General features: G+C 42.4%; 1 protein-coding gene across 1 annotated transcript; it reads right to left on the bottom strand.

Moving 5' to 3' along the window:
* Positions 1-62,721: 62,721 nt before the first annotated feature.
* LGR5 (leucine rich repeat containing G protein-coupled receptor 5) lies at positions 62,722-260,148 on the bottom strand. Its single transcript, XM_088452470.1, has 18 exons — positions 259,904-260,148; positions 191,800-191,871; positions 156,925-156,996; positions 152,111-152,182; positions 138,030-138,245; positions 136,002-136,073; positions 124,153-124,221; positions 123,097-123,168; positions 116,798-116,869; positions 115,538-115,606; positions 115,355-115,426; positions 95,778-95,843; positions 95,514-95,585; positions 94,709-94,780; positions 90,546-90,671; positions 68,490-68,635; positions 64,749-64,832; positions 62,722-63,825 (listed from the first exon to the last, which is right to left on the bottom strand). Exons 1-18 carry the CDS (start codon positions 260,110-260,112, stop codon positions 62,750-62,752), a joined length of 2,709 nt encoding a protein of 902 aa, XP_088308596.1. The 5' UTR covers positions 260,113-260,148; the 3' UTR covers positions 62,722-62,749.
* Positions 260,149-288,358: the final 28,210 nt, after the last annotated feature.

Genomic DNA, 288,358 nt, shown 5'->3' with positions numbered 1-288,358 from the left:
AATATGCCAGGATTTTTTGTATCAGGTGACAGAGAAAGGGGAAGATGTTGTGGAACAATTAATAGTTCCAAAGGCATATAGAAGAACCGTGTTAGACCTCACATGACTGCAGGTCACCTAGGGGTAGGAAAGACCACTGAACGAATTTTATAGAGGTTTTTCTGGCCTGGGGTCCATAAAGAGGTTTCTGACTATTGTGCATCCTGCCCTGAATGTCAATATCATGCTCCAAGGCCGCATTTTAAAAGTCCACTTCTCCCATTACCCATTATTGAGGTTCCATTTGAAAGAATAGCTATGGATTTGGTTGGACCGTTAATGAAGTCTGCCCGGGGCCATCAATATATTCTGGTGATAATGGATTACGCTACAAGGAATCTGGTAGTGATACCATTGTGCAATACATCAACAAAGACCATTAGTCCATGTCTTTAGCAGATTGGGAATACCTAAGGAAATCCTGACTGACCAAGGTACCCCATTTATGTAAAAAATCATGAGAGTTATGCCGCCTGTTCAAAATTGATCAGTTAAGAACTTGTGTATCACCCCCAAACCGATGGGTTAGTGGAGAGGTTTAACAAAACTTTAAAACACATGCTTAGAAAAGTAGTGGACACAGATGGTAGAGATTGGGATTACTTATTGCCTTATTTGTTGTTGGCCATAAGAGTGGTTCCCCAATCCTCCACCGGGTTTTCACCTTTCGATTTGTTGTACGGGAGACACCAAAGCGGATTACTAGACATTGCCAAAGAGACATGGGAGGGGCAGTCCAGTCCGTATAAAACTGTTATTGAGCATGTTTCCCAAATGCAGGAAAGAATAGCTGCTGTGGTGCCGATAGTGAGAGAGCACTTGGAACGGGCCCAACAGGCACAGCATAGGGTGTACAATGCTCAATTACGCATCTTTGCTCCTGGGGACAGGGTGTTGGTGTTGATCCCCACAGTAGAAAATAAACTTCTGGCTAAGTGGCAAGGACTCTTTGAAATTCTAGAAAAGCAGGGGAGGTTAATTATAAAGTTTACCAGCCTGGGAAAAGAAAGCCAGAACAGATATACCATGTAAATCTTATAAAACCCTGGAAGGATAGAGCAGCTCTGTCAGCCATCCCAGCCCCTCCAGTAAACCCAGGGCCCTTGGTTCCCGAAGTGACAGTAGCTAAAACCCTGTCAACAGTTCAACAGCAGGAAGTTAAGGAATTTCTTATCAGAAATAGGGTTTTGTTTTCAGATATACCGGGGAAATCACAGTCATTAAACATGACATAATCACTGACCAAGGGGTTAAGATTAACCTAAGGCCTTATAGGTTACCAGAAGCCCAAAGAGAATCAGTATCTAAAGAAATTTTAAAAATGTTGGTATTGGGTGTAATTGAAAAATCGCATAGTGAGTGGTCAAGTCCCATTGTGCTTATTCCGAAGCCTGACAGGAGTGTGCGTTTCTGCAACGATTTCTGAAAATTGAACAGTGTGTCAAAATTCGATGCCTACCCAATGCCTAGGGTGGATGAACTAATTGAAAGACTAGGAACAGCCAGGTATTTAACCACTCTAGACTTAACCAAAGGGTATTGGCAAGTGCTGTTAACTGAGAATGCTAAAGAAAAGACAGCTTTTTCTGCACCAGAAGGGTTGTTCTAATACAAGATGTTGCCCTTTGGGTTACATGGGGCACCAGCTACTGTTCAAAGGATGATGGACAGAATTCTAAGGCCACATAGACAGTATGCTGCTGCTTATCTAGATGACGTGGTCATTCATAGTCCTGATTGGCAGTCTCACTTGCCCAGAGTACAAGCAGTGTTGGACTCCATCTATAAGGCAGGATTGACAACCAACCCCAAAAAATGTTGCCTAGGGATGGAAGAAGTAAAGTATCTTGGATATACCATTGGCAGAAGTTTGTTAAAGCCACAGCTTAATAAAATTGAGGCAATACAAAACTGGCTATGACCCCTGAATAAGAAGCAGGTGAGAGCCTTCTTAGGGATTACTGGGTATTATAAGAGATTTAGACCCAATTTTGCCACCAATGCAGTCCCACTGACTGACCTTTCCATAGGCAAACAGAAAGTCATGGTGAGTCCTGAAGCGGAGAAGGCTTTTCAGGAGTTAAAAATTGCATTGTGTACCCAACCAGTTCTGATGACCCCTGATTTTGACAGGGAGTTTGTTGTGCAAACTGATGCATCAGATGTAGGCATAGGAGCGATCCTGTCCCAGAGCAAAGAAAACTCTCAGGTACTACTTGATGGGAAGGAAGTTCAGGCTGATCACTGACCATGCCCCTTTGAAATGGATGTCAGAGAACAAAGAGAGCAATGGGAGAAATACAAGGTGGTAATTTTTTTTGGCATTGCAAAACTTTAAGTTTTCAGTCGAACACAGACTAGGAAGCCAGATGGCCAATGCAGATGCTTTGTCGCGTGTTTATTGTTTGGGGGTTGCAGTTCCACCCCACAGGTCTAAACAAAGGGGGGGATATGTGATAGAAGCACTGGAGAAGTCTGGGATGGCATATGTGTGTCCCAGATTCTTTCATAGGTGTTTTAAAAAAAAAACAGGAAAAGTCTATTATGCCAAACAGATCAGAACTGTCGGCTTTTGGTAAAAGCCGGATAAAGGGTCCTAGGGGTGTGGATGTGAGAAGAGAGGGAGAGCTCCATCCACAGACCATTCCAGGTGTTGGGCCTTTCAGTCTAAGAGCAGGCTGATTAGTAGAGTCACCTGGAAGTAGCTCAGATAAGCTGTGTTAGGTTTTAGTTGAGTGTCTCACATATCCTGGGGAGAACAGACACTGAGGTTTGTTGAGAGACACTGTGATATTTGAAAGTGCTGTGTTTGTTGTATGGCAGTAGGCCCTACCACTTGTAGAAAGGGAATAACCTGTCTAGTTAGTGCCCAGATGGGCTAGGATTTATTTTTATGTTTTGTTTATTTTGTGATTTACATTGCACAATAAAAACTGGTTCCGACCAGCTTGCACGAAAAACCTGGACTGGTGTGCTGTTTTCTGGTTGCTGTGTGTAAGGAGGTGTCCATTTACCCCAGGAGAGGGACCCCCTACCCCGACTATATATATGCATAACGGGAGAACTGGCCCTGGAGCATCACTCGAGTATAAGCCGAGGAGGGGCTTTTTCAGCACAAAAAATGTGCTGAGAAACTCTGCTTATACTCTAGTATATACGGTATATACAGTCAGGTCCATAAATATTGGGACATTGACAGAATTTTCAGATTTTGGCCTCTATTCACCACCACAATGGTTTTGAAATGAAACAAACAATATGTGCTTTAACTGCAGACTTTCAGATTTAATTTGAGGGTATACATCCAAATCGGGTGAACGGTGTAGGAATTACAACAGTTTCAATATGTGCCTCCCACTTTTTAAGGGGCCAAAAGTAATGGGACTATCAACTCAAAAGCTATTTCATGGACAGGTGTGGGCTATTCCCTCGTTATTTCATTATCAATTAAGCAGGTAAAAGGTCTGGAGTTGATTCTAGGTGTGACATTTGCATTTGGAATCAGTTGCTGTCAACTCTCAATATGAGATCCAAAGAGCTGTCACTATCAGTGAAGCAAGCCATCATTAGGCTGAAAAATCAAAACAAACCCATCAGAGAGATAGCAAAAACATTAGGTGTGGCCAAATCAACTGTTTGGAACATTCTTAAAAAGAAAGAACGCATCGGAGAGCTCAGCAACACCAAAAGACCCAGAAGACCACGGAAAACAACTGTGGTGGATGACAAAAGAATTATTTCCCTGGTGAAGAAAAACCCCTTCACAACAGTTGGCCAAATCAAGAACACTCTCCAGGAGGTAGATGTATATGTGTCAAAGTCAACAATCAAGAGAAGACTTCACAAGAGTGAATATAGAGGGTTCACCACAAGATGTAAACCATTGGTGAGCCACAAAAACAGGATGACCAGATTAGAGTTTGCCAAACAACCTCTAAAAAAGCCATTACAGTTCTGGAACAACATCCTATGGACAGATGAGACAAAGATCAACTTGTACCAGAGTTATGGGAAGAGAAGAGAAGGAAAGGAACTGCTCATGATCCAAAACATGGTGGTGGTAGTGTCATGGCGTGGGCATGTATGGCTGCCAATGGAACTGGTTCCCTTGTATTTATTGATGATGTGACTGCTGACAAAAGCAGCAGAATGAATTCTGAAGTGTTTCGGGCAATATTATATGCTCATATTCAGTCAAATGCTTCAGAACTCATTGGACGGCACTTTACAGTACAGATGGACAATGACCCAAAGCATACTGCAAAAGCAACCAAAGAGTTTTTTAAGGCTAAAAAGTGGAATGTTATGCAATGGCCAAGTCAATCCCCTGACCTGAATCTGATTGAGCATGCATTTCACTTGATGAAGACAAAACTGGAGGGAAAATGCCCCAAGAACAAGCAGGAACTGAAGACATTTGCAGTAGAGGCCTGGCAGAGCATCACCAGGGATGAAACCCAGCGTCTGGTGATGTCTATGCGTTCCAGACTTCAGGCTGTAATTGCCTGCAAAGGATTTGCAACAAAGTATTAAAAAGTGAAAGTTAGATTTAGGATTGTTTAGTTTGTCCCATTACTTTTGACCCCTTAAAAAGTGGGAGGCACATATAGAAACCGTTCACCTGATTTGGATGCAATTACCCTCAAATTAAATCTGAAAGTCTGCAGTTAAAGCACATCGTGTTTGTTTCATTTCAAAATCATTGTGGTGGTGAATAGAGGCCAAAATATGAAAATTCTGTCAATGTCCCAAAATTTATGGACCTGACTGTATATACTGTATGTATGTGTATGTATATATATATATATATTTGTAACATATGCATCAACACAAAATTCAGAGTCCGTAAATATTCCACATGCATAGCTGAATAGGAATAATGGATATTACAGTATGTCTGAGGACTCAAGTAGCAGTAGAAACGGGAGGTGTTAGTTTCAATTGTGGTGCTATTGATAATGTTGGAGCGGATTGGAGGAGGGCTAGAGTGTTCTCTCATTGTCAGACATTCCATATTTAATCTACCTATACTTTTGTCCAAACAGGGCCCCAACATTCCTTGGCCAGATGACCAGCAACCGAACGCAAGACATAAACTGCAGTAGCTAATGAAAGCCCTAAGAACACAGGTAGGAGAGCAAGACAGTCCGCCTACTGTAATGATTCTGATTGGGCAATTTTGGGTAATTATCCCACTCAGGCATGACTTTATCCCCACTGTAAGGTTAGCTGGGAGGTATGTCCAGCTTCACACTGCTCTGCTTCTGATGGTGGAACTACATTCACCTAATAGTAGTACATGCAGCACTAGCTATGTATTTTAAGTAGATGGGATGGGGTTGGAGAGTGATCTAGCATTGACCATTCCTACTCTAAAATAGTGGAAACCCCCTCCTTAGAAATCCTTGTATCCTAATAATGTGTACTGCAGTTATTACAGATGTGCCCTCATACACTATTGCTGCAGTTGCACAAAGCAGTCCATCTCGGCGCACCTGGTCCTGTGTGATTCTACTAACACCAAGTGTCTTTGGTGCCCGAAAATGCATCTTAGTCGCTATGCACTGTCACTAAGATGCACCACGAGCTGCATGGCCTATTGAGGCTAGGTATATGAGGACACATCTGTATTTTTTTTTCTTTGGGAGACCATGTGCCCATTAGTGTTGCTCTCCTCTGAAAAAAAAAAAAAGTAGTAAAATATCAACATACCCCAGACAGACATCACAGACAAAGGATCACTCTCCTACTTTCCCCACAAAGCAACACAGACAACGTCCATCTATGATACAATACTACACCCTCAAATATACCATGTACGAACATGTCAGTGCTAACATGCACTGCAGGCACCTACCCAGTAGCGTAAATTCATCCCAGGCGCCCGGAGGCAAGTTATAATTTGGTGCCCCCCCCCTAAAAAAAGGGAAAATAAATATGGTGCACTATCTAATCTATCCGCACAAAAACAATAATATAGAATGTGAATTTGTTTCTATTAGGTCTATTTACTAAAGTAAATTTGCAGGATATCCCCCCAAAACACCCTCTTTCGGGTATATACAGCTATGCGTTAGTCACAGATAAGATAGTGACCCGTATAGCATGATCCTCAGAGTCCTCCTGATGGAGGTGTAAGCCATCTGATGTGGGGTGGGGAGCCCTCCTGATACCCCTTATGGAGGGGAAAACCAACTGATGTGGGTGTGGAGCCCTCCTGATACCCCAGATAGAGATGTGAAAACCACCTGATGTGGGAGCTTTGAAGACTGAGGGCCTGATTCAGAGCCGGACGCTATTTGCACTCGCTCGTTCAGAAAAAGGGGCCGGCTATTTAAATTGAGCGCTCGCTCTTTGAGGTCTGTTGACGCCTAGTGAGAAAGCGAACGAAACATGCGCTCGCTATTTTGTAAAGACGCCCCCTGGCCGCTCGCATCCTACGTCATCTCCGCTATTTATTAGATTAATCGAGTACATCGAAAGGCGTCTGAACTGCTCGCAGTGCTTGTGGTAGGATTTTCCTACCGCAATCATGCAAACAGTTCAGGCTAAGAGACAACCAAGTGGCGTGGCCGATGACGCTGCTTTGTTAATTATGCACACCCTTAAAACGCCCGTTTTGACCATTTGGCACGCCTGCGTTCGGATCACCACTCCCCGTTTTCAAGCACCTTCCCCTGTTACCACCCACAAACGCCTCATCCTGTCACTCAAATTAGCAGGCACTCGCTATTTTGCGAGCGCTCGATTTCCGACCGCACTGACTGGTTGGCGCATGCACATTACGACCCATACGCATGTGCAGATGTGCGAACATCGCTCGGAGCGAATGAGCGGCCACTTACGAGCGGCTTTGAATCAGGCCCTGACTTTGCATCAAGATACTGTAAGTCTACTACTACTGTGGTGGAACTACAAATCACAATGCCCAACCTTCTGCTGACTGCATCACATGCTGGGAAGTTGCTCCACCAAAGATCTGCCCCCAGACTCAGTCGATGGGTGCCCTTGCCTCCCATGCCCTCTTACCCGCAGCTCCATCTGATGCATCCTTGGAAGCTCCTGGAAGATCTGCATCCATGTTTATGCTCAGGGCCGCCGCACAGGTCTGCGGCTAGAGCTGCCACCAGGTAAGAGTGGGACAGGGAGTTGTGGGTGAGGGGTGTGCCAAAGTCAAACTGGCATGAGAAGCTGCTGAGGAGCAGCGACTTCAATGAGCAAGGACGGGCTATCAATAGACGGAAGCGGCATCTGATGGTCTGACACTGAGCCCTGCACTAGTATATGGTTATGGTAGCTTCTCAGGTGCCAGGAAGAGGTGCCATGTATTGGGCGGCCGTGACGGTACACTCCTGGTACATATTTACAGCCCTATGTGGGCAATGGAAGAGGTGCCCCTTCAGTGCTGGCATCTGGCGGCAGGGGAATGCAGTCAGGAAGCCCCCCGGGAGACTTAGGTTTAGGCTGCGGGGAAGGGGAGGTTAGTTGAGGCACTTAGAGGGGGGTTAGGCACTTGGGGGGGAGGTTAGGGTTAGGCACCCCTAAAGGAGGGTTAGGGTAGGAAATTAGGTTAGCGGTACTTACCTAAATTTGCAGTCGGTATCTTCACCTCTGCATTGTTTCCCATAGTTCTGCCCCTGCACCTACCACTGCTTCCCTCTTCTCTAAATCCACCAGACTGGCAGCATTATAGAAAACCTAGCATGCACTAAAGAGAAAAATCCCACTGCACTGGAATAACGGTATCTGTATAACAAAAAGAGCCCCTACTGTAATAATTATATATATTATTTTGAAAATGTGTGTGTATGTGTATATATATATATATATATATAGTGGGTAATTATTAATTAGGGGGTGCTATCACAGACGACACATTTCTACCAAATGACCACAGGAAAGAACAGCACTGTCATGTTGTGATGTATGATTATGTGCATGACAATGCTGTTTTTTCCTATGGTTATTTAAAGAAAACATAAATTTACTTTAAGTAACATGCTGTGTTTGATGCCAGAGTAGCATGCTGTCCAGACTCTATTACACACACTTTCCTCCACAATTCACAAACTGGTAGACTTACCCTCCACCACAACTGAACTCACACACAAGTGCACTTACCACCACTCACACTCCGGTACAATCACCAACTCAGTCACTTTCCCCCTAATTTCCCCATTAAGGTAAATGCATCAACACACCCTAGGGTTCCATTCATCCCACTTATAGTTAGCCACTTTCTTGCTAATTCTACTCACTTTTGATCTTCTGGAAAATAGCTGTTGCACTCACAGGTTAAGGGATTCCTCTGGCTTTGTAAAGGGGATCGGTATGATTTACCGCCAAACGCATGTCCGGCGGTTCAAATCTCAACGCCGGAAGACCGGCACCAGTGAAGATCCAGACAGCAGCTAAAATATGTACTAACTAACCTAACCCTGCCTTAGGGGTGCCTAATCCTCACCCCCCTTCCCCGCAGCCTAAACCTAAGTCTCCCGGAGGGGTTCCTAACCCTAAGTCATCCCCCCCCCCTGGGAGCCCCTAATCTAACCCTCCCGCCACGGCTGTTCGGGCCCGGCTTACCTTCGATCGGGATGCCGGGCGTCGGGCTCCCGGCATAGGTAAAATGACAGGCATCAGCATTTTGACGCCTGTCATTAGCCTCTTGCCGGGATTAGACAGTCGGGATGCCGATGGTTGGCATTTAGACTGTCGGCATCCTGAGTGCATACCTTGTAAAGACACCCTCACTGAAACAATTCCTTCTGACACCTCCCACCAGTAGCCAATTCTGGGCCAGGAAATGACTGGGCAAAGATCATTAATATGTTTATGTGCATTTGTGGAAAGAAGAGTATTAGCGACAGTGAGTGAAGTCTGTATATCAGGGAGTGGGAAAGAAATAGGGGGTTGTGTATGGGAAGGAGTTAATAATATGAAGGCTATGTATTGGCCAGAGTGCGTGATGTGGGGGCTGTGTATTGGGGTAAGTGAATAATATGGGGCAATGTGTTGGGAAGATTGAGTGATGACCTTTTTTTTATGACTCCCAGGATATAATTTGCCCTTACAGCTGCAGCTGAATCCTTGTTCACCTCAGTTTTTTTTTCAAAATTGTATTCCATTTAATATCTAAGTAGCATATATATTACCATGGCCTGAGTGTACAACCCCACATTTATCTTCATTACATTTCATCTCCCATTTCTTGGCCACATTTAGCAAATCTTTCTCTAGCAAGTTACTATCCTGCTCTCTGATACTAACACTACATTGCTTTCATTGCTTAAATGATGTAAATGTGTACATGCTACTTTATAGGCCACCTACAAAGTGATTTAATAAACACATTGAAATGGCAGAACCCAATACTGGACCCTTCAGTACACAGTTCATGTCTTGGGTTTAGTATTAAAGCAATGGGTTACACCACTGAACTTAGTTATATATATTATGAACAAATAAAATATGTTAATCTCCTTTTTCATGTGGGAGAATTTTAAACATATTATGTATTTTTTTATGCTAATTTCTGTTTTCAGTTTTGTGTCCCTTTAAATAAAATATAAATTTGAATTTATGGATTTTGAATGAATTTAAAACAAAAAAGTGCTAATGCTGGACTACTGCACCTGAGTATGATAATACTGAAGCACATCTGGAACTTGCAGGCAGTAACTTGTGTAAAACACTAGCTGTATAAGTAATTGAGCCTTGAGGCATGAAATCAAGAATTTTGATAGGGCTGTATGAAGCTATTATCTTCTGGCAGCAGGAGCCACACTTTCACATGGAAGTTATCCATTTCATCTGCTCTAACACTTTCCTTTTCTCATTCCAGAACATTGAAAGGCTCTTCGGAACATAACAAACCCTTTTTAACAATCGAATATCCACTTAAAATATGACTTACTTTGTTGGCAAGTTACATTAGCTGTGAGAGGCACTTAATGTCAAGCGAAGGAAAGCTTCTAGTAATGGACTGATTTAGTCTAATAGAAACTTAATTAGTATTTCTACAAACCTTTTATTATTATCTGAGAGATATCAGTGAAAGTTTTTTTTGCACTTGCAAATGAAATCCAAGAAAATAATGCAATGGTTGTATAATAGTGCGAGAGACAGTGATTGTAATCCTATGTGATAGAAGATCACAATGCTAATAATAACACTAAGTACAGTTCTCTGCATTTATTGACATTTATACAAAGGCAAATAGGTTCCATCTGTAATAGGGATTTGATGACAAGGACAGCTGTCAGTTTAGAACTGAATCTCAACTGAAACCAAATTCTTTAAGGATGACCAAATACCTTCCAGATGGTAATGATTTTTCATATGAACAAAAGAAAATAAATCTTTCTTATATCCCGTTTTCAGTTATCTAGGCTACTAGATAGACATACAAATGTTCAGTACACTTAAATGTTATCATATGTAGGTTGTAAGCTTTTTCAGCTTAATATTAAACAATCAATATGGGCTTTATTTGTGTATTTTCATTGGCACTACACTTTTTGCATTCTTTATGCAACTAATATATCAATGTCAGAACTGATTACAGGATATTGTATTGTAAAGTTGCCCATGTAACTTGACAGGCTACCTTTTCTATTATCCTGTGTTGTAACATCACTTGTATGGGCTGTAGTACTAAAACTGCTTGCAGTGTATTGGTGTGGCTTTGGCTGGGCCAACTATGCTATTAGTGGTTTGTTTCTGCTTGTATTAAGCGTTTGCATCAAAAGAAAAACTGAATGGACCATGTTGACTCTTCACTGGTATGTGCAGGTTGATCAGGTATTTTCCTGTGGACCAATGCTTGACTCATATCACAGAAAATGCTGGGTGAAAAAATAGGTTTAGGAGCAAATTAGTGGTCTTTTACAGCTGCCTTGACAGAGGTAGGGTCTGGTCAATATGAATGAAGTTTGATTGCAAAAATACAGGGGTTGATAAAGGAGGTTAGCCTAGTCCAATCTCACTAATTGACTGTTCACAGCAAGAAACCTGCAAAGCTAAAGCCACAGTCCAATCTCTACTGACATTATACTGGTGCATTTTAAAATATTATAAAGCTGATGGTGCCATATGTACACTACGCACTTGCTTAAACAGCTATTGTCTCACCCAGAGTTTTAACAGTAAAGTTTCAGCCCACATCCATCAATCAAATGCAATGTTCTATGCTGTAAGTCACTATTTCCTTGTTTTGCTCATTCTGATTCTGTTTATGTACTTTGATAGGCACTGCAGAACCATTCTGGAGCCATACAAATAAAGGATGATAATAATACTACTCTGTGTCAACTCTGAAATACAGTAGTAGTTTTTCTTATCCATGACCCTTATAGTAATACTGTATAAAAAAATAGATGGCCTATAGAGGCTTTCTCCTCTCAAGCAAAAAAACACTTATACCCCTTTTCCACCACCGCAAAAACCCGGGTTGGTGCCATGTAAAAAGCTTCTAGGAAAAAATCTTGGGTCGACTGTCCCGGTATTTCTTCCCGGGTCTGGAGCAGGGTTTTATGTGGGTAAGACCCGGGTAAAGCGCAGTGTAAACAGGTAACACGGGTCATCCGACCCGGAACCCATTTAGAGCATGGTGATTGGGTGAAATCGGAAGGTGTGACTGTGACAGCTGTCACCGGGGAGGGGGAGATTACAGCCTCCCCGTAAGGTCCGGACCATTCCAGTTTTTACCCCATCCCCGCTTCATATGGAGAGGCTGTAATCTCTCCCTGCTCGTCGCCCTGGTGACAGCTGTGACACAGGACACCCTCCCGGAAGGACGATTAGTCTATTAGCCACCCCATCCAGTTACCTCCCAGAAACGCCCATCAAAATTGCATGAATCTACATGCAATTTTGATCTAGATCTCCGTGTGGTAACCATTGGGGTGCATGTGCAGTGTATCTCGGATGCATGCACAGAGGGAAAACATTGACCACTTGCTACCGTTCCTTTCCCCACTTCTGAATCACCTCCATAATTAGCTATAGCTTAACTCTCAGGGGGAAATGTACTAAGACTTGGAGAGGGATAAAGTACCAACCAATCAGCTGCTAACTGTCACTCTATAGGCTGTGTTTGAAATATGACAGTTCGGAGCTGATTGGATGGTACTTTATATCTCTCCAAGGCTTCTGCTGGGTACACAATGATAGATAGATCGCCTGTTTCATTGGGCGATATATATAGCTATAGTGCATCGTTGGGTGTGTACAGCGGATATGTTTGTAAACTACGTCGTTCAAAATAGTGTCCCAGAATGCTGTGTGAATGGGCACTCCGGGCGCATGCTCCTTAAGTGAAAGAGCAAGGAGGGGAACATAGTTCCCCTTCGAGCACCGGTAAGCTAATCTTTGCGCGTGCAAGTAGGAGGTGATGGGGTGGGGCTAGAACCATGGGGGCATCAATTTGCACTAGAGGGGAGGGGAGGGGGTCGTGATAAATATACAAATATTTTTTTTGTCTGGGAGGTATATATACATATATAAAGAAACATTTACATATATAGTGACACATGGGGGGACTAAATTTGGGACCTAGAGGGGCTATTTTTGATGGGGGGTGAGAAATGAAATTTCAGTGGGGGCCTATGGACACAGGGGTATATTAGGTATATTTTCTTAAATAAAATATTTAAATATATATTTAAAAATATTTTTTAAACTTAAATAAAAAATATTTACATTTCTGAGCAGTTTTGATTAAATTTCTTGGTCTTTTAAGTAGTTAAGCAACACAACAATGATGGCTACTGACATGGAGGAAGGCAGCGATCCTGCCTCTAGCAATTGGTTATTTGTGTTCAAAAACTGGGGAATAAAAAGCTGTTGAATAGTTTTGTATGTTACTACTGGAATGCCATCCATCTTGTTACTAAGAAAGGAGGAGATGGTATAGTCCAGCTCCTCTTCAGTAAAAGGGGCCTCAAGAAAATCTACTGCATCATCAGAGAGCCTCTGCAAAACTACCCCGTTAAAATCCTGTAATTGCTGTCCTGACACCCGTGACGCATAGAGCCCATGAAAAAACTCAACAAAAGTGTCCACCTCCCAGCCAGTTTGTCAAGAACCAGATAAGCCAAATAACTAGCACCCACATCTGCATGGGAATAAAGAGAACGCATAGAGAAGAGGAGCCTACGCTTGGACTTATCAAAGAAAATTTTTGTATTATTATTCCTCTAACCATTGTTCTCTACAATAGTGAAAATTATTTTATTATTTTTGAATGTTGTTTATCCATGACAATTAGTGAATTGTATTATGATGCCATTCTACCTAATAAATAATTTGATTATTGATTATCAATTTATTTGTTGGGGCATCTCTTATTTGTCAATTGCAGCCCATATTTCATGTTTGAGCAAGAGGGTGTTTGACCACTTATATCTTGCGTGCTGACACTACCTTTACCAGTCCTATATTGCTCGGCTCCCATTTATGGAGAGTACGGACTAGATTTTCATAGCGTGTTACAATTAAGTTTTGTAGTTTTGATCTATGAAGTACCCGTCTCAGTTCTTGAGATACTCTCTTGTTTTCAATTGTATGAATAATTCAGAACTTTTCAGAGACACTATCATGTTCTTATAAATATATTAAGATAAAGAGCAAGTTTTGGACTTGTCATATGCTCCCAAACACATGTCAGTCTCAGGACAGACCATAGTGCATTATTATATAGATCCTATAATCAAATTTGGTAGCTATACACCCAGCAGTCATAACATTAAAACCACCTGCCTAATATTGTGCAGGTCTCCCTCATGCCACCAGAACAGCTCTGACCCATTAAGGCATGGACTTCACAAGACCTCTGAAGGTGTCCTGTGGTATCCACAAGACCTCTGAAGGTGTCCTGTAGTAAGACGTTAGCAGCAGATCTTTTAAGTTCTGAAAGATGTGAAGTGTGCGCCTCCATGGCTCGGACGAGTTTTTCCAGCACATCCTACAGATGCTTGATCAGATTGAGATCTGGGGCATTTAAAGACTATGTCAACACCTTGAACTCTTTACTGGTATACTGATCTTATAATGATATGATAGTAAATTTAAATTTACTTTTCCACATGATCTATCATATTAATATAAAATCAATATATCTGTAAAATAAATTGTACTTATATTACAGATACATTTATTAATTATTCCTTCTATAGATAATTATAATTCATTTTTAAATCACTATTTTCTAACTTACATCACTACCTATTTTTTTTAATCCACACTATATTTATTGAAAGAAAATTATACATATTGAAAATTCTAAACATACAGCAAGGTGTAGCACTTGACAGAGTCAAAACTTACAATACATAAGATCAAAACAATTATCTGCTGATACACACAGACAAAAAGAATATATCCTAAAAATAAATATCTTGTACTGTATTACAGTATATAGTATCAAAAATAAACATAAAAATACTTGAAGAGAGGAGGGATAGGGAGTGTCTGAGGGAAGGATGATAGGGGATAAGATGGAGGTTGATAGGGGGAGAGATGTCAGAATGATCAGACTCTAAGGGGTAAATTTACTAAAGTGAGAGTTTTTAGAAGTGAGTTTTAGAAGAGATGTTGCCCATAGCAACCAATCAGATTCTAGCTATTATCTTCTAGAAGGTGCTAGTTAAATGTTAAGTAGAATCTGATTGGATGCTATGGGACACATCTCTTCTAAAACTCACTTCTAAAAACTCTCACTTTAGTAAAGTTACCCCTAAGAGACTAGAACTTTAGGTCTTGAGTTAGGGCCTGATTCAAAGGCACACGCTATTTGCGAGCGCACGCTCTGAATCAGGGCGAGGAGGAATTTTTTATTTTTTTTCCTGTCCGCTCGCAAAGCAGTGGGTATCCACCCACAGCTAGTGCGAGCGGGCAGGAGATGGTCGCAATTATCGCCACCATCGGGCTTGCGAGGAGACCCTGTGGTAGGGTCTCAGGTCTTGCAAGCCCAAGTGGACTTCCTGCTCTAATAGAGCAGGAAGTCCACTACTGACATCACTCGTGATGTCAGTAGGGCTGCCTACAAATGGCAGGCGTTCCTTCGTGAACTCCTCCGTTTGTTCAGCCACCCCCCCTCCCCACCTACAAAATGGGGCGAGCTGTTGATCAACATCGACAGCCAGCCTGATTTGTTGCGAGCCCCGGAGCGAGTGATTTCTCACTTGCTACGGGGCTTGCACACGGCCACTGGCCCACCATCGACCTGCTTGTGAGCGCTATGCCCTCGCGAGCGGGTCTGAATCAGGCCCTTAGTCTCTAATTACGGCCTAAACAAAACTAGAAGGCGGGCCAGGGGTTGTGAGTAATCCCATATGGGTAGTGTACATAACAGATTCTTTAAATGCTAACCACGGAAACCAGGTGGTGGTATAGTCCTAAGCAGGGCCGGATTAAAGGCAGGGCGACAGGGGCGATCATCCCCCCACACAGTGTCCCCGGCCACATCCAGATGAATTGTTTTTTTTTTTTACATTTTAATGGAGCCGCCTGCTGTGGCCCGCAATTAAGCCCCGCCCCTCCTGGCATTTGGCTTTGCCCCCTTTAAAAAGACCTGCGAATCATGCTGGTTCCGGCTGCTGCCTCTGAAATCAGGAGAGGTAAGCGGGGGGTGGGGGGAGTTTGACTGGGGCGGTACACCTGTCAAACCATAACGCAGGTGTCTTAAGGCGAGCTCTGGGAGGACAGAAACCTCCCGGTGTTCTTCCCCAGAGTCTGAGCACAATTTATATGGAACAGGTTTTATTATCTCAATGTCCCTTCCAAGAAATAGAAAGTAGTACACACACAGACAAGACTGAACCTGGACAGTCTCCTCTGGACCCTCAAGTATCACTGCCCCCGGGACTTGGGTCAGCCCCAGGGAGGGAGAAAGCTGCAGCCTGATGCTAGGTGCCAACAGTAGCAGCAATGTTTTATTGGTAGGGGCCCCCACAAGTTTGTTGCCCAGGGGCCCCCACAGACCTTAATCCGGCCCTGGTCAGAAGATTTGCCTAATGCAAAGGAAATAATGTCTTCCATATCCATATAAAAATCAATCTTCGTAAACCAATCCCTGATTTCCATAAAACTAGTATCACAGCTTTGGCAGCGTTGTTAAGGTGTCATAATAAAGTTTTTTATAAGTAGTTGACGAGGCTGAAGTAATATTCAATAACCAAAACTCAGGATCTTTAAGAACAACCCCCCTAAAATTGCTTCGGAGCACTTAAATAGATTCTTCCAAAAAGAAGAGAGGGAATGGTAGTCCCACCAAATGTGAAGAAGACTTTCAGGAGAGGCCTTACATCTCCAGCATTCCTTCGAAACCCCTGGATACATTTTGTTTAGTTGAACGGGATGTCTATACCAGTGGGAAATTACTTTGTACAGTCTCTCAAAAGTAGCAGTACTTAGGCCCTGATTCAGACCAGCTCGCAGCCGCTGACCGCTCGCTGGGTCTGTGGGTGTTTTTATTCCCCTCCGCTCACAAAGCTGTGGGAAACCACCCACAGCTTGTGTGAGTGGCCAGGAGACCATGGCGATAATTGTGACCATCGGCCTTGCGACGAGACCCTGCGGTAGGGTCTAGGCTGCCGCAAAGCCGGGTGGACTCCTTGCTCTAATAGAGCAGAAAGTCCACTACTGACATCAGTAGTGATGTCAGTTTGCCCGCCCAACAAATGCCAGGCGTTCCTAAGAGAACGCCTGCGTTTGTCCAGCCACCCCCCCACCCGCCCATAAAACGGGCCGAGCTGTCACTCACCATCGACATCGTCTTGTTGCGAGCCCCATAGTGCCTGAACTTCAGTCGCTCAGCGGGGCTTGCGGATGCAGCGCATGCACAGTGCACAAACATCGGCCCCGCTTGCAAGTGCACAGCGATTGCGAGTGGCTCTGAATGAGCTCCTAAATGAACTAGCGTGAGTATTTCAGAAAATATATTTTTCAAGGTCATGTATCCTACCCTGAAGTTCCTTTTCCCAAGCTAGTGTAAATGGGGGGGGGGGGGGGGGAGAATAAAAGTTTTTCAAAAATAATTAGAGTATATAGAATGGAGATAGTATAAGAAGGCATCTGGAGTGAGGTGCATAAGAATTCAAAAGGGGTAAGATCTCTAGAAAGGTTGGTTAATTTGAAGAAGGTAGTGGTAAAATGTCAGACTTGGAGGTATTTCCAGAACTCAGACTAGGCCAAGTTCCATAATGATTGTATTTCTGTGAAAGAACGGATCCCAGATGAACCTATCAACTGACCTAAACGAAAATTTCCAGCAGCAGCCCACTGTTTACAAGTGACCTCAAGGAGTCCAGGAGTAAATGTAGTGTTACATAAAAAGGACGTGAGGGGGGAAATGAGGGAAGAAATGTAGAAAAGCAACCTCATTTTTTTCCAGCAACTAAGGATAGGAGTGGTAGTTGGATGATTTACCCTAGGAAGGTCAGGGAGCCAAGAGGTTATTTCTATTACGCATGCAAAGCAACTTTCTTCTATCGAAACCTACTGTTTGGAGTCCTTCGCCTGGGTCCATTCTAGGATTCGATTTAACAGTATAGCGTGATAGTAGCTGGTTATGTGAGGGAGTTGCATGCCACCATTATGTTTGTGGCAGAACAAAACATCATGTCTAAAGGAGGGTGATGAGCGACCCCCCAAAAAGTGACAAATGAGATGCTGATTCGCCTGGAACCATGCAGGTGGGATATGGATTGGAAGGGTTTGCATTAGGTACAAAATTTTGGGTAGAGAATTAATTTTGACCACATTCATTCTGCCAATCCAGGATATTGTTTGGATTATAGTCTGAACGTATGGTCTGTAGTAGAGGGGTGAAATTAGCCGAGAACAATTGAGACAGATCCCTAGTCAACTGTACTCCCAAATATTTAAGTCGGGTAAGGTGCCAGAAAAAGGAAAAGGCTTGTTTCAGGCCATCAACTATGGAAGAAGGAGCAGTCAAGTTCATGGCATCAGACTGGAAAAATTTATTTTAAAATTCGAGAGGATGCCAAAGTTCTGAAACTCTGATATTAGGTTGGAAAATTACAAAACTGGATTTGTTACTAGAGCTAACAAGTCATCCGCAAATAGAGCAAGTTTATGTTCCTGGCCACCTATGTGGATACCGGAAATATTCGTATTGAGATGGATAGCCCTGCCAAAGCTTCTATATAAAGCACAAATGGGAGAAGAGAAGGTGGGCAACACTGTCTCGTGCCGTTTGTTATATTGAATGCTTCAGAAAGAAAGCCATTTACCCTAATTCTATCAGAGGGAGCATCATGTAAAGCAACTTTTCTATGGAGACAAGTTGACCCCAACCCCAGATACCTCAAAAGGCCCATCATAAAGTCCCAGTCAATCGAAAGCCTTCTCTGCATCAGTAGATAATGGAATGTGAATGCGAGAGAGAGGCAAAATGAATCAAATTGATAACTTTCATGATGTTATCCCTGGCCTTGCAGCCAAGGACAAAGCCAACTTTATTATTAACAGTTTCTTATTAACAGTTTCTTATATAGCGCAGCATATTCCGTTGCGCTTTACAATTGTAAGCATTAATAGAACAAAACTGGATAATAACAGACAGATATATAGGTAGGAAGGTCCTGCTCGCAAGCTTACAATCTATAGGGACATAGGATAGGTGCTATATATTGCATTTTGGTCCAGCCAGAATGCACAGTTTCTTGGTTGGCTGCATGATCCAGTCACACAGGAATGTCTACCAAATGTCATGAGGATGTGAGAGAAAGACGATGGGTGAGATTGTGTGGACTGTAAAAGGGGATGTAATTAGATATGGAATCTATGAAGGTTATGTGGGAGGTTCTGGAATCTGATAAGCTAGCCTGAAGAGGTGAGTTTTCAGGGAACGCTTGAAGGATTGGAGACTAGAGGAAAGTCTTATTGTGCGAGGTAGGTTATTCCATAGAGTGGGTGCAGTGCGAAGAAAGTCCTATAACCGTGAATGGGAGCAAATAATGCATGGGGATGAGAGACGCAGATCTTGTGCTGAGCGGAGAGATCGGGTTGGGAGATATTTTAAGATGAGTGAAGAGATGTATGTTGGTGTGGTTTGGTTAATAGCCTTATGTGTAAGTGAAAGTATTTTGTATTGAATATGGTAGAAAACCGGCAACCAATGGAGGGACTGACAGAGCGGGGCAGCAGAAGAAGAACGTTTCGTAAGGAAGATAAGCCTTGCAGCTGCATTCATAATGGATTGTAATGGTGATAGCTTGTTTTTGGGAAGACCAGTAAGGAGGCTATTGCAATAGTCAATGCGGGAAATAATAAGTGCATGGATTAGAGTTTTTGCAGTGTCTTGTGTGAGATATGGTCGAATTTTGGATATGTTTTTTAAATGTATATAACATGATTTTGGGACAGATTGAATATGGGGAACAAAGGACAGTTCAGAGTCAAGGATGACACCAAGGCAGCGAGCTTGTGGGGCGGGGTGGATGGTCGAGGTATCAACGGTGATAGATCAGGTTGGTAACTGTTATTGGCCGGTGGAAATATAATTAATTCTGTTTTAGAAATATTAAGTTTCAGGTGGCGAGATGACATCCAAGACGAAATGGCAGAAAGACATTCAATGACACGGACCAATACAGATGGAGATAAATCTGGAGAGGATAGGTAGATTTGAGTATCATCTGCATACAGATGGTACTGAAATCCAAAAGAGCGGATTAGTTTGCCAAGAGAGGTGGTATAGATTGAGAATAGTAAAGGACCTAAGACAGAGCCTTGCGGTACTCCAACTGATAGAGGTAGCGAAGAGGACGCAGAGTCAGAAAAACGAACAGTAAAAGAGCGATCAGACAGGTAGGAAGAAAACCAAGAAAGAGCTGTGTCTTTAAGACCTAGGGATTGCAGTGTATATATGAGAAGAGAGTGGTCAACAGTGTCAAAAGCAGCAGAGAGATCTAGAAGAATTAGGAGTGAGTAATGGCCTTTAGCCTTGGCAGTGACAAGATCATTTACTACCTTAGTCAGTGCTGTGTCTGTGGAGTGTTGGGAACGAAAGCCGGACTGAAGTGGGTCCAATAAGTTGTGTGAGTTAAGAAAGTGTGTGAGGCGGGTGTAGACAAGTCTCTCAAGTAGCTTGGAGGGGCACGGGAGGTGGGAGATAGGACGGTAATTTGAGAGACTATTAGGGTCAGAATTTTGTTTTTTCAGAATGAGAGTAATCACTGCATGCTTGAACAGCACAGGAAACAGAGCTTTACTGATTTGTGAGGGTATAGGATCTAGAGGAGAGGTAATAGAGTAGGAGGATGAGAAGAGTGTAGATACTTCATCTTCGTTTGTGAGATCAAATGAAGAGAATGTGCCAGAGGGTTCAGGTAGGGAATTGAGCAGGTCACTAGCTGTCACCATGTATCAGGTTAAGTTAAACGAATTTTAAACCATTGGCCAGGAGTTTGGCAAAAAGTTTCAGGTCAATATTTAGGAGCAAGATTGGCCTGTAACTCAGACATAGCATAGGGTCCTTACCCTCCTTGGGTATGACAATGATGTGTGCTTCCAAAGATTGTTGAGAGAAACAGCTCTTACCTGAAATAAAGTTAAAGGCACAAGTTAGGAGGGGGGCCAGCTTGTTTTGAAATGCTTTGTAGTAGCCATCAGGGCCCAGGCTCTTGCCTGCAGGAGATGACGAGATCACTCGGTCAACTTCTTCCAAAAGAAATGGCTAATCTAGAGTGTCCACATCCTCTGGAGATAATGTTGGAAAGCTGATGGATTGGTGGTAACGTGAAATTGTTTCCCTGTGTGAGGGAATAGTTTCTCTGTCTCTTAAGCCAGACAGGTTATAGAGTTTAGTGTAATAGGCTCTAAATGAGTTTGTGATCTGATCAATCTCATTATGAGTCGCACCTTGCTCATCTATAATAGCCTTAATAAATGTGATTGCACGTTGTTCACGCAGTGCTTTTGCGACATTAACGATATGACAGTTTGATATTATCAATAGAAAGTCTGTGAAGGTCTGTCCGGGCTTCTTCAAGTTCAGTATAATAAAGGGGAGATAAAAGCTTTATGGAAACTTCTAAAGATTTTATTAGCAAGAAGGGTGTCTTTGTTGGGTTTTTTGTTTTTTTTCAGATAGGAAGCCAATTGGATACAAGTACCACGAAGTACACATTTATGTGCCTCCCAAACTGTAACCCTGGAAGTGTCAGCACGATGATTACATTCAATATATGAGTCTAAGGAAGACTCTATTTGGGATTTACAATGAGTATCTGGTAAGAGAAGATCATTGAAATGCCATGTTTAAGGTTTAAATGATGGCTGTGGGAGGGTCAGAGTAAGAAAAACAAGGGCATGGTCTGACCGTGTGATTGGCCCAATAGGTGTATTTGAAATAAGTTGAAGATGGCAATGGCTTAAACATAGTCAATTCTGGAGTAAGTCTGGTGGGGATGAGAAAAGAATGTAAAGTCTAATTCAGCCAGGGGAGATAATCGGCAGGTATCGACCAACTGATGGTCATGTAGACTGCGTCTCATTCGTCTATACTCTTTGCCAGCTCTGTGGGACGCCTTATTGGAAGTGTCACAAAGCCGGTCAAGGGGCCAATTTAGACCACCACTCACCACTACAATCCCTTCCAATTGTATGTCAGCTTTGTCAAGAGAGGAGATGAAACTTGGATGTCCTGAATTGGGCATGTAGAGATTGACAAAAGAAAAGCATTGATTATGTATTGTACACTCAACCAAAATACCCCTACCTTCTGACAGTTTATTTGTGGACACATTTGTGAGTGGGAGGTGATGTGCAAATAAAATGGCTACACCTAATGTTTTGCCTGCTGAATTATCACTGAAAAAGGCATTCTTTCATGGAGGGGCATGACCCTGTTTAAAGTGTTTCTTGAACTAGAGCCATGTCAACCTTATCAGCATGGAATTACCTAAGCATTGTATATCTTTTCTCTGGGATGTTTAACCCCTTAGCATTGATTGTAACAATTCATATACTGTAGCAGTTTTCTGACTAGACATACAATTCTGGGAGGGGTATTACATTATAGCAAATCCAAATAAAGAAACCTAAAGCCACTAGACTGCAACAACCTCCAAACAGGAAAGGGAGGGGAAGGGAGGAAGAAAAATCAGGGAAAGAGGGGCATAGGAAGAAACAATAACAGAATCACAAAAAATAGAAAATTACATACAGTACATCATACTGAAAAGATAGAAGCAAAATTCGAAAAAACTGTTAGCTGCATCTGGATGTCCAGGATAGTGGGATCTGCTCCATGTCCTGGGTATCAAAAAAATGAGCACAGGTGGTCTCAGGGGGACAGTTACAAAAACAACCCATAAAAATACAATTTAAAGTAATATAAATCCAACACAAGATGATAAATAGATCCCAGAACACTAACCTAAAACATTATCAGAAACAAGGAATACAAAAGATGAGTTATTATTAAACTAACCTGATAGAGCTAAAAAATGCCTAACCTGGTTAAAAAAATCAAGAATAAAGTAAAAAAAAATTAACATAGCATAAGGTTCAATCATAATTCTAGTAGGAATAGCAAAACAAGAACGATCTCACCCACACTGAAGTAGAACACAAAAGTTCAAGTCACAACTGATGAATTTGGGGCAGACAGGCATTTAGCCTTTCATTGGGAACTGGGTATTCGATGCCACAGTTCTTCTCCTTCTTCTGTAGCGAGAGTAGGACTCTTTACCGGACAGTGAAGAGCTTCCCAATCAGGAACTGCCACTGGTTGTATGCCCAGAGATGTAAAGAAATAAGGTGGTAGATCCGCCAGCATGTGGAGTGAAGTTGTCTTTCCATTGTGAGTAACTTGCAAGTTAAATGGAAAGCCCCAGCAATATTTCAGGTTAAGCTTGCATAGTTACTCCGTTAGTGGTTTCAGAGCTTTCCTTTGTTATAGGGTGTGCAAGGAGAGGTCAAGGAATAGTTGTATTTTATCACCATTAAAGTCAATCTCCTCTAGTTGTCTAGTTTTGAAAAGTGGCACGTCTGGATGAGAGCTGGCACTAGACCTTTCCAACCATATCTGACTTGGATAGATGTTTCTTATCTTTCCCCATGTCTGCACGTGAGTTGAATAGGTATGTATCTGAACTCTAATTCTCAGACAATTCCTGGGGGTTGGATCAATAGTAAGAAGTGGGTCATCATCGGGCACTGCACCCCTTGAGAGACTTGGCAGCCATGGTTAGCACAGAGAAATCATTGCAAGACGGATTGTGAAGTCACATTATTCTAGCATGAGAATAAAATACATAGATATCGTCTTACATCTTTATTATGGTACAGTGCATCCGGAAAGTATTCACAGTGCTTCACTGTTTCCACATTTTATGTTACAGCCTTATTCCAAAATGGAATAAATTAATTTTTGTCCTCAAAATTCTACCCACAATACCCCATAATGACAACATGTAAAAAGTTTTTTTGAGATATTTGCCAATTTCATTAAAATAAAAAACTAAGAAATCACATGTACATAAGTATTTACAGCTTTTGCCATGAAGCTCAAAATTGAGCTCAGGTGCATCCTGTTTCCACTGATCATCCTTGAGATGGTCCTACAGCTTAATTGGAGTCGACCTGTGGTAAATTCAGTTGTTTGGACATGATTTTGAAAGGCATACACCTGTCTATATAAGGTCCCACACTTCACAGTGCATGTCAGAGCACAAACCAAGCATGAAGTCCAAGGAATTGTCTGTAGACCTCCAAGACAGGATTGTCTTGAGGTACAAATCTGGGGAAGGGTACAGAAAAATATCTGCTGCTTTGAAGGTCCCAATGGCCTCCATCATCCGTAAATGGAAGAAGTTCGGAACTACCAGGACTCTTCCTAGAGTTGGCCGAGCATCTAAACTGAGCGATCGTGGGAGAAGGGCCCTAGTCAGGGAGGTGACCAAGAACCCGATGGTCACTCTGTCAGAGCTACAGCATTCCTCTGTGGAGAGAGGAGAACCTTCCAGAAGGACAACCATCTCTGCAGCAATCCACCAATCAGGCCTGTGTGGTAGAGTGGCCAGACGGAAGCCACTTCTTAGTGAAAAGCACATGGCAGCCCACCTGGAGTTTGCCAAAATGCACCTGAAGGAGACTCAGACCATGAGAAACAAAATTCTCTGGTCTGATGAGACAAAGATTAAACTCTTTGGCATGAATGGCAGGTGTTATGTTTAGAGGAAACCAGGCACCGCTCATCACCAGGCCAATACCATCCCTACAGTGAAGCATGGTGGTGGCAGCATCATGCTGTGGGGATGTTTTTCAGCAGCCGGAACTGGGAGATGAGTCAGGATAGAGGGAAAAATGAATGCAGCAATGTACAGAGACATTCCGAATGAAAACCTGCTCTAGAGCGCTCTTGACCTCAGACTGGGGTGACTGTTCATCTTTCAGCAGGACAATGACCCTAAGCACACAGTCAAGATATCAAAGGAGTAGCTTCAGGACAACTCTATGAATGTCCTTGAGTGGTCCAGCCAGAGCCCAGACTTGAATCCAATTGAACATCTCTGGAGGGGTCTGAAAATGGCTGTGCACCGACGCTTCCCATCCAACCTGATGGAGCTTGAGAGGTGCTGCAAAGAGGAATGGAGAAAGATAGGTGTCCAAGCTTGTGGCATCATATTCAAAAAGACTTGAGGCTGTAATTGCTGCCAAAGGTGCATCAACAAAGTATTGAGCAAAGGCTTGTACTTATGTACATGTGATTTCTTAGTTGTTTTTTTTAATTAAATTTGCAAAAATCTCAAAAAAAACTTTTAACGCATTGTCATTATGGGGTACTGTGTGTAGAATTTTGAGGACAAAAATGAATTTTATTCTATTTTGGAATAAGGCTGTAACATAACAAAATGTGGAAAAAGTCAAGCGCTGTGAATACTTTCCAGATGCACTTTACGTATTAGATGGTAGGTGGCTATCAGGAATTAACTGAAGAAATCACTGAAAGTCCGTTGAAAAGAGCACAAGTTGTATGAGGATTAGAGTAACAGGCAAATGGACAAGATGGTAGAGTGCTTGGGATATCTAGTGGTGACAATAACAGGAAAGCTGTGTAGCAATTTCAACACAACCATAGGAGGGAGCTAAAGTGGCTATAGAAATTTAAAGGTTTATAGAGTAATATATAGCTGAAAAAGGACACTTCAGAGAGGGAGAAACCACCCAATTTTTACAAGCATGGGGAGTTTTCAGAAGAGTATAGTAGACCTTGAAGCATCCACTATGAGCCCTGGGGGGAATGCCAAGAAGTGGGGTGGAGAGCCAAGGGAAGCCACACACCACAAAGGTGACTCACCCTTATGAAATGCAGACAAGCAGCCTAGCATCTGGCTTGTCCAAAATGGTGGCCAGCTATACTCCTTCTGAAACAGCAGGGATGAGGTAAAATGCTAGCTCAGTGTTCAGAGATAGCCCAAGCACCGGAGCCAGAGGATATGGTTCACCATTAGTCCACAAGTGACAGTTTGGCAGTCCTCTACTGGTGGAGTCGCGGGTGCTGTAAGCCACGTCTGCAGCAATCAAGAGAGCCCCTGTCAGCAGATGGGGCAAGAGGGAGGACTCCCGCCACAAAGTAGGTCTGGAGGGTTAGTGGAGATTGTAGGGGGGGTGAACAGGAACCTATGAGATGGGATCGTGGCCCCACATCAACACCGCATCTGGCCACTGGCTCACGCTCCTCAGGCAAGTCCAGTGTCTCTGGAGGGTGGACAGGGTGGAAACCCGCAGGGACACATTAGGCATCCCCCGACAGCAGCAGGCAGGTATGGGCAGGCTGGTGTTTTAAATGGAAGCTGAAGGCTTAAAGATAAGCTTTAATTAGGATGCCACCCGGGAGCTGATGGTGCACACATCCTATCCCGATGGCTACCAGGCCTCGACGCCCCCCTATTTTTTTATATTTCTCTCTCTATTGCTTTACTGTTATCTGTATATTTTAATTAAAGGATAAATAAAAGTTATATTTTAGTATTATTATACATACTGAATTCACAATATTTTGATATGTACAGTTTGTGTGGACCATTTTATTGTTACTGTATGTGCACTGTTAGTTATCCCCTTTTTTCTCTCTCTTTCCCTTATAGTTTTTAACAGATATGTAACAAATATTCCTTATATGTTCTTTCTTTGATGTATACCTCTAAAGTGTGCTTTTCCCCTTCAGAGAAAAAGTCAAATACATTCCAGCTCTGCTTGACTAGCAGTTTGGGAGATTTTTCCCTTCAGGCACTGGCAGTAGTAAGGTTTAGCTCCTACCTACTCACTTCTTACTTACTCAGTGAATCTGGGGGCTCTTCATACTATACAACACAAAAATGGTTGGGGATAAAAAAAGCCAGTAAACAAACAGTGTGCAGCTTACTTTCTCATAGAAAAGGGATTATACACCATATCCCAAGAAAAACTAAAAAACAATGTTGTCTATGAGACAGCAAGTGCTCCTATTTGACATATGTATAGTGTTATTTTTGGCACACAATATATACCACCTTTTAAATAATTTATGATGCACCTTCTAAATAAAAAGGGTAATTATATTGGACAAGACAATAAGATATGCGTGTAAACATATCTAATGAAACATGGATGTTAAAACGCCACAAATATGAACATATTATATGGACAAAACAGAAATGTGCAAATAGCAAGATATTAGTGCACAATAAGTCCTCCTAGAGATGACCGTTGGTATATGAATTGTGCAATTAACAAAATAAAGTGCACAGTGATAAATCCTCCTGGAGATTACCATTTGCAATGGGTGGTGTGGGTGACCAATTCGAAGTAGTCCAGATGTATTTAGGCTGGTATACCTTCACACCACCGAGCTTTTGCCTGGATAAATGTCCAATGTTCTCTCACAGGGATTTCTCCAAAAATTACTAGCTTGAATAGCAGAGCACAACGCATTTCGGATCCTCCTTGATCCTTTTTCAAGTGTAAGATGCAATAACATCTACTCCTCCACTATTTATGAGGCTTAGACGGAAGTTGAAATCTCTTACTTTCTGTCTATTTTTCCCGCGGTTTGCATTCCACCGCAGGAAACTGGAAGTCATCATCGCTTGCATTCCATACACCGGAAGTCGTCATAACTTGCGTTCCTTATACTGGAAATGGATGCTGATAGTGGGTTTAAGTAAAGGAAAAGCACAAACTGGATTTCACTAATTTTTTCCATGTCTATAATTACAAGTGATAGCTTAAAACAACTTTAATCATTAAAAAGCCATCTAGATGCCATGTATCCCCTATACAAACTAATATGGTACTACATATTCCCATATAGTCCATCCCAACCTTGGGATACACAGTATATTCTAAATTTTGTTTTTTGATCCATACTACATGTAAAAGACAAAGATAAATTAATATATTGCATAAAATATATAATGTATAAAATTTTTTTAAAAAACAGGTAAAGAATACATTTCAGAACACATGAATACTAATCTAAAAACCATTTTAACTCGAAATCCGAATTTAATCCCAGTGGTAAATCTAATTTGTATATCCATTGCATTTCTTTTTGTGCAAGTCTTTTTTCCAGATCTCTAGATCTCCAATTTTCTCTGACCTGTTCGATACCCATAAACCGTTTAATACTGGTCTCGGATTTATTATGGCAATTTTTAAAATGTTCTGAAAGTGGATGCTCTAAAAGCCCCTTACAAATATAGTACACGTGTTCTGACATACGTATTTTCAAATTTCTCGTAGCTTTTCCCACGTATAAAAGTCCACATGTGCACTCCAACATATAGGTAACATTACGAGAATGACAAGTAATAAAATTGTTGATATAATGAATCTTATTATCTTTACTAGTATTAAATGTGGTAATTTTCCTTTCATTACCTTTGTCACTCGTAGTTCTACACATAAGACAGCTTCCACACCTGTGGAATCCTTTTGTCCTTTCTCTGGTGGTTTTAATTTCTGTCAAAGCGCTTTTAACTAATTTATCCTTTAGGGACTCTGACTTCCTATATATAAAGGAGGGTTTCTTAGGTAAGTGTTCCTTTAAAATTGGATCATCCTGTATTATTCTCCAATTTTTGGATATACTTTTTTCTAATTTGGGAACATACGACCATAGATGTTTTTAAAGAGGGAGGGGCAAACCTGGTAACCTGGTTCCATTTTATAGACGATATTTTTTTAATATGGAAGGGTAACGAAGAACTTTTATCAAAATGGTGTGACGAATTAAATCAAAATGATTTTAATATTATTTTAACATTCACCATTAGTTCTTTTAACCTTACTTTCTTGGATCTTAATATTTATATTAATGATAATAAAATGTGCACTAAGACTCACCGTAAAGAAACTGATTCCAATTCATATATAGATATTTCCAGCGAACACCATAACAGATGGCTGGAAAATATTCCTTTAGGCCAGTTCTAACGTACAAAAAGGAACTGTATGGAAAATAAAATTTGGGAAGAGGGATTGGAAAATATGAGTGAAAGATTTATAGAGAGAGGTTATTCATTGGAAACCCTTAAGAGAGCAAAAGAAAAAAACATTAATATTCCAAGAGAAGAGTTAATCAAAGAAAAAGCAGGTAAAGAATCAAAGAATTCAAAATACGAATGGGCCTTTATCAGTCAATATGGATCTTACTATAAACAATTGGAAAAAAGTATATCCAAAAATTAGAGAATAATACAGGATGATCCAATTTTAAAGGAACACTTACATAAGAAACCCTCCTTTTATATATAGGAAGTCAGAGTCCCTAAAGGATAAATTTGTTAAAAGCACTTTGACAGAAATTAAAACCACCAGTGAAAGGATAAAAGGATTCCACAGGTGTGGAAGCTGTCTTATGTGTAGAACTACGAGTGACAAAGGTAATGAAAGGAAAATTACCACATTTAATACTAGTAAAGATAATAAGATTCATTATATCAACAATTTTATTACATGTCATTCTCGTAATGTTATCTATATGTTGAAGTGCATGTGTGGACTTTTATACGTGGGAAAAACTACGAGAAATTTGAAAACACGTATGTCAGAACACGTGTACAATATTCATAAGGGACTTTTAGGGCATCCACTTTCAGAACATTTTAAAAATTGCCATAATAAAACAGAGACCAGTATTAAACGGTTTATGGGTATCGAACAGGTCAGAAAAAATTGGAGATCTAGAGATCTGGAAAAAAGACTTGCACAAAAAGAAATGCAATGGATATACAAATTAGCTACCCTTTTACCACTGGGATTAAATTCGGATTTTGAGTTAAAATGGTTTTTAGATTAGTATTCATGTGTTCCAAAATGTATTCTTTACCTGTTTTTTAAAAAAAAAAATGTAACATTTTTTTATACATTATATTTTTAATGCAATATATTCATTAATGTATCTTTGTCTTTTACATGTAGTATGGATTAAAAACCAAAATGAAGAATGTACTGTGTATCCAAAGGTAGGGATGGACTATATGGGAATATGTAGTACCATATTAGTTTGTATAGGGGATACATGGCATCAAGATAGCTGAAAACAACTTTAATCAGAAAAAAGCGATCACTTGTAATTATAGACATGGAAAAAATTACAGTGAAATCCAGTTTGCGCTTTATCCTTTACTTAAACCCACTATCAGCGTCCATTTCCGGTATAAGGAACGCAAGTTATGACGACTTACGGTGTATGGAATGCAAGCGGACTAGTTCCGGTTTCCGGTTCCCGCGGTGGAACGCAATCCGCGGGAAAATAGACAGGAAGTAAGAGATTTCAACTCTAAGCCTCATAAATAGTAGAGGAGTAGATGTTATTGCATCTTACACTTGAAAAAGGATCAAGGAGGATCCTAAACGCATTTGGTTCTGCTATTCAAGCTAGTAATTTTTGGAGAAATCCCTGTGAGAGAACACTGGACATTTATCCAGGCAAAAGCTCGGTGGTGTGAAGGTATACCAGCCTAAATACATCTGGACTACTTCGAATTGGTCACCCACACCACCCATTGCAAACTGTAATCTCCAGGAGGATTTATCACTGCGCACTTTATTTTGTTAATTGCACAATTCATATACCAACGGTCATCTCTAGGAGGACTTGTGCACTAAATATCTTGCTATTTGCACATTTCTGTTTTGTCCATATAATATGTTCGTGTTTGTGGTGTTTTAACATCCATGTTTCATTAGATATGTTTACACGCATATCTTATTATCTTGTCCAATAAAATTACCCTTTTTATTTAGAAGGTGTATCATACCTTATTTAAAAGGTGGTATATATTGTGTGCCAAAAATCACACTATACATATGTCAAATAGGAGCGCTCTCTGGCCCTGATTCAGAGCCGGACGCTCTGACAGAGAGCTCGCTCTGAATCAGGGCCGGCCTTCTGAATTTAAGAGCGGCCTCCTGGCCGCTCGCATAGCTGTGGGTAACCACCCACAGCTATAGCAAGAGGCCAAAATGATGGTCGCAATGGTCAAGACCATCGCGACCATCGGGCTTGCGATGAGACCCTTGTGGTAGGGTCTTATTGCCACAAGCCCTGGAGTGCATTTGGCTCTATCAGAGCCAAAAGCACTCCCACTGACATCACTTGTGATGTCAGTGGGGCCGGCCCCATGGGAACGCCTCCGTCTAGGCAGCCACGCCCCCGGCACGCCCACCAAAGGGGGCGTGCTGTCACTCACCATCGACAGCACGCCCCCTTTGGTGTGAGACCCATTGCGACGGCTTGGCTGTCGTTATTCGGGTCTCGCGCATGCGCACGACAGAGCCGCCTCCATCGTGCGCATGCGCACTTGGCCAACATTGACCCGCTTGTGAGCGCTCAGCGCTCGTGAGAGGGTCTGAATTAGGCCCTCTGTCTCATAGACAACATTGTTTTTTGGCTCTTCATACTATGCCAGATGTCCATCTATGCTTTTAGCTTGTTGAAGAATTAAAAGTTAAGCTGGCCATACACGGTGAGATTCATAAGTTGGTAAGACCAGTTGTACGATTTCCCTTGAAATGATTCCCTTAACTTCCTGGACGATTTGTTTTCAAAATGCAATGAATTCACATAAGACTATCAGATAAGATCAATCTTATACGATTTGAAATCGTATAAGATTGATCGTGTGCAGCACCTTCACACACGATTCATCTGCTGGACTGTCAGCTAGGGGAGGGAATGTCAGCTGACGGGACTGCACATCACAGGCTTTGCAAGTCCCGTGAGCCAATCAGTGGTCGCGTTCACTGTAGAGCGGCCGCTGATTGGCTCCCGCTACTGACAGATCCCACGTGACAGTGCCATCTGACAGTACCCACGTGGGAACTGTCAGTTGCCGGAGCCAATCAGCGGCTGCTCTACAGTCAGCGCGCCCACTGATTCGCTCACGGGACGTGCCAGCTCCGTGCTTGTCCCGTCTGCTGGCATTCGCGAGCTATCTGTATGTGTGGCAACACACAAAGATCGTGGGCCGTCTGGTCGGCATTCGTTTTTTTGTTTTGCCAAGTTCCTGGGGATGCTGCGGAGACCAGCGCCAGGATATAGGTGAGTATGTTTTTTTTTTAATCTAGCAGGGCCATTCATTAAGGATTCTACTGGAGAAGAGGACAGACCGGCTGGTATAGGTAAGTATGTGTGAGTGGGTAGGGGTATGAAATAAAGTTATACTTGTCATGGTGTGTGTGTTTTGTCTTTAGTTATTTACAGTGGGGGTACAGGTGCCACATGTCTGCTGGCACTTGTAGTTCCACAAGTGCCAAAGGGCAGGCATGCTGGCACCTGTAGTCCCACTGTAAAGTACAATAGTATTACATTATTTGGTCCCCCCATACCCACAACTCCAGGGGTATGGGGAAGAGCCCTGGGCTTCAGCGTAAGCCTGTGGTGCTCGGGAGGGGGGGGGGATGCTTCTTTGGGGGGTCCCCGACTTCCCCGAGATCACCGACTTGCGCTGACCGACTTGGGGTGCTAATGCTTTGGACCTGGAGCCCCGGTGATTGGGTCTTCGGGCTGTGGCATTACACCCCGGTCGGTTGGGTCTGGTGCTGGTTTTAAATATAGGGGGTACCCCACGTCTTTTTGACCCCCTATATTTAAGACCAGGACTGGTCCCTGCAGCCTTGTGTTGGTTTCTAAATTACGGTGGAACCCTACATATTTTGTTCCCCATAATTTTAGAAACCAGGCCTGGATGGCAAGGATTTTGGGGGAGGGGGGTTTCCTATGTAATTTTTTATTAAAAACTTATAACCCCTTTTTTTACAGGTACAAAAGAACGGGAATTAAAGGGAAAAATTACAGGGACACCCCTAAAGATGCATTGTTGGGCTAGGGGTTAATATTCTATGGCAGCACAGGGGGTTAATATACATTAGTGACAAAAGGGGGCTAAACAATTGGTGGACCAGTGGGTTTGGGAACCACATTGCTCGAGCTGTGCTGTCCATACTCACTTGAAAACGCTGACACATGCGTGCTTCAGCTTTTAATTTTTTGCAGGTACTCGGCGTCAGTCAAAATGGCGGAGGGGAGTGGCCAGGGACATTGTAGGTAGTACAACTGATCGTACATGTGCAAAATTACATACGATTGGGCTCAAATCATACACGATAGGTTGAGGTCACTCTGAAAAACCATCTGATCTGCAATCCAACTACACGACGGTGGGGACACGCATCAGGGTCGCAGGAGACCCAAAATACAACTATTTTCATAAGATTAGTATGTCCAACCTGTAAAAACAGCCCAAATCGTGTGATCAATCGTCCCGTGTATGGCCAGCATTACATCTGACTAATGTAATGGAACATCGCTTCCAAGTGTGTAGTAGTTGCACCTTTAATTACCTGATCCTGGAAAATGATTCATGTACTCCTAATTCATAATAAAAACATATGATAACTGCAGGATTTAGCCTACTAGCAGTATAAGGAGATCAATGAAACAATCATTTTAGATATTTTTTTTATAGAAAATAAAAGTAGATATTTCTGAAAGTTGTTTAAAATTCATGACGTTAGTTAAATAAATAAATGTACATTACATTTATTGTCTGTTTATAGACATATATTTAATAATATTGTAACCTATTTAAATGACTATGAATTTAGCCATATTTGGTATAAGGCATTGATCAATATTAGTGAGAGGGTGTAAATGAGAATGAATAATTTATGTGTGGATATCACATTTACTTTCAAACTTCCAACAATACAATTGGAAATAAATTGAATAGCGCATAAGACAAGCATAATGGGATGGTTTTAATTGCTGAAAGAAAATATACAGTATTCAAGTGGGTATTTGTAAATTGTCACAGAATAAAATTTTACCATGTAGTCTAATTATCAAAAACTTGAGTAAGAATTTTGTTGTTTTAAGACATCAACTGCGGTGTCAGAAAATCTGTTCACATAAACACGAAAAATAATCAATCAATTTCTTAAATCAGTTTTCCAGTTTCAAAATATGTGCTGTCATCCAGATTTCTGTGATGTCATCAACGTGCAATACATAGCTGAATATAGGAACATTTGATTATTTAGTTATTTCTACAGTATTTCTATTATCAGCGTTAAAAGATTGTGTATTTATTATATTATGAGCTAGAGCCATGTGCCTAGTGCAAGTCCAGTAGAGCTGCAGAGAGGCCTGCCCCCTCCTTCCACTCACAACTCTTACTGGCAGCTCTGGACACCACAGTCTTAAGTTCTCCCTGATCTAGCCAGCAGCCTCTCAAAGCAGAAGGTATAAAACATCCACACCAAACATGGCTAAGATGCTGGTCTGGATGATAGAGAGCAGGAGAAACTCCTACCTGCCGTACATCTCCTACGCCTCAGCTGTCATTTCCAACAGACACAGCATGCTAGATTTTCCATATGCTGCTTTTTTGATGAACACCCAGCTGTGTACACTACAAGGAACTGATGGGATCCATACCCTATGGCAGAGAAGGCCAGATTCCAAAATCCTCGGGGAAGACTTCCACCACACGGATCCTGGGGGCACATCATCAGTCACATTTCAGACAGCATTGTTCCACTATTAAGTTCCATTGACCACAGTGACAAAGGATGAGGAGGAGTTTGTGGAGGGCAGTCAGGAGATGCTAGTTATCCAGCTCACAGGAATAGTGAACAATCACAGAACTTGTTAAATGAAAACGATTGTAAAATAGGAAGGATAAACATAATAAACCTTTAGAATACTGCACCCATAGTCTAGAGGATGTAAAGCAATAACTGAAAGGTAAGAAAAAACAGTAAGTATATGTAATTATATATATATATATATATATATATATATATATATATATATATATTTACTCAATCCAAATTACCGGCACTCCTATTATATGAGCAAAAGATTCCTTGCTGCGGTGCTCACCCTGAGGATGGACGTACTCTGTATATAAGAATTTCCAGAAAGGAGGCACTCACAGGCTGAATAGACTTAGAAAAAAACTAATGCTTTATTGCATTAGCGCAATAAAGCATTAGTTTTTTTCTAAGTCTATTCAGCCTGTGAGTGCCTCCTTTCTGGAAATTCTTATATATATATATATATATATATATATATATATATGTATATATAAATAATAATCATAGCGCAAGTCTTAATTCTCTCTCATAAACCGTCCCACTGTTAATCAATCTCTGTGGATCTGTATGCACTGCCTTATTAGACCGGCGTCCTTCCCTCATTCAGAATTCCCCGTATCAAAAGGTAAATGGATGCTGCAAAATAAACAGAGGGAGCGCCTAATAGTGCATTATCTCCAAAACATTTATTTATTTATATCCAGTACATAAAACCACAAGTCTTGAATCACGTACCGGACAACGCGGTCAGACCACCGCAAGTAAAAACAGCTTGTAAGAATGAAACGAGTCTCCGGGAGCCAGTGAGTGGTAACCTCGGTAGTCTCACACCATGTAGAATGTAATGCTAGGCCATGCCCCTACGCGTTTCGTCACTAGGACTTCGTCAGAGGGCTGGCCTAGCATGTCCAGAAATCCCCTTATAAGTGAAATGTAGCCAATTACTTCCTTAAATTGTTAATTGGCTGTGAACTTTAGAAAACTGCAGACATGGATGTTCTGCTACAACATTAACCCTGAAAAAGGATACTCTTATTCCACTTTAAATGGGAGCATTCTTAGAATCATGTATCGTTCTATAAGGATTCAAATACATTTCCAACATGAATAACAATGCATATAAAAAATAGATTGTCAAATACAGCGTTACTATAAAAGTCGATTAAAATATTTAAAATAGCTAACAGCGACAATATATAAATAAAAACATACATGGAAAAGAGAACATTGCAGGAATTAATTTGTTTTTTTTAAAAAGAAACAACTAAAATTGCAACATTTTACCCATTTGCGTAATCTAAAAAAGAAATGGTGTAATTTCAAAACCTTCGTTTAAACCCACAGGATACAAGGTATTCAATGTAATAATCCAATATGTTTCACGTTTTGATAATAAATTCAATCTATCACCACCTCATGAGTTTAATTTCACATGCTCAATACCTACAAATTTAAAATGAATAATACTACTAGCTTGACATGTTTTAAAATGACGGGGAACACTATGATTAGCAACAACATTTTTTATGTTTCTAGTGTGTTCTAGGATTCTAATTTTGAGGGGGCGTTTAGTTTTTCCTATATATCGTTTACCACACCCACATATTAACATGTATATAACATATGTGGTGTTACAGTTGATCACGCCCTTTATTTTATATTCTTTCATACTCTTATTCCCTGCAAAAGATTTACAACCTTTCAAGCCATACTGGCACATTTTGCAGGAATTGCAGGTAAAAAATCCTTCTGTTTTACTTAAAAATGAAGTGGTTTGTAACGGATCGCCTAGTATAGGTAATAAACTCGGGCACAATCAATTTTTTAGGGTTTTTGCCCTCCTGAACACCAGTTCTGCTCTATCAGGAGCATAAGCTGATAAAATCGGATCCATCTTGATAAGATGCCAATGTCGATTCAAAATTTTCCTAATGTCCTCACTTTGGTTGGAAAATTGTGACAAACGGACATTTGAACTTTGGATCATTACGTTCTATTTCTTCTTTTGATTTATATTGCAACAATGTAGTTCTATCTAATTTTCTTGCCCTCTGTACTGCTGCATCAATTAAATCCAAAAGATATCCTTTTTCCATAAACCTTTTAATGTATATTTTAATCTGATCCTCAAAAATCAATATTGTTGAACAATTCCGTCTAAGCCTTACTTGTTGAGAAAATGGTAGGTTCCTTTTCCATTGATTGTAATGACAACCATTAAAATCCAAATAATTATTACTATCAACTTTTTTAAAATGCGTTGAGGTATTTTACTGCTTCCTTCACAATCAGTTATACACAGGGCTAAATCTAAAAATTATATTTTTTCTGTTTGATATTCGGAAGTGAAACCCAAATTAAAATCATTCATGTTAAGAGCACATACAAAATCATTATACTCAATTTCTGAACCTTCCCAAATAATTAACACGTCATCTATATAACGTTTGTAAAAAATTTATTTTTCCAAAAATCTATTATTACTATAGATGTATTGTTTCTCCCATTCACCAAGAAATAAATTAGCGACAATTGGAGCACAAACAGTCCCCATAGCGACTCCACAAGTCTGTTTATAAAAGTCTCCTAGAAACGTGAAATAATTATATTCAAGCACAAATCGGAGTGCATTAATAATATACTATTTTTAAAGGATGCATATCCGGGTCGTTCTCCAATACTAATCTGACACAATCCAATCCCTTTTCATGTGGGATTGAGGTATACAATGATTCAACATCGATTGTTCCCCATTTATACTCATCTTTCCATGTAAAAGTGTTTAATAATTGCAATACATGTGTTGAATCTTTTACATAAGAATTTAATCCAGGAACATAATTTTTTATATACACATCAATGTACTCAGAAATTCTAGAGGTTAACGAATCAACTCCAGAGACTATAGGACCGCCTGGAGGACATGTTTGATTTTTATGAATCTTCGGAAGATGATATATCGTTGCAATTCTTGGAGTCTCATTATAAAGGTATTTATATTCATCATTCGTTAAAACTTTATCAGATAATCCTTTATCTACTAGTCTTTTTAAATCTTGCAAATATTCTTTAGTTGGATCATGGGGTAATTTAATATAAGATTCTTTATCAGACAATAGTCTGTTCATCTCCTGTATATAATTCTGCCTATCCATTATAACGATCCCACCCCCCTTATCTGCCTGTTTAATTACCATGTCTTTATTTTCCATAAGTGCTGTTAGAGACTGCATTTCTCCTTTAGTGAGATTATTTTTTCTCATCCTATAGGACTTATTGTTTTTATCTAGGTCCTCTTTAACTAGTTTGGAAAATAAATCAAGGCAAGAGCCCCGTGATTCTACAGGGTAGAAAGTACTTTGTTTTTTTAAACCAGAATTCTCTACATGATTTGCCTTCCAGTTTGTTAAAGGAGCTGAGAACTTATTTTCATTTCATAAGAAATGCCTTTTTAATGTCATCTTGTGTATAAAAAGATTCAGGTCTATATAAGTCTGAAATTTATTCATTCCCGTGTCCGGCGCAAAAGTCAACCCTTTTTGTAATAAACTGTTCGTTGTTACAGATAATGGAAGTTTGGATAGATTAAAGATACCTAGTTTACTTGGTTCCTCTGGGTTATGAAGTTCAGTAGTCTCCTTTTTTGGGGACTTTTTTCCCCCTCTTTTACCTCTTCGGGTCTGAACCGTTTTCTTACAACCTCTCTGGTTTGATACTCCATTTTTCTCCGACCCGGAGGAGGTAATTTTTGACTGTTATGTTCTGGGTTGTTTGTGGACCCAGGGTGGTAGCAGGAGCGATCACAGAAGAAGATTTGAAAATAAAACTAGGATTTTTAATAAGTGCTTGAGTAGACATATAATGTGGCAGTAAATAAAAGTCCAGGAATATATAAATGTGCACAAGAGTTCTGTGATGGGAGTAAAAGGGTTAATGTCCAAGTAGAAACAATTAGAGCTGTCCAGGTGTGCAGGTAGTGAAACTGAAAATAATCAAGCCAGGTATGCAGGTAGTGAACTGAAAATAATAGCCAGGTATGCAGGTAGTGAAGTGAAGCGCAGGATGTCAGCAGACTCAGGCACTCAGGTATGGGCAAGGGTGATGGAGGAAGTAGGGTAGTCCAGTGGGAGCTAGGAGCTGACAGGCAGACTGCGAATTCACAGGAACAGGATAAGCACAGAGAACTCCCTCTCAGCTAGGCTGAGATACACGTTGCACTGGCAAAGAAGGAAGGCACTGACCCTTCCTAAATACCCCATGCCGTGCTGTTACTGGCTGGAGGGAACATGTGACTCACCAGGATTGGCCAGCCGCATCACATGACCAGAAGGCAAGATGGCGGCGCCTATACCAAACAGAATGGAGATGCCGCCAGGCCTTACCAGCGCAGAGTGACAACAGGCCCGCACAACAACGCGCGCAGCCAAAGCCCCCCGCCAGACACCAGCTCTGCCACCAGACAGCCCGCGCCACAATGACCTCACAGGTAACACTCGCCTAGCGCCATGCTGAAATACCCTGGCCGTGACAGTACCTCCCCTCAGGACACTCACCAGGCTTCTCCGGATGGGCAGAATGGAATCTCCTGATGAGCGTGGGAGCGTGGACATCACGAGCATCGGTCCAGCAACGTTCCTCTGGACCGTAACCTTTCCAGTCCAGCAAATACTGTAGATGACCTCTGCATAGACGAGAGTCCAAGATCTGGGCGACCTCAAACTCAACTCCTCTCTCCGTCTGGACTCGAGGAGAAGCAGGTAGAGCACTATGGAACTTATTCAGGACCAGGGGCTTCAATAAGGAAATATGGAAGGAATTAGGGATTTTTAGATATGGGGGTAACTGTAGATGATAGGCCACTGGATTAATGACTTCTGTTATGGAGAAGGGACCAATGAAGCGAGGTGCAAATTTCATAGAAGGAACCCTCAGACGAAGATTCCGGGTGGACAACCAGACCTGGCTTCCAACTTGCATGTTGGAACTATTCTATGTTTTCTATCGGCCTGGGTCTTATAGCGAGAGGATGCCTTCAACAAATCAGACTGTACTTGAGTCCAGATAGCAGCAAAATTCCGCACCGTGTCCTCCACGGCCGGAACATCGACAACAGGCAGGCTTCGGAATTCGGGAACACGAGGATGAAGGCTATATACAACCTGAAATGGCGTTTGGTTAGTTGACGAGTGGTAGGAAGCATTATGTGCAAACTCAGCCCATGGCAGCAAGGCAGCCAAATTGTCCTGGGAAGATGACATAAAAATTCTTAAGAAAGTCTCTAGATCTTGATTAACTCTCTCGGTGGAGCCGTTGCTTTGCGGATGGTAGGCCGTGGAAAAGTTTAACTTCACTTGAAGAACAGAACACAAAGCCCTTCAGAATTTTGCAGTAAACTGTACACCACGGTCAGAGACAATTTCAGCAGGAAGGCCATGTAGACGAAATATGTGTTGGACAAACAACTGTGCCAGGTCAGGGGCAGAAGGTAACTTCTTCAACGGTATATAGTGGACAATCTTAGAAAATCGGTCTATTACAACCCAGATAGTGTTGAAACCTTGAGAGACTGGCAGGTCTGTGACGAAATCCATGGAGAGATGCATCCATGGACGTGATGGAGTAGGTAATGGAAGCAATTCCCTAGCTGGAGCTTGTCATGATGATTTATGCTGGGCACAGGAGGAGCAGGAAGAGATGAACTCCATTATATCTGCCTTCATAGAAGGCCACCAATAGTGTCTTTTCAGGAACTCCAAGGTCTTCTGAGTGCCTGAGTGCCCTGCGAAGTGAGAGGAATGTACCCAAGTGAGAAGCTGCTTCCTTAATTCCGGGGCCACAAATGATTTTCCCGTAGGAGGCTGAACTTGTAATGCGGCGAAAACTCTTGATTCCAAGACAGGGGTATTGCTTTGATTTTCAGATTGATAATCACAGAGAAAGAGATCTCGATAGGGCATCAGCCTTCTGATTAAGTGCTCCAGACCGGAAGGTCAGGGTGAACTGAAACCTGGCAAACAATATTTCCTAAGGGGCCAAACAAGGACTCACACATTGGAGGTTTTTGAGAAATAGGAAATTTCTATGGTCCGTAAATACAGTAAATGGAAACTTGGCGCCTTCTAGCAAATATCTCCATTCCTTCAACGCCAACTTTACAGCTAGTAGTTCTTGTTCACCTATGGCGTAGTTCCTTTCGGCAGGTGAGAATTTTTTAGAAAAGAACCCACACAGATGGACTCGGTTGTCCTCATAACGTTGAGACAAGACTGCTCCCACAGCTTCAGATGATGCGTCTACTTCCAACAAAAAAGGCCTGTCCAGATCTGGTTGTCGAAGAACTGGTGCTGAGATAAAGGCCTGTTTTAGAAGATGAAAGGCAGACTCTGCCTCAGGTGACCATTGGGCAGGATTAGCACCTTTGCGGGTCAAGGCTGTAATGGGAGCCAGCAGTGTAGAAAATCCCTTAATGAAGCGTCTATAATAATCGGCGAAGCCCAACAATCTCTGGATGGCTTTCAGTGTCTGAGGTCGGGTCCAATCCAGAATTGCTTGTACCTTCTTGGGGTCCATTTCTAAACTGGAGCCAGATATTACATAGCCGGGAAAAGGTACACTGGGCACTCCAAAGACGCACTTCTCCAGTTTGCAGTAAAGGTGGTTTTCTCTCAAACGGGTCAGAACTTCTTTAACATGTTCTTGATGTTTAGCCACAGAGGGTGAAAAAAAACAGTATGTCATCCAGATAGACAACAACCGAAACATATAACAGATCCCGGAAAATCTCATTAACGAAACTTTGAAAGACAGCAGGGGCATTACACAATCCAAAAGGCATTACTAAATACTCAAAATGTCCATCTCTGGTATTAAAAGCGGACTTCCATTCATTGCCAGCTCGGATACGAATGAGGTTGTAAGCCCCTCTTAGATCTAATTTAGAAAAAATGACAGAGCCCTTGACCCTATCAAACAACTCAGTAATCAAGGGAAGAGGGTATCGATTCTTCACAGTAATGTCATTAAGGCCTCGATAATCGATACATGGTCTTAGACCACCGTCCTTCTTGCCAATGAAGAAAAACCCAGCTCTGGCAGGTGAAGTAGAGGGGCGAATGAACCCCTTTGCCAGGTTGTCCCGGATGTACTCGGTCATGGCTTGAGTCTCAGGCAAGGACAGCGGATAGGTACGACCACGAGGTGGTATCTTATCAGGTATCAATTCAATTGGACAGTCCCATTCCCTATGAGGGGGTAAGATATTTGCTTGTTGCTCAGAGAACACGTTGGCGAACATCTGATATTCGTTGGGAATGGCAGAAGAAACTAATGGAACTGTCTTTCTCACAGGTCGAATTTTTGGAAGACAGGATTTCTGACAGTCCATACCCCATGATAGAATCTGCATAGAACTCCAATCAATCCTGGGTTTATGTTGACGTAATCAGGGTAGACCAAGAACAATTTCTTGAGAGGCCTCTGATATCACCAGGAATTTTAAGGACTCAGAATGAAGTGCCCCAATTCAGACCAATACTGGTTGAGTCTCTTTGGTGACTATCCCGTTAGTTAGAGGGCGTCCGTCTATAGAGGTCAGAGAGATGGCATGGTTGAGAGACAAACAAGGAATCTGAAATGTATCTATGAAACTAGACATTATGAAATTTCCGGCTGCTCCCGAGTCAAGTAGAGCAGTAGCAAAGACAGGTTTGGGTTTAAGATCCAAGGCTAGGGTAATCGTGAAATCTTTAATTTTTGGAGACTGGTTCATAACTCCTAACTTGATGTCTCCAGGGTCAGTTAGGATTTGGCATTTTCCAGTTTACGGGGGCAGGAGATCAGCAGGTGACTGGACTCTCCGCAGTACAGACAGAGGTTCTTTTGCATTCTTCTCTGACCTTCTTTGGAGAGGTGTGTATGATTCACCTGCATAGGCTCCTCTTCAGTAGGAGAAGGAATGGGACGGGTAGAAATGGAGGGGGTAAATGACCTTTGCTGGTCAGTTCTGTTTTTTTCAGCCTGACGTTCCCTGAAGCGTAGGTAAACTTTGATACACAACGAAATCATGTCGTTCAGATCCTTACTGATAGTAAGGTAGTAGGAAAAAAACGTAAAAGTAAAAAGGAAACATGAATCCACCTGAAAAGATAACCTATAATAAATGACAGCAGATCACATAGAGCTCAGAAAGCTCTTCATATCAAAGAGTAATTGAATTAGCAATTAAAGGAGAAAAAACAAGTAGGATAAATAGGTATGACCGTAAAAAGTACAACCCACGAAATGCATCATCATATAAAAAATACTTCAATATACATAAAATATAAACTAAGAAATACAACTTCATATATGGGCATAAAAAGGTATAACAGTGCAAAATGGTAGGGACATGAATGATATTAAAAAGTGATAATGGTGAAGGTGAGAGAAACCAAAAAGAATGGGATAGAAATAATAAAACATGAAAATAGTTATACAAATAAAAATATAAATTAAAAATAAATAATAAAATATGGAAGATAGGACAATAACTTGCAGGACTGAAAAGAATTAATGAATTAAGAATTATTGTAGGTCAATGTCAATGTGTAGGCCATTTGGTGATAATGTCATCAATTGGTAAATCCAGAATGTCTCTCCTCTGTCTATTGCCACCCCTAGGGTCTTTGCATTCTCTCTCTATGCCTAGGAATCTCAGTCCAGCAGGATTACTAAAAGTGTTTGTCAAAGAAGTGCTTTGATACACTATGTATCATTAGACTTTCATGAATATTATTATGTGTTCATGTATATGGATTTTAAGTGGTCTTGAAGTTTTTCCCAGATCCTGATGGCTACACGGACATGCATGGGTGCCGAGATGGGAGGGAGCAGCTAGTTTGTCTGGGCTTACTGGAAGGGCTCGGGTCCGGCGTTGCCCCCCCCTTCCCTTACCAGCAGCTCAGCACACAGCTTGTGCTGTTCTGCAGTGCGAGACTGCTCGCCGGCTGCTGCAGCAGCCGGAGCACTCTCCTATGGCTGTGGGGGGAGCGATCACACTGATCGCACCCCCCCTGCTTATCGCCGGGCTGGGGCTCTGTAAAAGTGATTTATTTTCATTTTTTTCAAGGGGGCGTGGCCACGCCCTCTCCTTTACCTGGGCCCGCCCGAGCTCTCTACGGCCCTGTGGACATGCAAAAAGTTGAATAATCAAGTCTTTCACACAAGTGAGCTTTTATTTTATCTTGCATTCCTTTTGGACTTGAATGTGTTTATTTTAATCCCTGATTTGCATGCTTTACATGACATGCAAGGAAAAAACTTGTGGATATTTGTGTTCCGTCAAGACTCTTGTTTAGTTATATTTGGTTTAGAGACACTGGAGACCAAGTTTTTCTTGAGATTGAGTGCTCTTTTGAAGATTACAGATAGTTTTGTGGCATAACTAGTTGTAGACTGGAGTCTTGCATTAAAACATGAGTGTTTTTCTGCAGGACTTTGTTTGTTGATATTGAACTGTCCATTTAGATTTCCTCACACAAATATTTCTTGAAAGAGGATATCAGCTTGTGTTTAATAGACCTCATCACTAGAGCAGTTTTTCCTGATACATCGGAATTGTCCCTTAGGTATATTGTGAATTTCATTTGGACTATGACAACTTCATGGAAATACATAATTATTGGAGTCTACTTTTTTAAAATGTGTTTTAGTATTAAGTGTATTTTCATAAATGAAGATCTCCAGATCCAAAAAGGTGATGGTTTATCAGCTAAAACATGTTTCAACTCTCAGATTTAGTTCATTGCTGTTAAGGTAAACAAAAAATTGTCCTAAAGTTTCTTGATTTCCTTTCCAGATAAAAATTACATCATTAATATATCTCATAACAAAATTGAATCTAAAAACGGATTGTTGTTCCAAATAAAATTCTTTTCCCAGTGTCACATAAAAAGATTTGCATAGCTTGGTGAAAAATCTGTAGCCATGGCTGTGCCTTGGATGTTTTGTATATAGATAATCAAATTCCTTATCCATGGCTAGTTTGAGAAGTTAAAAAAGGCGGCATTGGAATTAATTTGTTCAATCATGATCTAAAGCTTTATAGATGTCTTTGTCTTGGAGCAATCTGGTCAATTCATTATAATATGTGGTCTTATTCAACAGTACAGTGCCTCCGCCCTTATCAGCTGGTCTAATAACAATTTCTTGGTTGTTACAAAGTATTTCTCTCAGTTATATTGAGCTACTTTATTTTTGTGACTGGTTTAAAGAAATCAATATCTCTTTGGACTAGACATTGGTAGGTATCAATAAAATTGCATTTCGCAAATGTGGGGTTTAAATGTGGAGCGTTTGTTTAAATCAGTGAAAGAAAAAATTTTATGCTGATTTCAAAGATGGCTGTATCGTCAGAATTTCTCAAAGGCTCATCATTGTTATTTTTTTATATCTTATCAGGGTAAGGTTTCTTATATATTTATGAACATCAACGTAAGTTTTTATGGTGTTGAGGTAGTGGAAAAGAGAAAATTATACAGCTTTACCAAGCAAAGATTGGTGTGTTGTCATTATTTGTAAATCACTCAAATCAAGTTTGTTAATGTCTTCATCTCTGGTACATTCTTAAGGGTAAATTTACTAAGAATTGAGATTGGTCGATATGACAATCTCTGGTGAGTTTAGGCATGATTTTCATCTCACAAATTTACTAAAGGCAAACTCTGGTGAGTTTGGGAGAGAGTTCTCTTCTCACTCGTAAAACTCGGGTGAGATCGCAAACTCGAATCTTATCACCATCGGGCAAACTTGGAAGTACTTTTCACCTAAATGCTACAGCTTGCAAATTTACCAAGAATTGAGATGGCAATCTCGGGTGAGATGACAGCAAACACTCTGCCAAATTGAAGTTTTAAACACTCACCTCCAGGGCTGCTAGTTTGCCAGAAACATACACAGATCAGTGTGATTTGTGTATGCTTTTGCCTGTAAATATTATAAATAGGGTTATTTCCTTTTTTTAAATGACGTAGGGTCCCCCCAAAAGACATAACCAGCCCCGGAAATGAGTAGGGTTCCACCGTAATTTTGGAACCAGCACGTGGCTGCAGGGCCCATCCTGGTTTTAAATATAGGGGAAAAAAATTGCGTACTGGTCCCCCTATATTTAAAACCAGCACCGGACCCAAACCGACTGGCGTGTAATGCCACATCCAGGAGATCCTATTAACAGGTCTCCAGGGCCAAAGCATTCTCACCCCAAGCCAGTCAGGCCAAGCAAGGGATCCCAGTGGAGGTGGGGGGACCCCCTCTCCCAAAACCCCAGGTTTGGTCTGAAGCCTGGGACTCTTCCCTGCACCCCTGGGCTCTGTGTACAGGGGTAATAAAGTGTAAAATAGAAGTAAACTATTGTATTTTACAGTGGAACTACAGGTGCCAGCATGCCTGCCCTTTGGCACTTGTGGAACTGCAAGTGCCAGCAGGCAGCCGGCACCTGTACCTCCACTGTAAAATAAATAGTTAACTAAAGACACAACACAAACACCGTAGATAGTATAAATTTATTACACACATACCTCAATCACACATACTTACCTGTACCAGCCAGTCGGTACACTTGTCCAATGTAGAAATCCGTGTGGATGTACCTGCAAAAAGGATCCTGCTGGCACCTGTAGTTCCACTATAAAATACAATAGTTTACTTAGATTTCCCCACTTTATTACCCCTGTACCCATGCTAGTTTTAAATATAGGGGGCCCCTACGCAATTTTTTTTCCCTATATTTAAAAACCAGCACTGGCCCAGTAGCCAGGTGCTGGTTCCTAAATTACAGTGGAACCCTACTCGTTTTGTTCCACATAAGTTTCGGAACCAGGATTGGCTGACGTAATTCTTTTAAACATTTAACCCTTCTTTTACAGGTTTTACACACAAGCAGCCTTCACATATCTCACTGATATGTGCAGGCTGCTAGCACGGGAGAGATTTGCAGAGAGAAAACACTAATCTCCGGAGAGTAATCTCATCTTCACTTGCAAACTCGGTGAAGATATCTCGATCTGCATCACCATCGGAAAACTCACTTTCAGCTAAACTCACTTCATAGTAAATTAGCGAGATGAAAAACGGGAAAATCACCCAAGATTCGGCGATGCAAATCGAGATTAAAAAAAACAAACTCGACCAAAACTCATTTGGCATTGGATAGGCATTGAACTTTGACACACTGTTCAATTTTCGGAAATCATTGCCGAAACATACACTCCCATCAGGCTTTGGAATAAGCACAATGGGACTTGACCACTCACTATGCGATTTTTCAATTACACTGATTCTCTTTGGGCTTCTGGTAACCTACAGGGCTTTAGGTTAATCTCAACTTCTGGGTCAGTGACTATGTCATGTTTAATGACTGTGGTTTTGCCTGGTTCATCTGAGAACAAAACCCTATTTCTGATAAGAAACTCCTTAACTTCGTGCTATTGAATGGTCCACAGGGTTTTAGCTATTGTCACTTCAGGAACCAAAGGCCCAAAGTTTACTGGAGTGGCCGGGACGGCTGACAGAGCTGCTCTATCCTTAATAATACTTCCCAACTCAGTATTCTCTGGTTCACCAATCACGCTGGAAAAAGGGAACTTCTCAGACTCGGAAGAAACTTCCCCTGCTACTGCATCAACAACCTTCTCAATTGGGTCGGGGTTATTAACTTCAGTAACAAATCGACTTTCCCACAACTTCCAGAAGTGAGTAAAGTCTCTCCCCAACATTATATCATACTTCAAGCCAGGCACCAAACCCACAGAGACTATAGTGGAACCACAATGTTTCTATGTTCACTTCCGCAGTAACATAATACAGAGTATCCTCATGTATGCAGGTCACACCAACAGCTCCTCCCTTGCACTTTAAGGAGTTCACCAGTTCAGCTCTCATAAGTGTAACCAGGCTGCCAGAATCTAACAGAGCCGCTACATGATTGCCTTCTACAGTAACATTACACATTTGCTTATCTGTCTCAGCCTGTTAGTCAGCAGTACAGGCAAGTTGTGTAAATAAACTTAAAGACATTCTGCGACGGACATAAGCAGTATCACATTGCATAGGTTCAGAGGTGAGTGGACAATTAGCATCAATATGGCTCAATTCACTACATCGAAAACATTGTATCATATTATTATCAAGTCTCTTATGGGTTAAGAACCTTCCTGGCCTGGCTGGCCTATCCTCAGGTTCCAAACCCACAGTCTTAAGTTCATTCCACCACCCAGCATCCTTCTCCCCTGGAACAGTCTTACCAGTAGTCACGGAAGATCGTCGTTGCAGAATTGGGGCCCGGTGGGACACACACAACAGTTCCTCAGCTGCCACATACCTCTCCACCAGTTCGACTAACTGGTCTGCAGACTTAGGGTCTGCATGGCTCAACAACTTGCGCAGAGATGCAGGTAGCGATCGCAGATAACGGTCCATCATGACTATTTCCATGGTCTGCGGTCCTGTCAGTGTCTCGGGCTGTAACCATTTTGTGGTTAGATGGACGAGGTCATGCATCTGTGAGCGTGGAGGCTTTTTCATTTGGAACTCCCAGTGGTGGACTCGTTGGGCCCGAACAAATGAGGTGACTCCCAAGTGAGTTAGGATCTCCCGTTATAGCTTTGGAAAGTCCTCGGCATCAGCCAGGCACAAGTCATAGTAGGCCTTTTGTGGTTCTCCAGACAGGAAGGGTGCCACAAGACTTGCCCACTGTTCCTTGGGCCAATTCTCCCTTTCTGTGATTCTCTCAAAGGCCATAAGATACGCTTCCACATCATCACTCTCGGTCATATTTTGCAGAAAGTGACTGGCCCATATGGAGCGAGTGCCATTTGGAAGTCCAGTGGAAGCATCGCCAGACTGGACTACTAGCTGTTGAACCACGTCTTTTAAGGCCTGGCGGGTTTCCTCTATGGTGACTTACTGAGTCCTGTTTGTTTCCTGCTGAGCTTTGATAGCTTCTTGCAGAGTTTGTTTAGACTGGAGCAAGGCCTTAACAATGTCCTCCATGTTGTCTTTAGGTGTAGGTTTGTAGCAAAACCTGGCGTCTCTAAGCATCTGTCGACGCCATCTTCATGGACTTCACAGAACACGAGTTGATATCCAACACAACAAATTGGTGTCTGTCACTTTAAATTTTAAATGTAGAATTTTTCCTCTTGCTGCAATTTCCAGTGTGCAATGCCCGCATTCTCCACCAATTGTAATATGATCAGGGTAGGGGTCCCTCTCCTGGGGTAGACAGATGCCTCCTTACACACAGCAGCCAGGAAACAGCAGTAGTCGTGGGTTTTCGTGCAAGCTGGTCGGCACCAGTTTTTATTGTGTGACACCAATAATCAAACAAAACATAAAGATAAACCCTAGCCCATCTGGGCCCTAACTAGACAGGTGACTCCCTCTCTACATGTGGCAGGGCCTACTGCCTTGCCACAAACAAAGTACATACCAATGTCACAGTGTCTCAGAACAAAACCTCAATGTCTGTTCTCTCCAAGGTTTGTGAGACACTGCATCAAAACTCTACACAGCTCTTATGAGCCACTTCCCGGTGTAATCATCAATTAGCCTGGTCTTAGGCTGAAAAGCCCAACACCTGAAGCGGCCCTGTGGATGGAGCCCTCCCTTCTCTCTCACACCCATGCCCCAAGGACCTATTATCCGGCTTTTACCAAAAACCGACACTCAAATCTGCTTGGTAAAACAGACTTTTCCTGGGGGTTTAAAATACATATGACAGGAATCTGGGAAACACATACATGCCATTCCCAACTTCCGCGAGGTAGGCATTGCAGCGGAACGACGTGCTAGAAAGACATCCTCCCTACTGCTTGCTTTCTGAGCGCCTTTACAACTGCACTTGCTGCGCTACTGTGCTTGTGGTAGGCAGGCAAGGCAGCCAGTGCAGCAGTGTTATGGGTGGGCCTCACAGAGTGAAACTAAGGGGTGTTCAGGGGGTGGTCCGGTCTTCTGTGGACATAAATTACATTTGAATTCAAGGGATTGGACCACTCTTTAGCCAGATCACCGATCCACATAAATTTAAATGTAATTTATGTCTGCCGGCTGGTCAGGAACTGATTTCATTGCCCGCCCCTGAGTGGGAGGAGCTAATTCATTCCCCTGCCTTGTTAAGTTGTTATAATCAGTGCCACTGCCATCAATAGCATGTAGACTGTCAGGTTACATGCGCAACATATGCAATGACGTCACACACCACTTGTACACACCCACTCTCTGTGTGTGGTGTGCTGTGCCCAACAAGAGGAGCAATGCCACAGTGAACAGTGAGTGAAAGAGACAGCTGGGAGCAAATTCATCATTTGCACGGGGTGCCAAACATCCTAGCACTTGCCATGAATAAATATATATATATATATATGTATGTGTATATATATATATATATATATATATATATATAGTGTATGTATGTATATATATATATATATATATATATATATTATAAACGCACACACTTACATTGCAGCAGCTGTGGGTTGTAGATGGGGACAGGATTAGACACCATTTCATTAGGCCCCTCTCCCTAGTGGCAAACTGCCACGATTCATGGGTCAATTAGGAGAAGGCGGAGCCAAATGATGCAATTCTAATGGAATCACATCATATTGACTCCTCCTCCTCCCCATTTACCTGCAAATCTCAGCATTTTGCAGTGAGGTGGTGGGGCTTAATAACATGGTGCCTGCTCTCGCGTCTGTCAGGAGGGGTTTCTGGATATCCACCTGCATGCACTACTGGGGGTAAATTTACTAAAGTGAGAGTTTTTAGAAGTGAGTTTTAAAAGTGATTTTGCCCATAGCAACCAATCAGATTCTACTTAACATTTAACTAGCCCCGTCTAGAAGATAATAGCTAAAATCTGATTGGTTGCTATGGGTAACATCACTTTTAAAACTCACTTCTAAAAACTCTCACTTTAGTAAATTTACCCCTAGTGCTGCCCATCCACTAGGCGATTAAACCTAGCGATGGAGCGATAACAACGATCATTATCGCTCCATCGCTTGGTAATCGCCCGCAAATCGGGCAGTAAAAGGTTAAAAACGACCAGCGATGCCCGCTCTTCGTTTTTAACATCAATCATCGCCCGAACATGATGGTCAACCTGACGACCACCGTGTTCGGGGATGATTGATCTGCATACACTGAACGTCTGAACGTAATCGTGCCGTCGTCCCCGTTAAATGGATGGGCAGCTTAAGGCTCATTTAAGTGATAGGAATAGGATCAATGTTGATTTATAAACTATTAATCATCTTCATGATAAGTCTCTGTCTCTGAAATATTCCTAGCTTTGATAATAAGAGAATGTCCCTATTATTATGGAGCAGTTTCCAAGAGATTACCATGAAACTTCCTGGTAATGAACACCACAGTGGAGTATAGCATTACTACCTCACAACACTGAGATCATGTGTTAAATTCTCAAGTCCTATCCGTGCAGAGGCCCTGATGCAGAGCCGGATGCTCTGACAGAGTGCTCGCTCTGAATCAGGGCCGTCCCTCTGAATTTAAGAGCAGCCTCCTGGCCGCTCGCATAGCTGTGGGTGGCCACCCACAGCTATAGCGAGTGGCCAAAATGATGGTCGCGATGGTCAAGACCTTGCGGTAGGGTCTCGTTGCCGCAAGCCCTGGAGTGCTTTTGGCTCTATCAGAGCCAAAAGCACTCCCACTGACATCACTTGTGATGTCAGTGGGGCCGACCCTAGACGGTAGACGTTCCCATGGGAACGCCTCCGTCTGGGCAGCCATGCCCCCAGCACGCCCACCAAAGGGGGCGTGCTGTCACTCACCATCTACAGCACGCCCCCTTTGGTGCAAGACCCATAACGACGGCTTGGCTTGGCCGTCGTTATTCGGGTCTCGCGCATGCGCACGGCGGAGCCGCCTCTAGCCCCTGTACAGGAGCCATCTTGGATGTCCTCCTTGTCTCAGGTTATGATGCAGCTAGTGGACAGTTTGGCTACTCCCACGCTGCCTCCCATAATGGGATACCTACAGTAGTTCCAGCCTGATATGTTTGTTCCCCCTGTACATCCTTCCTGGATGGATGGATGGATGTTTATACCCACTCAAGTCAGAGTATGGCTCATTCAGCTGCTGCATTTCAACAAATGTTGCAGGTGAACAGACCTGTAGCTACTAAAGCGCCTAAGCGGATGATATAATTTTATCAGTCTGCCCAGTATTCAGGCGCTTCATTAGAGGAGTCAGATGATGCGCTGGGTTCTTCTCCAGGATCAATCTCAGGAGAGGAGGACCATCCTTCTACAGTGGATGTTCCTTATTTGGTAAGGGCGGTAAAATCAATCCTAAATATACAGGATGATGAGCCAGCTCCTAGACATAAGGCTCCAGTGTTTAAACACCAGAAGGTGGTAAAAGCTGAGTTTCCTAAGTCTGAGCTCACTGAACTTATGGAAAAAGTATGGAGTAACATGGATAAACGGTTCCATGTTACAAAAATATTAGCATGTTTGTATCCTTTCCCACCTACTGAATGTACTAAGTGGGAAGTCCCTTCTACTGTGGATGGTCATGTGACACATTTAGTCAGGAGTGCTACCTTGCCTATACTGTCAGCATCTTCCCTTAAATATCTTACAGATAGGAAACTTGAAACATGTCTTAAATCAGAGTTTTAATTATCTGGAGCTGTTACTAGGCCAGCTATGGCTGTGGCTTGGGTATCCAAGGCTGTTGAAGAATAGACAGGGGCATTGGAAGATACTCTACCAAATGCTACCAGAGAACAGCTAACCTATATCTTCCACATATAGGAAGCGGCCTCCTATTTGGGTTCTAAAGTATCGGCAGCTTCGGTTGTTGCTCGTAGAGCCCTTTGGTTAAGGTCCTGGAAAGCAGATACGGGGTCCAAGAAGGCTTTGGAATGCTTACCTTTTATGGAAACATACTCTTTGGAGCAGAATTGGATAAGATAGTGGCTACTCTGGCAGCCTCAAAATCTGCAGGTCTGCCATCAACCGCTACATCAAAGTCTAGGCAGTCTTCTTTTCGGTCCTTTCTCCCTCAGGGAAGAGCAAAAGAACAGCCTTCCTCCAGATCATCTAGTTCTCACAGAACCACCAAGCAGCAAACTAAGAGGTCCTGGCCAGTCAGATATCCAACCTGGCTGGACGACAAACCCTCTGCCTGATGGGGCGGACCTCCTCCTGGGGGATCCCAGGGTGGGAGGCTGACTTTTTGAAGATGCTGACTACTGGCATCAAACAACAACAGACGCCTGGGTCCGAGAAGTGGTCTCTCAGGGGTATGCCCTCACTTTCCGGAGGCATCCTCCCCAGAAGTTATTTTTGCACAACTCCCTTATCAAATTCTATCAAGGCCTTGGCCCTCCAGGAGGCTGCTGTGGGCAGGGGTGATAATCCTGGTTCCTATGGGTCAAGGGGTTATTATTCCAATCTATTTTTGGTTCAGAAACCGAATGGGTTTCATTGCCCTATTTTAAATCTGAAAATCCTCAACAAGTTTATCTATGTACCCAAGTTCCGTATGAAGATTCTTCGGTCAATTATTTTGGCGGTGGAACCTGGGGATTTTATGGCTTCCCTGGACATTCAGGATGCGTATCTGCATGTACCTATTACGCCATCAATTTCTACAGTTTGCTGTCCTGCAACATTACCAATTTCAGGCACTGCCCTTTGGTCTATCAATGGCAACTCGGGTCTTAACCAAAATAATAGCAGTTATTACGGCCTACCTCAGGCATCAGGGAATCAGAATACTGCCATACCTGGATGACCTTCCGATATTGGCACTCTCCATCTGTTCTACAACACCATCTCTAATTGACCATTGCCTGCCTACAGATGCACGGCTAGATCATCAATTGGAAGAAATCCTCTCTTTCTCCAATACAGCGGATGGTACATCTGGGAGCACTTCTGGATTCTCAGGTACAAAGAGTGTTTCTGCCAGAGGACAAGATTTCGGCCCTATTATTGCGAGTATGCAAATTGCTCCGCAAGCGATTATATCAGCGATGCAGGTCCTGGGGTCAATGGTATCCATCTTCGACATGGTGGAATATGCTCAGTTCCACTCCAGGCTTCTGCAACAATTGATTATTTCCTGGTGGAATGAGCAGTATCATCTAATACGGTCCCAGAGGATCCTTCTCACTCCAGAGGTTCGGCTCTCTCTCTCTCATGGTGGCTACAAAAGGCTCATCTGGACAAGGGTTGCCCATTCTGGATTCTAAATTGAAATAAACCTCAGCGCTCAGGAGTTTGCAAGAATACCTTCAATCTCAGTGCGACTGTATGAGGGAGTCAACCTCATGGATAGATAAAGATATACTAAAAAAGGGGAGGCAGTCGCAGGGAAAGGAGGTAATAGTTAATTAGTGCACTCAAAGCAGTTATCCATAAAAGGATATACTCATTTATTTATAAACATCACATATATAATAACAATAGGACAAACAATGAATACATTTATATCAATAGTAATGTAACATGTAAATTAAAATGAATAAGATTCCTGGATAAAGCTCAATATATAGAAAAATTCCTCCTTTTTCTCCACAAAATGAATGTAATTGCAGTGCTGTTGGCAAAGTCACTGAATGAATAGGTGGGCTGATTAGCCTGTATATACAGTAGGTAAAGAAGATTGTTGCAAATAGAGTTGTTACCTGTGACTCCTGTCCTTGGTGAGAAGAAATGAAGTTGTATTAGCAAGGGTCACGAGAAAATAGGTAGTAATCTGTTGTAAGTGCACTCAATCCGACCAGCGGGGAGCACGGTGACTGGGGCTGTCTTTGGGAATCCTGGGATCACGGATGAAGCGGTGGATCGGCTGATCTTGAGAACACTTACAGCTCCAGCTGTGAAGGTTGCCGGAGAAGAGAATCACACCAGGTAGCCACGTCAAACAGCCTACCTCAGGTGCTGTGTGTCGCCGGGCAGCGCAATGATGATAGTGGATCTGTTGATTCCAATTGAAGTGAACAGCCGGGCACTTGTTAGTCACCAGGGAAGAATACTCTGTCTCTGATGGATGGTGTAGCCGGAGGGAGTCAACAGGCAATCTGAGTCTTGCAGGTGCATGCAGGAGTGAAAGTAAGTGGAGGAGAGCCGTGTCCACAGGATAGCTTTAGCGTGTATAGTACCTACGCGTTTCCAAATTGGGTGCTCCTCACCACGGTTGCCAGTCTTTGTGGATGGGGGGCGGTGACAGGTCATCATACCTTTCAGGGAAGGTGGACAAATCAGGAAAGTCACCTGCCCATAAACATTCAGACCTTTCTGTAGGTGAAGCCTCCCTGGATATGGTTCATTCTCTCCGTATCTATGTGGATTGTACAAACTCTTTTAGAAAATTGGACGCTCTTTTTTTCATGAGCCCCTGTGTTGAGGTATGTCTGCATAAGCTGTGGTGATACCACTTTTGTAAATATTTACTTATAACTTTTTATCATCACATTACCCACAAGGGAGATCCTTTACTTTTATTTATATATTTTTAATTTATTATTTATTTTGATGTTTCATGTCATGTACTGTGCGGTATTGGAGTCTATATTGACAAATATATTTTTTTGATATGGTACTCATCATGTTATTTGGAGAATACATTATTAAAAGAAAAGGAAGAAGGGGAATAAGAATAAAAAGAAACTGCTATGAATACATAACCACTATTCTGATTGTGAGTTTGGGTACGCCGGCTATAACTATCCATCAAAGAAACCTTTATATGTGGTGTTTCTACCTGTTTGAATGTGAGTTACGGTATACAGGATTTTCTCCTTTTCGTTCTCTGTGGAATCTTTTGGTTCATTCTCTGTGGAATCTTTTGGGTGATGGTACCTATTAAAGAAACCTTTTGAGGAATACACACCTTCTCTCTGCTGTGAGTGGTGTACGCTATTATGTCACGAGGGTTTCTTTTTGTTAAATTGTGACCAATATATGTTTGAAGATTGATATCTTGATATATCTCTCCACATGTCAACTTACGTTGAGGAAGAGGTTATTTAACATCAAACTCCAGTTCAAATAAAAGGAAAGAAGAGGACAAGAAGAGAAAATAAGAAATGAAGACTTCATTTTTGAAAAGGGATGTATATACCTTTAATTATCTGGATATGTTTATTAAGCGCCTAGGTGTTAGTTCTTTTTGTTTTCTGTGTTTAAATCTTGCTTGATGGTTGCGTATGACTATCTCTCAGGCTTACATGCAGGCTGATCTCCCTGTTCCAAACACGGCCACATTCTACCCGGTCTCTAGGACATTCTTTTGTGTTTTGTCGTGGTGCTTCTGCTGAACAATTGTGCAAGGTGGCCACGTGGTCTTGTCCACACCTTTTTAGGTTCTACACCTTTGACACTTTTGCCTCTCAGGATGCTTCCTTTTGGCAGCTTGTTCTCCTTTCTACAAAAGAGAAGTAAACTGCGCTCAGCTAAAATAGATTTTAGCTGAGCGCAGTTTACTTCTCTTTTGTGCATATCTGTTAGGGATTTAGTCAGTTATCCTAAACCACAGCTCGCTCTATTTAATTAGTGCCCATTGTTTCAGTGCGCTAGTACTTTCTCTATTTGTTCTCCTTTCTGCTCAGGAGCGTCCCCACCCTTATGGGAACTGCTTTAGGACATCCCCATGGTATCCCTGTGGATCCCTATGGACCCTGAAGAAGAAAATTAGAGTTATGGTAGACTTATCTAGATAACTCCTTTTCTTCTAGGTCCATAGGGTCCACAGGGCACCCACCCTGACGCACCCGGCTGCATTGGGTAATTTTTCTTTCGTTCACGGATTCCCTCATCTTGTGTTAGAGTGTTTCTGGTGTACTTCTTCCTTTTCCTCTTTCCTTATCCTGCCTTGGGCTTGTTTACAAAACTGAATGCCTGTGGCCATGGGCGCGTGGTATATGTGGAGGAGGACCTGAGACATCCTGGGAGCTGAAAGCTTAACTGTGTGGTGCCTGGATCACTCTAACCACATTTTTCCCATGGTATCCCTGTGGACCCTATTGACCTCAAAGAAAAAGAGTTAACAAAGGTAAGTCTTCCATAACTCTTATTTTTCTGTTTTATTCTAAGGGGGGTGGCCACATCTCCCAACTGTTAGTCCACGCCCCCTTCCCTGGGTCCAGCCAGGCTCTCTATGACCCTGCTCCTGCCCCATATGTCCATTCTCCTGCCCCGCCACTCCAGCCCCATGACTTAATGCCCCAATGACACTTCAACCTCCTGCCCCATCACTCCAGCCTCTTCATCCTTGTACCATTACTCCATCCTTCTGCTCCCTGTTACTCCTGCCTCCTGCCCTGTCACTCCAGCTCCCTGTCATTCCATCCTCTTGCCATCTGTCACTCCATCCTCCTACCCTGTCACTGCAGCCTCCTGCCCCATTACTTCATCCTCCTGCCCCATCACTCCATCCTGCTGCCCCCCATCACTTCATCTTCTTGCTCTATCACTCCATTCTCCTGTCCCATCCTCCTGTCCACCAATCACTCCAGCCCCCTTCCCAGCTTCTTCAACTTCTTGGACTGCCTTCTCCTCTTTTTCCTCAGCTGTGCATCATTGAGAAGAGACACGGTGGCAGTAAGCCATGCATGGAGAGTTGCTGTGCTTTAGTGCCCAGTGGCTCTCAGCCGGTAATAGTCAGATGGTGGTGGTGCTAGCAGGGTGACTACGGCTGCGCCCACAGGCCAGCAGCCCCAGGCAATAGTCCTGCCAGTCTGGCCCTTAAGGACAGCTTGAATAGGTCACAGTTTTTGTAGTCCTTGTCCCAACTATCATTCAAATGCAGGATAAGAGGGAATACTGTCTAATATTTTACTAAAATTGTTGATTTGATTCTATTATCAAATTTTGTAAATAATATCTATTCCTGAATCAGTAACATTTTACAAATAATTATGCAGAAATGACACAGGAAATTATTTTTCTATTTTATTTAACTAAATAGAACTCTCTCTCTCCCCAGTTACACTTCTCACACTGCCACTGGGCACTAACACGACAGGTGGAAAAGTTGCCCATACAATCTAATCAGCTTCTAGCTTTAATACACTTGATAAATCCAGCTATTATGAGGTGATGGGGCTGGAGCCCCACCATAATAATCACAGCTGTCAAACATTCTAATGAGGACAGGGTACACAATTGCCCATAATAATCAATCAGATTATATAGTTTTATGGAATGTACTAGATACATAAGCTGATTGGTTGCTATGAGGAGCTTCTACACTTGTCAATTTTAGAAAGTTTTGATACATCTCCCCATTAATCACTGCCCATCTCCCCTCTATGGTCCTGGTATATTAATGTCCACTTGTACCCTATACATAGCGGAGTCAGCCATTTTGCCAAGGAAACCAATATTCATGAGGTTGCAGGCTAGGAATTATTTGTGTGAATGCGACAGGTACACGATGGGAATTGTGATGATTGTTTCATATTGTTCAAGAATAATGGTGAAACATCTGTAATACATCACAATGTAAAAACATGGCTGTCAGGCTAACTGAATGTAAAGATCATTTGCACTGCTATTGTTTATATTCCTTAGGTCAGAAAAATGGAGATCTCATTATTTCATCACAAATTTTATTACAAATTGTATATATCTGTTACACCAATAAAAAAGCAAGCCAAAATAACCTATGTACAGGCACTAGACTTTTATATACAGTATATACAGATAACAAATCTCTGGATAATGAATGGGCAGAATATACATTTTGGAGCTGTTTCCACTTATGCCATTCTATGTTTTTGTATCATTGCCAAAGTAATAAATACAGTTCTATATTTACAAATCTCATAAAAAAAATTATGTATTTTTCTTTTAAATGGTACAGATATCTAATCACAATATTTCAAACATGCTTATAAAAATAAAACCTTGTGTCTATTTATATAAGAGCGTTCAGGTATTATTTAAAGTTATTTTATACATTTTACTACTACAGGTTTCTCAATTTTTAGCATAAAGAGTGTTGCTTTAAACTTGGACTGTAATATAGGAAGTTTAAAAAGCAGCCACATTCTTTATCTCTTTTATGTCCCTAAAACAATTATTTAGTATTTTTTAATTCCTTTTTCTCTGCCCACTTGTTTAGTCCTCTACGGTAATATCAATGCTGCAGGTAACCAATGTTCTACAACATGCTCCTGGTATCCACACATGGGGGCATATTCAATTGGGGGCGAGAAAAGCAAAAATCCGGCACCTGCAAGGGTTTTCCTGCAGGTAAGGGATTTTTGCTATTCATTTAGGTGCGGGTTTTTTATCTTTTTGCGCGCCAGGAAGTTTTTATTCTCACATTTCTAGAGCAAGTGTGATTTTTTTCTAAAATCGTTAATTTTAGGAAAAATCAGCAGGACTTGCTCTGGGACCCCGGTGGCACCCCCTCTGAGGACTAATTAAGCAATTGGAAGTTTCCAATTAGCTTAATTAGTCCTTAATTACTTACCTTCTGCAGAGCTGTCTTCTGCATCCAGCATCGGAAGCCGGGTCTTCTGCAGCAGGGTGAGTATGTCAGTGTGTGTGAGTGTTTGTAGTTCTCCCATCGCCCCGGAATGGGTGATGGGAGAACTACATCTCCCAGCAGCCCTTGCCCCTCCCAGCAGCCCCCTCTCCAGTGAGAAGATAGAGGGGAGGCCACCGTGAGCCACGGAGACCACCAGAGACCCCAGGGCAGGTAAGTGCAGAATTTTTATTTCTTTTTACGTGGCGCTGGGTTTTACCCCGCCACCACTTTTTAAAAATTGGATACCGCGGGTATCGGGAGCGCGCATACCCGCAGTAATCCAAAATTAGGAGTGAGGGGCAGGAGGATTTTTCCCCGCTAAACCTCGCGCCCAATTGAATATGCCCCATGGAATGATATAATATTTTCTAATTGTAAATTGTCAGATTTGTGAACAATTTAACCATATACAGGACGACTAAATTGTGAGCAATATTATTGTTTCACACAATATATTATATACAACTATATTATATACAATTATTTTATAACAAATATATTATATACAATAATTGCCAGATATAATCATATACAGAGTAATATCATCATTTAAATGTACATCATGTGGTTGCACAATAATATGGTATACCTACACTTTTAAAGATAATCAATCAACTATTTGGTCACCCAATGCAGAATGTTTCACAAACTTTAACAAAACAGAGCATGATTCAGCATGGATCGCAGCTGCATTGCTAATGTCTGCCATCGCTCAGCCAGCATAGAGATGCCCACTACTGCCTGCTGACATCCGTAATACTGCGCAGTCCTGCGTATACATCAGTAACATCGAAGCACATCGGGCCATCACGCACTATTACAGCAGCTCTGACCTGTCTCAGAAATTGCAAGTCCCGTCTCACACAGTGAGTACTCAAGCTGCGGAGGCAATCGCAGTGGCTAATTTATGCACGCCTATGCAACGGCGGACAGGCATGTCTGCATTTCGGCAACCACTCCCCTGTCACCTCCCCCAAACACTAATGGCCTGTCACTCACTCTGCAATGGATTCGTCTGCTTCCTTAATCGCAGTGCGATCAATGCACTCACGCAGTATGCAGCAATCGGCTGATCTGCAAACGCAGTTGCAATTGTGATCCATGCTGAATCATGTCCATAATTTTAATAAACTCAATCATTTTAACCAAATTATACCAATTGGTGTCTTTATAGATGTTATTAAACTACTGATATCAGCTGTATCATTAAAGTATGCTGGTAGTTGTTGTTCTACACTTTTTGATGGACCAATTGACGAAGCTTGTGCTAGAACACAGCTGCCACTCTGCTTTACCACAGGTTACCAGAATAGATCAGCAATATTATTATTATTCTGTCATTTTTTGGGGGATATTCAAAAGGAAAGCTGAGGAATAACAAAAACCAATCAGATGTTTGATTGCATAAAATGTACTAAATTGGTCAAAACTAATGACTTTACACCCAGAGCTAAATAATTATTTTGTTATATTGGGATACATGATACAATGTTCTATTGTCCTTAGAATATACTTTATACTAGACACTTTGCAAGTACTATCTGTATTGTTTTACTTTCACTGCAATAGCAACTTAAGTTTATTGTTCACTTAAAAGCGGATTGTAGCCAAAGCACAAGAAATGTGTAGCATTTAATAAGTATTTTGAAACAGCTTCCAGAAGTTCTAATGGATTTTCTGCACAGCTCTCTTTGTGAATGCATTTAACTACTCAATTTAGTTACATAGAAAAGATAATCACTAAATAGTAAATGTATTATTATCAGAATAGGAAAACAGCAAAATATGGGAACAGAAATGTTTCAGATTTGTTAGATTGTTTTCCATTTGCTACAGTGCTTTGTTAATTCAGATTTCTGCAAACACAATTTTATAAATAAAATGGGTCTCTTTAAGATTACGTACAGCTCAATAGTTGCGAAAAGAGTGTTATTATTTTGACTCATTTGAGGACAGAGCATTACAAACTTCATGATTTAGGGCAAATGCATATAAATTAATGGAATTGTCCTTGAGAATGCAACACAATTTTGTATACTTGAACGATAAAATGGTCTATTTTTGCCACAATTCTAATTTATTAAAAATTTTATTTCACGATGCAGTTAGTAAGGTTATATTTGTGAATGCCAACACTGACTAAATATCATTCTCTGTAATACTGTTGTAATGATTGTGTTACTGTTTTATTCTATTAGGTGGTTCGTTGTTTTTATATTTGTAGCTTATTTTGAAAGTTTCTTTAAATGCCTTTTACAGTCTAGTGCTTCATGTGTTAATCATTAATTGTAGGATGGTTATACACTGCAAAACTAATTATATAGCTCTAATGGTCTGTGCGAAATCCTAAATAAATAAAGAACTGTGGAAACCTGTTTCTTAAAATTTGAAGATATCTACAAAAATTGCAACTTGATATGCAGGGATCTAAAAGCATGGCTCTTGTGAGTTAAATTGTACTTTTAAACACTGAATGATTATGTTTCCAAAAATACTTCAGTACTTTATGTAAGAAAGAATACAAACAAATGAGGAGTGCCATATTATTTGTATAAATAAGGAGCTATGTGAAAGGTTTAGAGGAAAAATATCTTATATTAAACATACAGCACACATGATCCGAGTTAAAATAAGTCTAAATAAACATAACAATTCATCTGTGCAATGGTCTACTGATCCGTCACTAAATCCACCATTGTTTATGGTATCCCGGTTGGAAAGTGTGTTACACAAATTGAGAAACCTGTCATAGATACAGGATTAAGAGAACCACCATGCTGGCTATATTGTACAGCATTCTCTATGTGCTCACACTGAGAGGTCACCCTGGTGTGCCAAACAAAGAAATAGGATGGAGCTTGGTCTTAAACAATTAGCATATGCTCCTTAAAGCCCCAACTTAATGCCATGACAGCTTGTTTTTTTCCCTGCCAATGTGACCTACTGTATGTAGATTCTGGGTTTCTCTTAGCTGAGTGTTTTTCACTTATACAGTACATAGAAAATAATGGAGAATGAAAGGCAGCTAATAAAATATCCTACAAAACACTATTATTTTGTAGTTCGGAGTGACGCTGCCCTAAATGGGATGTACTAACGTAATGCATCACAATGTTAAAAGTATTTTTTTTAAACAAACTATTTGAGAGATTCATGACCCAAATTAAAAATTACACAGGTTGAGTCTCCCATATCCAAAATGCTGGGGACCAGGTTTTTTTGGATATTGGAATATACTGTATTTTTGGAATAATTGCATAACATAATGAAATATCTTGGGAATGGGACCCAAATCTATACACTGAATGCATTTATGTTTTATATACACACAGCCTGAAGGTAATTTTATACAATATTTTTGATAATGTGCCTTAAACAAAGTTTATGTACATTGAACCATCAGAAAGCTAAGGTTTCGCTATCTCAGTCACGCTAAAAAAATTCCGTATTTCGGAATATTCTGTATTTCGGAATATTTTTATATGGGAGACTCAACCTGTATATAAAAGTTAGGACCATTAATTGAAGCAGACGTGTTTAGTCTATGGAGCAGGAGGCTCACATAATGCATGTTTCTACAGGGCAACGGCTGGTCAGCACATGCAAAGTAGAAATGACAAAGCTGTGTGCGGATATTGAAGTTGCTTCAAATGTCTTGTACGAGTATATTAGCTTTGAGACTCCAAATTGTTTGCTTTTGAAGAAAACTGTTCCCTTTCCAGAGACAATATAGCAACATTTTTTAGGAATTATGAATACTGAAAACTTGGCAGCTGAGTGCGTATTGACAACATTCTGGGCATTCAGTTTTAGGTTAATTAAAGGAAATGATGTAACATAAATACAAGATAACCCTGTAAAGATTAAAGATAAATCCTGAGATTTATCTTTCAGACAATATTCAACAAAAACAGTCATGTTGATGCAGTAAGAACAGATTGACATCATTCTTTTAAGAACATATATATATATATATATATATATATATATAAACAAGACATGTGCTATTGAACTTATTGTACCAGCAATACTGGCCAGCTTGTCAGTGACAAGGCATGTATGTCGCTGCTGAGAGTGTGCAGTTCTCAGTCATTTGGTAGGAGGAGCTAGCTGGTAACTCATATGATATGCTGGAGCTGGCAAAGGTGACCAGGGCTTGTGTGGAGTCACAGGACTGCTTTTCTGCATCTTCTGAATTGATGGAGGTCAGACTTGTCTGCTGAGACCTATTCCACAGCATGTCAGTGCTTTTTAGGCCACTGATGTCTTCCTTAAAATGTGGATTGAATAGAATGTAGAGAAGAGGATTTAGGCATGCAGGCAAAGGTATAATTAGCAGGAGTATTGATTTAATCACTTCTGGACTAATGAATGTAAGATTTAACAGTGAGGAGAATGACAAGAAGGCCACAGGGCAGTAGAGGATGCAGTTAGTGAAGAGCAGCAGAGCTATATGCTTCACCATGGAGCAGTCCCACACGTTCTCCAGTTCACCTTTCTCCAGTGTGCAGTAGAGCTTGGTATAAGCAACTGTCATTACAAGGAAGCAGAGGGAGTTCAGAAGGACTAAGGCAACCATAAAGCCCATAGAGGAGGGGTCACTAAAAAGCAGAGGGAAACATAATGGGGAGGTCCCATATGTGCTACCACTCAACAGGGGTGATACTGCAATGACCAGGGAAAGAATAAAGCAAAAGAAGATAGATAGTTTGACACTTATAAATGAGGATTTTGATTCAAACTTAGTAGAAGATTTCACAGAAAGTCCACGCTCAAGTGCAGCCACTGTAAGGAGGAAGATGGAGGTTTCTGCTGCAAACACTGTCAGGAATCCTGTTATCTGACAGCCCACTCCACTTTCCCACCAAGCCCCATACCTAGCAAAGCTTCCAAAGGTCAAAGCATCAACAGTGGCCAGGACACCACTGGATATACCCATCAGCGTGTTCATGATGGCTATAAGACCAATTAAAAGCTTTATGGATGGGATATATGATAGATGTCTGAAGACTGTGGCAATCACCAAAGCATTGCAAATGAAAGCTAGGATGACTATGAGCCACACACCGATTCGGATCAGCCAGCTCCCAAACAGATGATCACAAGGTTTGAAGGGACCTGTAACAAAGAAAAAGATGATATAAAAATGTCCTCATAGATATAATAGTGTACTTAAAGAATAATCAAATTAATGTAGAATGAAAAATCCAACAAAATATCAAGTATAAATGAGAAGATAAAGTAGAGGGAGGTGGAAACTAAAATTGAATATTTAGTTATCTAGACAAATACTTCTAGAATTATTCAATTCTCTTTGAGTAGCTTATATAGCACAAGCGAGAATATGTACTAAGCCTAGAAAAGTGATAAAGTGGAGAGTGCTAAAGTACCAACCAATCAGCTCCTAACTGACATGTTACAGGCTGTGTCTGAAAAATGACAGCTAGGAGCTGATTGGTTGGTACCTTATAATTCTCCACTTTATCACTTTTCAAGCTTTAATAAATATCCTCCAGAGTGCTGTACATAAAGGTGTGAATGTGTTCCAGGCTAATGTAACACCATAATGGAGATTACAAATTTGTTCTGCAGAACTGTCAGGGAGCTCACATGTGGCTAAGTACTGGGCTGTACATTTCATAATCAAGTATGAAATAAAAGATGGTTCAATTAGTGTTAACATTAGAAAGATTGACTGGCTCTTCTCTTTCATCTTAGTACAAACGAAGGGTTTCTCTACTGACACTGCATGGCCTACACCAGTGTTTCCCAACCTCGGTCATCAAGGCACACTAACAGTACAGGTTTTAGTGACATCCATGCTTGAGCACAGATGTTTAAATCAAAATAACTGATGTACTAATTAAGACACGTGCTCAAGTATGGCTATCCTTGAAACCTGGACTGTTAGTGTGCCTTGAGGACTGTGGTTGGGAACCCCTGGCCTACACCTTTCTTGGATTAAAGAAGAGATACCTCAGGGGAGTGAAAGAATGAAACTTTGTTTCTTTATTGCTAATGAAATATATTGAATACTTTACCTGGAGATGGTGTACACTGTGCAGCTTGCAGAATTTTTACATCTTCTTCAAAGTCAAGAAGGAAATCCTCAAAGTCACGATCATCTGAGAGGTAATTATTTACAAATGAGTCTAGCGTTCTCCATCATTATAATCTTACATATCTAGCAGCTACTATATCATGACTGTATGATGACACATAATGCCTTGAAATTCTTGATGGTATAAAAAAAAAATAGATTTTAAAAGTGGAAACAGTAAATATTTTATTTTAAATATACTTTATTTGGTAAATATGATTATTGCATTTATTTTTGGAACTGTGAAAAACACTATTGCACTATTACGTATATTATGTGCAAATAGGGTAATGCCTCTTTCATATTTATAACTAATATTGTTAAGCCACATCTGTACACTATCTCTGAACTATTATCTGGTATAAGTATACAGTCCTGATATAAAACTGATGTATGTGCTAGAGCTGTTGATCTAGATAAGTGGAGTCCAGTTCAAGTTGAGCAGCATCTGAGTGAACATATGCACACACAGTAATAGCGTATTTTCATGCATACTTCTTTTCCTGCTCACACTTGGTGTACAAATGCACCCAACTCTATAAGAGCTCCTGTATATCTGAAAGAGTACTTATAGTTTGCCAATGGTCAGTGAATAAGGATAAAATATTAATTCCTATCTCAGGCACTCTACAGTTAAAGGTTCAGCAATGATGAGGAATGGGAATAAATGGAGTGGGCTAGGGATATCTATCTTTTACATTTAACCTAAGTAAATAGTACAATATTTTTTATGATTCAATTTCTGTTATATTCTTACAGTATCTGGTTTATTACACTAAGGGGGGTATTCAAGTAGGCTGCGAAAAGTCGGAATCGCCGATGACGTCATTTTCGCCTATTTCAATTATCCCTGTATTCAATTTCAAAGACTTTTCGCAAGTTCGAAAAGTCTTTGAAAAAAACGGGGATAACTTTTCACCATGTTTTGCATGGCGAAAAAAAGTGCAGAATTGGGGTTTAGGGGTGCAGGCTTTAAAAAAAATAACCTGCATCCCTGGGAATAGCCCTAAAAACGAACTGTGTCAAAAAAAAGTAAAAAAAAAATAGGGACACCCCAAAAAACTGAATAAAAAATTTGGGGTGAAAAAAAAAGGAAAACAGTGTTTAAAAATAGCGCAATAGGTTCAGGGGTATTCTGTAAGTATGCGCCAGGTCTTTTCTAGAATAGGCTATTAGCGGCATGTACATTTTTGCAGAATTATTAAAAAATTAGTTTAGGGACTTAAAAATATGCTAGAACCTATTTTCATGTACCCCAAATTTGATGGGACCACTTAAAAGAACAAAAAAAAAGTGCTCTTCTGCATCACTTCTTCAATGTCGGGGAAAAAAACACCTGCTGCGGCTATTTAAAAACCAGACTTTCTTCTGCAGGCAAAAACGGGGGTACCCATAGTGATCCCCCATGTCTGGACATCTTTAGGGGGGTCCCAGGCACATTTCCCGAAAATTCATGTTTTTTTTTCGTAGATCCAAATTCGCCGGGTTCCGTTTTCGCTCATTTTAAATTGAATACGGGGATAAAGCAGGCACGCGCCTGATACTTTATCCCCAGAAAATATGTGGAGTGAAAAGTCCAGCACGGACTTTTCGCTCCCTAATTGAATACGGGCCTCATTCTGTGGTTCTCAATCTCAACCCTCAAGTGCCTGCTTCAGAAATCAACAGAACATGACCTGTTGGTGGTACATGAGGGCTGGAGTTGAGAACCACTGCTCTAACTAATTACTAGCAAATGTATTCTTATTTTATGCCAATAAATTACAATTCTCAATAATTTATTGGCATAAAATAAGAATATTGATCATAACTACACATAATAATGTTATATATACTTTAGTGCATTTTAAAAACTTATTTGGTTATATGTAAATTGATTGCTAAATATTATCACTATAGCAGAGGTTCCCAAACTCCGCCATTACAGTCCAGGTTTTAAGGATATCTATGCTGGAGTCCAGATGGTTAAATAAAAATTGACTGAGGTACTAACTAAGGCCCTAATTCAGAGCCGTATGCTCTGAGCAGAGCGCACGCTCTGAATGAGGGCCGCCCTCCATAAAAATGGAGCGTCCTCCTGGATGCTCATATAGCTGTGGGTCACCACCCACAGCCTATACGAGCGTGCAGTTTGATGGCCGCGATGGTCTTGACCATCGCGACCATCGAAACTGGGAGCCGGAGTCTGCGGTTGAGGTTTTCAACCGCAAGCCCCAGAGTGATTTTGGCTCTATCTGAGCCAAAATCACTCCCACTGACATCACTAGTGATGTCAATGGGCCGGCTTCTGACGGGAGGCGTTCCCGTGGGAACGCCCCCGTCAGGGAGGCACGCCCCCGGCACACCCACCAAAGGGGGCGTGCTGTCAATCAACATCGACAGCACGCCCCCTTTGATCAGACACAACGAGCGAAGGACTTTCCTTCGCTCGTCGCGTCTGGCGCATGCGCACGACGGAGCTCCCTCCGTCGTGCGCATGCTCAGTGCAGAACATCGACCCACTTGCGAGCGGACAGCCGCTCGCGAGTGGGTCTGAATCAGGGCCTAAATCACTTGTGCCCAAGCATGGATATCCTTAAGACGTGGACTGTAATGGCAGAGGTGGGGAACCTCTGCACTACAGAGTAGCAAATTTGTAGTTTGACCTGTGACACCTGAGGACGATGCTACACCCATGTATATTATGCTTAACTCACAGCTCTTGCAGTCATTTTACTTATAAGGGCGATTTTTTTTAACCCACATAGGGCCATATTCAATTTGGAGCGAAAAGCCGTTCTAGGCGAAACTTTTTCGCTGATGATGTCATTTTCGCCGATTTCAGCTATCCCAGTATTCAATTTGCCGGACTTTTCGGCGGTGTGAAAAGTAAATGCATCAAACCCTGCGATAAAGTATCACCTATGAATAGGTGGCGTAAAAAAAGTGCAGAATTGAGGTTTTGGGATGCAGACTTCCAAAAACCACCCTCCACCCCTTGGACAGGCCCCCAAAGGTATTCTGTGTCAAAATTTGTTCTTAAAAAGTACCTTAGGACACCCCAAAAAAGTACTTTCGTTTTGGGGTGAAAAAAACAAAATTGGGGGACAAATTCTAAACTGGCGAAATAGACTCAGGGAGGTCACCAAGTATGCCCCAGGTATTTTTTTGTTTGCAGGTGGTTGGGGCCAGTGGATTTTTCACGTTATTTAAAAAATCACATTAGCCACTTTAAAATATGCTTGCACCCATTTTCGTGTACCCCAAATTTGGTGGGACTAGTCATTTTGCAAAATAAACCTTGCTAAATGCAATTCTTCATCACTTTTTAAAAGACACTAAACAGCAGCTATTGAGACCGTTTAAAGACCCCACATACCTTTAGCAGCGCTATTCGGGGGTGTCCATAGTGATCCTCCATGTCAGAGCATCTTTTGGGGGGGTGTCAGGCTGATTTCCCCAAAAGTGACAGGACTTTTCGACAAATTCGTTTTCGCTGGGTCCCGTTTTCGCCGATTTGGAATTGATAACGGGGATACGTGGGAACGAGCGAGATAAGTTTTCGAACTTGAAACCTGCGATGATGGCGAAAAGTCCTGCAATGGACTTTTCACTCCAAGTTGAATATGCCCCTTAATGGGGTATCTGAATTCTGCTTATGGACAGCAAGATAGATATCCACTTATACCTTTCTCTTTCTTACCTTGTAGGTGTAACATTCCTGCCTCCTTTCGAAAAAAATCATCAGTGCTGCTGTTGTCATCTTTGTTCCATGGACTTGACTGTTTAAAGACACTTTCACAGATGGAAAAAGCACAGCACTGATAGGCGTAAGGCATTTCCATAACCCTGCCAACATTCAGAGGTAACAGCTATTATTTATGTTTCTTATTTCTACAGCTAAATAGTAAAAACTACTCTACTGCATTAAGCATATGTACAATCGGCAGACAAATAGACATAGGATGAATTGTACTGAGCAATGTGCAGACATTTAGGGGTCTATTTACTAAGCAGTGTTAGGAGACAGAGTGAAAAGTGATAAGAAAATGATAAGGTGCCAGCCAATCAGCTCCCAACTGTCATCTCACAAGCTGTGTTTGAAAAATGACAGTTGGGAGCTGATTGGCTGGCACCTTATCATTTTCTTATCACTTTTCACTCTGTCTCCTAACACTGCTTAGTAAATAGACCCCTTAATGAGATAGAAGAGTGGACAAAGCAGAATCACAATATTTCTAAAATACTTGGGGATATGTCAGGTAGTGTGCGCCTTATTCAGAGATGGACGCAATGCTGATGTAGTTGAGTGATTATTGCTTATCTGCACATGCGTCGGAGTCACACTGCGCATGTGTCACATTTCATTACTGATGTCGCTCACTGTGAGGATTTATTCACAAAGTGATTGACAGATGGGCGGGCCGCTGGGAGGGCGATAGGGAGGGCGGCCGCCGGGAGATGACAAATCACACACAGCCATGTCGCAACTGTTTACAGGGTGTGTCTCTCCCTGCGACTACAATCCCAAACGCGGTCAAAATGCTCCCGTGGCCATTCTGCGCAACCATAGGGTTACTCAGAAGGCCGATTATCGACTGATCTGCATCAGATGCTGCGTCTTTGTATGCAGCCACTTGGATTGGCGAAGCCGCCAGTGGCCGTCTGTATACAAACCCAGCGAAGGCGACATTTGCATATTTACGCACAGCTACTGTGTACAAATTCACAGCAGGGGCGGCATTAGCGTCAATCTCTGGATCAGGCCCCAATTTCTGGCCCATATTCAGTATTATCTTTATATTGTATTATAATTAGGGGTGTGCACCGGCCACTTTTCGTGTTTTGTGTTTTGGTTTTGGATCTGGATCTTTCTTCGTGTTTTGGATCTGGATTGGTTTTGCCAAAACCACCGTTCCGTGTTTTTGGGTTCTGGGTTTTGTGTTTTGGATCTGTATTTTTTTTAAAAAAAAGCATAAAAACAGCTAAAATCACAGAATTTGTTGGTTTCTCTGCTCCTATGCTATTATTAACCTCAATAACCTTAATTTCCACTCATTTCCAGTCTATTCTGAACACCTCACACCTCACAATAGTGTTTTTATGTCCAAAAGGTTGCACCGAGGTAGCTGGATGACACGAGTGGGCGGCACAAACACGTGACCCATCTAGGAGTGACACTGCAGTGGCAGACAGGATGGCAGTTAGAAAAACTAGGCCCCAAACTGTACATAATGCAAAGAAAAAAAAGAAGTGCAAGATGGAATTGTCCTTGGGCCCTCCCACCCACCCTTATGTTGTATAAACAGGACATGCACACTTTAACAAATCAATCATTTCAGCGCCAGGGTCTGCCACACAACTGTGGCTGAAATGATTGGTTCGTTTGGGCCCCCACAAAACAAGCTGGCAATTAATGTGTCCCTGCACAAACTGGCTCTACGGAGGCAAGATGTCATCCTCATCCTCCTCATCCACCGATTCCTCACCCTCTTCAGTGTGTACATCCTCATCCTCACAAAGTATTAACTCGTCCCCACTTGAATCCACCACCACAGGTCCCTCTGTACCTTCTGGAGGCTGGTCTCCCTGGAAGAGCTGATAATTCATTTTGATGAACATCATCTTCTCCACATTCTGTGGAAGCAACCTCCTACGCCTTTCGCTGACAAGGTTCCCGGCTGCACTAAACACTCTTTCGGAGTACACACTGGAGGGGGGGCAACTCAGGTAAAATAGAGCCAGCTTGTACAGGGGCCTCCAAATTGCCTCTTTTTCCAGCCAGTACAGGTATGGACTGTCTGACATGCCTACTTGGATGCTGTCACCGATGTAATCCTCCACCATTCTGTCAATGGTGACAGTATCATATGCAGTGACAGTAGACATGTCAGAAATTGTTGCCAGGTCCTTCAGTCCGGACCAGATGTCCAAACTTGGTCCTGCCTGCCCTGCATCACCGCCAGCGGGTTGCTTAGGATACCTAAGTTTTTTCCTGGCAGCCTCAGTTGCGGGAGAAAATGAAGAAGGAGCCGTTGACGTGTCACGTTCCGCTTCAGCTGACAGTGTGTTCACCAGCAGGTCTTTGCACCTCTGCAGGCTTGTGTCGGCCGGAAAGAGAGACACCACATAGGCTTTAAACCTAGGATCAAGCACGGTGGCCAAAATGTAGTGGTCTGATTTCAACAGATTGACCACCCTGGAATCCTGGCAAAGCGAATGAAGGGCTTCATCCACAAGTCCCACATGCCGAGCGGAATCGCTCCGTCTTAGCTCCTCCTTCACTTTCTCCAGCTGCTTCTGCAAAAGCCTGATGAGGGGAATGACCTGACTCAAGCTGGCTGTGTCTGAACTGACTTCACGTGTGGCAAGTTCGAAGGGCTGGAGAACCTTGCACAACACGGAAATCATTCTCCACTGCGCTTGAGTCAGGTGCATACCCCCTCCTTTGCCTATGTCATAGGTGGATGTATAGGCTTGTATGGCCTTTTGCTGCTCCTCCATCCTCTGAAGCATATAGAGGGTTGAGTTCCACCGCGTCACAACCTCTTGCTTCAGGTGATGGCGGGGCAGGTTCAAGAGTGTTTGCTGGCGCTCCAGTCTTCGGCACGCAGTCGCTGAATGGCGAAAGTGGCCAGAAATTTTTCGGGCCACCCAAAGCGTCTCCTGCACGCCCCTGTCGCTTTTCAGAAAATTCTGCACCACCAAGTTTATTGTGTGAGCAAAACATGGGACGTGCTGGAATTTGCCCAGATGTAATGCCCGCACAATATTGGTGGCGTTGTCAGATATCACAAATCCCCAGGAGAGTCTAAGTGGGGTAAGCCACTGGGCGATGATTTCCCTCAGTTTCTCTAAGAGGTTGTCGGCGGTGTGCCTCTTACTGAAACCGGTGATACACAGCGTAGCCTGCCTTGTAACGAGCTGGCGTTTCTGAGATGCTGCTACTGGTGACGCTGCTGCTGTTGCTGCGTAAGGTGATACATCTACCCAGTGGGCTGTCACAGTCATATAGTCCTTAGTCTGCCCTGTTCCACTTGTCCACATGTCCGTGGTTAAGTGGACATTGTGTACAACGGCATTTTTCAGGACACTGAGGACACTTTTTCTGACGTTTCTGTACAGTCTCGGTATCGCCTGCCTAGTGAAGTGGAATCTAGATGGGATTTGGAACCGGGGACACACTACCTCCATCAATTGTCTAAATCCCACTGCACTAATGGCGGATACCGGACACACGTCTAACACCAACATAGCAGTCAAGGCCTCAGTTATACGTTTTGCTTCAGGATGACTGCTGTCGTACTTCATCCTCCTCGCTAAGGACTGTTGGAGGGTCAATTGTTTAGTAAAAGTAGTGGTGTTCCTACTTCCTCTCTGGGATGATGAACGACTCCCAGCAGCAGCAACAGCAGCAGCGGCAGCAGTAGGCGTAGCAATGCAGGATCCTCCAGAGGAATCCCGGATAGGAGAGTCAGTCATGCCAGTGACATGGCCTGCAGGACTACTTCCGATCCTAACTAAGGAGGAAATTGACGAGGAGGGAGTTGACGGTGTGGTTTGCAGGCGCTTGGATACAACAGGACAACGGGATTTAGGTGTCCCTGGACTGCTTACGGTCTTAGCCAAAGTTTCTGAACTTGACAGTAACTTTATATGAACGCGCTGCAGGTGCCGTATAAGGGAGGATGTTCCTAGGTGGTTGACGTCCTTACCCCTACTTATTTCACCTTTACATATGGTACATATGGCAAGACAGTTGTTGTCCGGATTTGGATAGAAATATTGCCAGACCAAAGAGGTGGAATGTTTGGTCTTCTGCCCAGGCATGACCGTGATGGGCTTTTTCATCCCACGGACAACAACTGTCTCCCCCGGAGCCTGATTTAAACAAACCACATCACCATCAGAATCCTCCTCGCCAACTTCCTCCTCAGCGCCAGCTACACCAGTATCCTCATCCTGTTGTACTTCAACAGTGACATCTTCAATTTGCATATCAGCAAGTGGACTGTGGGTGCTCCTTTCAGCACTTGCAGGGGGCGTGCAAATGGTGGAAAGAGCCACCTCTTCCCGTCCAGTGCTGGGAAGGTCAGGCATCGCAACCACCACCACACTTGGACTCTCCTTGGGGATTTGTGATATCTTCTTAGAAAGCACAGTTCTTCGCTGTGCTTTTGCCAGCTTAACTCTTTTGATTTTTTTAGTGGGAGGAGGGCTTCCATCGTCATGTGAAGCTGAACCACTAGTCATGAACATACTAGGGATCGACCTTAGCCGTTCCTTGCCACTCCGTGTCGTAAATGGCATATTGGCAAGTTTACGTTTCTCTTCAGCTGATTTAAATGTCTTTTTCAAGGTCATTTTCCTGAACTTTGCCATTTGGGATTGTATGTGCCCTCTACTATGACATTGGGCATCGGCCTTGGCAGACGACGTTGATGGCATGTTATCGTCTATGTCATGACTAGTGGCAGCAGCTTCAGCACTAGGAGGAAGTGGTTCTTGATCTTTCTCTATTTTATTTTTATTGGAGAAAGTTTGGTCCTCCATTTATGTTATATCGATTTGATATATACGTGCGGCTAAACACAGAAAATAATTTTTTTTTGGTTTGGACTGGAGTGTACTTTCGGGGGTTACAGCACCCTTAACGGTCAAGCCAGCCGGCCCTTTACTTATGACACAGGCGCACGCTTGGCACTACTTTGTTGATGCACGTGCGGCTACTGCGCACACAATTCACAAACACAGAAAATAATTTTTTTTTTGGTTTGGACTGGAGTGTACTTTCGGGGGTTACAGCACCCTTAACGGTCAAGCCAGCCGGCCCTTTACTTATGACACAGGCGCACGCTTGGCACTACTTTGTTGATGCACGTGCGGCTACTGCGCACACAATTCACAAACACAGAAAATAATTTTTTTTTTGGTTTGGACTGGAGTGTACTTTGGGGGTTACAGCACCCTTTAACGGTCAAGCCAGCCGGCCCTTTACTTATGACACAGGCGCACGCTTGGCACTACTTTGTTGATGCACGTGCGGCTACTGCGCACACAATTCACAAACACAGAAAATATTTTTTTTTTGGTTTGGACTGGAGTGTACTTTCGGGGGTTACAGCACCCTTTAACGGTCAAGCCAGCCGGCCCTTTACTTATGACACAGGCGCACGCTTGGCACTACTTTGTTGATGCACGTGCGGCTACTGCGCACACAATTCACAAACACAGAAAATAATTTTTTTTTGGTTTGGACTGGAGTGTACTTTCGGGGGTTACAGCACCCTTTAACGGTCAAGCCAGCCGGCCCTTTACTTATGACACAGGCGCACGCTTGGCACTACTTTGTTGATGCACGTGCGGCTACTGCGCACACAATTCACAAACACAGAAAATAATTTTTTTTTGGTTTGGACTGGAGTGTACTTTCGGGGGTTACAGCACCCTTTAACGGTCAAGCCAGCCGGCCCTTTACTTATGACACAGGCGCACGCTTGGCACTACTTTGTTGATGCACGTGCGGCTACTGCGCACACAATTCACAAACACAGAAAATATATTATTTTTTTAGCACTTGGGGGGAGCACCCCTGATGGACAGAGCACCCCCTGGACAACACTACAGCACCCCTTTAGGACTGGGACACTGCACAGGACTTTGGAGTGGACACAGCCCCTATGGAGAACTGACTGCACAACACAGTCCAGCCAGCCCCTATGGACTTTGAAGTAGTGGACACAGCCCCTATTAACAACAGCAGCACAGCACAACACAGCCAGCCCCTATGGACTTTGAAGTAGTGGACAACAGCAGCACTACACTACACTACACTACACAGCCCTAACTCCCACCCTCCCTCTTCACTGTCCACAGCCGAGTGAGAAAATGGCGCCGACGCGGGTACCTTATATAGGATCCAAAACCCGCGAGACTCGGAAGGCGGGATGATGACGTTTTGCCTCGATTTCAGATCCGAGTCAGGCGGGAAAAGTCGAGCCTGACTCGGATTGGACTCGGATCGGGGGGGCTCGGGGGGGGTTCGGATTTCAGAAATCCGAACCCGCTCACCCCTAATTATAATTTATAATAATTGCTACTACAGAAAGTCTGCAACCGAATGTCCCCACATCTCTATATAAATTGAATTTTCCTAATGTGATATGTATTATAATATTCTTGCCGGTGTCACCAAATACTGGGCTTGGACCGCAGTTGCTAATACGCACGCAGACGGACGATTGTTGCGTTCTGCACATACGTACGCTTCGCAGTGCACGAACCAGCCGCTGCAATCGGGACTGCGATTGCAGAGGCTACACAGACCCATTGCAGAGTGATTGACAGAAAGTACCGTTTGTGGGAGGTGACAGGGGGACGGTTGTGCGAACACAGGCGTGCCAGTACGTCTCAACGCCGTTTCAGGGGCGTGCATAAATGATCCACTGCGTAGCCATACGCAGTGTGAGGACTCATAGCGTGCGTGGCTATTAGTAATTTCTGAGTAAGGTCAGGGCTTCTGCAAGTGTGCGTGAGGCTGAGATGGTATAGATTGTACCGATGGTTTCGCTATTCTGCTAAGTATTACGGATGTGCGTATGGTAAAGTAGGCGTCCTTATGCAGTGCTGAGTTTGCATTACAATCGCAGTGAAGTGACTTACTATCGCAGTTGAAGTGCGTGCGTACGCAGCATTGCGATCCATAGTGAATCAGGCCCCCTGACAATAACAGCATCTTCTAGAAAAACAGAATTTATTGAGGCAAATTGCAGTATTCATATCCAGCAGCTCTGTGCCGCCCTGGCCTGTCTGATGAAGGAGTTCAGAGAGCGGTTATATACACAGTTTGCCTTTCCAATACTAAAGAGGAGAGAACAATATTTACTTACTTCACCACTGGGAGTTTCAAATAAATGGCTGTATGGAATGTATTCAGCTTTCTATCATTGTGTACAGGCTGCCTATATCTGCACAACATATTATTTACTGCCTCCTCTTTAATTCATCCTTGGCTATGTGACTTTTATTTGCCCTTCTTAATTGCTGTTATTTTATGTAATCTTTTCTTTTTAAGTACTCCTGCAATTATGGCTCCATCCTCTTATAAATCTCTTGTATCTTTTACATGGTTTCAGCAAGTGGCTGATTTAGTGTCCTATCATTTATTTAGATGTACAAAGGAACAGAAGGAATGTGTCACAGGCATTGCATTCCCATTCTGAATTATGGGGGGGATCACATAATTGCAATGAATGAACACAGGAAACAATTATTCTGCTTTTACAAGCACTCCGCTCTCCCGTACTGTTAGTGTATTTCTGAATACATTATTTATAGATAGAAATCGGGGGCCATAGAAATTGTTTCAAATAGTGACGATAACAGCAACAGTAGGTTATGTGCTAGGGTCAGTGTATTATTGCAGAGATGTGTGCATAGAAGAGCACTCTGATGTTGTCCATTTAAATAAAGAAGGAAGATCCTAGTTCTTATTGCAGTGCAAACATTATTTGTGTTTAGTAAATGATGTTCCATCACACCCCTCATGCTTGATTTGGAACATTAAATAACTATATAGTGTAGCAAAGAATTGTCATACATGTTAGTTTTCAGCATTATTTGTTTTCTAAGTGATTGATAATGCCCATATAAAACCACAATTGTGTCTTTCTAATGGTGCATACACACGGTCACATCAGATAACGATATCGTTGTCTGATCGTCCTGCATGTGCTGGATGTTTGATATCGAACATCCAGCACACCACCAACCCCCAAACGACTATAACAACCCGCGATCAACGATCGCTGGTCCCTATAGTAACCTGGTCGATATCGACCAGGTTGGACTGCATGCACGGGGAATGTGTATAAAGATGGCGTGATATATCGTTGCATCATGTCGTCCCTTTGGCTGGATACACCATTGTGTAGTGTGTACCTAGCTTACGGTTTAAAGTGATCCCTTATGCTCAATTTTACCTGATTGCATTATGTGGAAATAAGAATATATGTGATAGGCACGGTGAGCACCACATCTCCTACTGTTTCTATATGTAACAAATGCAGTGGGACACAGTAAAAGCAACTGAGGGCCTGATTCAACAGTGGACGCAAATGCTTACAGATCGCATTGCTAAAATATGCTATACCTGCCAAAGCACAGCAGCTATAAAGATGCCCACTGTTGCCTTCTTATATCCATCCAATAACACTCCTGTGTAAATATCGGTACCATCGAAGCACATCAAGCAGTCACGCAGCATGTACAGCAGGTCTAACCAGTCGTACACACTGCAGCTCTCCACACGCGCAGGGAGGTCTCATGCTGTGAATGCAATTGTTATGGCTAATTTAAGCACGCCCATGAAACTGCATTGAAACAGTCCGACACGTCTGCGTTTACTTAACCTCCCTCCATTACCAACCCCAAATGCTGACCACATGATACTCACTTTGAGAATGGATTCTCTGTGCATACGTAATCGCAATGCAAATGCAGCATGACTTGCATGCATGCACAATGCCAAATAATTACTCGAACTAGGGATGGCAATCGACCATCGGTGATTCATAATCATTGATGGTTTATGGCCGATGTCGAATGCTTTTGCCATCAATGGGGAGAACCAGATGATTTCCCTCCATTGATGTCTAAGCATAACCGAATGTGTTTTTTTTTATTTCCAAGGCGCCGGGACTCGGAGCATAGCTACGCCCGTGGCACCTGCAAAGCCCTGCCCCCAAGTTCTGATTGGCCCATGGGCCAGTCAGTCACAAAACAGTGATGATCATCGGTTGGTGAAACTATCGATGGTCATCCATTGAATAGTTTGCAGCCATCGATAGCCACTTGTTACTTTGCCATCAATGGTAACATCACCGATGGCCATCCCTTACTCGAACTGCATAAACATCTGCATTGCACCTACTAATGAATCAGGGAAAATTGGGGAAGAGGTATTTAGAGGAATCCCTAACCCAGTAATTAGAGTCTTTCTTCGTATCGCTATAGTTTCTTGTTGATAACAGAGACTAGTATGAGTCTAATTATCTCAGCAAGTATGTGCTGTAAGGAATCAGAAATGGCCCATTTGTATTTATAATTCTCTAAATGAAGATTCAACATACAGGATACATTCAAATTCTCCTCTTTATTTAATCTAGTCCTCTCCCAATTTCTGCAACCTGTACTGAACCACTGGCCTATTTGACACCAATAAGAGAATGAAGCCTTCAAGAAACTGAGGGCCTGATTCAGACCCGCTCGCGAGCGTATAGTGCTCGCAAGCGGGTCGATGGCCGGACAGTGTGCGCTGCGCGTGCGCGAGCCCCATAGCGAGTGCATTTTCACTCGCTGCGGGACTCACTACAAGACGGGGCATCTGTCGATTGTGATTGACAGCTCGCCCCATTTTGTAGGCGTGCAGGGGGGGGTGGCTGGACAAACGCTTGCCGTTTGTGGGCGGCCCTACTAACAGCACCAGTGATGTCAGTAGTGAACTTCCTGCTGTATTGGAGCAGGAAGTTCATTTTGGCTTGCGGTGGACGAGACGCTACCACAAGAGTCTCGTCGCAAGCCCGATGGCCGCGATAATCTCGACCATCGCCAGGCCGCCCGCTAAAGCTGTGGGTGGTCACCCACAGCTTAGCGAGCGGCCTGGAGGCCGATGAAAGAGAAACCTGGCCCGCCCTGATTCAGAGCGAGCGCTCGCAAATAGCAAGCGCCTCTGAATCAGGGCCTGAGTTCAGACTCAAGATGCCTTGAGTGGAGGTATGTAGTGAATGTGATTGGCTGAGTGCTCTGTCTCTTAGCCAATCAACAGCCAGCCCACTGATTGGCTGTGAGTGCTCTGTCTCTTAGCCAATTAACAGCCAGCCCACTGATTGGCTGTGAGTGCTCTGTCTCTTAGCCAATCAGCTGACTGTTTCCATGGTAGCGGAGAAGCAAACACTGAAAGTCCAATTTGATAAGTAGGAAGAAAACCAGCAAAGATGTCGTCAAGTCGGTTTAATTTGGGATAGACATCTGCAGGTTGCTGTTTTCTAATTGCCTCATAGAGGCGTGGGAATTGCTTTGTAGGAGCAGAGGCGTGGTACAGAATCGTTAGAGGGATGTTCGGACAAGCCAAGATCAGGGTCATAGGCACAGAATCAGCACAATATGATTGCAAAAGGTCTGTGTAACAAGCAAAAGAGCAAAACGGGAATACAAGCCAAGGTCACAGGTAGACAATCCCAACATTAGAAAGGCCGGGTCGGTACACTAGAGTTCATTAAACAAAAATGGAAGTAACGCTGGAGTACATAGAGGAAACTTGATACTATGGCACCAGTATGGCGCACTGAGTAGGTTTAAATAGACAGTGCAACCAAACTTGGTGCCAATCTGACATCAAAGATCAGCTGGCCAACATGTATAATACTACATGTTCTGTAGTGCCACACTCCCGCCCCTAGAGGGCACTCCAGCAACATGCCAGTAGTCACACTGGAGAACCAGAGGTTCACAGCTGGGACAAGCCACGGCTGTCTGAAGGACAATCCATGCAGATTAAGCCACTGGACCAGCAGCAATCCTCCCCCCACACTCATGCCGAGGATGGAGCTCACACCACCAGGCGAGGTGAATGGCTGTCCAACCAGGGACTGGGACAATATAGTACAGTCTTGAAGGGAAAGTAGCATTTGTATGAGAAGAGAGAGATTATCAGTGTTAAATGAAGCAGAGAGATCCAGGAGACTTTGAAGTGAGTTATAACATTTACATTTAGCCATAATGAAACACAGTCAATGCAGTCCTGTGGAGTATTGGGAATGAAAGCCAGAGTGAATGCCATACTGTACACACAGCATCTGCCATCTGTACACACAGCATTGCATCGTCTGCCATACTGTACACACATTATGACTGTCATACTGTACACACATTATGACTGTCATACTGTACACACAGCATTGAGCCGAATGCCATACTGTACACACAGCATTGCAGCGACTGCCATACTGTACACACAGCATCTGCCATCTGTACACACAGCATCGCAGCGTCTGCCATACTGTACACACAGCATGACTGACATACTGTACACACAGTATTGCAGCGACTGCCATACTGTACACTCAGCATCGCAGCGACTGCCATACTGTACACACAGCATCTGCCATCTGTTCTTACAGCATCACGTCTGTCATCTGTACACACAGCATCACAGCGTTTGCCTTACTGTACACACAGCATGACTGTCATACTGTACTCACAGCATCTGCCATACTGTACACACAGCATTGCAGCGAATGCCATACTGTACACACAGCATGACTGACATACTGTACACACAGCATCTGCCATCTGTTCTTACAGCATCACGTCTGCCATCTGTACACACAGCATCACAGCGTTTGCCTTACTGTACACACAGCATCTGCCATACTGTACACACAGCATTGCAGCGAATGCCATACTGTACACACAACATTGCAGCGACTGCCATACTGTACACACAGCATGACTGACATACTGTACACACAGCATTGCAGCGACTGCCATACTGTACACACAGCATCGCAGTGTCTGCCATACTGTACCCACAGCATGACTGTCATACTGTACACACAGCATCACAGCAACTGCCATACTGTACACACAGCATCTGCCATACTGTACGCACAGCATAGCAGCGTTTTCCTTACTGTACACACAGCATGATTGTCATACTGTACACACAGTATTGCAGCGACTACCATACTGTACACACAGCATCTGCCATCTGTACACACAGCATCGCAGTGACTGCCATACTGTACACACAGCATCGCAGCGTCTGCCATACTGTACACACAGCATCGCAGCATCTGCCATACTGTACACACAGCATCGCAGCATCTGCCATACTATACATACAGCATCTGCCATCTGTACACACAGCATCGCGTCTGCCATACTGTACACACAGCATGACTGTCATACTGTACACAGCATTGCAGCCACTGTCATACTGTACACACAGCATGACTGTCATACTGTACACACAGCATTGCAGCGACTGCCATACTGTACACACAGCATCTCAGCATCTGCCATACTGTACACACAGCATCACAGCGTCTGCCATACTGTACACACAGCATGACTGTCATACTGTACACACAGCATTGCAGCGACTACCATACTTTACACACAGCATCTGCCATCTGTACACCCAGCATCTCAGCGTCTGCCATACTGTACATCGCAGTTTATCATACTGTACACACAGCATTGCAGCGACTGCCATACTGTACACACAGCATGACAGTCATACTGTACACAAAGCATTGCAGCGACTGCCATACTGTACACACAGCATCTCGGCGTCTGCCATACTGTACACACAGCATCGCAGCGTCTGCCATACTGTACACACAGCATGACTGTCATAGTGTACACACAGCATTGCAGCGACTACCATACTGTACACACAGCATTGCAGCGTCTGCCATACTGTACACACAGCATCTGCCATCTGTTCTTACAGCATCACATCTGCCATATTGTACACACAGCATTGCAGCGACTGCCATACTGTACACACAACATCGCAGTGTCTGCCATACTGTACACACAGCATGACTGTCATACTGTACACAAAGCATTGCAGCGACTGCAATACTGTACACACAGAATCTGCCATACTGTACACACAGCATCTCAGCGTCTGCCATACTGTACACACAGCATGACTGACATACTATACACACAGCATTGCATCTGCCATACTGTAGAATCGTGTATAGTCTGCCATACTATACACACAGCACGACTGTCATACTGTACACACAGCATTGCGTCTGCCATACTGCATACTTGCCAACCCTCCCACATTGTCAGGGAGACTCCCTGAAATAGCAGCAATCTCCCTGTATCCCTGAAGAGTACAGCAATCTCCCTCATTTCACCTTACCCTCATTATGACACTGTTATATAAAAGAAAAAACAGAGATATACATTCAAATGGGATCATTAGTATAATTTCCCTGCATTTGTTATAAGGCACAATGATCTCTATGGCTACATGTATTTTCTGAGAAGTATCAGTATATTTTCATCAACAAGCAGCAATCAATTTTATGACACGCCTCTCAGATGTAGCAGTACACGCCCAGTTTAACGCGCGCTCGTAGGTGTTGCTTTCACAATCTCCCTGAAATGCTTTTTCAAAAGTAGGCAAGTATGCCATACTGTACACACAGCATGACTGGTCATACTGTACACACAGCATTGCCGTGTCTGCCATACTGTACACACAGTATCTGCCATCTGTAGACACAGCATCGCGTCTGCCGTACTGTACACACAGCATCTGCCATCTGTAGACACAGCATCGCGTCTGCCATACTGTACACACAGCATCTGCCATCTGTACACACAGCATGACTGAGATACTTTACAGAAAGAACAGTATCAGCCTGATCTATTTTATAAATTGTCAGGTCTTTATTAAAAATGTGTATATTAACTTCACTATAGACAAAATGCGGTCTGCAAATACATGTGTTTTCATGAAGCACCATAACAGTTATTTGGCATAAAATACACCATAAAGAAAAGAAAATGTCACAGACTTTATCCTAAAAACATAAATGCAAGTAAATGTCAAGTTGTAATATAAAGGCATTACAGTCCTGTGTCATCTTTATCCCTTTACTGACAAAGGCTGATAGAAAGGTGTGTGTAAAACTAAATGTCAATTTTTCTGCATTTTTCAACAAACCAGGCAACTATGTTAATATATATTTTAAAAATTATATTAACAATTTGTATACTGCCAACTTTATAATGAGATTATTTTGTATCCCCCTTATACTTTACAAATAAATTATGTTGTCCCCACTATACTTTGCAAACTGATTGCCTGTGCCAGTATTCAACCCTATACTTTACAAATGAGATTACGTTTTGTTCCCCTTGTGCTTTGAAAACGAATTTCCCGCATCCTCCCACACATATACTTTACACATTAGATTCCCTTCTTCCCCTCCTGGAATCGGTATGATTTACCGTCGGACCCTGGCCCGGCAGTTCAAATCCCGGCAGCTGCAGCCCGACAAGGATGAAAATCCTGATTGTCCCCAGGTAAGTATTCACTAACCTATTCTACCTCCTAACCCTAACGCTCTCTTAGGGGAGCCTAACTCTAACCTTCCCCCAGTGCCTAACCCTAAGTCCCCCCTCTAAGTGCCTAAACCTAACCCCCCCCTTCCCCGCCGCCTAACCCTAACCTTGCCACAGTGCCTAACCCTAACCCTCCCTCCCTCTAGCCTAACCCTAACCTTCCCCCAGTGCCTAACCCTAATCCCCCCTCTAAGTGCCTAAACCTAACCCCCCCCTTCTCCGCCGCCTAAACCTAAGTCCCCCCCGGGGGTGCCTAACATCAACCCTCCCTCCCTCCCTCCCCCTAGCCTAACCCTAACCTTCCAGGGGGGTGCCTAACCCTAAGTCCCCCCCTGGAGCCCCTAACCTAATCCTCTGTCCGTGCTCGGCGCCCGGCATCACTTCGATCGGGATGCCGGTCTCCCAGCGTTGGTAAAATGACAGGCGTCTAGATTTAGACACCTGTCATTTAACCCTCGCCGGGATTAAGCAGTCAGGAAGCCGGGTGTCGGGATTAGGTCCGCCGGCTTCCCCTTCCCACCCCCGTACTTTGCAAAGCTTATGCCTTGTATCGCTCCTTGTAATAGTAGATACATTTTCTAGAACCAACTCCCCCATGCCACCTCACATAACTAATTTCAAAAACAATGGAGCACAGCACTTAAAACATTACTATATACTTACAAGCATTAACCTCTTTTGTCCTATGTGCTCTACCTCTACAACTTTTCCAGATGGCTCCTGTACTCAGTGTTATTGTGTAATGATTGACGTCTGATACCCTGAATGTTGCAGGAAGCCGAGTGCTGGATTGCTCCAGCTCTGCCCAAATAGGTAAAGGATTTAGGGGCACCACCAGTGCCCTCCATGCTGCAGCCTGATCTGTATGGCTTCCCTCTCAGGCGCCATTTTCAACGTTTTTTTCAGCAGGGGGAGCAGTGGATCCATCATCACCCTCCTGGCACCCCTCTCTATCTATAGTAATTATGTTTTATGCTTTGGGTATGACTGGTTTAGCTGCACAGCACAGAAATAATTGAGTGTGATTTGTAGAAAGTTTATCAATGTTATATCCAATCTGGTGTTAGGAAATAGTTGTTTGTAAACAACAGCTGTTCATTAAGGGAACATAAAACATGTCTGGCAGCACTTCATAAAGGAAAATAGGCCATAAAAACGTGGCATAATGTTCTGGTAATTATATAGTAAAATATGATTAAAGCCTTATTTCTTGGCATTTGCCCTTAGTTTTCATGTTGGTTTAGCTGTAAATAAAACTACCTGTGAAGGATAATCGCTCTTGCTCAGCTTGTCATATTAGCCTTTGTTTTACCAAAGTGCAAGAACATTAATGATGGCAAGTTTCAGGGCTACTGAGATTTATGGGAAATTTTAGAGCACACCAGTTAGCGTGCCAACTGTTGTCAATCCCTCCGCTCAAGTACACAATGTGGTAGACATATTTTCTTTATGCTATTCATTGTCATTTTGAATGCATAACATGAACGATAAATTACAAAGGAAGTGTACTAAATAAAAGCATGTTATAACATGTCCAAACAATTATTTGTTTGAAGTCATCTTTGTTTTAATGTTTGAAGAACTTTTATTTCTTGACTAGAACAATATTTTCCCATTGTTAGTAATAGCGACCTTCATTGATAGAGAATAGTATTATACGCAAGTAGTACAGGAAGTGGGAAGTGAGAAGCAATGTGGTTTGGTGGAAAGGATGCAGGGCCGGATTAACAATGGGGCGGGTGGAGCTACAGCTCCAGGCCTCCCATTGAAAATAGGCCCACGCAGATTGCATTGCAGTGCAGGCAAGAAAAAATATTTTTTTTTCTTTCCTGACACTACCAACTAACAGCCCAGGCCACTCACCTAACAGCCGCCAGAACAGCTTAGCTTAGCCCATTCTGACCCCCTCCTCTTGGACGATCCAGCCGGCCAGGCCGAAGCCCCGCCCACACTCGGCAGATGAAGCCCCGCCCACCTTTGGTCCGCCGAAGCCCCGCCCCCTGTTCCTTCCTGCTCTCAACCAATCGCCAAGCTGAAGAGGGAAGGAAGCTCAGCCCAGCTTGTCCGTTTATACAGGTCAGTGTGAACATATTATACATGTATATGTTACATATACATGTGTATCCTGTATATGTACATATACATATGTGTGCATATATATATATATATATATATATATATATATATATACATATATACATATATACATATGAATCCAAAGTACAGGGAGAAAGTGCAGCATTCACTGAGTGAAGTATAGTACAAACGCAGGGGAGCCCTGACAAAGTAATCCTTACACCACCTACAAGGTTACTTGTATATCAGCCCAGCTTGTCCGTTTATACAGGTCAGTGTGAATATATACATGTGTGTACTGTATATGTACATATACATATGTGTGTATATATTTATGTATATATATATGCATATTATATATAAAAAATCATTAATAATTGTTTTCCATTAATAATTATTAGTTTTATTAATGTCGTTATTTTCTCTTTTGGGGTTTTATTTGAGTGCGCCATATTATATGTTCACATTTATTTAATATGGTGATTGGGCCATCTGTGTATCTTGGCGCTTAATATCTTTGTCTTATATGTTAGTCTGTTTGCCAAGTTTTTGGTGCCTGTCAGACACTCACACTGTTAAGGTGCGTACACACTACACGATATGCTCCCTGAGCGATATCGTCTAGTGTGTCCCCGGCAGGGTGTGCTCAATGTCGTTCATGACATTGAGCACAGCTGCTGAACGATATCATTAACGATATCGTTCAGCGCCGGGCTCTCTCCCCCATTCCCCAACATGCAGCAACCTGACGACATCGTCAGATTGTGCTGCATGTTCAGGCGATGGACAATGTTGGAAACGACCAGCGGGAGTGCGCATCGCTGGTCGTTTCCGACATAAAAGTGCACGATTTGTGCACGATTACTGAGCGATTGCACGATTACGATGTTGTAATCGTGCAGTCGCTCAGTAATATCGCCCAGTGTGTACCCACCATTAGATCTTGTCTATGTTTACCTATGTTGATTTCTATGGCAACACCTATAACATTTATGTCAACGCCTATAACATTGATGTTCCATTGACTGAAACAAACGTGATGTATGTGAGTCACGTGCTTCTAGCTATTGGTCCTTGTTTGATGGCCGTGATCACATTGCATCGTGTCCGGCCCCCAGGAGACACACTGGCATTGGTCCCTTTGCAGCATGTTTCTCCCTCTGGGCGGACCTATTATGCCTGACCATGTGTCCGGCTGGTTAGATGGAACTCTCTGTGACATTGATTCCGGGACGCGGCTGCCAGCATGTAGTCTGGCCCCCGGGTGACAGGTGAGATCTATGTATGTTTGTTTGATTTGGCGCCACACTCCCTATTTAACACCATGCTTTGACACTTAAGGGGCCTATCCATTAGGTGACTTAAAAACTGAACGACTAGCGTTCAGTCCTTCAGGTCGCCTAGGTGCGGTGCCCGCACTGAACGGCGTTCACTGAACGTCATTCAGTGCAGGAGACCGATCTCCTATCTGAGAACATTCCGAACCTGACGATCATCGTCAGGTTGACGGGCATGTTCCACAGATAGTCGGCAGGGACCCAGCTTGCACACGCATCGCTGGTCCTTGCCGGCTATCCATTAGATGATTTTCTGAGCGAAGCGACCAAAACCTCCTGGTTTTGGTCGGATTATTCAAAAAGTCTTCTGATGGATAGGCCCATTTACTCTGTGCTCATGATGAAGGTGGTTTGCCACTGAAACGCCTGTCGGGCTCTTGATTGAATATATACATATGGTCACCAGGCACTGATAAGTATAACAGGAATCTACTGCATAGCAGATGTGACGTGCATTTGTGTATAACCCGATTAAGCATGGCTGTGTTTTAATACATTCCATTTTACATGCATTAAGTTAAAGGTGTGCTGGTCTCGTTTTTTGATCCCTTGGGATTGAATATGATATATGCTACAATATGTAACCTCAGCATCCGCTAATTCTATTAAGTGTGTGCGGTTCTTCTTTGTGGATATTTTACACAAATGTGTGTGTGTGTGTGTGTGTGTGTATGTGTATAAAATATCTCTCTCTCCCTCTCCCTATATATATATATATATATATATATATATATATATATACACACACATATCTATATATATATATATATACACACATTAAATTAGGTGTGTGTGTATATATACAGTATATATATATATATATATTTTTTATTATATATAGTGCGTGTATATATTCATATGTGTGTGTATGTATATATATATATATATATATATATATATATATATGTGTGTATATATATATATATATATCATACACACACTGGTAAATAGGGAGGGTACAGGAGCTTGAGGCACAGTTAAGTGGACTGAAGCGGGTGTGGTGTGATATGTCAACATTCATCATGTTGATAGGAGATTGTCAACATGGTCATAGTGTTGAAGTTATTCATGTCAGTGATAGAGTGTCGACATATCATCCCTGTTGGCCCAGTGCTGTCTAACCTGCTCCTGACGGCTGCAGTGACTCTAGTGCGGCTTCTGGGTCCCAGCGGTCATGACCTCTGCTGCTCTAGCCTTCCTGTGCGAATTCCCCCCTAACCCTAATGCCTACCCCTACCTTATAGGTCTTTACCTTAACCTCCTCCCCCCCGCAGTCTAAAGGCGTGTATCCTCTAGACGATATGCTCCATGAGCAATATCGTCTAGTGTTTCCCCAACAGTGATGTGCTCAATGTCATTAATGACATTGAGCACCAACACTGAACGATATATTGTTCAGTGACGTCACCCTCTCTCAACCCCGTACTTGCAGAACCTGACGATATCGTCAGGTTGCCCTGTAAGTACGGGCAATGATAGATGTCGTCAGCGAACATGGGGTGCCTAACCACCCCATGTAGCCTAATCCTAACCTCCTCCATCCGTAGCCTAACCCTAACCTTCCCCTAGTGCCTAACCCCTGATGTCGACATTTTCATGTTAACATAATGAATGTTGACATTATGACTGTCAACATATCTCACCACACCTGCTTCGGCCCCCTTAAGTGTGCCTCAAATTCCTGTACCCTCCCAATTTACGTGTATATGTGTGGGTATGGGTATGGGTATGTGTAAATCTGTTTAAGTTTTCAACGCCTCAGAACTTGTATTTATTCTTACATCAGGATTACTGAGAGGACGAATACAAGTTCTGAATTGTTGATAACTTAAATGGATTTTTAGTGTGTTTTATACAATTCGTCCAGAGTGCCTGCCGCCCATTCAACTGCTACATGGTTCCCTCCCTTCACAGGCAGAGGTAATTAGGAGGGCACCAGACGCCATAGCACTATACTTTGCACAGGAGTGCCGGCCTACACATACACATCGGCGTACCAGGACCGGCTCCGGAGCGCCCTGTGACGGCCCTGTGCCTCTTAAGTGCATGACGTCATGCTGTTGCGCAAAAGTACTGAGGCCGCAGGCACCTGGAAATGCAGCACTGCATTGAGCGTCCTAAGAGAACGCTGCACAGGCTACACCCCTATGTAAACCCCAACCACACTGCACTGGGCATGACCCCACATTACCAGTCACACTGCTACGGCACTTGCCACACCCCTTGCAGCGGCACACAATAGGCCCATCATAAATTTCAGCTCCAGGCCCATGTGTACATTAATCTGGCACTGAAAGGATGTAACTTGGTAATTGACAGAGAATGACTTAATGGAAATGTGGGAAAAAGCAGGTGGGTCAAAAAAGGACAGAGAGCTCTCTGGAGAGTAAGTTACCACCCCAATAAGTGTGTAACACTTGTGAGCCCCATAGCACAATGCTGTAAAGGCCCCCACATACCACCAATGGTCAGTTTTGCAGACAGATCTTGCTTGTTTACATACTGTGCTTGCTCCAGGTGATTCAGGGGTCTAGTTACTAAGCAGTGTTAGGAGACAGAGTGAAAAGTGCCAGCCAATCGGCTCCCAACTGTCATTTTTCAAACATGATTGGATGGCACCTTATCACTTTTCACTCTGTCTCCTGACACTACTTAGTAAATAGACCCCTCAGAGTTGTAAACCACTCAGTCACATCTGCCGCTGAAAGGGCATATTGGGGTGGTAACGGGTTGTTCAGAGTATAGTGAGGGCGTGGCAATGGATTTATGGGCTATACTGATTTAAGAATATGCAAAGATACGCTTTTATTCCTAAAGATCTCTTGCATCAAGAATGTGGCTGGTGCACTTACAATGATAACGGCTATGAAACCAAGTGTATGGATAGGTGCAGCTGCATAGATGTGCAGAACTTTGCATATGGGTGAATACATATATACATTTTTATCTGTGCACACAATTTGCCTGATTCCAAAATTTACATTAATGCATTTGCAATTGCAAAAATAGGTTAATGTCTTCCAAAGCCTTCCCGAGCATAGGGACACCCACTGCTGCCTTCTCATATCTGTCCGGCGATGTGCAACATCATAAACATCGGGAACATTGACGCAGATCGGGCAGCTATGCAGCTTCTGAGTGACGTCTGACCTGTCTCAAACACAGCGTCTCTCCTGACACAAAGAGAGCTCTCATACCGCGAAGGAGATCGCAGTGGCTAATTTATGCACGCCCATGAAACGGATTTTAAACGCTCCCAACACGCCTGCATTTGCCTAGCCACCCCTATCACCTCTCCCAAATGCTGACAACCTGTCACTCACTTTGCGAATGAATCCCCTGTACGAGCGTAACCAGAAACCAATCACTGCGCATGCGCAGTACATCTTTCTCTCATGCGCAATTGATAACAATTGCTCAATCTGCATAAATATCGGCATTGCGTAAATCTCTGGATCAGGCCCAATGTACATGCAATTATGGACAACTTGTCTACTACATTATCAGCAATTTCAACATGTTACAGAGCAGCTTCCAGCGGCTTCACTGGACGTGTCTCTGCTGATGTCTGTTAGCAACCTATGGAGGTACGAGCAGAAATCTGGCCCCGTAATTGCGCTTATGAGCAGCCTGCCTCTAATTGAAACTGCCCCATTAGGTTTTACTTCGCAGCCCTCTCAGATTGCAAACTCAGAGTGTGAGCTTCTTTCTTGTGTGTCTATAGTTACCTAAACACAGAGCCGTAACTAGACTTTTTGGTGCCCTGTGCCAGAAAGAGCATTGGCGCCCCCCTCATTTTTCAAAGGGACATAATGCACCCAAAAAAGGGGAATGGCCTCATGGGGAAGACCAGGGAAGAGATAGGAGAGACCAGGAGATGCTGAGGATGAAATAAGAGGAAGCTACAAGTGAGAATGATAATGAACAGAAATTTTACAGGCCCAAACAGCGCCCCCTGACCTGCGGTGCCCTGTGCACAGGGCATCGGCCGCACTACCCTAGCTACGGCCCTACCTAAACATAACTAATGTGCGCCAGTCTTTCTGCATACAATGTTAGCACAGAACAGTGTTTTATAACAATGCGAAAATTCCAATAAAAATACAAATTATAATAATTAACAAAAAACACAAAGGAGCTCTACAAGGACAAGTACTCCAGTAATTAGAACTTCTGTATAAGGAATTGCTCACCTGAGCTTTGGAAAATGCTCTGATGGAATCAGTTCCTGCAAGGCGGCATTTCCTGTCAGTTTTAAGTGAGTCAGACCATTCAGTCCAGTTACAGGAAATGAAGTCAAATGGTTGGAGGAAAGATCACTGCAGAGAGAGAATATACCAAGTCAGATTACTATGCAGATGTTTCAGCAACACTGTGACAGCAAAGCTGGCTGCTTCAGAATGAAGTAGTTTATTTAAATCCTCTCTTTGAATCATATTAGTTTGTCAAATAATTTCTTTTACATTTTTATTTGCAAGTTTAGGATAATGATTGAATGCAAGTTTAAGGTAAGATCCCCAGCTGATACATTTTTTTTTTTTGCTATAAACAAAAATTGGTTTTGGTTGTAAACTATCCTGGGATTGTGATTGTAGTATTTAGGCATTTGCAAATGAATCCCCTGTACGAGCGTAACCAGAAACCAATCACTGCGCATGCGCAGTACAGTTTTCACGCATGCAGATCTTTCTGAAAGACAAAAGACAAAAGATTTATCTTTTGAAAACTCCTGGGGCTGCGGTGACAGATATCTGTCATGTACATGACAGATTTTTGCAAACGACGAACAATATTGCATGACATCATTCTGGGAGTGGATTTTTTTTTTATGTTTCTATTAATTTTCATAAAAAAATCGTTCGTCGTTTACCGCGAGAGATATTTCTAATATCTGTCAGCGATAAACGATAATCGACCAACATGTTGGAGAGACAAAAGACCCATTTTGTCGGCCGCAGGAGTGCGCATTTTTATCGTTCAGAGCCTATCCATTAGCAGATAAATTGAACGACTGAACAATAAATCGTTAATCATTCAAATTTATCTGCTAACGGATAGGACCCTTTAGTGTGATAAGGATATTTGGGCCCATGTAAATTTGACATTGTTGCTATGATGATTACGATTAACAGCACTAGCTAGCCACATGTAATTGGCTTATTACTGATTGATCCCACCAACTGACAGTACTTATTCATTAGTGTGGCTATATACTTCTATAGTATAGTATATTGTATGAAGTTGTGGTCAGTCTTTTCGCATTACATAATAGACAGTGGTGTAACTCGGAGGCGTCTTAAGAGAGGATGGGACCCGTGTGCATTCCCCATGCAGGGCCCCTCCTCTCTCCCCGGTGGCCGGCAGCCGAATAACATGGCTGGCCAGCCACCACAGAAGCAGTAGATTCTGGGCACTAGAGTGTGCCCAGAGTCTACTGCGCATGTGCAGAACGCCGGAAAAATGGCAGCGGCAGCCATTTTCCGGTCTTCTCTGTAGCTGACACCCGACGCGGGACCACAGACAGGTGAGTTTTAAATAATATGGGTGCAGGGTGTGCGGTACGGGCCCCCCTGGACCCATTATAGATACGCCCTTGGTGGAACTTCATCACCACAACTGGGTGCAGGGTCACCTCAGAGGCGCGCACACCCCGTGGAGTGCAGGGGCGCACAGTGTGAACAGCTACACACTGCCTCTTTATCACTAAAGGAAGCATGTAGCCCTGACTACAATGACCGGGTGCCCTAAGCTGAAGGTCCAAGGTATTCAGGAGATGCCTTGTTCCCTTTAACAGCGGATGCCTGGGGGAAAAACAACACACTTGCACAATGTAATATGTATTTTGTATTTAAAAATATTTTATATTGTTGACATTTATTAATTCTTTTCAAGACACTATTCTATCTTGTGTGTATGACACTACTACATTTTGCATTTAATAAAAATGTGATGTAACTTTTGTTTAAAGTGTAAAAAGTGTAATGCAACTTTTGCCTATACTACTAACACAGGGGGTCATTCAGACCCGCTCGCGAGCGCAGGACGCTCGCAAGCGGGTCGATGTTGCCCCACCGCGCATGCGCACGACGGAGGGAGCTCCGTCGTGGGCATGCGCGAGACTCGGATAGCGACGGGCTCTCCGTCGCTATCCGGGTCTCACACCAAAGGGGGCGTGCTGTCGATGTTGATTGACAGCACGCCCCCTTTGGTGGGTGTGCCGGGGGCGTGGCTGCCAGACAGAGGCGTTCCCATGGGAACGCCTACCGTCTGAAGCCGGCCCCAGTGACATCACCAGTGATGTCAGTGGGAGTGATTTTGGCTCTGATAGAGCCAAAATCACTCCAGGGCTTGCGGCAGCGAGACCCTACCGCAGGGTCTCCGTCGCAAGCCCGATGGTCGCGATGGTCTTGACGAGCTTATGCGAGCGTCCATCATCATGGACACTCGCATAAGCTGTGGGTTGTCACCCACAGCTATGCGAGCGTCCAGGAGGTCGCTCCATTTTCATGGAGGAGGGCCCTGATTCAGAGCGAGCACTCTGGTCAGAGTGTTCGGCTCTGAATCAGGCCCACTGTCAGGCCACATCTCTACGGCATCTCTGCACTGCCCAAACGCCATTCTTACCAACTTTGTATAAATCCTCTCCAGGAGAGCCCCTGATGTTGGCCAGTTCAGGTAGCGTGGCTGGGCGGTAGATGTAATTAGGCCATTTGCGTCATTTAGCCCCGCCCACTCTCTACGGACAGATGCAAATTCCCCATTAATTCTCCCCATCCTGCCCGCTTTGCTAGGAAGTAGGCAGGATGCTGAGATCTGCCTAGACTTCCGGAGTATGGGGGGCTAACCGAAAAATCGGGGCCCTTCCGCGACTTCCGGGAGTGTAGGCAAGTATGCCCTACACTTTCCTTATGCTATTGTGGGGTAAAAGTACACACTTGTTAATCACAACGTTATGCCAGCACATGTGCTAATGCTATGTAGCCATATACATTGTGAGATTGAACACATACACATAATTGCACATATATGAGTCTTTCCCTGTCCACATTGTGAGCGCAACTCTTCATTAAACCCTACAAGGGAACCATTGCTGCCTCTCCTTTGTGCCACTTCCATAACCAATAATGGTAGAAAGTCACAGACTGCTCCGCAGCTGGATGGTCAGTGGCTTCTAATTATACTTTTATGTTCTGTTTATCTCTTTGTATGATAGCATACCCACAGATTGCTGGAGAAGCAGGTAAATACAGGGCTGGATATATGAAGCCAAATACAACCTCTGATCCAGCCTTGCCACTGTAAATCCATTTGCTTTGTCTACATCACTGTGAGTCTCAGAAAACAACATGATGACAGCAGTAAGCAGGGGGATTTCTGGCACCACTAAGCGGTCTATTTACTAAGCAGTGTCAGGAGACAGAGTGATAAGGTGCCAACCAAACAGCTCCCAACTGTCATTTTTCAAACACAGCCTATGAGATGGCAGTTAGGAGCTGATTGGCTGGTACCTTATGACTTTTCACTCTGTCTCCTAACACTACTTAGTAAATAGACCCCTGAGTCTCATTACAAATAATTGCCTACAGATCTACAATTTGAATGGTATTTGACCATTTTGCAAACTGGTATCTAATGGTCAACCCTACCTGACCCCCATAAAAATAACTGCTTAACTTCATAACTCTCCGGCATACATTAAGAAACCCTTCTTATATGTAACAAATGTTTGGAATTCCTGACTGGCACATATGTGAGAAGGGTTTATGGCAATGTTAGGTCTGAGATCTGGATATATCCCGACACACAATCACAACGTTTGGCCATTTTTTGGAAAATCTCTTTTAACCCTTAATTTGGTCTATATTGGTACATGCAATGCTGTTTATTTTTGGCTGCATTTTCCCTTTAGTGCATCTCGCCCAAAGTGAGAATATGTCTGACACATCTGTCATATACAACACGTGTGTGTTACATTTATCATATACTACAGCCAGCATTCAACAATACCACAGGTACAAATCTAGGACAATATGTATAGTCTGTATAGCCATAGGCTGATGTGAACAAATGCATTAACTATTAATAATTATACACTTATGCCAGAGGTTCCCAAACTTGGTCCTCAAGGCACCCTAACAGTCCACATTTTAAGGATAACCATGCTTGGGCACAGGTGACTGATTTAGTATCTCAGACTTTTGATACAACTGCCTGTGCTCAACCATGGGTATCCTTAAAACTTGAAACGTTAGGATGCCTTGAAGGCCAAGTTTGGGAACCTCTGACTTATGCGTAACCAAAATACTCTATTAATGTGAGACACTCAGTATAGCACATTTGTTTGAATATTACTTACAGTTTGGTAAGAGCAGGTAAAGATGAAAATGAGTTAGGGTGAATAAGTGCTATTTTGTTCCATGCCAAGTCCCTGTAATAAATAAAAAGTAGGAGTTTATTGTACAATTATTTAATATATCCATTATATGTTTTAATTGCATATACTATCCAGACTACACAAGTGATGGGATGCAAACTAGAATATATCTTCTTTTAGGATAAAGTCTGTTTACTATATAATTTATTTCCGTGCAGATATTAAATATTATTCAAAATCTTAACTGAAATATCGGAATATATAATAATGAAAGTATTACTAAGAAAGTCAGGTCTGTGAACCACAAACTTAAAGTGATTTCTACTTGTATTCTACTTTATTCTAATGCAAGAAATATATACAGTATATGTATATATAAACCTGGATCCGGCACTCCAGCAAACAGTCATAAAAGCCAAGGTGCCTACATTTAGAGGACAAATCTAGTAAACAGCAGAGGTGGCACTCAGGGACTTGGTACTCATGGAAATAAACTGGACTTCAAAAGAGTTTCCAATGTTTCGGTGTATTGGTAAACTGTCTTCAGGGATATGGTAACCCTAAAGACGGTTTATCAATAATCAATAAATAAGTCCCTGAGTGCTACCTCTGCTGTTTACTGTGTATATGTGTGTGTATACTGTATATATATATTATATTTGTTTATATATATATATTAGAGGATATTCTTTCTGTGTTAGCTTAATTAATTAGTTAATGTAATTATAGTGTTTAAGACCCCAAGCTGTATGGTATCAAACAAGTAAGGGATTTGCAGTGCACTCACAAAGATCGCAGAACAATCAGCTGCTGAAAGGTGCTGGATCTAATTTCATAGATTTCATTATGACGCAGATCTCTGAAAAGACAGACAAATTATAAGTGGGTTGCAAGAGCATGAAATTCCATAACAATCCTTTTTCCACCATCATATCACCTTTTAGTGTTAATGGAGGTAAAGATTTTATGTTTGAAGTGATATGATGTGGAAGGCTTAAGAGGCAGTGGGAGAATGATCTGTACAACACCTGCACATGTAATAAATACTCACATCTTCTGAAGCCGCTGACACCCAGAGAAGCTTGGCAAATCCTTGATATGATTATACGATAAGTCTCTGAAATAATAAAGCAAATATTAATTACTAAGTGATGCTACATGTTTGTTTAACCACTAAAAAATAGATTTTAATTGAATAATGTGAAATCTGGGCACAAACTTTAAGCTTGTAAATGGACACCAGATTAATAAACAACATATCGAAGAGCTTGCCTGTGACCATTTCTAACATCACTTTGACAGCTAGCCCCCATGATAAAAAGTGTCCCAAAAACCAAGGTATTATTCCACAGGCAGTATATACTTTCTATGAGAAAAGCTACAACAGAAGTGTAGCTGTATAGTATCATGTCATTTTTCCTCAGGGATCTCTCATAGCATTGCAATAGTAAAGATGGGGTAGAATTTGTTGCACTGAATGGTATATAATAGCTAAGTGACTTTTTATTTTCATCACAAGTATTTTGTGGCATTCAATTTAATTCCAGATAGCATTTTGTGCCATGTGCTTAGGAAGGAACGTCCATAAGTGCTCATGGCCATGTTTATGTGGGTGCCGTCATATTATAGTGAATAGCAACTACTGTATATTAAATTTAGTACTTGAGAAAAACTATTAAACAGATGAGGACCTTTACTGATTCCAAATAGGTAAAATTATTTTTTTCTAGGTCCATATTATTATTGCCTGTTATCAGGACTGGATTAAGGGCCACATGGATATGAAAAACATTCAAGGACCTATTATGAGAAGCAGAGGAGGTGTGACCAGTGCTGTGCGGGTGTGGGCAGTGCCATTTGGGCGTGTACACTATTAGCCCCAATATCTTCCTAAATATGGAAAAGTAGAAAATTGCCTTATTTTGTGTGGAGAATAAACATTCTGGTGTCTATTCAGCATTGATTTTTTAACATAAAAAATACGGAAACCATGATTTCCGTATTTTTTATGTAGCTCTCCAGCAATGGGATAATGGAGAAGATAACGCAATTATCTTCTCCACTGATTCCCATCTCGCTGAATACCGCACTGTAGGGATCAGCCATTGGCCATTGATCTATACAGTGCTTTAACACTTTTTGCTATTCAGCAAAGCAAAAAGTGTTAATTCACCCGATAAATATTTCCTTTATATAACACCATTTCAGAATGGTGTTACATGAAGAAAATACTTATATTTCCCGAAAACTGCAGGGACAGAGGAAAATTTTCCCATAAGTCCCTGCAGCATCTTGTAAGCCCGCCCAGTCTCTGTCCCTGCATCCCGGTGATTGGCGGCAGGTAAGTCACTTTAGAGACTTTTAAACCCCCCAAAATTGATTGATATGTGTATACAGGCTTTATACTATCACAACAATATTTTAGAAAGAAATAAACCTTTCTGATGAGATAGCGCTGCTTAGTCCATTATTAATCACATAAAAAAGGGGCACATAATTAATTGTAATGTCACAATAACATATAGAAATTAGCACATATAATAAAAATAAAAACCTTGTAATATTAATGTGGATCCACAATATTAAAACATTCAATGAAAAAAAATTATTAAATGGAAAAAAAAGGAAAGTTGTCTGTCCAATTCCTTGATGATAGTCAGAAAAAAAAAATATTCAATGGCTTTATTCCTGATTTATATTTATATTAAAAAGTATAGCCCATATATCCAACATATATTGTATTTAGATTAGAAATGTCCAGTGATGGTTAGTAGTGATGATATTAGTAGTCTGTGTTAAGATCTAAAAACCTTTACAATCCGGAACAAATATAGTTAATATTTAGGTCCATTTAGTAGTGTTAGTAATAAAAAACTTCATCCTATGTTCTTGGTTAGTACATGTTTATATCATATGCAAGGCTCGTTTAAAGGGTCCCCCTTCACATTCTCAGCGGCTTCATCTGAGGAAACCGCTGAGTACTATTGGAGGTGGAGAAATGCGTTATCTATCCACTTGTGATCCCTGCTTCAGGATTTAAACGCTACATACGCTGACACGCTGACCACCGTGGGGAACTGACTGCATGAGGAGAAATTTATAATAAGGTACCGGTACCCGCAAATGCAAGTCTGTCATGGATAGGACTCTGTGCCTTATATGCAACAATTGAATTTAAATACATAGCTGCTTATTAAAAATACTAAGCGAATGTGAAGGGGGACCCTTTAAACGAGCTTTGCATATGATATAAGCATGTACTAACCAAGCGCATAGGTTGAAGTTTTTTATTACTAACACTACTAAATGGACCTAAATACTGACTATATTTGTTCCAGATTGTAAAGGTTTTTAGATCTTAACACAGACTACTAATATCATCACTACTAACCATCACTGGACATTTCTAATCTAAATACAATATATGTTGGATATATGGGCTATACTTTTAAATATAAATATATATCAGGAAAAAAGCCATTGAATATATATTTTTTTCTGACTATCATCAAGGAATTGGACAGACGACTTTCCTTTTTTTTTCATTTAATAATTTTTTTCATTGAATGTTTTAATATTGTGGCTCCACATTAATATTACAAGGTTTTTATTTTTATTAGATGTGCTAATTTCTATATGTTATTGTGACATTACAATTAATTATGTGCCCCTTTTTTATGTGATTAAATATGGACTAAGCAGCGCTATCTCATCAGAAAGGTTTATTTCTTTCTAAAATATTGTTGTGATTTTCTATTGGAGGTTGGCATTCCTCCCAGAGAGAGCAGCAGCTTGATCCAGTAAGATCTGTGCTAAGCAGACCAGCTCCCATATTTCTTTGTGTGTTTCTTAGGCTTTATACTAGCCTGTATACATGAATATTTATGTGCGATTATATTTAACATTTATATATAAATGTTAAATATTAAAGCACATAAATATACATGTATACAGGCTAGTATAAAGCCTGTATACTCATATCAATCAATTTCGGGAGGCTGGAGCTGTACTTACCCCTCCGCGTCGCCGGGAAGCCAGGACGGAGACTGTTCCCGAGCGCATGACTGAGCATACGCAGGGAACAAACAGAAGGGATTGTTTTCGGAATCCCGAAAACAATCCCTTCTGTGACATCGCAGGGACAGCGTGTTACCGCAACCGCTGTCCCTGCTCAAAATATTGCTGAATATAATAAAATATTGTGACGATGTTGCCCGATAATATTCTGGGCAACATTGTCACTGTTGCTGAATAGACCCCACAATTTTAATTCCTATGATTTATGGCCAGCTGGTGGCTAATAATCATTATGCTGTGATGATGATGGGCCTATTTTTATGTAGAGGCCTAGAGCTGTGGCTCCGTCCGCCCCAAAGTTATTCTGGACCTGCCTGTTATCATTGTTGATTGAATCAGTATATGTAAGGCCACAGATATACTCTTTAGAGCTACAACTGACATACTGTAAATGGAGACTGGTGTAAGCAGCAGGTGAGTTATTTATGTAAAAGCTTAAAATCAGGGTCAGCGCTAGGCTTTGCTGCGCCCAGCGCCGTCCTGTGTTGCCGCCCCTTCCCTCCTCCGCTCCCTCCCCTGAAGCTACATAATCGCTATAATGCCGAGAGGGAGGGTGGGCGTTTCCAGCGTCCGCCGCATACAATGGTGCTCCGGGCGACGGCCCGGCTTGCCCGGGCCTAGAGCCGCTACTGGTTACAATCTAAAAGCTACATATGTAGAAAAGAGAATTTAGACAGATGTTAGTGCTTTTTACCAGTTTGAGCTTTTTAAATAAAATTTGGGGGACATTTGTTTAGTTATATCATATACTTTTTTTTTTTAATGTTTGCATATATTTGAAATAAAAATAAAAATACAGATATCTATGGTGATACCAGTGTCAGGATTTAGACTCCTGTATGGTGGTGTCCATGTGGGTAGATGGCTTGCTATAAGTATGTGGATGAAAATAAGTTTCTGAATTACATGAAGTTGCTTTGACATTCATTCATGAATCAGCCCTTGTCACATATACCTCTTTTCCACCAAAAACCCGGGTCCGACCCCATTTACACTGCACCTTTGATCTGGGTTACTCCCAGGTCAGCCCTGTTCACACTAAACCTGGGTCTGCCCAGCTAAACTTGTGAGGTCATAAAAAGTGGGCGGTGACTGCTCCACAACCACCAATCAGCTCATTTTAGGCATGACCCAGGTCGGATAACCCGGTTTGCGCCGTTTACACTGCACCATTACACAGGTCCATCCTGGGTCCGACTTTGGTAGCTACCTGGGTTGGATTGCCGGGTCACTTGACCCGGGTTATTTTTCAGGGATCCTTTTACACTGAGCTGCGACACGGGTAGACCCAGCAAAAACCCAGGTTTTTGCTCTGGTGTAAAAGGGGTAATAGAGAGCCCTCTAAGCATACACAAACCTTTTTGTAAGCTTACGTTTTCTTTTGGTCCTTTTAGACTAAACATTTATGTCTCCATGCTGCAGACCCAGTCAGGAGCCATATTACACATCACTACAGTACCCTTAATGCAAGTAATGCATTATTACACACTTGGACAAATTACAGCTAGATGCTCTTTCTACCTGATTGAATGAATTAACCGCTACATTATACAGGGGGAGCCACATACAAGTATCTCACCTAATATTCCATGTGGCCTTAACCGGCTCCAGTACTAAGCACAAAAGTGGTTGCACTTGGAATAGAGGTGACACACAATTTAAACCTGCTCATTATAAATGACGCCTTCTTCCTTTTACCTGATGGCTATATTATTTTACATGAAGTCATTAGATATAATCATATCTCCCATAATATTTTATTGATAAAAAAGTTAAGTGAGAAAGAAAAAAAGAAATATAAATAAACCGAACAGACAAAACAATACATAACCAATATAATAGCTAACTGGTAGAGACAAAACCAAGTACAATTTTAATTTTCAGGACTACCTTTGGAAATTAGCTACAACCTATGCAAATCATTTTGTATTTTGTTAAGATTTTACTTTGACTAGAATAATTATTTTACATTTAAATTATCTTCTGCAATTATTTATGGTCTTTGTAAATTAAAATGAACAAGTTATCATCTTTTTTATTAAATGCTGTAGAAGCAAACTCGGATATGACATATAGTTGAATTGTAATTATTACCAATTAAACGGCAATGTACACATTTCTGTCCCAATGTTACTTTTAAAGTTGTATCTATTCATGTTAAAGCTACATGTTAAATTATACCTTAGTTATATAAAAGTGAAACAGTACAAGATTAAATCACAAAAAGTTCCATAATAAGTTCACAAATTACTTCTTGATAAACTCTGTAACAATATGTACCTTATTATTATTATTATTATTATTATTATTATTATTATTATTATTATTATTATTAATAATATTAATATTATTATTATTATTTTTACATTTAAATTATGTTACAAATTCCAGAAGAGGAATTTATTGGAAACATTACTGTAGCTGTAATACACACAATGATTGGTTACACTTAGCCAGGGTTAAGTGCTCAAAATCATTACCCAACATGCTATTGAAGGAAAAATGTTTCCATACTCATAGACGTAATACAGGGTATAATGTACAAAATGTATTTTAGATGGTGAAATACACAATAATAAAAAATTAAATATAACATTTAAAAATATGTATTCAGTCTTTCTAGTCTGTAAAGCAATGCTTACATGTTTAATTAAATACAGGGACATCCAGAACAACCAATCAAATCATATTCAGATGAAACTCCTACTTGAATAAAAAAGGTTTTATGTGCTTGTTGGCAGCTTCAAAGCATATTAAATTACCTCTTAAGTGCTCTAATGCTACCTTGCATCACAGAAATTTACTATAGTAAGTAAATAAACATCAGTATCCCCAATTAATCACTGTTATGGAAGACTGGACATGAGCCAGATACAACTTACACACATCTGGATTGCTTTACATTGGACATGCTCAGTGACCACAATGCTTGGGTTCCACTTATTACTTCAATGGATGAGCTCAGACACATATTTTGGGTTGTGTCCTTCAGTGTTTTGTTCATGGTTATGATTTTCTACTTGTGGAAGATTAAATATCCCAATCATTTTGTTAAAAATATTTATATTTCAATTCACTTAATCTTTATACTGTATCTTTCTCACACACACATGCATCCATGCACATAATATGGTGTATGCAGGAGATGGGGCTCTGCAGGCAAAAAGCTCACCTATCAAGAGCGGTGTTAGATCGCAGGAAATAGCTGATTCATGTACAGGTTGAGTCTCCCATATCCAAATATTCCGAAATACGGAATATTTTTAGTATGACTGAGATAGTGAAACCTTTGCTTTTTGATGGTTCAATGTACACAAACTTTGTTTAAGGCACAAAATTATTAAAAAATAAAGTGTAAAATAATTTATAGGCTTTGTGTATAATGTGTATATGAAACATAAATTAATTTCATGTATGTACACACACTTTGTTTTAGCCACAAAATTATTGAAAATATTGTATAAAATTACCTTCAGGCAGTGTGTATAAGGTGTATATGAAACATAAATGCATTCTGTGTTTAGATTTGGGCCCTATTCCTAAGACATTTCAATATGGTATGCAAATATTCCAAAATACGGAATATTCAGATATCCAAGATACCCCTGGTCCCAAACATTTTGGATATGGGAGACTCAACCTGTAATAATCTGCCAATGCCTAAATACCATAACTTCCACTGTAAACGATCCCTGTGGTACACATAAGAGAAGTATATCTGCTGAATTTTCCCCCTGCTCTAAGCTTGCTAATATTTCTTTACTTTTTCACAAAAAGTTATGATACATAGGGATCATTCCTTTTGTACTAAAATAATGTGAAAATGGGCGTTTCACATGATTTTAGTATCAGTATTCGTAAAAAACTACTCCAAGCTCTTAAATTTGCATTACTTAAGTAAACAGATCACATTTTCCATACTTGTAATGGGAAATGTGATCTGTCTCAGATTTACTAAAATAAAATTGTAATTGAGAAGCTCTGCGATAATAACGCCATCTGGAAACAGCGTTATTATGGCTTTCCCCCATTACACCAACTCCTGCTCTGCTCTGACAGAGCCAGCGCCTGTGATCAGCTTTGTGAGTATAAATAGACCACAAGTTGATCATTGTAAAAAAAAAAAAAAAAATATGTAAAGAAAACACTTTTCTGCACCCAGGGGGATGATGATCACTGTTCTGTCAATCAGGCAAAGGCATTCAAGGGTCTGTGTGCGGACCCATTCTGCACACTCGATAACCGGGATCTGCGATCAGCAGTGCACGCTGAATCAGGCCCTCTTTCCCTGCATGCAATATTTGATACATCCTTGCGTTGTATTCAAATATCGCATTTCTATTTCAGGTGAATTTATCATATCCAATCCACACCTTAGATGTGGATTGTGATGAATATACCCCATAGTTCTTATTCAGAGTCTCACTTTATTACTGAAAATAAATCCTGGAACTAGTAGTAGGAATTACACATTTTTTAAAAAGGAGTCTGTACTGCATACCATGGAATACAATCAGATACAACTTACCATGCCTACACATTAATGATGACATAATAAAAATTGTCAAAACACAAACCTGGAGCTGAGTGAAGGAGGTGTCCACCTGCATGTGATTTTTTTGCATGAAACCACACTCCCAATTAGGAAAACGGGACAGGTATGATGATCAGGACTCTTGCCCACAATGCCCTCTAATAGCTAATTGCCATAGTCAGCAGGATCTTTTTAAAAATGTAGTGCATTCCACTCATAGCAGAATGTGCCAAGGGCATTGATTTGTCAATGCTCTTCACCGATAACCAGCTTGTTTACACTTCAGTAACAGTCATTGGTTAATGCTTTATATTACCAGCAGCTATGTGTTGGAAGTACTGTATCCTTGGCAGAAGGAGTATTAGCAGTTAATGGGTGCTGTGAGTTTGAAGTTTATTATTAGAAAGTGTGTTTAGTGGACATCTCCTATAAGGAACCAATAAGTTGGATGCATGGCAATCCACATAAACAAACAGATCAACCATTTGATTTGATCATCTTTGTGAAGGTCAGACTGTATATATGGTTGATCAGAATAGCAACATAGGCTATTTGATACTAAATAAAAGCAAGAAGGCTCTACAGATTTTTGCTGGCCACACGTGTAACTTATTTGTTCTGGCATTTGAAGCGCAAGATCTTTGGCCACAGATATGGTAAGCTAAAGTGGACAGATGTGGTGAGTGGGCCAGGTGAGACTGCCTCCCTTACTGATGAGTGCATCCGATCGGTCATAGGAATTTTCTGTCCAGACTGCTTAAAATCAGTTCAACTGGATTTTGATCATTAAAGATGATCTTTTTGCAATCATACATGACAATTTTGACAACAAAATTGGCAAAGGTGGGGTTTGCTTTATTTGCTCTGAACCTGTTTTTTTTTGCTATTTATTTGTATGTTCTTGCCATCTGGGCAGTAGCTGAGCATTAGGAGCAGAAAGTCCTGTTTCACATTTATCCAAGCACACATTTTTATGTTTTTAGAAATAAACTAGTATAAAACAAACAAACTTCCATCAACAGTGCAATGCTGTGTGTTTTGAAAACTAATAATAGAGTAAAAATAATGAATCTAATAAATATAATCAAAATCTGTACCTAATAATTTCTCTCTTGTAAATGCTCCACATTTTTGGCTTTCAAAATATTACAGAGTGCCTAATGCTTCAGTAAGAACGTTGTTTTTGTGTCATTTGGAACACGGAACTTGGATCTTGTTCATTGTGCAGATACAGACATTACAGACCAAAAACACAACACAACACGTCTATAAATATAATTTTTCCCCTTTAAACAAGGAAATGTGTATGGCATATTTGTGGAAAGTTTTACAACATTCACATTTGGTAATAAAGCAATAAATTGTAATCAGTGTTATTACACCAAATGCCAAGTGAAAGAACACCATATGCATTTACAATGATCTAATAGCTGCTGTCATAAATTATCTTTTTTTTTTTTTCTCTATTTGTTAAGGAAAAATAAACCAGAGCTCTGACTTTTCGAGCCTACAGCAAAGTCATGCATGTCTAATTCTTATCAAATGTAATTTGTACATCATGATATATACACACATTTTACCGGGTTATTTTCGATTTTTAGGTTCCAGACCATAGAGCGAAATGTCTATAGAGTACAATATATATTCACACAGAAAAAGTCAGTATTAAATATAAGCTATGACAACTACGACAACTACGAGGAATGACAAAAAATCTGGAAATATTTATAAATAGAAAATTAAAAATAAAGACCTGACAAAATGCTGTACTGTATATATACATAACGGAAATACATAAATGTGGAAGTAGGAGACAAAGGTCTACTAAACCCCAAAGTGATATGAATTTACTGTACTTGGATTAAAAATGCAGTGTTCAACCTAATCTTGGCTTCTACTACAGCTCACAATAAAGTGTGTGATGGGGAAAAACACAGTCCAATGCTTTAAGTCAATGACTCAAAGCTCAAATAGGAAGAGGGAGCACTTCTGACTTGTAATGGTTTCACTGTGAGTGCCCCATTGCGTGACTCCACAAATCCGTGCAAAGCATTTACATAATTAATGTGACTGCAAACCAATTCCTCAGCTCAGCCTCAAAGTTTCAACAAACATATGGGCAAACTACTTATTTGACTTATGCCAGCAGTTGCCCAACTCACATTTATACATGTCCAATAATGGGGTTACGTATGCTTTAAGAATGGAAGCAGACATAAAAGATGAATAACCAATGTAAGGGGTAAAGGATACCGACATATTAGAGAGTAAAGGAAGAAAGTTTGAGTATAGGGTCCCTTTATACTGAATTATTACAACAAACATTTTTACATGAAGTAATAATAAATGGGACTCTAAAATGAAAGTAAACAATGACAAACATCTTCCATAAGTATATGGCAGTTGTCTTAAAGTAAATAGTAGTGGTGCGCTCTGGGACAATAAATAAATGTAACTCAATGAAAGTGTCGATGTATTAGTGGTTCGGGTTTGTGCAATGTCCTGTAAATAGATTCCAAAGTCCCAACTATACGGCTGAGAATCTGTCAAACTGTAGGCAGGGTGTTCTTTAAAAAACGTTGTTAAGATTAAGTCATTGGATAGTCTACGATGTATACCCCTATCCGGAGTAGATACTGTATAGGAAATAATGCTAAAAATTGTCCTTGGATAGTCCCATCAATAAAGTTGTAGTAATATCTGTAGGGTGGGTGTTCTTACAGTGTGCTTCAAGGTATCAGAACCGCCTTTACCTCCTCTCCACCTCAAATACAATACAGTGGCACAGTATCAGGGATCTTAAAAAACGCTGTCATGCAGGTAGGTAAGAAGGAATCGTACTTACCCCGTATGCTGTGTTGCTCCTGCTGGTTCTCCTCGTCCCAGTGCTTGTATGGATGTGTATGAGGGGCTATGGTGGGTAAGGACTGCTGATGCACACTAATAAAGGCTATAAACAACTACAGACTCCGGTCTGAAATGAACTGATTTATTGTAACTGATTAAGGATTCCAGTCAGTATTGACTTCTAAAAAAAGCTTCCTGACATAGGAAGCATAAGGCTAAGAACATGCCCAATAATGGGAATGTATAGGGAAAGTCTCTCATGGAAAGTTCTTGTCAAATAGGGGGCGTTCCCAACGCGTTTCATCCGTTTTTCGCGGACTTTTTCAAGGGTGCCCACCCTCCTGTTCAGTCTCCTTATATAGGCTCTGTGTTTGTGGCTGTGTCTGGCGCTTCTGTGTGTGCTGCGTGCACTTCCTGGTTGCGCGCGCGCATGCGCGCACGCGCGTCCTAGTCCATCAGTGCTGCTGTGATGCCTGGCACTAGAGTGTGCATAGGTGTCCTCATATGTTTGCCGCACATGTGCGGTCTCCGGCGGCCATTTTGTCATAGGTTTATGTCCAATATACCAGCGCTGATGTATTATCAAGCGCTGGAGTGTGCATAGGAGTCCCCATATGTTAACTGCGCATGCGCGGTCTCCTATGGCTATCTCTAGAACTGCATCCTCTTGTTAGTAGATTGTCACTGACACTTTAGTGTCTGTCAGAATAGCGGCCATCTTGCCTATGTATTTTAGCAATATCAAACCAGCTACACAATCATGAGGTTGCTAAATAAACGAATGAATAATAAGTAGTGATAAAGTGGCTATTTAAACAAATTATTGCAACAAATTGCTGTCCCTATTTTACAATGCTACTCCTTTAGTGGCCATTTTGCACATCTGTTAATCATTAAAGGGCCATTGCTTATGTTTATATACGGGCTACTTTCTCCTAGTTTGTTGTACTACAATCAATTTTATGTTGATATGATCCTCCTCTTATGCTGACGATAATATCCCTATTCCAAACTAAATAAGTGAATAAATGACTACCTGTACTTTGCTCTAATAATAGATAAATACCTTGATTAACTTGGAATCATGTGTCACAGAGAGGCTATAATCGTTCATTATAGAACTTGTTATATAATTTTCCATAACTGATTGTATAATCCATAATTATATGATTATATATACCCGTCACCCAGGCATTATAAGGATATTGTTAGTGTAGTGCAATGTGGAACCATAAACACTGAATAGTGCTGGTGTCCACCTCTTTGTTTGGTTAGGTCAGTAATTGGTGAATGTTGTAGAAACATAACGGTGAATTAAATATGGACATATGTATGTACATACAGTATTTATGGCTATGTTAAGCGTCCTCAATGTTAGCCACCGTGATTGGGTGCATCATGGATAATGAGTGCAGGTCATGGATCTATATTCAGTCCTTCTGGTACTAATGTGCACAGGTTGAATATCCACCTACTTTCTATCTTATCAATTCTAGCGCTATGGTCACCCCCCCTCCAATGTGGTGCAACTTGATCTATCGCTAGAAATTTTAACCCCTTTGGGTTCATGTCATGTTTGTTCTTAAAGTGCTCCGACACGCTATGTTGTTCAAACCCTTTCTTGATATTGCGTATGTGCTCTCCAATTCTTATCTTTAAACTTCTAGTAGTGCGACCTACATACTGTAGCCCGCATGGGCACTCAAGAATGTAAATAATGTTTCTACTATTACAGCTTAAACTCTGTCGAATTTTGTGTTCTTGTTTGGTTGTATTGCTGTAGATACTGTTAGTTGGAATGGTGCTACGGTAACCTTGTGATTTGCATGGTAAACACTGTCCACAGCGGTAGAAACCACTATTGATGAAATTGCCATCCAATGTGGATTGTTTTCTACATTTGATGTTATTTAGGTGATTTTTAACTAATTTTTGTTTTAAATCAGGGGCTTTTCTGTACACTACATTCGGTTGGTCGGACAGAATGGTTGACAATTTATTGTCCAATTTCAGAATCGGCCAGTGTCTTTTAAGTATGTTTTTGACCAGGAAGTGCACGCAGCACACACAGAAGCGCCAGACACAGCCACAAACACAGAGCCTATATAAGGAGACTGAACAGGAGGGTGGGCACCCTTGAAAAAGTCCGCGAAAAACGGATGAAACGCGTTGGGAACGCCCCCTATTTGACAAGAACTTTCCATGAGAGACTTTCCCTATACATTCCCATTATTGGGCATGTTCTTAGCCTTATGCTTCCTATGTCAGGAAGCTTTTTTTAGAAGTCAATACTGACTGGAATCCTTAATCAGTTACAATAAATCAGTTCATTTCAGACCGGAGTCTGTAGTTGTTTATAGCCTTTATTAGTGTGCATCAGCAGTCCTTACCCACCATAGCCCCTCATACACATCAATACAAGCACTGGGACGAGGAGAACCAGCAGGAGCAACACAGCATACGGGGTAAGTACGATTCTTTCTTACCTACCTGAATGATAGCGTTTTTTAAGATCCCTGATACTGTGCCACTGTATTGTATTTGAGGTGGAGAGGAGGTAAAGGCGGTTCTGATACCTTGAAGCACACTGTAAGAACACCCACCCTACAGATATTACTACAACTTTATTGATGGGACTATCCAAGGACAATTTTTAGCATTATTTCCTATACAGTATCTACTCCGGATAGGGGTATACATCGTAGACTATCCAATGACTTAATCTTAACAACATTTTTTAAAGAACACCCTGCCTACAGTTTGACAGATTCTCAGCCGTATAGTTGGGACTTTGGAATCTATTTACAGGACATTGCTCAAACCCGAACCACTAATACATCGACACTTTCATTGAGTTACATTTATTTATTGTCCCAGAGCGCACCACTACTATTTACTTTATTACGATTCAGTGGGGGAGGGATACCTCTATTGGTGGCGCAGCTAAGGACAAATTATAAAAGAGACCCAGAGCGCTGTAAAACCCTACTTGTTTATAATATGGCAGTTGTCTGTTTACTGAAACTTTGTAATTTTATTCGTGGAATAAAGTATTTAATTCATACCTCCCGGAAGGTGCGTGAGATTCAAAATATTTTGGATATTCCCCTGGACCACAGGAAGACTTGGCGGATCTAACACGCATTCTACCCACATGCTAGTGGTGGGCAGGATGGGGAGATAATACCATGAATTGTGGGTCCATATGACAGGGGTGTTGTTAAAATTCCATAAATTGATTATTTTACTCCTGCTTCTCCCAGGGGCGTATTAAGAGAGAAGGGGGCCCGTGTTTATTCCCCGTCCGGGGACCCCTCCTCTCTCCCTGGCGGCCGGCAGAGCTCTGACGAAGCAGTAGTCTCTGGGCACTAGTTTGTGCCCAGAGTCTATGGCGCATGCGCAGTTCAATCTCCCTACTGCGCATGTGCAAAACGCCGGAAAAATGGCCACTGTGGCCATATTCTAGATAGTGTGTAGTGCTGCTACAGAAGACATGGGACTTCGGAGAGGTAAGTATAAAAAATATGGGTGCAGGGTGTGCACTCATTATAGATATGCCCCTACCTCCCCCATAGACCTGCGATTCTCAGCATTTTTCCGTGATGGGGCGGAGCCCAATGCCGTGAAGAGCCTGGCCCTGCCCCCGAAGTACTCAGCTGCATCTCCTCTCCGGGTTCCTCCCAGAGAAGAGAAACAAAGTCAGCAAATATGATTTTATTTTCTACAGTACATTTCCGTTCTAGTAATAGGAGTCTGATAATAGTTATAAAACATCAGTAGTTCATGTACTCTATCATATAGAGTGTAAGCTTGCAAGCAGAGCCCCCTTACCTCTTTGATGGTCTGTTATTAGCCAGCCTTGTCTAATTACTGTTCTACTACTGTTTTATTCCCAATTGCAAAGCGCAATAGAATATGCTGGCGTTATACAAATAAATGTTAATAAATAAATGTGTTCAGTCTTATCCTACTCAGATGCATTAAGTGTATACTATATTGTATTACCACATTTTCAAACTCAATAAGCAGCAAAACATTTTTGAAATATGATTTGTTATTCTCAAAAGAAAGAATACAACCTTTAATGTGGTGCTGGACATATCCAGTTTACACAGCATTTTATTCAATATAGAGCTTGCCCCTGAAATGGACATCCGTTTGTTACACAGTATCTGAGGCTGGAGCTAACATGCTTCGAGTCTTGCATGGGTGACAAAGTTTCATGTAGTAAGCCCCTGATACTATATTGGGTGACAGGGGGTGTCCAGATTCTTCTGCGGTCTGCAGCTGGGAAGTTATGTCTTGAGAAAATGTTAATTGCTGAATATGAATAGCAGGCTTCATGATGCCTGGTGTACAGAAGAGACATTTTATCGTTGCAGAAAACACTGTAGCAGTCAATGGTTTTCATAAACAATGAGCTTTCTGCACACAATAGCAGTAAATGAGCAGTTCCGTGCTCCGTCTCCTGTGCTACTGATTTGTTTCTCCTCTAATTGCTGGAAAGATAGAAAAAAAAAAACTGTGTCCTTTCATGGCTGCTCTCAATATTTCTTGGACCATTCAGTACCTTTGAACCGTATCTTAACAAGCACAGACAGATTCCATGAACCAATCCCCCTCCCTCCTGTAGGACATTGCATGCTCTGAGCTGAGTTAGGCATTTAATGTAGGGAAGATATTCCAGAAGGCTAAAAACTGCTGAATTCCTTCCTAAAGCACACAGATAATCTGAAGTGAAATCTGATTCTCTCTCTCCCAGCATGAACTGCCAAACCGACAATGAGATCAAACCAAGTGTCAGTTCCATGGCAAACTATACCTTGCTTCACAAGATTCATTGTTTTTATTGGTAGCAAATAATTCCCTTCTAATAATCGGTTACTGCATATATTTTAATAATAATGTAGAGCACTGGCTGATCCCTTGAATGTGTTTCTACAGGAAAAGAGTTTCTGAATAATACAAGAGTCACTTGAGAAGGGAGAGATGTCTGTGTATTAACTGTAGTAAATTGAAAAACTAGATCTACATAGATGGAACAATTCACCCCTAAGTTAGATATAAGTGCAGAAGCACAGTATTGCAGGAAAAACAATCCTTAATTAGTTTACATCAAGGGTGTTCGAACTTTGTGGGCCCATAGCAACATTTTGAAGGGCCCCCCCGTCCCAATGCTTCTAGAGCAGTGGTGCTCAAACTCGGTCCTCAGGACCCCACACAGTTCACGTTTTCAAGGTCACCCAGCAGGTGCACAGGTGTATTCATTACTCACCGACACATTTTAAAAGATCCCCAGGTGGAATGAATTATTTCACTTGCGATTCTGTGAGGAGACCTGGAAAACATGCACTGTTTGGAGTCCTGAGGACCGAGTTTGAGAACCTGTGTTATAGAGAAACACCTCTCTCTCCATATTGGTTGTTCATTTTATGCCGTATACAGTAGTAGTGCCCTAGTTCCCTAGTTAATGTTATTCACCATAGAAGTGCTCTAGTTAATGTTATTCACCATAAATGTGCCCATACTTACCTACTTTTGAAAAAGCATTTCAGGGAGATTGTGAAAGCAACATCTATAAGCGGGAGCTAAAGTGGACGTGTACTGCTACCTCTGAGGGGCATGCCATAAAATTGACTTACAGCCAGTGGCGGAACTTGTGAGTGGTGGGCCCAGGTGCAAAAATTTGCTTTGGGCCCCCCTCCTCCATCCGACTCCAAGTTCAAAGTGCAGTGGGTGACAGAGTGAGGTAGAGGGTGACAGGGAGAGGCAAGAAGTAGACAAAGAGAGGCAAGAAGGTTACAAGGAGAGGGTGACAGGGAGAAGCAGTGGGTGTCAGGGAGAGGGAAGAGGCAGTGGGTGACAGGGAGAGGTGACAGGACGTGGGTTACAGGGAGAAGCAGTGGGTGACAGGGAGAGAAACAGACAGTGGGTGACAGGGAGAGGGAAGAGGCAGTGGGTGACAGGGAGAGGTGACAGGACGTGGGCAATAGGGAGAAGCAGTGGGTGACAGGGAGAGGTGACAGACAGTGGGTGACGGAGAGGGAAGACGCAGTGGGTGACGGGAGAGGGTGAGAGGTGACAGGGAGAAGCAGTGGGTGACAGAGAGGGGAAGAGAGTGACAGGGATAGTTGACAGGCAATGGGTGAAAGGGAGAGAGGATAGGCAGTGGGTGACAGGGAGAGAGTGATAGGTAGAGGTGACAGGGAAGCAGTGGGTGAGAGGGACAGGGTGACAGGCAGTGGGTGACAGGGAGAGATGACAGGCAGTGGGTGACAGGGAGAGGGTGACAGACAGTGTGTGACATGGAGAGGGGAGAGGCAGTGGGTGACATGGAGATGCAGTGGGTGTCCGACACATTATACCACACTGTAGTACCTCCCACATTATGCCACCTGTAGTGCCCACACATTATGCCACCTGTAGTGCCCACATATTATGCCATCTCTAGTGCCCACACATTATGCTACACTGTAGTGCCCACACATTATGCCACCTGTAGAGCCTACACATTATGCTACACTGTAGTCCCCACACATTATGCTACCTATAGTGTCCATCCTGACTGCACTGTGGTCTGGTCCCCTGCGTGTAGCTGCTGGCTGGGTCAGTCACAGCCTTGAAGACTGCCCGGCAAGCAGCTGCACTGCACCTGCCATACAGGCAGTGTGCACACCTATATTGAGGCGGGCCCGGTGCAGTGCACCACCGGTAGTTCTGCCCCTGCTTACATCCAAATGTATATGAGTCCCAAAGCAGTCAGTAAGTAACGATCTCTCTATTGTTTTTTTTTTATATATATATTTTATATATATAACAGCTTCATAAAGGGGGAAGTGTACAATCAAGGAGATTGCTATACTCTTCAGGGAGTCAGGAGATTGCTACTATTTCAGGGAGTCTCCCTGACAATCAGGGAGAGTTGGCAAGTATGGGTGTGCCCTAGTTAATATTATGTACCATAGGAGTGCCCTAGTTAATGTTATTCACCATAGATGTGCTCTAGTTCAGATGCCACATTGTAGTGCTTAAAAAAGAAGGATTTATTTTTTAAACGAACATAAAAAATAAATAAAGGGGGCAAGCTTCAAAGAAAAAATATAAAATAGTTATATACAGTATATTTGTTATATGAAAGAATTAAAAGTATATATTGGAGATAGCCTATTTTTGATGCTCTATTTTAAAGATACAATTTTTAATTTGTGAACCAATAAACCTAAAATTCACTTTTCTGTTCATCTCTTCACTCACACTTGGAGTAAATTACTAATAAAGTTATTTATACTTTTAATACTTTCATATAACAAATACTGGTACTTGTGTACTTTACGGACTTGAGTTCTCTCTGTAATGAGTCCGTACAGAAGTACCCAAATACTTATTATTATTTTTTGCTATTTGAAGTGTGGCCCCCATTTGCCCTTTGCAAAAAAACTCCCCCCCTTTTTTTTTTGAACATTGTATACCAAAAAACCTTGGAAAGCACCGCATACAAATATTAGTACCGCTAAACAGCTTCTTAAAACTTATATATTGTTGGCATTCTATTTTTTTACCATCAGCTTATTCTTTAAAAATATTTCTCTCATATCCTGTGCACAGGGACGTATTATTCATAAAGGCTGACTAGGTGAAGCCTAGGGGCCCCGCTGGAAGAAGTAGCAAAGCACACTCGTATTCAGCTGAGGTTTGTATTGAGACAATGGGGGGAGAAGGTGGACCAATAGCGCACTGGCATCAGGGTTTTTACACTTTCATGGGAGGACATGTGACCGCCGCCGCTTCTGTCACCGCTGCTACCTGGAAAAAGTTCTCTCCCCCAGACATCAGCACACACAGATAAAGGAGATTCTGCAGGACTAGCAGCGATTCTGGCCTGCCCACTAGAGAACCACCACTGAGTGCAGAGCAAGGAAACCCCAGCATAGGGGTGGAACCAACTGGATTGAAGATCTGGAGTGCATACACCAGGATGGATGCTGCAGCCTACTGGTAAGTGCATAGTGCAGGACGCTGCCACGACACACACACATACACACAAAAGGACATCCTGAAGACCCCCACCCCAGCAAGGGTCATCTAACACATCCCATTCCCAGTGTGTGACTGCAGAAGACGCTACACTGCAGACATGTCACAGGGAGATATCACCACTATTTGGAATACAGACAGTGGAACACTCTACTGTACCAGGGTCAGGCTGTCAGTTGTAGTGAGATGCAAGATTTAAGTGCCAAAAGGGGCCTGAAATACCTGAAAGCCTAGGGGCCCAGCAATGGGTTAATACAACCCTGCCTGTGTGGAATCCCCCTCTATCCTCCCTGCCACATTGTAATGCTGCCAGTTCACATTATGCCACATTATAGTTCTCCCAGTTAATGTAATGCTACACTTAAGTGTCCCCAGTTCATATAATGCCACATTGGTTTACCCCCAAGTTCATATTATGCTGCACTGATTTGCCTCTAGTTCATAATGGGCCACATTACAGTGCCCCCAGTTCATTTTATGGCACATTACAGAGCCCCCACATTACAGTGCCCCCCCCCCAGTTTGTCTTATGTTACATACAGTGCCTACAATTCATATTGTGCCACACCATAGTGTCCCCAGTTCATACTGTGCAACATGTTGGTGGCGCCAGTTAATTTTATGCCATATTACATTCCCCCTTAGTTTATATAATGTAACACTGCAGTGCTCTAAAGGAGATGGATCATATTAGTGGGGAGCTTTACTGAGAGGGAGTGATTTAGAATGCCATATAGAGCTGACGATTCCTACTTTTTCAGAACGGGCAACAGAACTAATAGCTTAATAAGCAATTCTGGGAACTCATTATACAACTATATGACCTAGGTCTGGGGCCCCATAGCAATAGCACCCCCTGCACCCACTATAGCTACACTCATGGTTTCCATCAAACTGGTATAAGCTGGACTAGTAAAAGCAGGTCTGATGAGTTGGTGAGTTTTACTGTATTTGTGCAGCTGCGATAGTAGCTTTAGGCTCTCCGGTCCCCATCTTGTGTTAAGGGGTATGATCATTTACATGCTTTGAAAACTAAAGGGGCTAAACATTTTTGTCTTTTGACCGCAATTGCCATTTTACTAACAGCCTCATTCAATATAAAAGTAAAGCAATGCCCACATTTCTGTGACACTTACAGCACTTGGAGATTGGGCAGTTGATCACAGATCACACTGGGGAGACTGAGCAGTTGTGCCCCTGTCAATGTTCTGGGAAAACATAAGTAGTTATAACTTAAAATTTTGCAGAATCAGTACGATGCCATCAAAATCACATGTTGCCTTTAAAAAAATAAAAAAATGCAAAAATCGAGGACTTACAAACTCTCCAGACTTGTTGTTCCAGTTAGGTCAGGAAAAACTGTGATCTGAGATGCACCATTGAGAATCCTTAATGCAAAAATCAAATTAGACCAATGAGTGATGGTAGTTTTGCAGAACTTAAATACATGAAGTACTTTGCAAATGGATGCATAATGGAAATCGTTCAAACTATCGAATAGCTTTGTTTTACACATTGCTGGTCATAAAGTGCTTTGAAGATATTGGGAATGATGAAGAGTTTGAGATAAATTGGGTGTAAGTTGCACACACAGAAAAAATGTGTATATTCACCTGTATAGTGTATACACATAGTATGATGCCCCCTCCCCCTTGTGTAAGCCTGGTTTTCTATTGGTACAAAAGATACAACACTGAACAGGCTTAGGACCAAATCTGCATAGCCGTCAGTAGCAGTACACACCTTGATGGAATTTTGCCTATGTGAGAACGCCCTGTTACAACCCAGATACAACTCATCAGCCATAAGTGTAGATGCAGTTGTTGAAAAACGTAGGACTATGCATGACCTGTACTCACGTGCACTCAATTCTGGAGCATGCGCTCAAAGCTCCCTCATCCCTGTTTACCCCATCTGTGTCACGCCTGTGTGCCTGCACAGCCCCTTTAGAATGTAAGTTCTTGCGAGCAGGGCCCTCTACCCTCTTGTGCTTCTCCTTACTTTATTTTCATCTTCTTCTTACTCCCTAATAGGTGTACTTAACATTTGGTTGCTTCTGCTCTGTTGCTTATTTGGATGTTATGGTCACCAATGTGGCAATGTATATTATACCTGTCCTTGTCCTCCATTGTATTGTATTGTACTGTTAGTCACTTTTTGGTCATGTACTTTGTAAGGCGCTGCGGAACACTTGTGGTGCCATATAAATAAACAATAATAATAATAATTCTGGAGCATATACAGAGTTAAACCATGCAAGGTTTGCTCTGCAAACGGATACGTTCAATTCAGCATCAGCCCAACTATATTTAGCAGCATGTCCTAAAACAGATCTGTTGTCACATCTAATTAAAGGTAACAGCAATTTACCATCTACTACAACATATTAAACTTTTTAATATGTTTTAGGTTGGTTCCTTCTTAAGTTCAGCTAGTGACTTCTTGGCTCATGATCTATTTGTTCATTATCTTTCTTTAGGAAACAGTAAGCAATTCCATTACATTCGTTATCTATACATGGAGATCCTTCTGTGTTAGCTATTTGGAATAATTTATTTAATGTAGTCTTAAAAACTCACAGCGTCCTGAGTTCAGGCAAGTGCTGAAATGCAGATCTCCCAACATGTTGAATCGGGTTGTCATAGAAGTGACTACAAAAAACAAAGAACAAAAATAATTTAAGACTTTCTAAATGTGGTTTAAATATACATACAGTACATACCTTAACGTATGAATAATACTTACAAGGTCACATTAATTATTATTAAGAAGAGCCCCAAAAGGTAGAAATGTACAGCAAAACGTTGATTTTTTCAATTAATGTGCTATATGTGTCTTCCCCCTAGACTACTGTCTCAGACTGACTTTTTATAGGCATGACTCTCCCTGTACAGTACATAGTACCAGTGGCAGGTGGGGCCCAAAATTCAAATAGGGGAGAAACAACAACTGCCTGTGAGTCGTGGCCAGGCAATGTTTGACAGCGTTTGAAAGGACAGTTGATGTGGTTCCCCTATTTGAATTTTGGACTACGCTGCAGCCCCACCTCTGGAGCCACCACTGCATAGTACTATATGTATCACAATGTCTTTTCACGTGCCAAATAATTAATGCAAGGAGACTATTCAGTTAAGCTCGAGGTTCCACCAGCACCTCACATGATATGCAGCTACACACATAGTGGGTATACCTGGGAGAAAAACCTTGGTGGTTGTAGTTTTTCGGTCGCACCTATTTGGGCTACAAGCAAAAAAACGCTCCTTCTTGTATGCCTGTCATCTTTCAAGGTTCACATATACTTTATGGTCCTTGAAACTCCATGGAAAATACATTTGGATGTCTGCAAAATCAAATACACCTGTTTCTCCGATGATGCAGCTCAGTTTGACTTCATGTATGGTTTCAGTGAATCATGAGAGTAAAGGGATATCAGAACTATGTTTAATTTGTGCCACTTTTTTGTTTAATTGTGTGTTTTGTGTGTATTTGTCATGGATGGCACAGCACACAGGCTGCAATTATGTAAATTCAAGAATGAATCCCAGTAGCTGGTAGCCAACGAAGCGTTAACCGGATTCAAAGACAAAGCCCAGAAGTTCAGAACACATGTAGGTAGTCAGAAGCCACGGTTGGTCCAAGCTCATGATCAGGAACATTGCCAGAGATACCAGAGCCAGAGTGGAAGTCAGACAAAGCCAAGGTCAAAGTCCAGGAACAGTTAGACTAGAGTGCAGACCCAATAATCAGGCAATGATGCTTTTGTTTTCAGGTCTAATATACCCCTGCTTGAAATGGATTGGTTGTAACCAGAAAGTGCGCAGAGGGCAGGCACATAAAAAATGTTTAAGTGGTACTGCACAGAAGCAGCATCTGCTGTGACTCACTTGGAAGAATCACTGTTCCTAAACCACCAGGAGTCAGTTTGTACTTTTTTTATGGGAGCGTAATGAAGACACTATTATGATTTTGTGTTTTTGTGTGTGAGTGTGTTTTTGTGTGTGTGTAACTCAAGATCACTGTGACCAAACTGGAAATACATGAAAAAAAGCTAGATCCATTCTACTCCCAAATGATGGATCGAGAAACATACATAAACCCATGGTCTTTTTACTTAGCATAAATGAAGAGCAAATAGTACACATAAACATATGTCAAAATTACAAATTAGTTGTGGGAAAACAAAAGTGCAATAGCAATGAGAGCAATAGCAATGACAATGTGACCAAAGCAGAACTGGCACTGAAGACGCAAGATGGTGATGGGAACTGTGGCCAGCAAGATGAAACAAATGTGTTTTGTATGCAAAAAATCTGATCACCTAGAGATCAAGTGCTGAGTTCGGAAATATAGAAGTAATCAGCTAAAGAAGCAACAAAAGGCCCAAAGAGGGAGACAACACATCAGGTACTGAGGCTGCCTATATCTATATCGTCACTGTGGGCATATCATCAAAGCTTGCATTGTGCATTGACTCTGGAGCCATATGATTAATGAGGAAAGCTTCTACTCTCCTTGATCAAAGTAAGATTTAAAGAGTCACTGTAGCTAATAGGCAGTATATGACTCTGACAGGAGAAGGTTACTTTCACTGTCCAGTCTCTTCTACACTTATCAAAAGCATACCAAGAAATAATGCTAAAGCAGCGGTCAACACCACCAAGCAGGAATACATAAGACTCAATGTCAAGGACACAGAAACACTGACGCACTAAAAGTGTACAGATTATTCAGTTAAGATCACCAAAGCACAAAGGGACAGATGTATGAAGGGGCTTTAGGGGTAAATTCAGTAACTGCGCACATTATATGCTGCAGTTACCACTACCTGCATTTAGTAATGTAGGTAAGTGATCAGAATGACAGAGACGCTATGTCATTATCTGCGCCTCTATCCCTAGCTAGGGTGCCGAAGTGGGGAGGCAATGTATGAACGGCCAGTAGCACTTACCGATTTGACAACTGCAGCTATTGATTTCAACAGCTGCTGTCCCTGACTGTTGGTTATATCACTTATGTGTATGTGTGTGCGCATGTGGTAGGGAATATGTATTGTAAGCTCCACTGGGGAAGGAACTGACGTGAATGGCCAAAAATGCTCTATAAAGCTCTGTGGAAAATGTGTGTGATATATGGGAAAGATTTCTGGACTGCACAACCTGACTATATATATATGATGGGAGGTGCTACCTGATGAGACTAATTGCAGGCACAGAAACAGACAAATCTCAGGTGCACAACTCCAAATTATTAATAATATATATAAATGCAATAACATTTTGCAATCAATAGAGGTTTTTAGCATAATCATGGCCAAGGTTATGGGCTTACCCACCATATCCAGGTAACCTCTTTCGGGTAGGTCTCTAACATACTAGGGTTCAAATCCAGAGCGCAGGTCCCCCCAAAACTGGCCCAGCCAAGCTGCCCCAGGGCACCACCATAGTAAGAAAAGTGCAGTGTAAAGAGATAGTTAGGAGCAGCTACAGCTCTTAACTATCTCTTTACACTGCACTTTTCTTACTATGGTGGTGCCCTGCGCACTGGCCTACCATCGACCCGGGTTGCGAGCGCACAGCACTTGCGACCGGGTCAGACTCAGGCCCACAGTTTGCAGTAAACTGCGTTATGGCAGCTGGTAGGAATTGTGCAGCGTCCAGATTTTTGTGGGACAGTCCTGCTTTTCAGGAACTGTCCTGCTGTCCCACCTGCAGACTGCAGTGTCCCTCGCTGTGTTGTGGGGCAGGTTGGGGGGAGGCACTCTCATGGCAGAGCAGGGCAATAGATTCCGCACACATCTAAATAATGTCAGGAGAGGCTGCAAGCAACCCAGTAGTCAAGGGAGTGCTGGGCATGCCACCTGAGTGGTGGAAAATGTGAGCATGATGCCAGGCCATACCCCTGGGACTCACCAGCATGTCCCTGTGACTCACAGTCACATACCTTTTTCACGTGTGCACTTTTACAACCGCACAAAGTTGCAGATGGTGGGTAATATGTGAAGGTAAAACATAGATAAGAGGAATAGCAGATATTTAGTGAAGTGGATGATGTACAAAATAACGTGGCGGTGTCAGAACTAATCAATTATAAAGTTGTAGGTTTTTTCACATAAATGTATATTGGGGCCTAATATGCTATGTAAATATAAAAGATTTGCCTGTAAAAAGATAGCTTCACTGAAATATCTATCATAGATATCTATCAGTGTGTACAACCAAAATCGTTTGCCCTGCACTACAGAAAGTTGGAGGGAAATCTATCAACGATATCTATGGATGTTCAAGTTGTTCCGTGTGTATGCAGCATAAGGGGCATACAGGAGGCTAATGGTACTGGCTACAGGGAAACCTCAAACAATCCTATACATAAGTATCACCTGAGGAAATATTACCTACTTTATACATTTGCTTACTCTGTCTAATGGTGCATACACACGGTCAGATTTTCCTTCAGATCTGTACAAAAACGATTTTAAAAATCGTTCATATCTGAAGGAAAATCTGACATATCTGACATGTTTGTCAGATGAACGATGCGCGTTCTCGCTTGTCAGATAACGATATCTGACATCTGATGTGTTTGCAGTCAGATTTGGACGATTCCATACATTTTAATGCAGTCAGAAATCATTCAATCGTTCAAATCGTTCATCTGACATATTTGACCGTGTGTATGCTCCATAAAAGGGACATTCACCTGGTGATAATTAAATGACAAATGTAGATATTAATTTAATTTTACGAAAGCGCAGATGATATTCATGAATGAATGTCCAAAACGGGATCGGTATGAATGACCATCGGACCTATTTGTAACGCCAGTGGATGCATAACTAATAATTATTTATGAATTTCCTGTATTGTTAAAAGGGGTTAAAATGAATCATTTAGGTGTTCTGAACTTTGGGCTATGCTTTTCAACATTGTGTGCTGTTCAGCATCTGAATTACAATTGTCTCCTTTGATTTACTAGCATTGTGTACTGTTTCATGTCTTGCTCCGCTGTCTAATCATTTCAGTGTGGAATGTGGTTTTGGTTATAGGATTATACGGCCACACTGTGGTGCATTTTGATTTTCTTTAAATGGCTCTTAAGTTTTGAAACAATTGTCTCAGCTCAATCCATGCGTAGTACAAAGCCTGTGTCTAATGTGATTATGTTGAGCTGGAATATGTCAATTTTATTTCCTATTTTGTTTTACACTAATCGAATTTTTTACCTCCATCATTGTGGCAACGACAGCTGGTTGAATGACTTCATGTTCGTATGTTCTGTTGTAACTTTTCAACCATTGTTTGGGGTCATTTTGTACAAATCCACTTGGAACACACATATATTGTCATAAAATGTTACGCAGGCAATCTTAGTTATAAAATATTCATTTACAGTATATCAATGTCTTCAAAGATTTAGTTGTGAGTCTTGTTAAAGTGGGGATAAAACATAGTCATTTGTGCTAATAATCTTTATTGCACAATTCATACAAGATGTCAGGTGTATGCCATTACACTGTAGTTTTATTTAGAATGTTTCTTTGAAAAACCCATTGAGTCACATACGATGAGCAAAATATGTATAGTATATATCCATCTCTGCTAGGCTGTGGATCTTGCTGTGCACACATAGGTATATAATTGGGTGCAGGCTGTCCTGTCTAAACACAGTCTACCTATAGTTAATGACATGAGAGCAGTGCTCACAATCCGATTAGGTATTGCAATATATGAAATAAAAAACATGCTTAGACACAAGGCAGCACAAAGGTCTGCGGCTTGATTCACACCAAAGCCCTAACTGTGTGGAGTTAATGTGTTTTGCCCGTTTTTGCGTGGGTTTGAGCTAGGTAATCTGGTTTCCTCCCATTATCCAAAACATAGTTAGGTTAGGGAATAGATTGTAAGAACCACTGATGTGAATGTCCAAATGTTCTTTGTAAAGCACTGCAGAATATGTGTGCTATATAAATATCTGTTAATAAATAATATAAATTAAAAAAATAGGTGTAGGCATCTTTAAGCTATATGGATATGACAGTTCTTGAACTTAAATTATGAAAATACTTTTTTCTACTTTCATCAACCTATAGTGCATTGCTCATCGCCCCAACTATATGCTATTAGGGGACTATTCCGCTGTCCTGATATACAGGGGACTTAGGAAATGGATTTTTTTGTGTGCTAAAAACGCAGTCTATGTGGGTATGGTCAGGCCAACCATGATGCGTTCATGCCACCAACGATTGCGCACTCAAAGGTGATGGCAGGTATGCATTGCTTATACTGTATGCGACAATGTATTGTAATTCTATTAATGCTGAGGCTAGACTAATGTTCTTGTGTGTATAAAAAAATATACGCTTTGCATGTTAGTTTCATTGTAGCTAATACAGATATCCACAGAGCAGAACATAGTAGTTTGAAGACGGAGAGTGCTGGAGATTCCGCTAAAAGGGTTGGAGCCTCGCCAGTTTGCGCAGTATACAATATACATTTATTTCATGATGTCTATGTGTTTATAACTTACAGGTGCTCTACAGCTCTAGCAGGTTCCCAGATACCAGGACATGCTGCCATTTGCATTTATATAAGTGAAGGGATGTTTTAGCAACCATAGACATGCTGGCACTTGTAGTTCAGAAATCCAAACAGTTTAAGCATACCAGGCCCTGCTGGTACTCATAATGCACCAGCACTAATTTCGCATATATGCTTAAATTCATGTTTGTTTGTTTTTTGCATATGTGTTTTTACAAGTAAATGCACCAACTCATAACCAGAGCCATAGTGTGTAATGTCCTTATTATTCGGTGTACAATACCATTAGAGAGGCTTATACATTAACTGCGTCATTAATATAATAAATAAAAACACATACTTACATTGTGATAAGAGAGGGGTTCCCAATAAATGCATGTTCTGGGATAGACCTGATGTTGTTGCTATGGAATCCCCTAAAATAAAAGATTAGACATTATATAACGACGGATGAAACTTAACCATAAGTATATGGGCCAAACTCACAGGCTAGTTGTGTCAACAGTGCAGACATCCAGGAAAGATTGCTATAGAGAGATGGTTAGTGGTGGAGTCCCCTTTCCATTCTTTCTCTCATCAGTAAAAACACTTTCCCTGACCTGTTCAATCTGCTACTAATCTAGTGACTTTATGCTTAATATCATATATATGACAGACACAGAAAATTAGGGGTATATTTACTAAAGTTCGATTTTGATAGATTTAATATTGTTCAAAATCAATGTTTATTAACAGACAATTTTTGATTTGGTTTTTAAGTATTAGTAAATGTGTGTTTTAGCCCTAGAAACACATCAATGTTGATCGATTTTAAACGATTTTAAATCGATGAAAATTGACATTCAGTAAATATACCTCTAATTGTGCATACACACGATCAGATTTTTCAGGTGAACGATTGAACGATTTTTACAACGATTTGAACGATTTAATCAACGATGAGTGATTTAACGATTTCTGACAGTATTAAAATGAATGAAATCGTTAAAATCTGACTGCAAACACATCAGATTTCAGAGATCGTTATCTCACATGCGGGAACGCACATCGTTCGTGCATGCCCCACATGTCAAAGATATGAACGATTGAACAGTTTTTACAATCTCTGGCCGTGTGTATGCAGCATAAGTGTGATGGGTACATGGTAAACTATTGTTATAATACATTTCATGCCATTGTTACAGAAGAATGATCTATGGTTTTTAAAGCACTATGCAATTATTGATGTCATCTTTGGAACTCTGAAATGTCATCATATCCACTAATCTGCTAGTAGCAATACACTAACTTTTCATTATACATTACTTTTATGCTTCTGAGTCACCTTCAGCCATTATTTGTGTTTTCATACTTTTCTACTAGCACAAAGCTTGCATTATTGAACACTGCATTTCACTTACAGCTCTTTAAGGTTCCTGAGGGTTTTGATAGCAGCAGGAAACTCGTCTAGATTATTGTAGTTTAAATCTCTGAAATCAGGAAGACGCACATGAACACCTTGTCAGCTGTGATCCCAGCAGAGGGCGTATTATGCAAACAATCTCATAAAGCAATACAACACTTGGGGCTCTATTTATTAACATTATTTTTACTAAAATAAAGTGAAAAAGGGTGTTTTCACACCCTTTTCACATTATTTTAGTTTCACCTGTAGTTATTACAGGGCAATTGGAGTAGAATTAGTAAAATTCTACTCCAACCCCCAGTATCACTTATTTTTAGTAAAGCAGATCGCATTTCCCATAATTGTAATGGGAAATGTGATCTGTGTGCAAGTTACTAAAAATAAATTGTAAAAAAATACCGGGGGAAGCCCTGTGATAATAACGCCACCTGGAGGTGGCGTTATCCAGGGTCTCCCCCGGTTACTGGGCTCCCACTCTGCTCTAACGGAGAGAGCAGAGGCGGGAGCCGGTACCAGTAATCAGCTATGTGGTCTAAGTAGACCGCAAGCTGATTACTGTAAAAAAAAGAAAAAAAAATTAAACATTTTTTTTTTCCTTACCTGAATCCAGGGACCGGTGATCGGGCCTCCGGTGATGGCTCCTCTCCGGTCAGCTGGTCTCCCACAGTGCACTGGGGCCCGGTCATCAGGTGATCGGGCCCCAGTGCAGTATGGATCACCTGATCGGGAAGCCTGGAGAGGATCACCGGAGGCCAGGAGGATGCAGGTAAGTGTAATGAAGGGAGGGGGGGTCGCGGGGGTCCGCGATCGCGGGGGGCGGGGCTTAGCACCGGGGGCGGGGCTTAGCGTCGGTGGGGGGTAGTAGCGGTGGTCGGTCGGCGCATGCGCGGGCTCTTAGTCGCGGTATTTTTTCCGAAAATACCGCGACTAGAGTGCGGATGGGATCCGCAGGGACAGAGCTTTATCGCAAGCTCTGTCCCTGCAAGGGATTTATAGTAAATCCCTGTGATATTGCCTGAATTCGCAATGCGAATTCACTCGGTAATATCACACTACAATCCGCATTCAATATGCGGATTGTAGTAAATAGAGCCCTTGGTGCTTGTAAATTCTCTTCGTATGGCAGGAAATACTGAACATTCACAATTAGCAGTCTGTGATTTACTAGGTTTATAGTAGGGATGTGCAGGCTCGGATAGGTTCGAGTTTGCACGTGGAGTTCGGATTTTTCCCTCCAAAAAAACGGAACTCAGAACGAGGCAAAACGTCATCTTACATGGACGAACATCATCATTCCTGGACTTTTGTCCTGGAATGATGATGTTCGTCCATGTAAGATGACGTTTTGCCTCGTTCTGAGTTCCGTTTTTTTGGAGGGAAAAATCCGAACTCCACGTGCAAACTCGAACCTATCCGAGCCTGCACATCCCTAGTTTATAGGCTGTATACAATAGTTTATTTTAGTCATTAGATATACAGTATTAAATAAAATTTAGATTTGTTATGCAAGTCATAGAGATAGAACAATATTGTTGAAAGTCAGAATAAGGAAAAGGATTGGGATTTTCTCTTATCTTTGCTTTGATCGCCATTTAGAGATAAGGGCAAATGCAGCTAAACATGCAAATCTGCCACTGGACAGACCACGTAAGGGGTAACAATGCATTTCTTCTTCGGGGCCCATGGGGTCCACAGCCATTACGTTGGGGTATGAATCCCGGTCACCAAACAGTTAATACAAACGAGCTCTCTGCTCCTAGGATGCACCGGGTTTCCTCCTCATATACCCCACCTCCTGCCTCAGGTAGCCAGTTCTTCCTGTTTGGTGTGTTCACCACATAGACAGTGGGACTGCTGGAGCAGTCCTGCAGACGAGTACAAAAAAAAAAGAGAGTTTTACTCTCTATCTCAGCGGGTGGTCTGAGCTGTCCTGGAAGCAGCCTCGCGCCTTATTGGAGGCGCACCGGCCACGCGCTGCAACTACCTCCTCCAGCGCCACACTGCTAGCCCCAGCAGGTCCTTGGTGGGGGATTCGGCAGGGGCTTTCTGGCCCTGGACCGCAACCGGATCAAGGGGATGGCAGGTAAGCAGGTGGTCGCGGCGGCCGCTGACACCGGGACCACGTGGCGGTCCGGCCTCCGGCGGTGAGACTGGCCAGAGGCACGCTGCAGTCAGGAGGCATATGGCTTGTTCGCTTCCCCGGCGGCCCCTCCCCCAATCCACACGCTAGTTCAGTCTCTGGCACAGTTGATTGTGGATTGTTCCTCCCAGCCTCCATATAGGGCAGCCAGCGTGTATGTCAGTTGCTCTCTGAACGCTGCTCTTACAAGAGGGATGCTGGGCAGTCTCCCTGTATACCTTGCCTACTGCTGGTCTAGGTTTTTACAGGGCTCTATCCTACCTAAGCTGAGGCTGATTATTGCAGTGAGAGCTTATATGCATATGGCTCGCAGAGTATTTATGCATGACGTGATTGTTGTTTATGGATACTGTTTCTTCTGTAAAAGAACTGTAATTCCTGTATACTGTCACTGTCTCTCCCCTTCTCTTGCTACAGGTGTGTGGGTTGAGAGTAGAAAGCAGCACATATACACTCAGAACCAGTGGCATAGTGTTATGTCTAAGGAGTCTGAGGGTCAGGTGGCGGGAGCCCCATTGCTTATATCCTGTGTAGCCTGCAAGGCAGGTTTGTCCCCACAGGACTTTCTACAAAATGGGCTTTGTGGGAACTGTTTCAGACACCCACCACACCAATTAAGTTTGCCTGTTTCAGGCCCTGAGCCTCCTTGGGTATCATTTTCTCAGGTTATGGCTCAGGTGGCGGGACGGCTGGCTGCCCCGGTACCACCAGTTTGGAGTTTGCCTCAGCAGATGCATCCTATGCCCGTGATGTGGCCGCCTTGGATGGACCCTGGTTCTGGTAAGGTTATGGCATCATCCTCGGGGGTTTTTCAGCCTCAGGCTGTCAAGCCAAAGCAGCCTAAATCTAGGCGCCATGTACCGCCTTACATGGGTGAGTACTCGAGTGCCTCCTCCGAGGAGGAACAGGCACAGGACTTTTCGCAGGAGTCTAGCTCCGAGGAGGGTGATGATCATTTCCCAGTAGCCGATGTCCCTTTTCTGATAAGGGCTGTAAAGTCGGTGTTAAATATCGAGGAAGGGGATCTTCCGCTTAGGAAAGCCCCCCTGTTCAAGTGCCAAAAAGTGGTTAAGGCAGAATTCCCAAAGTCTGAACATTTATCAGAACTTATGGAGGAAACCTGGGTCCGTCCGGATAAGATAAGCCATTCTTCTAAAAGAATGGCGCTTCTATATCCTTTTCCAGCAGAGGACTGTGCCAAGTGGGAGAATCCACCATCAGTTGATGCGCATGTGGCACAGCTGATTAAACGTACCACTTTGCTAATCCCAGCAGTTTCGCTGAAGGAAACCACGCATAGGAGACTGGAGTCTTGTCTCAAATCAATTTTTTCGCTGGCAGGAACGGCCACCCGCCCAGCTATGGCCACTGCCTGGGTAGCAAGAGCTATTGAGGAGTGGGCCAAAACTCTAACGAAGTCTTTACCAGATGCCTCTAAGGAGCAACTGGATATGATCTCCTTTATTAGAGAAGGGGCCTCTTATTTGGGTGATGCTGCCTTGGATGCAGGGATCCTTTCCTCTAAAGTTTCAGCTGAGTCCGTGGTGACACGTAGGATCCTCTGGTTGAAGAATTGGAGGGCAGATGTCGGGTCCAAAAAGGCCCTAGAATTCCTTCCATTCACAGGAGATGTGCTCTTTGGTCCAGAACTGGACAAAATTGTATCCTCCATGGCAGCCTCAAAGACGGCAGGTTTACCATCAGCAACCTCGTCTAAATTGAGGAGGGCGTCCTTTCGGGGGTTTCGGCCGCAGGGCAAGGCCAAAGGACAGCCCTCAGCAAGATTTCCACCAAGAAAGGCAGGACCCAGGAAGCCCTGGCAGAACAAACGTCCAGGATCTAGCGTCCAGGATAAACCAGTGGCCTGATGGGACGGGCCTCCCCCTGGGGGATCCCAGGGTGGGGGGCCGACTGCTTCGGTTCTCAGAGCCCTGGCACCTCACGACAGAGGATGCCTGGGTTCGGGGAGTTGTTTCCTGAGGGTACGCCCTGATGTTTTGGAGGACTCCTCCTCAAAGGTTCTTTTGTGTAAACCCGCAGGTGGGTTCAGAAAGAGCTTTGGCCCTTCAGAAGGCTATTCTTGCCTTACTAGCATCAGAAGTAGTGATTCCGGTGCCAGAGAACCAGTTCCGAGAGGGGTTTTACTCCAATCTGTTCTTGGTTCTGAAACCGAATGGGTCATACCGGCCTATTCGAAATCTGAGAGAGCTCAACAAATTTGTTCGAGCCCCCGGGTTCAGGATGGAAAAATTGCGATCGATTGTGTTGGCAATGGAACAGGGGGACTATATGGTGTCCCTAGACATACAAGATGCCTACCTTCACATCCCATTCACACAGGCTCATCAAAAATGTCTTTGTTTTGCCGTAGGGGAGGAACATTTTCAGTTCCAGGCCCTGCCATTTGGCCTGTCCACAGCCCCTCGGGTATTCACCAAGGTAATGGCAGTGATGATGGCATGCCTCAGGCGCCAAGGCGTCAGGATTTTGCCTTACTTGGATGACCTCCTGTTGCTGGGGCAGTCCCCACAGCAGTTACAGGATCATTTGAGGCTGACAGTATCATGTCTGTACAGTCACGGCTGGATCATAAACTGGCAAGAGTCGTCACCCTGTCCGGTACAACAGATGTGTCATTTGGGAGCGAGATTGGACTCCGTGGTGCAGAGAATATATCTGCCGTAGGAGAAGATCCTTGCTCTACAATCATGAATACGCAGGTTGCTTCGCAACAGGCAAATATCCGTTCTAGTAGCTATGCAGGTCCTGGGGTCGATGGTGGCCACCTTCAGGTTGGTGGAATACGCTCAATTCCACTCCAGACCACTGCAGCAATTCATTCTGTCTTGCTGGAACAAGGATCATCGCACGATCAGGTCCCAGCTGCTGCATCTCTCTCCAGAGGTACGGTTGTGCCTGACCTGGTGGTTGCAGACAAAGCATCTCAGGCAGGGTCGCCCCTTTTGGGTGTTGGATTGGACATTAGTCAAAACCGATGCCAGTCTTCAAGGTTGGGGGGCGATGACGGGGTCACACACTTTCCAAGGAAAGTGGTCAGTGACGGAAAGCCGGCTACCGATAAATATCCTTGAACTAAGAGCTATATTCAAAGCTTTAGTGCAGGCTCAGGAAATCTTAAAGGGCAGGTCGGTGCAGATACAGTCGGACAATCGCACCACGATCGCCTACCTAAATCATCAAGGGGGCACGAGGAGTCGGGCCGCCCTGGCAGAGGTATCAAGAATCCTGGTATGGGCAGAGACTTATCTGCCCACGATATCTGTCGTGTTCATTCCAGGAATCCTGAATTGGGAGGCCAATTTTCTCAGTCGGCAAGAGATAAATGCAGGGGAATGGGCACTACATCCACAGGTTTTTCGGAACCTTTGTTTGTATATTATTTATGTCATTTTAATTCTTTCTCATTTCATTAACACTTATTGATTTATACTTACACATCTTTTCTTTATACTTCACTATCACCTTTTTCCCTTTTTCGTGTGATGCCCTGGGGATGACCCTTGGTTGGAATTTTTTTGGGGTGCCTTGCTTCTCGGACGTGAACCCCTTAATGCTAGGGACGCCAGTATAGAGGAGCCTTGACGATTGGCCTGGCGCTTATTCATATATTTGCAAATGTATGTAACTAATACCTCTGAATCGCTATTATCATGTAGGATTTAAGTATTGTTTTTGCTGCAGTTTGCTGGGGGGGCAAATCTCTTTTTTTCTGTGTGCAGGTGGGGTCTACCAGAAATAGATCTGATGGCATCAAGAAGGAACAACAAGGTTCCCAGGTACGGATCCTGGACAAGAGATCCGAGAGCCGAGTTTATAGACGCACTGACAGTAAAGTGGCGTTACAAGCTGGTATATTTGTTTCCCCCATTTGCTCTTCTGCCCAGAGTGGTCAGAAAGATCAAACAAGAGGGCAGCACCGTCATATTAATAGCTCCGGCGTGGCCGAGACGGCACTGGTTCACAGATCTACGGTCTCTCTCCATAGACACTTCATGGCCTCTGCCATTGAGACCAGATCTGTTGCTACAGGGTCCCTGCTGGTACCCGGATCTTCATCGGCTATCTTTGACGGCATGGCTCTTGAGGCCTCCGTCTTGAGGGAAAAGGGGTTTTCCGAGTCTGTTATACGGATGATGCTGAAGGCACGGAAACCATCCTCAGCCTGTATATATTATAGGGTTTGGCATACTTTCTTTCAGTGGTGTGAACTGAAAGGGTATGATCAACATAAATTCCTGATATCCAGAGTGCTGGATTTTCTTCAAAGCGGTCTGAAAAAAGGGCTACGCCTGGCCTCTTTAAGGGTACAGGTGTCAGCTCTTTCAGTCTGGTTCCAACATAAAATTGCTCTGAGACCGGATATAAAGACCTTTTTTCAGGGGGTGTTGAGGATTCAGCCTCCCGTCGTTTCCCCGGTTGTTCCGTGGGACTTGTCTCTAGTTCTGAAGGTTTTACAGGCTCCTCCGTCGAGCCTTTAAATTCAATAGACAGCAAGTGGCTAACAGCAAAGACAGTATTCCTCCTTGCTATGGCATCTGCACGTAGAGTGTCGGATTTAGCTGCGCTTTCCTCCCGGGAGCCGTTCTTGATATTTCATCAAGATAGAGCAGTACTAAGTACTAGGGAGAATTACCTTTCCGAAAGTGGTGTCTAAATTTCATATTAATGAAGAAATAGTAGTTCCAGCATTTCAGGGCACAAGTCTCTCACAAGGTGAGGCTTCCCTTGATGTGGTCCGTGCGTTGAGAACTTATGTTAAACGCACGAGCAAATGGAGGAAGTCCGATTCACTTTTTGTGTTTTATGGTTGTCATAAGCGTGGCTGGCCAGCCAATAAACAGAAACTGGCCAGATGGATTCGCATGGCAATTTCATTGGCTTATACACAGGCTGGTATGCGTGTGCCGGATTCAGTGACGGCACATTCTACTGGGGCGGTAGGTCCATCATGGGCAGCCCGCCGGGGTGCTTCTGCTGAGCAATTATGTAAAGCAGCCACATGGTCTTCCATCCATACCTTTGTAAAATGTTATGCCTTTGACACTTTTGCCTCTCAGGATGCCTCCTTCGGGCGTAGGATTCTCCTCTCTTCCGAGAGTCAGGGGCGTCCCTGCCCGTAGGGATAGTGCTTTGGGATATCCCCAACGTAATGGCTGTGGACCCCATGGACCCCGAAGAAGAAAATAAGAGTTACGGTATAACATACTTTTGTTAACTCTTTTTCTTCGAGGTCCATGGGGTCCACAGGACACCCACCCAGACGCACCTGTAGTTCTGGGGGAGGTTTTTCCGTAGTTCTTCTCTTCAGAGTCTGGACTCGTAAGTATGGATCTTTTCTTTCTTACCCTTTGTTTGTCTCTGCCTGCTTGAGCTTGGAAAACGAACTGGCTACCTGAGGCAGGAGGTGGGGTATATGAGGAGGAAACCCAGTGCATCCTGGGAGCAGAGAGCTCATTTGTATTAACTGTTTGGTGACCGGGATTCATACCCCAACGTAATGGCTGTGGACCCCATGGACCTCGAAGAAAAAGAGTTAACAAAGGTATGTTATACCATAACTCTTATTTTTTTTGCATGTAGGAATTACTGCCTGCTCTTTGCATGTAGGACACATGTACTAGACAGCTTTGCTGTAACACTGCAATTAATACATGGCTAGGATAAGCCCTCTTCCATCTTCATATATGTCTGCCTTCCAACTTTATTTCCCATAACTTTAAATGAGTCCCAACATGCATATTCTTATGTATTAATGTTTCATGCTAGTCATGCGGTTATGAGGCTGTCTAGGTGCATGTTTGACGTTTGTGATATACATGCTACAGCTTTGTGTGGAATATTGAGCACAGGGTTGGCTTAATGAAAGGCCTAACCGTAGAATTTGCAATCTTCTTTTATCACTATATTATTTACTAGGGAGGAAACTACACTTCATCTCTGGATTTAGCAGCCATGTTATTATAAACACAGTTTAAAAATCACTTTTCAGAGTCTGTCAGAGGCTTTTTTTATGTGCATAATCCTTCTAAAAGAAAGCGCCACTATTGAGCATGTGCTGCCAGAGACACAAAAAATATGTACTTTGTTTAAGCCTTTCTAAGCTGACTGGTGCCACTTCTGAGGTAAAGACAGAACAATTATATCAGGAGACATAAAGCATCACTTCCAATTTACCTGGTTTAAAATAGAACAGAACAATGTTTGACTGCAACAGACCCACCAGAAAAGCTTGGTGAATGGGAACAGTAAATACCTGGGAAGTATTGCAACGTGAGCAAGGACGCTGCGAGTTCTTAGACACATGAGGAAGTTCTGGGTATTGTATTGTAGTAACTCAATTGTTTGTCCAAAGTAGATTAATGTCACATTTTGAGCACAGGTGTGACTTCACCCTTCACTTACATACCATTAATGCCACCTTTACTATAGGTTAAAGTTGGTATGTACAGCATATTTGCAGTTGTACGTTATTTATTCTCCGAGAAGTGGAGGTCCATGTGGGAGGTGCAGGAGGTGTGTTGTGGCAAATATCATCAATGAGGCTCCATGTTTTACAATGCCACAAATTACTGCACTGTGCCACAGGGGACGCGGCATGGTGACACGATTCATCGCAAATGGTATCAACAAGCCCTAAGACCACCTACTTCCTTGGGGATCTGGCTGATCTACACTACTGGGAGTACAGGAGAGTCTTCTGGATATTCTGAAAATGTCAACATACTGTATGGACCGTGCAGCAGAAGGTGAATCTATGGGAGGGAGGTTAGTGTTAGGCACTAGGTGGAGGGTTAGACTTTGGGAGGGGAGGTTAGGGTTAGGCACTAGGGGGAGGGTAAGACTTTGGGAGGGGAGGTTAGGCACTAGGGGTAGGGGAGAGTTAGGCTATGGGAGGGAAGGTTAGGGTTAGGCACTAGGGGGAGGGATAGGGTTAGTCTATAGGAGGGGAGATTAGGGTTAGGCACTATGGGGAGGGGGAGGTGTTAGGCTATGGGAGGGGAGGGTTAGGCACTAGGGGAAGGGTTAGGATTAGTCATACTTACTGCTGAAAGCCATGCAGTATCTGCCAGAAATCACCATGACATCATTGCCAGACCCAGAAGACACTACTGCAGACCACCAGAGATATTCTGTTAACATTGTAATCATGTCGTCATTTCTTTAGTGTCGACATGATGAATGTCACCGTGGTCAATGTCGGAATACTGCATGTTAACATTACGACCATTTCAAAATTCTCGCACCCACTGCACTACACAGTTGTTGGAAGTTCATCTACTGTATAGGGCATACTTGTGAACTGCCAATGACTGTGCAGCACAGCTGGAAGTTAAGTGAAGAGCTATGTGATCTTTGCTCAGAGTCCACTAGTGGCTACTAAAGTCCCTGCCAGGACACTGAAGGCAAGAACATTATCTTAGCGATCATATATTACTCAATAAACTTTGAAATATATACAGCGGGCAAAATAAGTATTGAACACATCAACATTTTTCTCAGTAAATATATTTGTAATGGGGCTATTGTAATGAAATTTTCACCAAATGTCAGCAACAACCCATGCAATGCACACATGCAAAGAAATCAAACCATAGATGTCCATAAATTATATTAGGTGTAATAATGTGAGATTACACAGGGAAACAGTAGTGAACATGCTTACTATAATGTATTTAATACTTTGTACAATAGCCTTTGTTGGTAATGACAGCTTTAAGACATCTCCTGTATGGAGAAACTAGTCGCATGCATTGCTCCGTGTGATTTTGACCCATTCTTCCACACAAACAGTCTTCAAATCTTGAAGGTTCCATGGGCCTCTTCTATGAACTCTGATCTTTAGTTCTTTCCATAGATTTTCAATTTGAGTCAAGTCAGGTGATTGGCTGGGCCATTCTAGCAGCTTTATTTTCTTTCTCTGAAACCAATTGAGATTGTCCTTGGCTGTGTATTTGTGTCCTTGGCCGTGTGTTTGGGATCATTGTCTTGCTGAAATGTTCACCCTCGTTTCATCTTCATGATCCTGGTAGATGGCAGCAGATTTTTATCAAGAATGTCTCGGTACATTTTTCCATTCATCCTTCCTTCAGTGATATGAAGTATGCCAGTACTGTATGCTGAAAAACAGCCTCACACCATGATGTTCCCACCTCCAAACTTCACCTTTGGTATGGTGTTTTGGGGCGATGTGCTGTGCCATTTCTCCTCCAAACATGGTGTGTATTATGGCATCCAAAGAGTTAAATTTTGGTCTCATCTGACCAGACTATATTCTCCCAGTATTTCACAGGCTTGTCCAAATGTTGTGCAGCAAACTTTAAACAAGCTTCAACATGCTTTTTCTTCAGCAATGGAGTCTTGTATGGTGAGCTTGCATACAGACCATGGCGGTTGAGTGCATTACTTATTGTTGTCTTTGAAACAATTGTTCCTGCTAATTCCAGGTCTTTTTGAAGCTCTCCACAAGTGGTCCTTGGCTCTTGGACAACTCTTCTGATAATTCTATTCACTCCTCTATCAGAAATCTTGTGAGGAGCACCTGGTTGTGGCCGGTATATGGTGAAATGATGTTCCACTTACCGATTATGGCCCCAACAGTGCTCACTGGAACATTCAGAAGTTTAGAAATCCTTCTGTACCCAATGCCATCAATATATTTTGCAACAATAAGGTTGCAAAGGTCTTGAGAGAGCTCTTTGCTTTTACCCATCAAGAGATGTTTCTTGTGTGACACGTTGCTAATGAGACACCTTTTTTTATAGGCCATCAGCAGGGACTGAACCAGCTTATATCAATTTGCACTGACAAGGGGAGAATTGCTTTCTAATTACTGATAGATTTCAGCTGGTGTCTTGGCGTTCCATGTCTTTTTGCACTTCCCTTTCTTCATGTGTTCAATACTTTTTCCCTGTGTCATTTCACATTAGTACACATAACTTAATTTATGGACATCTATGGTTTGATTTCTTTGCATGTGTAAATTGCATGGGTTGTTGCTGACATTTGGTGAAAATGTAATTACAATAGCCTCATTATAAATATATTTACTGAGAAAAATGTTGATGTGTTCAATACTTATTTTACTTGCTATAATATATATATATTTATATGCGTAGCACAGACATTATATCACAGCCCTACAAACACCTTCTAGTTATACTACAGATGAGCAAAGCGATCCAACAATATATCTGATCTATCGAATTAGGGCTGTGTCAGGGGTTCTCTAAACAAATTCAGAATCATTCTGGAATTTGTGACATGATCATCACTTTCCTTTCTAAATCAGATGGCAAAGATGAATCATTGTTATCAGCAACTTTGTGCTGCATTTACAAGTTATGGTAAATTGTACGCTTCAAACTGATAAAAAACTAAGGAACAAACAAAAATTATCTAAAGAGCCAATTAGCTGGAGAATTAAATCCTTGTATGTGGGATTCTGTATTTGAAGATCTTATAGATCTAGAGTAATGGTTAAAAGAGACACAGAAGGGATATCTCAGAGGTGTTGTTAATAGATACAGGGTTTGTTTTATACAGTCATCATATGAACAATTGCACTAAACACTTTGCAATTAGGCAAGCCAAAAAGCATGTTTGGCTTTTGAGCTATTTTTTATTCATTTTAGAATATCAATGAAAACAGTGAAAGGACTGAAGCAAATAAGAGGTCAACTCACAAAGTCTCCAGACTGTGGAGCCCGTCAAAGCATTTCTTTCCCAGGGAGTAGATCCTATTGTTATGGAGATGTCTGCAGGGGAACATTAAAAGCACAGTCAGGATAGCATGCTGCGCACAGTGAACCTATGCAAACTTCTTCAATGAGCGCTTCTAAAGAAACGTGTTTTCAAGCATGCACTTATTGTATACAAGTCAAGCACGGCAAAAGAATTTATTGGAGGGCATGCTCCTGAGGTTTTCACTTTCCTCCATCAAAAAGATTGGCAGCTGCTTTAGGATGCAAGAATGAATTGTGAAGATGTGCTGTATTATTTGTCCTCTGATCTCCAAGGTTTCTAGGACCTCCTTACACTGCTATTCTATAACATGCCGACATACTAATATGCAAAGCACAGCCTCGGAAACAGGCTATGGTACAATACAGAGGCTCAGTCATTACTCAGAAGCAGAATGCATTATCAGTACTATACAATCATTTTGAAAGGTGCAATTCTCAAAATGAATAAACTTAGACAAAACAATATGTTAGAAACGTTACTTTGTCAACATTAGCCTTCCAAGAATTTAAAACGTATCAAAAGCCCATAAAATCGGGTCTGGGTCTGTTTTTCAAATCCCACATACATTATTAGAAACTTATTACACTGCAATTTAAGTACAGACCTCAATGTGTCCTATGGACATACAGAAGAAACTTTGTAACTGAATGTTAATAAGCAAAATGTTCTTATGTGTCTCTTGAGGCTCAACAATGTAATGTCTGCCTGCGGCACATTTTACTCGGGGAAATATTTCCGCCAAAAAGAAATGGAAATTCCTGCTGGCTAACAATTTCCTGAAACCTGTATTAATATTCTAGCAGTGTAATGTCCAAACTTACATGTTCCACACAAGATAGCTTAATTCAACATATCCCTATCATAACAATGTTTTGACTGATTTCCTAATAACAACTCAACTAGCATTGCACTTACAATAACTGTTAAATATTATATTTTGATAATATACTGAAAAATGAATTATTCTGAAAACTGTATATTCTGCAAGGCTTGTATGAAGATAGGACAAGCTGTCTGAACACAGTGGAGGTAATTTATGAAGCACAAAATGTCCCACTCTGCTGCATGCCTGGATTTGCGCGAATGCGCTTCAATTTCTGCACAGGTTCATGGAGTTGTAAGACAAGATGGAAGCATATACAGAGTAGTCTAAGGGGTCTATTTACTAAGCAGTGTTAGGAGACAGAGTGAAAAGTGATAAGGTCCCAGCCAATCAGCTCCCAACTGTCATCTCACAGGCTGTGTTTGAAAAAATGACAGTTGGAAGCTGATTGGCTGGCACCTTATCACTTTTCACTCTGTCTGCTATCACTGCTTAGTAAATAGACCCCTACATTTGTACAGGCTGAAGGGGACAGTTGGGCAGAGTTAGGATATGATTTGGTAAAGCATGAAGTAGGCACAAGGGTGTAGCTAATTTACTGGTGCAGTGAAGAAATATAATTTCAGTTTGTGAAGTGAGTGTAGAAATGAGAGAACGTTGTGTATAAGATGCATTTGTGGGAAGTCCCGGCCTTTTCTCCTCCTCAAAAGGACCTAAATATTGCAGTAGGTTACAGGTAACAGTTATTGACATTTATTTTCTACCCATCATCCCTTCTCCCTCAAATAGAAGGACATGGGTCCAATTTTTTCTTACAGAAGTACTTTAAAAATTGTGAGGGAATAAGCCCATTTTACACAGAACACTGATGGTTGCTAATATATATGCATTAGGAAAAGTAAATAAACTTAACATAAAATTATGTATATTATATTACATAATGAGACCTTTTGCTAATTGGGTAATTTGCTCGTCTCTCTTGAAAGCGATACTTTTGTGCAAAACAAATGGGAACTGAGATTTTACTGGTAATCCAGAAACATATGCTAAACCTCAATGGTTACATCATTCATTACTATCAATTCTCCAATGACTCTCAGTGATTATTTCTCCTCCAGTGTGTAATCCATAAACACAAACTCACAAGACTACAAGGCTTGACAGGTTCCTGAAGGCATGGTCTGGTATGTGGTGAATCTTGTTTAATGCCAAGGTCATGGCCTGTAGAGCGGACAGATTTTCCAGCGCCCTAACTGGAATCTCAGTCAGAGAATTGTCATCCAACCATAGGTGACGAAGGGAATGAAGCCCGGAAAAGCAGTTTGGTGGCACATAGCTGATGTGATTTGCATCCAGCCGCCTAGAGTAAAAACAAAACATGCCTAGCGTTATTTACAGAGTAATTGTAAAGCATTAGTGTGACAGAATGTGATTAAGAACTGGGTCTAGGTCTATCTCATCCACATCCCCCTAGTCCGCTGACTGTAAGTATATATAAAATATGTATGTACTTAAACTTCAAGCTGCCAAGCACATATTTTAGATATTGAGTGGTAATACATTATACTGCTAACGATGATGTTTTATAATGCTGTTTTAAGCAAGTTTTTACTTGCTTATAGTGTTTTCTTCATTTTATTACACCAAGAACAAGCACCACCTAACAACAGGTAGAAAGTGATACAGTAGCTGTAAAATCATGGAACCATTACTATGGGGTCACATCATGTACAGCGCACTGTGGAGCTGATTCATACCCGCTCGCTAGGATGCGTTCGCTCGTAGTTGGCTGATTTTAGCAATCTGCACATGCGTATGCAGTGCGCGAACCAGTGCGAGAGATCGGGAAGCATTCACTCGCTGAGCATAGACTGCCCAGCAGAGTGAGTGACAGGAGAAGCCGTTTGTGGGTGATGACAGGGGCTGGCCATTCACAAGGGGAGTGCAGGTATGAACGCAGGCGTGCCTGAATGTCCTAACGCCGTTTCAGAGGCGTGCATAATTAAAAGGCAGCGTCATTGTACACGTCACCTGGTTGTATTTCACACTGAAGTGATCGCAGTGCTTGCGGCAGGGTATAGTCAACCTCAAGCACTGTGATAGCATCTGATGGTCCTCGATGTACCGATGGTTTCATACACTTCCTGGAGACGCAAGTGGGCGTCTTAAAACAGGCTGGTGGGCATCTGCATACTTAAAGTGATTGCACACCAAGACATAGTGGGCGTGCTTATGCCATGCCGTGCGATCGCCTGCCTTGCTGGGTGTATGCCGGATTTGCATACGCTGAGTGCAAGCGAATGCTTTTAGCGAGCGGGTCTGAAGGAGCTCCAGTGCTCGATCAAACTGTGCGATCTTTACCAAATCAAGAGTGACAAAATCTTTTTAAAAAGTGTTACTGACCTGGAATGGCTGTCTTCATGGAGCAATTTGTCTCTATAAGAAACTTCTATGCGCTCTTTTCTCATAAAGGCACAGTACTGCTGACATTTGACATGGACTCCAGTATTGTCACAGTGCTTTTCTATGCTCGCAGCTAATTAGCCAATCATTGTTTTCTGCAGCTAACTGAAACTAACCTGCCATTGAGCCTTTTTAGGAAGGGTTTAGAGAAAGCAAACAAGCGTGGAAAGTGTTATGTTTTGAATATATAAGCAGATTGATTTTACTGTTGGGACAATTAGCTGTTTAAATTAAAACTTATTTTTCTTTTAAGAATAGTGATAAGAGTGTGGGGCTGGGAAAGATGTGGAAAAGATATTGGCTCTCTCACATTGTTTTAGAAACCTTTGAAATGTTATATCCCAGCCCCTTAGTGATAAGTGGACTAGAAACATTGCTTGAGAAATTAGAGAATATAAAAATACAGCTACTTTGGTACCACTTTTGGGCAGCGTTTCATGAAATACAGCTGCTACAGTACTACTTATGGGCCATGTCACAAACTCTCAGACGGATTGTGGATGCTACCCGTATTCAGGGAATTGGCTAGACCTATTCCTGAGGCGCGGAGTCTAATGTGCCAGCAGTTTTCACCAGGGACCCTCCCAAGACGGTATGGACTTGGCTGTGTCCGACACACAGGTCGCAGCCCTCAGGTTAGGTTTCCCTATACAGGTGCTGGCGAACTTGGTTGGTATGCAGGAGACTTGAGCGTAGTCGACTAGTCGGGTCAGAGCCAAACAGACGAGACGGTACAATGGAGCAGGCGTAAACGGGTCACAGGGAATAGCCGAGGTCAGAACCAGATTTCAACGCAGAATCAGAGTCATGAACAAGCCAAAGTCAGAACCAAAAGTCAGGATATGCACAGGAACGCTGGAGTATGGGATTGGAGCCTATACTCTGGCACTGGAGTGCTCCCAGGAACTTCCTTTTAAAGGTCAGAGTTCAACCCCAACCCAAATCAATACTCCCTATTCTAGTGCCTGCCTCTTTAAATCTTATGCAGAGCAGCGCGTGCGCTCCTATGGGAGCCGTGGCTGCCTGCACACAGCCGACGGAGGAGAGGAACAGCTGACAGCGGGTGCCAGGGATCTCCCGCCCGCTGTCCCATGCTGGTCTGGTCCCCAGCGCCGCCGGACCAGGTAAGTAAGACCTAGATTCGGCGACGCTGTGACAGGCCACAGGTAAAATACAGCTGCTGCAGTACTACTTATGGGCCACAGGTAAAATACAGCTGCTGCAGTACTACTTATGGGCCACAGGTAAAATACAGCTGCTGCAGTACTACTTATGGGCCACAGGAAAAATACAGCTGCTGCAGTACTACTTATGGGCCACAGATAAAATACAGCTGCTGCAGTACTACTTATGGGCCACAGATAAAGTACAGCTGCTGCAGTACTACTTATGGGCCACAGATAAAATACAGCTGCTGCAGTACTACTTATGGGCCACAGATAAAATACAGCTGCTGCAGTACTACTTATGGGCCACAGATAAAATACAGCTGCTGCAGTACTACTTATGGGCCACAGATAAAGTACAGCTGCTGCAGTACTACTTATGGGCCACAGGTAAAATACAGCTGCTGCAGTACTACTTATGGGCCACAGATAAAGTACAGCTGCTGCAGTACTACTTATGGGCCACAGATAAAGTACAGCTGCTGCAGTACTACTTATGGGCCACAGATAAAGTACAGCTGCTGCAGTACTACTTATGGGCCACAGATAAAGTACAGCTGCTGCAGTACTACTTATGGGCCACAGATAAAATACAGCTGCTGCAGTACTACTTATGGGCCACAGATAAAATACAGCTGCTGCAGTACTACTTATGGGCCACAGGAAAAATACAGCTGCTGCAGTACTACTTATGGGCCACAGGTAAAATACAGCTGCTGCAGTACTACTTATGGGCCACAGATAAAATACAGCTGCTGCAGTACTACTTATGGGCCACAGGTACAATACAGCTGCTGCAGTACTACTTATGGGCCACAGGAAAAATACAGCTGCTGCAGTACTACTTATGGGCCACAGGTAAAATACAGCTGCTGCAGTACTACTTATGGGCCACAGGTACAATACAGCTGCTGCAGTAGCACTATTGGGCTATGGGTGACTAAATACAGCTGCTACAGTACCACATATGGGCCACAGGTGATGAAATACCGCAGATGCAGTACCACTTATGGACCATAGGTGTATAAATACAGCCACTTCAGTACCACGTATGGGCCAAAGGTGATGAAATACAACTGCTACAGTAACCCATATGGGACAGAGAAATGCAGCTGCAGCAGTATCATCTATTGGCCATGGGTGATGGAATCAAACAGTCTTCCAGTGCTTACGGCTTAGAGTATATAAACATTTTTAGCAAGATTTGCAGTGTATTTAGGGTAAAATGTCCACCAATTTATAATTATATCAATATACCTAGCAATTGTTATATGAATGTCACTCACTAGCAAAGATCAAAGGTACAGTAACACAGGGGTAGGAAATGTGATGCTGCTGGGGTGGGGTACTGGACATCACTGGGACATGCCTTGCTCAGCTATGAGATTGGATGTGCAATTCTGGGACAACCTCTTCTCCCAGGTAAGTCCCAATGCTGTACAAGCTCTATTGTAAATATGCTGCAACGCACCCAGGAGTTACGACACCATTTTTACTGGCATGATTTTCGTGTCTATATACAGAGATGTGTAAACAATATAGCATACACATGGTGATAGTTTCACATGTATCAATCTGTTTTATGGAAACAGTTCTGAGAGTAACATATACTGGCTCTTAAACGTGCAAAACTCCCTGCAGCTGGATATAATTATTTTATATACAGTATGTGTATACACAACCCTGTTATTGTAGGAATTTTACACTTATTTATGTAAATTAACAAACTGTAAAAGTAATGTAAGTATCAGCAAACAGTAAAATAAGTGTCCATCCAGCAGAGTATTGTGTGCATACAGAAATGCCAGCTGCTAACAGTGCTCCTCTAATGCCCCCCCCACCAGAAAGCTCACCAGGGCTTCACAGCAGTTGAAATGTAGGTGTCAGGCTTTGACAAGTGTTTGCAATACAAAAACAGATTATAAATCCAAACAAGTCAAAGCTCTATCAAGAAATGGACAAGGTTGAAATGTTTAGATGTTTCCATCAGACATACCTCGGGCAGAATCATTTTTATTTCACAGGCTGAGGATTTTTTTGTTGACTTTTTAGTTATGTGTAGACCCTGAAAGTAACTGTATATTTTAATGAAACTCCCAGGATATGCTCAATCCAGGATTCCACTCTAGATTGGGATAAATTCCAAGCAAGATTTAAAATAATGGTTATTTGTCCAATCACAGTCAAACTTGTGTGTGTGGTTTTATACAGCCAGTGAATTACTGTATATGAAATATTTTTATTTCAAAGATGTATAATAAAATACCACACAGCCCATATTCAGTGGTGTTCAATGTAGAGTTTATTCTAGTGACTATTTTCCAGTACAGAGGGCCTGATTCAGAGCCGGACGCTATTTGCGCTCGCTCGTTCAGAAAAAGGGGCCGGCTATTTAAATTGAGCGCTCGCTCTTTGCGGTCTGTTGACGCCTCTATGTCTGAGCGAGCGAACAAAACATGCGCTCGCTATTTTGTAAAGACGCCCCTTTGCCGTTCGCATCATACGTCATCTCCGCTATTTATCAGATTAATAGAAAGGCGTCTGAACTGCCCGCAGTGCTTGTGGTTGGATTTTCCTACCGCAATCATGCGAACAGTTCAGGCTAAGAGACAACCAAGTGACGTGGCCGATGACGCTGCTTTGTTAATTATGCACACCCTTAAAACGCCCGTTTTGACCGTTTGGCACGCCTGCGTTAGGATCATCACTCCCCGTTTTCAAGCACCTTCCCCTTTTACCACCCACAAATGCCTCATCCTGTCACTCAAATTAGCAGGCACTCGCTATTTTGCGAACACACGATTTCCGACCACACTGACTGGTTGGCTCATGCGCATTACGACCCATACGCATGCACAGATGTGCGAACATTGCTCGGAGTGAACGAGTGGCCGCTTACGAGCGGCTCTGAATCAGGCCCTGAGAGCATGTGCATTCAATGTAAAGCAAATTTTTGTGACCTCTATACAATATAGAGAAAATTGTAATATTCACTGTACCATGTATTGAGCGTCTAGTGTCATCTAAACAATACAAAATAAATTCTAGTAACCAATTTTAATTTCAAAGTGTATTCTAGAAACTGATGCGGTACAGAGAGCATTCTGCTGACAACTATACAAAACACTACACAATATACAGAGAATTCTAGTAATCAATATATAATACAGAGGGCATTCTCGGGATAATAGATTAAATCTCTGATATGTGACATACTTCTCAGCTGTCTTGATTTAGGAGCTCTGTAATACTGTCCCAAACAGGTTTGCTTTGTTCTGATGGGCCGGGCAGTTGGTGTGGTAACTGCTATTCCTACTTGCCATGTTATGTTCAACATTCAAAGGGCAGGAACAGGACAGGGTCTGTCCATGCATTAAAAAATGCTGTTTACACCATCATGAAATGTGGCTTCATTCTCAGTGGCTCTTTGACTTAAGGCCCCCATACATCAGCAGTTGATTGCAGCAATCGTGCAATTTGCAATCAATTGTGTATAAAAAATCTTTCCCTTTTTCAATCGATTGTGACAATTCTGCAATCTGCAATCGATTGAAAAAGGGAAAGATTTTTATACACAATCGATTGCAAATTGCACGATAGCGGCAATCATTTGCTGATGTATGGGGGCCTTTACTCTGAACTGTAGCAGATCATTGCACCATGCTGACCAATTATAATTTGTTCTCTGTGCACACACTGTGTCACCCAGAGGAGATCAGGGAATACAGCACTGACTTTGATTGGCCTGCATGAAGCAGTAGGCTGCTCTGAAAGCAGTTTCAGGGGGAATTCAATTAGATGTGATAAACCAAAAACTTAACATCGGGGAAGTTTTTGCACAATTTGCATGTTTTGGTGCAATATTTTCACATGATTTGTCTTTGCGTGCTCCCGTTTTTTTGCACTATCCAATTTCAAAAGACGCAAAAACGTATTTGCACGAAAACTGTTCGTGGAGTAACCTGCGAAAAGTACAAGTGAATTTAGGGAAATCTGTACCCCTTAATATAGGTAACTTGGGGTTCTTAATTAATAAAAAATATTTTTGCCAAATTAGTCATTGGGGGGATGCCCAAGGGATCCTGAACCAAGAGCCTGATTCACAGCTGATCGCTATTTGCGAGCGCATGCTCTGAATCAGGGCGGGGAGTTTTTTTTCTTTCCTGTCCGCTCGCTAAGCTGTGGGTGCCCACCCACAGCTAGTGCAAGTGGGCAGGAGATGGTCGTGATTATCACGACAATCGGCATTGCGAGGAGACCCTAAAGTAGGGTCTCAGCACTCGCAATGCCGAGTGGACTTCCAGCTCTAATAGAGCCGGAAGTCCACTACTGACATCACGAGTGATGTCAGTAGGGACGCCCACAAACGGCAGGCATTCCTTCGGGAATGCCTCTGTTTGTTCAGCCACCCCCCCTACCAGCCTACAAACGGGGTGACCTGTCGATCAACATCGACAGCCGCCCCGTTTTGTTGCGAGCCCCGGAGCGAGTGAAGTTCTCACTCGCTCTGGGGCATGCGCATGGTACATGCCGCGCGTGCGCACTGGGCCACCATCGACCCCGCTTGCGAGCGGGTCTGAATCAGGCCCCAAGTCCCCATATTTCTAAGCAAAAATAGGGATTTTCCACAACTTTTCACCTGCTCTGAGATGATGAAAACAGTTTGCCGGTTTTTGTCTATGGAGAATTCGCACATGGGAAAACTTTGACAATAGGATTGCACGATATGCATTTTGTGCGAAAACTTCGCAACTGTGAAAACTTTTCGCCAAGCTGCGGCTTTTCTCGGCTAATGAATCCAGCCCTCAGTCTGTTACATACTAAGTGATTCAAATACACAAGCTGTGTTTCTGGGCACATAGAAAACCCTCTATGTGAGCACTTCAATTTCTGTATTGCAAGCACTAGAAGAGATTTCACAATCAGCAAAAAAAGTGACAACATGTTCTGTAGAATCATTAGTGAAAGAAAAAAAAAATGAAGGAAAAGTAAGGTTACAAATTGAATAGACAAAGAATTTGCAGGCTGCCTAAATACTGTAAATCATTTTACTCTTTGAAAATTCAAAGATCACCTACGCTAAAGGGGAAAGTTACATTTTGCTGTACTGAAGACACAACTATATTTACGATAGAGGATGTGGTCCAGGTGTTATGCACCCAAAGGTACAAGTAACAGAAGTACCAGCAGTGCTTGCTGCACTTTTAACCGATCACTTCAATTGCTGTTGACAGGTGTAATTCAATGTGATTGGAGAATAGAACATAAAGTTCCACTACACAAAAACGTCAGGAGTGAAAATATGATATCTATAGATTCTCACTTCAATAATAGGGAAATTCCTATTAAGAATTGTAACTATTTTCTTTGGATTTATTGCTGAGGTATCGTGTCAAATAAGTCACCAAGTGGTTTTATCATTTCACTATAAACCTCCACTTAAGCTAGACTATAGAAAGAAAGACACAACGTATGAGGTCACAAACTAATTTATTGCTAGAATTATAATTGGTTATTATTATGTAGTGGCAGGAAATAAGCAGGCATACCTTGGGCCACAGAGCAATAAGAACATTTAAATAGACAGGGCAGATTTCCACTTCAGCGCACACAGGATTGGGCAGTACCACCTCTCCCTTAATTGGTTTTGCACTGGTCCCTTCCTGAGATCAGACCAGGTCCTTCCATGAGGTAGTCTGAAACTTGCTGCTCTGAAAGGGGAATTGCCACCCAAACACTCTTGTGCCACAACAGGCCACTGAGGGCGCCAAGAGGGGTGAACAGGTACTAATTTCCCGGGCCCAGGCTTATTGGAGGACCTGAGTCCATCCCCCCCCCCTTTCACCTGTTAGTGGCAGCAGCCTCTCTCCCCAGCCTAGCACACAATGCTTTGTGCTGGGCTGTGGGGGGTCCAGAGAACCTGCTACCACTGAGCTCAACAGTACAGTATTCCTTTGCCTTCACTTGAGGAAGTGATCTCACTGATTGCGCCCCCCCTTCCCCCGATATGCCCTTGGTTGAATCTAAGTACGGCACTTCCCTGGTGGTGCGATTAGGCCACACTCCCTGCAGTACCCAGCCCGGTGCCGCTCTCTATGCCCCTGATCTCTACGCTTTGGCTTTCTGCCAAGCTGTGCCTGCCCTGTTAGAAAAAAGCCCACGAAATTACATTCCAATGAAAATAAAAACCAAACAAGTCGGGTGAGTCGGAAGGGATCACCAACTGGAAAGAGCAAAATGGAGCAGGTTCCTGCCTATTTATATGAAATACCTAACCACACTCCTTGAAAACCTGGCTAAGAAAACTGACACCTAACTGGTGTTCTAACATCTGATAGTAACCCTTAATCTGGGCACACACCTTTTCGTTCACAAGCTGATTGGGTTAAACTCTCCCGATCAGTCGATCAGTGTGAACCCAGCATGACCCTCTGTCAGCTGCTGCAGAGCACCATACACACTGTGCAGACATAGATCCTGACTGTTGCTGGAGCGTTAAGAGCAGTTTATCGGATAACGGTCCTGCAACGGTACAGCATACACACCTACACAATCGTCGGCCCGATCATCCAATATTGGGTGAATGGGCCAAGGATTGAATAGGTGTGTACCCAGCTTTACTCTCCCTGATGTAAAAAACTTGGGTACTTATATATCCTCATACTTAAGTATTCAGATACTTTAAATGCAGTGAAATGTTTTGACTAAGTAACTAAAGTGATAGATCATAGTGGATTCCTGGATATAGCTTACTTATATTATAGTCTGACATAGTTTACCACAATAAATGAATTCAGAAAGTAGAAACCCAATATGGAATGGATACGATTTGGTTAGAGGACAGGAGAGTGTATTGAAGTTAATGGCGTAAGCTCAGATGAAGGGCTGGCAACCAGTGGGGTCAGTCTTGGGTCCTATTTTGTCTAATGTATTCATTAGTGATTGTACTTGTGGTCTACAAAGGAAGTTATGTCTTTTTGCAGATTATACAAATATTTGTACCAGGGATGATAGCCAGGAATGGTTGATTCAAATGTGTCACAGTTCAGGGAAAATAGAGAAAAACTGTGGAATCTTAAACTTAATACAGTAAATAAAAATAAATACATAATAAAATAATATTAAAACTTCTTATTAGGTGATCTCACTAGTAGATGTCTCAGTATCTCATTTTTTGTCTCACCTCACTCTTCTAATCCATTCTTTCCTATGTAACCTAGTTATGCTAGATGTCCATGTGATGAGTCTCTGAAGCTGAAATTCAGAGTAAATGATATAATACTATGTTATAGGATTTCTCATATAAATTAGCTATTGAACAGCCTTTAAGTATGTATTTACTAAATGTTTCCTAATAAGCAGACAATTAGGTAGCACTGCTGACACAATACAGATTATGTTTATGTAACAATTATAGCCAGTGGTGTACAGCCAAGGCCAAAAGTTTTGAGACTGACACAAGTATTGGTTTTCACAAAGTTTGCTGCTTCAGTGTTTTTAGACCTTTTTTCAGATGTTACTATGGTATACTGAAGTAATATTACAAGCATTTCATAAGTGTCAAAGGTTTTTATTGACAATTACATTAAGTTTATGCAAAGAGTCAATATTTGCAGTGTTGACCCTTCTTTTTCAAGACCTCTGCAATTCGCCCTGGCATGCTGTCAATCAACTTCTGGGTCACATACTGACTTATGGCCGCCCATTCTTGCCTAATCAATGCTTGGAGTTTGTCAGAATTTGTGGCTTTTTGTTTGTCCACCCGCCTCTTGAGGATTGACCACAAGTTCTCAACAGGATTAAGGTCTGGGGAGTTTCCTGGCCACGGACCCAAAATGTTGATGTTTTGTTCCCAGAGCCACTTAGTTATCACTTTTGCCTTATGGCAAGGTGCTCCATTATGCTGGAAAGGCATTGTTCATCACCAAACTGTTCTTGGATGGTTGGGAGAAGTTGCTCTTGGAGGATGTTTTGGCACCATTCTTTATTCATGGCTGTGTTCTTAGGCAAAATTGTGAGTGATCCCACTCCCTTGGCTGAGAAGCAACCCCACACATGAATGGTCTCAGGATGATTTACTTTTGGCATGACACAGGACTGATGGTAGTGCTTACCTTTCCTTCTCAGGACAAGCGTTTTTCCAGATGCCCCAAACAATCCGAAAGGGGATACATCAGAGAAAATAACTTTACCCCAGTCCTCAGCAGTCCAATCCCTGTACCTTTTGCAGAATATCAGTCTGTCCCTGATGTTTTTCCTGGAAAGAAGTGGCTTCTTTGCTACAAATCTTGACACCAGACCATCCGCCAAAAGTCTTTGTCCTGTGTCAGTAAAGCATCCTGAGACCATTCATGGTGGGGTTGCTTCTAAGCCAAGGGAGTGGCATCACTCACAATTTTGCCAAAGAACACAGCCATGAATAAAGAATGGTATCAAAACATCCTCCAAGAGCAACTTCTCCCAACCATCCAAGAACAGTTTGGTGACTAACAATGCCTTTTCCAGCATGATGGAGCACCTTGCCATAAGGTAAAAGTGATAACTAAGTGACATGCAATTGTTAATAAAAGCCTTTGACACTTATGAAATGCTTGTAATTATACTACAGTATACCATAGTAACAGCTGACAAAAAGGTCTAAAAACACTGAAGCAGCAAGCTTTGTGAAAACCAATACTTGTGTCATTCTAAAAACTTTTGCCCATGACTGTAGGGTAGGGGTGCCATTTTTATGGGGTCCAGAAGCTTAGGGGGCCCACCTCCAGGGCATGCCTCCCCTGCATCCAGCTCACATCAGCATCAGTACCAAACGGTACAGTAAGAACAGGTGTCTGTATTAAATACAGTAAAAGACAGTCTACATAATGTGAACTGGGGGTAATGTTTGACAATGTGTTCTAGGGGCACTACAATGTGGCATAATGTGAACTGGGGACTACAATTTGATAATAATATGAACTGGTTCACTGTGTAGCATAATGCAAACTGGGAACACTATGTGACATAATGTTAACTGAGAGCACTACACTGTGGCATATTGTGAATAAGGGGCACTAGAATGTGATATAATATGAACTGAGGGCACTGTGTGGAATAATGTGATTTGGGGCTACAGTGATGCATACCGAGAACTTCAGCACTACAATGTGGTATATTGTAAACTGGTAGGACTGTGTGGTATAATGTGAACTGGGGACACTACAATGTGGCATAATGTATAGTAGGGGAACTGTGTCACATTTTGAGAAATGGGGCACTATAATATGGAATAATAAGAACTGGGGCACTGTGTGGCATAAAATAAATAAACTTAATAAACTAGGGCACTACTATGGGGCATACAATGAAGTAGGTCACTATAATGGAGCATTAAATAAACAACCGCTGCAGAAAGAGGAGTTTCTAGAAGCATTGGGGGGGCCCTTCAAAATGTTTCTATGGGGCCAACAAAGTTCTCATTACACCCCTGTCACAAGATGCTGCAGTGGTAGCATAACCAATTCAAGCAAGTAAACGGACAGACGTGTGTTAGCCCCCTAGCAAGCACTTCTCTCTGTGGTACAATGTAGCAGTCATTCTTCTGTATGAATAGTAAGGAGCTCAGTCTCTCCGAGGATTTTTCCATAATAGACAAATACGAGTAATTTTATTTAAGTAACAAAGGACAAGATAGCAGTTGTGATAGTGAGTTAACAACCATTTACCATTTCACAGCTGCTCTTGACTTTAAATGGGAGTTACCTGATCTTTGCGTATCCTGCTACACAATGGACACAAAACATTGCCAACTTCAAATGCAGACTCTAACAAAAGCCTCCATTTGGGCGGAAGTTCTGTGAAGGTTACTTTGTTGCCTTAAAGCTCTTAACCCCGTCCACTGTCCTCCTAATTGTTTAACTTGCTCCAGAAATTGCATTCCTTGTGCAAATCCATAATGCAAGAGACACCTGGTGAACAGCATGAAACAGGAAACTAAAAATTGCACACCTTTATGTAAGGGGCACAGCTCAGCTTGAATGAACAAAGCAATCCTACTTTTTGCCAATATCCTTCCCTTAGCCATAGTGCAGTTTCTGTTCTAAGACTTATCGTTCTATCTCACTGCTGCTACCCAGCTGTTTAACATTCCCACTAATTACTATCATTCTGCCTTAATGCAGTTACTGAACACCAGGGTTTTTATACCACCAATGGGGTTTCATCTCCGTTTTCAAGAAGATGAGAGATACACAATCTTATTTAAGGGATCATGAAAAGAACAAACCTAACAAGCATAATAACTCATGCTGCATGCTGTAGAAAGAAGTTATACTTAATAGTACATTTCCAATATTCCCAATGTGTAAAATAACAGGCCCCATTTTTAGGATGAATAAGACGATTGTGGTGCACATGGTTAAAATAAATGTTTGCCTATGATTTTTGTCTCACCTTCCAATGTACCTCAATAGTTACAGTTATGTAATTGCCTAAATGTTGTTTAATTGTCTATTAGTAATCAGAGGCTCCTAACTGCATCTACCGGGGGTTCTGCTCTCTGCTGGTCTCTGTGACGCCATCTTGTGCCCATGCATGGGATCACAATCCTGCACATGCGCACAAATTGACAAGCAGCCCGGGCTTCTAGGGACTGCATCGGCTGCAACCCCTAGAAGCCAGATAATGGAAACACGCTCTGCTATTTGTAGCCCAGACTGGCAGTACCATGGGGAGACCACGGCTGCCGACAGCTCTGCCAGGCCCGGGTACATGTAGGGGCATGGCCAACCAGGAGAGGTACGGTCAGACCCCTCCTTACAAAAAATGTAACATGTTCGTGGCTGATGCACAGGGGGGCGCTGGAGTCCAGGGGGTGGGGCGCAATCGCTATTCCCCGCACATTAAGCAGGGAGAGAGAGAACTGATTGCTGCTGTAGCAGCCTCTCTCTCTCTAGCCCAGCACACAGCAGCGATGGGCTAGTATAACCATGCTACAAATGTCAGTGAGGCAGTAATAGAGACCAAGAAATGGCTGTTTAATGAGGCCCGAGTGCAGTCTGTATGTGGGACTGCAGATGTTTTCCAACCTAGGAATCATTATCTTATTGGATATCCTTTGTCATCTCACTGTGTGTTATTATAACTGAGAATAGGCACTATATATATTATTGTTAAACCCACCTGTTTTTTACATTCACATTAATTCATAAAGAATCATCTTGTTGTAATTTAATTTGTAGCATAAGTGCAAGGAGCTGTAATAACAAGCCTCTCAGGCTTTTGGGGGTCTTGGGTAGAATTTGTATTAAACAATATCATACCTTCATTCATTATAATTAAAACATAATTTTTTTTTTTAAATATGCATTTACTTCTAATGACATGAACTTGAAAGATACTTTTGAACAGTATATAATGACAATATAGTATGGTGATGTCCTTTTAATGTTAGAAAAACACAATTTTTAGTGCTCATTTTATCATACCTATTTTTTTTCTCTTACTGCATTTGCAGCTATTAAATATGAGTTGCCACTAAAACACAGAGCATATTTTCCAACATTGACGACTGTCTTTTTAATCTATTACATTAAATTACCAAGTATACTGTACTTACAAAGACTGGAGATTGCGAAGGTTGTGAAAAGCTTCACTTGGAGCTTGTTTTAACTGGTTGTTCTGCAACATACTAATCAGAAATGAGAAAAATAATTTATATTGTAGTATATGATACCTCTTTGTAATATAATTCATACAGGAAGTTTAAGCTTATGTTCAAAAGCATTATTTAAACTTTTAAAGCTTACACAAAAAAACAGACAGTAGCAACACAATGGAATCAGTTTCAGTCTTAAATGTTTAAACATTGGTCTGTGAATACACAAGAGAGGGTTCTGGAAGCTAAGATAAACTACCGGAGTATGCATCAGCATTGCAGATTACTGCAGGTCGGTGGCAGGTACTCACCTGTTTCAAAACAAAATATGTTCAAGAGCTGTTGCCAGTCACATAATGGCAATAACAACAAACCATATAGGCATATTTACTCAGCTGCATTTTCAAAGGAACTTTTTCTCAATTTAAGAACTGTGTCAGACACAGCATAAGAAAAGCAGTATGATAGTCAGTGTCCTATGTTATTGTATAGTTATTTATTCTGATCTTAGTTTGTCTGAGATTACAAGACACAGTGTCTGTAATGCTTATTACACGCACTTCTAGGTCACTATACCTCTACTAGCAATGCTCAACATCTGATTTAGTGATCCGTATAATATTCCTCCAGCTTCTCATGTAAGACTGTACCGTTGTCAGCAGCAATCAGCTGGGAATAAGGGCCTGATTCAGCGATGGGCGCTAATGCGATCACAGCTGCGATTTTGCATGGACCGCAGCTGCAAAAATATGCAAATAGTTCCATAATTTACCCGAGCATAGGGACGCCCAATGCTGCCTTCTCATCGCTCGTTCTGCGTAAAACTCGGCATTGTGTCCCTCTCTGAATTAGGCCCTAAAACTTGTTTTGAAAAACAAAAAGATACAAAACTCACTAGCCACATTTAGCACAATCCCAGCAGATTATTGTAACATTTATTCAGCCCTCCCAAGTTTAAAATGGTATTATATGTACTGTACACGTCACTGTATTTCACTTTTCCACTGTGATTTTTTCTTCATATAACATATACTTCACTGTATTTCATTTTTACACTGCTATTTTTCTTCATCAGAGAATAAATATGAAATTATTTACTGATGCTTCCACTCACATAGGGCCTGTAACTAGGGTCCATGACTGTCATTGTCTGAGGTGATTCATGTTCAAGAGGAGCCGTAGGATAGGGAACTCTCCATTCCTGACCAATGTTTTATGTATGTATGGAGGGTTGGTGTCAAAGTATGGAAGATCTACACACACCAGCAGCTCAGATCAATATTCTCTCCAGGAGTAATGCATTGGACAAATTTACTGTGTTGTTTTGAATCCAAACAATTCCTGACTGGTGGGCATATTTTCAGTAAGCACAAAAATAAAATAATTGTGATCGGAATTCTGAGACCATATTTAAAATGTAAAATGTCCCAATGTTAACACATCGACTAATTCCTTTTACTGTATTTAAACAAATAATCATGCAAATAAAAAAAACAACATTTATTTATGATCAAATATGTTTGCCATGTTCCATGTACAGCAGTGCAAGGCAGGGACATGCAGTCACGGGAGGCAGATTCTCCCCATCATACTCCTGAGATTTGATATAAAAATTATTAGAATAATACAAAGATATTTATAACTTATAAACATCTTCTTTGTTTATTGTAATTATTTTTATAGTTAACACTCACCAGCTTTGTGGATCTCCCTGGGACTGCAGGAAGATGAGAGATGATGCAGCACCAGCTCAGCCTCACTTCTGTTTAGTCAGACACTGCTTGCAGTATGCTGCATAGAAAGAGAGCTAATAGAGGCATGCCTCTGAGTATGGGGGCGTACCTTGAGCACCGATGAACACCTTGGATGTGTCATGTATCAGTCAGTAGCAGAAAGAGATGACACAGTGATCCAGGTAGGAGAATCAATGGACACTGAAGCATAATGTAGTGAGGGGAGAATTACAGTGAGTAGGGGGTGAGACAGGCTCCCAGCACTCAGATCCATCTCCATGTGTGCTTCCCCAGCCATTGACCTCACCGCATGTCACTGGTGCAAGGTATGTGTGCTTGCACTTTTTAGCAAATGTGTACTTGGTGAAAATAAACTACTGTAAACAGCTCTAAGCCTAATATTGTTGATTCTGGTAAATTACCTATTACAGGAAGAGGGTGTGATGTACATTGTTTGCCGTGTAATGCAAGCAAATATTTATTAGCTTGCCATTTACCAAAGAAACACTACTGAGATTCTTGTGACATCTGCAGCTGAATGCACAGTAACATTTCCCAAAAGGGCAACATTGTACTTCCATACAATGCCTCGAAGTAGTATTTAGTACATAATGCTAGTGCCCATTAGTGAAGAAAAAGATATGGGGGGCCTATGTAATAGGTTGCACTCTGGTGCAGCTATGGGAACTCTTGTGATTCTTTCCATATTTTTAAAGCGGCAATCATTTTAAAGGCAAAACCTGCTTGGTTTTGCCTTTAAAATGATTGCCACTTTAAAAGTATGGGAAGATTTGCAGGTGTTCCCATAACGGTACCAGAATGCAACCTATTACATAGACCCCCATATATTTTTCTTCAATAATGGGCACTAGCATCCTATAACATAAGTCACATGATCTACTGTATATCCGTACTTGCCAACTCTCCCTGATTGTAAGGGGGGATGCAGTTAGGAAGCCGACGGTCAAAATGCTGACCGCCGGCTTCCCAACTGTCAAATCCCGTCAGGGGTCTAATGATAGGCGTCGATATCCCGACACCTATCATTATCTCTACGATGGGAGCCCGACGCCCGGCATACCGAACGAAGGGGGAGGAGAGGGTTAGTTTAGGGGCTCCCGGGGGGGACTTAGGGTTAGGCACCCCCCCAGGAGGGTTAGGGTTAGGCTAGGGGAAGGGGGGGTTAGGGTTAGGCTGCGGGGAGGGGGGTTAGAGTTAGGCACTGATGGGGGGGTTAGGCACCCCTAAAAGAGGGTTAGGGTAAGGAGGGAGGAGAGTGTTAGTAATAGTTAATTTACTTACCTTGTCAGGATCTTCACTTCCATTCTTCCGGCGTTGGGATTTAAATCATACTGATCCCGTCAGGGAGACTCTCTAAAATAGTAGCAATCTCCCAGACTCCCTGAAGAGTCTAGCAATCTCCCTTATTGAATCTTACTCCCATTATGTAGCTGTTATATTAAAAAAAACAGAGCTATATACATTCAAATGGAATTATTAGTATAATTTCCCTGCATTGGTTATGGGGCACTATGATCCTTATGGCTACATGTATTTTCTGAAAAGTAACAGTGTGTTTTCATCAACAAGTAGATCTTACTGAGATTATGGATGATTTCAGCGCCAAGCAGGTTTCTGTACACCTATGGACTTTGTGTTTTGGTGGTAGTAATTATACCCAATTTTAAATAGTAAAACGCACTTCCCAGAATTTGTGGGTGTCAGCTCTATCAACAAGATTGTGGTGGTCGGCAATCCACCAAATAAATTTCAGACAATATATAGGGTTGACAATGAGCGTCTTCCGTGCTTAAAAGGTAATCTTAGTTGTAAGTAAAATAAATAAAAAAGTATACATATGTGTGGTCAAATATAAAATCATTTCAAATTTGTGCAACACTTTCAATAAAAATGAGGTATATATAATGGAAAAAAGTGCATAATGCCTAGATCTTAATAACTGCTTTGGGGCTCATTTACATATGGATGTAAGTCAGTATTTTGACCCGCCTCTCAGATGTAGCAGTACACGTCCACTTTACCGCCACGCTCATAGGTGTTGCTTTCACAATCTCCCTGAAATGCTTTTTTAAAAGTAGGCACGTATGCCATATCAATGGAGGCAGCCAAACATGGTCATTTGTTTTTTCTTATGCAATTTAAAGGAAATCAAGTAAACAAACCCAAGCTACTCTATAGTCAATCTGACTTCAATAAAGTAGCCCACAGGGTTTAGAACAGTACTTAATAAGCGTACAACCTGGCAAGTAGGTTGCGGCTGCCAAGCTGAGAGCCTACAAAGACATTTATCCAGTGTTCACCTCTGGTAAATTTTAGCAACTCTATATACTTGGAGTGTAAGGCTTTCTGCTTGGAAGCGTTTCTCTATTGTACCTTTTTTACTTTGGCTTTTATACAGAGCTTGTGATTGTGTTGGAAGTGACAAGTGACTTTATCTGCAATATTGTTTTTCTCACAAGTGATGGATAGGTGAGTGCAGCTATTCATACTTTTTCCTTTGTGGTTGTGTAGGGATTATTTGGGCTAGATCTGCTGACTGATTTTTGTTTTTATAAAAGGATTGTTTGGAGCATCTACTTTAAGCTGATTATTTTGTTGTTGTTCCTGCTCTATGTAGATATTTGTCTATACATCAAAGTTGTGTTTTAAAAAAAAAAAAACTTGCAGGGGTGCTGCATACTTTTAGTACACAGTACATTTATAAAAATACATCATAATTGTAAAACATTACTATCACTGTATACTGTACATTTGCTTAACAGCAGTAAGCAACAAGCCAAGCCAATGGCTCCCTGTTTCCGATGAACAGTATTATGCAGAGAGAAAACACGTCTGTCTGTCATTCTATTTGCATATATATATATATATATATATATATATATATATTTATATGCATTGTACAATTTAAAGTGTTTTTGTTTATTGGTTGAAATGATCGAGCAAGTCAAGAATAGTGCAATTAGTGGTCTAGGGCAATTGAGAGCAGTAATTGGAAATATATACCACAAATGCTCTACTTACAGTACTTTGAGACTGTTGAGCCCGGCAAAAGCTCCCTTGGGGATGTATGTCAAGTAATTTCCTGCAAGACGTCTGCAAAGTAAAAAAAATAAAAATAAAGTTAATCCATTTCTCATCATGTGGAACTCATTTAAACAAGATACATCTTTATGCATCACAACTATTCACTAAGCAGGCATGCCAGGCGTAATTGTTTTACTGTCTTGTCTTGTTATAGAAAAAAACTAAGTGAATAAATAAAGTAATCTCTATAAGTGAAAACAGTGAGAAGAAACATAAATGTTTCATTATTACTGTAGTGTGAATCCTGTATGCAGCAACATATATGCTTATGTGTGCCAAGAGAGAGGTCAGCATCACTCAGCATGACCTCAAAGCCAAGGGACAGATAACCACTAATGTCCATGTTCTGTTCAATTCTGAAACAATCTATTTCGACTTACATTCTAATATACAATGGTACATAGCTAGTGGTGACTTAAGAATTCCATATTAAAAAAACTAATTCATTTTAAATACATTAAAATGTCTTTACATACACATTATACAACATGGATACTATTACTGTAATTAATATTCAAATACACTTACATTATTTTTATAACTAGCAGATTGTTTACTATCTTCAATGCAAACCAAATATTGATATTGTGTACATCTAAATCAGGGGTATCCAACCTCGGTCCTCGAGAGTAACCAACAGTTCACGTTTTCCAGGTCACCCAGCAGGTGCACAGGTGTAGTTATTACTCACTGACACATTTGAAAAATCCATAGGTGGAGCTAATTATTTCACTTGTGATTCTGTGAGACCTGAAAAAATGCACTGTTGGTAGCTCTCGAGGACCAGGGTTGGCTACCCCTGATCTAAATACTGAGTAGACCTAGTGAGCATCAACAATTTCTATTACTATAATTTGTAAGCGTTTAGGGGGAAAATGCTCTTAGATACATACACTTGAATTATTTATTTATGCCATTATTACCAGGTATTTATATAGCACACATATTCCGCAGCACTTTACAGACAATATTTGGTCATTCACATCACTTCCTGCCCCAGTGGAGCTCACGATCTATGGGCCTGATTCAGATTTGTACGTTACACTGGGTACACATTAGACGATATGCCGTCTGATCCGACAGATCGGGCCGCCATATCGTCCACATTGGCCAGTGTACACCCACTATGAATGACCCTGCGAGCTCCTGTGTGGTCGTTAATCGCATAGACAGCCTACATGCAGCTCAATCTGTCAATGTGATGAGCGACCCCGTGTATTTGGATGCGGCTGATCGACATTGACATATCGTGCGGTTGTTCACCAGATCATGTGGTAAGGACCATTCGATATGTCGTCCGTCGCATCGTGGGTTGGCTGTGTACACACAATGTCTAATGTGTACCCAGCTTTAGAGAGAAAGATATTGGGGTCAATCCAATTGTCTGCAAAGGGTGAGAGTTGCCATTAGCAAAGGAACTGCAGCTCGTGGACCGCTATAAGCCCAAATTCGCACAATTTTGCTCACAGCTCTATGGGGCTAGGAGCACTTTTGTGCGAGTTTGGGCTGCTGCAAAGTGAAACTGAATCACAGCTAACTGGATTGACCCCATTGTCTCTCTTCTCAGAAGAGTCCTCACAGTGCACATACTCTTTATTAGGCAGACTGCCTGGCGTCAACTAGTACAATGATCAGCTCCAATTCTTCTCCGCTACATAAACCTGATTGCAGTGACATTAGGCACAGAACAAATGAGATGTGCACCTGTAAGAGATAACACAGGATTGCAGAGGTAATATAAACACTCTGCACAATTAAGCTGGAAAAGTACTTGTAATGCATCACATCATCATACTAAACTATCCTGATCAAATCCAATAACGTTTGATCAGGCAGAATGGGAAACTGGTTAGTAGATGACCCCCATCTGCAGTTGTGAAAGGTTATAAGCTGACCCAGGAAGGATAAAGCAAGGTCTTGAATAACTACATCTGCCCAATTTGGTCTCCATGTGGGATCCCATTCAGAATGTCGACATTAAAACGTCGACTTCGTAATGTCGGCATGCTCTAAATTAATGAATTCAGGATGTTGACATGTACATAATCTCGACATCCACAATGTCAACACTGACATGTTGACATGTTCAAAATGTTTACATTGTGAATGTTAACAGTCAAAATGTCGACATATGCAATTAGGATTAGGCTGCAATTAGGTTTAGAGTTAGTTGAAGGCCAAAATATCAGTGCTGACATTATGACTGTCGACATTCACAATTCTGATGCCCAGCCCCCGATAATTTACATAATGAATAGGTCCTGTAGTGCATGGCTATAATGAAGCAATCATGGTGGCAATAAATGTTATTTACATACAGACAATATATTTCCTGCAAAAGTCTTTGTGACATTGTGACTTTTTTTTAAGTGTGTTTATAGTGCCATACAAGAACGTCTACTGTCAAAATTGCATCTTTTATAGAGGATATAAATTTCTGCCTTGTGGATATAGTGATATATGTGAAAATTATGTGTCATTTAAAAATTTACAATCACTTGAAAAACAACATTTAATTTGCAGATTATGTATTAAAGGACCATTAAACTCCAACCTTTACATTTTCAGAATCATGAAAGTAAAATGCAGTTCAGTTTAACATTCCACTGCAGTTGTGGTAAAAAGTAATGCACTACCTATATTACTCAATTTTAGCACTCCTTTTCACATCTTCAGGAAAACATACTGATGGCATCTGATATATGTAAAAAAAACTGAAGAGTGAGTTGGTGTGACACCATTGGTGCTGCTTTTTGATGGTTTTCCAAACTCGGTCCCCAAGGCACCCTAACAGTCCAGATTTTAAGGATATCCTTGCATGAGCACAGATGATTAAATCAAGTTGACTGATGTACTAACCAGGGCCCTAACAAGGTATGTTCTAGCACAGCAGATGCACAGGGGCTTCACCCCATAAGGGGTGCAGTGTTGTTTCTGCCACAGGCCGGTAAATTGCAAGTACTGAGTGTTACAGTAAGGTTTGAAGGGGAATGTATTACAGTGAGGGGAAATGTGTTACAATAAGGTGGAATGTTACAGTGAGGGGTAACGGGGAATGTTTTACAATGTGGGGTGAGGGGAAATGTGTTACAGTATGGGATGAGGAGGAATGCATTGAAGTAAGGGGTGAGGGGGAATGTGTTACAAGTAGACAGAAGACCTCTGGAGAGATGTTGACCCATGCTGTCTGGATAGCTTCCCACACCCCTTGATATTTGTAGGTGCAGGATCTTGAGTGCAAATGGACCTCTCCACCATAAATGTGCGAATGGGTTCATGTCGGGCGAACCTGTTGGCCACACCATTCATCGGAATGCTCCAGAATGCTTTGCAAACCAATACTGGACAACTTGGGACCAATGACACGGTGCATCAGGGCTGTAGCTAGGCCTGTCATAATTCTGTTTATTATCATTCTCCCTTGTAGCTTCCTCTTATTTCTCATTCTCCCTTGTAGCTTCCTCTTATATCATCCTCAGCATTTCCTGTCCTCTCCTATCTCTTCCCTGGCCCTTCCCCATGAGGCCATTCCCCTTTTTTGGGTGCATTATGTCCCTTTGAAAAATGAGGGGTGCACCAATGCTCTTTCTGGCACAGGGCACCAAAAAGTCTAGTTACGGCTCTGCAGTGCATTATCCTGCTGGAATATGCCATTGTAGTGGGGGAACATGAATTCAATGAGGGGCTACGAATTGTCATTAAGCAATGCAATGTAGTGGTTGCCGGTCAATGACATGTCCGATCAATGCTATGGAACCATCACCGGCCTGCATGGTGCCTTGTTGACAAATGGGGTCCATGGTCTCATGGGGTCTGTGCCACACCTGAACCTTACCATCAACCCAAAACAACTGGAATCGTGACCCATTGGACCACGTCACATGTTGCCAGTTCCCGAGGGTCCAATCAGTGATGTCACGAGCCTAGGTGAGGCACTATGTCTAGTGTCATAGTGTTAACAAGGGCACTCTGGTAGGTATTATGCTCACAATTCCAATGGAAACTAGAATGCTGCACTTACCTGCTGGATATGCATCTGGTACCTCATGCATTGAATGTGGATGTGACTTTAGCCAGTGTTGCATGTCTGTTACCATGCCCAATTCTGGCCAGACGCTGCTGGTCATGATCATAGAGCACCCGTCCACTGGGCTGTCCATGATGGGTGGTAACGCCTTCCATGAGGTATTCCTGATACACACGTGACATTGTAGATCTAGGAATGTTGAATGTCCGCACAACTTTGTAAATAGAATGTCCAATAATTTGCGTCGCCTTGTCATGAGCAGCCTAACCGGTGTTCAAACTGACTCATGAGATGTCAGATTACAGCTGATGCAGGTCTGGGCATTTCCAAGATATCACCGTATGGTGACTCCACCTACCATTACCTTTACATACAGCTATTCCATGACTTTTAGCACTTCAGTGTAGTGACCCTATATCTACTGCAGTATATCACCACCGGATAGTATATGTATATAATCCTACTGCCACCATTGTTAATATAGCCACATACGCTGAGTGCGCCAAAAATTCTCACAAAGGGTACTAGTAGACCTGGGGCCAGCCCTGGTACTAATTAAGTCACCTGTGCTCAAGCAATATTATTCTTAAAACTGGAATGTTAAGGTGCTTGAAAGACCGAGTTTGGGAACCACTGGTCTACAGTAGTAATCCATACTTGCCTACATTTAAAGTCTCCTCTACAGGAGAAGCCCAGAGAGGAGACGCAGCATACCACTTTAGGGGGCCAGACTTTCTCTCATCATTAGGTCCCACCCCCGTCATGGCAAACTTCCATGAATCATAGGTCCATTGGTAGAGGCCGAGCTAAAAATTATACGATTTGCGTAACTTTAGCCCCGCGCCCCCCCTACAGACTGGCGATTCCTGGTATTATCTCCCCATCCTGCCCACTTCAATAGGAAGTGGGCGGAATGCGGGAGATCCGCCCACTGTTCCAGTGGTGCAGGGAATTACCCGAAAAACCTGGAGTCTCCCACACCTTCCAGGAGAGTAGGCACGTATATATTAGTCCACCAATCCACACTATGGGCCAAATGTAATAGGGTGAGAGTTTAGAAAATGTGAGAGAAAACTCCCACTTTTTAAACTCGGCCAAAATGTATCAAAGTCTGAAAACATGCAAATGTTTTTCAGACTCAAAAAACTCTTACGATTTAAACTCTCATCCAGGTGTTTCCCCATTTAAAGATACAGCTTGACCAATGTAATAGTGTGAGAGTATGCTAAACTCTCACCCTATTACATTTGGCCCTTTATTTCTGCATATCTACCTATCTGTCAATCCCTCACTGCGTGTTTAGTTAGAGAAGCCCCTACTTCCTAGCATGACACCCGGCTGCAGAAAATAAGAGACAGATAAGAGACAGCATACCACATTATGGGGTCTATTTACTAAGCAGTGTTAGGAGACAGAGTGAAAAGTGATAAGAAAGTGATAAGGGGCCAGCCAGTCAGCTCCCAACTATCATTTTTCAAACACAGCCTGTGAGATGACAGTTGGGAGCTGATTGGCTGGCACCTTATCACTTTCTTATCACTTTTCACTCTGTCTCCTAACACTGCTTAGTAAATAGACCCCTAAATATAAGTAACCCAGAACAACAATACACACAGATGTAGTTCCCTTTAAAATGAGCTATATCATCAGAGAGCAAAATTTGAAGGTATTCACAATTTACATAATTTTTTAATTAACAAACTTTTTACTTTCATTTTGGAGCTGTCATTATTTATTACTATCACCTTCATTATTTGATGTACAGCATGCAGCACTGGGGTAAAGTCTGATCACAACCCTCTATGTATGGAATTTGTATATTCTCCCTGTACTCCAGTTTCTCTGTAAGGCGCTGTGAAATATATAAGTACTACCGTATATACTCGAGTATAAGTCGACCCGAATATAAGCCGAGGTACCTACTTTTACCACAAAAAACTGGAAAAATTTATTGACTCGAGTATAAGCCTAGGGTGGGAAATGGCAGCAGCTGGTAGTGCCCCCAGTAGTAATTCCCCCTAGTTGTGCCCCCATAGTAATCCCTCCTGGTAGTGCCCCCAGTGGTAATCCCCCCTTTTAGTGCCCCCTGTAGTAATCCTCCCCTGGTAGTGCCCCCTGTAGTAATCCCCCCCTGGTAGTACCCCCAGTGGTAATCCCCCCTTTTAGTGCCCCCTGTAGTAATCCCCCCCTTGTAGTTCCCCCAGTGGTAATAACCCCTTTTAGTGCCCCCTGTAGTAATCGCCCCCTGGTAGTGCCCCCTGTAGTAATCACCCCCTGGTAGTGCCCCCTGTAGTCCCCCCCCCCCCCAGTAGAGAGAAAAGTAATAAGAGTAAAAAAAAAAAAATCACTTACCTGAAACTCCCGCTCCTGGTCCCGCTGCTAACAACTCCTCCGGCCGCTTTGCATGGGAGAGACGTCATTACTCATGACGTCTCTCCCATTACCCACTGCGGGCGCCGGAGGATGGCTCCCGCAGTGGGAGCAGCAGCAGCTGATGAGAGTCTGACAGACTCTCAGCGGCTGCTGATTACAGCAAACACGCAGCTGCCGGCTCCGGGGGCTGTGTGTTTGTGCTGTGTAGCGCTGACCAAACTCCGTCCGGTCAGCGCTACACTTCACTCGAGTATAAGCCGAGGGGGTACTTTTTCAGCACAAAAAATGTGCTGAAAAAGTCGGCTTATACTCGAATATATACGGTATATAACTAACTGTTAATAAATAATAAAGTATTACAACAGATATAACAACATATGTGCCCCTTACTTTCAGTAAAAGTTAAATGAATTATATGTATATATTTGCTTTGAGCTTTTTTACTTTTGAAAACTATTGGCATTTCAATAACAGTAAGAAAAAGCTCTGTAATTATTACATAAGGAATTTATGCAGATGGAACACAAGATTATATTAATTCATAGGGCCTGATTCAAAACTAGCCATTGTTTGCTACTGCACATGCACGTATGGCGCATTGCGCAAGCGCAGCGGTTGCATTGCAATTATTCTCACACACAGTGATCACTCACAAAGTTGGTGACAAGTAGTCAGCGTTTGGGGGGTGGTAACGGTGGTGGGTGGTTAGAAAAACGCAGGCATATCGGATCATTTAAACATGGGCATACATATTATCCATTGCGATCTCCTTCACAGCCTGAGAACTCAGTGTGTCAGGAGAGCTGCAGTGTTTGTGGCTGGTCAGTGTTGACCTATATGGTGCGTGACTTCACGATGTGCGTCGATATTAGCAATGTTTATGCTGTTGAATGTCAGATGGATATGAGAAGGCAGCGTTGGGCGTTCCTATGCTCGGCTATGCATTGGAAGGTATTAGCATATTTTAGCAACTGTGATCCATGAGAGTATGCAATTATGATTGCATTAGCGTAAATCTCTGTATAAAGCTCATAGGGCCTGATTCACTATGGATCGCAATGGAGTTGCTAATATCAGCGGTGATATGTAAATGTTTGCATTAGCAATGCGATCTCAACCTAACATAAGGACGCCCACTTCCCCTCACTCACATCCACACACTTGGGCAACATAGTGAAACAATCGGTAACATAAAGTAACATCGGATCCATACACACAGTTAAGGCAGGTCAGAAATCACTCAGGAATTGCTAATTTCAGTCTACGGTATGAGGCCTCAGGCTGTGTAAGGCATTGCAGTGGATAATTTATGCATGCCCATGCAAGGGCGTCCCATCGCACTGACACGCCTGCGTTCGCCCGACCACCCCCCCGTCACCACCACCAAAGGTACTTCCTGTCAATCACTCTGCAATGGGTCTGCGTACACACTGCGCTCTCATTCCCGATCGCAGTGGCTAGTTCGCGCACGTACACTGTGATGCATACGCATGATCAGATCGCGAAAATCGACTGACCGTGCGTCTTTGCTACTGCAATCCTTACTGAATCAGGCCCATAGTCTGTTAATATCGGTGCAAATGCACATACAGAAATCATCAACAGCATGTTATTTTAGTCCTGTATATGACCCACAATATGACATTCCAAAATACTATGAGGAAATGAACTCCCATTATTACCGGCAGTTCAGATTGAAGACATTTGCTAATAACAGAGAATTTTACCTATGATAGTAGTAAGATATGTTTTACATCTGCATATTCAAACATAGGTGTGCACATGGGATGTGCAGTGTTTACACCCACAAGTCTTTAGCCAGTCCCAGACCCTCCCTAAAGTGTCCCTTCCCAGCATCTCAGTCGGCTCCAGGGGAGAGACAGCCTCTTTTTGAATCCACGACGGCTGATGTGAAAATGCAGTATCCAAATACTGTAGTTTCACTTCAGCCATCTTGGATTCAAAACTAGGCTGCCTTTTCCTTGGAAAGCAGCAGCAGTGGGGAAGAGACAACAATAGTGACTGTGGCAAGGTGCATAGTGTATGTCCCAGGGGCTTGGTATATCCCAATGAGGGGTAGAGCAGGTTAGCATATGTATATTAGGAAGGGTGAAGGGGGTGTTGTCCTATACACCTTGCCCTGAGTCTGTGCACATGTATGCTTTCAAAAAATGCTGCAATTAAAAACTTTTTAAGGGCACAAAAAACAATGGCATGACTAGGAGAACAGCTTAGTGACCAGAATCAGGGGTGTATCTAGGGATCCGAGCGCCCCTGGCAATGTAATGTACTGGCGCCCCCCTACTCCCCTTATGTAGTGCCCCCAGTAGTAATCCCCCCTATGCTGCATTGCCCCCAGTAGTAGCCCCCCCTATACAGTGCCCCCAGTAGTAATCCCCCCTAAGCTGCATTAGCCCCAGTAGTAGTCCTCCCTATACAGTGCCACCAGTAGTAGCCCCCTATACAGTGCCCCCAGTAGTAGTCCCCCCTATGCTGCATTGCCCCCAATAGTAGTCCCCCTATACAGTGCCCCCAGTAGTAGTCCCCCCTATACAGTGCCCCCAGTAGTAGTCAGTAGTTGCCCCCCTCTACAGTGCCCCCAGTAGTAGTCCCCTATACAGTGCCTCCAGTTGTAGACCCCCCTATACAGTGCCCCCAGTAGTGCCCCCCCTAAATTGCCCCCAGTAGTGGCCACCCCCATAAATTGCCCCCAGTAGTGGCCACCCCAATACAGTAGTGGGCACCCCCCCATAAAGTGCCCCCAGTAGTGGACACCCCCTATTTCAGTGCCCCCCCCGTGCCAGGCTTACACACACACACAAAGAACAAAAAAAAATTCAACTTACCTGGTCCCCTCTCCTGACGCGACCGCCGCTGTCCGAGTCTCGGCCCGCTCTTCTCCTGCATGGGAGAGACGTCATGACGTATGACGTCTCTCCCATCACATGCTGTGGGGGGAGCCGGAACATGGAGCTCATGAGTGAGCTCCAGCCGGCTCCCTCCGCGGACGACGCAGCAGCTAATGAGAGTCAGGCAGACTCTCATTAGCTGGCTGCTGTTACAAACACAAAGCCCCTCTATCAGAGCCAAAAGCACTCCCACTGACATCACTAGTGATGTCAGTGGGACCGGCTCCAGACGGAGGCGTTCCCATGGGAACGCCTCCGTCTGGGCAGCCACGCCCCCGGCACCCCAACCAAAGGGGGCGTGCTTTCAGTCACCATCGACAGCACGCCCCCTTTGGTGCGAGACCCACAGCGACAGCTTGGCTGTCGCTATGCGGGTCTCACGCATGCGCACGACAGAGCTCCTTCCGTCGTGCGCATGCGCATTAGGGCACCATCGAACCGCTTGCGAGCGCACAGTGCTTGCGAGCGGGTCTGAATTAGGCCCTCACTGCGGTCTGCCCTACACTTGTGGGGCCAGGGGGACTTGTCCACCCCTTGGCTACTGGTGGTACTGCCGGGCAGTGTCCCCCCTTTGCTCAGCGCCCCTGGCGAGTGCCATCCTGGCCAATGTGTAGATACGCCCCTGACCAGAATATCCAAGAAATAATGTTCAGGCTATTTTCAAAGCAGGTTACATTAAGGATGGAGCACTTTTGGCCTGTTATACGGTAAAATAATTCACAGTATTCAGTTGTTTTGCAATACAGATCAGCTCAGATTGCAGATGGTGCACAGCAGTCTCTTCTGGTCTGTCATGAAGTTATTAATGTGCATTGTCAGAGTTGTGTGAGAAGGCTGTGTTGGAGTTGTCTTCATTGCTAGTTCAGTAAATCCAGTATTTCACATTCTTTACCACTTCCCCAACCCCACTTTATCCCTTTCACTGGTTGTTTTATGTTGAAAATGGTTTAGATTGAAGACCAAAAGGATGATAAAAAAGAGAGAATGGGCTGCTTATATAAAATTCCAGTGGTTTTGACACTGGGTAAGAGTCCAAATTTGGAACAGGACCAAACATATTGTTTCCTTCAACCTAAAATTACCTTAACTAATATGAGGGAAGATTGGATGTAACAGCTGCTCACTTAAGGGTACTACAGTGTAGTGACACAAAGCATTTTGTATAGAGGAATAAGTAGTGCTATAATTCTCTGCACTGTAAAAAGCATCCAGGATCAGTGGCTCAGATTAACTCTTTATTATCCAAGGAGTCAATGAAAAACATTGGATCTAACCTTTTAGATCTTGGTGGGTTTTTAACATGACGTAACTATATGTAACTGATCTCCTTTTACAATGCTACAGAATTAAAAAATATATTCTGTATGCATTATAAATTGAAAGTAGTCATTTTCAGTATTCATTAGAATATTCAAGGATGTAAAAAGGACTTTTGTAAGTTTTTCAGGTGTCGTTTATAAAGCTTCAGCCTACCACTCCTGTTCCCCCCAGTACCCTCTTTCCAGCCCCTCAAACACACCTGACTTTTGAAAATAAATGAATTCAAATTTAGCTTCTATTTTTCTGGGATAAATGCATGATTTCTAGAGAAGGAGTTTTTTCCATGCCACACCGCAAGAGTGGGCATGAGTAGCATGGAAGGAGATTGTCTACTTATTAGGCAGCTCTCCAGCCACTTCCTATCCCTTTCAAATACACAGACATACCTGTATGTGTAGTTATATCCATTATATCCAGTATGTAGCGCACAGAAGGTCACAAAAGCAAAGTGTTGAAGGAGAGCGTTCTGTACTTTCTCCCCTCTAGAGCTGCCGGGACCCCATACAGTGACTGTATGATGGTGCGCTGCATCACAGCGAGGACTTTGACCCTGCCATCCAAAATGTGCTACTGTACATGCTAGCCCTGTACACACATCTTCTCTTCTCATCCTCCATAGCAGAGGAAGTTCCCCTGAGCGTCTCCTGTACGGAGACTGTATATTATAGCAAATACCATGGTTTTGCCTACTGCATACCTGGATTAATCCTGTTTTAACCTGCATCCTGTTTTCTGCTGGTTAATACAACTACAAGCTGGTCAAGTTGTTCATCATGTGGACTGCAGGGTTGTCTTAACAACAGTGTGGGCCCTGGGCAAAGCAATGCACTGGGGCACTTACCCACCCATTCACGGGGAAAAAATGTAAATGGTCAATAAAATTAAACCCTCCTGCATGCCCATCGGACCTCCCACACATGCAGAGAGACTCTGTCTGAAGTCGGCGGACGAAGTGAAACTGGGACTGAGGGGAGTACTCGTCACCGGGGGGGGGGGGATAGGGTGGGGGAGGTTAGATCGGAATACAGTACACCAGCGGCCGGCTTACAAGCTTCGGGCCCTTGGTCAACTGCCCAACAAGCCCAATGGAAGAGATGGCCCTGGTGGACTGACCTCCATCACACAACGCTGACACCTATATCAACATCTACAGGTTCTACCAACAGAAGCTGCTTGCTGTGCAGATTAGCCAAAATGTTGCTTGCAGGTAAACACTGCAATAGTTAAAGCAAAGCTGCACTTTACTAGAATTTTTTTTACCTGACATGAATGTTTTACAAACAAAAATTTACTTATTTCAACATAGAGGTGATTACATGCACATTTTTATTTCTAACAAAAGCATTTAGTTAATGTGCATGGTAAGCAAAATAAAAATACTATGTACATAATGTCCCTTGAAATTACTGCCGTTTAACCTCACATGCTAGCACATTGTAAGCTTCTATAACTGAACACATTTTCACATGTGAAAGCATAGCCAAAATCCATATAGGGCGGGATGCATTAAGCTTCGCCACTCATCGCATACAGTGTTAATAATGCTGGTATACATGAAGAAAATTGCAAAGGACAGCTCTCCCGATAAGAGCTTTGCCATAGAAGGACTTTCAGGTTTATGACCCAGACGTCCCTCTGTGCATGAGCTGAATGCCGCAAGTGCCAAGGGGCAATGGGAGGGATCCAATTGGATCCCTCTCAGTGCTGAATGTGAAAAGAAGCCCATTGGATTCTATTGGGCAATGCCATCTACAGAGACATGTCCCACCAGCTCCAAGCTGCAGAAAGCTTGGTGAATGAGAAATGAGGTCTAACCCCCAAAAACTACATTTTCAGGGATTTGTCCGCATAATAGATGATAGTGCATCCTCCCCATAGTCTCACAGAATATAGTAAAAGTGTCCCGTATAGCCACACATGCCTATCAATAGCCAGTATGCCCCATATAGTTACTATGCACATACAGTATAGTTCCATATGCCATTATGTAGGATATTAAAACTCAGGATAGGCAGAATGTGTTAAGTCCAGTAAGAGTGACAGGAGGGTGTGCAAGTCTGTCTACAGTATAAGGATTCATTGTTTTGTATTATAATGTTGTGTGTGCCATTTTATATTATTTCATTTTAAAGACCTCTACTTTTTATGGCTTCATGAGGAAGTTATTTAATTGTAAAGTTCTTTTGAAGACATAGTTCAATAAAAATCTATTACTTTGTTATTATGTATTATGACAATCAGGATGACAGTTGTAACTTGTCTGGAAGAGGACTGGAGTATGTGTATTTGTATCCTTGGTATTCAGGCATAAATAAATTACACAATGGAGTACTGTAGGGCACAGTATTTTAAACATTCAGCCATTCATGCAACACTCTCTTTTTAAACATTTCAATCACAATTTCTGTCTAGAGCTACTCTGAATTTTTTGACGGGTAGGTCTAATTCATGCTGCTTGAATGCTAAATAATGGGTTTATGAAATGTCAAACAAGAGTGTGGAATGTTTCAAAATTGTGGATGGTGCATCACTGCGACAGTGTATGTATAAAAGGGTCACAGTTCAAAACCAGTTGAAAAATAAAATTAGCACCCACCCAGCCTCATAATTGAGGGCCGTATCTCCGCCGATCTGTGTGCTGACAACAAATATTGAAAATATATCGATGAAGCAAAAGAATATGTTACAGGAAAACTACTTATTCTTGCATATACTGTGCATTATTGGATTTATACAGTGTATACTGTTTAGTCTTATAAAGACTGTTTTGTTCTCTGCACCATGTATGTCTAGTTTGTGTTGTCTATTTAAAAATAAGCAGTAGAGGCCCTGCCTTGCATTATCACCAAGCTATGTTTTATGATGAAAGAATTTATGATGTGTGCCTGGCCTGCTGCCTGCCATGTGATGTGTTGTGTCTTATCAAGGCACAGATGCTGTTGTTTTGTTTTTCTTCACTGTCCAAAGGCGACTGTGATTGAATCAGCTCATTATAGTAGTATTATAATAAAGCAGGCAGCAGGCAACTTTGACCGTCAAGGTGTAAAAGCACTATGTGTAAGAATATAATCATCCTGTGAATGACTTCATATCACAGATATGCTGTACAGTTGTGTCATCTGTCAACAACTTTTGAATAAGTTCATAGCTTTTTTTTTAGGAAGAATTTGAACTGTGCTGCTAATATGCCAGCACCCTGCTTAGAAGTAAAATAAATGATGCAATAATAAATAAAAAAACAAGCAGCATTGCCTTCCCCCAATCATTAGTCAGTATTAAGGAGAGTACACACTGCATAGATATATCGAGTGATCTGCAGATGATGGTCGTCCATACACACTGAACAACCATCATCTTCCAGGCAGCCGCAGGTCCCGCTGGCCGGGGTCGAGACACGCACCCCTTCCCGTGGCTGCCGCTGCATGTGTACGGGTGTCTGCTTGCTGATGGACAAATATATCTGCAGATATATCTGTCCATTGGCTGTGCAGAACAGCTGATGCTATATGTCTGTGAACGACGTCGTTCACAGCCATATCGCTGGTACATACTGGCTGATGGGCACACGATATATTGGCCGATCAATTGATCGGCCAATATATCTGCCAGTGTGTACCCAGCTTTAGGATTCTATCTGCCATTGGTAGCAGTGGGCCATCGGTAACTATCATTAACTATCTCTGAATATCACAGCGATTCATAATGGTGTACTGGCACAAGTTTCTGGTAAAAGAAGCAAGTTATACTGTATGAGCATTGATTGATTGCATGCACAATTAATTGGCCCAGTGCGGATCCAGTGAAGCCTTACTGGCTTTGCTAGTCCTTAATTCCAGTTAAGGCTAAAACTGGCCATACACCAGACCAACTTTCCTCCAAATATCCAACTAGTTGTTTGGTTGGAATGAAAATCTGGTAATGTATGGGCGCAAATAATAATCAGCAATTTGCTCCCGAAGACCAGAAAACACAAAAAAAAGTCGTTCAGGCAAGTTGGTTATATCTGTTTGATTTAAACAACTTGTCTGAACAACAGCTTTAGTCCGTTTTCCGGTGTTTGTGAGAAAATGGCTGATTGTCATTTGCTCCCATACATTACCGGATTTTCATTCCTACCAAACAACTAGTTGGATATTTAGAGGAAAGTTGGTCTGGTGTATGGCCAGCTTAACACCATCCACAGATAACGTAAAGTTGTACCAAAAAGCTATGTTTTTCTCTGCTTGGTAAATTGACTAAGACTACCTTCCACACAGAGGCTTATTTATCATTGCTTGTTAAACAGACCCATTAGTGATAGACTGCCTGAGATTGTTTCCAATGTAATAAGGGTGACCAAAAGCACGGAAAGCACTTCTGATTGGCTGCTGTTAAAGAAGTCCCCTTTGAGTAATTTTGCAATGACAGATTTTAGTGTACTGTATGTGTGTGTGGGAAGATTTTGATTGGGGTGTTTCTCTTTTTATTATTGTTTTTATTATTTCTCCTACAGGTTGAGTCTCCCATATCCAAATATTTTGGAATATTCCAAAATACAGAATATTTTTAGCATGACTGAGATAGTGAAACCTTTGCTTTTTGATAGTTCAATCTACACAAACTTTGTGTAAGGCACAAAATTATTACAAATATTGCATAAAATTACCTTCAGGCTGTGTGTATAAGGTGTATATGAAACATAAATGCATTTCATGTATGTACACAAACTCTGTCTGAGCCACAAAATTATTGAAAATATTGTATAAAATGACCTGCAGGCTGTGTGTATAAGGTGTATATAACACATAAATGCATTCTGTGTTTAGATTTGGATCCCATTCCCAAAATATCTCATTATGGTATGCAATTATTCCAAAATACGGAATATTCCGATATCCAAAATACCCCTGGTAGCAAGCATTTTGGATATGGGAGACTCAACCTGTATTTGAATTACGATGGAATAAGAAAGAAAATAAGACCCCTCCCCCCCTTTGCATTGCAACAGTCACTGATCAAGAAAAATATATTTTTCACTTATTCAATGGAACGTTATTGAAACCTCATGTATGTATCTATTTATTTATTTGGAATACTGGGCTGGTGCCTTAGGGCTCAGTGTACTTTGTACTGGCGAAACTGGCAGAATTGCCTCTCCAGGGGTCCAAACTTAATAATTAATGAGATCTCCAGAGCCACATAGGGCTTGTATATTTTGGGAACGTTTACAGTATTTTCTGGGACAGGATATCAGTATAGCTGGAAGACCTGAGCCAGGTCATAGTCTACTTTTCATAGTGGAAACCAGCACAGGCTGCGTTGCCAGTTGAGCTTACCCAGTGCACTGTGCAAAGAAACTGTTCTGACTTATGTGTATAGAACAAGACCATTAGCCCTGAGCAGTGCAGATTTCAAGTCCTTGTGTGGAGGGTTATGGCTATACATAGCAAGGAACACATGTGATAATGTGCCCTATCCAATCCTTTATCTAAACACAATAATCTCTATCCTAGGAATAGGCTGAAATCTTACTTCTGCAGTACTCTGTATAATGAGGAGCACTGGAGTGTCTATTTTGCCATGAACAACTTTACAAAGCATGCCATTTTGTTCTGTAAAGCCATAATCCACAATGGAAATCTAGGTGCACTATATATAGTGCAATCAAACCTGCCGATAACATTTAAATGAAAATGATGGAGATAAAACATAAAAAATGCTTTATTTAAAGACTATTACTGTGTAGGGCTTTTGTGGCAGCATTTATACTTCTTACTTGAGGGTAGGCTATGAGCAGAGTATATATACAAGGCATTCAATCAGTGGCGTAACTATAAATTTTGCTCCCCCCTGCCAAAAATGTTTCTGACGGCATTTTGGTCAAATCATTACAGGGCCATTTATATGCAATTTGGCTCCCAGTGCAAAAGTAAAAAATGTGCCCCCCCCCTAGACAGTTTACAGTATTTTCCTCCTTGTAGTAATGCCCATTACACATTATTCCGCACACCGTAAGGCCCCTTACACATTATTCCACACACCATAATGCCCATTAAACATTATGCCACACACTGTAATGCCTATTACCAAAGTGCCACTTACATATATGCCCCCTGACACCATTTTATGCCCCACAGTAAGGCTTCTAATTACTTTTAAATTACCTGCTCGTTGTCAGGGGTCTTATACAGTGCCCCCAGTAGTGCCCCTTATACAGTGCCCCCAGTAGTGGTCCCCCTATGCAGTGACCCAGGTAGTGGTCCCCCTATGCAGTGCCCCTTACATAATGCCCCCAGTAGTAGTCCCCCTTATATAGTGCCCCTAGTCCTAACCCCCCAGCAGTGCCCCCAGTAGTAGTCCCCCCCAGCAGAGCCTCCAGTAGTAGTCCTCCCCCAGCTATGCCCCCAGTAGTAGTCCCCCACCTATGCACTGCCCCCAGCAGTAATCCCCACCTATACAGTGCCCCCAGCAGTAATCCCCACCTATGCAGTGCCCTCAGTTGTGGTCCCACCAATGCAGTGCCCCCAGTGGTAGTCCCCCCCAGCAGTGCCCCCAGTAGTAGTCCCCCCAGCAATGCCCCCCAGTAGTAGTCCCCCCCAGTAGTCCAGCAGTGCCCTCAGTTGTAGTCCCCCCCAACAATGCCCCCAGTTGTAGTCCCCCCAACAATGCCCCCAGTAGTAGTCCCCCCAGCAGTGCTCCCAGTAGTAGTCTCCCCCCAGCAGTCCCACCCAGCAGTGCCCCCAGTAGTAGTCCCCCCAGCAGTGACCCTAGTAGTAATCCCCTTCTATGCAGTGTCCCCCAGTAGTGGTCCCACCAGTGTGCAGTGTTCCTAGTAGTACCCCCAGCAGTGCCCTTAGTAGTAGTCCCCCCAGCAGCGCCCTTAGTAGTAGTCCGTCCTCCCCCCCAAGCAGTGACCTTAGTGGTAGTAGTCCCCCCCAGTGCCCTTAGTAGTAGTCCCCCCCAGCAGTGCCCTTAGTAGTAGTAGCCCCCCCAGTGCCCTTAGTAGTAGTCCTCCCCCCCAGCAGTGCCTTAGTAGTAGTAGTCCCCCCCAGTGCCCTTAGTAGTAGTCCGTCCCTTAGTGGTAGTAGTCCCCCCCCAGTGCCCTTAGTAGTAGTCCGTCCTCCCTCTCAGCAGTGCCCTTAGTGGTAGTCCCCCCAGCAGTGCAGCCCCCCCCCCCCCCGGCCAGAAACACACACAAACACACACACAAAGAAAAGAAAACTCTGCTTACCTTGATCCCCACTCCGGCAAGCTCCTCCGTGCAGCGTTCTCCGGGGCCAGCCCGCTCTGCATGATGGGAGAGACGTCTTTCCCATCACTCACTGCAGGAGCCGGAAGCCTGGCTCCAGCAGTGGGCGCAGCAGCTGATGAGAGTCTCATCGGCTTCTAAAACAAACATACAGCTGCCGACGCCGGCGGATGTGTGTTTGTTGCTAGTAGTGTAGTGCGGACGGCACTTATGTGCCGTCCACACTACCGCCCTGCCTGGGTGACTAACAGATGTCAGAGGTCCAATAGGACCTCTAGCATATGTCTCCTCCTAGACGGTGGCCATTTTGGGAGGGCTATTTTCTGCATATTTCTACAGCCACCTCGCCCCACAAGCCTCCGCGCCCCCAAGCCACCGCGGCGGCTGCGGGGGCAGTAGTTACGCCACTGCGTTCAATGGCAGTGTTTTAGTGTAATAAGCAAAAATGAAGCATTGTCTAAATATGTTTTCATCCTACTTATTAGTATGTTAGGGTACCTTTATGAGCTCATCAGAGGATGAAATGAACGAATACCTACGTTAATAATCACCAATAAAATGTGCTTTTAAGATTTCTCAAATCTGTCTTTGGTGCACGGTCTGCACTGGAAAATAATCCTCATAATTGCATTACAAACTGACAAAGAATAATTGCTGGGGAAACAGGGTCACATACAGCTGGATAAAGCTGTGGACATCTTAAATGCAACACTTATCATCACAAAGTGTAAGATATTATCTGCTTGTTCTTTGCTGGCTTGAAAAGTTGAAGTCATTTGCTGGACTCCAAAGTGCTTCATTCATCTTCTACAAACTATCTGGAACATATTTCTCAGCATTCAACAGCTCTGTGAGATTCCTGACATAAAAAGCCCTTGATTTGTCTTCCTGAGATGATGGCTTCTCTTGTGACACATAATGTATTTTGAGAGGAGTACTGACATGCTATAAAAAGCCTTAGGCAATATCATATTTAAAAATATTTAAAATATTTCTGTGTATTAAGTGTTATATTGTGGTTGGTTAAATGATAACAAATATATGTTATTCACTTGTGCTATTAGTTTGGATCTGAATTTCAGTTTTGTGCAATGAGTAATATGATAATACATTTTTAATGGCTCAGAACTTGAAGTCTTGTTATATGTACACCATTAATCTTTTCAATAAGTTAAGCATTTGCCTGTATAAAAAGAAGGATGGAAAATTGGAGGGTGAAACCAGTACATGATTCAAATCTGTTGGCAGACATTATTCGCCTATATAACATGGTAAGGGAAAACAGGTCTTGGGCAGCACAAAAGAGAATTTATTAAAGAGTGCCTTATATGGAGGTTAATGATTTTTGTGTAGATGAGATTCAGGGCACCTGTTGCTCTTGTTTTTCATCTCCTGTAAATCAGGAGATTAAGCAAGGCTTGAATAAACCTTAGCCAATCAGAACATCAGAAAGTTCACAGCTGCACTTAGAATTTTGTGCTGATCTATGGGATGCAATGATGATTGTTATATTGAGGGCAGGCTGCATGGCTTAGGGGCAATGGTGTGGAGTTTGCTAGTGAAAGACGGAGCACAGCACTGCCAGAGCACCTATCAAACTAATGATGGATGTTTGTGATATCAAATTGGAAAATTAATACATTCAAGTTGTTTTGTGAACAAGTTTCTTGACAAGTGAAGTTTTGGTAACTATGTTAGATGCAAACAAAATGCACACCAATGCAACCTGCACAGGGCAGCCAAGAGCCGCGGCGGTCCCGGGTGACAGGGGGTGTGGCCTAATCAGGGGAGGCGTGGCCACGTCCCCTTAGGAAAAAAACACAGAATAAAAAAAACATTTTAGCAGCGCCGCTACACTGGGAGGGGGGCACTGTGAGCCCCTCAGCCTGGCGCACAGCCAATGGGGGTCACGATCAGCATGATCACTCCCCCCATAGGCATAAGAGACTGTTCCAGCTGCTGCGAGCAGTCTCCCACTGCAGCCCAGCACACAGCAGCGTGAGGGAGGGGGGGCGGTGCCGGACCAGGGCCCCCGCCGGGCCCCTCCAGCAAGCCTGGGCCCGGGTAATTTGTACCTGCTCCCCCCCCTCTCGGCGCCCCTGAATATGCATACCAGTCTATTCACTTATTTTAAGCACATGTCGATGGTATTGTATTATTCAAATGAATAACTATTATACACACAGTATATTATTAATTTATATTCTCACTGCAAACTACTTTTGTTCAATATATTCAGTGGTATTACAGAGAAGTTGGCATATGAAGTACATTATAAAGAAGCCACTTTGTGGCAAAAGACACACACACACGCCAAAAAGCACTGCCTCATCAGGTATGTAAGTCCTGTAAGTTGCGCAGTGGAGCCTCTGATCAGTCTGCAGCTACGCAGACCCATACACAGCAAGCTGCAAAGCATTGTGTGTTCTGATACTTTTCTATCATAGCCAGCATTAGCTTTATCAGCAATTTTTGAAACAGCAGCTCTTCTGTGGGATAGGACCAGACGGGCTAACCTTTGCTCTCCATGTGCATCAATAAGCCATGGGCGCCCATAAACATGTCGCCAGTTCTTCGGTTGTCCTTCTTTGGACCACTTGTGGTAGGTACTAACCACTGCATACCAGGAACACCCCACAAGACGTGCCGTTTTAGAGATGTCCTGTCCCAGTCATCTAGCCATCACAATTTGGTCTTTGCCAAAGTTGCTCAGGTCCTTACAATTGCCGATTTTTCCTGTTTCCAATGCACCAAATTTAGGAACTGCTGCCTAATATATACCACCACTTGACAGGTGCCATTGTAACAAGATAATCAATGTTACTCACTTCACCTGTCATTAGTTTTAATGTTGTGGTTGATCGGTGTATGTGTGTTTAAACATTCACATTTTATAGTCCAAAGATCTACCCATTTTAGTTTAAATCTCTTCAATAAAAGTGAATTTGGTCTTAAAATGCTGTTCAGTTTGGTCAGATTGACGGTTTACATTAAACATGACAGTATGGGGATATGGGGACTATGTCCCCATAGAAAATATGTGTGTGTTAGAGCTTTTTATTACATTGCTTGTAGGATACCTGGAATGGTGTTTCCCTGCTGGAGTGCAAAATGTAGATGCAAACCAGGTCTCATTAAGAGCATAGCATGAGACCCAATCTTCACCATCCCAGAGCTGGTGAACACATCAAGTCCTTTTGCACAGTAAAAATGACTAAAGGCTATTCTGCATGGCAATAAATATGTGCCCTGGTGTGCTTTTCCCATAATTCCTACACTTTGCCCAACTCCTTCCCTCTACTCATGCATACCTCTGCTTCTCTGAAAATGCTGCTCCATAAACCTATTTTCCAGTGGAAATCTATATGCACTTCCGCAGAGTGACCATGGTGAGGGTTCAAGCAGATTTTGGTAGCAGAGTGACCGTTTTGTGACTTGTAAAGGACGTCTACTTGCTATAGGTAGTTTTATTGCATACAACTTTGTCATAGGTTGCTATAGGTAGTTTTATTGCATACAGCTTTGTCATAGGTTGCATTACTAGAGAATTCAGTATTAGGTCCTCTGCTTTTCTCAATATATACCACCTCTGTTGGCAAACTAATCAGCTCTTTTGGTTTTCAGTATCATCTGTAGGCGGACGATACTCAAATTTACTTATCCTCCCCAGATTTGTCACCATCTGTGCTGGTCCGTGTCACTGAATGTGTCTCTGCCATTTCATCTTGAATGTCATCTCACCACCTCAAACTTAATATATCCAAAACAGAATTAATTATATTTCCACCGGCCAATAGTAGTTACCAACCTGAAATCTCTATTACTGTTGACAACTCGACAATCAACCCCACCTCACAAACTCACTGCCTAGGTGTCATCCTTGACTCTGAACTGTCTTTTGTTCCCCACATTCAATCTGTCTCTAAATCCTGTTACATACATCTAAAAAACATAGCCAAAATTCAACCATATCTTACGCAAGACACTGCAAAAACTCTAATACACGCACTCATAATTTCCCGTATTGACTATTGCAATAGTCTCCTTATTGGTATTCCCAAAAACAGGCTTTCCCCACTACAATCCATTTTGAATGCAGCTGCGAGGTTGATCTTTCTCAACAAACGGTCAGTATCTGCTGATCCACTCTGTCAGTCCTCCATTGGCTGCCGGTCTTCTACCGTATTCAATTTAAAATACTTACACTCACACATAAAGCTATTAACCAAACCACACCAACATACATCTCTTCACTTATCTCAAAATATCTTCCAACCCGACATCTCCGCTCTGCACAAGATCTGCGTCTCTCATCAGCGCACATTACTTGTTCCCATGCACGGTTACAGGACTTTTTTCGGGCGGCACCCACCCTGTGGAATGCCCTCCCATGCACAATAAGACTTTCCGCTAGTTTCCAAACATTCAAGCGTTCTCTGAAAACTCACCTCTTTAGACAAGCTTATCAGATTCCAGAACCGCCCACATAACCTTTTATAGCTCCCTATCTAACTCTCTTCTTATAGTAACACCTATCACATCTTCTCTTTCTTCAGTTTAACATCCTCCTAACTCTAGGCCAACTTTCCAGTGTGATTGGATTATACAGCCCACCAAGAACAATTGCAATCGGGCTGGACCAATCTGCAATATGTAGCACCTTTCCTTGTGTATCAACACCTATTTCCCTATAGATTGTAAGCTTGCGAGCAGGCCCCTCTTACCCTTATGTATGTCATGTATGTATGTCTTTTACAACCCAGTATAATGTTAATTTAGATTCAAATTGTAAAGTGCGACGGAATTTGCTGCCTATATAAGAAACTGTTAATAAATAAATAAATTACTAGAGAATAAATACATCTCAGGTTTTTATCCTTACTTGTCCCAGACTATGCTGTGTGTTTCTTCAGAGATGTGAAATATATTTTTCTCATGCAGCAGAAGTCACTTCCATGGTGTTGTGTTTTCATAACCAATAGATTGTGCAAATGATATTCTTAAAGACAGATGTTTACATAATCTACTAAATATTCCTGGAAACTATATGATCCACATACAGAGACATAGAAATCTCAAGGGCTAAATAACTGAGTAAATCTCTTAGAAACGGAAGACTACTATTTCTCTGCACCTGCATTCAGTATAGATTAGGTGTAAGGTCTCCTTTAATTTGGAAATAGGTGTTATTGTGAACGTAAAGCTAATTTGTATAAGGATCACCTGTAACACCTACCTATTACAGCCCCTATGCGCATGTGTTTTTCCTTTTCTCCCTTGTTCTGTAGAAGCACCTGCTGCCAGCGGCTGCACAATGGTGATGAGGAACACAGAATCACTTGGCATGGCGCCAGCTCTGCCCTACCTTTGTGTGAGCAGAACAAACTCTTTAATATCTCAAAAGAAAGTGGATATGTCCCCCTTTGAACAATGATCAACTGTTTCTGGCAGCGTATTCTTTTGGCTTTCTCCATTAGACTTCACAGATACTCGGATCGCTTAGGCAAGTTTTTTACAGGCAGTTTTTCAAGGCTTGAGTTACTATCAGAAACACTCCTTGCCTGTTTCCACAGCCTTTCTTCTCAGTGCCTTTCTTATCAGACAGGATATCTGCGCTTTGTTTAAACACAGGAAACATAGATTTGTATAGAATATGAGAGGGACACAAACAGGAATGCTCCATTTCTGCTGCAGGGCCTACAAAACACTGTACTGGTGTTAGTGACACACCTGCAATACAACTGCTGATATAGGCTGGGATGAAAACTAGGGTTTCTTTTGTATTCCCACTTGTAATAAAATAACGTTCTTTTAGAATGAGCAACCCAGAGTAATAATCTATTACAGCCACAGTGGCAAGAGACACTGGTGTGATAACGTTCTTTTACGTATGATAATTGGGTGTCTATTTAGAAACAGGAGTTCCCATATGATTTTAGTATCACTGTTATTTACCCAGAGCTGAAGAGCTGAATGTAGGTGGTCAGAGAGATATTGCCTGCAGTGCACTCAGTAACTAGTAATGGGGACTACGGTGTTTTTCTATTTGAAAAGCAAACTCTATGGGAATGGCAGCAATGTAACGTCCTGACCTGTGTTTGGTTCTGCAAGAGCAATTGTAACTGAGAAACAAAGTTATCTCCCTGAAATGTCAAAATACCCAGAATTATAAAAGGAAACCAACAATGGACATCCCAAAACATTTCTCCACATGTTCAAGATTCACAAAGTAACTAGAGCTTTTATTGTGTTTTTGTATGAATACTGTTTTGAAAACAATACCCTTTATATGCATGTGCTCCTATTAAGCTTGATACATGTTGGGTATATTTGCATTTATAAAAATATACTGTGTGTATATATATATATATAAATATATATATTTTTTTTTCAATTAACAGAACAATGTTCTACTCTGGCTACAAACAACTGCACAATACATGATTGTGTATAGTTTATAATTTTATTTAACTCATATTTTTTTAATTTTTTTTTAATTTATTCAAATTAATGTTGTATTATTTGTGATTTAAATGATCAGATTATAGTTTATGCTAACTTCCCCCCTGAAATGGTGTTTCTATAAACACCTAATTTCATACTCAAATAAGCTGTGGTTCAAAGTATTTTAATGTATTTCAGAGAAGTTAGGCCAAATATTTTTTTTTCCACACAGATAAAGTAGAGATATTCGCTTACACTTGAATCTAAGTGGGACAATAAATAATGAACAGCTGTGGTTCAATTTTTTTTTAATATTCATGAATCCATGATCCAACTGTAACAGTAAATTAATTGTTTATAAATACCTTGTTTCATTCCTATAAATACAGAAGTATGCATGACATAAAATTACTTTAGAAATATTTAGTCTAAATTGTAATTAAAATAGTTGCTCTTATAAATGTCTGTTTCTGCTCAAATACATACGTTGTTGAAAATCAATAAATAAACAATCAATCAAAACAGTATACTGAATACATTACAATAACATTTGAATGATAAATTAGGAATCTTACTAATATAGACTTTATGAAGTGCAGAAACAATAGTGCAAGTGCAAACAGCTAAAGCTGAAAACTTTCTTCCCAGTTCTCCTTCATATTAGTGCCATCACCCACAGGGCGGGATGCATGACACATGGCATTTTGAATGCGATGCATCTCGCCACTCGTCACAAGCATAACGGCGTTTACTAATGCTGGAATTAACTCACAAAGAACAGCTCTCACGGTAAGAGCTGTCCTTTGCGGTAGAAGGATTTCGGGGTTTAGAACCCAGGAGTTCCTTCTTCACATGCGTCAAGTATTGTCACATGCGCCATGAGGGGAGGGAGGGTGGTTGTGCTGGGAGTGATCCAATTGTGAACAGAAGCCCATAGGCTTCTATTGGGTAACGCGATCCGCATCCAGGCTCAGGAATGTATCGCATTCTGGAGCTTGGTGCAAATGCGGTAAGTAGGCAAATGTCCGAAAACTTCATTTTCGGAGGTTTGGCCACAAAATATGCTTGGATGCACCCCGCCTATGTAGAGAAAAGTGGTTAAACTATACTGTCAAATTGTTGAATCGATTAGCAGTTTTCAGAAATTTGTGAATGATTTCAGTAAATTTTTATCTTCGGATGATATAGTGATGGTGGAAGGTTTGAGTTTAGTACCCTAGTGATTTGATTTGGCACCCACTGGGCGGATACTGCCCACCATGCAGCACTTGTTTGTTTGTTGAGTTTGCATTGTTGGGCTGCACTGTTTAGGGGCCATCCTTTCTTGCCACCATTCAATTGTTTATCTTTAAATATATAGCCTACCTTTTTAATTCCAATTACTGTTTCCATATGTTTATTTCATAGATAAGTTCTATTTGTATAATGATCACACACCATTACTAGGTTTATACATCCTAGTGGGCACTACCTTTTTCCCATTGACTATTTGTTGGCCTGTATATAAAATGTATATAAAATATCAAATGATATCATAATTGAAAGGTGTCCTAAAAGAGTGCAGCACCATTTTTTGGGGGGTTTTGCACATAGACATCAAATAGATCTCTGTAATGTGAGCCATGTAAGGTTGAAATGTTGATATCTGTAATCACTAGCTGGAGTAGCAGACTCTTTGTATATTCTGTCAACTGTCATTTCAGGAATTAAGCTTTTTCTTCTCAAGGTAAAATGTGTCTAACAGCAAAGTAATGTCAAATACAACATCTAGGTCACCAAGTTCTACAAGGTTGAGTAAAACTGCACAGTAACTCATACCTATAATTAAATAGCTCTAAAATATGAACAAAACACTTCAGTAAAAGAAAGAATTAGGAATGTCATAAATAAACTTGAGAACCTAGCTGGCAGACACTGTCATGATCCACATAATATCATGTTGTAGCTATTACAATTTTGTTAGAAACAAGATAATTGTTTTGAGCCATTAAAACACTAAAATGTAACTCATCTTCAAGAATACTGAGGCATGATATACCAAATTAAGATATAAATGTAGGCAACTAACAAAAAAGGCTGATATAGATTCACTATTCAATGCATATCTATAGTTACAGATTGGAAAACACATGCAGTAATAAACACAATGACCATTAATAAACAAATAGCAAATGGCAAATACCCCATGCAGACGGTAAGCCTACCAGTTCTGTTGTTTACTTGATAGTGATCCTATTTTTACCCTACAGAGATTTCTAGCATAGTAGCCATAGCAGTTACAAAAGGTGTTGGTAGAGAGAAGTTCCCTGGTACCTGTTATTTAGACTTTGCCAAAGATCCATAAGAATTCTACTTGACCATTAGGAAAGACTAATGTGCCAGGAGAGAGCTTGGTTCTTAGATAGGGTCTCAACAAAATATGTTATGTACCAAAAATCTTTCCTGTCTATCAATTGTCAGTACGACTTAACCATTGCATCTTGATGAATTTCGATGCTGTACATATGCTTCCATTCCCTAGGTAAAGAATTCAAGCTCATGAACTGTGAATCAGAATAAACTTTTTATGCAATTACTACAGCTAAGATAGCATAGTGATCATGTCTTGTTTCATGACTCTTTCTACCTACAGTTTAGAGGCTTGGCCATGGGGTCAATTGGCCAAATGTCTTTGTGACACAACTAGAAGACAATGGCATCTACAACAAATCGCTGTTTAATGATTATGCTTGCGCTGGCAACACTACATAGATAACATGCTTATGGTATGGATGTAACCGATGAATTTATTACTTTTCTTTGTTGAAGTACTAAAGGATTTCTCAATGCATCTAAAATTGAGATTACATTTTATATGAGTTTAATTACATTTCTTGATCTGTGGTTACTACCTACTGTAAGCAGATACATTGCTAATACATTTTTTTTGCAAAATGTGTTTATGGGACTATGCTACAGTATTTGTGTATCATAGTTTTACCATTTCAAGCAATTGGGCTGGATAACCTGGCTCTCCAGCTGTTGTGAAACTACAAGTTCCAGCATACCCTCCCTTCTATCAAGTTGGTCAGTCCGGGAAACAAATACTGCTAATGTCACAGTTTATGACAGTCAAAAGAATTGTAACAGACGTAACTACAATGCTTGGCAAGGCTACCATCAGAAATTATGGGGCCCCGGACTGACAAAATAGGCAGGGCCCTTATGTGGGGAGCCAGTTTGTCAGAGGTGGGCATCACTGTGGATAATGTGGGTGAGCAGCGTGAGGGTAAAGGTGTGAACAGCGTGAGAGTGGGAGTCTCTGTACCTGGTCTGACTCCACCACAGGAATATCTGGATGGAAAGTGGGATCCCCACAGCCTGTCCTGCTCCTGCCCGTCCTTCCTCTGCACCATCATGCGGCAGCTGTATATAACTACTCCGCCCACAAAGCTACTGCTCCCTCTCTCCCCGGCTGCTCTCTTCCTGGCCCAGACTCTGCCCACTGGCGAGCAGTTGCTGGACTGTGGCTCCTGCTCCAGGCATGCCGCTCAAATTTACCTGGACAGAGAGAGGGACCCGGGGGGCAAGCAACAGCATTTTGAATTTAGCACCGGCCGCAAGCCAATCGGAGCTTGCAGACCGGCAGCCAATTAGGAGCCACAGCTGCAGCCTCCCCTGATTAGCTGCTGGACCGCAAGTTCCGATCAGCTTGCGGCCGGATCCAAATTGAAAATACCGCCAACGTTTATCCACTACGCTGCCACCAGCGCCCCATTTCTGTCTGGGCCCGGGACTCTAGACCAGGCAGTCCCCCCCTGATGGCTGCTCTGATGCTTGCTGCTTGGTAAATGTCTCATTTAAATGTAGTTCAAAGTCAGACAACAGGGTTATTCAGCACAACTTATATCCATAATTAGGTCACAAATCGCCTCTAAGAAGCTGGAGGATTTGTTATCATCAATGGTTACAGAATCCAAACCTAGGATGTTGTATATTGGTCATTAAAGACACCTTTTTTTTTTTTTTTCTTTTTCTTTATATTAATTGGGTCATTAATTTAAAAGTTTTTATCTATTCACATTTCTTCACCCTAAAAACTACCAGTATGCCCGATGCCTAAGATTTTGGACATTTGAATAAGTTTTCTTGTGTATGCCTAAAATAGTTTTGTACATGTGATTATGCCATCAAATGCCCACATGGAAAAGTTTATATAGGAAAGATTACAAGAAGTGTTAAGAATAGGCTTGGAGAGCATAAATCTCACATCAACTGCAATAGAACGGAATTTTATTTTACTAGACATTTTTTGGAAATGGTAATTCTATAAGGCAAACAAAGTTAATAGTTTCTAGTTTACTATTCAATGCGTTTCTGTGTTACATTATGAGTATGATCTTAGTTTATATCATTATTTTTGTTCTTTGGTTAGAACTTCTACCTTGCCCTAAATTTTTTAAGAAACACACACAGAATACCCAGGCGCTAATACTGATAAAGAGTGTATAAATACATATATAAATATTGGTAAATCCACTCTTTTATATAAATGAAAATCAGCTGCAAATTCAAAAATAGGGACAAGGGATATGTCCAGTGAAAAACAAACCTAGTAAAAAAGAAATGTTGGTGTGGAACTGTGCCATATAAGATAGGCACAAGCCGATATGGCAAAAAAAAATAAAAATATCAAAATACATGTAGATATGTAAAGTAAACTGTATTTTTGATAAAATACACAATAAAAAGAATTACATGTATATAACTGAATAGACAATTCTCACAAAATGTGTAAATAAATAAAAACCTATAACATATTCTATCTATCTATCTATCTATCTATCTATCTATCTATCTATCTATCTATCTATCTATCAGCACTGAATCACTGAAATACTGTTAAAGTGTCCAAAAATCATTAGAGTGCATGAAATCATGAAATGGCATGGAAAGTAATTATGGAATAAGTAGTTCCTCCAAATGATGATTGAGGAACTAACATCCTCTATACAGAAAGCACTTGTATAAAGATCGCTAGAAAAATCTGGATCCGTGTGTAAAGAATAACAATTATCAGAAACTCCTCCAGCTTTAGTAATGTGAAAGTCCCCAGGTTGGTATATAGAGGTGGCCACCTTATTCTAATATCACTGTTGCTGCTGACAGATGGAGCTAACCGCTCCAATGCCAATTATGGAAATCAACTTCCAGCAACATGCTGCTGCAGTTTTGTAGACATTAGATAACATGGACATACCCAATACACTTCTCGAAAGTTTTCTATACATGGAAACTGTATTTTTACCAATATGGACTTATATTATGTGCGTTAATATTAGAGATGTGCGAGGACCCCCTGTTTTAGTTTTGACAAAACCACCCTCAAATGTTTTCATTTCTTTGAAAAATTGATGAAACCAAATAAAATCATGTAACATTGACCATCTTACAGCACCTTAAATCACGAGGGAGGGACTTAAATGCAATCCTAAATAAGTAAGATCTGATTTTTAGATCCGAGATCTGACTTGTGAGAAGACCCGAGTCTGGACTTGGTTCTACTCGGATCCCCAAAAGTGAGCCGAGCCGGTACATGGTTTGACTTGGAACCCCAAAGTTTTGGGTGTGCTCGGTTTTCAGCAAAACCTAACTGCTCATCTCTAGTTACTATCTGCATATATTTTTCATTTTGAAATGGTGGGGGATATAATATTTAACTAATGGGGTTGTACAGTTTTCTTTCCATCCATAGGGGTCCATGCAGAGTTAAATGCAAGTTGGCCGTAACTGCTCCTACATTGGGCTCACAGTACTAAGTATTCATATATTTACCAACATCCTGCAATTGTATTGACATGCCCCCAGTGAGCAATTCTTAGATCAGAATATCGCTTTACAGCCAAGTTATGTCCCTTCAGTCTTCAATGGAGATGACACTGAATTGCGTATGACTGCATCGTCCATAGCTACGCACACATGGTTCTAGAGCATGCATGCAAGATACTCATAGCAAAAGCAACTGCGTACAACTCTTCATCAGCTTCATAATGTGAATTTTGTATTTGTTAACATTGTTTTTTATTTTTCTAATGTTAACTTTGTAACAGAGCAAAGATGTGTCTTGTTAATGTCTATACTGTGTTTAAAGTCTTAATTATGAGTGATTTTGTCATATGGGGATCTATTCACTAAGGCTTAGAGAGAAAAAAGTGGAGAGAGATAAAGTACCAACCAATCAGCTCCTATAAACTGACAGTTAGGAGCTGATTAGTTGGTACTTTATCTCCACACACTTTATCTCTCTCCAAGGCTTAGTACATAGACCCCATATACTGCTCTGTTTAGTTATTGAGTATTGGCTTAGATGTGACATCATGTGGGAGTATGCATTTTGAAAACCCTGGTTAGTGCCTTTATGAATATTTAAATGCTAATACTCCCAGCATATATGTCTATCTACAATGGTCACATGATCCTAAACTGACCAGTAAACTTGAATGAATATGTTGCAGGAAGTGAACATGTAAAACAATTTTGATTCATATCTGATTGAAACTGTTTTAATAAAGTTGGAAAGTATTATTTATATTAGCCATGTTCCTGTCCTATTTATTAGATCTTTAATAATTCTTTGACAACTAGTAATGCTTGGCACTGACAAAGAGCACTTGGCATTCCATCACTGCAGGAGAGAGATAAACATTATCTTCTAGTAATTAACTACAGAAGCTTGAAGTATTGGCTATGTACATATTACAAAATTTATTTAAATCTCTTCAAGCTGATTTAAATTATTTTAACATAGATATATGGCTAGAGACCAGGGGGTAGCTTTACTAAAGCTTCTAAAAATGAAAAGTGGTGGTGTTATCCATAGAAACCAATCAGATTCGGTCTATCATTGTCTAGGATGCAACAGAGAAATGATAGCTGGAATCTGATTGGCTGCTTTTTAGAAGCTTTAGTAAATCTACCCTTAGGAGAGAATATCCTTGAAAATGTTTACATGAACAGTTTTTAGTAACCAGTAATGTCAAACATAGATATGAAAACATACAATATGTAATGGAGGGTGACATATGGCTGCAACTTTTTTACTGAATGGATAATAAAGCTGTTGAAAGCCAAAAATTCTAACTCGCCCATTGAACAGAGAGACAATATATGTTGTTTTTTTCCCCACTGTCCCTTTCACATGTGTAATGTTACATATCATAAGGATTCCTTTCTGATGTATTAAAAATGTGATAGGGTCATCACATTTGGTCTATTCACATGAGCCTCTGTGATAATGCACTGTACATAAGTCTGCTTGGACCACATGTACTAAAATATGGAATAAAAATCAATACTATGCATTCTCTTTCCTCCCTGTGCCTACTTTTCTATAATACATTAGTGGGGCACCTGACAGAGGTATTGCCTTATTGCCATGTGACATGGCTGGTTTACTAAATAGATAGCATGTCACATCAGTCTCTATATTTGTCTGTATAGTTCTTTTAATAGAAGACCCATAAATGAGAAATATCCAACAGATATGAGTACTACAAGCTAGTGATCATAGACCACTTACTCTTTAGTTCCCTTTGTGCCTGGATATTAGATGGACGTTGGCTTTTTAGGACAATTTATACTTTTCCAGATGAGCACTCAATGTTTTATTTGTATATAGTAGACAATCTTATTTAGCGATTGGCTTTTAATGCCGAAAATGATCCATATTGAATACAAATTAACTGAGACAATAAAACAATTCATATTTGATATCTTCTTGTACACAATCACAGGCATGTGCATCACTCAGTTACAGCAAAGATATCAGGACTACTTTTATAACTAACTGGACACATCTAGGCGGATCCGCCGTCTAGATCTATGATCACATTCAACATATCAGTACAGTAGAACATAATTTATGGTTTCAAAGATGATCATTTGTTTATTCAATCTTATGTGCTATCATTTCTCAAAAACTTGGCAGATGACAAATAACTCTCAAGGATACTCTTATGATATGATAGTATCTGAAAAGCATCACGCTGTACTTGTTGTTTAACTCCATAAGGGGAAACGTAAAGTGAGTCTGCCAGGTTTTTTAAACCAGGAATAATTAAAAAAGCAAAACCTCCACTGGTTTTGTCTTTTTAAATTATTGACACTTCAAAAAATGGGGCAGACATGCGGGACGCACACTGATGCAGGCTCTACATTTGCCCCATGTGTTGCATTATAGGCCGTACTCAGTAGCATCACTAGGGGATTGTGGGGGGTGCAGACCACACTGAGTGGCGCCATCTGAGGGAAAGACACCTCAATGATGGAAGCCTGGAGCCAGGCTCTGCACGATAACGTCACAGTGCAGGACCCGGCTCCCGGTCACTGTGGATGAGATGGCAGTGTGGGGAGAGTCTCTGGGGGCAGCCCAGCATCTCTGGGAGTGTTTGGCGCATTGGGCAACACCACTGGCCCTACTAACCATTATTTTTTTATCTTTCAAAAGGAAATTATGAAGATATAAACCCCATGGAAGGGAGACATTACATTTTTGCTTCTCCACGTCCAGAGGTTGTGTACTTCTGTAACCAAACCAAATTTTGGTAATGTTTTAGTATTATTTAGCATTACCCTATGGAAATGAGACCATTTGGAATTGAAGCGATCATTAAGAACTAAACAATTTTTGGATAGTTTGTATGCTGTACATTGGTGAATTTTGGGATCATTTTAGTCTGCGAAAAATGATTTGGTCATTTCCATTATTTGGCAAATCTTACAATGTGTACACAGTTTAATAGAGATTTACATCCACAACAAGTTGGTTGTCATACCATTCACACTGTAAGATGTTCATAATATCATTACCAAATTTATCTGATTACATGACACCGATTTATCTGCGATAAATGGAGACTGTACGTGCGCAGTGTATGCATTATACAATTCTCTGGGCGATCATAAAATTCTCAGATGATCTGCCAGATTATTGTCTAGTGTGTACCCAATTTAAAAGTGGATATGCCTGGGAGTGTGAATTTAATGTCACTTTGATTATCCTTTCATTCTGTGTAACATATTAGTTTTTTTTGCCAGATTGTACAAATCAGTATATAAGAGGAAGCGATTTTTTTTTAAATCTGGTTTCTCATTGTTGCAGTATAATTGTGCCATGTACCAGCACTATGTATGACAGCAATGTCAGTCTGCAGTAGTTGTAAATAAATGTTGGGATATACCATGTGTAAGGGTTGGGTATGAAATCACGGCTGTTGGGATGCCGCTGGTCAGAATATCGACCACGGCTTCCCGACAGCCAGAATCCCGACACCCATAGGAAGTAACGGTAAGTATTTTTCTAACCCCTACCCTAACCCCTACCCTAACCATAAGTCACCCTCCCCAGTGCCTAACCCTTACCTCCCCCTTAGTGCCTAAACCTAACCTCCCCCACCCTAAACCTAACACCCCCTCCTCGATGCCTAAACCTAACCTCCCCCTAGTACCTAAACCTAACCTCCCCCTACCCGCACCCTAAATCCCCTTATGCATAACCCTAATCCCACTACCTAACCCTAACCTCCCCTTAACACCCCGATACTAACCTTCAGGATGCTGGCGGTCGGAATACTGGTGCCGGGATCCCAACCTGTTGGGATTTCGGCACCGGTATTCAGACCATCAGCATCCCGCACGCAGGGATGCCGACTACATCCCCATGGGTAAGATATATTTCTGTCATAAAGCGCGTACTTTAAAAAAAACCTTTTCCTTTAGAGACTAAATTGAAAATAAGTAAATAAAGACATAGAGTCTAGATACGCTATAACTTTACTATACTGTATATGCTGTGTTAAGGTACAATGGAGAGGTAAAATCAGAATAATACCACCATAGACAGTGTATGGAAATGTTAAATACTACATATAACAGCAGTATAGTCATAATTCCCTATGAGCTATGCAGTAGTACTAAAATATTATATAGTTTCAGCAGGCACCAGTTCTATAGTTTATGATTTAAATTATTTATAAGTATAGTATATAAGTGTGTATTTATATAAAATTAGCATGGGGCTCTACTGAATTCACATTTATAGAGAGGAAAGTCTTTATTAAAAGCAATTAGTTTGAATAATGCTGTCATAAAACTTGCTCTTCGTTGTTCTTGACACAATCAAATGAGAACAACCGTTTTTCATTATAACTTTACTGTCTATTTTAATAAACATGACCAAGCACTGACATTTTTAATATCCTGCTGCTTAAGTATTTCCAAGAAGCCTTCCAGTTTGTGTTTTAAAATGTACATTTGCATGATTGAGACCCTGCTTGCAAAAAACCAATAGACCCCTCACTTTTTTCCCCTACAAAGCAAAATATATTTTTATTCACACGTGTTTCACATTTGTCAGATTATTATGTTAGTGCTGACAGTTTCTGAAATCTTCTATATGGATTGCCCCAGAAAAACACATAAGAATAAGGATCCAAAATGTCCTGTAATTTTGAAAAATATAAATAAATACTTACAGTTCCTCAAGGTAGTGCAGGTTGTGCAAGGTGCCAGAGGGCAGTCTGGTTATGTTGTTCATACTGAGATCACTGTAGGAAAAAAAGGAAATTATGTTAGTAATCCATTTAAAACGCTTTAAACTTTAAAACATTTTTAAACTGGTATATATATTTAGTTGTAGGCAGTGATATTGCAATATTTGTTGCAGCAATGGCAGCTGGTCCCGGTCGATACAAGACAAAGGGCCAGATTTTGAGTCGCACGCATGAAGATATTCGCAAAAATGGTCAATGACTTTTAACTGTTAAAGTCACTAAAAAGTTCCACAGTATGAATGCACAGAGACGCACAGTCTCAGAAATGTAACTCAGGACCTGATTCACGGGGCGGTATTCAATTGTTATAGCGCGTCCAATCTCCTGTCTAAAGTGACGGGAGTTAGCGGGACGCTATTCAACTGTTTCTGTTTTTTGCGCTGATCGCGCCCAAAGTGCTCGGGTTTAGCCACGTAAAATGTGCTGGGCGCGATTGCAAAAAGTGCTGTTTGGGCACCCAAACAGGTCACTTCACCCATTTCAGCTCGCACCCCCCTGGGGCTGCGACCTGAAATGGTGCGCTGGTAGCTGATTGCGCCCGACAGGGGCAACAATTGAATAGCTCCTGTCGGGCGCGTAAAGGGGCAAAACAATTGAATACCGTCCAAAGATGGACAGATTTACACAGCTGCAAACAAGCATCTGTGCAAATCCGTCCATCTCTGATGCAAATGCAGGTGGTGTCAGAAACCTCCTTGCTGCATTTGCAATCCCGATGTCGCAGGCTGGGATCACCATCGGACCCACTGCGACCGATGGTCACGATGGTTGCTCCTTCGGTCAGGCTGCGGGCGATGAAGCTTCCCGCAACCTGGCCGGTGCCTGGCCACGCAAGAGGCCTGGAATCTGCATCCGCCGATGCAAACCCTGGCCTCGTCTCTCCCGGAAAACGGACTCATAATCCCAAAGTTTGGATGTGTTCAGTTTTCAAAAATCAAACTGCTCATCTCTAATTTCTGCACACGTAACTAGACAAATCCCTACTTACTTATCTTACACCGTCAAGTTACCCGATATTTATATTTTTCAAGCAACACATTTAAAGTAGTTATACCAGCAGCAAAATAATTGCTCATTATGGACAGATATGCAGAAGTGAGTTAGTGTGAGTGACACAGCACAAGTAATGCAACGTTGTGTTGTATGAGCTTTGCTCCACTGCAGTTAGTGCTGAGCAGACGGTCAAAAACATTTATCTGTATTTCAGCATATGCTTACAATGACCTTCTTCCACTCTTATAGCAGATAAAGTTTTATTGCGTCTGTGTATATACATACTAATGTGCACAAGTGTACGTGCTACAATACATGTTCTAGTCTTGTTGCTTTTGGTCAATCTGCATAATGAAATGACTATTAAAATGAGATGGGAGAAAAGCACCTTGGTCATGCAAGACTAAGGGCCTGATTCAGAGCCGCTCGCAAGCGGCCGCTCGTTTGTTCCGCGCGATGTTTGCACAACTGCGCATGCGTACGGATCGTAATACGCATGCGCGAACCACTCAGTGCGGCCGAAAATCGTTTGTTCGCTAAATAGCGAATGCCTGCTATTTTGAGTGACAGGAGGAGGCGTATGTGGGTGGTAACAGGGGAAGGTGCTTGAAAACGGGGAGTGGAGATCAGAACGCAGGTGTGCTTAAAGGTCAAAACGGGCATTTTATGGGTGTGCATAATTAAAACAACAGCGTCATTGACCACGTCACTGGGTTATTTTATAGTCAGAACTGCTCGCATGATTGCGGTAGGAAAAACCAACCACAAGAATAGCGAGCAGTTCATACGCTGGTCGATGTACTCGATTAATCTAATAAATAGCGGACATGACATAGGATGCGAGCGGCCAGGGGGCGTAGTTTTCCAAAAAACGACCGCAAGTTTTGTTCGCTCGTTCAGTCCTAGAGGCGTGAACAGACCGCAAAGAGCGAACGGTTCATTTGAATAGCCACCCCTTTTTTCTGAACGAGCGAGTGCAAATAGCGTCCGGCTCTGAATCAGGCCCTAAGTCATTCCAGCATTTGTATTGCAGTGTACCTAGGACCTCATTCAGACCCGCTTGGAAGCGGGTCGATGGTGAGGGCCTGCGCACGTGCAGCGCTCGCACTGCGCGTGCGCAAGCCCCGGAGTGAGTGACAAATGCACTCGCTCCGGGGCACTCGCTCCGGGGCTCGCTACAAAAGGGGCGGCTGTCGATGCTGAAGGAATGCCTGCCATTTGTAGGCGGCCCTACTGACATCACCAGTGATGTCAGTAGGGAGCTTCCTGCTCTGTTAGAGCAGGAAGCTACCTGGGGCTTGCGGTAGATGAGACCCTACCGCAAGGGTCTCGTCGCAAGCCCCGATGGTCGCGATGGTCTTGACCATCGCGGCTATCACCTAGTCACTCGCTAAAGCTGTGGATGGTAACCCACAGCTTAGCGAGCGGCCAGGAGGCCGCCTTTCAAAAGAAAAGCGGCCGCCCTCATTCAGAGCGAGTGCTCGCTTTTTGCGAGCGGCTCTGAATGAGGTCCCTAATGTAGGATTATGTTGAAAATATTGAGATTTTATTGATAGCTGCACTATCCCCTAGCTGCCCCTACCAAGGGACCACAAAGCTATTTATCCCAGAGCTCTTTTGATTCTTCTCACAGTCCCACCTGAAAATGTGGGTAATTGGGTGGGAGCTTAGCAGGAGGTTTACTCATAAGCCTTGTGACCGTCCCCCTGCTATTGGCCATAGCACTGACCAATTTTCTGCTATCTTTTTAAAATGGTGAACTGGATTAATTTGGCAGTTCTATATTTGAGGACCAATGTATCCAACTGGAAAAGATTCAACTCGAGCAGCCCCGTAAATTCAGATTATTGGACGGGGGAGGTTAGTAAAATGTCACCTGTTGGTGGTTGTGCATATTTATACTGTCAGAAAAGTTTGAGTCATGTGTAGAATAATAGCAGGTCATGTATTTTTACTTTTCCCTGCAATGTCAAAAACAATTACGCAAAATATAATCTGTGTGCAGAAATGTAATCAATGTACTTGGTAAGGCTTGATACAATGTAACCACAACACAGAAAAAATAAATATTCCCTCCAGCACACTGCAGCAATATCAACAAAAATACTTGAATCCTACATGATAATAGAAATTCAGAGGTATTAGTAGCATACATTTGCAAATATATGATTAAGCGCCGGGCCAACGTCAAGGCTCCTCTATACCGGCGTCTCTAACATTAAGGGGTTCACGTCCGAGGCGCAAGGCACCCCAAAATAATCCAGCCAAGGACCATCCCCAGGGCATCACACAAAAAGGGAAAACAGGTGATAGTGAAGTGTAAAGTATAGATGTGTAAAGATAATAAATAAGTGTTAATATAATGAGAAAGAATTAAAATTACATAAATAATGAACAAACAAATAGAAAGGTGATAAAAAAGTATCTATGTGAATTAAGTAGTGATGCCCTGAAAAAGGCCCAGCCAGAGCAACTCCGGGGGGCCCACGCCCAACGCTAACCCCAAGATAATTATTGCTACCTAATAGTTGCACTGACTCTGGATCATATAATTACAAATTAGTGTACTGCATAATAACAGCACATGTATAAGCTGAGAGCTGACTCACCTAGGAGGTACCCGAGAAGCCTCAAAATGGCACTATAAGGACTTTTTATTTACACTGTAACCCTCTCCTACAATCAGTGGACGCAGCCATTTTTGTGGGGTAAGCTAATATTCATTAGACTGCAGGCTATTATTTCAATAGGAACAAGTCACTTGCTTGAGACATCTATACAGGAGAATTCAGGCCACATTAACAATATGGCAGATGGAACAGAAGCTCCAGGCCTCAGCAGAAAAATAGGCCCATCACCATGACAGCATGATGATGACCAGCCACCTAGTTGGCCTCACGGTAGGATTTCTCCGACCAGACAGGATTTTTTGTCCTAACTGCCAGTAATACATACATCCTGGTAAGTACATCCTGCTCATCTTCCACTGGTGCATGTGGCAATGCAATTATTTTTAAGGTAGTGGTTGATGGAGGACTAATACTTCACATATGCTAGGTGTGTCCCTTCCCCTAAGAGAATGGATTGCCCCAAAATGATTAGGTCACACCAGTAGTGTAGCCACGCACTTGTTCGGGGCCGGATTGGCCATCTGGCACTTCTGGCATTATCTAGTACATTCTATAAAATAAAAGCTAGTAGCTGATTGGTTGCAATTAACAACTTCTCCACCTGTCCTTTTTAGAAGACTTGATACATCTCCCCCAATGTCGCAAATTTCAACATTTCCAATGTTGGGAGCTATACAAATACATAATCATGGGGACTACTCATCTTCCTCCCTGCCAACCAGGTAGTACCATATATGGAATATATAATGTCTCCTTTTTGGGAGATGTATGCCGTACGTATTCTGCAAACAAATTATTATATCCAGATTCATATTAATAGTGTTCAGATTATGCACTTTAAATGATTTTCCTGTGTCAGATGTCTTGCCCAGATACCACAGAATATCTAACATATGGGGAATTAGTATTTGGAACTGGCTAGAAACACTGACGTAAAAGTTAAAGCATATGACAGTGATGGGTATCCAACAGCAACATTTTATGGGTCATTAGAAAATCAAAATAACTTTTGATGACAAAGCAAAGTTAAAAAAAAGTATATTAAATGCAAATCCCACTGTCACACTGTAACTACATAGCACTTTCCAAGACTTCTGTCTGAATGTTATCTTTACCCTTCAGGGTACTGTACGATGATTCATTTATTTTCCCTTCCTGCTTTCCAAATAAGGACCCTTATACAGCTTGTTGAACACACAACGCTATTGTATTGTGTTATTTTTAAATGCATGCAGCCTATAAGCATATAAACGGGATGTAGTTATGAGACCGGCGGCCGTGAGGGTTAGGGTTAGGGGAGGGAAGGGGAGAGGGTAAGTATACTTACCCAACCCCTGTCGGGATACCAACCATCGGGATGCTGCTGTCGGTATTCTGACAAGAGGCATCCCGACAGCCGGCATTATATACCCATTCCCATATAAACATCAAGGGGCAGAACGCAGTTTTACAGAAGGATTTTGTGTTATTTCCGCTCTACACATGCTCCGGAGCTGAGGGCACGCATCTACAGGTGACTTAGACTCAAATACATCCCTCTTGCAGCTAATGGGGCAAAACTGGTACATAACAGGGTGTATGCACATAGGCACCATTCTGCGTGGCCATGTCAACGGAACTGCAAACTATGCAGAGTTGTGGATATGCAGGGATGCATCTGTTTTCACATGGATCTCTTGAACTAAGAATTCTGCTTGTGCAAGTGCGTAACACTAAAGATGACGGCTATGAAACTAATGTGCATAGATAGCGGCTGTGCGGTCACATAGATGTGTACAACTCTGCGTTTGGGCGACTATCCGCATATTTTCTCCTTGCAGACAATGCAGGTGTTATTATAACCGACTTGCATCCAACTCTGCATTGCTCATATTCTCTATTGTAAAGGAGATTACTGCTTTAATTTGCAATTCTGTCATTCTTGCTTTTAAAGCACCAATATACATTACCCACTAGAAAATAATGAAAGAAACCTCTGAAGAAGATAACAATGTTATAAAGGCAGAAAGTAACAATAAGGAATACTACAAGATCTATTGGTGCATGCAGCAATTAACTGCTGCTTGGGAGGGAGGTGAGTGGCAGCATAGCACTTTTCCAGCACTAAATGGGGCATGGGTGAGCCACAATTTTAAAGCAGTCACACCCCCACTGTGATGGGGCCAATCTCCCAGACCTGATTCGTGAATCTGAATTGCTGGGAGGTATATTATAGGGCAAGCATTAGCTTCATTTTACTTTCTGCAATTGTAAACACACCTTGCATTGTGTCAATATCAAACATGCTAGGCCAGTATCCAGGTTATATGGCATATCTCTTACTGATGGCACGACCACACACACTTACCCAGTGGTGGGATGACCCAGACCACTTTTGGGCAGCACACATCGCAGAGTACAGCTGGCCATACACTGCACGATAAATGCGCCAACTAGATGACTAGCTTGAATGATTACTGTCCAGTGTATATACTAAATGATGATTGTGCACAATATTAAAATGGATTAAAAATAGCTTGGATCAATCGGTTTGGATTTCAACCCTGACCTATACAACGGACTATTGCTCATCCAACTTCAGGCTTTACATACATGGTGTTGTGTACACCATGGTGGCACTCCAACTGTCAGGCAGTTGGCTCCTCCCCTGTTGGCTGGACTGTTGGTCAGCTTCACACACATAAACTGTTCAGAGAAATAATGTAGTATATGTATATATATATATATATATATATATATATATATATATCTCAAGTCGATGATTCACTTTTAAATCAAATAATCATCCACATCTGTGGTCTGAATGCGTGCACTTATCGGTCACTAGCTGGAAATATATACACAGCTGAACATCAGACAGCTGCAAGTGATTGACATTTACCTATTCACAAAGCAGAGTATGTATTTTTTCTTACTCATCTGATAAGCATAGTTAGGCATAGGTAGTAATGTTGCATTAAAATATAGTGCATCCGTTCTTACATTTTATTTTCAGTTTCCTGATATGCGACAAGTAGCAGTAGGTACATCAACCATCAACTCTTTCCAAATACTCAGACTTGCTGTTCAGTATTTTAAGCTAGCAGCCAATAAAATATTTTATAATCCAACAGCAAGATCGGAAGCCTGCCTATTAATGGGTCTGTAAAATGATTACAATTTTCAGCTGTATATTGGTTACTGGTTTTACTGTGAATACTCTACAGTTTGTGTTTTGCATCTTGAAGACATCCATAAAAAAGCATTCACAGAGATCTGAAAAGCACAATATAACATATTTCCACCTTCACCTTGCTCTTTTTTGCAGGTTGTTAAGTTGCATTAAATACGTGAAATGACCCATAAAATAGCAGTGTAATGAGATATGGATACTTCCTGATGAGGCTGCACAGTAGTTCCTGGCAGAGGAAATCACCAGTCTACAGAACTCAATCAATTGCTGGGTCTGACTTGGTTCCATGCACAAAGATTTCAGTCCTTTCCCAATTTATTGGAAAGTTTCCCACAGTGTCTGCCTTGTAATATAAGCAATAACTTCACGGCTCACACAATCCATTGTGGTAAATCTGTGTAAAACGTGTTGCTTAAATTATACTGCTTCCTTTATTAAACATTTGCAATGTATGCTCAGAATCTGTCATGGGCAATAGCTGCAGACATCATAAAAAATCTTTGTTAATAGGTAACTAATGAAAAATGATGTCCTTTAAGCAACACCTTTTCTTACAAAAGTGAGAGGAATGAAATGGCCAGGTAATGTATCTGCGGGGAGAAATGAGCCAGGCCCAAACAAAGAAAAGTTAATTTGTAACCAAACTTAAACTGCTACGCATCATGAAGAAAGTCTGGTTTACACATGGCAGTTTAGGAGCCAAGCCGTGGGTCCTCTTCACACAATTGTGCAGATTGTTACAATACTAACCCCATCCGTCTTGCCAAAGACACAATTACATTGCAAAATGGGAGAACTCATGCATGAGAAAGTGACTGCCATTCCCCAATACAGAATGCAAATAGTACTGTATTTTGTAAACAGTGTATGTGCAAAGATCTATCTATCTATCTATCTATCTATCTATCTATCTATCTATCTATCTATCTATCTATCTATCTATCTATCTATCTATCTATCTATCTATCTATCGCAATAATACTGTGTGCTGTTATTCAATTTGATGTATTCTAGAGTTCATTGCTACTTTGCATGAACTCCATAGGTGTCAAGAAATTTTTTACAAAACATTCTAAATTTTTACAATCACTGACAGCTAAAATTCCTCTGTAGTTAATCAGTACAAGTATAACATTTTTGTTTTTACATTTATATGACATATTCAAGTATGTTGAATATTTTCATGCTATTAACACAGGTTTAAGATATATATTGTTCAACAAAAATTGTATGTTTTAGAACATCTAGGGTCAGGTCACTATTAAAGTTTAAAGCTATGGTTTTGAAAAGGCAAATTGAAGAGTCTACAGTAGTCCCAACTTTGTGGTATCCTGAAATGGGAAGTAGTTGGCATCCCGGCAGTCGGGATGTTGGCAGTCAAGGTTTAAGGAGAGGGTTAGATTTAGAAATTATGGTTAGGCACTAGGGGGAGGATTAGGGTTAGGCTGCAGGGGGGGAGGATTAGGCTTAGGCTGCAGGGGAAGTGGTTTGGGTTAAGCCGCAGGGGGGAGGGTTAGGGTTAGGCTGCAGAGGGGAGGGTTAGGGTTAAGCTGCGGTGGGGGGGGGGGAGTTAGCTTATCCTGTCGGGATTCTGATTCTGACTGTCAGAATGCCGCTTTTGGTATTCTGACCACTGGCATCCCGACCGCCGGGATCCCATACCCAAGCTGTTACTATGTTAGAGGGCTAATTACTTCATGGAGCAGGACCATGGACTGGTGGCTGGTCACACCTCTTAAACATGGGCCTCTACTGCTGCATATCCCTAGTGGGCCCTTAATGCCCAAATTTGACACTGCTAGGAGACTACAAACCAGCTACCTGCCCCTCTAGAGCCCACAGCCAAAACTCTCAATCACACAAGCACACTATCATTAACCTATCAGCATTTTTGTGACTTTGTACAGTGCAAGAAAACAGTAGCACCTGGTTAAAGCCCAACAAACATGGAGAAACGCATGGAAAATCCACACAGACTGTGCTGTGTTGAAAAGGAACACATGGCTCCAGTGCAAAACAATGTGTCACCTTACTATCCTGCAATAATAGTAGCTTTAGGCTACCTTCCTAGTCTATTCTATTACATTACCACCCCTCTACAAAGTTCACTCAATACATTTATTCTCTTTCAATATTCCTCTGACCCCAAATGAATATTACTGTAAAACTGAATCATACAGTCACACTAGGCTGGACCAATATAATGTACATATTTAGTAAAGAAGTTCCATAAAAAGCTATCAGACTTCTTACAGTCTGAAGATGTCACAGAAAGTTTCTCAGGAGTAGTGTAAAGATTCTTTACTCCTGAGAAACTTTCTGTGACATCTTCAGACTGTAAGAAGTCTAAGAGCTTTTAATGGAACTTCTTGATTGTCTCTGAATGATCACAAGAGATCACAAGAGATTAGTATAGGATGTGTGGTTGAATAAAAAGGAAGAAGCACATTTTTATATCTGATTTTCTCAAGAATTGCAGGTGCCTTAATAATTGTATATTGTAATTAAGTTGTGTTACTAATGTTAGGTTTTACATAAAACTGTATTACAGTACATGCATTGTTGCCAATCATCATTAACTTTACTAACAGTCAGATCCTCACTGTAAGTAAGGCTGGGTACACACCTGAACGATATCGGCCCGATTTGTCAGATTTGGTCACATCAGAACAACAAATTGGGCCGATATCGTGCAGTGGGTATGTCCGATTTCCACACTCCTGCGGTCGCATGCGATATCGTGTGATTGGCTGTGCTGCACGGCCAATCACACGATATTGCACTTGAGACTGTACATATTATTGAAGGATGGAACAATGGTCGTTCCCTCGTTCATTAAATCTTTTAAGTGTGTACCATCAAGCATGCGATGTCCAGGGTGAAGGCAAATCGCCCTGATCATCGGCACGATTGCTGGTCATGTACCCACCCTAAGAAAGTTGAAGTAAAAAAAATGCGTTTTCTCCTTCACAACAAATATACTGTACACACAGAAGTGGCACACCAACAGTATTAACATTGTGTGAGAACCCCTTACTTACTGACTCTCCTTTTGTCGTACATGCTTTTACTTTCTGCTCTAGACCCATTTTAATATTGCATGGTAATGTGTTAGTGCAAATGTTAGTCAGCAGTATTGGTATTTATTAGTAAAAAAGTATTTTCAAGCTTTGATTATGGAAATGACATGACAACCTTATATATCGTAGTATAATACCCGCCAACATTATGTAATGATCATGCTCCAATCACTATTGCTAATAATATATCACTTCTTCATCTACATACTTTGAACTTCTTTCATGTGGACCAGTTATCTACACACAACTTCACGTTAAACATTTCTTAAAAGACAACAAATAATTGAACATTTCTTTGCCTTCATATATAATTGTAATGCACTGTGTAATATGCTGGTTGTAATATAACTGACTGCTATATTCATCTTTTAACAAGCCAATAAACAGCATAGTTAACCCTTCCGCACCCAGCCACTTCTCTGGTGAAGTAGATGGGGGCGTAATGATGTGATTCAGATCAGGGAATTAGGTAAATATGGCATAATTTTAGCCCTCTTCTGAACAGCTATGTATATTTCTTAATTAAAAGTCCAAGTACTGTCAGGAACATGCTCAGTGAGCTCCAGAGAAATGTCCAGTGACATCATCAAGTGCCAGCTGTCAGTGCATTGGCTCTGTATGATCACATGGAATCAGTATCACTGTTAATAATAAGGTCTAAGGTCTATTTACTAAGCCTCAGATGGAGATATAGTGAATGAAGATAAAGTACCAGCCAAACAGCTCCTAACTGCCATGTCACAGGCTGTGTTTGAAAAAGGACAGTTAGGAGCTGATTGGCTGCTACTTTATCTCCGTTCACTTTACCTCCATCCAAGGCTTAGTAAATAGACCCCTTGCACTTATGACAGAGGGTGCAATTCATTTCCTGCCGATGTGAGCTATATCACAGATATTCCTGTGCACCTCTATGGGCCATGAAGGAAAGTCTGTGATGTTTATTGTCACAAGTTGCCAGGGCAACAGTCTGAATGCCGGCAACCTGCGGCTATCACTTTTCATTGAGTTGCCCACAGAGATTGATCAGTACTGAGAGAACATGTACAAGCACACGTTTTCAACAGTTACTTCAAATTATAGGTCAAGGTTGTTTTATTAAAGAGATTTTGTCCTTGGTGGATTTCACAAACTTTCAAATGGATCTAACATCATTGCCAGATGTACATATATGTAGCAATTTAGAAGCAGGAAATCTTGTCTGCACATATGTATTATATATTTCTCATAAACTGCAGAACAGAAGCCATATTTAGCAACCTTCTCATCACAGGCTTTTGGAACGTGAATCTGTTTGAGTATGTGTTAGAATAAAACATTATTTTATTATAAAAAATAAACAATTTTTTTCCAAAGCAGTCTTATTAGTGAAAATAATCCCAGCTGTGGCTGTACAATGCTGTACATTCAGCTTTGTTATCCCTGACTAACCTAAACTGCCTAATTACTGTCAACATGATCCACTTTTCAGATGTCATCCATAATTAATGATGCTTTTATACCCAAGATAGTTACTAAACTTCTGTTAACATTTATATACAAGAAAGGCTGTGTATTACTGGGATGATATAACTGGAATATTTATATTTAACTAAGTATGTTCACCATGCTTTTTCTAACAATGAAGACACAGCGGCCAATGCAGTTATTTGAAAGTGGGTTTTGTGGACATATCTTGTGTGTGTTCTTACTGTGCATGCTTCAGAGCCAAGCGTACACAATTATGGGCGATGCCGAGTCATGCACAACAAGCCTGCATCTGCACTTGCTGCTGAAAGGGTGCCGGTGGACAGAATAGTGGGCTATGCAGAGGGGATGTAGTCACCATACCAACGCAAATAATGCCGGGGGACAGAATAGTGGGCTATGTAGAGGGGATATAGTCACCATTCCGGCGCAAGCAATGCCGAAGGACAGAATAGTGGGCTATGCAGAGGGTATGTACTATGTAGTCACCACCTCGGCGCAAACAATGCCGGCGGACAGAATAGTGGGCTATGCAGAGGGGATGTAGTCACCATACCGGCACAAGCTATACAGGTGGAAAGAATAGGGGGCTATGCAGAGGGGATGTAATCACCATACCGGAGCAAGCCATACCGGCAGACAGAATAGTGGGCTATGTAGAGGGTATATAGTCACCATTCCAGTGCAAGCAATGCTGGTAGACAGAATAGTGGGCTATGCAGAGGGGATGTAGTCACCATACTGGCACAAGCTATACCGGTGGACAGAATAGTGGGCTATGCAGAAGGGATGTAGTTACCATTCCGGCGCAAGCTATGCTGGCAGACAGAATAGTGGGCTATGCAGAGGGGATGTAGTTACCATCCCGTAGCGCAAACAATGCTGGCAGACAGAATAGTGGGCTATGCAGAGTGGATGTAGTCACCATTCCGGTGCAAGCAATGCCGGCAGACAGAATAGTGGGCTATGCAGAGGAGATGTAGTCACCATCCCGGCGCAAACAATGCCGGAGGACAGAATAGTGGGCTATGCAGAGGGGATGTAGTCACCATCCCGGCGCAAACAATGCCGGAGGACAGAATAGTGGGCTATGCAGAGGGGATGTAGTCACCATTCCGGTGCAAGCAATGCCGGCAGACAGAATAGTGAGCTATGCAAAGGGGATGTAGTCACCATCCCGGCGCAAACAATGCCGGAGGACAGAATAGTGGGCTATGCAGAGGGGATGTAGTCACCATTCCGGTGCAAGCAATGCCGGCAGACAGAATAGTGAGCTATGCAAAGGGGATGTAGTCACCATCCCGGCGCAAACAATGCCGGAGGACAGAATAGTGGGCTATGCAGAGGGGATGTAGTCACCATACCGGCACAAGCAATGCCGGCGGACAAAATAGTGGGCTATGCAGAGGGTATGTAGTCACCATCCTGGCGCAAACAATGCCGGAAGACAGAATAGTCCCCTATGCAGAGGGGATGTAGTGACCATACCGGCGCAAACAATGCCGGAGGACAGAATAGTGGGATATGCAGAGGGGATGTAGTCACCATCCCGGCGCAAACAATGCCGAAGGACAGAATAGTCCCCTATGCAGAGGGGATGTAGTGACCATACCGGCGCAAACAATGCCGGAGGACAGAATAGTGGGCTATGCAGAGGGGATGTAGTCACCATACCGGCGCAAGCAATGCCGGCGGACAGAATAGTGGGCTATGCAGAGGGGATGTAGTCACCATCCCAGCGCAAACAATGCTGGCGGACAGAATAGTGGGCTATGCAGAGGGGATGTAGTCACCATTCCGGCGCAAGCAATGCCGGCGGACAGAATAGTGGGCTATGCAGAGGGGATGTAGTCACCATCCCGGCGCAAACAATGCCGAAGGACAGAATAGTGGGCTATGCAGAGGGGATGTAGTCACCATACCAGCGCAAGCAATGCCGGCGGACAGAATAGTGGGCTATGCAGAGGGGATGTAGTCACCATCCCAGCGCAAACAATGCCGGAGAACAGAGTAGTGGGCTATGCAGAGGGTATGTAGTCACCATACCGGCGCAAGCAATGCCGGCGGACAGAATAGTGGGCTATGCAGAGGAGATGTAGTCCCCATCCCAGCGCAAACAATGCAGGAGGACAGAATAGTGGGCCATGCAGAGGGGATGTAGTCACCATTCCGGCGCAAGCAATGCCGGCGGACAGAATAGTGAGCTATGCAAAGGGCATGTAGTCACCATCCCGCAGTGCAAACAATGCCAGTAGACAGAATAGTGGGCTATGCAGAGGGGATGTAGTCACCATCCCGGCGCAAACAATGCCGGCAGACAGAATAGTGGACTATGCAGAGGGGATGTAGTCACCATCCCGATGCAAACAATGCTGGCAGACAGAATAGTGGGCTATGCAGAAGGGATGTAGTCACCATCCTGGCGCAAACAATGCCGGCAGACAGAATAGTGGACTATGCAGAGGGGATGTAGTCACCATCCCGATGCAAACAATGCTGGCAGACAGAATAGTGGACTATGCAGAGGGGATGTAGTCACCATCCCGATGCAAACAATGCCGGCAGACAGAATAGTGGACTATGCAGAGGGGATGTAGTCACCATCCCGATGCAAACAATGCCGGCAGACAGAATAGTGGACTATGCAGAGGGGATGTAGTCACCATCCCGGCGCAAACAATGCCGGCAGACAGAATAGTGGACTATGCAGAGGGGATGTAGTCACCATCCCGATGCAAACAATGCTGGCAGACAGAATAGTGGACTATGCAGAGGGGATGTAGTCACCATCCCGATGCAAACAATGCTGGCAGACAGAATAGTGGACTATGCAGAGGGGATGTAGTCACCATCCCGATGCAAACAATGCCGGCAGACAGAATAGTGGGCTATGCAGAGGAGATGTAGTCACCATCCCGGCGCAAACAATGCCGGAGGACAGAATAGTGGGCTATGCAGAGGGGATGTAGTCACCATCCCGGCGCAAACAATGCCGGAGGACAGAATAGTGGGCTATGCAGAGGGGATGTAGTCACCATTCCGGTGCAAGCAATGCCGGCAGACAGAATAGTGAGCTATGCAAAGGGGATGTAGTCACCATCCCGGCGCAAACAATGCCGGCAGACAGAATAGTGGGCTATGCAGAGGGGATGTAGTCACCATTCCGGTGCAAGCAATGCCGGCAGACAGAATAGTGAGCTATGCAAAGGGGATGTAGTCACCATCCCGGCGCAAACAATGCCGGAGGACAGAATAGTGGGCTATGCAGAGGGGATGTAGTCACCATACCGGCACAAGCAATGCCGGCGGACAAAATAGTGGGCTATGCAGAGGGTATGTAGTCACCATCCTGGCGCAAACAATGCCGGAAGACAGAATAGTCCCCTATGCAGAGGGGATGTAGTGACCATACCGGCGCAAACAATGCCGGAGGACAGAATAGTGGGATATGCAGAGGGGATGTAGTCACCATCCCGGTGCAAACAATGCCGGAGGACAGAATAGTCCCCTATGCAGAGGGGATGTAGTGACATACCGGCGCAAACAATGCCGGAGGACAGAATAGTGGGCTATGCAGAGGGGATGTAGTCACCATACCGGCGCAAGCAATGCCGGCGGACAGAATAGTGGGCTATGCAGAGGGGATGTAGTCACCATCCCAGCGCAAACAATGCTGGCGGCCAGAATAGTGGGCTATGCAGAGGGGATGTAGTCACCATTCCGGCGCAAGCAATGCCGGCGGACAGAATAGTGGGCTATGCAGAGGGGATGTAGTCACCATCCCGGCGCAAACAATGCCGAAGGACAGAATAGTGGGCTATGCAGAGGGGATGTAGTCACCATACCAGCGCAAGCAATGCCGGCGGACAGAATAGTGGGCTATGCAGAGGGGATGTAGTCACCATCCCAGCGCAAACAATGCCGGAGAACAGAGTAGTGGGCTATGCAGAGGGTATGTAGTCACCATACCGGCGCAAGCAATGCCGGCGGACAGAATAGTGGGCTATGCAGAGGAGATGTAGTCCCCATCCCAGCGCAAACAATGCCGGAGGACAGAATAGTGGGCCATGCAGAGGGGATGTAGTCACCATTCCGGCGCAAGCAATGCCGGCGGACAGAATAGTGAGCTATGCAAAGGGCATGTAGTCACCATCCCGCAGTGCAAACAATGCCAGTAGACAGAATAGTGGGCTATGCAGAGGGGATGTAGTCACCATCCCGGCGCAAACAATGCCGGCAGACAGAATAGTGGACTATGCAGAGGGGATGTAGTCACCATCCCGATGCAAACAATGCTGGCAGACAGAATAGTGGGCTATGCAGAAGGGATGTAGTCACCATCCTGGCGCAAACAATGCCGGCAGACAGAATAGTGGACTATGCAGAGGGGATGTAGTCACCATCCCGATGCAAACAATGCTGGCAGACAGAATAGTGGACTATGCAGAGGGGATGTAGTCACCATCCCGATGCAAACAATGCCGGCAGACAGAATAGTGGACTATGCAGAGGGGATGTAGTCACCATCCCGATGCAAACAATGCCGGCAGACAGAATAGTGGACTATGCAGAGGGGATGTAGTCACCATCCCGGCGCAAACAATGCCGGCAGACAGAATAGTGGACTATGCAGAGGGGATGTAGTCACCATCCCGATGCAAACAATGCTGGCAGACAGAATAGTGGACTATGCAGAGGGGATGTAGTCACCATCCCGATGCAAACAATGCCGGCAGACAGAATAGTGGACTATGCAGAGGGGATGTAGTCACCATCCCGGCGCAAACAATGCCGGCAGACAGAATAGTGGACTATGCAGAGGGGATGTAGTCACCATCCCGATGCAAACAATGCTGGCAGACAGAATAGTGGACTATGCAGAGGGGATGTAGTCACCATCCCGGCGCAAACAATGCCGGCAGACAGAATAGTGGACTATGCAGAGGGGATGTAGTCACCATCCCGGCGCAAACAATGCCGGCAGACAGAATAGTGGACTATGCAGAGGGGATGTAGTCACCATCCCGATGCAAACAATGCTGGCAGACAGAATAGTGGACTATGCAGAGGGGATGTAGTCACCTTCCCGATGCAAACAATGCCGGCAGACAGAATAGTGGACTATGCAGAGGGGACGTAGTCACCATCCCGGCGCAAACAATGCCGGCAGACAGAATAGTGGACTATGCAGAGGGGATGTAGTCACCATCCCGGCGCAAACAATGCCGGCAGACAGAATAGTGGACTATGCAGAGGGGATGTAGTCACCATCCCGGCGCAAACAATGCCGGCAGACAGAATAGTGGGCTATGCAGAGGGGATGTAGTCACCATTCTGGCGCAAACAATGCCGGTGGACAGAATAGTGGGCTATGCAGAGGGGATGTAGTCACCATTCTGGCGCAAACAATGCCGGCGGACAGAATAGTGGGCTATGCAGAGGGGATGTAGTCACCATCCCGATGCAAACAATGCCGGCGGATAGAATAGTGGGTTATGCAGAGTTGTGTGTACTTATAATTATGTCTGTTTTCAAAAATATCTCTTGCACTAAGGGAGGGCAGATGCAAGTGTGTATTGATAATGATGATGTCTATGAAAGCAAGTGTACAGATAGGGACAGGCTGGCTGCAGAGATACAACTCTGCATATGGGTGAATAAATATATGCCTGTAGTTTCATGCACACAATGTGGGAGTGATTACGGCTAACTTACGATCCACATTAGCCCCACAGTATGCCTGACAGTTTGGCAGACTTGCTGTGCAGAAATGCAGTGAGTGAGCGATTCCAAGACAGTGGCAAGGCCAAGGTAACTCAGATGACTGCATCCTTGGCTTTGGCCTGTATCAGATTCTATCAGGACACTATTTACAAGATCAGAGAGGGATTCCCGCCATCTGTAATGGAGTGGGATGGTAACAGATGTAGTGAAATGTCAGGCTAAATGCAAACAATGTATTTTACCTTTATGGTTCATTTTTTAATATGTATTTGAGTTGTAGGGGTCTTTTAATACACCAGCCAAGCATCTTCTAAGTATTCCAAATGCTCACTGTTTGTTTGCAGCATGAGTGAATTTGCAATACTAGAACCAAATAATATCACTTAGAGTTTTCCGTATAATGCCCATGACCATGGAAGTCAATGTAAACTATTGAGATATTTACTATACAACGTCCTCCTGTGAGATCATATTACCTCAGGAGGATGTGCTCCAAGCTATATTAGTCTTTAAATACAAGTTGCCTTTAGTTGCACTGTAATCTCATAGGAAATATATGAATATTAGGTGTCCTACTTCTTTTTAGTAAAATATAATATGGTAATATAGCTAAACAAAGGACATTATCACTATCGTATTTGTTACAAAAGGCAACAATTTGTGTTCTGTGAGAACTTTGTGCTACTTTCAAACAGAATAAACATTCATTTAAGAATAATGAGAGATAATAGTCACACCCTCATATGACAATAACTGGGGATAATAGTCACACCCTCCAATTCAGTAAAGAAAAGACAGAAGACTAAAAGTGGAGTTAAGTTCTTCCTTTACATGTTCTTTTCCGCACAGTAGACAGACTCTCCCTTCCCAATTTACAGTTACATAATGAACCAGAAAATGCATAGAAACAGACGCCTATTAAATTATGTGATGGATAAAGAGTTGGGAGAGGAATTGTATTGTGCTCAGATATATCAATTTGCATGTGTGCTTTATTAAATCTGATGTCCTTTTTTTTTAAAGTGCGTTATTTAAAAGTATATTTTTGGGGGTTTAATATGCATACATCTTTAGTCACTGACAAGGCACAACTAATATTTTAAAGACTATAGCATTGATAAACACCTAACTAATTTGATATATTTACCCGTTATGTTTTGTTAACAAAATTTATATCAGTCACACGTATGGGGACTTATCCAGAAATCCATTTTGCAGAATATTCTGTATAGTACAGAAAGAAAAGTGAATAATTGCCATTATTCAAGGCAAATGCCACTTGGACACAGAATTTCAATTGCATCTTCCCACCACCACTGAGAGTACTGCTATACAATATAATGCATTTATTGTAAGGCGCAGTGTGGGGCAAGACTGGTGATTTCATTAGGTGTGTTTTGGTAGATCTTTGTCATGTGGAACACTTACCCCAAACACCCTAGATTCCAGGCATTCTAGTAATACACCACATACCTGTTTTGACAGAGATTTCACTGTTGGATTTTGAATGTTATAAAAAACAAATATGTCACCAGATATTAGAAAGACCTTTTCTTATGCAAAGCAAAGTTCTATCAGATTGTTAAAGGAGGAATATAATAATCTCCTTGTTGTTTCCATGGAATCGGTATGAAATACCGCCGGCCGCAGTGGCAGCCCGACAGCGATGGAAATCCTGATCATCGTAAGGTAAGTAATGACTAACCTAACCTAACCCCCCTAACCCTAACCCTCCTTAGGGGTGCCTAACCCTAACCTCCCCCCCACGTGCCTATCCCTAATGCCCCCTGTAAGTGCCTAACCCCCCCCTTCCCAGCTGGCTAAACCTAAGTTCCCCGGGGGGGTGCCTATGCCTAACTCTAACCCTCCCTCCCCATAGCATAACCCTAACCCTCCCGGGGGCGTGCCTAACCCTAAGTCCCCCCGGGTGCGCTAAACCTAACCCTCCACCCCACAGCTGTCCACTCGCGGCGCCTTGCATCCCTTCCATCGGGATGCCGGGTGTCAGTGAAATGAGCGGCGTCTACATCTAGACACCGGGCATTTCACCCTCGCCGGGATATGACAGTCGGGAAGCCGACTGTCGGTATAATGGCAGGCGGCTTCCCGATTGCATCCCGTTTCCATTGCATATAGTCGGAAGCATAGCCCGCAACTCCCAGATGTGGCGGAGATGCTTGCAAACTGAATAGCGTGTAGTTGTTCAAAGTTGCTTATGCTTGGCTATGAAGCATGTGCAGTGTGATAATTATGCATGGTCCGTCTGCAAAGTGGTTACCGTGCGATTATGAATCAGCCCAATGGTCACTACTCCCCTTTCAGCAAAAGTACAGATGAAGATAATTAAAGAGAGTTGTTTAAAAAAAGAATTATAAATTATCATCAATACATTTTTATCAATTAGCAAACATCTATTAAAACTTTCTAAACTTGTTTATTGACAAAAAGATATGCTCTGCATTAACTGAATATAAAATAAAGAAAACTGTTTTCGGCTAGTTATTGAAACAGAAACAGTCCACTTATGTGCTTCTTTTTTAAGGTGTTCTGCAAAGGAGAACTGATTGGGAACACTAGGTGCACAGTACAAAATACATTACATTTGTACCAATGCACTTAGCCAGTCCGCCCTGCATACATTACAGTGTGTGCCTACTCTGTGCTTTTGGTAGACACTTGTGAAAACTAGAACAGGTTTGCAAGAGCTGCATTATACACATTACATCAAAAATCCATTTTCCTACCATGTTCTAACCACCCCTTTTATTAAATGAAACTTTTCTGCTTTTGGGGCCTATTCATTAAACCTAAAAATTCGATGGAGATAATTAGGTTTAGAACTTGCATGGAGTTCTACCTAATTATAGTGGCGAATAGTAACTGCATCAAATTCCCAAAATTCATAATTTTCAGAATTTGATGAATACCACAATTTCCACATCCCCATACTAATGTATGGGGAGTGTGGAAATTAACGCAGGGGAACTTAGCAAGGAGATATCTGTGATATCTCCTGTGTTAAGTCTGTTCATGAATACCAAAATAACGTTACTTAAGGAAAATGTCCTTAAAAACATTATTTTAGTGTTGATGAATAGGCCCCTTTGTCATAATACACTGCTTTGTAGCCTCTGTTTGGATTCAAAGCAATCATGAGGGCAAGGGGACACTGGGACCATCTTTTTCTGTATATGGAACATGAATATTTGACTTTTATATCATACTGGGCAATGTGCATCTAGAAATGCGCTTCTCCATTCCATACTAATAAAAGGCAAACAACAAATCTTCACAGGCTCAGAGGTGGTACAAAATTAAAGTTTTATTAAACTAAATACACCCTCTACACATTTATCTAATTTCAACAATGTTTCTGTGTTTCAAGCTACTCCCTACATACCAGCATTTAATTCTTGCCCTTCAGGCCATGATTTTATGCTGGGACTTCACCAGTTTGTACTTTTGTAAATGAGGCCCTTTGGACGGCAATGCATGAAGATCACTCATGCAAACAACATTCTAAAATCAATTAGACTGACATTCTTCATAGATTATTCATTTGTAGTCATTGTCAAACCATGCAGTCATTCATTAACATTAATTGACAGTGTTGTGCAATCAAATGTAGAGATCAGCCAAAGGTTCACTACAAATAACAGGTAATTTTGTGATTGAAGGCACTTGCAACACTTATAGATGGCTACAAGAGCTAGTATCAACTGCTAAATGTATAAAGAAAATGCTTCATTTCATTAATGCAGAGAGTGCAAAGTTTGTAGCTCCAGAAATGCATAGTCAAGACATTGGGGGACATTTATAAAACCTTGTGCAAAGGTAAAAGTTGCTGTAGCCCAGAGGTTCCCAAACTCCGCCATTACAGTCCAGGTTTTAAGGATATCCATGCTTGAATCCAGATGGTTAGATCAAATTAACTGAGGTACTAATTAATACCGCTTTTATACCTAAATTCCGGGTCTGACCCGGAAGTTGGAACAGGGTTCCAAACCGGATCAGACCCGGAATTTAGTCAGCGCCGATCCAGGATATTCTTGAGTCTGCGCCGTTCACACCAGAGCCGGGTCTGCAGTGACCCGGCTCTTCTGGCTTGGAAGTGAACGCTTGGAGATGACGTCATCTCCAAGCACCACTGAAGCCGGCCACTGATTGGCCCAGCATGCGGTGCGCTCCAGGTCATTGTGACCCGGATCACGCCGTTTACACTGCAGGGTTTCATGGGTATTCCCGTGTTAAACCCTGAAAGTTAACTGGGTTGGATTGCCGGGTCACTCCACCCAGGGATCCAAACCTTGCCCCCTTTTACACAAAGGAGCTACCTGGGTTAACCCTGCAATTACCTGGGTTTTAGCTCTTGTGTAAAAGGTGTATTAGTCACCTGTGCTCAAGCATAACAACCAAAATACTTGATTTCTTTTTCTAGAATGTAAGCTCTCACCTTTAGAATGTAAGCTCTCATGAACAGGGCCCTCCTTCCTTATGTGCTTCCCTTTATACTTTCTTCAACTTCTCACTCCCCACAAGGGCATCTAACACTCCCTGCTGCTTATTTTGAGTGTTTCGATCGCTAATGCACCAATGTGTACAAACCATGTCCTTGTCCTGCATTGTATTGTACTGTAAGTCACTGGTTTCTTGTTCACTTATTTGTTTATGTACTATGTAAGGAGCTGCGGAATACTTGTGGTGCCATATAAATAAAGGATGATAATAATAATAAACGGTACATGACAGTGTACAGAGCTTCATAGCACCTTGATTAAAGATCAATAGTTTAATCATCTGACATAGAAATAGCATTGCTGTATGATTATACTGATTTCATAGGTATTTTGTTATTAATTATTATCTGCAAACACCAGAGTGACTTAAGGTCTTGCAATTTAATTATTTTTTAACTCCTGGATAGTGGATACATGGGATGCTGTTTAGGGTCTGTCTGTTTGTATTAGAATGTTTTGACTTGTATCTGGTGTGGGTGAGCTTATTGGGGGTTGGGGTGTAATCAGTGACTACACTATATACTCAGTAAGTTACAGGCTGCATTGCTGTTACAAAAACATACAAATAATGTGGAGCGCTGGTTAATAATGAAACAATGGTAAAAACAATATATTTATTCATAAAAACTGACAATATAACAGACAATGAAATAGTTAAAATACAGATTAGAATACTGTATATAATTCGGTGCTGACTTCTGATCAAGTTCTATATGGACCTTCCACAATCTTTACTTGAATAGAAGACTCAAACAGGTATATCCAATTGCTGGTATATATGGGTGGTGGATGATAAAATGTTCCTCTGTAAACGCTTAACCAGCATGAAAACCCCAATATATAATTACAACCTTCAGTGTGCAATAAATTATAGAAAATTTTCTACTGGGTTGGTCAAAAGTTCAAGCATGTGTAACACTGTAGATTGAATGCCTGGAATTATACTCACTGGTGGGAGTCTGGAGAGGATGTTCTCTCAACCGCTCGTCAGCGGGAGTGCAGGCAGACCTCCTTTCCGGTTTTGAATAGTTAATATGGTCACTCTCACAACGCTGGATAGTGCGGTGATGGTGGAGCTGCCAATAGCACTGGCACAGTGACACTAGGCACTCGATATAGAGCCATCTCTATCTGCACGGTGCCAGAGCACAATCACGTGCAGTGACAAGGCTTCTGGTGTCTCTGGCAGAGCGGCACTGTGTACTCAGTGTCAGCTGGTCTCTGTCTCCGTCCTAAAATGCTGCTAGGACACATGTACAGATGGAACTGGAAGCGGGGTGGGCTGGAGCGTTAGAGCTGGATCAGAATCACCTTTCTTTTACGCTTTTCTCCGGGAATAACACCCCCGGTTTCTTCAGAAGGCACATTCCATCTGTACCTGTGTCCTGGCAGCATTCAGGATGGAGACGGAGACCGGCTGACGCTGAGTACACAGTGCCGCTCTGTCAGAGACTCCAACAGCCGCGCTGCTGGCCGCCGGGCGGAGAGGAGGGGGTCCATATTGGAGACTGCACACGGGCCCCCTCCTCTCTAGAAATGCCCCTGCTCATCACTACTACTGCTATTTTCTTCCCCCCCAATCCCTCATCTACGCAATGTCTCTCTTTTCTTCTACTCCCCCCCTCACTCAGAAGCTACCACCAGTTCCCATTTCTTTTCTCCCTCCATAATCTCCCTCCACCACTTTCTCCTCCCTCCCTACTCTCCTCTATCTCCCTTCATCCCATCTAGTACTCTCCATGCATCTCCCATAACTCATAAGCCCTGCACCCTCCCTTTTCTCCAAGTTACACCTCTTCTTCTCAACCCACAACACACTAAACCTCCACCTTGCTCACCACCTGCTGTCACCATTCCTCACTCAGAAGCCCACCACATACCCACACTCTCCTTATTCCCCTGCTCTATATCAATCGTAACCCCACGCTACAGCAACCCTAACAATCTCCTTCTCTCTCCTCCCAACTCTGTCCCTCTCTCCTGTCTCCTCTGGAATGCCAGTCCTGTCTATAATCAACTGGTCCCTGTCCATTACGGCTTCATATTCAACTCCTTCATTCTCATAGCCATCACCAAATCCTGGACTTACCCATCTGACACCACTTCTCCTGCAGCTATCTCCTTTGGGAGCCTCACATTCTTTCACACTCCCTGGCCTGGAGGTTGCCAGTGTTGGTGTTGGGGTACTTCTATCATCTGGTCACTCCCACCAACTATTACCTTCTAAACTCTCCACTTCATTATTTGCATTCAATGCTTATATCAGTTGCCTTTTCCAACTTCCTCGAGTAGCTGCCTTTCCTCGTCCCCCTGGTCTTAACTCAAAATTCCATGTTAACTTTGCTTCTTGGCTCCTAACCTTGAAATGAGCTATCAAGTCCCCTTTCTTCCTCAAAGCTTTCCAGCTCTCATCCTAACCCATTACTCCATGTTCCTTCCTCACAATCCAGCCCATCAGTGTCATCCCTGTTTTCTGCCCCCTCCCCTTTAGAATGCCCTGCTCACGAGCAGGGCCCTCTTCCCTCATGTGCTTCTCCCTCACTTACTCCTACTTTAATTTACAACAGCACCTAACCCTTGGTTGCTGACACCATGCTGCTTATTTAAGTGTTATGCAGCAATGTATAAATCGTGTATTTGTCCTGCATTGTTTGTAGTGTTAATAACTGTTTTTCTTGTGTGCTCATTTGTCTATGTACTTTGTAAGGCACTGCGGAACCCTTGTGGCGCCATATAAATAAAGGATAATAATAATAATATCAGGATCTATTATAAGACTAGACACAGTGGTTTTGGGGCGTGAGACAGTGACCTGCTTTATACATCATTTGCTATAAAAAAAAATTGTATCCTAAAAAAAGAAATCCATGCTTGGTAATTCAAACAACCTCTGTGAAGCCGGACAGAGCCACCCATGGATTGGTCAGTGACATTAAGTAATAAAATGCATTCAGTATTAACATGTGCTGTTGGTCCAAAATAACCAATAAGTTGCTGATTTAAAGAACCAAGTTTGTGAATAAATTATTGCCCATTAAAAGTTATTGACTGATTTAAGAATTAAAACAATCCCATTATTAGTTTTATTCCAATTTTAAGTGGTTGCACCTAAGTGCTTTTTCTACCTTAGATGCTTGGAATGAGTCTGAATTCCTTCCACTTGGCATATATTTAATGTTTTCTAGTCTTTGATAGCAATGGCATATCCAAGACGTCTTGTAAAACTGTCTGCCTTTGCAGAGGATTGCTCAGGTTACCTTTTGTAAAATCCATTATAAAGAAAAAGGCAGAAAAAATCTTCCTTTGAACATGAAAGACTATTTGCATCAAAGAGCAAGTAGAGCTCAGCAGACGTATCATCTGTTTGCAAAGCAAACACCACCTAACTGGTTAATCTTCAGGAAACATTTCTTTTTCTTTCAGTTGAGCCAAGACTCCAGCAGAGGGAGCAGGCAAACAATTAAGGACAAGAAAGAAAGGATCACAAAGTAAATAAAGCAGAACATGTGAGAAACTAAATGCAAAGAAAAATATTATTTAGTTAAATACAGCATGAAAGCGGTCCCCGTTATTACACCTACTACAGTAACTGCAGAGTGTTCACCATTCTGGCCATTTAAGAGACTTATCAATAAAAAAAGTAAAAATACATCCCCTTGTTTAATATGAGTATAGTTAACACCTGTTTCTTATTTTTATAGTAGTGGTAGAGTTTTTTGTAAATTTCCTGAAAAAGGTTGTTGGTCATCAGATAACCATGTCTGTAGGTTATAATGGCACCTGCTAGGAGAAGGCAAGAAACATCTATGAAATGTCATTGTGGTGTATGCATACTTCCCAACAAGGACAGAACAGTGCTTTGCTGGGCCCCATAGCAAACCTAGTAGCGGCTCTGAAATGCACTGTAGCCTACTAGACTCCTTGGTCTGCTCTAAAATACCAGAGGAGGGGCTTGCTCTGACCATGCATGTCCAGCACACACTGCTCATGCATCCTAAGAAGAGGACTCTAGTCTGCTCTTTTCAGAGTGGGGTCATTGGAGAGTACTGCAGGTGCCTGGGTAGGTGTGAGAGCTTCCAAGGGGGAGGGGACCAGGTAGTGACTGGGCCAACTATACCTTGTGGCCCATAGGCCATGCTCCCTGCACCCACAATATTTCACCATTGCCTCCAAACATTTAGGGCATCAGAGTAAAGACAAAGTGCGCGTATTTTAGGAAGCCTGCTCACAGCGCATGCACATGCAGTGGTGCCCTCAGACTACCCTTCCCCCCAAAAAACACCCCATCAATCCCACAGACACCTGCGTTTGATACCCAACACTTGTGCCAACTGTTGTCTAAATAAGTAGTTATGGTTTATGAACAATTTCTCCTCAGCCATTGCCTGAATGATAAGGACTAAATCAAATAATGTACAGTACAGTGTATGAGTCAAGGAGTCCAGTCTTGGGGACTTGTCCTGCCATCCTAATACAGTAGTGAACACTTTAGTCCCAGCTGCTGGGTGCTATGCTATGCTCCTGTGAGTGGGTGCATCTCACATGCTAGACCCACCCACAAATGGGTGCAGCCGCGCCCAACATGCTGTGGTCCCACAGGATTTTGCTGTATCCGGGCCCAGAATTTCTCTTGGCAGCCCTGGAGGTGACAGGCAGAACCAGGAGGGAATGGGGCTTAGTGGTGGGGTAGCAAGGCCATGGAGGGAGGTAGGTGGTTGAGAGTGGAGGAACAGGAAAGGCGGGGGAGAGAAGTAGAGGGTTGGAAAGCAGACTGATGAGAGAAAAAAGGGGAACAGCGAGTGGAGAAGACAAGAGGGGGAGGATGGGGGCAATGCGATGTAAAGATACATTGCACATGCTGTACACACTGCATGATCCAGTGTACGACGGACCGATATATGGTTACATGCTCCATGTAACTGCACCACATTGATCATTGTATCGTCCCATCTGATGTGCAGAACAGCAGATGTATGATGCGATGAACGATGATTGGGCATACACACTAGACAATTTCTACGATATATTGTTCCAATCTGCTTTGGGACAATATATCATACGGTTCATCGTATAGTGTGTACTCAGTTTAACTCATCCCTCAAAAGCCTAAATCTTATCCAGCCTGGAGGAGGCAGCGTGGAATAGGATGAGATTCTCAGAGTTTCATACTGCAAATAAGTGTATAGCTCACGAGCTACAGTAATAAGGGAGAAATTGTTTAATTAAATGGTTGATCACATTGATTTCAGTCACTTGCATTTTGTAGCATGGCAATAATTCACCCTGTGTTGGCCCCAAACACTGAAAAGTGATGTCACAATGAAGAGGTAGAGCCAATGGGACAAGGAAAAAGCTGAGCGCTTGGAGTGATGAAAGCAAGCTCCGGGCAATTCTGCTCTCTAGGCTACAAAGTGCTGTACGGACAACCTGCAAGCCAAATACAAGTGCTACTGGGCACCAATGGTACCTACCCCCTAAGCCCTGTACCCAGGGTGGCAGCACTACTCGCCCTCCCCTAGTTACAGCCCTGAGCACTCATGCCTAGTTATGTATATGGACCAATGAGACAATTGAAATCCTGGTGAAAATTAATGTTACCATGAAACAGTTTTACATGATTAATTTGTAAAAATGTTTCCTACTAGTAGCTAGGATATATATTATAGTGACAATAAATCCATTAACATCATAGAATATTAACATTTTGTACCTTGAATACCAGCATATTTTTTATGTGAGCATTTCATGTCACAATTGTTCCTCGGACCCACATATGGGCCAGATATCATAATGATGAGACCAGAGCAACAGCTTGAAGTATTCAATCAGCCCAATATGTACTGTATGGTTGGGTAAATTCCTTAAATACATTGTATACATTTCATCATGTGACTTCAGAATGATTGTCTGTGTATGACTGCCCTGGGCATGAAGTAACTGGTCCAATGCTTTTTACCCTAAGCATGTATTCCTTCTGATACCCCTACAGACAACTCTTTTTGTTCTACAGTTAAGCACAGGTTAATTGAAGGTTTTTGTATACTATAAACAGCCAAGGGTAATAGATCAAAATGTTCAGCTTGGGCAGATCTGGCACACACACACACACACACACACACACACACACACACACACACACACACACACACACACACACACACACACACACACACACACACACACACACACTCTAATTTAATTTCCTAATATCATCTATCTTTGGATTGAAAAGAGCATGAGCCAGATCCTCAATTTATGCAAACCCTTGAGGCAATTTAATCTTACACTGCACACATGAAAGCTCAGAGAAAGTTTACACAAGTCAGTGCTTTGTCTCATCCACAAAATATAGGCTTCCTAATGTGTCCCTTTATCAGTCCCTTTCCTGGGACTGATCAGTCATCACTTGCTTTGCAGTACGGTAAATATACTTCTCCAAGGTAGTTCCTACACAGTAAAACATATCTATTCAATAGCTGGTGCAATGTAATATTTGCTGATAGCGTCTCATGCCTACTATAGAAACTTCTGTAAGGGCCTTGACAGTGCTAGTTCTTTTAGCACAAACTCTCCTCATTTTAAAGCAGCACAAGTATAACAATAGGACTATTGGTGTATCCACAGACATCTGTCAAATAAAAACATCCACATTACATTTTTTTTATAGATCAAAAATAAATTTAATATACATACAAAAAAACTGCGTGACTATATAATCTAAAGTGAATAAATAATTTGCTGTTTAAAAAAAAAAAAGACAAAAATTACTTTTGACTAAACAACAAAATAAACTGTTTTTTATTACTTATTTATGAAATATATGATCCAGCCCAGAAGATAAAAAAACATATTTCAGGCAAAGAAGCCAAACTTATGGTAAAACTTAACCCCCCATTGCCTTCCCACCCTTATTATCCACATGTTTTCCTCAAACCCCCCCTCACTTTGTCAGTCTTAGAATCAGAGAGAATTAAACAATCAGTTTGGTATGTCTTTAATTGTGTCAGTGATAAATGTAGAATATAAATAAAAGTGGTTACCAATGTGACATCTTCAAAAAGGTATCAACAAATGTTTGTAACAAACTGTGGGCGTGATTCACTACCGTACGCAACAGCGTATGCAATAGCGATTACGCACGCAGTTCAACTACGATAGTATGCTAATCCATTGCACTCACTATTCCCTCGCAGCACTACACAAAGACGCTCACTTTACTTACCACACATCCCTAATGTTTCCCGAGACGGCGAAACCATTGGTACAATGGAGTACCATCACAGCCTCATGCACACTTGCACAAGCCCTGACCTTACTCAGAAATTGCTAACAACCACGCACGCTATCAGGCCTCAGGCTGCGTAGGGCATGGCAGTGGATAATTTCTGCACACCCCTGAATGCACTGGCACATCTACGTTCACCCAACCACCCCCTGTCACCACCCACAAATGGCACTTCCTGTCAATCACTCTGTGATGGGTGTGCATAGCCGATGCGATCGCAGTCCTGATTGCAATAGCTAGTTCGTGCATGCACACTCCGATGCATACGCATGCACAGTACGCAACAATTGGCCGATTGTGTGCATATTAGCAACTGCGTTCCTTGCTGAATCAGGCAGTGTCCATAACAATCGTGCAACAAGCCATGACCATAACAATTGTAACAGTCCTGTGTTAGTAAATATGCTGTGAACATACAGACAGGTAATATTAACTATAAAAATTGAATATCTGTTAGGACAGATTTGAAAACTGATTGAAAACGACTTTCTGCATACATTGCTACAATGTTCCCTTTTTTGACACGCCATTACAATGCCGGCAATGTGTGAAAATATATATTTTGTTTACCAATTTTAAAAGGCACATATGCAATCTTCGTACATGTACTTAACCCTTTCTCTGCTTGTCAAACAGCATATTATAATTTTTTTCATTCCTGCACTGGGATGGTTTTGATGAAAGTAATTAATAACTTCATTTCTACCCAGGCAAATTTTGTATTTTATTTTTTTATTCACTTTCTTTTGTTACTTTCAGGAAATTAAATCCACAAAATATCATCTACTATGATAACAACCATGGGGCTAATGCAGAGATCATTGCAAGCACTGGCGTAACTACCATAGGTGCAGGGGGTGCAGCTGCTATGTGGCTCGGACCACCTCCGGGGCCCTGCCCTCCACCTGCACCTACAGTGCCAGGCCAGCCGTGGTCGCATCCACCAGCAGTGTGCTGCGCAAGGCAGGCACATATGCCCTCCTGGTCGGCTCCGCCTCCAGCTCTCCTTATTGACTGATACTGAGAGGAGGCGTGGCCATCTCCTCCCAGCATCAGTCAGTGAGGAGAGATGGAGCCGACTGGTAGACGAGGTGTGCCTGTACTGAGCAGCAAATGCTGAAGGAGGACGCGACCACCAGAAGTCAAGGAGAGGGGGGCGGTGGGGACTGAGAGGGTCTCATGAAAATTTTGGGCCCCTCTAGGTCTAGTTATGTCTCTGCATGCAAGCCTGCTCCAATTACACTTGTTCTGCATGCACAGAACAAAATACAGATATTCGCATCTATGCGGAGTTGAATGCATCTATGTGACCATGCCATCACCGCCAGTGTCCATTTGCAACAGCAATATACCTGGTGCAAGAGCCCAAGGGGTCTATTTACTAAGCAATGTTAGGAGACAGAGTGAAATGTGATAAGGTGCCAGCCAATCAGCTCCCAACTGTCATTTTCAAACACAGCCTGTGAGATGGCAGTTAGGAGCTGATTGGCTGGCACCTTATCACTTTTCACTCTGTCTTCTAACACTGCTTAGTAAATAGACCCCCAAGAGATCAGAAGGATCTCTGTGTTTGCATAACTCAGCAAAGCCGCAATTTTGCCTACATGCCCTCAAAACTATCACCTATTACCACCCTGTAACGCCCATTCAGCTATGGAGCATACACAGTGCCAAGAATTGCAACTCTGCATCAGTCCCTACACGTACTATACATAGTACATTTGTGTGTAATACAGAGTCAAGCATGTCTAGGTGTCGCAAGTTAAATGGTCCGTTTCAATGTTTTATTCCAAATTATCCTCAGGGATAACATTAAAGGGACCTTGCATATACGACTATGGTCACCCCTTGCTTCATCCTGGCCCAGCTCAGACCCTGCCTTGTCTCACCCCACCAACTCTGTCTGCTACTACACTCCATTCTGCCCCCTGTTCTATACTACCCCCTCCCTGCCTGGCCCCCACCCCCTGTCCTGGCAGCTTCATACTTACTTCCCAGCGGGTCTTCCTCCTCTCCTGCAAGGGTCTGTCTTGCTGCTCTTGCAGTGGGAGCCATTGGAGCCCTGTCTACCACTTCACATGCATGTAGGAGATCAGACAAGGATGTAAACCTAACCCTAAACCTATTACTTACAATCTGGCACCGGCATCCCGACGGTAAGTAATAGTGTTATTTAGGGTTAGGCACTAGGGGGAAGGTTACAGTTAGGCTGTGGGGTGGAAGGTTAGGGTTAGGCTGTAGGGGGGAAGGTTAGAGTTAGGCTGTGGAAAAGGTGGGTTAAGGGGAGGGTTAGGGTTACGATAATTACCTTTGGGCATTGGGATTCTGACTGTCAGGATGCCGCTGTCTTTATTCTGACCGCCGGCATCCTGACCACCGGCAACCCGTACCTAACCCAATGGGCCAGACCTTAGGGTAAAATACTTACATACATACATACACACACTAAACCCTTCATTATTTGTTTTTTTTTTCTTTGCTTGGTAAAGCAAAAATATGCATGTCATACAAATCCCACTTTGTAAGCACAGGTTTTAACACTAGGGGCATGAGATATTGACTCGATTTAGTAAGGCCTAAACACTGGACAAGGAACAGCATACATTATATTTATCTATCTAAGTCAAAGGGTTTTATTTTTATATATTACATTCTCTTGCACTTTTTCATTTTACATTATTAAAAAAGGTTGCAGAATGACCTGGAAACTGGTATATGGCTTTCCATGAAACTAATTCTATTCAGAACCTAAAATTGAACAATGCCACTTTCAGCATCACAAACAATCTCTGTAAAAGATGCTGCTCCTTTCCTTTGTCTTCAGCCACCCGTTCCAAAACTCACCCTCAGAAGTGAGCCAGTGAGAGAAGACTACCACAGAGATCCTTCACAGTCTTCTTTCTTTTTTGGTGGGAGGACATCCCTTCCATTCCTTTCCAAAGGCCTATTGATGGAATTCACAGCTATAACGGTATTTGCCAACCATCAGTAGATCTTTAAACCCGTTTCTGCAAATAGCTGAACTTTGAGACTGTTTCTCCCATTAAGCTACACATACGCCCACTGGAAAGTTTTTTAGAGCCAGAATAATGGCTGAATTAATAGGTCTGTTTAGAATGAACACTTTAGCATTCGTCCTGTGTACATAGCCATTTCACTAGTGCCATTCATAGGCTGCTATTTCAACTTGAAGGTATAGTTACAAGACATTCTGCAACAAAAGCTTGGAAGCGGTAATCTTTTGTGAATTGGTAAAACCTGGCCTCTCTGTTATGTCTTGTTATTTTATTTTTATCCAAGGTAATCAACTAAAACAGGAATTTCAAATTGATGGCTTCAACTTGAAGGGCATCTGTGTTTCTTTCCTTATCCAAATACTGTTGTCATCTGAGCACAAGGTCATTTTTATTCATTTGTATTTTGCACATATAATTATTGCAGTTTACAATTATGTTTATTTTATTATAGCTGCAGCAAACAAAAATACTGTGTTTTACAGATGTGCACAATATGCCTACACTTTGACAGCAGTAACAGCATGGCATAAACCTGAGAAATATACACATATATAGTATATATTCAATCAATAATGCATGCAGCAGAGTCTGTCCCACTTTTCCCATAGGATCATGCTTCATTGTATATGTCACTAACAGGCAAATCCCACTGGCACATGTCACAGAGGGGATTTAGCAGCTGATGGACATCTCAAAGTCAGGCAGCGGTGAAGGACAAGGTCCATCTTTGGAACTGCATGAACTGACAGTGTAATTGTTATTTGCCATGCTAAACAGATTGAGGAGTAGATAATACATAAAAGCTGGACATGTCTTTATTAAATGTTACTAATGGTTGCTTAACTCTTAAATAGATAAAATTGTTTACATATAAAATAATCCACAAACTTATTTTTGTGTTCTTAGTTTTAATACACTGAAAGGAAGAAAAAACTGTGACCCCTAATTTACAGTCACTTTCCAAATTCAGATACACTTTCACCTTTCCAGGAGACATATAACTCAATGTGTTTTGCAAGATCTCAAATGCTTATATGGGATGTAGTTTAAATCCTGGCGTGCGGGATGCTTGCGCTCAGAATGCTGGCACTGGAATCCAGATTCCAGTCAGAATCCTGGTGCCGGCATCCCGATGCTAGGTAGTAGAATTAGGGGTAGGGTTAGGGGTTAGGCACTAGAGGGAGAGTTAGGGTTAGGCACAAGGAGGAGGGTTAGGTTTACGCTGCCGGGGGGAAGAGGATAGTTTTAATCACTAGGGGGAGGGTTAGGTTTAGGGTGCGGGGAGGGAGGGTTAGGGGTAGGGGCAGGGTTAAGATACCTACTGACAGGTCGGGATGCCGGTGTCAGCATTCTGACCGCCGGAATCTTGAGCACCGGCATCCCATACCCAAACCGCTTATATGCATCATCATTTACATTTATTCTTATTTAAATGGCAACACATGCAGGATTTCTTTCGTGGTTTGAAGATGAATATAATATTTTATAGAAGAAGCAATATAACTCAAAAGTCAGAGTGAATTAATTATAACTTATAAATGAAATCTCAGCAATTGTAACCTTTTTTTTATTGTACAAATTTCAAAGTGCTGTCACTGTAATCACTCTGGGAATTCTGATAATCTTAATGAAAGCGTTACCATACAATGTGACAAAGTTTGAAGACTCGTAGTTTGTTATACAAAAAATGTAAATAACTTTACCTTACGTAAGCAACAGAGAGTATAAGGCAACCTTCCAAAGACGTATCTCTCCATTATCTATATAATATCCCACTTCCAAGACTTGCAATGCGGCATATGATTTTCACCATCTTTTCTGTTGCTATACAGTGACATACATCATACACATCTCTTGGACTGTTGCTATTTGGTTTTACACAAACTGTGACATTATTTACACATAGACAAGGAGATTGTCACTAGGAAAGCAATTAATAAATTGCAGTCAGACCCCACCAGAGGGGGGGCTAGGGGGGCCTGATTGCCAGTCTGGGGCGGATCCCCGGTCCACCATCTGGCAAGGGGCCACAACATTTTTTGACATATTGTTTTTGTGTTCCAACTTTTTTTTTCTTTAATACTTATCCATTTGCTAATTTGGCAATTTCCAAGTAATAAAAGTTCAAACCTAGCACCTAAACATGTTAATTGGTTAAATTAGGATAACGCTCAGTAGCGCATACGCTTATTGTTCTCTCTATGCATGATGCATTTATCCACACACACACTTGTCCTTGAGATTTGCCGGGGTGAGTGTCTCACAACTTCACAAGGGAATAGTTTATTTATAATTAAGGAACTGGCCTAGACTGTTTGATGGTCAACGTTTACTCGAGGAATAGCAGAATTGGCCTGTTAGGTAAGTTAATTTCATCAGAGTTTTATTATTACAATGCTTGTGCTTGTATATAGATTAGGTTTTGTTTATATTAATACATTTTATAAATATCACTGTTTTACATGAACAACTGAACGCTTTTAAAGGTAAATAGTATAAACTAGGTAACAGGGACATAACTAGGCTGCTGCAATGTCCATTTGCCGGGAGCCTGCTGCAATGTTTTTATAAATGGTGCACCCACCTCATTCTCTGCATTCTCCTTCTGGCTCTTGTAGGGCTATCAGAACTTCAGGAGAAGAGAGGAAAGGAGAGTGTCGTATGAGCATGGGGATGGGGTAATGTACAATTGTTTTTGTGTACAGTTTGTTGTGTTTAGGACATGCAAATGTTCGAAGAAGTGGGATATAGTCATAATGTCAGTATTCATAATATCGAGATCACAATGTTGACATTTATGATGTCAACATTATTGAAATGTTAACATTGAACATGTCATCATGTGCAGAATGTCGACATTCTGCATTGACCGGAAGGGGAGGGTAGAATAAAGCTACGGGAGGGGAGGTTTACCGTTAGGCACCCAGGGGAGAGTTAGGCTGCAAGAGGGAAGGTTAGAGTTAGGCACTAGGGAGATGGTTAGGGTTAGTACTAGTAATAGTCTTGTCACTGTATGTGCAGTCAATTCAAACATTTGTCACAGATGTTTTATTATACAAAGAAACCTTGCTGGGGCTAAAGCTTTCCTTGAGTCATGCACAAGCCTAGGGATGGTCTAACATCTACAAAAGTATACGTGTGTACTTGTGGGAGACAGAAAGCATCTCCTGCTCAATTAGATACAAGATAGGTGGACACATTACAATCTGATGATCCAATCTGAGGAGCACAGCTCTGTGTGTTATGCAACTGTTATACACACTATACTAGTCCACAAAATGGTCACAGTTGAATGGATATAGTAACATGGAGGCCCCCTCACTGCTCTGCACAGCTCCCCTGCTCCACCCCTCACCCTCCAGTAATAACGGACCACATTTTATATAAAACAATGGTGCGAGAAAGTACAACAGAACCCTCCTCCCCTCGTGGTCACACCACTATCCCTCTGAAGCTGCTCCGCAATCCCTGGCCACGCATAGACCCTATTACCGGGGAGCTCTATGCAGCCAGAGATAGGAGACAGTAGACAGCCGGGACGTACAGGAGGATCAGCGTAGACTGAGACAAACAGCATGGTCAAAGTAAGCCAGGATGGAGAGGAGACATCAGCACAGGATGGGATGGACAGGAGGAGTCAGCGCAGGATGGGATGGACAGGCCGGGACGGACACAGACACAGCAGTCACTGCAGACGACACTCAGCACATGCACTTCTGTGTATGAAATGAACGTCGCAATACTATAGGCACAAATATCCGCGGGAGCTGATGAGGATCTGCTTCCTCCCTCACTACAAAATCTGGTAGCCAGGCAACAAAATCTGGCAGCCATGGCGACCTGGCCCCTGGGATTTGTCAAGCACTGCAGTATATAGTGATATGGTATTTAGTGGCAGTGACAATCCTAAATGATGATAAATTGGGTGAAGCATGTGCATTGTATTTGTACAATTAAATTCTAACAATCATCCTACTGTACACAGCATGTCTTTATTTCTGCTCAGGTTGCTCAATACTCTAGTGTGTATGAAGCTATTACTCATTCTTTTGATTTACAATGTAATTATACATAGATGTAAAACAATAGGATTATAATTTGTCTGCCTCAACTGCATATTGATGTAAGTGTAAAAAAATGCAATTGTAAACTTGAAAAAAAACTTATTAAAATTATGTCTGTGGCCAGCTGTAAGGAATTGAATGTGCTTTGTTCAAGCTGTTTAGATAACCTGGTTTCATGGAATCTATAAGGACAAGTATAAAATGTGATTAAAGGGAGTTCATTTTTTCTTAAACTATTCATACAGAGAATTAACACGTTAGGTACTTTGGAATTAATTATATGTAGTATACAGTATTATATAATATTTAATATAAAACAAGTATAATACCCCTTTCAGACATAAAATCCCAGCTTCAACCAGACTTGGACTTGGAACACTAAGCACAGGTTGAAGCCGGGGTTTTCTGTACTTACCCCTTTCACACATGGGTGTTGATCCGGGTTATTCCTGGGTTGTCACCCTTCACACCAGGTCTTCCAGTGACTAGTGTCTTCCGGCATTCAGTGGGCGCTTGGAGATGATGTTATCTACAAGCGCTACTGTCCCCGTCAAATTGATTTATTTTAGGCCCCGGATCGCACCTTTCAGACTTGAGCCAGGTCATCGATTAGGGTTGGAAGTCCCAGGAAAAATCCTGATGGCGACCAAGGTCACAGACTCGGGACTATTAACCTGGGTTGGACCTTTTAGACATACGCCGGACCTGGGTCGATGTGCGTTCATGTGCAAAAACCCAGGTTTTGGGCTTATGGCTAAAAGGGGTCTAAGTAGCAAATTTCAAGTTGCAGTTATACTGTTTGACTGGGGTCAGCACAACAGTTCCTTATCCCTTTCATTACCCACATATCCATGTTTTATCTGTCAAGCAGGCAGAGATTTAAAAATTATAGCCAGCCAATTAGCCAGAAGCATGGATTATTTTAGGAGAGGAGTGAGCTGGACTGGAGTAAGGTGAGTGGTGCGACTAACTTGTTGGGCCCCCTACCCATAAAAATGTCAAAATTATATACTGTTCTGGCAATGTTATTAAAAAGTATAATGTGTAATACTCCCACAAATGTGTTGATTACACTGTAGTGTCCCCAGTTCATATTCTGCTACACAGAACCCCCAATTCAGTGTCGCCCATGCTGGTGATGGGTAGGGGAACCCACATGTGTGGGGTCTCCTGGGACACAGCACTAGTGGCTTTGCTGTTGTTAATCAACTGAATTTTGGAAAGCTGTAACCTGTCCACTTGTGAGTGTTGGTAAAGCACCTGTAACACAGGAAGTACTTATATCCAATTTGTTAAAAGATTACATATGAACCACATAGCAGAAAAACTTATTAGTACCAACACCAGCATTGCTCCCTGGCTAGAGGCCCAGCAACTATAAACATGTTCTATAGGTCAGAAAGTGTGTCTTAATAGCAGAAAGGTTATGCCAACAGCGCATGAATAGCAGGCAAGTCAGAGCAGGTAAGAAGCCCCTAGCTGTATTATCAGACTCGTCAGTCACCTCATGGGAACCAGGGGTATTACCCCAAATAGAATTACAGTGTCATAGACACTATCTCTAGTGGATTTCTAAATACATTTTATAAGCGTTCCTATCAGCACCGGAGAATATTATATTATTCCTTTTACAGTCACCAAATGCGCTATACGTCAGCGTAAATATATAGCTGTACTTGTATTACACAGACATGTCAGTGTCTTGGTTATATATCTTTTCGCAAAAGAACATTCTTACCGTATAAAATTAAAGTAGCTATATGTAATGATATGTTACAGTTAACTGTTATCTGACCCTTTGTTTTATTTATAAAACTACTAGCTGGAGTACCCGGATCTGCTTGGGTGGAAGTTGGTGGTCTGTTAGCTGGCACCCTCCCATGGTGGGCTGCACTCTGGTGATCTCTGCCATTTGGTCACCAGCTGCCTTGTACCAAGCTGCACCTCTTGCACAGGAACCACCTCTAGGGACCTGTACTGAGATGGCTCCTCTTTCTCTTCAGTGACTGCCATCTGGTATTCTTGTTACTGAGGACAGTGCTGCAGCCTCCCTAGATGCACCTATCACCACACATAATGGGTCCTAGAACAGCAGGTACACCAGCACAATTGTAACGGGTCTCCTCAGGTGGCAGATGCCCTTCTTTACTGCAGGCTCTGGACTCATCTCACAGCAAAAGCTCCTCTTCAAAGCATAGGGCTGAACATAATTTAGACTTGCCGAGACCATTGTAGGGGACCTATCCCCGCGGAGCCCTGCCCACAGCCCTCTGACGACCGACTGTGATGATCCTTAGCCTAAAACCTGCCTGGGAATATTACCTACACAGTGGTGAAAAACGCATCTCAATCGCTTCAGTGGTTGGGAGTTTATTGCAATCAGACAAACAAACCAACATACAGACGTTCTCATTTACGAGAATTATAGATAGATAACTAAGCCTTCTATATCATTTAGTTAATCAATGCCAACGTAGCAATATATTCACTAAGAATCTTCAATGAGACATAAAAGTGCAGATAAAGATGTTCTTCTACAGTGAAACTTATTTATTACCTAAGAAAATGATGAAACATTGCACTCATGGGTAAATGAAATAAAAAGTATTTCTCAATTCCTGGTTGGTTCTAACTTGTAACACTGCTGGTCCTGTGTCTCACCACTCTGCCAGGAATTTGGGCCTTCCAATAGAGCTGTGCTTTTGGCTATTTAACACCACAGTCTCGCATGCTTTCTGCTCACTAATCATATCGTGTTCATTTCTATCTTTCCCGTAGTTTTTATGAAGCAGCAAGCAGCCTCTGTGTTGATGTAACAAGCGGTTAGCAAAGATTACAACTCTTTTCAAACATGACATTGTTTATAAATATTTGTTTTTGCTTTTTTTTTACCTTTAAAATAAAAAACACAGTTCCAAATGTTGCAGAGGAAACTCAATATAAAGTGAGCTATTTTTAGAATTTCTTTACTTTTAGAACAGTCTGCTGTCCCTAGGAGCTGCCTAGATTCCTCTGATACTCTTCTGTGTTCCAGCAACAATGGCCTCATAGGAGCCAAAAACATGTACTTTGCTTCCACCATTTCAATCCCTGCTTTTTGAGCATCATAAAAGCACTTGATTGCTAATTACTTTGATCTAGCATATAGTAAAATTAGTTTATCTTCCTGATCAAAGCAAATGACACAGATCATGGCTGATTAGAATGCAACAGTAAAATCTCCATACTTATTCTGTTCCGCTGCCTTTTTTCTCAGAAACAGGGCTTGTGTCAAATATGTAGGTATTTCCCACGGCCAAGCCGGACTCTGCTTCCAACAAGCTCTGCTTCTGAGACAATGGTGCTTACACAGACACTAAAGTTCTTTAGTTCAGTCATTGTATGAGCAGAGAACTGGTAACCCCTTAGCCAGCATTTGATAAAACATCCCGATTTACATATTTCTCTAATTGCATTTTTTGAATGTGAGTAAGATTTATCTGAACAGAGTTAAATGCTCTCTTTCTTCTCTCACCCAAACTGGGTAACGCACAGTGCAACCTCTTGCAGAATCTCCTCATATATCTACAAATATAGAGGGGGGCAGTCTATTTTTGTGTGTGTTGAGGGGTGCAGACATGGTGGAATGAATAAACATTTCCCTGTACCTTTCTATGGAAACGTGTTCGTTTCAGAATAATGATTTGCTTTACTGTGCTAGACTCATGGGACCATTATAATTTTATATATGAAAAATGTTCCCCTTGCCATCAGTACTTCATGCCATAAAACCGACCACAAAAATGACCCTTTCCAGAAATCTCCCTGCCTTAGCGTGTGTGCCGTTACTGAGAGGGGGTGAGCTACGTTAACCCAATCTTTATTTATAATCAATTACTATAAATTAATAGTAAATCTTACATTTAGCTGCATTTAACACAACCCTGCCTGCTGCTTATTTGGAAATAAAATGGTTGCCTTTTTCCACCTCCTTGGGCACAATACAAAACATCTATTGAGCATTTCTTTTTACTTCAGCTGCCGACTTTTAACAAACCAACCAAGCGGAATAACAATGCAGCTGCAACATTTTATGGAATTTCTGTTAGTCTTCTTCCTAGACTGAAGGTGTTAATTAGGAATGAAAGAATACAACCCTGCCAAGCTTTCTTTCACAAACTGCCCACTAGCTTCTGCAGTTTTCACAGCACAAAAAAAAAAGAAAGAAAAAAGTATTGTAAAGGGACAAAATGTTATTCGTCACAGTAGTAACGTGTGTTTAAGACCCTTTCATCTGCAATTTTTCAGTCATGTTAGGAATCTAAAAGATATATTATAAATATATTTTTCTTAAATTTTCTTTTTTTTTTTTGGAAATTGAGCTACATCGATATGTTTAGAGGCATCAGAAAAATAAGCCTTTATAACTACAATATGATTATTATTTAGTTACAAATTTGTATTACAAAAATATGTAGCAGTTTTTTTTCATTTTTAATATGTTCATTTAGAAAACTAGATGTCAATAAATAAAAAAATATCAATTCGGAATTTAAACATTTTTAAAAAGCTTGAATCAATGTTTCTGGGCATTCTTTTGCTTTGATAAATTGTTTACACTAACTAATAATCTTACTATTTAAAAACATTTATTTCCTAAGCTTAATAACTATAATTTTTTCTTTAAAATTCATAACCTTTGTTATTATTATAATTGAATCAATTAAGAACTGCATACTACATTATATCAATATATATTTTAACTTTAAAGTCTGAACATTTAATTTTGTTATTTTCAAATAACTTATCCTGAGAGCTTCAATGGCTTAAAAAAAAGACAGACTTCAATTGAGGAAAGTAATTGCTGTATGAATGCTTTTAATCGTATATGTTTATTTATGCATACATAAATAATATTTGATCCCTCTCTGTAGTATCATACAACCAAAGGTAACAGCATGAAGTCATTACCTTTAAACTTGAAAGCAGAAAATAAAGTTATGAAGTTATCACCACTGGGAATTAGTCAAGCTTGCTAGCTTTCCCAGCGAGAGCCTGCACTGCACAAGTGCTGCCAAAAGCCATTACTCCAACCTCTGTAAGAGGCTCAGAAGCTCTGCTTGTTGATTTAATGTTAACAAACTGAATGGACATCTGAGGCTACCTGCAGAGTATGCGAAAGGAAAAAAAAACAAATGAAGTCACTCTGAATAACTGTCAAAAATGTAAATAATAACAGGCAAGAAAAAAAAGCAAACTTACAAAAAAAGGAGCAAAACAATTTCAGAATTAATAAGATGAATAAACTGTGAAGGGAAGTTTGATGTTAAATTCATTACCTTTTGTTCTAACAAAAATATACACACTAAAAATCTTTCCACCTTTTGTAACCAATGGTGCTATAAATGTTAAAAGTGCCAGGGCTACACCGATCACAAAAATGAACAAAGTGTGTCGAGAATGGTCATGTGAAAAAATGGGTGTGGTTATGTCAAATAGTTGTTGGGCTTATCCAAGTGGTGAGTATGATAACAAAAATGTCCATACTTTCAATAACACTAACTTATAAACAGTGATTGCAAATACAATGATGTCACACACCCCAGCACAGAGAATAGAAGGATTGGCACTATAAATTTGTTAAGGCACAAAAAAGAATAAGAACTAAAGCCAACTCAGCCAAACTCTTCCTGACTATGCCCTGGCAGCCGAAACAAATACCAGGGCATTGCCCTAGCCCACCCTGACCAAACTAAATGTAATATAGGAGATCACAGTACAGTCAGAACAAAGTATAACTAGAAGTGGTTGGGTATAGCCCTCCAGAACCGATTTGTCAATATATTTTACTACATGCTTAAAGTAAAATGTTCTCTTAATCCCCTTATGGTTAGCAGTCCTTATACCTGAACCAGACGACTACTTTCATGTATTTAAAATGCTTCAGTTACCCTGAAAACACTATTTAGAGTTTTTCGTCTCCAAAGCAGATTTTATTTATTTTTTGTACAATTAGTGCTTCCTTTTGGTAGCATATTGGAAATAAGATATTTTTATTTTAGCAATATTAAACAGTGGTGTATATGTAAAAACTAGAAAACATTTTCTAGAGTTAACTTCACATTAATTTAATCCCTATTGTCATATGAAGTGCCACACACTCTCAAAACACTTGTAGAGACCTGCATCCACCATTCCCTACTGCTCACTCCCCCACCCCCATGTAGAATAAAATCACCCCAGCAGTTCACATCCCCAATCACCCCATCTGGGTGAGAAAGTCCAATACCAGGTGCATTCAGAGTATTAGCCCTATCCTTCATATGAGCTATGGCACACCATGTTCTTCTACCTTTGCGGGCTTCCAACATCTGCTGAGGTCAATAGCATCCCACCTACAATCTGTATTCTCTCAAACAGCTATACCCTCTCAACTGCACTGAGTATTACTGATTCCCACCTACAGCCTTTGTTACCCCATTCTGCTGGTTGGGGTAATCTGCAGGTTGGTGACTAAATTCTTCCACTGTTCTGCTAAAGGGGGAATGGTCTCAAACTGGCCAACCCCTCAACTTCTTACAGCATTCACAAAGAGGAGATAGAGAGATGGGAGGAAGAGAAGAAGAAAGGATTGGGAGGAATTGATGGAAAGACAGGTTGCAGGATGAGGAGGGAGCTGGATATGAGAAGGAAAGGGAGAAATGGATGGGGGAAGAGGATAAGAGATGGATGGAAGACGGAGATATAAATGAGTGACATAGGGGAGAGAGATTGCATGAACAGGGAAGAGAGAGATTGAAAGAAGAGAGGGAGATCAAGAAAGAGATAGGAGGAAGTAGAGGAGAGAAAGATTGAAGGAACAAGGGAAAGAGGAACAGATGTTGGAAGAGTGGAGACAGAGATGGAAGGAAAGGGGAGGATGGGGTAATGAGATCTATGGGAGGAAGAGTGGGAGACAGGCAGAGTGATAGGAGGAAAAGATAGAGACTGGAGAGAGAGATTGGAAAGTGGAAGGAGAGTAAGAAGCAGCCTGCAATGACGGGAACAACAGTTAGCGACCTGGCAAATGACTGGTCCAAAATACTAATATATAGTATTTGGATTCATCATTCATCGGGTCACTAACTATTGTACAGTTCTTTCCTCTCTCCCCATCTTCATCTCTTCCTCCCATCTACTTGTCTGTCTTCCTCCCATCTCTCTCTTTCTCTCCCTTATCTCCCATCTCTCCACCTGTCTCCCCCTCCTAGTCCCAGCTTTCCCATCTCTCCCTGGGGTTGTATCTCCAGCCCATTCCTCCACGTCTTATTCTAGGCTTTCTCCAAAGGGTGGGGTTCTCCGGCTTTTCAATTGCCTTACTTGCTTTTGAGGGTCCCTTTACTAGTATATATGTATAAATACTTATGTTTACCTTCACATTTTCATATATGTAAGTAGCTGTTCTCTGTCATCAAAAATCTATGTTTTAAAACACAAAATGGTGAGGGTGGCACTGACTACATAGGGTCTCATATAAATGGCATAAATCACAATTCTGTTCTCCAGGTAGTTTGTAGTGGCTTAATTGCAGTATTTGATCTCATGTTCATGAACTAATTTGATGTAGATATATCACCAATGACATGAATTAGATCCTGTATTTACATCTATATGGTTTAATGCTTTGAAATATGGACTACACACAGGAGTGATTAATTATTTGCTAGGGAGCAGGTATACACAAGTTCCCTTTGTGAATTGTTCTAATTAGAATAATGTACCGTAATATGTTTACTGTCGAAAACAAACCCTTAAGTGACAAAAGGGAAATAACATACATGACACTGGTCAGTGAATAGAATTAACTCTTTTATGATTCTCTTAGGATTATTTATTAAACTGATTAACTGGGCAAATCTGCGCTAAAATTGTAGCAACTAATAAACCATTTGATTGCACTAGACAGATAAAAGCCCATTGCTGAAGCTTTGCTATGGATTTAGTGCAGATTTGCAATTTTACTGAATAGCAATTCCCTGACTTGGAATCACCACAACTGCTTATGTTAGAAATGGCTTGACCTTTTTGAGATGACATAAATTCACAACATACTTATCTATTAGAAAAGCACTAAATATGAACAGTAGAAAATGTTTCCAGCTGTTGAATTTAAAAAACCCATATAAAACACATGCACAATTTAAGTTTAAGGACATTACCAAACAAACTTGTCCAAAATAGTGGAGATTATTGATCACATGTTTTTTAATCTACGGACTTTTTTGAATGTTTTATTAATATTTTGGCAACATTAAATGTTAACTTTTGTGTCTCATGCAATAAACCAGTGCATTGTAATCACTGAGGCTTGGCAGTGGCCCCTACTGTGCCATCAGCAGTATGTATTTACTAATTTAGGGCACACAATCTAATTTATACCCAGTTATCATCAGGGATACCCCAAGGAAGTTTGGAAATTGCAGCGGAATGTTACAGGTACCAGCATCAATGTCAGTCCCACTAGGTAGCTACTGGTTAAATACAGGTATGTGAGGTTATCAGAACGCAGGGACAGGGAACAGATAAGGATAACAGGTTCAGGGCAGCTGTGAGTGGTGAGGGTAACAGAACAGTGTTCTGATGCCCAAGACAGATGAAGTGCTAAGTGAGAACTTAAATAGTGAGTTTTGATTACATCACCACTTGAACATTCCAGCATACATTTACATCACCAGAGTGCACCCAGCCGGATGCCTAGATGTGATGAAAGACACACCAAATATGATGAGGAACCTGGTGCATCAGAAGGAGAGCCTAGATATCTACTGGACTAGTATGACAACAAAAGTACAAGCTTTCCTTATTATTTATCTTAAAAAAAATGAAAATCTCCAACGGAATTTTATAGAACACAGTATTATTTGTTTTAAACACCTTGAATAATGGGATGTATTTTTCCACATTGAAGGGGGCCATATTTTTACAGTGTGATGTGGTATAGATGAGCAATATTCTTGAACAATATGAAACAATCTTCACAATGCCCATTGTGGACCTGTCACATTTGCAAAGTTAATTCCTGGGCTGCATCCTCATGCAAAATATCCTCAGCTGGCAAAATATTTGACTCTGCTATGTATAGGGTACAAATGGGCTTTAATGGATATATGCTAGCTGATTAAGGGGGAGATGCATCAAACCTTCTAAAGACAACACTTTGGGAAGTTGTCCATAGCAACCAATAAGCTTCTACCACTAATTTATCAAGGACATTCTATAAGTTAGCTAGCAGCTGATTGGTTGCTATGGGCAACTTCTCTACCTGTCCTCTTTAAAAGGTTTTTTTTACATCTCCCCCATGTATTTAAAGGGGAATTTCATAATTTCACATTTATTAATATTACCTTTTACCATCAACTAGAAGAATGGTGCGTATTCTATACACAAGCCATATGATTTATCTTAGCATCCCTCCCTGCAGAATACAGTGGGTGACGTCCATCTTGTAAGATGGAGTCTATGAATTGTATGAAAGCCGAGGCTTATCCAGCATGGATGCTGCAGTGTTATCATGGTACATTCCCTTTAAGATGTATATGTGGCAGCAACCGTTTAATACATTTCAGAGTACCTGATATATATCCATAGATACATGATATTATAATTAAAAAAACTGATATTGTTTATGGGATCTGTTGGTAACTGAGAAATCTGCATTATTTTTCATCTCTAGCAGGGAAATTAAACTGTACCAGTGGAGCTGTCTTTTTTCAGCGAGCCAATGAAAGCCGTTTCCACTTAAATTGGTTTCTTCGATCATGTGTTTTTACTGCACTGTAAAAAATGCTTTGAAATTAACGTTAAAATAGTAAAATAAAACAAAAAATAAGAATGGATTTACAAGTTGTCTAATATATTATATTAGCAGAAAATATGTTGGTACTTTACAATTATTAATTAGAATTGCAGTAACATTCCTCTAAATGATTCTTTGGACAGGCAAGAGATGGAACTGGTTTCAGTCATGTCTTATGTCCTTGCTTTTGTCACCTGTTGATCCATTGTTAACTCGCAGGCTGACCCACAAGAGTAGATGAAAAGGACCACACATGCAAAGCTTGTTTTCCCATGTTTTTGTAATTTTATGTTAATACCAACTTGGGAACTGAGCAATATGTCTGGCTTATGTCTTTCTTCTTATTTGGGGGAAATATGATGGCAGACTACAGCAATATGTTTTCAATTGTTATATTTTTCCACTATTTAACAGCCAGCAAAATTTGATGCAGAACACTAATCTGTATAAACAGGTTTATACAACCATCACATATGTCAGGGTGTGGTTAAGCCAGAACCCTTTGGGGTGAGCAATTTCTGAGAAGACAAAAATTGCACTCAGTTTTAATAAATACTGAGAAAGGTGAGCTTCTATTACTTTTTTCATTACTGATTAGGCATTTTACAATGTATGAATTAATACAGTGTGTCAAATATATCTGCAGCCCAGCAAGCTTTATTCATACAATGTATACCCTGCATCGTTAGTCAATGTCAGTTCAAATGATAAAATGACAAAGCCATGTTGGTGTACACACACAGAGGCCTATTTGTTAGAGATGTGTGGACCCCTGTATTTTGGTTTGCCTAAACCATCCTCAAGTGTTTTGGTTCTTTTCAATTTTGGATGTCTTTAAAAATGTAGTAAAACAGCCAAAATCATGTAACTTGGACTTGTTTTTGTTCCTATAGTATTAACATAAATAACATTAATTTCCAATATTTTCCAGGCAATTTTGACCACCTCACAGCCAGGGGTGCCGAAAGAGGGGATAGCAGGTAGTAATTACCTGGGCCCAGGCTTGTTAGAGGGACCTGGGTCCGAAGCCAATTCCCCTCCCTCTTACTTGCCAGCAGTGGGAGACCAGGGAGACTACTGCTGCTGAGCAGCAGCAGCAGCAGCAGCAGTCTCCTCTCCTCTGCCTGTGGGGGGAAGGAATCGACCCCCCATGGATTTGCACAATACGAGGGGCTCACAACGACCCTCTCCCCAACGCAGCAAAGCAAATAGGTTTATTTTCTAAGGGGGTGTAGCCATGTCTCCCCACGATTAGGCCATGCCCTCTTGACAGTATTGGGGCCCGGGCTGGCTCTCTATGGCCCTGTCACAGAACCTGAAACCACGAGGGAAGGACTTAAATGCAATCCATAACACGGAAGATCTGTCTTTTGATTCAGAGTTCCAAATTGCGAGAAGACCAAAGTCGTGACTCGGTTTTACTCGGAACCCCAAAGTGATTCCGAACTGGGATTCTGTTCAACTCGGAACTTGAAAGTTTGGGTGTGTTCGGTTTTCTCAAAAACCAAACTGCTCATCTCAACTGCTAATCATTCAATATTTGTGGGATATCCCTTGAATAACGTCTGTTTGCCGTGGTCTCTCCATTTCAGACTGCAAATGCAGCCTCTATAGGTTTCTATGAAGAATGCTATGCAGTTGGGATTTACTAAGCCCCGGAATGCCGGCTCTTATCGGAGTCCGTCTCCCAGCAAAAGCAGATATGTAAAATTGCATGAAAATATTCAGTGTGATGAGGATGGGGCAAGACATGTGGACACATCCCTAAAATGGCACAAATCAGGGGCCATTGTAACACCTCTGTAAATTATATATATATATATATATATACACACATATACACACACACATGCATACATACATACAAGGGCTGATTGAAAAGAAATAAGACTGATTTTTTTTATTCAGAATCAGATGACTCCCCAGGATCTGAACATTTTTCTTTTTCAAAGTAGCGTCCTTCATATTCAATAAATTTTTTGCAGCATTTTGACGATTCAAAGACGTGCAGTAGACTGTTTTGTGACATCACTTTTAGTGTTACAGCTGTGGCATTTTTCACTTCATCATCTATTGAGAACTTCTTTCTGTGCAGTTGTTTTTTCAGGGTTGAGAATACTCAGAAATCACAGGGCGCTAAGTCTGGGCTATATGGAGGGTGTTCTCAGAGCCGGCCCTAGCCCATTTGGTGCCCTAGGCAAAATTTTGACTGGTGCCCCCTAAAAACAGGTGGCCCTCCTTTTGGCCATGGGCCTAGTGCCTGCCTACTTTATTCAATAGTGACCTGGGCCTAGTACCAAGGTCACTTACACCAAATAGGGCAATAACTCCCTCTAGGGCCTAATGCCCCCTATATAGCCCGGGCCTTGTGCCCACCTATATGCCCACGGGCCTATTGCTCGACAGTGCCCCCACGGGCCTAGTGCCCGACAACCCTAGTGGTCTAGGGAGGGGGTATATGGTAGGCCTCATGGAGGGCCTACCTGCTCCGTTGGAAGAGGCTGCGGATGGGGAGCTTCATTGGCTCTTTTACTTTCCACCCCTGCAGTCCTCTCCGGTCCTCAGCCGCATTCTTCAGCCGCTGGCCCGTCCTGGCCAGCGGCACCGCCTCTTCTTTGCTTCTTCCAGCCGGCGCCACCTGTCTTCCTTCTTGATAACGACGTCTTCTGGCCTCTTCCACGGCTGCCGGAACTTTTGCCGCGATGCTCTCTTTGGGAGGTCTTCACTCCTCCCTCTCCACCACCGTACTGCCTATTCCCACTAAGCGGCGTCTGATACAAGACGCCGTGAGTGGGCGGGGCTATGACGCGGCGAGCCACGATTGGCTCGTCGCATCTGCCTCCTACTGGCTGCTGGCCCGCGAGCCTAACAACTGCAGCGGCCAAAGCTGTACCAAGGCTACCGGGTGACGGGCTACAGTAAGCCCGCACCCGGAGCCAAGTCCTGCCCACCGCGCCCAATGATTGACCGGCGCTGTTAACACATACTCCGTCCCAGAGCCGGTTACCCGCTGCCTATGCTTCCCCGGTGCTGGGAGCAGATATAGCATCCCAGTGCCGGACGCTGTGCCCCGCAGGGGACATATCTCCTCCTGCTGTGCTGATGCTGGGATCAGCCACTTGATCCCAGCATGGCTTTCCACACGGCAGCGGCAGCATCCGGGCAGGGGGGAGGGGAGAGGGGCATGCAGCACCAGTGGAGGGGGGGGGGAAACTGCGGCAGAGCCCTGGAATGCCCCTAGGCATTCCAGTCGCCCCTAGGCATTTGCTTATTATGCCTATGCCTAGGGCCGGCTCTGGGTGTTCTAGTGCTGTCCCATTCATTTCAGTCAGTGCAACAGCAGCAACATGTGATCGGGCATTGTCTTGGAGGAAGAACCACTGTTTCTTCAGCAAATGTGGTCTTTTCTTCCTCATGGCTTCCAAATGGTTTTCAGGACGTTTGCATAGTAGTCACCATTAATTGTCTGTCCACGGGGAACTCAGTGCTGTAGGAACATACTGTGCGCATCAAAGAACAGCAGAAGCATGACTTTACATGCCGCAGGAATCACACAGAATTTTTGGAGCGGAGGCGAATTCGCGTGTTTCCATACACTGGACGCATGTTTGGAATCCGAATCATAATGATGAATCCATGATTCGTCAATTTCATTTTGCAACATCTCCGCAGCATATATCAAACTGTTTATCTTCTATCAGCCAGAAAAATTAGTCAAAGTTCCCTACCCTTGCCCCTGTCAATTTGTCTAACCCAGTCTGTGATGTGATTTTATGTTTGGTACTTATGCTATGGTCTGCCATTGTGTACTGTATTTATGCTCTGTTACCCTGTTACTGCCTTTTATGATTACCCATTACGGTGCTGATAAGTGAAGTAATGAGATATATCAAGGGGCTGTGTTTAAATTTCATTGCAAGTGACAGGGGCGTATCTATAATGGGTGCAGTGTGTGCGGGGCACATGGCCCCCGGGTCCAGGGGGGCCCCGCACCGCACACCCCACACCCATATTATTTTAAACTCACCTGTCCATGGTACTGCATCTGGTGTCAGCGCTACTCAGAACACCGGAAAATGTCAGCCGCGGCCATTTTCCCGGTGTTCTGCGCATGCGCAGTAGACTCCAGGCACACTCTAGTGCCCGGAGTCTACTGATGCTCCAGTGGCTAGCCAGCCGTGTCAGACGGCTGCCGGCCACTGGGGAGAGAGGAGGGGGCCCCACACGGGGAGTGCACACAGGCCCCCTCCTCTCTTAAGACGCCCCTGGCAAGTGGGGCAGATTTAAAGAACAGTAAACTAGTGTTTGCTAAATAGGCATAAGTAATATTATTACTAATAAAGTGATGCAGGAAATATTAATGAACTTGGTTGGGGGAGGAAATTTTGAATGGGGAAAAGCTTGTACAGTAGTGTCAATATATTCTGCTGTGTAACAAGCAAAGTAGTGTTTACTAAATAGGCATGGAAGGGCATGTGCATATTTCCCATGCCAGCACCCCCCTGTTGGGTCTGTCCTGTCCTGTTGTTATGACAGCACAGAGCAATTGTTCTACGAACATTTTTAATAGGTCAATGTTGCTGCTTAGACAGCAACTGAGGAAGCCAATGGGATCTCAGGAACAAGCAAAAATAATAACTGAAGACTGATGAGCTACTGCACTCACTGAAGGATGGGCTATAAAGGGGGATGTAGTCATTAGGTCGATTTTCATAATGTCAACACCACAATGTCAACAGTTATGATGTCGATAGGCACATGTCAACATTGTCAGAATTCTCACATTAGGGTTAGGTTGTGGGAGGGTCAGTCTGCGGGGAGGAGGGAGTTAATGTTAGGCAATAGGGCTAGGTGTAGGGATTAGGATTAGCAATGGCAGAAGTATACTTTCCAGAATGCTGGACGATCACAGGGCTGGCCCAGAATTGATGGTCACATGACCACCAAGACCCGAAAGACACACTGGAGCCGCTGCATTAGTCAGAAGCAGGTAGGTAACCGCTGGGCAACCAGGGATATGTCTACATTTCATCACTGTCTACATGATGAATGGCGATATGGTCTATGTCGACATTTCATACCACACCCCTATAAAGGAGTGGTACAGGAGAATTGAACAGGAGTTTCTATACATCTATAAGACACCAGGAATTAGGTATCTGCGCTCTATACTAGTTGTATATAGGAAAATGGAACAGTATGAACAGTTAATTCTATATTACAGTTCCACTGCATCACAAGCAAAAAATCTGCAAGAAAAAAGCTGTTTAGGAGAGAATATATAGTAGAACAATATGTGGTCACAATTGCTACAATTCAAGCTATTTTGATATATATATATATAGAAAAAAATGCAATTTGCATATATAAAAATAATAGACCTAAGGCAAAAAGGGTTGAGTCCTTCTAGTCTTGTTCAATTGTGTTTCATCGTTGACATATACCTAGGGCAGCATAATCGCTTATTACACTTTAATGGAAAGTACTACATTAACGAGCTACAAGGCTAGAAGATGGGATGAGATATAGGACAGCGGCAGTTCAAGGCATGGGTTGAAAGGGTGCAGCCCTGCACCCCCAGTTGCTGGCTGAACTTCTGGCCCAGGCTGCGCTGGGTTCATCTTCAGACTTAGATGCGGTGCGGGATTCCCCCAGACACCCTGGAAAGGACAAGCACTGTCCAGAGTCCGGAGGGTGCCCAATCGAATCCAAAGGCGCTGTGATGGTGACGTCACTGTCAGTGCATCACTGGACGCCTCTCTGCTGCACTAGGCCTGCCTCCTCTGTTTTGCAGGCTGCAACTGCGGAGGGGCTCCCGTGCTCACAATACAGAACAGTGCAAGGACTCAGAGGCCGGAGTAGTTGCAGGAGGAGGTACCTGAGTACGGGGCAATAAAAATATACTAATAGGTTAATTTGCTCCCAACAACAACAAAAATTATAATAAATAAATTAATGGGAGCAGTGTGTGTAGGAGGCTATGGACTATTTGTGTTTGTGAGGCTATGGGGGTTGTGTGTGCATGAGGCTATGATCAGTGTGTGCGTGTATGTGTGTGAGGCAATGGGGGCAGTGTCTGTGTGTGTCTATGTGGCAGAGAGTGTGTGTGAGGCAATGGGAGCAGTGAGTGTATGAGGCTATGAGGCAGCATGTGTGTGTGAGGCTATGGGGGCAGCATGCGTGTGTGAGGCTATGGGGGCAGTGAGTGAATGAGGCTATGAGGCAGTATTTTTTTGTGTGAGGCTATGGGGCAGCATGTGTGTGTGAGGCTATGGGGGCATTGAATGTGTAGACTATGGGAGCCAGGGAGCTGTATGTTTGTGAGGCTATGGGGGCAGAATATTTGTATGAGGGTGAGGGAGCAGTGTGTGTGTATGTGAGGTTAATGGGCAGCATGGGTGTGAGGCTATAGGGCAGAGTGAGTGAAGCTATGAGGCAGCTTGTGTGAGGCTATGGGGCAGCCTGTGTGAGGCTATGGGCTAGCGTGTGTGAGGCTATGGGGTAGCTATTGGGGCAATGAGTGTGTGAGGCTATAAGCACTTTTAGCCTCACACAATGTATGGGAGCAAATTGCTGATTGTCATTTGCTCCCATACATTACCAGATTTTCATTCCAACCAACTATTTGGATGGTTGGAGGAAAGTTGGTCTGGTGTATGGCCAGCTTAACCTGCAGCCAGGGGTCCCCAGATTGGTGAGCTCTCTCCTCCAGTCAGCTGTAAACCAGCATCTCAGTTTGCAGCACAACTGACCGGGGTCACAGACCAGGAGCCTGTAGACCTACTGACCGGATTAGAGAGTGTTCACCAATCTCCAAGGTACGTGTCAGCCGGGAGAGAGGTGGGAGGGGGTCGCGGGGGGGAGGGGATAGCGCTACCCAGCATCAGAGCATGCGTGAAGGCATTCTTACTGTATTTTTATTTTTTTTGCAAAATATACAGTGAGAATTGTGCTGTGATACATTCTCGTGATAATTTGAAATGGGGATTGTAGTAAACAGGGGCCTAAATTTTTTTTTTGTATTTTGCTCATTAATAAACATGTTTTGATATACAGTATTAAAATATATAATCCTTAGTTGAGTCACTTTACCTATGTTCAGTGCTGAATATCCGTTGACACGCTGGCCTGTTGAGGCTAGTTTATTAGAGTAGAACTCACACATACTCAATGTGCATTTTGTTACAGTTTTACTCATCCATAAAGGCAGCTGGAAACAGATTCTTGGTTGATGTTGCTCCCAATGATTTCATTGTAAGAATCCTTCCACTAATTCCTGAAATGACATCTTTAGCAAGGGGTTCCAGGCACTTCTTAATTGTTCCAAATACTCTTCCATTAAGATTAAAAGGAAAACATGTGTACATTGAAAATGTTCAAGCTGCAATCACTAACACCACCATTAAAAGTCATTGCTGGTTTCTGTTACCCAATATAATGTGCTGCTGGCAGGATCTGCTAAGCGGCATTAAGAGTGTCACTCACGCTCTCTCTGTTTTGGTAGACAAGGGTAATTTGTCAATCAGTTAAATTGTGCCTCATTAATTCACATGCTTTCTTTCAAGCAAACAATGGAAATAAAGGACTGTTACCAACAAAGCATTTATACATAAAAGGAAAATAGTTGATAAATTAATTACATAATATTTTATGTTTTATTATACATGTGGTATCTTAATGTGTCCTCTCACAAGCACTCCTGGCTCACCCGAACTGCTGTTTTTTTTTCTAGCATTTTAGATTTGTTTTATAAAATAATAATATATTGATTCTATAGCTTAACTTAATTATTTGAGGGAAAAATATCCCGGAAAGCATGCACCTTTAGTCCTGTCTGTTGGCCTGATTCAGAGATGGTTGGTAATGCAGCAGTGGTCACAGCTGCTCTCGCAATGATGGTTGTGGGAATATGCAAATTCTACTGCAATCTCAGTTTTCATTCTGTGCGGGACAATGCGATGGAGTGTACGAGCGCTAAGACACCCACTTTCAGGCTGTGTGGTTTGTGCCAGCGTCGTAACAGGGCTCTTCAGGGCCCTATGCTGGCCAAGCCCCCCTGAGCACATGACATCATCCTGAGGGGGACGAGATTATATATATATATATATATATATATACACACACACAAAACACGTGTATGTACATTTATACGAGTATATATATTGTTGCAACAATGTTGTAGCTCACTTAAAAGGTCAACACTTAATGGCGCAGGTTATTACAATCACAATTACTATTACAATTCTGTTTTTCAAACACAGTAATGTTTCCAAAGGATTTCTGGAGGGGGTCTCCAAAAATTTTAGAGCAAGTGCAATACTTCATACATATATTGGGCCAGTAATCGCGGTATGCCATTAGATGTGGCAGTAGGGCCAATCCAGCTGAGCCGAATGTTTGTTTTTCTGGATGTGGGCACCATTCCACAATCCAAGTCCCTGCTCTGCGGATCTTTGGAGCTAGTCCTGGAGTCTGGGGTAGTGGCAGAAGAACCTAACACTGACCCTGGACCTATGTGTACACTTTTGTCTCATACTAGATGGTGTATGTAATACAGTGTTAATATATTAAACACTATAAATGATCTAGAGCTGTGTTTCCCAAAATCAGTCCTCAGGGACCACTAACAGTGCATGTTATCCAGATCTCCAAGTTGGTGCAAAGATGTATACATTATAGGCGGACACATTTTTAAAGATCCACAAGTGGTGCTAATTACTTCAATTTTGCTACTGAGGAAATCTGTAAAACATGCACGGTTAGTGTTCTCTGTTGACAAAGAGAAGGATTCTAGTTACTCAGAATACCCCTCCCCTTTATTAGAGCTACAGCCACAACATGCAGTTTAAGGTTGTATCCAGTCAATAAGTCGACATGGTCATTAAGTTGAACAAAATTTTGTAGACATGTTTTTGGTCGAAGGGGTTACATGGTCAACATATTCAAAAGTCGACATTTAAATGTCGACAGCAAAATGTCGACTTTTTAAACATTTTTAGTGTTAGGTTTAGGGTCAACATATTAACATATTAAGTAGACCTTTTCAATGTGTCGAACAATTAACAATGTCAACCTAAAGACATGCCTACATAATTATGATCGACCTAATGTCCATGTCGACCAATTGTCTGTCGACCTTCTGAATGTTGACCTTTTCACTGTCGATCTTTACACCACACCCAGTGAAGGGATGGATCAAAGCTGTAGTCAGATGAATCTGCGGTGACTGTTCCATATTGCCACAGCAGCCTGCTTACTAACGTATGCTAATGCAAGTATCTGCCCATCTATGCTGACTATCCATCCGTCTTTATGAGGTAGGCAGCAGCACCCACTGTTTTTCTACCAGCAGCTATCATCATTAGTATCTGGTCTTACAAAAGATCACACTCCATTAGAAAAAAAAAAAAATATTTGCAGTGCCGCTTCATGCTGAGGTGGGGGAGCGCTATAAGCTCCTCAGCCAGGGGCAAATCTAGGGAGGGCCTAATCAGTGTGATCGCTCCCTCCCACCCCCATACAGGCATAGGAGGGGCGACTGCTGCTGCTACCCAGTGGCAGCAGTCTCCATGGTCCCAATGCAGCCCAGCATGCAGCAGCATGTGATGGGCTGCTGACTGGTGAGGGAGGGGGTGCAGGGATGGACCAAGGCCCAGAATTTTAGTACCCGCTACAAAACCCGCTTGACGCCCCTGTGTGTAGAAGCTCTGTTTTATCCCTTATACTGCAAGTTGTGGCTGCATCTTTTGTAAATGGGGGGCGTTTCTGAGCAACTAAAAGCCTCCCCTGCATTTCCCTATGATTTCTATCATGATCTGGGTACACAGGTGAAAATAATAGACAGGACATGTTCTTTACTGCTCTTATCGTGCATACACACGGTCAGATTTTGTGTCAGATCTGAATGATAACGATTTTAAAAATCGTTCAATCATTCATATCTGAAAGAAAATTTGACATGTGAGCGTGCAACGATGAACGATTCACGTTCCCGCATGTCAGATAACGATATCTGACATCTGATGTGTTTGCAGTCAGATTTGGACGATTTCATTAATTTTAATACTGTCTGGAATCATTCAATCATTCAAATAGTTTGTAAAATTGTTCAAATCATTCATCTGACAGATCTGACCGTGTGTATGCATCATTACCTGGTGATTTGAAATGCTGGTAGAGTATTAAAGCTGCGTATCCACTTGCCAATTAAACAGAGCGATTGAATGATTACGACATCGTAACTGTTCAATCGCTTATTAATTGTGCATAAATTGGGCATCTTAATGTCAGAAACGACCAGCGATACGCGCTCCTGCTGGTCGTTTACGACATAAATCACCGCCTGAACATGCCGCTCAATCTGCCGATAACGACAGATTGGGTATGTTCGGGGATGAGGGAGGGTGCCTGCACTGAACGACATATTGTTCAGTGTGGGCACCTACAGGATGAGGAACGACTGATTAATTACGATGTCGTAATTGTTCAAACATTCCTCAGTCGGCAAGTGGATATGCACCTGGGTAACTCTGCACATGCAGAAATTTCCAGGCTTTAAATGATCTCTACAGTAAGAGGATCAGGACCTTAAAACCTCCTCCAGTGTTATCCCTTAAGTTTGTCAGTTGTGTTCAGAACCAGAAGAAAACATATAACAATTTCTAATTTTGTTTAAAAACTATTTCACATTTTTTATTGTTTTACGACACTTTTGAAAAAGAATAGATATTCTCATTAAGTTTTCAAAAGAAAGAATAAACTCGTTATAACTTTATTGTACATTTGTCCTCCAGTGGACTTGATTTATTATTCTTGGAAGTTGACTTTGCTACTCTTTCGAGGCTTTCTATGTCATAAACCAATACTTAACTAAAAACATGAGAGAGCCTCTAGAGGTAAATGAATCATAAATAAACAAACAAAACAAATCAAAAACACACCACAGCTAATAATTAATTTCTTACTGATAACAAGAATAACATGTAACAAAATAATATGAAAACAGGCACTTTAATGAAAAACAAGCTATTCACACAGCCATGTAAAGTAGCATACTTTCTTACCAGTGAAAATAAAAATAGTTTTGTTAGATAGCATTAAGGAGAAACCCACGGAGTAAAAGTATCCACTGTTGTAGAAGAACAGTTATATTTGGAGATAAATTATAGTATTTGTAAATTTATTTTTGTACTGAAAATTACTATTTTTCTACAAGAGTTGCTGTACTTAAAATATTCAGTTTACACTATTCTTCAAAGTCTCCTTCTACTCCTAATGGAAACTGCTAGTTTAGAAAGCATACACTGCATGGGAACAAAGTAGGTACAAACAAGAAAGAAAGAAATTCTGGTGGACAAAAACAAACTTACTGCAATTCAGTAAACGTCTGCCCTAGAAAAAAGTAACAAATTCTATACGCATAGACCATGATGTACTAAGGGGAAAATTCAGGCAAAACTCCATAAACTGCCATTCTCTGAGCTTTGGCTGCATACCCATATGTACCAAGCTCAGGAATGCGTACCTTTCCGGAGCTTGGACACTGGTGGGCAATGCCATCTATAGATGGTGTTGCCCTATAGAAGCCTATGGGCTTTTTACCACCGTGTCCACCGTGCTGGATCCAATCTGATCCCTCGAAGCATCGCCCGCAGTGCGTGCATCATACAACGCATGTGCTGAGGAACTTCTGGGTCACAAACCCGAAAGTCCCCTCTTCGCAAGGACAGCTCTTTTCGAAAGAGCTGTCCTTTGAAATTGTAATCGCAAGTCTAGGTATATACTGGCATTATTAACGCTCGGTATGTACCCGATAAGTGTCAGGATATACCGCATCTATAATGCGGTGTGTAATACATTCTGCCCACAGTGTCATATATTAACAATCTACTATACATTAAGGGGGGATTCAATTAAATGCAAGAGCCAAGAGAAACCATAAGGCCCTGTGGGATTTTGCAGGGTAGAAATATAGCTTATTTTTCCCGGGCCCACGTAGAGTTGCGGCGAGCATAAATAAAGGACATGTGACTCACTTGAAGGTGTGATACACCTGGAAGTGTGTGAGCTAGTGGCTAATTGAATCTGCTCTTTTATGTTCCTCCTTTGCAACTAGCGTACAATTTTCAATTCCTGTCCCTAAAAACGAGTAAGTCTTCTCAATTTACATATTTCACAAAAACTTCGTTTTTTGAGGCCTCAAAACTTGCACGAACATGGTCAGTATAGATCTGATGTAGGATAAACACAGGAGGGCCTGTATGCAAATCGTGTGATAGTTCTATCAATTCTGCACAGGGAAGAATACACCCCTGATGACATTTTATAAATAACTTCCACTGAAAACTGTCATGTACAAATGTTTGACTATCAAAGTGGTTTTAAAAGTAATAAACTGGAAAACTTTATGAAATACATGCATAGCTACAAGCATGAAAGGAGTGTTAGGTGGAAAAGGGTATTTTAGGTGACACATATCACTCACCTACAAAGTCCTCAACCACTTACCCCCTTCCTACCTCTATTGCTTTATTACTACACACATTTCCTCCACTTTGCCAATGTCTGCTGCCTCACCTCCTCTCTGAGAACCTCCTCTCTTGCCTGCCTCAGGCTTTCCCCTGCTCTACTCCAAAATTTGGACTGCCTTTCCATGCTCTATCAGAATCTCATCCAGCCTTCCAGGCTTTAAAAGTGACCTCAGAACTCATACATCTCCTCAATGAAACCTCCCACCCCCATCATAAACCTCAAACATCTTGAATCACCAGCCCTGCCTCTTTATTTCCATCCGTAGCCCCTCTAGAATGTAACCACTCATGAACAGAGCAAGGCCCTTTGTCCTTTTGTGGTCACTTTGTCATTATGTAAATTGTGGGTTATAATTATGTTTATATGTCATTTGTGAACTAATCTATGTGGTCACCATTGAATGTTTGTCATGTTGCTGTATGGCACTACAGAACCCTTGTGGTGTCATATAAATAAAAAATAATTGCAAACTGTATAGGATAGAAGAAAAGATGCCAAAAGAGTAGAGAAAATCTGCACGTCAAGATGACACTACACTCCTCATACGTACCCCCAAAATCTATTGTGTGATCACGTTATTGTAAATGTTACTTGTTTTGAATGCTAGGCACAAGAGGGAACATAACTTTAAATGAAAAGCATCTTTATACAGCACATAAATTGCCAGCATAACACTCATACGAAAACATTAAGATGTGAAAGACTGGCTTAATTTACCATAGGGAAGTGATGCTGTTTTAACGAGGAACACTTCAAGAGACTCTAATCTAGGTTGACGTGTAGACTGAAAAGGTCAGCATGGTGCACGTGTTAGCAGCTGGAAGTAGGCTCCCTATGCCAGGACAATTGTCCTCCGCACTTCAGACCCCAAAACACATTGGGAGATACTTTGTCATGCAAACTCTTCAAGTTGAAATACAGTGGCTTTGAGCAACATATTTTTGTTTTCCATTCAAATACTGCACTGCCTTCAGCAGTTATTTTCCATATTCTATAATATATATTCTATAATATATAAAGTGTTAACTGTCAGCGGATTGATCAGATCTGAATAACTTATACCCCAGAAGTATGTAATATTCATATCACAGACTATTTCTACTCACCCTTATTTTTTCCATTTCTTGCAGTTTAAGGTCTCTCCATTTTTGTCTTTTTCATTTGTTTATCTTTCGATATTGGTGATTCCGAGTTTTGTTTTGATCTGTAGCTGCATTTGAGTTGGAGTGCTTGGTGTCAATTCTATTTGTTTCAGATCTCTATGATACCGCTTTTATACCTACATTCCGGGTCTGAGCTAGAGGTTGGAACAGCGTTCCAAACCGGATCAGACTTGGAATATAGCCGGCACCAACCCAGGATATTCCCGAGTTGGCGCCGTTCACACCGGAGCCGGGTCTGCAGTGACCCGGCTCTTCTGGTGTGGAAGTGGATCCTTGGAGATGACGTCATCTCCAAGCGCCACTGAAGCTGGCCAATCGGCCAGCATGCGGCGCGCTCCAGGTCATTGTGACCCAGATCGCGCCATTTCCACTGCAGGGTTCCACGGGTCATTCCCGTGTTAAACCCTGCAAGTTACCTGGGTTGGATTGCCGGGTCACTCGACCTAGGAATCCAACCCTGTCCCCTTTTACACCAAGGAGCTACCCGGGTTAACCCTGCAATAAGCCGGGTTTTAGCTCTGGTGTAAAAGGGGTATAACATATCACACATATAACCAAAAGCTAATTTCATAATAAAATTAATTATATTTTATATAAAACTCTAAATGAAAAATAAATTGTTTAAAACATTTATAATAAATATAAATTCTGAAACACCACAAATCTAAGTATGATCTTATTTAGAAGTTCCAATTACAGATCAAGAGCACAATCACTATTTGGACAATTACAATCATTTCAACTAAAGGAATCTCCATTGTATTTGCAAACAGTATTTGTTTATAATGTGGTAGCAGTTAGCATAAAGTTGAAACAGAGTTATCCCAGCATTAATCTCTGAGGATGCTCTATATATACTGCATGGATACGTAGCTTATATAAGACAATTTGCAGACAATTATTCAGGAGAACATTCACATGACACAATTCCCAGCAACTGCTAAAACTGAGGCGGTGAGAGAAACCAAATATCCAACTCTACCATTGTAACAGTTTTGTCACTTAAGTCTGGATATTAGTCATACATTTGTTACTGTGTTGAATATGTTAAATTCAGACAAACTTCCCTTTAATGCTTTCTTTAAGAGGTCAATGAATAATGATGCATATAAAAGAAAGATGAAACCAGCATTTGGCAGTCCTGGCTGTTGCCACATTAAGACGATCAGCTCCAGTAAAAAACCTTTACCTTTCTCCCTTAAAAGAATGCTTGGTTTAGCCAAATGTATTTATTAAATCATGATACTGAGGTAACATGGAACAGTCTTATTTATGTGTGTCAGTATTATACAATGTACATGTCAATGTCCCTACACTAAATTGGGCCCCATCTCTTGGACAATTTTAATCTCTGCCACCTGCAATGACATGTAAAAATCCAAGCCTTCCACTAAACAGGGAAAGCTCCCATTATTTTCCACTAATCCTATTTAATATCTTGTCTATAGTGCAATAAAAGTACGTCTTAGCCTGTATTCCATGAGGAACGCCTGTTACCCTTTTTACAGTCAGAAAAGCAAATGTTTGTGCCCTCTGCAGATGACGTTATCTTGCACAGATCTGTGTATTTATTCTATTTGCAGTTTGAGCATTTGTGCAAAAATCAGCACATGACATAACAAAACCTAATTATATCCCACAATATTGGAGCTTCGCAAATTAGCCTTAGTATCATTCTTCATTCTCAGATTTTGGTTTATCTGTGGTTAATACATCAAGAAAGTCATATAAGGCTGTTAAGCAGGGATAGTAGAATTATGACATTTCCGTGCCTTTTAAAAACAAAATTCTAATATGGTGATAAGAAAAAGTAGCTAAGTTACTCATAGTTAACAGATAACCTCTTTACCATATTTTCATATATCCTCTTACTACCTATTGTGGAACCATACCGTCGCAAAAGTAGCACCCAATGAATGCCCTCATAATAATAAGACATTTAAGCCACATCCATGTGGCATAACATTTTCTAAGCTATTAAACATGCTTTTGACGAACCATGCAATAACACCGAGGATCATGTGTTAACAAAGGAACATCATGAGTGTGACTATTGCGAAAGCATTCCAGTTGCAGAAATGAAGAGACTTTAATATAAGACCCTCCTAAAGCTTTCTATAGACAAGAGCTTCCAGGTCTACAGATGACCTACTACAGTATATCATCATTAACCTTCCAGTATGTTTTTGACCTACAGTATGAAGTAAATAGGCCTCATAAAATGTAGACGGTGGGTCAATAATATTAGACTAGTTGCTGGTCAGATTCACAAAAGATAGTTGTTTTTGTGTTCTATATTTTGTTTATAGAATTGTAATGAGAGTAGAAACGTGACAAAAAAATCAAGGTTACAGTGAAATATAATTAGTGATAGTTTGCAAAATACAGTTTGTTTAGACTTTAATATCTAAGTTGACAGTAACAGTAAGGAAGTGGAACATCTTCAGTTTGTTAAGAAAATTGAAGTGTACCTATGCATACCTCAAATTATTATTTTCACTTGAATTCACTTATTTTCATTATCTTTTAAAATGCTATTACTAGAAAATATTTTAATGTGTGTTGTTTCACTGTAGATATGAAGTCTAGACAAATTGTATTTTGCAAGCTATCATCACATTGATCTCCTTGTCACATTTCTAATTACAATTCCAGAAATGAAATATAAAACACAAAACTACTTACTTTCGTAAATCTGACCAGCGATCGGCCTTATATCATTAACCTACAGTCCATATTTTGCATGTGGCTGACTTACTTCACAATACACTGTTTATTTCACACATAATTATACTTTTACTTGACTTCTCAGGAACATGCGGAGAGGGCTAAATGTGCTCTACTATTGTATTACACATTGCATAAGAACATTTTAATTTACAGCAATAAACTGTCATTCATTAACAGTGATCTGCCTCTCCAGTATGATGATTAACTGCACACACCCCTCCTTACTGTTATAAAAGCACATGAAAATACTACAAAGAAAATGCTTATGCAACTGAACTTACTATTACACTGGTAGTAGTAGAACGAAAAAATAAATAAAGCAACAATGCTTTCATCATACTCAGGAAAATGGCATTATGTGTAGCTGATAAAAGGTGTGTGTACAGCACAATAGCTACCACACTGAGACTTCCCATTTGACACTGTTTGAAGTGATATCACATAACGCTAATGTTGGATCTCACTGTTCCAACCCTTTATAGCTTCCTCCAGTATGAGAAGCTAAAGTGGAATTTTTCATTACTAAACCCGAGATCAATTAAAGTAAGTAAATGAATCCACTGAGATTGTAGTAGGAAGACATTCATGAATTGTAAGAATGTTTTAAATTAAAATGTTCTCACTGCTATAAAATGCAATAATTAAAAAAGGTGTAAACCTTCTTTCAATCTGATAACAGGACAATTTAATCCATGTAATACAGAATAAAAAGGAAATAAAAATAAATTCTATCTACCCCATACTGTATGTGTGGTATGTTTAACTCTTATACTAATGACTGACAGGTCGATGATTTCATGCTTTCAAACTGTAACACTTATATGTGAAGATATCTGCTAATAATACTCAAAGATACCTGCTAGTACTGTACACCAGATACTTGTCAGAACTTAGGCAACATTCTCAAATAAAGAAGGTTGCTATAATTTAAAGGAAAGATGATTTATTTGTAATAATAATAAGTAACCCTCTCAAAACTTGTTACGATTCTTTCAAAGCTAAATATGTAACTTTGTTTTTTTGTTTTAATGGGCTTTTGTTATTTTGTTTGAACATCACACTACAATTACAACTATTTCTGCTATTCCATTCCACTTCTACCAGCTAGCTTCTCTCTCTTTGGGCTTGATGCTACATTCTAAGAAGCAGAGCTACATTTTTTCAAAGCTATGTGTTAGGAAAAACGTTACAGTAGTATGAGCTGTATCTATACTCTTAAAGACGCTAGTGGAGCACAGTTGTTTCTCAATTAAATGTAAGTAAGTACATCATCAGATTACTTTAGCATTAAGAAATGATATAATATTAAGCCACTTGAAAATATCTGGTCTATTGCAGGGGTAGGCAATGTGTGGCTCTCCAGCTGCTGTGGAACTACACATCTCAACATGTGCTGCTACAGTTTTATTAGATCCTGCTAAAACTGAGGCAAGGCATGCTGGAATGTGTAGTTCCTTAGCAGCTGGAGTACCACAGGTTACCATGTCTATTGGTAGGTTGATTTTATTTGCAGCATGCATTAAAATCCCAGTCGGCTTCTTGTCTTCTTTGGCAAATCACATCATCCGAAAATGCTGCAGGCACTAAATATAAAATTTGTACATGCTGCAGGATTACACCTAGAGGATTACACATCAGAAGGACACATTAGCAATAAATACATTCTATTATCCTACATGCACAAAGTAATATCGGGAGCACTGGTGTTTTTGCAAAGTGTTAGAGCAGAGTGATCACATTTAGACAATACTCTCATTGTCGTACAGGATAAAATAGTGAAGTTCAGTTTCTAAGGAGACACCTGAGTGGACTTAGGAGCTTTGATCTAAATATACGTTACCAGACAAAGGTATCATATTTACCCAAACCACTGTTGTTTTTCAGCTAACAAATGAAAACCTTACACACAGCTTCGATAGCACCTCATCTATTGCAAAGAAGCTGAGCATAAATTAAATAATCCAACATCAACAGCAAGTCAGTGCATCTGGAGGTTTCAAAGTTATTCACACAGAAAACAGAACCCCAGGATTAGAGCATCAAAACAAACACATAACATTTAAATGGGATGCTGTAAGCGACCACACATGCTTACAGGCAGAAAAAAAGCTATTCTTTAAACTGACAGCTTGTTCTTCCCATAATAGAAATGAGCAGAAATAAAACCACACAAAATCACAAGAGGAGCATGAAATAGCAAAAACTGTGGTAGAAATGTAATAAACAGCATGTGTAGACCCGAATTGCAGTTTACTGTCTGTCTCACAAATGCATGATAAGTGTTATTGCACTGTAACTGGCATCATGACATACATAACCATACCAAGTATTATCAAAATATATTCCATGGATTGCAATGGTTTCTTGTATATACAGCACATTACGCAACATTATTCTTTAATAAAAATCCAACATATAAGGCCATTTGTCAAGTATTAACCTTGTTATAAATTATTTCATTTTTTAGGGAAAAACTAGGCTCTCTGTAAACTGTATGATCTTTCCTTTGATGTAGATAATACATTTTGGTGCAAATTAAAATTATGGTTACAAACTATATTAAATGAAATCAAATACCTGTAAAGTAACAATAATAATAAATACATTAGCTCTAAGTGACACTTAAAAAAAATAACCATAACAAACGTAGGAACAGTAAGCAAAATGTTGAATTTTAATAAAAAAATAATTGGTATTTTGCAGTAGTGTTTTGGGAGACTAGTGAAACAGCTCTGTTGGTATTCAGTTACTCTAAGTAACTGTGCAGGACTATCTGATACATGCAAACTGATAACTGCATCCAGGATCAACTTATTCTGCATTGTGTGGGGCATACATGACACCTCTATGTGCCATTCATAGATACTGTATATGTCTACTTTGTTCTTCTAGAAAATACAATGGCTCCAAAGCGTTGCATTTTGATTTTAAATACATAAATTAAATGATCTCCCTATTTAAATACAAAACTTTACTCCCATACACTACCAGCACATGGTGTAGCGAAACATGGAATGCATCATAAAGTATGTGATATGTATTTGCTAGCATCTAACAAAATACAAGGCAAATCGTGAATATGGATGCATAAGATTCTGGAAAGATACCAAGTGCTTGTGAGCAGAGGCCATAAATATATTTATATTGTTCTTTCATTTCTTAATATTATTACAGCACTTATTTTGTTATTGCACCTCTAATCCTTACAGCTTTGGTGAAGAAATTGTGATATTCTACTCTAAAGGAATAGAAGTACAAGAATGGCAAACATTTGATAAAGTAATTCATATAACAAAGTAATAAAGTAACTCATATAACAAGTGTTTGTAAATCTGCACATTGTGTACCGAGCCCACTGTTCATCAGGGGGCAGAAGGGTACCTGCCATGTAAAATAAATGACTATTTTATGGTAACCATCTAACTGCACCTTTCTGGGAAAACAACTTAGCCCTAATGATATATCTTAAAGCTTCTCTTTTGGAATAAATCTTGAAGCTAAAATACAAATACATACATTATAAAATATGTATTTAACATGTTAACATTAATGCGAGTAGAGGTCTTCAGGGGGATGAAGCAATACAATTCAAATATATATATATATATATATATATATATATATATATATATGTAAATATTTAAGATTTAATAAACTACTTCACTCATACAATGTCTATGAATGGGAAAATTATTATTTTGATGCAACATATGAGTTTAAATTGGTCATAATTTATTTTCAAGTAAGCACGTGCTCCCATATCCACTATGCTGTAGTAAAACACCTGCCGTCTAGAGTGTCTCAGCGTGCATGCAACAGTCAGATTTAACAAGCAAACTTCACCTCTTAATACTACATTAACACAGGCTTTCCTTTATTTGTATGCTTTGTTTTCCTACTCCAGTTAAAGATTACTTGCACACTTCAAAGACATGTCTCATAAACCAAAGGTAGAGATTAACTTTTTGCAACTGTAATCAACATTTTCCTTTGCCTCACTTTTAATGGCCCTGACAAGGAGAGACTGTGTTCAGCTCATCATGTAACTTCACACTGGATCAACATTACTAAAGCAAATACTGTCACAACCGCCCCCCCAGGAATGTAACCCTTTATGTTGTGGAAATGTTCTAAACTTACTGTAAATAGTACACATGTAGGGCAAGTGAAATGATACATGATAAAAGTGCTTTATTGGCCTCACAAAGAATGAGCCGTAGTGATTGTGTTAGAAATTACACATTCATAGTATTTATAATCATATACTATCTGTTTTCTACATCTCAGGTGCCCTTTTTTCATGGAAACAGCTAATTTCTGACTAGATATGAACTCCATTCATTCAAATTTACAATCTTCACAGGATGAAAAGATATCTAAATCACTTTATGACACTGTTTTAAGACCTGTGTGTAACTTTTAACAGATGAGCTGTGAGATAGCAGAACAAATATACCATACAAGTAATACTATTAAATAATAATACTTCTGTTATCAGAAATCTCTCTAGAATCCAAATAACTTGTTTTCTTAACACTACATGATAATGGACATACCTAAAATATACCTGGTCAATCACTGCCAAATGGACATTTTGTAAATTGGCAGGACTACAGCACATTATCTTAACAGATAACACAATTTGATGTATAAGGTCTGCCAGCAAGTCACATAAGGCATGTGTAAAGGCACTGAGATAAATATTAGGATTATTGAAAAATAAATGTTTGATAAATGTCTTGCGCTATTATTTTGGCGACACGGTGCTCTAATTCACACATGGACTGCTACTGAACTTGACCCTAGCTCAGTAACTTACCTAGTCACTACTATTTCATGTGACTATCTGATTTATCTGGCTCATCCCCACATCCATCCACATAACACCAGGTTTCTTCTGATCTCCCTGACTGATCACTGATTTACACCGGGTGCACTGATCCCTGATTTACAACAAGGCTGCTCCTGATGTTACTCCCAATGATTCCTGGCATCATCAGATACTCCTCCGGGTTCTGTTCTATGATCCCTGACTTATACTAGGGCAGCTGGTGTGCAGAAAATGTCCCCTCTTGATTTACAATTATGCCTTTGGTGTCAAAGCCAAATACTGTTTAATGTCCATCACTTGGGGAGCTTTCTGTTGGGGCACTGATTTATATAAACACTCGCACTGAATTATCTGTGGACACCACAATGCATACTACATTTGCATATCTATAGGACACTTGCATGCATACCTTTACACTTGCAGTGATCTGATTAGTTCTGCAGAGGGATATGGTGTAAGATGTAACAGACATGGATACAGTTATACCAACTAATGACATAGAGCACAACTATAAATGTGTGTGCACTTTATGAGAAGTATCTGATACCAGAACAGAGCTATGATACTTGCTGTACTGTCCCTAAGCATTTATAGTGCTATTACAAATCTCTGCTTTTTAAGAAGATATTAAACCCGTTTTAGCAAACACTGTTACAGATGAGCAGCAAATCAGATGAGTGATGTACACAGCAGCGTCTGGGGCAAGGTACTCCGGCCACTGGTCCTATCTACATCAGGGGATCTCCCAGCCGCCTGCTCTACAGTGCCACCATCCATATAATAAGTACAGTAGTTCTCAGCGACCTACTGACACTGCATGCCATGCTTACTATACAGTAATGCCAATACTCAAAGAATCATGTCTAATGTAGCAGCAACACTGTAATGAACCTCTACTTAGTACCACGTCTATTTGTCCATTTTACATATAGATAGATAGATAGATAGATAGATAGATAGATAGATAGATAGATAGATAGATAGATAGATAGTGATGTTAAAAGAACTTACAGGTAAGACGTAAAGATGCTCAGATTTGCAGGCACCGCATCGAGTCCCCGATCAGAACAGTCCACTCTCATCATCATAGCGTCCTGCTCACAAAGACAGGGGACCGGGCAGGTACGGTGGTGCTGTTGCTTGCCCGGTTTGGCGGTGCTAACAAGCTGCAGGGTGCATAGGACCGTGCACATTAGCAGGCTGCTCCTGGAGATGTCCATGGTGTGGGTGTGATGCTAGGTCCCGCGGGATGTAAGTGCTCTAGCAGGTCGGTATAGCATGCATCGCCCCTTTCCCAGGGGTCTGAGCAGTGAGGGGCTAGTGGTGCTGCAGTGACAGGGAGCGCGGTATGTCTGCCGCAGTCGCCTCTCCTCTTACTATGCTGCTGCCGGGAGCATCTCACGCTGCTTTATCCCAGGGCTGGAAGTCTGAACTGCGCGCACCGTGACGTCAGCGCAGCCCCAGGGCCACTCACAGGACGGAGGGTGAGCCAATGTCTGACAGGTCTCCGCTGCTCCACTGCCTGTCATACAGGTAGGCATACGTGCGTGCTGACACTTGTAGTTCCACAGAAGCTGGAGCCACGCAGGTTGCACAAGTTGTTTCTGAGGCAACCGTAAATACAGCGCTGCTCTGCAAATGTCATACACTACAAATGATTGAATCAGTACTTGAAAGTCCTCTCTCAGCAGCTACTCTGTGTCCATCTTATTAGGAAAACAGTGCATTAAAGTGGTGTTATTCCTACAACAGGACACTAATTAAGTATTCTGTATTGAGTGAGTAGATAATATTCCTATTAGTTATAATATTCCTTTAGCTCAACAGAATAATTTTTGGTCTACATCAAGAGGGGAATTCAACTAGACGTGATAAAGCAAGACAACGTCATTAAAGTTTTTGCACACTTCGGGTGTTTTGGTGCAATTTTTTGCGTCTTTTGCCTATGCGTGTTCATGTTTTTCGCACTATCCTATTGCAAAACACACAAAGCGGCATTCACATGAAAAATATTTGTAACCTGCGAAAAGTACCGCTGAATTTGGGGAATCTGGGCCTGATTCAGACCCGGACGCTAAGTTGCGCTCGCTCGCTCTGAGCGATGGTCACCCGCCTGCGCATGCGTATAAGTCACAGCGTGCATGCGCAAACTAGTACGAGCGATCAGATTTTGCTCACTCTCCCTGAAAAGACTACCCGGTGGAATAAGTGACAGATTGCCCCGTTTGTGGGTGGTAACAGGGGAAGGTGCTTGTGAACGGGAGAGTGGTGCTGCAAATGCTGGCGTGTCTGACCGTCACAATGGAGTTAATGGGTGTGCATAATTAGCAAAGTAGCGTAATTGAGCACGTCACTTGGTTGTTTTTTTCCCTGAACTGCTCGCAGTGCTTGCGGGAGGGTAAGGTCTACCTCAAGCGCTGCGAGCAGCTCTGATGGCTCTCGATGTTACCAATTAATCCTTCAAATACCGGAGATGACGTGTGTTGCGAGTGGCAAGGGGGCGTCTTTATACACTAGTGCAGGGGCGTTTCTAGAGAGGAGGGGGCCCGTGTACAGTCTCCGACACGGGCCCCCTCCTCTCTGCCCGGCGGCCGGCAGCGCACTAGAGTGTGCACAGAGTCTATAATTAATGCACAGGTGACCGGGAAAATGTCAGCCGCTGCCATTTTCCAGTCGTTTTACAGTGCCGGACCCCCATGCCGACGTGGGACCCTGGAGAGGTAAGTAATATTATGGGTGCAGTGTGTGCAGTGCGGTGCCCCCCTGGACCCAGGGGCCCGTGTTCCCTGCACACCCTGCACTCATTATAGATATGCCCCTGCACTAGCGAGTGCTTATTGCCGGGGCTAGCTAAGACATAGAGGGCGTCCTTACGAGACACAGTGCGAGCGCTTAATTAAATATCCGGCCCCTTTTTGCTAGCGAGCGGCTGTAATTTGCGAGTGGGTCTGAATCAGGCCCTCTGTCTGTACCCCATAAAAAGCCTACAGAGGAAATCAATATAGAAGTGTATTAGTGGCCCTAATAAAAGTATTTGAGGTTCTTAAATTGTGTGAAAAAGGCTATTATATGCATTTTTATGTAACAGTGGAAAAATGATAAAAATGCATTTTCATTTTTTTTATAAAATACACCTGGAGCAGTCACCTGCAATGTTTAAAACACCTGTCCCATTCACACAGCCCCCCAAAATACCAGACCCACTACTTTGAACCCATTTTCCAACACCTTTTTTTTTTCACCCCAAAAATGACGTCATTATTGGACAAATTAAGCTACTTAAAATATTCTTTTTGCCTAATTTGTCAATAGGGGTGTATCCAAGGGGTTCTGAACCAAGTCCCGACATTTTTAACCAAAAATAGAGATTTTGCACAACTTTTCACCTGTTCTGGTGAAAACATTTTGCCGGTTCTGACAGTGACATGCTGTGGGGTAAATGGCTGAGGAGGCACTGGCTAGTATAAGAGCCAGATTAACAGATACATATATGAACCTGAGGGTACATGTGGGCATTATACAAAGGTGCAGCAGTATATAGTGCTAAAAATTTGGTGTGTTTTGATCAGGTGTGTGAAAAGGTAGACAGGGGAAGCAGTGCCTCACCTGCCATACACATTTTACTCCAGAGTTTTGACTACAAAAAGGATTAGAATAATACAAAGAAGATATTTATAATATTTTCTATACATTTTTCTTATAATTTTTAGAGTCAAAACTCTGGAGTATACCTAAGTATGACAGGAAAGGCTCTGCCTCACCTCACTGCACATCACTGAGAGAATTCGCATGTCCGAAAACTTGAGTGAAAAGCTCGCACATGCGAAAACTTTTTGCAAAAATGCAGCTTTTTGCATCTGATTGAATCTGGCCCCAAGTGTGTTTAGATGTTTGTGATATAGGATTTTTTTTAATATAATCTATTTAATTGAATATATAATACTTGAGGTCCTTGTGCCCTACCAACTCATAAGTGACAGTTGCCAGGTAGAATAATACATATAATTATAATGATTGCAATCTTTACTTTTATCCCCTTCCCTGTGGATGACAAGCTGACTCGTTGTACTGTACATATAGACGTCAAAAGAAGATCTTTACCATCCTAGATTCCCTTACTTCAGGGGCACTCATATTTAAAGGAATGGTGTTCCCCGCCTTGTGATGACATCTGGTAGAATATATTGATCAGGTTCACAATATTTATAACTGGGCCAAAATATTAATACGAAAGGTGCAAAAATTTTTTATTTTCTTTAAAAATGTTACTGCATCTGCATTTTAAGCATCTTAAATCCAGCTAAAATTGACAATTTTGCACACAGATTTAAAGTTGGAAGAAGGAAATGTCATAACCAGGGACGGGCTGACACGGCCGTTGCTGGGAGAGCTGTGGCCCTGGGGGCGCAGCTGCAGTCACCACTGGCCTGCACACTACAGGTGGGGTTAAAGTTCCTGCTGTGTGCTGCCCAGCACAAATGATCATGCAGGCAGTGCTGCTGTCTGCCCCAGGCCAGGGCCAGAATTTGGGTGGTGCAGAGGACACAAAGACCCTGTGTGGGTGATGCTATTGCCCCCCACCATTGGCCCTGTGGATCAGAGCCGGCTGTAGCCAAATAAGTGCCCTAGGCAAGATTTTCTGCGGTGCCCTCCCTCGATGCGATCCTGAAAAGGGATGTGCCCTCACAGAAGGGTCGTGGTATCACTGTGCTGTGGCTCCTTCCCCCATTGTGCAGCACAATGACACCTCTCACCCCACCCCTCACCCCACCACCAGCACAGCACCCATCACCCTGGCCCTCACCCAGCACGGCTTCCCCCTCTCCCAGCACAGCCTGGTCTCAGCACCTCTCATCTGACCCAGTACCCCTATCCCAGCACAGCAACCCCCTCTCAGCACAACACACCTCACACAACACCCCGGCCCTCACCCAGTACAGCACCCCTCCTCCCAGCACAGCACAACGGCACCCCTCACCTGACCCAGTACCCTTATCCCTGCACAGCACCCCCCAAACCCAGCATGACAACACCCCTCTCCCAGCACAGCATGGTGTCAGCACCCATCCTCACCCAGCACCCCTATTCCAGCAGAGCACCTCTCTCCCAGCAGTGAGGACCACAGCACCCTGGCCCTCTCCCAGTTCCAGACTTGCTTACTTACTTGAGCGCAGTGGCTGCAGCCTGCAGAGCCGTTCGACTTGAGGTACCCACTTTTCCTGGCTCAGGCTGGCAGGCCGCAGCCCAGTGCATGCTGCCCCAGCACTAACCACAGGCCGCCGTCCAGGTGCTCGCCTCCTCAAACTGCTGCTGCCCGCTCACTGTTTGCTGCTACTGGGCCCGATTGGAGCTGTCAGCTGAGCTCTGATCGTGGACGATGCGCAGCGGCAATAACAGCTGCAAGAGTCACTGACCACCTGGCAGCAGGTGGCTCCGGCCATGCCTGCCCCAAACCTCCACCGGCCCTAGGCAGGCTTGGATGTCCCAAGACATTCCAAATGCCCTAGGCATTTGCTTAATTCGTCTATGCCTAGGGCCGGCTCTGCTGTGGATGTCATTCACGGTTGCCTGAACTGGAGAGATGCCCCTACAGAATCCTGAATTCGTGCTCACTGCGAAATCACCCATTACCTGCAATATCGCAATAAAGTTGTTACTATGCATATCAGTCACTGGAGACAGAGAGAGACCCACTAAAGAGACGAAGCCGGCCCGTAGTGCCGATGCCTTATGAGGCAAGAAGGTAATGATATATTTTTTCTCATAGCAATAACTCAGCCTAGGAGTCCTCCAGTTAACTACTGGGGTGTGGTGGGGAGCACAGTACAGACTGCTGGGGTGGGGGTGCACAGTACAGGATGATTGGGGAGCACTGTACGACTGTTGAAGGTGGGGGAGCACAGTACAGGACAGTTGGGGAGCACAGTACAGGACCAAAATGTCACAGTGCACTGATCATGAAGTAAGCCATTAAAAAATGTTCTTAACTACATCTGCTTTGGTGAGCGCCTTCTCTCTCTACAAGAGACAGAGATACTTAATATAGGTTAATTACTTTTCAACAGTTTAAAAATATTTGGAATAAAAATAATTACTGGTCAACATCGGTTAATCAGATATATAAATTATATATATATTGACTAGATCTAGAACATTGGAATAGTATTTGAGGTCTGGTATATTTATCCCAGGTTTTTGGCCTATATGTGTAATACCCCACTATGCAGGGTATTACGCCTAAAACTGTGCAGACAATTCCCAGCAGTCTCTGCAGCTGCTCAGGAGGTCAGCAGCAGGTCACATGAGCAGTGTCAGGCAGGTGACAGTTGGAAGGGAGCATCAGTTGGCAGCTGGGTGAGGAAGCAGAGGGTGTACAGTAGCCCTCGCTGCCTTTTTCTCACCTGAAGTGGTTGACAGGCATTGGAGTACTCCCCTCACAGTGACCGGGGAACCAGAAAGCAGTGTCAGCAGGACAGCGGAGTTGAGTGCCATCACAGCGGACCACCTGCTTAATCCAGCCGAGTGTTGCATTTGTGGAGCAGCAGCTGGAGGTGCGGCCAGGGAGGAATGACTCACGGACGACGCCTTCAGAGATCGGGGAGGAGGTCTCTTCACAGTGACAGTGGCGCTGCTGTCAGGAGGTGAAGCGGTGATCACACAGAGAGGGGAGTGGTTGGTAAGAGACATTGATCCCTCTATTGGGCTCCCCACAGTGGGCTCCATAGCCGCAGATAGACTCCCATACTACAGCCAGTGGCTTTGCTGTCAGGATAATCCACCCCTATTTAATTGCATAGGCACTAAACAAGGTGAGCAGTAGCAGACTCTGCTTAACGAATATAAAGCTCAGGGTCCACTGTTACTGGAGAAAGTGATCTAGCAATTGAGACTAAACCATGAGCTGCAGTATTCAATATAAAACTGCTCAATAGCAAGGGAGTGAGCCAATTACCTTATCAGACTTAAGATGCTCATACACGGTGCGATAAATTAGCCAATCTGACATGTTGGTGCGATTTGGCTGCTGGATCGTACCATGTATGGGCATGATATTGGATAGTGCGAGCGCCCGTGGGGTTGTACATCGCACCTCCAGATCTTACTGCAGGTTCAGTTGATCTGGGGTTGCGAAGTGCGATCCCATGCTGCACTATGCGGGTGGGGGAGGGGGGTGCTGGCATATCGGGTGGTCGGCCATCCGACCGCACCATATGTAGGGACCGCCCAATATGTCGGCCGTCGGATCCCTCGTAGCGTCGCAAGGTGCAAATCACACGTTGTATGGGCGGCTTTATGCTCCTCAAATAGATACTGTTGCTGTTGGAGCCTGAGAGATTGCAGACGCTTTGACCCAAAGGATATTGCTACAAAATAGTTACAAAACTGCTACATCATTATAGTTCTGATAGAGCTCTTGGTTGTTACCATAGCTATTTCGCAAGAAACTACTCAGCTAGCTGATATTGTCAAGAGAATTGCACAGGAAGGCCAATATAGTTCGAGTTGTGGGATCTTACTTTCTAACATCATTTCTAGAACATCAGCAAAGCATAATTTAAAACAGTGTGATCACCACCTAGTACAGCTTTAACGAACACGGGCAACTACAGTAGTTGTGCACCATTGATCAGAAAGCGCTAAACTTTTTCCCATGGACTATTACTTATTTTGTTAGTATAAGGGAGTAGTATTTTGGATAAGGAATTAGATAGGAAATAGTCCTGTCAGTTCCTTATTATTGCAGGGTTTATTAAAGATTTGTTCAGTCTTCATGCATTGCAAGAAAATACATGATAAGATATGAAATGTACTAACCTTTAGAGATTTGCATGGTTCCAGATCGATGCAGCGATTCTTCTGGTTGCCGAGTTCCTGAAAAATAAAATTGACCGCATTATTTCTTATGTGTATTACCTTTGACTGTGTTGTATCGCTGAATTCATTGTTACAGTAAAGCGTTGTTTGTGTTCTGAATTGCTACTCTATTAATTCTAAATAAAATCCACAGTTTGCATCCATTGGAAGTTATCGTGCTCGACTCCTTACCTCTCTGTAAGTTGGCCCGAACAGGAAACCCAAGACGGTATAATTATTACAAACATCAGCCCCATGGGTGTCAGGTTTCGGCCTAGGATCGGCCGTTACTCACCACAGTGCCGACTTCCTCTGACTTCTCATGCGGTCAGACATCAGGTGCGGTGGCGAGTGATGCACTGAGGATTATGCCTTAGGTGCACTTGGACATCCATGTGCTGCTCCGTGACTTGGTTACCGAAGTTGCCGTCATGGGCTTGGGAGGGCATTGGGGGCTCTTGAAAGCTCTGAGGGGCAGAAGGGCTTCTTGAGTGACATGGCTGCTAGCTGCAGTGCGGCCGTGTCACTAATAAATTCATAATAGTTAACTGCTGGCCAGGCCCCCTCCTGCTTGTGGGCGGCTGTGCACTGCCCCAGGCTGTCACTGAGAACAGCCGCTGCACAGCGCAAGCAGTCACTCTCCAGTCTCTCCACTGTGATACGGCCGCTTATGCACGGCAGTATCACAACCCGGTTTGTCACTAACTTTGGTCCTACAGGGCTGCCATAGCCCTGTATTACATAAAGTAACCTGAAGCTGCCGCAGATCACTAGAATGCATCATGCGGCCGCAAATGCCAACTTCACAGTGACAGTCGGATCGTGGCCGCATCAACCACTGGACCACCAGGGCTTTTTCTGCAGAGGAGGCGGCCCTGGATGCCAAGTGACGGTGCGGCCCAGGGGGCACATGGCTCAGGGGCCCGGCCCAGCCCGCCCCTGACCAGCAGTGCGTCTGGTTACCATGCACGCATACTCTGTACATCCTCCGAGTACAACCACAGTGTCACTCTCCTGTGCCAGTGGTGCATCTGGATACCTTGCCCACATACCCAGTACAACATCCGAGTACGACTACAGTGTCACTCTCCCGTGCCAGCGGTGCATATGATACCTTACCCGCGTACTCAGTACAACATCCGAGTACAACTACAGTGGCACTATCCTGTGCCAGCAGTGCATCTGATACATTGCCCGCACACTCAGTATAATATCCAAGTACAGAATGCTCGCTAGTGCTTCCTTCAGAAGTATACTATCCTGTGCCTCATCAGTGTTATCTCCCTCCATTTCCCACCTGTATAGGATACCTGACCAAAAAGGGCCACAACCTACTTGCTGGGTGCAGTGCAAAACCATATCACGCTTGGAGGGGTCACTGGTGAACACCTCCCAGCAGGTTAGAGTCCACACCTTTGGTCAGGTCTCGCCAACATCCGATACTTGTGGATGAGGAGGAAATATTGCCTCCGATTCCTTCCACAACCTGGGAACTCAGCTTTCAGCTCCTCAGTATGAGATCCTCCTGAGCCAGTCGTGACAGTGGGTTTGTAATAATTAAAAAACCCAGGAATGTTTGTTGTTGTTTAAACGGCTTGCTGCACGCTTTTGGTCTTTGATAAAAGCAGGTTAAGGGTTCCTGGGTTTTGGATGGAGAGTTAGAGCGGGCTCCATCCCTTAGGTGTATTTTGGGTCTTTAGGGCCTCTAGCCTAACAGTAGGCTGATTAGTACTTGCACCTGTGTCATACTTGCCGACTTTACAAAATTCCTACCTGGGAGAAGCCAGAGACAGAGGCCAGGGAAAAAAAATCCGCTACCAACAAGAAAGTGATATTTGAACTTGTCTTCCCATATACTTTCTGAGAATGAGCATAGACTATTATTTAAAGGATTGTCCTTTGTACCACGCTATTGATAATATGCAATGGCAGATAGAGAAATATAAATTACAACGTCAACTTAAATTGAAAGAACTTTTAATAAAAAACATCTAGACCTCATCAATAGGACAACTGATGTACCAGAGCAACTCAATTTAGGAAACACTCTACGTTTGAACCTACATCTGCCAATGCGTCGATTAAGACTTTTATTCACACCTTGGATCAAGAAGTGTCTGATTGCGCTAAAAATACCCCTTCAATTCATCCTATCTTAACCTCATTAGAGAGACTAGTACTTAAAAGATCATTTAAACTTAATTACACTGCACAACAATGAAAATGTTTCCGATGTGAAAATAGTTACTTCTAATTGATTTCAGCATGCAAAGTATGAATATGACATTTAAAACTCTCTGTTAGCTCTGAGTTCCGAGATATAGCCCATTTATGACGATGTAGAGTTATTCCTAGTGAAGTGGGCAGAATGGAGAGAATCTAACCAGCAATCTGCATTCCACGCAGAGGGGGCGGGGCCTAATGACCCAATTAAATGAATCAGTTATTTGTCCCCTCCCCTATTCAAATATATGCGATGCACGGGATTACCCACACAAGATAACTGTGGTGCACTGAGTGACAAGCATAGTGAGCGATTCCACCAAGACATTTCAGCAATGGAATAAAGACATCAGGGTAGGTGAATCACTACTGTTGGACAGTGACAAGAGATGCCCCAGAGAAGGAGGACAAGCGACAAGCAAAGAGAAAGCACCCCCATGAATAGGCCACTATATTAGATAGTACTTTCGTCTGCTGTATGTTTGTTTCGGCTTGAGTTCTTATTTGTGATTAATTGAATTAAAACAACTGTTATTTATTTTCTATCAAGAAAATATCAGTATACAGTACAGTGCAAGTAGTGTAGCTCAAAAAATAGAGCTATTGAAAATATTCTGAAATCATTTTAGTTTTTCTTGACCTCAAATTTGTAATGTATGACTATTTTTAGAAAGGAAATAAATTAAAAGTATTAATTTGTTGTACAGTGTTATTGGACAAGCAGATAAAGGGAGCGCTATTGTGCTCCAAGTCCTATCGGATTATAAAGATGAAATTGAACAACATCTTAACGACACTTCAACATATTGGAAGCTTTCAAGTGATCCCATTGATCAATATAAGATGGATTTGAGAGAATGTTTAGAACGAGCAATGGATGCTAATATTCTTTCTGAAGATCTATGCTTATTATTGATTCCAGAGTCTCCTATAACCCCTCTAATATACACATTACTAAAAATCCACAAAGTTGTAAACCTACTGCCAGGTAGACCCATTGTTGCAGTTTATGGATCTCTGTTGCAGCCTTCCACCAACGACATGGATTCCCTCTTACAAACTTTAATTCAGAAACATCGAAATTTCCTGATGGACACAACCATGCTATTGAAAAAATGTAAGCGCTGGACTGAATTCCTTCCCCTGCATGATTTATCAATGCAGATGTTACTAGTCTGTATACTGTAATCCCACATGCAAAGGGATTACCTACTGTACAACGTTTTGTTTTGGAAAGTAATGATTATAGTCAGCCTCATAGAAAAGTCATCATGCAATTTCTTGACATGATATTAACAAAAACTTTATGTATCATGATAAATTTTATTTGCAGATTACCGGATGTGCCATGGGCTCCTCAGTAGCCCCCTTCTATGCGAATATTGTTATGTTTGCAGTTGAAGAAGAAATATTCTTTAAAGATCCAGCAATAGCCTCAAAAGTATTATTTTATACTCGATTAATAGATGACCTTTTTATCATCTGCAATGATACTAAGACATCTTTTGAATAGTTAAACTCTCATAATGGTAGGTACTGCCCAGTTAAACCATAACTATGGATCAGGGGCATATCTACCCATTGGCCAGGATGGCACTCACCAGGGGCGGCGGCCATAGGGGGGGCACCGCTCGGTGGTGTCACCTGCAGCTACGGGGTAGATATGTCCCTGTAGCCGCCCGCCTGCACCGGCCGGGGGGAGGCTTATCTGGGGCACTGAGGGTGCTAGGCTAGGCCCACGATGCTGAGGCTGCCTCCAAGGGGGACAGAGCGGAGACGGAGGTATTCTCAGGCATGGGAGCCTGTGTGGGTATGCTGCAGGAGCCGGAGATTGGATGCCCGGGGAGGGAGTGTTGGGAGGAGGGCAGCGACATAGCTCTGACCCTGGACTCTAACAGCTTGAGCTCCGTTGTGTGCCAGGGGCTGGAGCTCCTCCATTGCGGGGCTGCATTCTCCTCTTCCTCGTCCTCTGTGGAGGAGCTGAGCGCAGAGCAGCTGATTAATAAAGTTTTTTTCACACAAGGCGCGCGTGACGTCATGACATCACGCACACCGCATTACTGTTCTCACTGAGGAGCCTGCCGCAGCCACAGTGGGAGGATACGGTAAGTATCTGTGTGGGCTGGATGTGGGGGGAGGAGTAGTAGGGGGATGCCTGGGGACACAGAAAATAGATGGCTGGGGAGAGAGAAGGGGGAAAGGCTGTGGAGAATGAAGGGGGATGCCTGAGGGCACAGAAAGGGTTGGAAGGGGACACAGAAAAGAGAATGTTAGGGACACAGAAAGGGGAAGGCTAATGGCTGGGGACACTGAAGGGGGATGGCTGGGGAGACAGAAATTATTCAGAAAATTTAGAGGGAGGGGGGCGCTAGTCCATTATTTTGCCAGGGGCGCACAGACCCCTAGATACACCCCTACTATGGATCAACAAAAAGTTAATTTTTTGAATGTGACAATTTTTCTAAATCTACTGATCGGAATACTCTTTTACATATGAACAGTTGTCACTCAGTGAGTTTAAAAAAGGGCCTACCCTACTCACAAATGTTAAGAATGAACCTTATCAATAGTGACAGCCATACAAATTGATATTCTCATAGAGAAATTTGTTGAAGGAGGTTATTTACATCATGAATTAGAAAAAGTAAAAGATAAGGTGTTGTCTTTGGATAGACAAAACCTACTCCTTAAACAGAGCCCTCATTGTTATAAATATGTTACAGGATGTGTGGATCTATTGGCTACTCACCAATGTGTCACCTACGTATACATAGGCCCGTATTCAATTTGAGGCATTAAGTCTGGATTCGCGTTGTTTCCGCCGATGACGTCATTATCGCCTGTTTTGGTTTTACCCTGTATTCAATTTGAAAGACTTTCCACCTAGGCGGATAGTTAACGCAATGTAATAATCGGTAAAGTATCGCCTTTGAATGGCAGGCGGAAAAAAGTGCAGAATTGGGGTTTTGGGGTGCAACATTGCGGGAACCCCTGTGCAGCCTTCAGACAGTCCCCAAAAGGTAATCTGTGTCAAAAAAAGTTTAAAAAAAACTTAAGGACACCCCAAAAATTTACTTTGAAAAAGGGAGTGAAAAAAAAATGTTGGGGTACAAAGTTAAAACTAGCGAACTTGACTCTGGGGGGGGTCCCCAAGTATGCCCCAAGTGTTTTTGGATTGCAGGTGTTTGCGGCAGGTTGATTTTTCACGATTTTTTCAAGTTCACTTTATCAACTTTAAATATGCTGACCCCCATTTTCAAGTACCCCAAATTTACTGGGATAACTTATTTCCTGGAAAAAATACTCCTAAATACTATTCTGCATCAGGTATAGAAAAACGCTATTTAGCAGCTATTGGGCCCATTTAAAAACACCAAATACCTTCAGCGAGCCAAATCCGGGGGTACCATAGTGAACCCCCATGTCAGAGCATCATTTGGGGGGTGACAGGCTGATTTCCCCCAAAATGACAGTACTTTCCGCTTGTCACCGTATCGCCGGGTGCCGTTTACGCATACTTTGAAGTTGAATACGGGGTAAAGCCTGGACGGCAGTGATACTTTACCGCCTATAAAACAGGCGAAGTAGGCGTTAAGTCCGGGCCGCGTTAACTTAACGCGGCTCGGCTCAAATTGAATACGGCTCATAGTATCTAATCACTTCTGCCACTTTGTCCCAGTATGTAAATTGCATTTATCACATTCTGGGTTAGTCACCCTCAAGTAAGATGCCCAACTAATGTTCAATCCAGTAATCTGGTAAGGGTGTAATATACCCAGCCTCAGGTTTTATAGAGCAATGGTTAATCTCCCCTATTCGTGGTTAACCTTGTTATTGCTCTTAAAAAACAGGCTGATCGTGATTTAAATTTATATTGACTGTGTTAGTGCCAGAATTATATGTTCTTTGTTCTCTAAACACACATTAGAAACATTGTAATAGTTAACATGCACATGCAGATACATAGTAGTGGTATTCCAATGTCACATATTACGTATCTTTATAGTATGTGCCCTCTGTCCCCAGCATCTTTATTCACTTTCATAGACCACGTATAGTTAGTCTCTGCATATATAGGACATGGTGTGGGCAACAACAAATAAAATCAGCGTGCACGCTGACCCGCTGTTTTTTCATATCTGTTTGGTTCTTGTGCAATTATATTATATATGCTCCGTCATTGCTTATTACTAATATGACATTTGCTAATATGCCATTTACTTTTGCGTATAACTTATTGCTATTTTTCAATATGTCATCTTGTTTTGTATTCATTCTAGCGCTGTTCTTTTGTGTATATGTTGTTAAGGTGATAGTGATGGTGTTCTGTGTCACGCGTCTGCGTCCTTGAACGTGATGACGGACGGGTTGCTGGTCCCAGTTCACCTGCGCGACTTCACTTTGAGGTGGATTGTATTTAAGTTAAGATGTATTTTATTTGTATTTGTAATCCTGAAGATAGTACTAAAAAGATCCGAATACTTGAATACGTTTGAGAAAAGATAAGCACCCTGTTTAGTGATGGAATATTGGGTCAGGCAGTGATTCAGTTTGGATTAAAAAATTTAGAGGTTTGGCTAGAGGTTACTCAGCAGTCCAAAATACCTGTGGATTCCACGATAGCTTGGAAGCAGCCTTTTCCAGCCTGTTCCAGCACCTCAAGATTTTGGGCGCAGTAAATGCTATGCATTCAATAATGCCCAGTGCAAAAGGGGAGCCGGGCATAGGTATAGGCATATCTGCATGCTATGTGGTAGCGGTCAACCAGCCAGAGAAGGCGCCCTAGCCTATTAATGTGAGTGAACTGCAGATGTGGCTAGATCGCTATCCTCTTTGAGAGGAAGCGGCCTTTTTTGTTAGAAGGTTTTATTTTTGGGTTTTAATTTGCTCTTGACGCACAATATATGCATCGTATCCAAACAGAATCTTGAGTCCATGCGCGATCACCCAGAAGTCATTATGAGTAAACTGGTGGAAGAGGTTAGATTGGGGCGCATGTGTGGCCTTTTCTCGTCTTCCCCTCTGAGCGGGTTATGCATCTCGCCTTTGGGGGTTGTACCTAAGAAGGAGCCGGGCAAGTTTAGATTTATCCAGCATCCTTCCTACCCCGAAAGGGGATCTGTCAATGACGCGTTAGATCCAGCAGATTGTTGACTGGTTTACCACTCCTTCGAGCAGACACTGGAGATGGTACAAAATTTTTGGCAGGCGTGCAACGCTGGCTAAAGTGGATATCAAATCCGCTTTCCGATTAATTCCACTTCACTCCGGATATTTCAAGTATATGGGTTTTAAGGTCGCTGAAGAATATTACGTAGATAAGTGCTTTACAATGGGTTGTTCTATTTCCAGTTCCTTTTTCGAATGTTTCGAAATGGATGGAGGGCCTGGTTACGTGTTTGTCCTATCTGGGGATTGATAGACAATTTGCTAGGTCTTTGCTGATTTGCCTTTGGATACAGGGCCTGATTCAGGGGAGCTCCGTCATGCGCATGCGCGAGACCCGAATAGCGATGGCCAAGCTGTCGCTATGGGTCTCGCACAAAAGGGGGCATGCTGTCGATGGTGAGTGACAGCACGCCTCCTTTTGTGGGCGTGCCGGGGGCATTGCCATGGGAACGCCTACCGTCTCTGGGGCCGGCCCCACTGACATCACTAGTGTCCATCGCGACCATCTTTTTGGCCGCTCGCATAAGCTGTGGGTGGTCCAATTTTAGGTAGGAGGGCCCTGTTTCAGAGCGAGTGCTCTTGTCAGAGCGTCCGGCTCTGAATCAGGCCCACAGTTAGTAAGTTTGGGAGAATTATTGGAGATGGGTTGCTAAAACAATTGCAATCACTTCTAGGATTTAAAATTTTGATTGTAGAGTAAGACACACGGGTAGGAATTTTGGTCGTCGTTTGGAACGGGCCACAGCAAGGATTACAAAATCTCAGGACTTATGGGAGGATCTGCACATTTGGTTGGTGATTTTAAGGGAGTTCAATGGGTTTCGTATTGGCCTCCAGCTCTGGTGGACAATTACGGACTTCAGTTGTTTACAGACGCATGTATTCAGTCTGTTTCAGGACATTCTTGGAGGGTGAATGGTGCGCGGAGCCTTAGCCAGATTCATGGAAGCGACAAGATCTAACTGCCAACATGCTGCTTTTGGAGTTTTTTCCAATCGTGGTTACAGTTGAAATCTGGGCTACCAAACTCAACAACGAGAGGATTGTGTTCTGCCACAATAAGTTAGGAGTAGTTCATGCTAACAATATTTAAGGGGCTGAGCCCCCTCTGGCGTTGCATTGTGGAGGCAATTTAACCCTTTTGTGTGATTACGCAGGAGCATAGATTTTAGGGCACAACATGTTCCAGGCGTAGAGCCCGGGATAGCAGATGCCTTGTCTCGTTGTCAGCAGGATAGGTTTTGGGTGCTGGCCCCCTTTTTGCTGATAAACATGGCTTACCCTATCCTGTTCATACTGGCTGATTGTCGCGCTTGCTTTTGAGCGGCTTGTATTGAAGTCGTTGGCTCCATGTACGCTGAAGATTTATTCGTCGGCTTGTAATGATTAGCAAGGTTTCTTAGCTTACAAGAGCGAGGGAGGTACGCCGTTCTATGATTACATGTTAGAATCGTTTGGAAATGGCATGAGCGAAGTCGTTCCAGAGCAGCTATGTTCGGCAGCTCTGTCCGGCATTACTTATTTCTCAGTTTCCTGGTATGTCAGACATGACAAGTCATTTTTTATTAGCTAAAGTAATGAGAGGTTGGGGGAGGAACACCTCATTCTAGGTGATTTCGCAAAGGCCTATTGATATGTAATTTTTAAGGGAACTGGTAGTTGCAGTATCGGGGATCGCATTGGATGATTACGAGGCAACACGCTTTAGTTTAGTATTTTAGTTAGATTATTTAGGGGCATTTAAAATTGGTAACTTGTTATCAAATAATAAGAGTTCGCATCATCTGATTTGTTATTTAAGAATGTAGTTTTAAGCATAACCTGTAATTATGTCGTATACGCGTATACGGTATGCAGTCAGGAAGAAGACGGTCAAAATGCTGGCCGCCAGCTTCTCGACTGTGCAATCCCAACAGGGGACAAATGATAGGCATCAAAATCCTGATCATTATCCCTACGCCAGGAGCCCAACTCCCTGCATACCGAACTAAAGTAAGCCGGGCGGCAGGCGCGGACAGCCTCGGGGGGGGGAGAGTTAGGTTAGGGGCTTCCGGGGGGGGACTTAGGGTTAGGTCCCCCCCCGGGAGGGTTAGGGTTAGGCTAGGGGAAGGGTGGTTAGGGTTAGGCACCCCCTGGGGGGAGGTCAGAGTTAGGCACCCCCTCGGGAGGGTTAGGTTTAGGCTGCGGGGACAGGGGGGTTAGGTTTGGCACTTAGGGGGGGTTGGGTTAGGCACTAGGGGGGGAGGTTAGGCACCCCCAAGAGAGGGTTAAGGGAGGGAGAGGGTTAGGGATAGTTAGTGTACTTACCGATCAGAATTTTCAGTGGTGCTGGTCTTCCGGCGTCGGGATTCATACCGATCCCTCCTATACATAGATTAAAAAAGTGATCAGCTAGCTAAGGGGTGATGGATCTCTATTCCAGCTCACGCACACCTTTTCATCGATCCAGTGGGTTTGGTTGTGCGTTTAATAGGGTACGGCCCCCAAGCAGCACACAATGACTCATCCATGCCAATCAGACACCATTATTTAGGTTTCACTTTACAAGGGTCTTTCAAAACTGTTTGATTGCTTTAGATTTGCCTGTAGATCAGTTTGGCACACATTTTTCAGGATTAGGGCAGCAACCTGCATGGCAGCTGCAGGTGCTTCCGTTGACGCCTTAAAACATTTAGGTCGATGGAAGTCATCAGCCTACAATAATTATTTGCTGGGGGATAAGTTGCACAGCTTTATGCCTACTGCCGCTTTGGAGGTTGAAGGGCTTTTCAGTTTTGCCCTCACAGAGATTTTATGTTTTTCACCTTCATCTGGGTCACTCAACTATTGTTTTCCTTCCCTTGGCTAGGCTGTTTCAAAAAATTGTAAAGCCTATTCGGGCGTGATTAACCCCTTTTTGCAGTTTCCAGGAATGCTAACTGTCGGGTGTGGTTCGTTGGACACTCATTTATCCTTTAGCGTTTCAGCCCCCACAATTGCTAGGTACTAATAAGATTCAGTGGTTTGGGTTTAGGGGCATGTGCTTGGGTGGCCTTCATAGATGTTTTATTGACAGAAGAAGCTAGATTTAAGACCCTGACTGGTTAGTCATACATTTGGGGGGCAATGGTCTGGGTACTTGCAAAGGCATTGAACTTATACTTGTTATTAGATGGGACCTGCAAATAGTCTACAAGACATGGCTGGAAGTAGGGCTAGTCTGGTCGGTAATAGTGCCAAGGCGGTTTTTGGAGAGGCTCGCAAGGTGGCGCTGTTTTAACCTGGGTTCGTAAGAAGGTCAACGCTGCAATCTCCAGTCCGATTACTAACGGGCGGGCATGTTATATGGCACCTTTGCTTGCATTACGAGGAGGGGAGTGTTTATAGGCCCTATGGGCTACACCTCATGGGCACAGGTCTAGAGTGATCTATTAGAGACATTTGCAGTTTTCTTTGAAGTGCGATGGGTGGCAGGGCTCGTCTCTTTGAGCTGATCTTTGGCGGGAAGAAGTATTATAGCGTAAGAGTGCTTGGGCAGCATTTTTCTTTTCATAGTGGCAAGTTGTTTTCATTAGGGGGGGACCTGGCCTTAATCTTAGAGAGTGGTCAGGGCTGTGCCAATTAAGGGAGAATGGTTCTGCCTCAGGCCTGTTTGCGCTGGGCAGGTATCCGCCTCTTCTTATTTAGTCAAATATATTTGTTGGGCTGTGGCCTCGGAGCACTGCTTTCTCACTGCCACCATCTGTCTAACTACAATTTGATCAATAAATTTCGGCTTTGTCCCCTTTTAATTCCACATAAGTGTCCGAGTGGTTATTTCTAGTTAGCAGTTAAGTTAGTTATTTAGCATAATGTAACATTCAAACAATGCTTGACTTAATGTACTGAAACATTGAGAAACGCTACCCTTTGTCAGAGAGTATTTTTAAGAGACTGCCGCACCTTGGAATATATATATATATATATATATATATATAGGGCTATTTTCCTCGAAAAATAGGTTCAGGAACGGGGTGTGGAGCTACTGGGGGTGGAGCTATAGAAAAACAATTTTACTTATATATATTATACATATTATACATATATATAGTATGTAGAAAGAAGGCACTCAAAAGAGACTTTAAAATAAAACTTATCTTATGGAAAATAAATTTTGGCCCATGACATTACATCATAGGTAATGAGAGGTTCAGGAACTGAGGGCCTGATTCAGAGCCGCTCGTTCGCTCCGAGCGATGTTCGCACATCTGCGCATGCGTATGTGGGTCATAATGCGCATGCGCCAACCATTCATTGCGGTCGGAAATTGTGCGCTCGCAAAATAGCGAGTGCCTGCTAATTTGAGTGACAGGATGAGGCGTTTGTGGGTGGTAACAGGGGAAGGTGCTTGAAAACAGGGAGTGGTGATCCGAACGCAAGCGTGCCAAAAGGTCAAAACGGGCGTTTTAAGGGTGTGCATAATTAACAAAGCAGCGTCATCGGCCACGTCACTTGGTTGTCTCTTAGCCTGAACTGTTCACATGATTGCGGTAGGAAAATCCAACCACAAGCACTGCCAGCAGTTCAGACGCCTTTCGATGTACTCGATTAATCTAATAAACAGCGGAGATGACGTATGATGCGAACGGCCAGGGGGCGTCTTTACAAAATAGCGAGCGCATTTTTCGTTCGCTCGCTCAGACATAGAGGCGTCAACAGACCGCAAAGAGCGAGCGCTCAATTTAAATAGCCGGACCCTTTTTCTGAACGACCGTTCGCAAATAACGTCCGGCTCTGAATCAGGCCCTGAGTTCCTGCATATTCCTGCTGAAAAATAGCACTATATATATATATATATATACACACAATTTTAACATAGCACTTAGTGATAATAAATTATATCAATCAAATGCAATAAATACTTCCACTACAGTGAAAAGGAAGGTCAAGCTGTTGTGGGGGCATTGCTTGGCAGCTGGACAATGAACCGTTAAATGTTACCAGTGGTGAGACTGCAGGTTCTGAATTTACAGTGGGAGCAGTGAAAAGCATTTACAAGTAGCATAGAAGATCTTGGCTGAGATCTCTGCTTTATTTAATAGTAGAGATGAGTGGTTCAGTTTTGCTGAAAACCCAATACATCCTAACTATGGGGTCCGGAGTAGAACCAAGCCCCCGCTCGGGTCTACTCGTAAATTCGGATCTTGGATCTAAAAACCAGATCTCGGGTTTTGTATTGCATATAAACATTTACAAATTACATGGTTCCGCTGTTTTTATTCAATATAAATAAAACTGAAACCAAATGAAAACACTAGAGAGTGGTTTTGCCAAAACCAAAACCATAACATTTGAAGGTGGTTTCAACAAAACCAAAACACGGGATCCGCGTACATCTCTTCTTAATAGTAATTATCAAGACTGGAGAAAGTGCAGAATAAGTCTGAGAGCCTGAATAATCTCTTCTTATTTGCTTCTTCTGCAAATTAAAGTCACTGTGTTAGAAAGATGCATGAGCCATCTTGCCACTGTGAAGAGTGACATTTTGGCAGATGGATGTCTCCTACTTAGCTCATGAGAGACATGGTGTTATATCTGCTTTAAACGCTGTTCCAACATTCTACACTGCTACCTGCAAGTGTCATACACTCACCGAATGGTGAACTGTTTTTTTACTCCGCTCAAGCTCTGCTCCATCAGTATTGTATATGTAACAGTGAGTATGGTTGTTCCTGCTACTTAACAATGAACCAACACCACTGGTTAAGTACAAGGTCTCTTCATACTGTAGTTTGAGTCATTCTGGTGTCCACATTATTACTGTCGACATTGTCGTTATCGAAAATCTGGCTGCCTACCCTATGAGAAGATCTGCCCAAACTACAACAAGCAAGTGTAAATGCACTCAATATTAATGCACTAGTACAATGGTTCCCAGTTTGAGGCACTCTTCTGGTCTATATATTTTTTTCAAGGCACTCTTAAACCAAAATAATTACTGAGCAGCCCTGTTTTTTAAGTCGTTGGGTCAAAATAATGTAAAGTGTATTTTGGTCAGAACAAAAATACTTATTATACTTATTAAGTTGTTTGGAAAAATAATACACATCCAAGGAAAAAGCATATTTATATCCATGTCTCTCCATTTGCCCCACTCCATGTTTCTCATTGCAGTACCCACCATGCCTCTCCCTTTGCCCCTCTCCATGTCTCTCCCTTTGCCCCTCTCCATGTCAATACCTTTTCTTTCCTCGATGTGTCTCCCTTTGCCCCCTCCATGCCTCTCTATTTGCCCCTCTCCATGTCTCTCATTGCAGCCCCCTTAATGTTTCTCCTTTTGTCCACCTCCATATATCCCCCTTACTTACATTTAGTTGTAATTACCAGCACCATTCTGCAGCATTGCTCCTCAGATCACACAGGAAGTGAGATCAGTCACGCAGTGCGTTGTGGGATCTCATTCAGCAAAAGCTTTCCGATGCCTCGCCTGTTGCTTTCCACTGACAGAACTGCTCCTGCATGCTCCCACCGCTCATCACCCAGAGCTGCAACTAGGGGGGGGCTAAGGGATCACATGACCTGGGTGACGGACTTGAGGGGTGGCTGGGGAGAAGCTGCCGGGAGGCTAGGTTGCTGCTCTTGTGGGTTTGGAGCTGCATCCTGGGCTTGAGAGGCACAGAGACACTGTCAGTCTAATGTGGTGCCAGTCACAAGCCAATCAGTGCTTGTGGACTGGCAGCCAATCAGCAGAGGCTGCTGGTCCATGAGCTCCAATTGGTTCACGAGTGGCGCCCATTACAATGATGGCAGTACTGACAGTTCCCCAGCATGTGGCAGCCCCGTCCCGCACCACCCCGAGCTCACCCACCGCACGGACCTGGCAGGTAAGAGAAGGGAGATTGAGCCTTACTGTGGCTTAATGTAAAAGAGGCCTTACGGCGGCATAATGTGTAAGGAGCCTTACTGTGGCATAATGTAAAGGGGCTTTACTATGGCATAATGTGTAAGGGGCATTACTGTGGCATAATGCATATGGGGTATTACTGTGGCATAATGTATATGGGGTACTACTGTGGCATAAATGTATAAGGGGTATTACAGTGGCATAATGTATAAGGGGCATTACTGTGGCTTAATGATTAAGGGGCATTACTGTGGCTTAATGTATAAGGGGCATTACTGTGACAGAATGTATTGTAAGGGGCATTACTGTGGCAGGATGTGTTGTAAGGGGCAATACTGTGTTGCATAGTGTGTTGTAAGGGACATTACTGTGGAATAATGTGTCATAAGGGACATTACAGTGTGGCATAATGTGTTGTAAGGGGCATAACTGTGGCCTTGCCTTGCCCCGGGTGACAAAAATTCTAGTTTCGCCCCTGCATCAGCCCCCAATCCGCTCCACCCATTGTCCCAATGCCTCTCACCCCGTGAATTTTTTTTTAAAAGTAAAAACAAAATCTGCAGCATCCAGATGAGAGTGCCACGGCAGCCCAGGGAGTCACGACACAAAGTTTGGGAACCACTGCACTACTATATTGGACCAGGCATATGCTGACCTCAGTATCTGCCTCCTACTGAACCCCATCCCATCCCCACTCTGTCAAGCATGGCACCCTCTGTTCTGTTCTGACCGTTGTTCTATCCTGCCCCTGCCAACCCACCTGTCCACCCCGCTAATCCATCCCACCCCTCCTTGTCAGTCTCATGTGCCCCATCCCATCTCTCCATCCCCCTCATCTCTTGACCAAACCACATACTTTGTTTTTGTTATAAACATCAATTCTTATTATGTACTATATAATTTAACATTTATTGCAGAAGTGGAATTAAAATGTAGTTTTAATTGATTTATCATTGGACTCAGGGGTTTGTGTCATTTTGAGTAAGTTTATTGTCCAATGTCTGCATGTCATAAAAAAGACATGTACAAATTCCCCCAACCAGCAGCAAATGCCATAATGTCAAATGCTGGTATATTATTGGCAGGCCCGGCGACAGGGGGGGACTAAGGGGACACCCGTACCAGGCCCCGAGGTCCAGAGGGGCCCCGAGGTCCAGACAGGCACAACACGGGGCTGCGGATAGTGAACTCAATGTCCCAGTCGTGGCCACCGGGACCCATAGCCACCGCCCAGTCACAGCTCCAGGTCCCTTGTAGCCTGGCCTGTGAAGCGCTGGGTGGCTCAGCTGAGGCCCAGGTCAGGCATGACTTTTAACTCTGCAACACGGCAGCGTTGCATCATAGGTCATGTCACCATATGTCTTTCCTGCTCGGGCGGAAGTGGATTGAACCCGGGCGGCCGGTACTGTGGTGGTAAGAAGTTGTGGCTGCCGTTAGGGATGGGGCTGGGGACGGAGGAAAATGACCGTTGCTGAGGGCAGAAGGTGACAGGGGCAGGACGCTGAGGAAGGTGAAGGAGGCTGGGGGCAGAGGAAGGTGAATGAGGCTGGGGGCAGAGGAAGGTGATGTGGGCTGGGGCAGAAGGTGACGGCCTGGAAGCAGAGGAGGTGAAGGGGGCAGAGGAAGATGAGGGAGGCTGGGGCAGAGTAAGGTGATGGGGGCTGGGGCAGAAGGTGACAGGGACTGGAAGCAGAGGAAGGTGAAGGGGGCAGAGAAAAATGAGGGAGGCTGGGGGCAGAGGAAGGTGTTGGGGGCTAGGGCAGAAGGTGACAGGGGCTGGAAGCAGAGGAAGGTATTGGTGCCTGGGGATGGGGGAAGGTGAACGAAGCAGAGGAAGATGAATGGAGCTGGGGGCAGAAGGTGATGGGCTGGATGCAGTGGAAGGTGATGGTGCCTGGGGACAGAGGAAGGTGATGGGGGCTGGGGATGGAGGAAGGTAATGGGGGGCTGGGGGCAGAAGGGGATAGGGGCTGGGGACTGAGGATGGGGGCCAGGGGTTGGAGAAAGGTGACGGGGGCTTCTGGGCTGAGGATGGTGATGAGAGGCTGAATTTGAGGAAGACACCATCCCTCCCCACCCCTGAGGTATCCACAGCACTGTCATCAAGAAGACCTTGCAAGAGACGGCAGACAAGAAATACAACCTGCATCATCAGTGACAGAGAGACAATGTGGTAAGTCATAGCGTATTTTTATTTTATTTAAAGGGTGGCATATCTTTCAGTTAACATTACCATGCTTTACATATCACACATGCAGGGGAGGGATGTGTGGGATCGGGGTTGGTGGTGAGAAGGTGGGGCCCCCAGATACATAAGTGTACTGGGCCCCGAGATTTCTGTTGCCGGCCCTGATTGTTGGGTGTGTTTTCAGTAATCTAGCTTTACATATTTTATACGTGGGACATTAAGATATGGATTTTTTATGAGCTCATACATTAATTTTTAAAAAAGCATTTAAACAATTTGACAGCTATATACTGTATTATGTGAATATAATGACTGTAATATGAAAATAATTATCTGCACAAACTCTCTAACAACAAAAAGCAAACTCATTTGTTCTGAACTTGAATTATATAACAATATGAAAATTTCTGCTTACATGCCTTTTCCAAACCTAAAAGCAGGCAAATTACTAGATAATCATGAAGTCCATTACTTGAACATCATAAGCCATATATACGTTAATCCATGGAACAAAACATTTTTGGGATGAGAGTGTAATTAAATACGTACAACAGGTCTGTAAACACCAAACTACAGGAATTAAGAGGCTCATTGGGGAGTTCTTGGAAATGTATGCGTCCATTGTGGATAAAATGTTCACAAACTGAACATGAACTCATGGGAAATTGAAGTTATAAATTAAAAATATATATATTTTTTTAACTTCTTGCATCTATATAGAAATTATCAAAGCTTAAAACCATACGGGCTTATGAGATGGTTGTATCTGCTGCATGAGGAATGCTGATGCCGCCATCTACACTGCAAATAGGTAACTGAGTCCTGAGAAGCAGCTTCGTAATAGCAGCTCGGACTGGCAGTCCCAGGGAGAGGAGACCTCCCCCTGGGGCTGTATGTTGTGTATGTGACTGACAGGCAGAGCTTCCAATGAGCAGCCACTGCCAGTCACAGTGTAGCCAGTGCAATCATGGACTGCAACTGGCTCCCTGAGGTTGTGGATTTTACGGGGTGGGAGTGGGGGCTGCAGCCCTAGGTAAAATCCGCCACTGATCACTATTATTAAGGGGAATAAGATTCCTAACCACCATGGTGTATGCCATTTTCCACCTGGTGCACTACAACTCCCAGCTATACCCTTACGTTCCAGGCTGCATCTATACAGTTAATATAACTGTACATCCTTGTATCTCTATGCTATTTATTGTTTCTACCTGGTTAAATAAACCTAAGACCTGGTTAAGCTGTACCATGTGTTAACTAACCTGCAACCAGCACCAACATGCTGCACAACACACTTAACACCATCGTATATTCTGTATTGTCTACCAACTGGACATATATAACAGCACCCAGTGTGCTGAACCCAGACATGTCTTCTGCTGTGACATACAGTACTGCTAACAGGCAACAGATGCTGTCCAGCAGCCACAAGTAATAGGTTATGGCAGAGGTTCCCAAATTCAGGGGGTTATTCAGCTTCAGACGGAATTACAAAGCTGCACACAGGCAATTCCATCCTTGCTAATATGCAAATGCAGCAGACTGTGTATGACATCACCTGCTGCATTTTCTATCCCAGCGCTGCGACCAAGGTCACAGACTGGGATCACCATCGTGACCATCGGTCTAGATGGTAGATGGCCAGCTGAGTAAGCATCAGCTTACTTAGGCTGGCTGGCTTGTGAGGCCAAGAAACTGCATCCGTAGATGCAGTCCCTGGCCTTTCCACTCCCGGAAAACGGGAACTTAGGTGCTACCTGCCATGGCCGTGCGAAGGGCACTGCTCTCTGAGCTGTGCCTGTGCAGGCATATGTGTGAGCGGCAGTGGAGGAGGGAGCCGGAGATGTCAGGCGAGTGGGGCCAGCTGGGCCATGCAACAGCAGCACAGACTCACAGTCTCACATTGCTGCCAACAACACTGCTGTGCAGTTACCTCTCCCCACCACCAGGTGTTGCCAAATTTTAGGCTTCTCCACTCACCCCAGTGTGGCCTTTTCATTACACAGCAACATCACTGGACTATCCCACTCCAGTTCGGTGATCTCTCTCTGGCTGGGGCCCTTCCATCACTTCTGGCCTTCAGCTATGCACGCTGTATGACTTCTGCCTCTAGCTCTTCCTTTCTGTCCCTTTCATTCGGAGCACGGCAGTGGAGATATGGAGGATTGTCTCAATGGTGGCTCCTTAAAATGCAGAAGTGGGACCTGCTTCTCCTCCCCCACGGCCACTCTGTGACTGTGGGGGCAGTGAGCACCAGCATAAGATAGCAGGCGGCAGTTGATCCTCTGCGGAGATTGCCGACTGTCAGGGATGGTATAGGGAGGTTGTGTTAATGTAATTATCAAATCTCAGCACACTGAAATAGGGGTTATTTTCATTATTTGTAGTAGAGGGGACAGGACTGGACAGTGACATATGGAGAGGAATAATACAGCTTTCAGCACATACTCTCTCTCTCTCTCTCTCTCTCTCTCTCTCTCTCTCCACGTGTCTCTCACCCCTCAGATCTCTCTCTCTCTCTCTCTCTCTCTCTCTCTCTCCCTCTCATGTCTCTCACCCCCACATCTTTTCTCTATGTCTCTCCCCCAAGTGTCTCTCTCTTCCCATTGTCCCTCTCTCCCTGTCTACCCTCCTCCCCACTGTAGCAATCATGGCCACAGCACCCTGGTACTCCTCCAGTCAAAGGGAGGTTTGCTTTCTGCTCAGAACATGTCGACCCACCCCCTCTGTGTCTGTCACATAATCAGAACAGTAGTATGCCCTGTTCCTGGGGTGGGACTCTGAGTGAACACACTGAGCTAACTTTGGTCACAGCTCTCCTCAGTTGAGTCTGCCAGGCAGGGGGTGAGAGCTTGCCACATAGAGTCCAGATGAAGGGGATTTAGAACTTGCACTCAGAAATGGTGCTTTAGCATCTTGTATTCAGGTTTCTTTTATGTCTACAGTATGATTGGACAGCAAGCACATGCCGGAGTCTCCCATCCTGTTGTGTAGACAGCACTGTGTGTAGGTGGCAGAAAGTCAGGATTATTGTGATGAATTAATGGGAGGAATGTTGTATGTACTGTGTTGACAGCTATGTGACATTATCACATCGGCAGGGGTGGGTAGGTCTTGTGCCTTCTCTCTCTTTTAGGGGAAAGTGGTGGATTTGGCATAATATGCATTGTGGGGACTATGGTTTGGTATATGAACTGTGGGCATTACTATTTGGCATAATGTAAATTGTTGGGACTACTATTTGGGGAGCCTTGTACCAACCATGTTGACTAAGGACCCCCCAGCGCTTACCGCCACTATGCAGCCACGCTCAGAATCTTTGTAGCATCTTTTCCCAAGTAGGACTGGCCACAGTACTGTGCTTTGTCATTCCTACTCTATAGCAATGAGTCTTGCAAGATGTCTTGGTGGCCCTAAAGGTGCGTACACACTAGGCGATCAGGAAAGACAGTACGATTATGACAATGTAATCGTACCGTCGCTCCTGATCCCCTTGAGTGTCTGCACTGAATGATTAGTCGTTCAGTGTAGGCACTGTCCATCATTCCTGAACATTCCAATCTGTCGTTATTGGCAGATTGTGCTGCATGTTCAGGCGATGGACAATGTCGGAAACAACCAGCGGGAGTGTGCATCGCTGGTCGTTTCTGATATAAAAGTGCACGATTTGTGCATGATTACTGAGCAACTGAACGATTACGATGTCGTAATCGTGCAGTCACTCAGTAATATCGCCCAGTGTGTATACACCTTAAGGGTGGAAACTGTGACCACTCATTACCAAATGTCTAGTTTCATCTATGGTGACAGACCGCCTGTATGGGGTCAGTGTACCACATAAAAAAAATTGGCCAAACAGGCTGCAGTGGTAGAGGGGGAGGGCATGGAGGCATAGTATGGCTGCAACACTGCATACATGCTCTCTCTGACATTTAATTTACCGAGCACCATGACTGTTAAAGTAAGGAGGGTGATGGAGGAGAGGAAGTGCTGGAGTGTGGAAGAAGGAGCAGGGTGATGGAGGAGAAAATAGTACCAGAGTAGCAGAATGATGGAGGAGAGGATGGTGCCAGAGTTTGAGGGAAGGAGCAGGATGATGGAGGATAGGTTGGGACCGGAGGAGCAGGGTATTAAAAAAGTAGTGGGGCCATGCAGGAAGGAGCATGGTGATGGAGGACAGGATGGGGCCAAGTGTGAGGGAAAAGGAAGATTAGTAACTGATCAACCATTAAACTGCAGCCAAGCAATCATGGACAACTTTGAGATGCACCCAGCTCCTCCTTATACTTTCAGTGTTGTGACACTGTGGAATTGGCAGATGCCAGTGTATAGGTGCTGGAAGGGAGCTGACACCAGAACTGTAAAGAAGATATAGGGCCATATTCAATATGGGGCGAAAAGTCCATTATCGGTGATAAGATGTCATTTTCGCCTATTTGCAATATATTTACCTTCCGCAGGCCAAAATGGGGGTACCCTTAATGATTCCCCCAGGACATCATTAGGAGTGTCCCTTGATGCTTTCCTTAAAATTTGTGAATTTTTTCCGATACTTACCTTTCCGCCGGGTCCCGTTTTCGCAGCTTTCAAATTGAATACGGGGATAAAGCAAGCGCGCCCTCGATACTTTATCCCCGTCAAAACGCCGATATGGAGTGAAAGTCCAGCACGGACTTTTCGCTCACATATTGAATACCCCCCATAGAGTGCGTAGGACGGAGCTTGAAGTTAAGTAGTTAATACTATTAATAATAACTATGTTGTTTTATTGGTTTTAAGAGCTGGTATTTTGGGGTAGATGGGAGTGGGGGTGTATGTGAATTGTGGGGGTATAAGGTACATTATATTGTTAGGAGAAGGGACCCTTATCCTCTTAGCCTCTCACATCAGCATTATACCAGTTACTTATAGCAGGAAGCAATATAACAGTGAAGTAAACTTATCTTTGTTAGCAGTAAAAAATATATGGTGGGCAGGGGGAACAGAGTAACATTGAGTGACAGTGTCATTGTGAGTAAGTAACATGGAGGGATGGGTAATGACAATGTTGACCACAAAGCAGTGCATTTTCCGCACATTGGAGGGGGCATAGACCTTGTGCCATCTTTAGCTTTATTAGTAATGAATAATAATTTAGTACTCTCCTAACCAGTGGCATAAGGGGGGTCAA

The sequence above is a fragment of the Taudactylus pleione genome, unplaced genomic scaffold, assembly GCF_031769625.1.
Source record: "Taudactylus pleione unplaced genomic scaffold, aTauple2 ptg000038l, whole genome shotgun sequence".
Classification (NCBI taxonomy): Eukaryota; Metazoa; Chordata; class Amphibia; order Anura; family Myobatrachidae; genus Taudactylus; species Taudactylus pleione.
Note: the sequence above shows the minus strand (reverse complement) of the source record. Positions and strands in the feature narration are given on the sequence as shown.

What these genes read in the sequence shown, in the direction of transcription:
- LGR5 (XM_088452470.1), bottom strand. Translation starts at nt 260,112, where the DNA reads ATGGACATCTCCAGGAGCAGCCTGCTAATGTGCACGGTCCTATGCACC. An exon ending in TGTCAGCGGCTTCAGAAGAT is followed by an intron (nt 95,586 to 95,777) that starts GTGAGTATTTAT and finishes CTGTCTTTTCAG; the next exon opens with AGATCTGCGTCATAATGAAA. An exon ending in CTGATTGTTCTGCGATCTTT is followed by an intron (nt 94,781 to 95,513) that starts GTGAGTGCACTG and finishes TATTTATTACAG; the next exon opens with GGACTTGGCATGGAACAAAA.